The following is a 229,863-nucleotide window of genomic DNA, read 5'->3' as shown; positions in this document are numbered from 1 at the left end:
GGGAGGATGGCCCAAAGAAGAGAGGAAGAAGGCATGGGGATCCCTCCCACGATGGTGTGCTCTTGGTTTAACTTCCTCATTCTAGGCTTTGTGCCCTTCCTGGGGAATCGACTGTTCGTTCCTCCAAATTAGTGTTTCCTAGCCCTGAAGCAGAATTGAAAATACCTATGTATTTAAATAATAAAAGATGGATTCTCACTCTGTAGCTCTGGCTGTTCTGAAACTCATTATGTAGACCAGGCTGGCCTAAAAAAACTTTTTAAAAAAATCCTGTAAATAAATTATTTAAATGCCATGCTATGTGTTTTTCTTCATTTAAAAACTAGTCTGATTATCTTATTATTCCTATTTTTTCTATGAAATAATGTCCTCTGTCCCTTTTCTTTTTTGTAGGGGGTTTCAAGATAGGGTTTCTCTGTGTAACAGCCCTGGCTGTCCTGGTGCTCACTCTGTAGACCAGGTTGGCTTTCAACTTCCAGAGATTCTCCTCCCTCTGACTCTGGACTGCTGGGATTAAAGGCGTGCGCCACCACCGCCTGGCCCTTTGTCCCTTTTCTATAATGCTACTCACATTTTCTTATTGGTTTTCAGAATTCTTCAGATATTAAAGACATTAGTCACCACTTATAGGAAAAGTTTCTCTTTTATGTGGTTGTTCTCTGTTGCTGGTATTTGCCTCTGCTAATGTTTAAGATTTATTGATTTGTGTGTTTATCGGTGTGAGTGTATTTCCGTGGGAGTGGATGTGTGGGTGAGCACAGCCACGGAGACCCGAGAGGGCATGCAGGGTCTTCCACCACTCTCTGCCTAGATAGCCCTTTGATGTTTGTCTGAAACTGGCTCTCACTGTGTAGTCCTGGCTAGCCTAAAATTCACTACGTAGACCAGGCTGGCTCCAACTCAGAGATCTGCCACCTCTACTTGTGGTGGGACTAAAGGCCGGTACCACCATCTCCTGTTTTGCCCATCCCTTTGAGGCAGGCTCTTACCCTAGATCTGCCTCTGTTCCTCCCTGGAGCTGGGATTATAGGTATGAATAACGACGCCCAGCTTGCTAGTGGCTGCTGGGATCCATGCTCTGGCCTTCAGGATGGCACCAGGGCTCTTAGCCACGGAGCCATGGCTCCAGCCATTAATTCTTGTTTATCCTTATTTGTGAGAATCTATGTAGCCCAGGTTGAAACCCCAAATCACTGTGTAGCCAAGGATGACCTTGAACTCCTCACCCTTCTGCCTCCATCTCCCATATTGCTGGTGAGCCACCTTACCCAGCTTCTAGTATCTTCTTTTCAATACTTACATCATTGAACCATCTGAATTTTCTCCCTGGTGGAGATCTAATTGCTCCAATAACATTTCCTCAGTAACTCATGATCACCTGTGATTCAAAATGTCTCCTATAGCGTGAATTAAGTTCCGGAAGTATTTGGACCTTTTCCTGGGGTTTGCTTTTACACCCAGGACAAGCACCAGCAGGAGATCCGCACATCCACTCCCACGGAAATACACTCACACCGATAAACACACAAATCAATAAATCTTAAACATTAGCAGAGGCAAATACCAGCAACAGAGAACAACCACATAAAAGAGAAACTTTTCCTATAAGTGGTGACTAATGTCACTAATGTCTTTAATATCTAAAGAATTCTGAAAACCAATAAGAACTGAGTTAAACTAACGTTAGCCTGGAGATTCTTTTTTTTTAAATATTTATTTATTTATTATGTATTTATGTATTTATTATGCTCTTAACCGCTGAGCCATCTCTCCAGCCCCTATATTTATTTATTTATTATGTATACAATATTCTGTCTGTGTCTATGCGTGCAGGCCAGAAGAGGGCACCAGACCCTATTACAGATGGTTGTGAGCCACCATGTGGTTGCTGGGAATTGAACTCAGGACCTTCAGAAGAGCAGGCAATGCTCTTAACCACTGAGCCATCTCTCCAGCCTAGCCTGGAGATTCTTCCTTGGACTTTTGTTTCCCAAAACGCAAATTCCTAGATTTTATTCTTTTTTCATTAGTCTATTTGTTTTATTATTTTATTTTATTTGAGACAGGTTTTCTCTATGTAATAGCCTTGGCTGTCCTGGAACTCACTCTGTAGACCAGGCTGACCTCAAAATCACAGAGATCCACCTACTTCTGCTTCCCGAGTGCTGGAATTAAAAGGGTACGCCACCACTGCTGGGTTAGATTTTATTTTTTTCTTTAAAATTTTTAGGTGCATTTTGTTTTGTTTTGTGTTTTCTTTGGGGACAAAAGATACATAGCTCAGGCTGGTCTCAAACTGGAGATCCTCCTGCCTCAGATTTGAAATCTCTGGGATTACAATGCATATCGGCTTGTCAGGTGCTCTCTAAACTTGTGTTTACAGCCAGCAAGATGGTTCAGCGGGTAAAAAGGCTGCTGTCAAGCCAGAGGACCTGAGTTTGATCCCCAGAATCCACATGGCAGAAGGAGAGAACCAACTCCTGCAGGTTGTCCTCTGACCTCTACATGTATGGTGGCACTTGCACACACACACACACACACACACACACACACAGAATAAATAAGTATAGGGGGCTGGAGAGATGGCTCAGAGGTTAAGAGCATTGCCTGCTCTTCCAAAGGTCCTGAGTTCAGTTCCCAGCAACCACATGGTGGCTCACAACCATCTATAATGGGGTCTGGTGCCCTCTTCTGGCCTGCAGGCGTACACACAGACAGAATGTTGTGTACATAATAAATAAATAAATATTTTAAAAAGAATAAATAAGTAAAATTAACATTTTAAAATTTGTCCTTACGACTATGAATTGAACTCCCTGAGCAAAGTGGTTTGAAATCAGATCCTCCGACTGTAGGGGACACCATGACAGGAATTCTGCCTCCTTAAGATATGGAGCATGAAACACAATTCTTGTGTGGGAGGACCGAAGGGCCTGGTTGTGATCCTGGTGGTGACTTTGATGTGGCAGCAGAGTGAGGCTCAAGGCCAGGAAGAAGATCCCTAGACTTCACAGGCAGGAGCAGGCGTGGAGGAGGGGCCAGACTAGTGGGAGCCAGCAGGATGGATCAAATGCAATTAGGACCACTTTCTTCACAGCTGACTGACAGAAGGAGAATGTCAGCCAGGCCACTGGACTGATGGAATCACCATGGTAACCAGAAAAACCCAGCTGCCTCCTACCTTCTGGCCTTGGCTCTACCTAGTAGGTGTTTAGGGCGCTCAATAAATCTACAGTGAACAAATGCATAAAGAAGCTAACTCCGAGAGTGTCAGGGAATGCCATCCCCGAGTCCCAGAGAAGGAAAGCAAAGGAGGCTGAGTGTACCCTGGAGGCCCCCATGAGCCTCTCTGACGTGAATCAGGCGCAACCCACAAGCAGCACTAATCCGTTTCCTTCTTGTACCCACAACCCCCTTCCAGCCTCCCACCCAGCACACACCGAGGGTAGGTCCCAGAGAGACAGGGGCTTTGAAGCAGGACTGTGGATACCTGGGAGGCCACAGTGAGGGCCACAGATGGCACAGCATAAGAGGAGCTCCCCTGTGAGGTGGGGGGTGAGCTGCTCCCCTGTGAGGTGGGGTGGTGAGCTGCTCCCCTGTGGGGGGGGGTGAGCTGCTTGGGTTTTGCCAAGGTGAAATAAGCTTGGAGGATTTGTGAAGCGTGAACCTCATTTGCAAAAAACGTCTCCGGGGGCTGGAGAGATGGCTCAGTGGTTAAGAGCATTGCCTGCTCTTCCAAAGGTCCTGAGTTCAATTCCCAGCAACCACATGGTGGCTTACAACCATCTGTAATGAGGTCTGGTGCCCTCTTCTGGCCTTCAAGCATACAGACAGAATATTGTATACATAATAAATAAATGTTAAAAAATTTTAAAAAAAGTATCCGTGGGCTTGGTCTGTAGGCAAACCCTTAGGCCATTTTCTTGATTAATAATTGATGTGGAGGAGTCCAGCTCGCTGTGGGCAGTGCCGCCCTGGGCAGGTGTCCCTGAGTATGTAAGGAAGCAGCCTGAACAAGGCAGGAAGTTCCTCTATGGCTTCTGCATCAGCTCCTGCCTCCAGCTTTCTGCCCTGAGTTTAGATAATCTGTCACTTAGTTCACTGCAAATCTCAGAGACCTTTGGTGAGGCAAGTGTCTTTACCCTCCAAACTATCTTTGCCAGTCTGGGGCTACTCCATTTCTTCTTTTTCCTCTTTTCATGTCGAGTGTGTGTGTGTGTGTGTGTGTGTGTGTGTGTGTGTGTGTTGAGCCCATTTCTTTTTTTTTTTTTTTTTTTTTTTTTTTTTTTTTTTTTTTTTGGTTTTTCGAGACAGGGTTTCTCTGTGGCTTTGGAGCCTGTCCTGGAGCTAGCTCTTGTAGACCAGGCTGGTCTCGAACTCACAGAGATCCGCCTGCCTCTGCCTCCCGAGTGCTGGGATTAAAGGCGTGCGCCACCACCGCCCGGCGGAGCCCATTTCTATGGGTGCTTGTGGATATAGCAGTCCAAGTTTGACTTAAGAAATTATTTTCCACTGATCTTCAGCCTCAATAATCGAGGCAGGGTTTCTCCATCAAACCCAGAGTGTGTGGACATAGTTTAGTTAGCGGGCTTGCTCAGGGATGCCTGTCTCTGCCTTCCTTCAAGGCTGGAATTACAAACTGCCGTGCCCAACTGGCAATTATGTGGATTCTGGGTATGGGTCCTCACACTTGCAGGACAAGTGCTTTAACCACTGAACCCCCCACCCAAAGCTGTTCTTTTTCTTGTTGTTGTTTGAGACAGGGCCTTATCATGTAACTCTCTCTAACTGGCTTAGAACTCGTTATGTACATAAGGCTGGCCTCAGACTCACAGAATTTAGGTAGGCAGGGAAAACTAAGCTAAATGCTGGGAAGAAGGGCAGAGTCAAGAGAAGCCATGGAGCTGTGGCCAGAGTCAGACATGCTGAAACTTTGCTGGTAAGCCACTTCTATGTGGCGATATGCAGATTAAAAGAAATGGGTTAAATTAATATGTAAGAGTTAGCTAATAAGAAGCTAGAGCTAGGGCTGGAGAGATGGCTCAGAGGTTAAGAGCACTGCCTGCTCTTCCAAAGGTCCTGAGTTCAATTCCCAGCAACCACATGGTGGCTCACAACCATCTGTAGTAGTGGGGTCTGGTGCCCTCTTCTGGCCTGCAGGCATACACACAGACAGAATATTGTATACATAATAAATAAATAAGATTTTTTTTTAAAAAAAGAAGCTAGAGTTAATGGGCCAAGCAGTGATTTAATTAATACAGTTTCTATGTGATTATTTCAGGTCTAAGCTAGCCAGATGACTGGGAACCAAGCAGCTCCCTCCTTCAACAGGTCATTCCACAGTTCAGGCTGTAACACTAACTTCCGGGGTGCTGGAGCTGGATGGTCTCAGATTCAAGACTTACCTGGACTACAGAATGGCTTCAAGACCAGGATACATGAGTTCATCGTCACAGACCTTAGATGAGAACCTATTTCAACCATTTTCCTAAACCAGTAAACTTCTGTTTTCTAAATACAAAACCCAGGGGCTGGAGAGATGGCTCAGTGGTTAAGAGCACTGGCTGTTCCTCCAGAGGACCCGGGTTCTAGTCCCAGTGCCCACATAGCAGTTAACAACCATGTGAATCTCTCTCCTGGTCTTGAACACTGCACACATGTGATACACATATAACACCCTATATACAAAATAAAATAAATAACTCATATAGTTAGACCGACAGATGATTGTAGCCTCGCTCTCTGTCAAAGAAGCTGCTTTTATTTTTGTTTTCAGCAGATGGAGGCTTTTGCAGAGGTTCACAACTGGTCAAAAGGCAGAGAATAAGTGACCGTGGGCTGCCCACTCCAACTGACGCATGAACGACGGAACTCCACCTAAAGCTCGGGAAAAGAGGGAGTTTTCAGAAAGGGTGTCAGAGCCAGAGGACCAGGAAGACGGCTACTAGACCATGCCTTGTAGACATGACTGGGGACATCACACCCATGAAATCTCAAACAGTATGGCTGCCTAAACATGACCTGCACAACGACACCAGCTGCGTGCTAATGCGGGAGCTGGAGGGGGAGAGGGAAGGGTGAGAAATACGGTCAGTACTCATGAAGGAAATTCTTTTTAAAAAGGATTAAAATGTAAATACAAAAGAACTTAAAAAGAGAGCCAGGTGTGGTGACACCTTTAGTCCCGGCGCTCAGGAGGCAGAGGCAGGCCACCAGCTGTGAGGTGGGGCTTGGCCTATTTGACAAGTACCAGGCCAGCCGAGACTGCACGATGAGACCCTGATGGGAGGAGGGGTAAAAAGAGTGGAGTGGTTCACATCTGGAGCCCTAGGTTTAATCCCCTGAGCATTGCGAAGGAAAGATATTTAACATGTATCCCTGGACCTGGTGAACTCAGCCACCTGGACACCGAAGGTCACCAAGAGAGACACCCTGCCCCTGCCCACCACACTCAGATACACACAGCGTTCCATTCAGAGGCCACTCACACTCACATGCGCACTATATGCACACCCACACCACATACAGCACCTTTTTATTTACACACGTATCCTTTCGTGTTCTCACACGTGCACACTGGTTCACACCTCTCGTCTTTTCAGACCACATCCTTTTCACTATTCCTGCATCCTCGTCTGGCTCGGGAACAATGGTGAGGGCATAGGGGCGCCTCTCTGCTGTGCCTCCCTACCTCAGGCAGCTCTGGGGTACATTAGAGCCGGGCGGCCATCGCGGAGGGGACGCGACGAGCCCGGCAGAGACCGCCAGGGGGCGCCCCTCGCCTGCCTTCGCCTGGGCTACGCTTGAGCCCGGAATAGAGGTTGGGTAGGGGAAGAGCAAAATGCAAGCCAAGCCGAGGCAATGAGAGAAACGTCCTGGGGAAATCCGGAAACACGTGGGACGAAGGACCCCCGGCTCGGCCTCGGCAGCCTGCTGGGTTCCCTGCGCTCCCCAGATCTGTGATCGCTCTGGGTTCTTCTAGGGAGGTCAGCGGCTAACTATGGCCTCGACGGCGGCGTTCTCACTATCCTGGGCTAGCTCCCGGAAGCCCAGGTGCACACAGTCGCACCCATAGCCCGGTGGCAGCTCCCAGCCCCACTCGCTCCCACAGCCCAGTTGCACTTCCAGGCATGCTCCCACAGCCCAGTTGCAGCTCCCAGCGTGTTCCCGCAGCCCGAGTGCAGCCCCTGCCGCGCTCCTGCAGCACAAACGCAGTACGAACTGAAAGGCAGGGTCCCCAGGGCTTCTGTTCCCAGACCGTGACTCAGCGCTTTCGAGTGCAGGGCAGCAAACCGGCTGGCAGAGTTCGGCGGCGGGTTCAACCCACCATGAGGACCGGGGGCACTGGCTTCAGGCAAAGAGGTGGTGAACCCGGTCGCTATGCAGGTTCACTAACCCAGCTGGGGCTTTCAAATAACCTGTCAATGTAGGTAGCCGTGAAAACAGCGGAAAGCCTCTCTTCCCTACTAAGGTTGCAGAAAAGAAAGTTTCTTTGAAAATTTGAGGTTCACAGTGAGTCTACGTGATGCGGGTCCCAGGAGGGACAAGGACTGTGGGGATTGGTTAGAGGGGAAGCAATCACAGCTGCGTGACTGACCAGAGAGGCACAGATGGGTTTGTGAAGGACTGGAAGACATCCACTATGTGGGAAGTAGGCTGAGTCTCCAGAGGAGAGAAACCAGGCCTCAGCTACGTCTGAGGTAAGGCGCCTCAGAGGGGCCGCTGAGGTACCAGCCTGCGGCTTCACTATGGCTGGAACAGAAGTGCCCCAGGCGCAAAGGGAGGTGGCCCAGAGATGTCCACACTCAGGCAGGGATCTCTAGAGCCGCTGAATAGGGGCGGGGTGCGGGAAAGGCTTGAAGTGAGCAGGGGAAGGCCAGGTTTTCTCCTCCCCAGCAAAGGGCTTATGGATCCTGCCAGTGCGATAGGAAACCGGAGGCCTTATTCCCTTGATTGAGAACCACCCTGAGACAGGGGGTGCAGAAGCCCCAGTGCACTCTTGGGACTAAGGTTTGGTTTTGCTGAGTGTGTTTAAGTGGGCCCTGCGTACCCGCAGAAGAATCTTCCAGCCTGAGGATTGTCGAATGAATGAATGAGCAGAGAGGTCAAAGAAAAATGTGTGTAGCTGTCAGTGTACACGACCTGGAAGGACATCACATACAACCAGGTGTCTTTTTTTTTTTTTAAATAAAGGCTGTATTAATATTTTATGGTTGTTTGGAATTGTCTTTGTATGTAGCCCAGGCTAGCCTAACTCATAGTCTTCTTCAGCTTCCATACACCACCAGGCCCAACAAATAGGAGCTTTACAATTTGGCCAGGAGAGAGAGCTGGGCTGGACAGTGAGGCATGGGGTCCACACCAGGACAAGTCCCCAGTGACTGCCCAACTGAAATCCCTGGTGCTGGCCTAGTCTCGCTGATTGGTCACTGAGCCTTGTACCCAGGTTCCCTCTCCATTGTGTGACTCCTTGCGCAGGTACCACAGGGAACCCGGCACTGCCCCTGCCCACCTTGAGCTTCCCTGCAGGGGAGACATGCAGTATTGAAAGGGTGCCTGGAAGCCAGCCTCATCTGCGCTGGCATCCTCATCTCTCGCTGCATATCAATGTCCACATCTGTAGGTGACACAGGAGTCCCCTGCCCCGAAGACTAAAGCACCCTCCTTGTTTCCATGATGCTACATCCCTGCTCCAGACCAGCAGGAGCTTCCTGTCTGGGAATCTGGGCCTGCAGCTCACCCAAACCACTCTTGGAGCCTGAGGTCTGCTAGAGGCCTGGGCAGCGAATGTGGCGACCTCCTGAAGCTTAGGACTTGGCATATGCTTCCTTCAGAAGCATGAGCTGCAGACTGTAGCCGGGAGCCCTAAGGAGGGTGCTTTGTGCTTCAGTAGAGGATGGCAGTTCTGGTCAGACAGACAGAAGACAGACAATGTCCGACTCTTGTCTTGTGACCTTGAGGTGTTGGGGCGACTTTCAGGATGAAGCAAGAAAGGTGAGGGTTGTCTCCAAAACTGAGTTATAGAACCAGCAGATAAAGGTTCAGGACCCCAGGGGAGGGGTGGGGCTATAGAAGTCACAAGGACTATAGAAAGAAAAGAAAGGGGAAGGGAGGGGGAGAAGGAAGGGGGGATGGTCCAGTAGGGCCCTTGTGGTGGTGCGTTCAGCACTGAGGATTCAGAGGCTGGGTGACCTGCTTGTGTGACTGGTCAGTGTGTGCATGCACGTGTGCGTGCGCATGCACGCGCTTGTACATGTGTGCTAGGGAGTTAGGAAGAGTCTTTGCAGTGTTCTTTCTGAGCTGTATTTGACAGGGTCCCTTACCCCTGTGGAGTAGCCAGCAGTGCTCTGGGCACACCTCCTAGGATACACCTCCCTGCCTCCTGGCTCTGCTTTTCTTTTTGCCTTTCTGCTGAATACCCATGCCTGCTCTTTCATGGCCATCTCTGTGTGGCCCACTCGAACATGGCAGATAGCCTACATGTGCAGGTCTTTTCCCAAACCCAGCCAAATGAAAGCGGGGGGGGGGGGGGGGGAGGGAGGAGAGAGAGAGAGAAAGAGAGAGAGAGAGAGAGAGAGCTACGCTACAAAAGCCTTCTTCAAGAATGTTCATGAAAGCTCGTTTACAATAGCCGCACACTGGAAGCCACCCAGACATCCATCAAGAGGAGAATGGGTAAACAAAGCGAATACTACTCAGCTATAAATAGGAACAAGTGAGAATGGGTAAGACGGCTCCGTGGGGACAGGTGCTCGCAGCATGAGACTGCTAACCTGGGGTCAATCTCTGGAACCCCCATAGAGGTGGAAGGAGAGAACAGACACGGAACTCTGGCCTCCAGACGTGTGCACGCACACACACACACACACACTCACACACACACTTATCTCCCTCAAACAAACAAAGCTGGTCGACCTCCTATCTGAGCATTTGATTTATATGACCTGTACTTCAGTGAAGAGTGAAGAGGACCAGAGGACCGGGGTGGGGGGGGAGAACAACAGAAGTGGGGAGGCAATAGCATCAGACAGATTTCAACAAATCTGAGCTGAGATGAGGATGGGGCCCGAAGTGACTTCGCAGCACAGAGGAAAGGACTCCTTTAGGAGGAGTAACAGAGAGAAGTCGCATGGGTTTCTCCCTAGACTCTGAAAACGGTCACAGCACAGAGCTAGAGTGTGGGTCCTGGCCCGCACCCCACCTTCCCACTTCGTGCTCACAGCCCATTCCATTAAGGTTTATTCTCCAGAGCAGCTGGGCCAGGCTCTGGACCAAGCCGTGCTGGGCGCTCTGGGTGGGAGAGATCAGACGTCTGTCTTCCAGAGAAGCGAGACTCCAGCCTCATTCCTTCGTGCAGTAACCTTCGTCCCAGGCTCCACCCTTTTAGGAATATGCTTGGTCTGCCTGTCTGTCTTTGTTTTGTTTGTTTTTCAAGACAAGGTTTCCCTGTGTAGCCCCAGTGGTCCTGGACTTGCTTTGTAGACCAGGCTAGCCCGGAACTCAGAGATCCACCTGCCTCTCTTCCTAAGTGCTGTTTTTCTTCTTCTTCTTCTTCTTCTTCTTCTTCTTCTTCTTCTTCTTCTTCTTCTTCTTCTTCTTCTTCTTCTTCTTCTTGTTTTGTTTAGTTTTGTTTGAGTTTTTTTTTTTTTTTTTTTTTTTTTTTTGAGACAGGGTTTCCCTGTAGTTTCTAGAGCCTGTCCTGGAACTAGCTCTTGTAGACCAGGCTGGTCTCGAACTCACAGAGATCCGCCTGCCTCTGCCTCCCGAGTGCTGGGATTAAAGGCGTGCGCCACCACCGCCCGGCAAAATGGCACTTAGTTCCCATACCGGGAGTTGTTTGAGTTTTGAGACAAGGTTTCTCTGTGTATCTTTAGCTGTCCTGGAGCTTGCTAACTCACAGAGATGCCTGCCTCTGCCTCCTGAGTGCTGGGATTAAAGGTGTGTGCCACCACCATTCCCTGCTCCAAACTCTGGTTTTTGTTTGTTTAAGGTTTTTTTTTAATTTATTATGTATACACACCCAAGAAGAGGGCACCAGATCTCAGTACAGATGGTTGTGAGCCACCATGTGGGTGCTGGGACTTGAACTCAGGACCTCTGGAAGAGCAGGCAGTGCTCTTAACCTCTTAGCCGTCCATCTCTCTAGCCCTCCATACCAGGTTTTTGAGGTGCTGGGGTCTGGAGTCCGGGTCCTCATGCAGTCAAGTGAGCCCCAGCCCGGTCCCAGCACAAACAATCCATTTTTCCAAGTCTGGATTTTGTGTTGTTATTTTATCTTCCCGCCTGGTAGGAACCAAACAGAGCAATCTATGTGGACAATACATTGTTTTTGATTGGCACGAGCCACCTATCAGCCACTGCCAGCTCCGGAGACCACTGCACACCAGAGTTAGGGGTGACCCAGTAAAATGACTCTCCTTTACAAGATGCCCGTGTTCTGCCTGTCCTGGGGCTGTTCTGTGTGGAACTGGGTGCCCCTTCCCATTCTGTCCTGTTGTCTCACAAGCTCCTCCTTCAGTAGAGTAAAGTGAAGTCTTTGTGCTTGAACACTTGAGCAAGGTGGGGAGGCCAGGCAGTGAGGGGAGGACGGCGGTGCTTCACTCTCTTTATAAATGATTTATGCCTCTCCGGTCCAACAGATGGGCTGTGCTTAGCTAGGTTCTTTCTCCCTTGCTTTCCAGCTGAGGCCCTCCTCGACGCCCTACTACCTCCAATAAAACTGGAGTGGTGTGTGTGTGTGTGTGTGTGTGTGTGTGAGTGTGTGTGTGCGCCGCGTGAGTGTGTGCATGCGTGCGTGTGTGTGTGTGTGTGTGTGTGAGAGAGAGAGAGAGAGAGAGAGAGAGAGAGAGAGACAGAGACAGAGACAGAGACAGAGACAGAGAAAGAGATCCATCTGTCCGCCCCGCCCCCATCCCATTCCAACCTTCCAGGCCGTCCCTATCAAACCAGGGATGCTCTTTTATTAATTTCATTTTTGTTTTTCAAGACACGGTTTCTTTGTGCAACAGCCCTGGCTGTTCTGGAACTTGCTTTGTTGACCAGGCTAGCCTCGAAATACATTTCTTTATTTGTTGAGAAAAGGGCTTATGTAGCCCCTAGGTGGCCTTGAACTTTTGATCCTCCTGTTTCTACCTCCCAAGTGTTAGGATTACATGTGTAGGCTGCCAAACCTCTTTTATGTGTGCTGGGGATCAAACTCACGGAGGCTTTAAGCTTGTTTGGCAAATAGTATACCAACTGAGCTACATCTCCAGTCCCACCAGGGCTAATCTTTAGCCAAACACCAGGTGTTGGGGGCCTCAGGCTCCTCTTGGGTCTTCCCTGCTCTTAGTATAGGAGCATGGTCACCCAATATCTTTTTTTTTTTTTTCGAGACAGGGTTTCTCTGTAACTTTGGAGCCTGTTCTGGAACTAGCTCTTGTAGACCAGGCTAGCCTCGAACTCACAGAGATCCGCCTGCCTCTGCCTCCCGAGTGCTGGGATTAAAGGCGTGCGCCACCACTGCCCGGCCCAATATCTTACTTAGTGTTTCTATTGCTCTGATGAAACACTATGACCAAAGGCAGCTTGGGAAGGAAAGGGTTTATTTCAGCTTCCATAATCCAGGAAGTCAGGGCAGGAACCCAGAGGCTGGAACTGAGGCGGAGGCCGCAGAGGAATTGCTGTTAATGGCTCACTCCTCATGGCTTGCTCAGCCTGCTTTCTTAGAAGCTCCAGGGTCACCTGCCCAAGGATGGCACCACCCACTGTGGCAGCCATTAAGCCCTCCTAGTGCTGCAACCCTTTAGTATAGCTCCTCATGTTGTGGTGACCCCAAACCTTAAAATTATGTTCGTTGCTACTTCATAACTGTAATTTTGCTGTTATAATGAGTCATAATGTAAATATCTGTGTTTTCCAATGGTCTTAGCGACCCCTGTAAAAGGGTCATTTGCCCTCCGCCCCCCCAAAGGGGTCACGACCCACAGGTTGAGAACAATTGCACTACAGGCAATTGCACATACATCAATTGCACATACATCAATCATTTAAGAAAATGTACTGTAGACTTGCCCATAGGCCAATCTGGTGGAAATGTTTTCTCATTTGAGGCTCCCTCTTCCCAAATGACCCTAGACTGTCAGTTGATATAGAAACTAGCCAGCATACCCAGGACCATAGGCACATCGGGCCCGGAATCCTCAAGTTCTGTTCTCTGGTCCTGTGGAGTGGGGCTAAGTGAGGAGGACTGAGTCGGGCACAGCTCTGTCCTGCTGACCTTGTGGTCAGGGTACAGATGGGGGAATGACCCTACAGGTTTGGACAGAGGGGGCTTGGGTGCTGCTTCCACATACCAGACCTGCCTTTCGGCCTTTCATGACTTTTCTTCCCTCCTCACTTGGCTCACGTCTTCCACGGATTCTGGGCACGGTGACCTCAGTCAACACTCAAGGCCTCCACTGCCTCTTCCACAGTTAAGGAGCCCAAATATGCAGGGTCAACAAAGGAGTCTCTTTCTTTCTTCTCTAACAAGGCAGTGCTGGCTAGCCTCCAAATTCTCCCTGAGCATGAGTGCTCTGGCCCCAGACTCTGCACCCCTGGTCAAGTCACAGCTTCCAAACTTTTGGGGGGATGCGCCCCAAGCTCAGTCTGTGCCCCTGGGACCCCTTGGCAATAGCAAAAGCATTTTGCAAAGGCTATCTTGCTGTTTGTCACCCCGACAATTCATCCATTTGCTATTCAGCACTCTGACCATTGTGTTTAACACCTTCGGTGTAGGACTGAGCAGGGTGGGCAGGTTGTCTACCCACAGGACTCCGCTGACGAGGAACAGGACATAGGAAACGGACTCCGGTGGGGTCTGAAGCCTTCTTTGCCCTCCCTACCTCCCCTTACCCAGTTAATCTCAGGTACTGTTAGCTTAAGGCAAGTCGGAGGGATCCTCAATACTCTACGGATGAAGGACGGAAGGGAGCAGGGCCACAGATAGAGACCATGGGTAGAGCTGGACAAGCAGGCAACATTTGGCAATTTCCTGGTCCCAGCTAATTCCGTGGACAACCAGCAATGCCGGGAGGGCGGCTGGTGGATTAGGGTTTTCTGTTGGTTGTTGGTTGACTGCTTTTGATACAGGGTCTCTCTACATAGCTTTGGCTATTCTCGAGCTCACTATGTAGACCAGGCTTGCCTTGAACTCACAGACATCCTCCTGCTTCAGGTGTGCATCACCACACCCGGCTAAACATAAAGTGCCTGGTATTCCAGGCAGTCCCCTATCCGGGTACTAACCAGGCCCACCCCTGCTTAGCTTCCAAGATCAGAGAAGTTCGGGAACATTCAGGGTGGAGGCCTTAGCAGAGGTGGGTACAGCCAGGGTGGGCTGACGGGGGTGGCAGCAGCAGGCCCTGTCTGGTTCCTGGGGGGGTCTTGCTTTTCTAGGAGCTCAGCAGAGCTACCTCAGGCAAAGGACCTGGGGCCTCAGACCTCAGGCTTCCTCGCTGCCTCAGACAGAGGTGCTATGACCCAAAGACAGGTGGGGCCTGGCGCCAGGCGTTTAGGACAGCAGGGGCTGGAAGGGCCAGCTGGGAAGGCCCTCCTTGTCCCTCTTTGGTTACTGTGCAGCTCGTCCTTTGAGGTGTCTTTGCCTGATTCTGACGCATGGCACGCAGGGAACATTCAGGTCCCAGCTTGCCCACCTTTCTAGGTGGCTGTGACCTGCCTCACCTGGAGGAAGCAAAAGGAAGTGGGCACGCGTCCCCTGGGAGGAAGGCCGTGGCCCGCCCCTCCCCCACCGCGGCTTCTGTGTACTCCCTCTCCTGCTGAGCTGAGGCTCACACTACTTAGCACAGCCCTGGCCTGGGTGGCCTCCCAGAGTCCCCTCCCCTTCCCAGCATCTTCCCCTCCGGTGTCACCTGTGTTTTTCTTCTCCTCACACAAGAATGTGTCTGCAGGGCCTGGGCTGCTGTCCCATCCCATTGTTAACAAGGCTGTACTTTCACTCCCCACAGGACAGGCCCAGGCCTGCCCCACGGGCCAGTCATCACCCCCTGCTGGAGTCCATATACACCTGTTCACCTTTGGGTCTCAGCCAAGGTTGGAGCCTGAGCTGCACCTGACTCCTGCCCAATCCCCACTTCCTTCCCTTCGCTCTCCCTGGCGCTGCCCAGGGATGGGGGTGGGGATCCAGCTCAGCCCTGCAGAGCATCTAGGTTTTTCCCTGGCGACTTCCAGATAAGAGTCACTGGACCCGAAGGTGTCCTGTCCTATAGAACATTAAGTACTCGGGGAGAGAATGGGACGCCCCCAAGTGCAAAGCATGGGTCCTCTCTTGTACCCACCTCCTGCCACGTTCCCAGCTGGCAGGGAGAGGGATACATGGAGGAAAGAGAAGCCAGAAAGGCTGGGAGTCTGGGGACTGCGGGCCCTTGCTTTGGGAAAGAGCTTCCCCCAAATAGTTAAAAAGAGTGGAGTTCAGCAGGGTATGGTGGCACAGGTGGTACTTGGGAGGCAGAGGCAGGTGGATCTCTGTGAGTTCAAGGCCAGCCAGGTCTACAGAGTAAGTTCCAGGACAGCCAAGGCTATCACACAGAGAAACCCTGTCTTGAAAAACAGAAAAAAAGAAACAAAGAGAGAGAGAGAGAGAGAGAGAAAGAGAGAGAGAGGGGGGGGGGTCAGGAACTGGTGGCTGCAAAAGAGGGGTTTGAAGCCTCGAACTAAAGACCAGGCAGCCGGGCTGGTGGCACAGGTCTGGAATCGTTGGCATGTGGAAGGCTATGTCGGGAAGGTGGAAGGTCAAGACCTGTGTGGAGTGCAGAGTGACTTCAAGGCCAGAGTGAGCAATTTAGTGAGGACCCTGTCTCAAAAATAAAAACTTACTCTGTGTGCTGAGGATCTAGCTTAGAGGTAGTATGTGTGTGAAGTCAGAAGTCCAAGTCCCAGAGCAACAACAAGCAAATCAAAATATACAAAACAAACCCCTAAGCATTGTGAAGAAACTGGGTCCTGTATACCGCTGAGGAAAATATCCACAGACCAGCAGCCATGCAAAATGGTGCCTCAGATAAGCCAATAAATAAAATCCAGACACAAAACCACCACTGTGTGTCTAGCGAGATCCGATATGTGTGGGAAGGAAGAGCAGGCCCCGAAGTCACATGGAGGAAGTCAGGAAAGACGGTGATGCTGGCACAGTGTCCTGGACGGTTGGAGCAGCTCTGTGGACTGGGCAGGGTCATGCCCAGTTTTAGGGAAGCACACATTGACGTGCTTAGTGATCACGGGCCTCGGGCTTGCTAGTTAGTGCTCAGCGATGCTCTGTTTAGCCTCAGTGGTGGGAACCACTCTGAATCTGTAAAGCAATGAGAGGCAGAGGTTTGAGAGATGGCTCAGGGGCGTAAGAGGGTTTGACCTTGTAAGCATGGAGTCCTGAGTATGTGCCCCAAGCACCCATGGCAAAAGCTGGGCATTGTTGCACGTGCATGTAACTCCAGAACTCGGGGAGGGAGGCAGGTCCGTTGCAGAAGAACCTGATGGCCAACTGGCCTAGCCAAAACGGTGAGCTTGTGCTTCTGTGAGAGACTCTGTCTCAAGGTAATAAGGCAGAGAGCAATGGAGAAAGAAAGATGTCCGCTGTCCTACTCTGGGGAAGACAGGTGCCGCCCCCACCCCCCGGACAAGCCCTCACAGTGGAAGTATGGGCGGACTTCAAAAATCAGTGCTGGGCCCCATTCAAGATTCTAGGCTGATTGGCCCAGGGTGCAGCCTGGGCATCAGAGTCGTCAGGAGTTCAGAGTGAATGTCAAGTGTAGCCAAGGGCACACCTCGTTCTGCTCAGCGGTATCTTTAGTCTTCGGCCTTGCATTCATCCAGGGGGCAGTTCTGCTTGCCCCAGACACTGCCTCTCTTTCCAGTATAGGCTGGGGCAGGCAGAAACTCGCCCCACCGTCAACCCAGGGTGTGCCCACCTTGGCCAGGACCGAAGGCTGATCCCGGAGGCTAAGGAAAAGGCAGGAGTGCCTTTGTTTTTTTAGTGCTGTGGTCTGAGAGAGGAAGGGGGGAGGGGTAGGTGATGGGCAGAGACACAGGGAGGTGTGGAGAAGAGGCTTTTCCTGTGTGCTGGGTGAAAGGATGGGCTCTGTGAGGCCCCCAACCCGCCTGCCCTGCTGTGTGTGAGCCCCTCCGGAATATTTGGAATAATCAGCAAATGAAAACAGCGTGTTCTGCAGGGGAATGCCATACTGGCCTCAGGCCAGACTCAAGGACTGAGGGACAAGGGGAAAAGGGACAAGGAGAAAGAGGGGCCCATGGAGGCTGGGCAGGACTGCTCTGGACAGCAATGGGTGCTGCTATCCTCTCTCTGTGTGTGTTCCTGTGTGTGCACCTGTGTGTGAGACAGCTGCACGCGGGGAGGGGCCGGGCACGAGGGTGCTATGCAGGGGAAAGTGAGGTAGTGGTGGTAGGGGAAATGGGTCCCAGGCAAGCACATCTGAAGTGAGGGGACTGAAAGGGACAGCCTGAGGGCCATCGGACACACACACCCTGTGCCTTGGTTTTACTATTAGAACTCCGGCAGCCTGGAACTTCACAGTTTGGGGGTGGGCATGAGTCTCAGCACTGAGCCTTTAACGTGGGCTCCTGCCTCCCCAAGCCTGGCATCAGGCTGGGTCTGGTAAACACACGTCAAAGCGGGACAGGAGGCTCCTCTGACCTCATGCCCTGTCTGTGCCTCCAGGAAAGGGCTAAGGGAAGGTGGTGCTGGAGGGAGTCCTGGGACTCTTGGGCGGGCGAGCCTGGGCAGGCCCTCGTGGTGGGGGATGGCTTGAACCTTCGGAGTCTGGGGAGGGGTGGGGCTGACCTCCTCTCTGTCTTTTTGTCTTTTGTTCCTCTAGGCCTCCAGGCCCAGCTCTTCCGTTGTGCAGATGGAGGTATTGAGGTGTGGGATACAAGGGCTCCTGAGAGGGCCACCTCTCGGCCCTTTCTTCCCTAGGGATAATAGGTGAGGGGAGACCTTCTACAAACCCCCTCTGTCGCATTTTTTGGTCATTTCCCAGTTGACATTAGAAAGAAATATGTCAACTTCCCCCGCCTCAAAGTTACCACATTGACTCTGCCTTTCCCAAAAAAGCTAGAATGATGAACCATGTTGAGGTTTTTAAAAGTTTTATTTTGAAAAAAAAATTTATTGTAAAGAACTTTAAATGAAAAAGATTAAATTGCCCCACATGGAGGGTAGATATGGATACCAGTCCCAGGGGTCAGGGTGGAGCAAGACCTGGTTTCCCCCAGTGCAGACAGGGGGCATAGGGTTGTCTCCTTCCTGGTTCCAGTGCTCCCAGCAAGCTGGGCATCCCTCCCAGTTAAGTCTTAGCTATAACTATGCGCACTACGTTAGTCTCTCCCCCCCAACCTAGCAGCTTGGCTGCCCCTGCCCCAACCACCCCGAACCCCAACTTCCTGTTGCTCTCAGCCTCAAGTCAGCCTCATCTCTGCCGGCGATGGGCCAGGGAAAAGGCCCCAGAGGCCATAGAGACCATCTCGCCCCCACCTTGCTGCCCCCTCCCTATTTCTGCCTCCTCTGTTCTTTCCCCCAGTCTCCTGCCACCTCTTTCCCTAGCCAAGGCTGCCAGGGCCCCTGGGGAAGCTCTGCCAGGAGGGGCCTCCAGGGGGTTAATTTGCTGTCATCTAATTAGCATTTGTTGGTACCTGGGAACTTTCTCTAGGTAGAGACCCGGGGAAGCAGCAGGGGTGGGTGAGAAGAAGCAGAGCCTTGAAGAGGGCCCTATTCAGTTCCTCCCTGGCCTGGCAGGACCCCTCCAGGCTTCAGTGCTCACAGTGCAGAGGCCAGGGGCATGCCTTTGCCAGTTTTGGGGTTTGGGGGGGACATAGGTCAATGAAACACTGTGTATGGGGGTTGCTGATGAGGGGGAGGCAGCAGTTTTGGTCCTGGGCCCCCAGTTCCCAGTCTTCTGGGCTTGGATATGAGGACACCCCCAGCTGGCAGCAGTGTGGCCTCACGGAGCCAGCCTTCAGAGACCTGGCCCAGTCCCTGCTGGGGTGCTGAGATGTCCATGGGCCTATTTTGGGAGGCAGTCTGGGCCCTGACTTGGGCACTGTCCAGAGATGGGGTGGGGCCTGACCTCTTCTTACAAGAAGGCACCCACACTGGCCCAGTCCTGCAGGTCAGCGGCCAGGGTGGCATCCCCTGCTTCAAAGAGGGGCTCTGGGGGCAGGCAGCCACTGCCGCTCTCATCCCAGGGATGCTGGAGGAAGGATGTGGCCAGAAAGGTCTCATCGAAGTCCAGGCTATCAGCAGCCTGCTCCACTGGAGGTCCCCAGGTAGCAGGGCAATCGATGTGGCGGCCATGGACGGTGAGGTCCACATCTCCATGTGAGGCGGGGCTCAGTGGGGGGCTTAGCTCCAAGGCCTCCAGGGAGCTCAGCTCTTCACCCAGAGTGCCAGCCTCGAAGATGGCCTCCCAGTCAAAGTTGCCTTTGAGGGGTTCCAGCTCACCCTGCTCCTCCTGGGTCAGCAGCAACGTGCTGGGAGGCTTCAGGACCTTGGCCACCCTCTTGGGCAGCGGCTGCTTTCGCTTATGCCCCAGCCTGCCCTCTCCTGTGCCCCAGCCCCCCTCCCCTGTGGCCTCCTCGAACTCCCGCAACAGCTGCTGGGCCTCCGTGTTCACGGTCAGAGGCCCACCCCAGGGGCTGGTGCTGGGTTCCTGTGCGGCCTGGCGGGCGAAGGCAGGGTGGATGTGGACCGGAGGCAGCCTCCGTTTCTTGAAGGCCCCACTGAGCAGGCGCTCTGCATACTGGGGGTCAATGCGCCAGAAGCCCCCCTTGCCGGGTTCGTCCTTCTCTCGAGGCACTTTGATGAAGCACTTGTTCAGGGACAGGTTGTGGCGGATGGAATTCTGGGTACAGCGAGAGAACAAGAGAAAACGCAAAGGGGGGGATCAGCAGAATGGCGGTGGAGTGGCACTGGGCGCGCCTGCATACTGCCCGCATCTCTTCTCTGACTGGCTAGGGGTGGATCAACCCGATGCCCCTGACCAGGCAGCTGTAGCTCCAGGACTCTGGGACACCAGCCACAGGGCATGAGGTGCCCGGAGTGTGGGGAGAGGGGGCTTGGGGGAAAGGGGGGGGCTTTTGTTCTCTGTTGCCGGGATATCTGCCTGCTCAGTCATCCGAGCTCTGAGCCACAGGGTGGCTCTCAGTGCCACCCCCGTCATCCTCCCTCCCTCCCTCCCTTACCCTGCTGCTTGCAGGTCCTGGCCAAAGCCCTCAGCTCCCCCACGGCCTGGACTGCCATCTCCCTCTGCCTGGCTGGTTCCCTCTGTTTGTGAAGTGAGTGGGTTAAGGGAGGGGGCTGGGCGACAAAGGAGTTTGTGTGTGTGTGTGTGTGTGTGTGTGTTAGTGTGGTGGGATATTTAGTGACTGCTTGTTTGTTGAGCCAGCTGCTGGCCTAGCCTTCACCCCCCACAGCCTTCTCTTCCCACCCAACCCTCGGTTGATTATTACCCAGCCAAGTGCAGAAGGCTCATTCCTGGGGCCTGAGTTGGCCCAGGCCTGGAGTAGGGAGAGGATGGGGGTCTTCTGATCCAGGGCTAGGGCCATTTGGAACAGCTCAGGACTGCGATTCTGCACCCTGCCTCCTCTGGTGTCTCAGAGGAGACCGGGCAACCATAGGCCTCTGTCTCCACCACCTGAACCCTGCTCTTGAAAGAGTCTACAGTAGCGCCCACTTGGCCTTATCTTGCCTTGCTCGCATTTGGTTGCTTAGTTCTGGTCACACCATGCCGGTGTCGAGGAGCCCAGGCTAGGTTAGCGAGGCAGGTAGGTGGGTGGTGAGTGCCCCTTCGGCCATCGAGAGGCTGGGTGTTTACATGGCAGCCTGGGCCCACTGGCTGCTCTGTGCCAGGTTCCAGAGACTTGGAACCCGAAGCCATTGCAGCAGCAGCGCCTCTGTGGAAAGCACCTGGCTCAGGTAATTGCCCCCCAAGGGAGGCTGGCTGAGGGGGGGGGTGGAGGCAGGAAACTGGGGAGGAGTTGAGGTGGGAGGCTGGGTCAGTGGCTTTAGGATGATCTCATGACCCCTGGATGACTGATCTTCATGCCCATACTGCTCAAGACCAAAGGCAACAGGCAGCGTACAGAACCTGGCAGGGAGGCCACCTGCGTTCCATTTTGAGTCCAGTTCTGACAAAGCATCTTGGTCAGAACTGTGTCTAGGAATTCTGGGATGTAGGACAAGGGTGTTCTTTATAGTACCGTCCTCATAGGAGGCTACACCCGGCTTGCAGGACCAATGTGCCCTACTGGTCCCTCTTTCCCTAAAACTTCAACCTCTGTACCCCAAAGCCCTGGCTCCAAGAGGAGGGAGCATTTTCAGAACTTGACAGGAGCCCTCTCATGTGACGCCTGACCTCAAAGCCAGGTGCCTCCTTGGCCTTGCAGAGCTGCTATGTGAATCTGGCCAAGTGCCAGAGCAGGGAGTGAGGAGGGAGTGGCCACCACCCACACCTCTGCTCCCCTACCTGCCAGGTGGGATCCGCATGGCGAAAGTAACAGAAGTTGTCCGTGATCCACTTGTAGATGGCCGACAGAGTGATCTTGGTGGCCTTGCTGGCCTGCATGGCCATGCAGATGAGAGTGGCATAGGAGTAAGGAGGCTTCACATGCGGGTTGGTGGCGTAGTCCACGTCGTCGGGGGGCGGGGCCTGCAGCCCTAGGGGCACGCTTCGAGATGTGCACGACGACGTGGGTTTCCCCGGTGTGTGAGGCTGCCCATGGCAGGCTGGGTCTGCAGCCAGGGGTGACCCGGGTGCCACCGAGCCTGGCACTTGGTGGTAACCGTGGGGGTCGGTGCCCCCCGGGGGCAGGGTGGGGGCCTTGGCGTTGAGAATGGAGAATTCCTGCAGCCACTGCAGGCTGGTTAGGCTGTCATCCAGGGCGTCTGGCTCCTCCATGCCGCCCTCCAGCCCGGCCTCCTCCCCGGGCCCTGCTCCACAGAGGCGCAGCCAGCTCTCCGCCATATCTGCGGGGTCTCTCCGAGGGGGCGGTCAACATCCACGGGCTAAGCCGGGTGGCCCGCAGCGCTCTCGGCCCGCAGGTACCCGAGGCTCCAGTTATACAGCCTCCAGAACACTCACTTCCATTCCGCGACCCACGGGTCGCCTCCTCCGAATACGAATGTGGGGCCTGCAGGAGCAACGTGGAGCTGAGTACTCTTCCCCGACCCCTAGGTGAAAGGGTGCGCCTTAGGGGGAACCCCTTAATTCGTCCTCGAAGCCTGTGGCGAGGTCAGGGTCGGACCCCTTGTCTTTACCTCTCTCCATCTGCCCTTCGAGGGGGCATTGGCGACAACGAGGGAAGAGGGTAGGGAGACCCAATCTAACTTTTCTCCCAAAGAGGGGCAAACTACGATCACACCCCAATAGTCCAGGAGGGCAGTTCGACGCGGATAGGGCAGGGGAGGTCATCTGATCCTTGGAAAGAGGTATTAGGATGAAGGGTCCCGGGAAAGAAAGGAAGGACACAGGACCGAGTTATGGAGAGACAGGAAGCGATCTCCCCCAAACTCCTCAAATTTCAGTCATCGGCCCCGCCACTTTCGTGGGCGAGCGATGGAATGGATAGCCAGCAGATCCCGACGCCCTCCCATTCCGTGGCCCACAGCCCTGCTCAGTCCCTTACCTGGCTCAGAGCGCAGCCGGGCCAGAGGAAGGTTCTGGAAGAAGTTCCTCCCACCTCCCGCGGCTCTCTGTCCCCAGCTCGAGGGCTCTGCTGGTGCCCCTCGTCGGGCCCCCCCCTCGCCCGACGGCGCTTCTCTGAGCGCCGACGGCCCGGGGACCGGCATTAAGTAGACGCTCGGAAGGCTTCTCCTGCTGCCATGGCGACGCTCCGCCCCTATAAACAGCTTCCGCTGCTGTCATTGGCCAACATGTCTCCAAGGAGACCGCGGGCCCTTGCAGCTCCTCTGGCGGCAACTCTCTGGAACTCCCTCGTTCTGCCGCCCTCTCCCGCGCCACCCAACCCCCTACCCGCCACCGCGACTGGGTTCTGTGCATTCCCGCCCGAGAGCCCCGCGCTGGGTCGCACGGCGGGCGCTCGGCTCCCGCCCGAGGCCCTGGGAACCCCTCCCCCTCGCGTCCGGTATGACCGCTGCGGGAACCGAGCCCCGGATTCTGGAGACCAAGCCTCCGGGAACCATGCCTTTTGAGTCTTTTTCCCTCACTGGGCTGCCAGGGGCCTTTGTTTGGTTTCTGAGACCTTTCCCTGGTCCCTGAGTGTCTTCTCTGGTGCCCGCAGACGTGTGTGACTCTCTGATGCCACCTGTCGCTTATATTCGCAGAACCGGCCACACAGCTCGCAGACACACCGAGGAGGGTAGGGTAACCCAGCGTCTCCCGGTAAGCAGCTCCTCCACTCGCCCTGCTCAAGTTCCCGGACGCTGGCATTCCAGGGGCATCGGCTGAGGTGCCTCTCCTCCCAGATAGCCTAGAAATCAGTGCCAGTGTATAAAAAAAAGAAAAACCCGGCCTGCCACAGCCTCACAGAGGTTACCCAGGAACTGGTTAAGTGATAGGAAGTAAGAAATATAAGGGACTCAGGGTCCTCGCCTCTCCTGTCGCCACCAGCTTTGCAGTGCTTTAATAATTTAGGAGCTGCAGGATTGGAAGTTCTCCGGTTTAAGGCGACTGCTGGGGCAGACAGAGCTCAGCTAGAAATGGAGTTGGGCGGGAGGCTCTGCATCGAGATCATGCAGAAATTTCTGTCTGGTACCCAAGACTATGCCTTGCCCATTCCTCCACCCGCAAGTAAAGATACTGAAGAATGCTCGTCCGTTTACAAATGAACTTACTTCGTGGTTAATAGCTCCCCTTCCCTTGTACACAGTTTTATTCATTTTGAAGCATCATGCAGCAATCCATAAATATTGCATCTTGATGTACCCACTGTAGTGTGCCAACAAGTGTACTCCAGGGAGTGTGAAGGGCACACAGACGGCACAAACAGCACACACACACACACACACATACTTGCACACACCAGGTGTGCAGGCCCTAAAAGTGAGCAACCAGCATGCCAACACCAGGTAGACAGGACTAGCTCCCCAGTGAAATAGATGGCTTAGTGTTTGGGTCCAGGAGATGCCGCAGCGGATATCAACTCTGGGAGTGATGAAATTAGGTAAAGCAAAGAGGCTCTTTGAGGATACTGAGATCACTGTAGAATTCAGAGCAAGAAAAATGAGGTGTTGGCATGGTGAGGAGCCAAAGGCCTTGCAGGAGAAGGCCCCCACCCTACTCTCGGACAAATGATGGACCATGTTGAGTATAGCAGCTGATGGAGGTCCACCCCTGTGGGTGGGCTAGCGTGAGAAGGCAGGAAGAGCAAGGCAGAGTGATGGGCGCTCTAGCCTTACATACTGGTTCATAGGGCTTAGGTCAACTGAGCACTTGCTGTGAGGGAAGGGGAAAGGGCTGATCATAATGGCTTTATCTTTTCTTTTTTTTGAGAGTTCCTGGCCACTGTGGCTACTGTTTACCTGAACTTCCTTCATCTTGGCTACCTCCCTCCTCCTTCCAGGTCACACCACACTGTGAATACTGCTTGCCTCCTGCCTGCCAGGGGAGTGGGTCTGTGTGCAACCACCCCACTGCTAAGGGAACTTTCCTGGTTTTGCTTCATTCTTTGAGGAAGTGTGGTTATTGCTCAGCTTTTACTGGTGTAAACCTTAGTGTTAAAGGGGTTGTCAGAATGCTGGGTGAAGGACATCAAGTGGGATTTGAAATGGCAGAGTCCACAGAGTGTTCAGAAAGGGAGCATGGGATCTCAAACTCTTGCACCTCAGGCTCGATGGCAGACTCCCTCTAGGAGTGTGATTGCCACACTCCTGACCTCTACAACCACACAAAAGGAGAGCTGCCTGGGCCTGTAATCCTAATGCTTGGGCAGTACAGACAAGAAAATGAGAAGTTCAAGGTCATCCCCCAGCTACACAGGGAGTTTGAGGGCAAACTCTCTACCCCCCACCCCCCACCCCTCAGGACCCTGGGCAGTGGTATTTTGGAAAGCTTTTGTAGGAGCACACTTGTCAAGTCTAAGGCTCCTCATATCTTACCCTCATAAGTAACTGTTCCTAATCTTGATCCCAAACCATCTTAAGTTCCACTAAACATCTACCTTTTCCAAAAGCTAGTAAACAGGCATCTATTTAAGAGCCATGTGAAGCCCACTGAGCTGAAAAGGGTGGGATACCCAACAACTTCCTGCCAGATTGCTGCCATCTCTTTGTCTGAGCGCTGCCTGGACGGCACCTCTAAGCACTGTTGAGCCCATGCCCTCTTATCCATCAGGCCCAAAGGCAGGGGAGGAGTGCACTAGGGAAGGGAGGTCTTCTAATCCTTTGGTCCCCAGGTGATCCTGCAGCTGGCCTCAGAGCCTCGGTGTTCCTTGCACCAGGTTAAGAAATATTGGTCCACAGCTTAGCCTAGTTTTTCAGCTATTACAAGGGGGTGGAGAAAGGGTGGTTGGGTTTGAGAGTCCCTCTCAATGGCTGTAGTGAGATGGGCTATGGTGATGGTCAGCCCTAGCTAGCACTGTACACAGGGGTGGCCCAGCAGGCCTTCCTGACTGCACCTGAGGAGGACAAGGCCTTGTAAGGGTGATCATCTTAGCTGGGGGCACAGGAGGCACAGGAGAACGACCATGAGCAGATCTGGCTTCCAACCAACTCTTTGGCTGCCACCATCTCCTTTAGACTTGAGAAAGAAACTCCTGGTGCTCCTGGAGGCCAGAGTGCAGATGACCTCCCTCCTGGAGCTAATCCCGACCACTTCAAGTTAGGTTTCTAATTGGTCATGAGGTGCCAGCAACCAGAACCTGTGCATGGGAGTCTGTAACAAAGTTGCCCAAACTCTCCAGTCTTCTTGGTCACTCCTCAGAGGAGAGGAGGCTAAAGGAACAATCCTCAGCTCAACCGGCTCACTGGGCCTGGCTGCTGCATTACAGTTCACTGAGCAGCATCAGCCCACACCAGGAAGGCTTCAGGTTCTTTCTGAGAGGGAGGTATCATGACTACAGGAGATGAGGACGGCGGACAGCTGCTCTCCGCATCCTGCCTCCATGTGGGTACAGAGTCCACGTCTTGTTGAAGATGCCCAGAAGGCCCGTGGTCCAGCGAGGACAGATGGAACACAAGGACAGGAGGGGATCCCAGGTCCAGGTGCAGGTGCCCTCAGACAGCCAAAGGATCCCATGCACCAGGCCTGTTCTCGTCCGCGTCCTCCAGGCTGCTCGATGATAAGTGCCGGCACCGGGCACTGTGACGGCTGACCAGGTTATCGTCATGCTGCCAGGTACCTGGAGAAGAAAATCAAAGGTTATGGGAGCCATAATAGATCAGGTCTACATGGTGTCTCCAGCAGGGCAGCACAGGAGCCAACACAGAATCTAGTGTGTAACCTGAAACGCCCGAGTGTGCGTCATTCAGGAAAGGAAGAGCAGGGGGAAGAAGGTGCTGACATGTGCCAGGGCTGCTCCTCCTTAACTAGTCATGGCCTGTGACCCATGGACAGACGGACAGAGCAGATGTTTGTTCATGAACTTACCTAGCGTCCATTTTGCATGTTAAGTGCTTGGTTCTGAGACTTTGCCTATATTACAAGGCTGAGCCAAGCTGCTTCCTCCATGGAAAGCAGATGTGCAAAGAACACACTTCTGACCTACAGACTCTGTTTACTGTTGGAGGTGCTGTGGGAGCAAGGGGTGAGAGGGGCTGGCAGCATAGCAGGACCAGGGAAGGGATGCCTTGGGCAGGACAAAGTGTGGTGTTCAGAGCCCCTCCTCTATACCTCTGCTTATCTCTTCCTCACCTGAGCACCCGGGGTTCCCTTGCTCCCAGCCCCTGGCTGCTGCTGTGCCCATAGTGGAAAGTCATCCCTGCTATCTCTCTGCTTCTGCTCTGATGCCGCCTACCAACACCTGTGTTCGCTCTTGCTGCTCACATTCACATCTGCATTGCACCTACCTGGGCCTCGTCCCTAAGCCATAGGTACCAGGGGTCTGATCTTTGGGGGCCTTGGCTTTCTCCTATCCAATGAGGTGAGTGTGGCCCTCACAAGTTTGCTGTGAGGCCTGCATGTGGTCACATGTAAGTATGCCCAGCAGCGAAGCTGACTCAGAAATGTGCTGTGGCCAGTTCTGCCAGTTTGGTTTGAGGGACCGTCATGTGTTCCCTGAGTCCCTCTAGCTGCCATCTAGCTGTCACGTTAACTCTCTGTTTCATTCTCTCTAGAAGAGCTAGTGTGGGGCTGGAGAGATGGCTCAGAGGTTAAGAGCACTGCCTGCTCTTCCAAAGGTCCTGAGTTCAATTCCCAGCAACCACATGGTGGCTCACAACCATCTGTAAAGGGGTCTGGTGCCCTCTTCTGGCCTGCAGGCATACACACAGACAGAATATTGTATAAATAATAAATAAATAAATATTAGAAAAAAAAAGAGCTAGTGTGTTCTTTATACAATCACAGGTAAGGCCTTACTCTTTCCCGGCTTGGCATGCTTAGGGAAGGGACTGTTTGCTCCTTGGAGCATGAGTCAAAGGTGTTTCCTCCTATCGGCAGGCAACACTCTGAGTAGAGGGAAGCATATCAGGCAAAATAATGTTCAGTTAGGAACCCCAGATAAAATGAGTGGTCTGTTCAGTTATATAATTTGGTAGATGTCATACCTATTCCTTAATGTCTATGGGGCAGGACTCCGGAGCTGCGGCTGTTCAGTAGGAGAGACCAAAAGCAAATGGTGAACAAGAGAGAAGACACACATGCACACACAGTAAAACAGCAGCAGCCACAGCACTGCCACCACGGTCACTGAGGCCAGCATCCATGACACTTGGCTGTCCTGACCAAATTCATAGACGTCCTGATGCAACATTTGCTGCCCCAGGAACCCCAGCCAGGCTGCGGACTGTTCCTTGTAGAGCAGGCAGGGTGCAAATGGACTGTGTATAGTGAAGGGTATGGTGAGAGGATGCAGCATCCTTTCTCTGGGAGGACCCACAGGGTCCATAGCAGCCCTGTGCTGCTGCCTCTCTACAGCCCACTCAGAGGACAGCGTGGATTCCCAGGGGATTTATGTCCCCCATTTGTGTGTGCCATCACATCTGGCTGAATCGAGGCCTCTGACAAGAAAATAGAGCTTTGAGGCTATTTCCCTCAGAGCCTGCTACCGCACACAGTCTCAGGGCTCTCACTTTGTAGCCCTCACTGGCCTGGAACTTGATATGCAGATCAGTCTAGCCTCGAACCCAGAGAAAATCTTCCTGCCTCTGTCTCCAGAGTGCTGGGATGAAAGGTGTGCATGACCAAATCTTAAATCATGAGGCTTGAAGATTGAACTTCTGTATATGTTTTTGGATTTTGCTGCATAGGCCTACTCCTGTGTTACTCAGTCATGTGACAATTGTTTCTAATTTCACTAAAACTTCACCATCTCTTCCCTTTTCTATCACATACCACCCAGAGCCTCCTGAGATGTCTACTTCCTCCCGTCACTCTCCCACCACCCATGTAATGTTCCTGGAAGCCACAGTGACTTCGCATGGTCATGGAGTTCAAGTTCCTATCACACCCCCTTTCAACCTTCAGGAGCTCTTTCAGAATGTACTGGGCTCACACTCTGTCTTAGAGCCTTTGAAGGCCTGGAAGCTTCTTAGGGGAAGAAGAGCTGCAATGGACAGGCATCCTCCTAGGCCCTTACAACCCTGGGGAGGGTGGGTTTCTTGGCAGAAATGATCTCTACACCCTCTGTGGCCTTCCTCTGAGTGTGCTCTCCATGTGTCCCCCATGAAGGGGTGGCACCCATGAAGATGGAAACAGACTCAAGCAGGGTCAGTGACCCTTGTGGGGAAAAGAACATTCGAGGAGAGTGAGAAGCCAGCCAGCCTGTGCTCTCAGGCCGGGATGAGAGTGAGCACACTGCTCTTGGGCCGCGATGAGAGTGAGCACATTACTGAGTGTGAGAGGCACTCAGTCCATGGAACCTACATACAGACTCTCCTGGCTTTGACCCAGGAGATACCGCAGAGTACCATGGCATCTTTGCTATCAGTGTGGTTCCTGCAGAAGCAATGGAGGGGACATGTCTCCTCCCTGCAAGAGCCCTTGGACTACAAGTACACTTAAGTATGTATGTTTATGCTTGGAAGTGTCTGTATACGCTTAAGTGCTGCTTACACCCGAGTTTCTCTCCTGACAGTATCACAGGTGACTGATTTCATGTCTGGCCAAACTGAGAACTCCATTTAATCTTAAAAAGGCTGGCTCTTGACATTACCACAAGGAAGCCATGGCTGCTTGCTTCCTTTCTGGACTCTTCTGTCCCCATACTACACTCCTCCCCATAATGAAGACGCACTGACAAGCAGGATGTCGGGAGGGAGGCTTGGAGAAGAAGCAGCAGAAAGAACAAGCTTGGTCTCCATGGCACTGTGGGCTTCAACAGTGACAGCAGGCTCCCTCTGCCAAAATCAGGGCTCAGTGTAGATGTCCTTGAGGAGAGGCTGGCTGGCAAAAAGACACCACAGACACAGGCAAAGCTAGGCACAGGCACCATCCTCACCATATGGCCAACCAAGGATGCCTTTCCATAGCCCTTGCCACAGAAGCATGCCTGTCTTTGTTGAACAGAAATGCACACATTCCCACAAACTCTTCCCCTCAAAAATGCTTCAGTGTGTTGAACACAGGCCCTTGCCGATTAGTCACTGGAAGCTTGTCTAGAGCCCTAAGCGAGAGCACTTTGTGTGCACACACCAGTGAGCTTGCTGTTGGGCTGAGCAGAGGCAGGACAGTGCTGGCACAGAGTGAACATGGACTCTCACACAAGTCAGAGAACATAAATGAGTTAAAAGATGAGCAAACTAGACAGACAGGCCTACATTTGGCATAAAGACATGGAACATGAATGGACAGATGGAAGCAAGGCCCGGAGTGGGAAGGCAGGGTGAGTGTGCCTGGTCTCCAGCAGCTCCAGTCCAGGCGTAACTGGGCAGGAGGTGGCCATACAGATCAATGTCCTCCGCCATGCTCGGCGGGAAGGGAGTGTGCCTGGGGCCTGTGCGGGAGAAGCAGGTGATCTGATGCTGTCTCTCAGGTCTCACTGAAGGCGGGGACCTGGGCAGTATCTGCAGGACAAACTAAATAGAGAATAACTGACGTGCCCTTGGGAAGGCTGGAGAAAGTCTCTCCTGAGCAACTGGCTTCCCTTGCCACAGGCTTGCATGGGGCCAGGGCCTGCTGGGACCGTATCTGGCACAGGCTGAAGGAGAGTGGCGACCACAGAAGGTCCTGTGGCTCAACACCTTCAGCTACTTCGCCGAGCGAGTAAAGCACTGGACCCAGGAGTGGCTGTTCTGAAGCTGAAGCAGGTCTTCACTGGGGACACTGAAGGAATTACCAAGGGCGTTGTGAAGTGGGCCTCTGTGCTGAAGCCAGGAGGAAGGACATCTGGCCCAGCACGGCTCTTAGGAAGTGGGCTTTGATGCTGCTGAATGGGCACACTAAGGCCAGTGCTCAATTGTGATTTGTTTTATTTTTGGTTTCCAGGATGGTTTCTCTGTGCAGCCCTAGCTGTACTGGAACCTCCTCCTTCCTCCAAGTGCTAGGGTTAAAGGCATGCATCACCACCACTAATTTTAGCTAAATTTTAGCATTTGTTCGGGGGAGTCTAGCTCCTGGTCTGCAGCTTGCAGTGATCCGGCTGCCTCTGTTTCACAAGTCCGGGATTATAGGCATGTGCAGCATGACTGGCCTTGAATAACTAAAAGGCCGCTTTGCAGATTCAGTTTGATGTCATGAAGAGCAATGGGGCATGCTGAGAAGTTGGGGCCTCAGAGAGCCATGTATCCCTGCCCTCTGGCTTCTAATTAGGGATTGAAGGCTTGCATGTATGATCACTGGAGACCTAAATCTCACTGGATCAGAAAGTCATTCATTGGTCTCCAAAGTGCTTTTAGATTTCTTTGTTATTCTCAAACATGTCCCTTGAAGAGCTATGGTTCCAATTCTAAAAGGGCATTCCTCCTTTCCAGGGCCTCCAGACTTCCTGAGGATGAACACAGGACAGTCCACCTGACATGGTGTCTGTAAGACTGTGCTGGAAGGGGCTGACCAAATAGTAAGGTGGGTTGGGGAACTTTTGCCTTTTTTCTTATCGGAAGCTGTCAGAGCAGGAGCTGCTCTTCGCTTCCTCTCAGCAGCTGGTCCCCAGCACCTACGCACACCCTGGCCTTCCTAGTCAGAGCTGCAGCAGGGGCATAGGTGCACTATGGGGAGAGCAGGGGAAGAGCAGAGGGTGTCTCCCGTCAAGTTCATGTTCAGCAGGCTGCCACTCACCGGGTAAGCAGACCTCAGAGCACAGCTTATTGTCCAGTGCTTTCACGCTTGCGATGTCAAAGTCATTGTTATTGTCACACTCCGTGCCTAGAAATGCGCATGTCCTCTGGCCTGTAACGGAGTTAACGTAGTTAGACAAGGGCTGGCTATGTTTTCTCTACTTTGCTGTCCTTAAAATAAAAGTCTTAAGAATGGAGACAAAAAGAAAAAAATCAAATCATGTGTCAAAAAAAGAAAGACGATAAACCGAGTGAATAAAGAGTGGACAAAGGAACCGAGTTGTGTGGGCATGTCCGGGTACTGGCATCGTCCTGGCCGATTCCCTCAGGCCCCTTTCTAGTTGCTGTTCCTTAATAAGTCTGATCCCTGCAGAGTGCTGCCAGACACAGGTCGGACAGACCACTATGGAGGACAGCTGCACCCAGGCCAGCCCGATGACGCTACGGCTGGCAGAAGCTGGAGACAGCCATCAGACAGTACCCTGTCCAGGCCTGTGACTCTCAGGCATGAGCAGAGTATGCTTATGACCAAAGGCTCTGCAGAATCATATGCAAAAAATGACAACTCACGGACTCAGTTCCATAATTTTGCACGTTGCATCAGAGCGACTGTTGACAAAATTATGCTTTACTCTCTCTGGAGACTGAAGTTGTGACTCTATGTTTCCAGAGACTGTCCAGAAGGCCACAGTCAGTGAGAACACGAGGGAAAGTTGAAGTGATGTGTTTCTTTGGTGTTCCCCCTTTCTCTCAGTGAAGGGAGTGGAGGAAAACCCTCCATGTAAACTATGAAGAGCCGGGTGGCAACAGCCTGAACACCCTGTGTGTCTTAGGAGAAACATTCTTTGGGGAAGCCATCCCTCAGGGTGACTTTGGCCTGGGCTCTGAAATGATCTTCAGAGGCAGTACAGCTGCAAGCCCTGGGCAGATGTGCAAGAATGAGAGAGGCCAGCCTTGAGACTGTTATCTTTGAGCCTCTTGCCAGTGGAAGCTGTCGAGTCCACATGCACCCCTGACACCCCTGAAGCAAGGGCCAGTGCTAAAGCAGAAGCAACTAGGATGACACCTGCTGGAGCAACCGCATCCAGGCCATGGCACACATGCCCGGGAGCAGAGGGAAGGAGTCTGGCTTCTGGGATAGGCACGGTGACTTCTCTGACCGCCCCCTCTTCTTCCTCCCCTGCCCTGCAGGACAGGTCTTGTCCAGCCTCACTGGACACAAAACTGTTCTTACTGAAGACCAAAGGCTACAGTGCTGCCTAGGTGAGCCCGGCAGAGAAGCCCGTGCTTCCTCGCCACACTGTCTTAGATGTTCTTCACTAAAGCAAAACCAGACCAGCTACCAGAGTCCTGCCTCTCCTGAGGAAGAGACTCTGTTCCACTTGGGGTGCCAGGGCAGCCGGGGAGCTCAGCGAGAGCTGCCACAGGAGGAGGCGTGGGAGTAGAAAGTACACAGTGTCTTCTGCAGCATTCCCTCTAATCCCATGGAGTCTGAGTCCCAGGAAGAGGTGAGAATGTCACTAAGGTCACTGATACCTTGTCTGCCTGACATGCCATCAAGATAACCAGTCCCCACAGCCACCTAGCTGAGCACTGCCACTAAGTCACGGTAGTTCCCCTTTCTTTACCCCTTAGCAAATACCCAAGAAAGCAACATGGAAGAGCAAGCACTGGGTCTTTTACCATCTTCTTGCACGGGCGATCTATCCTCTTCCTCTATGATATCATTTCCCTAGGACAGAAGGAAAGCCCCATGAGTCTACCAGGAAGTCAGAGGAGCCTAGTGAAGACAAGCCATCCCTGTGGTAGTAATTTCCATGGTCTGCATCCACGCACATACTTCCCACCATGGCCGGGGGGTGCTCGGTCAGTCTGAGAAAGGGCTGTCAGGAATAGCCTTATTACAGCTTACCTGACACTAAAGCAAAACAAGAGTCGAATGAAAAAACAAATCAAAGTGAGGTATGGGCACATGCCTGTAATCCCAGAACTTGGAAGACGGAAGCAGGAAGGTCACCTGAAGTGTGACCTGTAAGGTCGGCTGTAAGGCCAGCTTGGCCTACCATAGCAAATTCCAGGCCAGCCTAAATTCCTAATGAGTGTACATAGTTAAGCCCTGTCTCAAACCAGCAAAAGAGACAAAATATAAGAACAAATCATGAGGACATAATGCTTTTAGAAACTCTTTAGGGGCCAGTTACTGCCCGAATGCCCTGAAAGGATCCCTGTCAACAACGGTGGGCCCTGGGCTCCACAGCACACTTGGGGCATCTGCACCCACAGCTCTGCACAGGGCTCCTGAGTGGGATGTGGAGTGTGTCCTGTGGGGAGCCCCTGAGACCCAGCGGTCCCAGGACACAGACTAACTGCATGGCAGCAAGCATGAGAAGGGTCTCTAGAACTCACTCCCTGGGTATCACACTAGAACCATTGTCTCCTGCAAGCAGGACAGTGCCCAGGTTCCTACCCACACCCCCTTCTAAATGATCTACTCATGCCACCCGGGAAGGCTTCTCTATTATTCCTCTATACAGCCATTCCCAGCCAACACCAACAGTTAGAGAAAACGGCTGTGGGAAAGGATGATGCTCTCTGTCAGCTAGGTTACCTCTGCATCCTGTTCTCCAGCTGGAAGGTCAGCAAAATTGCTGTCTGGGGACTCGGCTGGTGTCCCCTGTAAAAGAGCAACAAACCCCAAGGTTTCAGTCATCACAGACTCTCCAGTTAAGCTCTTATGACAACAAACCCAAGCCGAAGCTGTTCTGAGCACAAGGTCTGTGGCATATGGAAGGCAGACTAAGGGAGTGCATTGCTCCCTGCAGCACCCCTGCAAGTACCTGGACATCTACGAAGCTGCCTGGAACAGAGAGCAAGGCAGATCAAGTGCACTTCCCTTACCTCTCCTTCTGAGGGAGCCCTGCTGGCAGCCAGAGGGGAGGGCAGAGCCTCTCCCTCTTCTTCTGTGCCAGGGGCGATGTAGGAGCCAGACATGGAGGACACCGTATCAGTGCTGATCTGGGAGGAGGCCATGGACATGACTGACTGGGCCAGGCTGCTGCTAGCAGGGTCTGTGGAGAAGAGGTTAGGGGAGGGGATAAGACCATGACTATTAAGGAGCATGTGCATGTCCTTTACTAGGGCCACAAAGAGAGGCAGACAAAGGCTTTATACTGCCCTCTCCAGAAAAAGGTTTAGGCTGAAGGTTTCCAAGATTCTGCTCTGAAACCCAGGGACCAAGGCTGTGTTGCAGCTGCTACAGTGTAGAGGGAACCTCATCGTGCAGGAAGGTGAATGAGAGTCCCCTCCCCGGTGTGGGACCTATTTAGTCACCAGCTCTGCTGTTCCCATCCCCAAAGGAAGTCACAGCGGAGCTGGGGACCAGGGGAGTAGGTACATTCAGCCTCTCCCTGATCCCTCAGGTACCTTCTGGGGAGGAGATGGTAGAGGAGAGTGGAGTCCCTGTGCAAGACGACTGGTCGAGAGCCCCTGATGATGACAGGGTAAGGTTCTCACTCTCCGGAGTCACATCACGTCCCTGGGGGTGAAGGACACAATGGGACATGAAACCAGCATAAGCCCAGCATATGGGCAGAAGGGTAAGAGCAGAGCTGGATAGGGACACGGGAAACAGACACCAGGAAGGACAAGGTGCTTTCTTGTGGGCATGAGTGACAGGAGAGGCGGTGCTGGCTTCTGTCAGCACTCTGTCAGCCAGGGCCTGGAGTGACTTTGTCCCAGGTCCTGTCTGAGGCCCAGCATCTGGTGGGGCACACAAAGGCGGCAGCTCCAGTGACAGGCTACCCAGCAGCTGTCCCTGGGGGACAGCCTGGGATTAGGAACAGCTTTCCTTTAGAAGGAAACGAACATGAAACCGACAGGGTCCTCACTACCTTCAGGACCCCTCCACACATATGTTGGGAGCCGCTGCTCAGTGGACCTGAAACAAACTGTACCTCTGCTTTCCATCCGCCAACCCCTGAACACAGCCTTGCTGTCCTGGGTGGACAAGCAGGCACAAAGCTGGCTCTCCAGGTCAGGCCTACACTGCTGAGGCTTCCCCTTGCCTCCCACATGTGACTATCAGGGGGCTTTGAAAGGCAGAGCTCTCACTATCCCTGGGCCAGCTCCAAGCTCCCTCTGAATGTTTCTCTCCCTGTGTCTACAGACTTCCAAGATCCAGGCAAATGCGCTCCCTCCATGACAGTTTTCCTGATGTCCTCCACTAAAGGGAACTGCATATCACGCTGCATGACAGTACTCTGTCTGCCCCCCACCTCGAGATAGCCTCCTCAGTAGCCGGTTGGCACTGAACCTGATAGATAGCCCAGGCTGGCCCCACACTTGTGACCCCTTGCTTTAGCCTCCAGTGCTAGAACTACAGGCAGCCTGGGAGGTGAGGCAGGGGGATTGGGAATTCAAGGTCATCTCCAGCAACAGAGTGAACTCTTGGCAAGCTTGAACTATGCAAGGTCCTATCTCAACCACCCTGCCATGTAGCCACTCAGGAAGGACTTACGGGACAGCAGCAATGAACCACACACAGTGCTGGTAGTTGTGTACAGATGCTGTCCCAACTAGACATGAACTCCCGAGGATGGAACACCTCCCATCTGGCGCGCCTTTGGTACCCAGTATGCTGCCCTGGACACTGCTAAGGTCTGTGTGAGGGTCGTGCACAGAGGAGAGTTCCAGGCATCTGTCCCCTGCTGGCCCTGCACATCTCCCAGCAGCGTTCTTGCTGTGGGTCCCTGCATCCTGAACCAATGCTGAAACTGACCGCCCCAGTCCTAACTTCACGGTTCCCTTCCCTGTCTGGCGTGCTGACTTACACAGCCATCTAGCCCACCATCACCCCACTTCCAAGCATGTCAGTGCCACCAGGGCCAGGGGGAGCCAGGCTGCACACACTGGGGAACTCATGAATCTCAGGAAACCTCTGCAGCTACAACCTTGTACATTGCTGAAAGGCCTAGTGAGCGGATAAAAGCAGGGGGACCAAGGAGTCATGCAGACAGATGCCTGGTGCAAGTGCGCAGGGAGGGAGAAGAAAGCCAGCTACCTCTTCAGGATGCTGGGCTGACAGTCTCTGAGACAGCTGAGTCTCTGACTCACTGCAAGAGCGCTCATCTTCCTCTTCATGTAGCACAGAAGAATTCTGGGAAACGGATCTGTAAAGTCAGAGGAAGAGCAGTTGAATGTATTGTCCACTCAGCAGATCAGTGCTGGCTCGACCTCTCCTTGCTCAGGCCGCACAGGGGAGGACTGGAGGAACCAGGCCAGCTCTCAGAGGCAGGACAGAGACTCCTCTGCCTCTAGCTCCTTGACTTTGAGAAAAACACTAGCAGCCCCCTCCCCCTGTCTCAATACCTTTATCTGTGAAACAACCTCCTTTGCCATAGAAGCTGTGTTATGATGTGTCCTATGGACTTAAATGTTCAGGATATAGGGCCATTTGGTTCCTTTGACTTCAGATTAAGCCAGGGCCCCAAGGAATTCTGTCTATACTACTCAGTGTCCTTCCTATACATGACTTTCCTCACCCCAACCATACCCTGCCAAAGAACACACGGCCCTAAGTACCCATAGACATATTATTTCTATCTCCCTCGCCACTGCAAGCATGCCTCTTGGGTCTTCTGTGAGTGAGCAGCCCTGGGGACTGGGAGAGTGTGACCTAGGTGTGACTACCATAACACTGGGGAAGGAAGACGGAACACGGCTAGGCACTCACTACTTACTTTGATAGACTCTTTTTGAGTTTGAGTCCTTGGTTACTGCAATCAGACAGGCGGTCAAGGGGGGACAGCGTCCTGACGGGGGGCAGGTGGCCATCACTGCCATAAGATGGTAGCATTCCTGAGAGGTGGCCATCTCCAAGAACATGTAGTGGAGGAACTGCTGGGGATGGGGTGAGGGGCCCATTGAGGGCCTCCAGGAGAGACACCACTTCGTAGCCTGGTGGAATATTCTCTGAGGACTACAAGAATCGAGACAGGCCAAAAATTAGGTATTTTTTCTATCAGGCCATGATCATGCTTCCTACTGGACATTAAAGATGAGTTTTGTTTTTAGGCATCTGCTCTGGTAAGAAAGGCTTTGGTTAAACACAGGGAAGGCAAAGTGTTGAAGAGCCAGCCACAGGTCCTAAATGACCCTTCACAAAGTCTGTTTTTCCAATAATAGAAATAAATGCTCACTATAGGAAATCTGCAAAATACATCAAAGATGAAAAAATTACCAATAAGTAACCACCCAAAGTAACTTTTGGTGGTAATCTAGTAATTTTCTAATTATTTTATTTCTATTGTTTATGATTTATGACTACTCCATAAATGGCAATCCTAGGGGCTGGAGAGATGGCTCAGTAGTAAGGGGCACTTGCAGCTCTTGCAGAGGACCTGAGCTCAGATCCCAGCACCCACGTTAGTAGCTCAAAATCACCTGTAACTCCAGCTCCAGGGGCCTAATGCTGCCTTCTGACCTCCAGGGTACGTGCCCAACATATTCTCACACAGGTAGACACACATACATAAATAAAATTTTAAAATAACAAATTTGAATCTTGTTTATTTAACATAAATATTTCCTTTTTCTTTCTGTTTTGGATTTTCAAGATAGGGTTTCTGTGTGTAGCCCTGCCTGTCCCGGAACTTGCTCTGTAGTCCAGGCTGGCCTGAAACTCACTATGTCCCACCTCCACCTCCCAGGGCTGGGTGCTCTGGCAGTGCTCCTGTGGACATCCTTGTCCATAGGTCTTTTTCAGGCTGAGGGGTGGTTCATGGTAGGATGCTTGCCTAGCATAGGAGGCCTTGGGTTCCATACTCAGTGCCCCCAGCACAACAACCCCCTTCTCTCAGGTCACTTTCTCAGTATGAAGTCACAACTTTAGGCCACCATGTATAAATGTTTCTCATTTTTTGAAGAGCCCAACTAATTTTTTTATATGTGCATTGTGCACACACGTGTGTGGGTGTGTGCCCTGAATCCACATGTAGAGGCTGAAGGATGCCAGATATCTTCCTTTGTCTCTTTCCAACTTATATTTTGAGGCAGTCTCGCTAATCCTGCAGCTCACCGTTTGGACAGGATCCAGCTGTCTCTGCCCCACTATACTGGAGTTACAGCTACGCACAGGAAACCATGTGCAGCTTTTACGTGGGCGCTGGGGTTTGCATTTGAGTCCTCCTGCCTTCACGCAAGCATTATTGTCCACTGAGTCATCTCTTAGCCCCACAAATGTTTCTCAGTTCTTTTTTCAATATTTATTTATTTATTATGTATACAATATTCTGTCTGTGTGTATGTCTGCAAGCCAGAAGAGGGCACCAGACCTCATTACAGATGGTTGTGAGCCACCATGTGGTTGCTGGGAACTGAACTCAGGACCTTTGGAAGAGCAGGCAATGCTCTTAACCTCTAAGCCATCTCTCCAGCCCACTCGGTTCTTTATATAGAAAGCCAGTTTGTTTTCTCAAGGGTTTACCTAGTTACCCTCCTAACAAGCAATATAGAATATTCAATTTGTTTTGGGGTGGGCTTTTTGGGAGGGGGATCCTGAAATGGAGTATCTTTCAATTTTTTTGTAATTTGGAAGATGAAAAATGGTATCTCATTTTAATTTGTATGATACTGATTTTTTAATGTGGCAGAACCTTTTTGGTCTTTGTGATTGTGTGTGTGGTTTTTTCGAGACAGAGTTTTTCTGCATAACAGCCCTGGCTGTCCTGGAACTCACTCTGTAGACCAGGCTGGCCTCAAACTCACAGAGATCCACCTGCCTCTGCCTCTTGAGGACTGGGATTAAGGGCTAAGACCGCCTGGCCCCTTTTTTGCTCTCCTGTGGCACCGAGGACTAAAGTCAATGCTGTATGCAGTACTAAAGCTAGACTGAGCTGCATCCTCAGCCCTTGCTCTCCTCACTATGGCCTTAGGTGAGCATTCTAAAAGTGATCACCCTTTAACTTGCCACACCTTCTAGCATGAGAACTTTGTGTCTTATGTAGGGACCTACTGCCTTCAGTTACCTGCTGCTTTGTTCTTCTGGGCTACAGAGAAGACATTAACTTTCTTCTGATACGTGTGCTGTTAAAGTTCCTTTTTAAAAAAAATTTTTTTGTTTGCTTTTAAACTTTGGTTACTTTTAGGAATCTCAAGTTTTGAACTTTTATTTTCTTTCTTGAAATAAAAAAATTGTTGATGTGTATGAGTATTTCCCTGAATATATGTCTGTCCACTATACAGGTATAGTGCCCACAGAGGCCAGAAGAGGGTATTGGATTCCCTGGTTCTGGAGTTACAGACAGCTGTATGCTGCCATGAGGTTACTGGGAACCAAACCCAGGTCCTCTGTGAGAACAGCAAGTGCTCTTTTTGTTGTTGTTTTTGTTTTGATTGGTTACTTGGTTTTGTGAAACAGGGCTTCTCTGTGTAGCCCTGGTTGTCCTGGAGCTTGCTCTGTAGACCAGGCTGGCCTTGAACTTAAGACATCTACCTGCCTCTGCCTCCAGAGTGCTGGGACTAAAGGAACTGCAGAAAGTACTCTTAACAGCTGAGCCATCTCTCCAGTACTTCTGTTTCTGCGTGCTAGGTCTGGGTATGTGCCTGTGACGGCAGGTGACTGAAGAGGTCAGAAGATGGCACTGGACCCCTGGAGCTTGTGTTCTATGTGTTGTGATCACCTGGAGTGAATCCTCTGCAAGAGCACCTGCTCTTAACAGCAGATCCATCTCTTCAGCCTCGGAATTTTTATTTTGCTGCAGTGCTAGAGATGAACCCAGGGCTTTACACATTCTAGGAAAGTGTAATAAAATTAACTTAGTTTTTAATCTTAAAATTTCATTTATTTAAAAGAATTTGGGTAGCGGTAGTTGTTTTTGAGTAGCCATGTAGCCCAAGGTTGCCTGGAATTCGCAATGTAATTAACCTGTCTTTGGTTCTTAATCCTTGGATTTCAGTCTTGAGTGCTGGGGTTGCTGGTGTGTGCCGCCATCCCAGGTTTAAGTTTTGTTGGTGGCAGTTCTGTGTGTTGCTTGTGAGATGGGACCTAGCTGTGTGGCCCTGGCTGCCCTAGCCCTTACAAACCATGTAGTCTAGGGTGGCCTTGAACTTCCCATTCTCCTTCTCAGTCTCTCAGCTAAACTTTTTGTGGCTAAATCTACATGTCCCCCGTGGTCTGGTGTGTGTGTGTGTGTGTGTGTGCACTCCTATGTGCACGAGGACACATGGAGGCCAAAGGCTGATGTCAGGTGTCCAGGATGACTAGCTACCCAGTTCTAGCGGCCCCACCTGTCTGCCTCTTCTCTGGATTACAGGCATTCACTGCTGTGCCCGATTTTATGTGGATGAGAAAATCCAAACCCAGGTCCTCAAGCTTGTGCAGCAAATACTTTCCCAACTGGATCTCCTTCCCCCTTACTCCTAACACCCCACTCTTTTGTGTTGTTTATTGCTTGAGTATTGTGTAATCCATATTCAACTGAAAAACCATGTACACTTTATTCTGGGTTTGCAATGCTTTACTCGGCTTGTTTGTTGGGTTTTTGGTTTTTTGAGACAAGGTCTCTGTGTGTAGCTCTGGCTGTCCAGGAACTGACAATGTAGACTAGGCTGACCTTGAACCCACAGAGTTCTACTTGCTTCTGCCTCCTGAGTGCTAGGATTAAAATCAGGTACTGATGTGCCTGCTGATTTGGTTTTAATAGTTAACTAATTATTGCATCTGGAATCTATTTCCTAAGGATTAAATTGATAAAATGGGACTACAGAAATGGTTCAGCAAGTAAAGGTGATTGTCACTAAGCCTGGTGACAATTTGAATTTGTTTGTTTGGTTTTTTTTTTTTTTTTTTTTTGTTTTTTTTGTACTAGGTTTTTTTTTTGGTTTTTCGAGACAGGGTTTTCCTGTAGTTTCTAGAGTCTGTCCTGGAACTAGCTCTTGTAGACCAGGCTGGCCTCGAACTCAGAGATCCGCCTGCCTCTGCCTCCCGAGTGCTGGGATTAAAGGCGTGCGCCACCACTGCCCGGCTGATGACTTGAATTTGATCTCGGAGACCCACAGGATAGGAGAGAATCAATTCCCACAAGTTTCCTCCACCATATACTTATTCCTCTCTCTCCTTCTTCCTCTCTCTCTCCATCTCACACACACATTAAATAAATATATAAATAAATGTTACTTGAAATGCTAGAATGACTTCCTCCCTTATAATTAACTAACCAATTTTCCCTATAATTTCTCCTACCACTGGGTTAGTCAAGGCAAGGCAACACAAGTAGTAGTTTCGTGGGTGGGGCTTATATAGTGCTAGGGACCGTCCCAAGGCCTTGCATATGCTAGACTAACGTTCTATACCTGAGCCATACTCCCACCCATTCTCGACTGTTTTACATCCTCACAGCTTCCAGGTTTACTTTGACAGTCTCTTTACACCACGACACTAAGGCCAATCATCTGCTTGGCTTGCAAGCTCTGATGCCAGAAAAAAAGGATGAAGAAAGGCAGCCACTTTCTTCAAGCATTCAAGTAAGGATAGTAAATTTGATTCAAATCCAAAACACTCATTCCTGTTTCTGCTTGGGGGAGCCCCAGAGTTGAATCCCACTGGAGTGAACTCCACAGATTGCTTTAGGACTCCAAGTTCCTGAAGGAGAAAAGGAGCTTTTGGGAACCAGACTGCAGCAGTAGGAAGTTGTCTAAGATTTATTTATTTTTATTTTATGTATATGAGTGTTTGTCTGCGTGTTTGTGCACCATGGGTATGCTTGGTATCTTTGGAGATCAGAAAAGGGTGTCTGGTCCCCTAGAACTGGAATTACAGACAGCCGTGATGGTGCTGGGAATTGAACCCAGGTCCTCTGCAAGAGCAGCCAATGATCTTAACTGTAGAGTCATTTCTCCAGGCCCAGTGTTAGTGTATTAGTATGTTTTCCTACAACATGATCCCAGCCAGTCTTAAAAAAAAAATTCCTCCAGCACACTCAGGTTTAATTTTTGGATGTAACGCCAGAACAAAGCTATGTGTGCTAGCTCCACCTGTAACCCCCATGCTTGGGAGGAAGAAAGAAGCAGGTAGATCACTGGGAGCTTGAAACCTTCTGAAGCCCTACATAGCAAGTTCCAAGCCAGCCACGGTCACAGAGCTAAACCCTGTCTCAAAAACAAAACCCACAGGAAAAATATCAGGGACACAAGAGAGAGTATCTGTTTCTGAAAGGCCATGAGACCAAGCCCAGCTTACTGAATGCTCTTCAGAGTCTGATGTCTGGGATGAGATGATAGGGTTAAAGCTGGTTGGAGACAAAGGGCCCAATTTTTTCCTCATAGCTCGGATCTGAAGCAGTGCCCGGAAGGCTGTGAAGAGGAAAGAAAACATCAGGACATCCTGTTTCAGGATTAAGGATGAGCAGAGCCCAGACAGAAACTATGCTCCCTTCAGTGTCCGTTCATCTGCTGCGCCCAGCAAGTGCTCTGGCGTTCCGTGTCCCCCTTTCCAGCCCTCACTGTCGTGCTCCTCCAGGACTCACGCAGCCGGCAGATGGGACAGTTGTTGGCCTGGTAGCGCAGGGTGTCTGCACAGGTGTTACAGAGGCAGAGGTGACGGCAGGGCAGGATCAAAGTGTCTCGGACATCTGAGAGACACACCACGCACTCCGCACTGTTATCGCTCACTTCGTCCTCAGCCACCTGGCCAGAAGGAGAGACCCGGCTAGTGACACAGAGACTTCCACCCCCAGCTGACTTACAAGGAAGCTCGGCTGAAGAGCAGACACATACTCAGAACAGGATCTATACTGACACTGAACTTTAGTTTATGTAGTGATTTTTTAAATTAGTTTTTATTTTATGGTATGTGTATATATGTGCTTTGCCTTTTGCATGCCTTGTGCTTGCAGATGCCAGAAGAGGGCACCAGACCCCCTGGAGCTAGAGTTACAGACAGTTGTGAACTGCCACAGGGTGCTGGGAACTGAACTTGGGTCAACTGAAGAGGAGTCAATTCTCTTAACTGCTGAGCCCTCTCTCCAGCCCTGGGCAGGGCTTTTGACACTTGGCTCCCCCTGCCTCTAGGAACTGCTTGCCTGAAGCTGAGAGACTGGACTAACCCTCTGAGCTCATTCTTCCTCTGAAGGTCTGAACAGAAGGGCCTAGGAGAACACAGAGATGAAGGTGAAGGGAAAATGCAAGACCCTCCTGGGAGGCAGAGCTCAGCTGAGCTCAGAGCAGAAAGGCAGATCCAAAGCAGCCTATCTTGCTCATTTCTACAGTGGCATCACTGATAACCTAAAATGAGAATCTCCTAGGAACCGGCTGGCACACTAGACCTCAGCAGAGCACAGATTTTCACTTTGCCTCCAAGGAAGAACAAATCCCAAATTTTTAACAAAACTCACCTTAGAATCTTGTGTGTTATACTTGTTTTCAATCCCGTAGATCTCCTGAAGGAGGTAGCTGACTCCATCTACCTGAATAGCAAACGGCAAAGTCCAAGAACAGCTTACTACTGCGAGACAAGAGTAGAAGCCTTTCCCCATGAGCCACCATGAAAAAACTCAAGGGCCTACATAGACAAGGGACATTTTTATTTACTTATGTTTGCATTTGAGAGGGGAAAGAAAATCAGATGCTTAGTTCACCCACCATTATATCCAACAAGGAACATAACATTTTACAAACTGACAGCACATGTATTGCAGCTCACTACTCCAGATAGTTACAAACGGCATAGACTTAAAAGGGGATGGAAGGGTGTATGTCAGAGTGTAAGCGTTCATCATGTAAGAAAATTCCAGCTCTAATAGTGGTATAGATGGCTGAAATGTGGCTCAGCTGGTGGAGCATTTGCCTAGAATGCACAACGTCCTAACAACACATAAACTGGGTGTGGTAGTGTGTGTCTGTAATCCCAGCAATGGAGAGCAGGGGTCAGAGGATCAGAAGCTCAGTGTCACCCTCAGCTCCATGGGGCCAATCAGGGATACATCAAACTAAACAAAAAGGAAGAAAAAATAATGGGCAAGGAAAAAGAGGAAAGGGAGAAAGGGAAGACATAGACAGGTGTGGTGGTACATGCCTGTAGTCCTCACACTTAGGAAGCTAAAACAGAAGGACTGTCATGAATTTGAGGCCAGCCTGGACTACACAGCAGTATCAGGTCAGACCCCACCTCAAAAAGATAAAGAGTCAGGTAGTGGTGGTGGTGCATGCCTTTAATCTCAGCACCCAGGAGGCAGAGGCAGGCAGATCTCTGTGAGTTCGAGGCCAGCCTGATCTACAGAGTGAGTTCCAGGACAACCAGGACTGCTACATTGAGAAACCCTGTCTTGACAGGGAGATGCAGGACCTCTGGACCTGGGAAGAGACACTAATAGTGAATACCCATAAAACCACACTCATCTCTTTTTCTATTTTATAATAGATTATTTTTATTTTATGTGTTTGTATGTGTACTTGAGTGCACACATATGCACCATCTATGTGCAGGTGCTAATGGAGGCGCAAAGACAGGATCTGATTCCCTGGAGCTGCAGTTACAGGCAGGTGCAAGTCACCTGATGTGGGTGCTGGGAACTGAAGCAGGCCCTTGGAGAGCAGCCAGTAATCTTACCTGGGCTAGCTCTCCAGTCCAGCCCTCCCACTTCTCTTCCAATCTTTATTTATTTATTATTATTATTATTATTATTATTATTATTATTATTATTATTATTATTATTATTATATGTATGTGAGTCTGGGTCCAGCATGCCGTAGAGGACAATGTAGAGGTTCAGTGGAAAGCTTTTAGGAATCGGCTCTCTCCTTTCCACCACAGGTTCAGAAGTCAAACTCTGGTCACCAGACTTCTATGGCGAGAGCCTTTACTTAACTGAGCCATTTTAAAAACTTAATTATCTGTGTCCAGTCCTACTCTATGAGACTACGCCTTACTAGTGCCAAAGGTGGCTTTCCCTTTCTCTTTAGAATTCCACTCCTATATTCTACCTCACCTCTGCTCCTGCAGACCTAGCCTAGTTCTGATCTCCTACCCAACTCTCAATGTTGACAGTCTGTTGCTAAGACAAACCTAGAAACAGGTGTAGTAGGAGGCTACTTGTTCATTTGGGCGCCAAGTCGTTGTAAGAGGCTGCTTGTTTGTTCCCGGCTCAGCCCCAAAATAATCGCACAGAAACCATATTACTTGCTATACTGTTTGGCCAATAGCTTAAGCGTATTTCTGGCTAACTCATATGTTAAATTAACACATCTCCATTAATCTGTGTATAGCCATGAGGCTGTAGCTTACCAGGTAAAGTTCTAGCATCTGTCTCTGGCAGGGCTACATGGCTTCTCCTGGCTCCACCTTCTTTCTCCCAGCATTCAGTTTAGTTTTCCCTGCCTAGCTCTACTCTGCCCTATCACAGGCCAACGTAGCTTCTTTATTCATTAACCAATAAAAGCAACACATATATAGAAGGACCTTCTACATCAAACAGGAAAATATATAAAACATTTTTCTGTAGAAACTGTAGCCTTTTAAATTGCCAGGTCTTCACCATGAGGCAACTCACCAGGGCTGGGCCTATGCAGGTAGAACCTGCACTGGGGACCTGTGGCTTTTTCTGCCTCTCTTTAAACTTGTTTTAGCATAGCAATTGCATTGAAAGGGCACAAATCAACTAATTTATACTAAGGAATTATTAATTATTATCAATTCCATTAAGAGGGGCAAGGACTTAACCTTAAAAAAGTGAATACTTTAGGATCTTGGATATCTACCATCCTTCTGTAGGGACCTTCCTTTGTCGACAACAGAGGCAAGCTTGCCTCCCACCTTTCTCTGCTACCCTCCCTCCACCATGCTATTCCCCACTTGTTTTCTGAAGGCCTCTCTGTGGTCTTAGCTACTCTGGAGCTCTCTATGTAGACCAGGCTGGCCTTAAACTCACAAGATCCTCTTGCCTTTGCCTTTCAAGTGCTGGAATTAAAGGCATGGGCCAGAACACCCAGCTTGATCACCCACTTTTTTCAAACCATTGATGAAGGAGTGTTTCTATTTATCTGCTGTTTTATTGGTTAATTAATAAAGAAACTGCTTGGCCTGATAGGTTAGAACATAGGTGGGTGGAGTAGACAGAACAGGATGCTGGGAGTGAGGCAGATGCCTCGGGCAATTGCCCTGCCTCTCATCCCTGGGACAGATGCCATGAAGCCAGCCACCAGGTCAGACATGCTGAATCTTTCCTGGTAAGCGACCACCTTGTGGTGCTACACAGATTACTAAATATGGGTTAAAGCAAGAGAGAGTTAGCCAGTAAGAGGCTGAAACTAATGGGCCAGGCAGTGTTTAAATGAGTATAGTTTGTGTGTTGTTATTTTGGGGCATAAGCTAGCCAGGCAGCCGGGAGCCTGGCGGGATGAAAAGCAGGCCTGCCTGCAGCTCCTCACTACAAACCATTCTTTTTTTCTTTTGTTGAGACACAGTCTTACTCTGTAGCTCAGGTTGGCTTAGAACTTACTGTAGTTGAGGTTGGCCTAGAACTCCAGGCAATTTTTTAGCCTCTGTCTCCCTAGTGCTGAAAATAAAGGCATAAGCCACCACCTATGTCTCCTACCCTCTTTGTCAATGCCACTGGCTACACTTGTCCCCTAACTTCCATGGCATCTGTTCCTACTGTTGCAAAAGTACAAACTATTGGCAAATGGTGGGGCTCAGCCTCCCAACAGGCATGTGCAATCCTGTTGGTCATTAAGAGGGCAGATGTCCAGTAAGCTGCATTTCAGAAAAGAAACGCTAGGATAATTTATGCTGAGGGCTCTAATTGGCTCTGAATTAGACCCAATACTTTATCCTTTTGTTTGAAATGTTTCTCATCATGACATTTTAAGTAAAAAGAATTCTCCTTCACACTAATGTCAGGAGACAAATCTTATTCTTTCACTTCTCAAGATAACTGTACCCTAGGAGGCACCAACAATTTCAAAACAATAAAGGCACTAAAAGTCAGTGTTCCTTTCAGGCCACCCACATAGTTCCTAACAGACAAAAGTGCTCCTGTCCCAAAATCGTCTTCTCTGAATGAGAGAAAGGAGGAAAGAAAGAAAGAAAGAAAGAAAGAAAGAAAGAAGGAAGGAAAAAAGAGGGGGAAGGAAACAAGAGTATGTAGTTTTAAAAGTAAAAAGAAAATCATGAAAAAAGAAAATGAGAGGACATGTTTCTAAGAGCTTCTGGCCTTCAAATACTCACCACTTGCTTCTGCTTGAGGGGCTTAACACAGAAGGTCCCGTCCGTGTGCTGGAATTAAAGCATGATGTTACAACCAGCAGAGAGGGCGACTTTCTTATTCCCACTGGAGTGTGGTAGTTTGAATGTAATAGGCACCCATAATCTCTTAGGGAGCGGTACTATTAGGAGGTGTGGTCTTGTTGGGGGAAGTCACTGTGGTGTAGGCTTTGAGGTTTCCCATGCTCAGGATTCTGCCCTGTGTCTCAGTTGACTTCCTGCTGCCTGCAAGATGTGGGACTCTCAGCTACTCCTCCAGCACCACATCTGCCTGCACACTGCCATGGCCCACCATGATGACAATGGACTGAATGTCTGAACTGTAAGCGAGCCACCTCAATTAAATGTTTTTCCTCATAAGGGTGGCCTGCAGTCATGGTGCCTTTTCACAGCAATAAAAATCCTAACTAAATCATTGGGCACTCGCAGAGAGAAGCAACAGATTTGGAATATGGCAAGAGTGGAGTAGTGATCAGCTAGATCCACTCACTGGATGAAGAGGACACTGAAGATCATGGCAGTGGGGGTGATAGAGCTAAAACTTCCTGAGCACAGTCCCAATGGAGCACTCTTTCAGCAGAGGGGCCTCATGAGAAAGAAGAGCAAAAAATACCATGAAGTTACCTACCTTCTCAAAGGTGCCCAGAAGCACATGGCAGTGGCCAAAATACTCTGAAAGAAACAGGCACGTGTTTGAAAAAGGCCAAACAACACACCGCTAGCCCTCTCCCACATTCTTGTTTCTCTAGAACCCACAGTTTGGTAGACCAATGGTGCTGGGTTACCAGAAAAGGCATATTATAGATACCATTATAAACCCCACTTCTCGGGCTGGAGAGGTGGCTCAGCAGTTAAGAGCACTGGCTGTTCTTCCAAAGGCCCTCAGTTCAATTCCCAACAACCACATGGTGGCTCACAACCATCTATAATGAGATCTGGTGCCCTCTTCTGGCCTGTAGGCACACATGCAGACAGAACACTGAATACATAAAGAATGCCTCACATAAAGAATGTGAGACCCACAGCTTCTGCTGGGATGGTATCACAAGAGGGAGTGGGCGCAGCAGAGAAGTCCCCTACCATCTCCTTCATCCACCACAGCATGCACCACCAGAGGGTAAACTTCCCGGTCCAGATCAAAGCCGAGCTGCAGGAAAGACAAGGAAAACACAGAAGACGCCACATAGTTGGATGCTCATGGGTCCATTAGAAGGGGGTACTTCTCAGAAGCACTGCCCTCAGCTCTGCAACCCGTCCATCAAACCTGCAGCTGCCCACATCTGCTTAACTGACAGCCATCTAGTTCCTAGAATAAAGGTCCCTAACCTTTTGGCAGCTCTTTTAAGCTTTCTCACAGTACTCTCAGCTAACAGGCTACTTAGGGGTAGAAAAATGAACAAGAACAGGTATTTTTTTTTATTTTCTATTTTTGTTTTTGTTTTGTTTTGGTTTAGTTTGATTTGGTTTTTCGAGACAGGGTAACTTTGGAGCCTGTCCTGGAACTAGCTCTTGTAGACCAGGCTGGGCTCGACCTTACAGAGATCCGCCTACCTCTGCCTCCCCAGTGCTGGGATTAAAGGCATGTGCCACCTAGTGTATATTCTTAATGTGAACTAAGCAGACCTTTAAAAGGCATGCATGAAGGGGCCACCAGACTCAACAATGAAGCATGGCATTCCAGCATCTGGACAGAGTTCCTGCGGTTGGCATGGGCCTTAGGTAAGTGCCTGGGCCCTTCTGAAGTGATGGCGGACCCTGAGCTGAGGTAACTTACCTCCTCTTCTGCCCATTCTGAGGGGTCCACAGTGTGGGAGGGCAGGCAGAACTGCTGGCACACCCCTCGCTTGTAGTGCACGGTCTCCGACTGCAGGCTGCTGTCCTTTGGAATGTAGCTATGGGTGAAGTGGGAGGCAGAGCTAAAGTTAGAACTCAGTCCAGAAGCCTAACAGTTCCCACGATCTCACGCCTGTTCTCAATTTCCAACAGCACTAACTCAGAAGGACCTTCTTCTGGGGCTGGAGAGATGGCTCAGAGGTCTCAGAGGTTAAGAGCCTGCTCTTCCAAAGGTCCTGAGTTCAATTCCCAGCAACCACATGGTGGCTCACAACCATCTGTAAAGGGGTCTGGTGCCCTCTTCTGGCCTGCAGGCATACACACAGACAGAATATTGTTTACATAATAAAATAAATATTTTTTTTAAAAAAGAAGAAAGACCTTCTTCTTTTTGCTCTAACCTGAACTATTACTGGGCTCATATATTTAACCCATACATTCACAGGGAAGAGAGCTAAAATAAAGAGTAAAGATTGGAAAAGAAAATTAAACTCAAGGTTCAGACCCTGCCTGCTGTAAAGAATGTTTTCCTTCCTAGGTGGGCATGAAGGTCAGGAAGCAAGCAGCTTACCTGCTGTGCTAGCTTACCTGGCAATGCCATTTTGGAATTCTTCAGTGGCCTGATAGTAGATGGTGATGGCTACCCGGGCATCTGTGTCAAAGGTGAACTCGACATTGTAGTGGACCTTAGCTTTGCCCACCTCTTCCCCATGGCTCTTTACTTCCTCAGCACATCTAGGAAATCACAATCCCCCCATAAATACAATCCCCCCATAAACACAATTCCCCCCACAAACACAATCCTCCCATAAATACAATCCCCCCACAAACACAATTCCCCCCACAAACACAATCACCCCATCAACACAATCCCCCCACAAACACAATCTCCACACAATCACAATCTCCCCAAACACAATCTCCCCATAATCACAATCCCCCCCACAAACACATTCCCCCCACAATCACAATCCTCCTACAATCACAATCCCCCCATAATCACAATCCTCCCTTTGGAGGAAGTGGATCAGGATTTTGTTGTTGTTGTTCTGTTTATTTTTCAAGGCAGGGATTCTCTGTGTAGCCCTGGCTGGCCTGAGATCTGCCTGCCTCTGTATCCTGAGTGCTGGGACTAAAGGTGTATGCTACCATTGCCCATCAGGGATCAGAATTTTAAGACTTACTCTTCGGGCTGGAGAGATGGCTCAGCAGTTAAAAGCACTGGCTGCTCTTTCAGAAGGCCCAGGTTTGATTCCCAGCAACCCAGACGGCAGTTTACACTTGTCTGTAACTCCAACTCCAGGGGATATGGCACCCTCACACAGGCATACATTCAGGCAAAAAGCCAAAATAAATAAATAAGAATATTCTTGGTGGCTGGAAGGTGGTGGTGCATATCTTTTTAATCCTAGCACTCAGGGAGCTGAGGCAGGCAGATTTCGATGCCTGCCTGGACTACAGAGCAAGTTCCAGGACAGCAAAGGCTACACAGAGAAACCCTACCTAGAAAACAAAACAAACAAACCATCCCTACTTTTCTTTAACCCCCTAAAACAACATTGCATACCTGGTTGTTTGGAATGACACGTTTGTATTTTTGCTGTAGCTATCACTGTGCTGTCTGTGGGACATTTAGACTATTCACCAGGTCCTGCTGTCCTGTGTGAGCGCATGTGCCACTCACTTTATCACTTTTCTCTTTAGTGAAGATCACTAATCACGTGCCTGAGCTCCCACAGGCTGTTGGAGACCAGCAGGCCCCTCCCTTCCTCTCCTCTTCTACACTGCAAGTGCGGCATTAGCCCCTTGTCTCAACAGCACGCCCCATTGCTGAGTCTTGTTTTTATTGTTTTTATCTGCTCCCTCCCTTTCTCCCCTCTCCCCTTCCACCCTCTCCAGTGACACCATACTCTGAATTTACTCCGGAGACCTTGTCTTTTCCTCCATCCTATGTAGATCCATGTGTATCTCTCTTAGGGTCCTCTTCACTGTCTAGGTTCTCTGGGGTTGTGGACTGTAGGAAGTCATTTATGAGTGAGTACATATTATATTTGTCTTTCTGGGTCTGGGTTACCTCACTCACTATGATTTTTTTCTAGATCTTTTTCTTTAAAAATATTTACTTATTTATTAAGTATACACTATTGTGTCTGTGTGTATGTCTGAAGACCAGTAGGGGGCACTAGATCTCACTACAGACGGTTGTGAGCCACCATGTGGTTGCTGGGAATTGAACTCAGGACCTTTGGAAGAACAGGCAATGCTCTTAACCTCTGAGCCATCTCTCCAGCCCTAGATCTTTTTCTTAAGGTTCTTCTTTTTTTCTTTCTTTCTTTTTTTTTCCCAAGAAGGATTTCTCTGTGCAGCTTTGGAGCCTGTCCTGAAACTCACTCTGTAGACCAGGTTGGCCCTAACTTACAGAGATCCACCTGCCTCTGCCTCCCGAGTGCTGGGGTTAAAGGTGTGCGCCACCACCGCCCCTGTTGTTGAGTCTTGACTTGTCAGTCTTTAGGCACCATCTACTGACTTTCTTTTTTTTTTTTTTTTTTTTTTTTTTTTTTTTTTTTTGTTTTTCGAGACAGGGTTTCTCTGTGGCTTTGGAGCCTGTCCTGAAACTAGCTCTTGTAGACCAGGCTGGTCTCGAACTCACAGAGATCCGCCTGCCTCTGCCTCCCGAGTGCTGGGATTAAAGGCGTGCGCCACCACTGCCCGGCTTAGGCACCGTCTACTGACTTTCTACTGCTGACATGGTTTGTCTCCTTCCTCCCTCTGACCCAAACAGAGCTCTGACATCTCCACACTGCAGGGAAGTTACAACCCTATTAGCATAGCACCTAGCTGTGTTGCTATGATTTCATAAAGGCTATTTACAGCTTGACAAAGAGGAAGCTACGGTTGGCCTTCTTTTCCTGTCTAACTCCCCGAAGGGAGGACTCACTGGCCTTTTTAGTCCTTTGGTTTTTTTACATACTTATCCTGAATTTCGACCCAAACTCCCTGATAGCCTACTGCACGCCTACAGACACCCAGATGCATAGGGGTCCACTTAGCTTGTCACCCCCCATAGTGTCCTGCAGCAGAGCCCAGGCTGGCCTCAACACTATTCTGCCTCTACCTCCTGGGTACATGTCACCATGACCAACCTAAAGTAGGACTTTATGTCCTAACTTGAACACCTTACTACTACATAGCTTGTTAGGGTATCTGCAAACTTCACCCCTTCCTTTAATAATAGTTCTTTTCCCTTTGTTTTAGATCCACAGAATACAGATAATATTTAAAATGCCTGGGCAGGTGAACATTCTTTCTGTACAGAACGGTGCCCACGTTTCAAATTACACAAACATGACAAGGCCTTGTCTTAGGGCCTGTGCCTCAGCAGCGCCTGGCAGCTGGCATCCTTTAGACACAGGCAGAAGCTGCTCTTTGACTCCCATAGAGTGTCTGTTGCCCCGTGAGCAGAAGGGCACTTGGGACCTGGTCTGAGCCCTCAGGAACTTACTTGACAAGTCTCAGCGTGTCCTTTCGGATGTTGATCAGACTTCTGAGAGTCTTCACAGGTTCTTGGGGAGGTGGGGCAGCGTAAGGAAACTGTCAAGACACAGAGTGGGAGAAGCAATGTATTTATAGAGACCATAACTGTCTCCAGACTGGAAAGGGGCTCTGGGGTAAATGAAAAGCAGCACTGTGAAGAGAAGCAAGAAGGAGGAGCCGAACTCCTAACTGAGGAGGCATCTCTAACAGACTAAGTCAGCTTGTGCGAGGTCAGTGCTAATAGGAAAACCAGCATTCAATATGGTATCCAAAAAAGCAGGATTTACTTCCATACCCACCCCCCCATATACATGAAGCTCATTTGGGTTAGTGTTCAACTATTGGAGAACTAAATAGAAAAAAAGCCAACTCACTACTGAAATTCTAAATAACAAAGGACTTACTGTGGCCAAGTTAACCACAGAAAGCTTTCTTTCCATTTGACCTCAGATGACAGGAAGAACCTACAAGTTTTTTTCCTTCAGGGAGGACACACAGTATCCTAAGAATTTATGGAGTGAGAATAAAAGAGTAGCCCATCAAGTGTGCAGGGCAGAGGCTTGCAAACACCAAAGGACAAATCCCTCAGATGAACACACAAGGCAGTGTAAACAGGAGACTAGAGGCATGCAGGTTGGTGGAGGCTGGGCTGGCTTCATTATTTGCACACATTTTCTTTCCCCATCTGAACCTTCTGATGTAGAGTTCTGAGACAGTGATAAAGGGGAACAGAAGACTTTCACTGGGGATGACAAAATGTTCTCAGTACTCTTGTTCTTCAGGAAATACAGTTCAAGGGTCTCTCAACGCACTCCATGACGTAATGTGTTCTGAGAGACTGTCTCTGCTGGGACACACCAAGACAGCTATGAGAAGGCTAGGCGGTGTTATCTACCTACCATCATAGACGCTGACTGTCCCTGATGGAACTTCCATTAGGCTGTGACAATGGGTCACAGGAAGCCTACTGGTCTCAGTAGCTCTGCAGTACATTGTGGGTCTCCAGGCCCCATAACTGTCTCTCCACAGTGCTAGCGTCAGGAAACAGGACGCCACGCTATGCTCTAATCATGCCTTCAGAAATTGACTAAATGTGGCTACTTTTATTGAGAAAACAACTTAAATCAAAATAAAGTACAATTGACTTTCAATGCTGTCAATGGGATTTCTGATAATTCACATATTTGACTATGACACTTAAGAAAACACATTCGCACACCTTTAATCCCAGCACTTGGAAGGCAGAGGCAGATGGATCTCTGTGAGTTCAAGATCAGCATGGTCTACAAAGTGACTTCCAGGATATCAGGGCTACACAGAGAAATACTGTCCTGAAAGACAAAAAAGAAAGAAAGAAAGAAAGAAAGAAAGAAAGAAAGAAAGAAAGAAAGAAAGAAAGAAAGAAAGAAGGAAGGAAGGAAGGAAGGAAGGAAGGAAGGAAGGAAGGAAGGAAGAAAACACGTTCATCAGGGCAGTGGTGGTGCATGCCTTTAATCCCAGCACTCACAGGTAGAAGCAAGCCAATTTCTCTGAGTTTGAGGCCAGCGTGGTCCACACAATGAGTTTCAGGACAGTCAAGGCAACATACTGAGACACTGTCCCCCCAGTCCATGCCCCCCAAAGAAAGAAAAAGAAAAAAAAAACATTCTCAAATGTCTAAAAGTGGAACTACTAGATCACAGAGTACCACAGTTTTAAAACATTTAATTGGATGTGATGGAGCATGCCTATAATACCTACACAGGGAGGTAGAGGCAGAAGAATAAAAAGTGAAGACTGGTGCTTATTTTGATTACTGCTTAAATTTTTATTGTAATTTATGTAGGGTTGGAGGCACAATGCCACAGCACATGTATGTGGAGATCAGAGGACAACTGACAAGACCATGTAGGTCCCAGGGACCTAATTCAGCGTTAGAAGCAGGTGCCTTTCCCTGCTGAGTAATCTCTCTCTGTTTTGTTTTGTTTCTTGAGACAGTGTCTCATATAGCCCAGAATAACCTTAAACTTCTGATTCTCCTATCTCTCAGTCTCTGAAAGTGCTGGGATTATAGGCACGTACCACAAGCAGCTATAAAAGACTTTGTTGATACATAAGCAAATGTGTGTGTGTTTATTTGTGTATGTGTGTATGTGTGTATGTGTATATGTGTGTATGTGTGTATATGAATGTATGAATGTGTATGTAGCATATATGTATGTGTGTATGCGTGTGTATGCATGTGTATGTATGTATTTATGTGTGTATTACTAATGAAAGTTGCTTTTTAATGACAAAGCATTATATGATCAAGCAGAGAGCTTTAAAAACAAAATGCACAAGATCATGCATGATTTTATCACGATATTGAAGTTAACAATGTTTTTGCAGAATGTATTTCTGCCCCTTCTTCACTGTTTCCCAGTGTGTATGATTAGCGGTCTCCTTCTCTTTTATAAGCACATGGCAAACATTGGCACCACATACAGACAGCTGCATACTTTATTTAAACAGTTGGTTTTACTTCTTTGCTGATGTGTGTTGTAGATGCCCTTGTCCCTGCATTCTGCATGCTTGTTTGATTATTTCCTTGGGACAAATTCCTAGGAGTGGAATTACTGGATCAAAGAGTAAGCATATTTTTAAGACTTTAAAAGTCATTTTGCCAGACTGCTCTGTGAAGAGCATAACAGGAGGCTTTAATACAGGGAGACGGAAATTCTAGTCCAGCTCCCATCTGTGGCCCATTTCTTCACCCCCTACTTCCTAGGCTGCCATTTAAAGGAATTTAAAACAATTTTAAGTAAGCTTAAGCAAAAAGTCATTAGGCAGGAAAATCTGACAAAAGCACTAAGTCTATTCTAAGCCAAAATAAATGACTTTGGGATTAACACTTTCCTTCTGGAGTAGCAAAGTTAATCATTTCATTTGTGCAGGTACTGGGTCCTTTTTAAAAACTCTTTTGGAGAAACCCAAAGCCCTGATATAAAGAGCTTTATGGGCCCTTATTTATTTATTTGCTTTTTTTTTTTTGAGACAGTATCTCTCTCTAGGTAGTCCTGTCTGTCCTGGAACAGGCTATGTAGTCCAGGCTGGACTTGAACTTAAAGAGATCTACTTGCCTCTGCCTTCTGAGTGCTGGGATTAAAAGCATGCCCTACCACTGCCTAGTTTTATGTAGTAAATTTTTTTTAATTTTTGGTTTTTGAAGCCAGGGTTTATCTGTGTAACAGCCTTAGCTGTCCTGGAACTAACTCTGTAGACCAGGCTGGCCTCTAACTCACAGAGATCTGTCTGCCTCTGCCTCCCAAGTGCTGGGATTAAAGGAGTGCACCACCACCATCTGGCTCAATCTAACTTTTTAAGCAGAAAACTTGGTAAAAACAAATCCTTGGGGTTGGAGAGATGGCTCATTGGTTAAGAGCACAGGTCGCTCTTCCATCCAGAGGTCCTGAGTTCAATTCCCAACAACCACATAGTGGCTCACAACCACCTGTAATGAGATCTGGTGCCCTCTTCTGGCCTGCTGGCAGAACACTGTATACATAATAAATAAATAAACAAACAGAAAAAAACTCCAAATCCTCCTAGTGGGATCAAATGCGGATAATTTTCAACATAACAAAAAAGAAAATATAAGTAAACATTAAACTGAGTACCTACTATGTGCCATACATCATTTGGAAATATTCTCCTCCCCACTTCTGTGTGTATGTATATGTTCATGTGTGTGCAGGTGCAGATGTGTATGGATGTTTGTGCATGCAGAAGAGGCTAAGGAACAACTTCATCTACTCCTCCCCAGGAGTCATCCACATTTTTTGAGGTAGGGTCTCCCACTGGCCTCATGTTTTCACCTCCCACCACTGAGAGCGTGGTCAAGTGCCACCGTGCCCAGCCTCTTTATGTGTGATCTTGGAGCTGAACTCGGGTTCAGAACTTTACCATCCTTGTTTTACTTTTTTTTAAAATTATGCCAGGCAGTGATGATGCATGCCTTTAATCTCAGCACTTGGGAGCAGAGGGAGGCATAGTTCTGTGAGTTCAAAGTCAGCCTGATCTACAGATCAAATTCCACGATAGCCAGGGATACACAAAGAAACTCTGTCTCAGAAGACAAAAACAATTAAAAAAACTTATGGTAAAATATACATACCTACATAACATGACCTCTACATTTTAACTACTTCCATGCACGCGGTCCAGGGGCATTAATCACATTAACATGTATGTTGTTCAGCCATAGCCACCATCTAGTCCTAGGTCAATATGTGCTGATTTCCTATTCCTAAAATGAGTCACGACTCTTCTCTCACCAGTCTGTGAGCTCCTGGAGAATAGACCAAAACAGAAGAGAAGCTCAAACTCCGCTGCCGACTGAACAAATGAAGAATGTCAATGTTAACACCCCGTTTGGCAGACAAAGAAACAGACCAGGCTAGGTGTGTAACTCAGTGGGAGAACCCTCGACCTGCATGTACAAGGCTTGGATTCATACAAAGAGAAAAAAAAAGAAAAAAGAAGGTTCCAGAGCTAAGGAGCAGTAAGGAGAAACATGATTGGAACTGACGAGCATGTGGGAAACCATTTCAAACAAGCTCCATGCCAGTTCTGGAGGCAGGTCAAATGCTCTAGAACAAACCCTGTGCTTAGACTGCATCAGGAACACATGGAATGGCTTCTCCTCTACATGTTAACAAGAACATGTGAGGTCTCCGCTGAGAACAGTTTTCTTAGAGCACAGGATGTCAAACCTCTGTCTGTGAGATCTAATGGAAACTGCAGAAGATAGTAAAGGACATTTTGGCCATGGCTATGCAGGAAGACATCACCAGCAGCTTGCCCCAAATGCACAAAGATGTGCTACTGATGGACATTTCTAAAGCATGGTGATTCTCCCCTAAGGTTTTTATTTGCTGGCCTCGAACTCAGAGATCCACCTGCCTCTGCCTCCTGAGTCCTGGGATTAAAGGTGTGCGCCACCACCTGGCAACCCCTAGACTGTTTTCAAAGAACAAAGCACTTGCCTATTTGTTCAGCGTTCTCACTACATTTGAGCGCTGAACTTGACAGACAATAGAGGGATGAGTCAAGCAAACTGAATCTAAGAATGACTGAAATCCCAAACACTGTGAACCCAGCACAGGAGCATAATTCAGGTTCAACCAGAGACCTCATTTGTGGACCCAGGGGCCTGCCAATCAAGGCACCACTGCCTGTGTCTGCAAAGCAAGTTTTTCTTTGGCCCTTTACTCTGCTGTTATTTCCTTGTACATGCTTCTTGCATCAAAGTGCCATCTGGTGTCCAAAGATGGAACTGCTATTTTAGGCCCTCATCTGAACAGGTGTGCAGTCGCTGCTTTCGTAAAAATGTAAAAAATCACACACTGCAAATCTTGTTTTCATCATGTTGATTTCAAATATCTTGTTAACCTTACTTAAATATGAATAAAAAATCATTTTGTCATAGAAAATATGGTCACACTACATGTTAGATAAGAACAGAACAGGCTGTGTACAGTGGCATATGCTTCCAATCCCAGCATTTTGGGGGTAGAGGCAGAAGGATCAGAATTCAAGGTCAACCGCAGCTACACAGGAATTCTGAGGTCAAGGTGGGCTCAAAAACAAAATAAAACACAAAACCAGAAACTAATATTTTACTCCATTTGAAAGTACTGAGCAATCCCAGTTGTTCATAAAGGAAGGCTATAATCCATTCATAAAAATAGATAATTCACTCCAATAAAGTTTTCTTTAAGTTTGATTTGTGTGTATATGGAGGAGCCAGAATAAGGTTTAATATCCCCAGGAGCTGGAGTTAGAGGCAGCATGAGCCAGCCAACATCAGTGCTAGGAATCAAACTCTGGTCCAGTGGAAGAGCAGCAAGTAACTCTCAGAGCTGGGCCTTTTCTACAGGCCTAGTAGAAAGTTTTTGCAAGCAGCTCGTGACTTTCTGTGCACTTGGAGGCTGGTCTGCTCGCACAAACACAGTATGAACAGTGTGAGCTGTGCACTGTCCCTGCAGGTCCTCAGAAATCTCAGTGTGCAGTTGTATTTATCTTTCTGACGACCTCACTGACCAGAGGGTTCTGCCCTTCTCCATCATCATTCATAGGAGGGCACTAGAGAGTTGGCTCAGCAGGTAAGCATACTTGTTCTTCTTAAATGCAAAGTGGGTTCCGTTCCCAGCACCCACACTGGTTCTAGTCCCAGGGAATCCAACACGTTCTTCTGACACCCATGGTGCACATTCACACACGCAGACAAAACACACAACAAGATAACAAAAACAAATAAATCTAAAAACATAATAAAAGCATAAATGGTTGAATAAGTTTGTATTCCAGTTAAAACTTAAAGAATTTTAGTTCAGCGCTGGGTGGTAGTGGCACACTCGGGAGGCAGAGGCAGGGAGATCTCTGTGAGTTCAAGGACAGCCTGGTCTACAGAGTGAATTCCAGGACAGTCAGGGCTACACAGAGAAACTCTGTCTTGAAAAAAAAATTCAGTTCAATTCCTAGTGTCTAAAAGAAGAAAAGCAAGACAGTGGTGGCACAAACCTTCAATCCCAGCACTTGGGAGGAGAGGCAGGTGGATCTCCATTAGTCCAGTCTGGTCTACAGAGTGAATTCCAGGGCAGCCAGGGATACACAAAGAAACCTTGTCTAGAAAAACAAAATCAATTAACAGAAAAAGAAAGAAAAAAGAGAATCAACACTTTGAACAACCCTAGAAATAAAGGTATCAAGATTAGGCAGTAAGAGTTGGATGGTGGTGGTTCACGTCTTTAATCTCAGCATATGAGGGAGGCAGAGGCAGGAGTATCTCAGTGAGTTTGAGGCCAGCCTGATCTACAGAGCAAGTAGCAAGACAACCAAGACTACACAAAGAAACCCTGTCTCAAACAAACAAACAAAAAGATGAACCAGCCAGAAAGTATGTGGAGCTTGCCTATGAGCAGGCAGCTGTAAAACAGTGTGGCCCGACCATGCGGTGCTTCCCACACACTGTCTAAAGATCTCGAGGGTTGTTCTCATACAGCTGCTCTGAGGTGGGGACAAGGGGTCTACACACTGATAAACACACCAGCTGATTTCACAGCACACAGGTCAGAGGCCACACTGGAGGAACAAACACTGACATTCTGGGTCGCGTTGTGTTTTGTTGCAGACTAAGATACATTTGTGTGAGACTCTTTTTTTTAGAGTAAATGTTTCCTTACCTAAAAAAGCAAAGAATGTTTATTAGAAAAAGATGTAAGTGTTGTGGAAATAGAGACAATACACAGAGAAGCTGTCCACACCCTGTCCTAAGCATATCACCACAACACACACCTACTTTAGGCCCAGACCTCCTGCTTCAGCTTCCCAAGTGCTGTGAGGTCAGGAGTGCACAGCCAGGGCCAGTTCACATCTGTGCTTTTGGGTTTCTTTTCTTAGTTTAAAATTATTCCATTATTTCTGATGTGTATGTGCTTTTCTGCAAGTATGTGCACCATATGCATGCCTGGGGCCTGCACAGCCACAAGAGGTTTTTGCTTTTTGTTGTTTTTCGAGAGAGGGTTTCTCTGTAGCTTTGGAACCTGTCCTGGCACTTGCTCTGTAGACCAGGCTGGCCTTGAACTCACAGAGATCCACCTGCCTCTGTCTCCTGACTGTTAGGATTAAAAGCATGCACCACCACCACCAGGCACCAGAAGAGGGATTTTTAAAAATGTGTTTTTTGGGTGTTTTGACTGTATGTATGTCTGTGCATAACATGTGTGTCTGGTGCCCACAAAGACCAGAAAGGGCATCAGATCCCCTGGAGTTGGAGTTACAGCTGGTTTCAGCCACCATGTGGGTGCTGAGAGTCAAATCCAAATCCTCTGGAAGAGCAGTCAATGCTCTTAACTACTGAGCCATCTCTCCAGCCCCCAGAAGAAGGCTTTGAACACCCTAAAAAACTGGAGTTACAGACAGTTGTAAGCTGCCAGTAGATGCTGGAAATAGAACCTGTATCCTCTTGTAAGAACCACTAAGCCATCTCTCCATCCCTGAGTTTATTCTTCAATATTTTTGCAAAAATAGGATCATACCATTACACTTTGCCTTTTTTTTCACTTAATGGTGCATATTTCCTACTAGGTCAACTTATTTTATTTTATTTTTTTTAAGACAGTGTTTCCTTATGTAGCTCTGACTAGTCTGGAACTCACTGTGTAGACTAGGCTGGCCTGGAATTCAGAGATCCACCTACCATGTAGCCTCAACTTCAATGTCTGTTTGTTTTTGGGGGTGGGTGTTTTGAGACAGGGTTTCTCTGTGTAGCCCCAGTTGTCCTGGGATTAAATGTGTGCACCCACCATACATACACCTGCTTTTTCATTATTTTTTAAAACTTTGTTTTTTAAGGTGTACTGGTATTTTTGGCTGCATGTACATCTGTGTGAGGGTGTTAGATCCCCCAGAACTGGAGTTACAGACACTTGTGAGCCGCCAGGTAGGTGCTGGGACTTGAACCCTGGCCCTCTAGGAAGAGGTGCTCTTAACCACTGAGCTGCCTCTCCAGTCCCATAATGTTAACATCTTATGGGATAGAAGTTATTAAAGTCAGAAAGCTATTAAATCATCTACAAATCTTCAAATTTCCCGACTTTCCCCACTAATATCCTTCTTAGTCAAGTGTCAATATTATATTCCTCCTCCAAACTTGGTATAATCAACATTTCCGAACATTCAGAAAAGTTTAAGGGATTCTGTAGTGGTAAACAGTGCATCACCTGGAATTGACATTCAAACACACAAGAGTATGCACATTCCTTTAATCCCAGAACCTGGGAGGCAGAAGCAGGCGGATTTCTTTGAGTTTAGGCTAATCTGGTCTACACAGCAAGTTCCAGTATAGACAAAGCTACATACCCTGTCTCAGAAATAAGCAAGCAAATAAGCAAAACCAATATGCAACAGCCCAGGTAGGTAGTATACCCCTGTAATCCCAGCATTGGGAGGTGGAAGAAGGAGGATCAGGACTTCAAGGCTACACAGTAAGTTTAATTAAAACCAACCTGGGCATGGGCAGTGGTGGCACTTGCCTTTAATCTCAGCACTCAGGAGGCTGAGGCTGGCCAATCTCTGTGAGCTATCAATCTCTCAAGAACTAGTTCAAGAACAGGCTCCAAAGCTACAGAGAAACCTTGTCTCCAAAAAAGAAAAAGAAAAAAAAAGGAAGACCAACCTGGGCTATATCAGATCTATCTGGGGAAAAAAGGGCAGCAGTATGTTTGTTAACTGTGCTCTGCCCCTTACAGTATACTATTCTTTGATAAATTAATTAAATAAATATTTAAAATAATAGCCAGTTTTAATTTGATGCCCGATTTTCCTCTGCTTTCTCTACTTCTAATCTCTCAGCTACAGATGCCCCCAAAGCTTCCCAGTGACTACTTTAGGCAGGTGATGCTTTAGACTTTTCCTCCATTGGTTCCAGCAGAGAACAGTTTAGGCTCCACTTGAAAACTGTGATGTGAACATGGACTTGCCTATTTAACCAGACATATCCCTGAGACAGACCATCATGCCTGCTGTAGACCAGACTAACGTGTTCTGTTTCAACTGCAATAAACGCCTTTCTCCCGTACTTTCCGCTAGTCTTCACAGCAGTTCAGGAAGATGTAGTCACAAAACCAAGAAAATGCAAAAACTTCCTTTCCACTCAAAACTACCAGAGTCACAGGACGACTGTGTATACAAAAATGGTGTGTCTGGATTTAGCTACCAAAGAAATTCACCCAAGAAAGCACTCCCTACTCACCCACTTACTACTACTCCACAGGGTATCCCGGCAATAAGCACACAGGATCAATGTCACAGCTATATGACATCGCACCTAATGTTGACTTTTTCCAAAATGTTTAATTAGGCAATTATCCAATTAAGCAATTCTTAGTTAACATTAACAGGTAACAAGAATGTGGAAACAGCCTATCTCAGAGCAAGGCAAACAAAATCACACACATGTTGTATGATGACATCCAGGAGAGATTTCTCTTTTTTCTTAGGGTCTGGGTTTTCACTCAGCACCAGTCTGACTCTATACAGCTCTGTGAACTGATTATGACAAACAGAGCACTGACCCCAGGTCCCTGTGAGAAGACACCTCCCTTCTCGAAAGACTAAAGCACCACCCGGTCGCACCACCACTCCGAAAGCCTGCCCTGTAGAAGACGGGCTGCTTTTACTTACAAAGGCTTCTTGACTAAGGCCAACTAATTTTAGGTGGAGACAAAATGCTGACAGCAGACACAGTCACCTCTTCCTTCCAGTGACTGGTAGATGATGGCTAATGGTCAGGACCACTTCTTTCAGACTGGCTACCTTCCTCCAAATACACTTCCTGATTCTCCTAGTAACACAGCTCACAAACAAAGACCTGCTTTCAAAGAGGCTGTTCTGAAATGCCTGACACAACATGAGGCATATACTCCAAGAGGCAAACGCCAGGGCCATCTGAGATAGGATTTTAAAATACTACATATAAACGCGCGCGTGCCCCCCCCCACTTTTTCCCCAAAGAAACATTTGAAAGTGTTTTCCAGATTTTAAAAACAGAGACATTTGGTTTTGCCCAATTACTAACAAGGGCAGTGAAACCAAAATATTCTTCATCTCTATTTCAAAATCACAAATAATTAAAACCCTAAAACAGTCTTCCAATTGAGAAGCTCCAATTGTCCTTCTGTGTCCCACTGAAATAGTCAACTTTAAAGCTACTGACTTGAGAGCCCAGAAACATTATAAGAGTTATTAGGTCTCCCAAGATCCTGGGAGACAAGATATTCTGGCTGGGCATGATGATGCTCGTCTTTAATTCCAGCACTCAGGAGGCAGAAGCAGACAGATCTCTGTAAGTTGGAGGCTAGCTTGGTCTATAAAATGAGTTTCAGGACAACTAGGGTTATTACACAAAAAAACTGTCTCGAAAAACCAATGCGTGCGCGCGTGCGCGCACGCGCACACGCGCGCACACACGCGCACACACACACACACACACACACACACCTCATCTCTGGCTGCAGAAAAGAGAAGTACCATAAAAACTGAAAACAGTTCTGAAAGCCAGTTATGTGCAGAATCCCAGCTATTGTGGTTGGCCTGTATATCTGGAGATGCAGCCATTGGAAAGAAGCCATTGCTAAATCAGTAACTATGAGACTGTACTTTCTCTAGCTGACCCTGAAATGCAGATCTCCTATTAAGGAAAACAAACGCCACAAAATAGAAAGACAATTGGACAGACAGACAAGGGCCATGTTCTAAATTTAAGCAAGGTGTAAAGCAAAGATAGTACAACAGGTAATTAATTAAGAAGTGATTCATGGGCCAGCAAGATGGCTCTGTGGGCGAAAGCACTTGTTGAAGTTCCATCCCAAGTACCCAAAGAATGGAGAGGGAAAACCAACTTCTGTAAGCTTTCCCCTGCCCTTCATGTGAGTGCTGTAGCATGAGCATCCCCCAATCTCACCACATACACCACAAACACATGTTTAAAAAAAATCCCCAATAAGTAAGTGTAATAAAAATAAGCAATTCATACCACTTATTTTCCAACATCAGTCATATAGCTTAAGTTTATAATTTTCAGCCTGGCCATCTGTACAAATGTTCTTTTATGCTAGGTAAGAATCTGTAAAAACACATAGCTCCAAGCCAGGCGGTGGTGGTGCACCCCTTTAATCCCAGCACTTGGGAGACAAAGGCAGGCAGATCTCTGTGAGTTCAAGTCAGCCTGGTCAACAAGAGTTAATTCCTTGACTGGAGAGATGGTTAGCAGTTAAGAGCACTGACTGCTCTTCCAGAGGACCTGAGTATAATTCCCAGCAACCACATGGTGGCTCACAACCGTCTATGCTGTTCTGTCTGAAGCCCTCTTCTCTCATGCAGGCATACATGAAAATAGAGCGCTCATATGCATAAATAAATAAAACTTCTTGAAAAAAAAGCTAGCTTCAGGACAGCTAGGGTTGTTAAACAGAGAAACTCTGTCTTGAAACAAACAAACAGAACAAATCAAAACAAAAAAAAACCACACAGCTCCATTATTAAACAGAAATCGAAAGTTCAGCAAGAGGATTTAGTAACTGGCCTCTAACAAAATTTGGAAAGGAAGTGATTTATAGTAGATAAACCTCTACTGTCTGGACCAAGTGATCAAGACTGATCAGTGTGGGTCAGGAATACTGTGAACCTTCGAAGTGATGTAATAAGAAGGACATCACAGCATTCTTCAAAAGCTGCAACCCTGTAGGTGTGGTGGCGCACACCCTCAGGAGTCACCAGCACTCAGGAGGCAGAGGCAGGCGGATCTCTGTGAGTTCAAGACCAGCCTGGTCTACACAGTGAAACCACATCTTAAAAAAAAATAAAATTAAAAGTCTGTTAACTCAGACTTTCAAACAGTTTATAAGAAAACAGGATCTACCAGTGGAAGACGTATGTGGGGGACAAGTTATTTTACCTTACCAAGGCTCCATTTCCTTATGAATAAAACACATAGTAAGAAGTTACCTGATTATTTATGGGACTAAAGTGTGTCCCATAATCAAGATCCAATAAGAAGGGGCCAGTGAGATGGCTCAGTGGGCAAAGTCATCAGATGCCAAACCTGATGACCTGAGTTCAATCCCCAGGACCCACATAGAAAGAGAAAACTCCCAAAGGTAGCCCACTCACGTCTTCTTGCATGTGTAATGCATGTGTGTGCACACAAAACAAATTAATACATTTTATTTAAAAATTATAAAAAAAAAAACTCCAGGCGGTGGTGGTGCACAACTTTAATCCCAGTACTTGGAAGGCAGAGGCAGGTGAATTTCTGTGAGTCCGAGGCCAGCCTGGTCTACAAACTAAATTCTAGAACAGCCAGGACTATTACACAGATAAACCCTGTATTGAAAAAAAATATAAACAACCACTTATGTTTTCCCAATTGGAAGTAACTGGGAGTGAAGGGAAGTGTCTGCTAGTTAACGTAAGGTGAGGGCCGACAGCATCAGCTTGCAGCACAGCCGTTTGCGCTGCTGGTTTCACACAGGAACAATTGTGCTACAAAGTAAAAACCAATTCACAAATGTGTGTGTGTGTGTACCTCTCTCTCTCTCTCTCTCTCTCTCTCTCTCTCTCTCTCTCTCTCTCTCTCTCTCTCGCTCTCTCTCCTGAGACATGGTATCTCTGGGTAGCCTTGGCTGTCCTGGAGCTTGTTCTGTAGACCAGGCTGCCCTGGAACTCATAGAGATCCCCCTGCCTCTGGGGTTAAAGGTGTGTGCCACTGCTGCCTGGCTCACAAAAGTATTTTTAGGGGCTGGAGAGATGGCTCAGCAGTTAAGAGTCCTTGCTGCTCTTGCAGAGAACCAGGGTTCAGCTCTCACCACCAGCATGGTGGCTCACATCTGCCTGTTAACTCCAGTCCCAGGGAATCTGCACCCTCTTCAGGATTCAATGGACTCTTGAACACAGGTGGTACATTAAACTCACACAGGCGAGCACATGTACACAAGAACAAATTAAAATTAATTAATTTTAAAAGTATAGTAAGTAGAACACATGGCTTAATACAGTTAATTCATGCATTAGGTCCCTCCCTAAGGAGAAGAGCACAGGACTAATTTCTGTATAACCAGAGCTCCTGTTTCACTAACTCATGGACAGGCAGGCCTGAGCTAGAGAATGAAATAAGTGAGCCCCTTGGGGATGCTGCTTACATGTTACCTGTTAGACTTTTGGCCCAGAAGCCTTAGCTTTTAGAGACTTTAGCAGAACTGTTTCATCAAAATAGAAAAATTGCTAGGTATGGTGGTACATGTGATCCCAGCATTCAGAAGGGAGAGGCAGAGGGATCACAAGTTCAAGGCCTGAGTGGCACTCAAAAAAGAAAAAAAAAGGCAGGAAAGTTAACCAAAATTTTCTTTGAAATGTGACACCAATAAGTACAGTTTCCCGTAAGGGACCACACGGCAACAGGAAATGGGTGAGAGTGTACTGGGTTTCGGTATGTTTCAAAGACATTTCGAGGAAATTCCTGCACCCCAGATGCTCAGAGCTTGTCTGCAGGACACCACAGCAGGTTGCTGTCTCAGCAGCACTTCCAGTCAGAGGCTGATACCACACAGAGCCTTCCCCACACTCGACTTCCACCTTCCTATGTTCACCACTGTATGTGTGCACGTGTGTGTGTGCATGCGCGCAAGCTGCTGCTCGACATTGTCAGCTTTAGGGGAAGCCCACTTTGATCTCACTTCTGTACCACCTGTGTGATGACATCAGCACACACAGGAATGGATATTGGGAGAATGGACTACAGAGAGAAGATCTTCAGAAGAGCACAGCATGTGCCCCATGTGACTCACTAAACTGTGAATATTTGCCTCTCAGACTAAAGGGCACATGTACACAATGAACACTCATGAAATAACTAAAGTTTTAAAAAAGGTTACCAGGTAGTTTTGTTTTTTGTGACAAGGTCTTGCTATGCAGCCTGGCTGGCCTTGAACTCACTCCATAGACCACGTTGGTCTTGAGCTTGTAGCAATCCTCCCACCTCTGCCTCTTCAGTTCTGGGTGTGCCACAGTACTGGACCTGTGGAACAATATTTATTGACTTTATTTGGTATTTAATACTTCTTAAGCTAAATGATTTAATAACCTAAGTGTGATACTAGAAGCCAGAAGACTAGGACCTCGTCTCTCTGTTCTCTCGCTGACTTGATAGAGGACACTCCAGACAAGCCATTATAAATGTCCCTGAACATCAGTGTCCCCATCTGTAGAACAAAAGTTACAGTCCCTGTCTGTTCTACAGGCAGACCAAGATCAAAGTAAAACGCTTTAAAAGGCACCACAAAAACACAGGCAGTGGTGGAACAAGTCTTTAATCCCAGCACTCAGGAGGCAGAGGTAGGCAGATCTCTGTGAGTTCAAGGCCAGCCTGGTCTACAGAGACAACTAGGTCTACACAGGGAAACCCCATCTTAAAAAACAAACAAACAAAAAATAACAGGCTATCATAAGTGATAATAGTGATGACACAGAACACCTGTTTTGTTTTTTAATTTTTTTCTTTTATAATGCCATTCTGAAGGTGCCTGCACACATGTATGACATGGGATTTCCCTCTGTATGCTGTAATTACCATTGATAAATAAAGGAACTACTTTGGGCCTATAGCAGACCTATAGGGGAACAGAGCTAGGCGGGATGCGGGGGGGGGAGGGGGGAGAATAAGCTGAATGCTGGGAGAAAGAAGATGGAGTCAGAGAGAAGCCATGTAGCCCGCCGGAGACAGACGCTGGGAACTTTACCCTGTAAGCCACAGCCACGTGGTGATACACAGATTAATGGAGATGGGTTAAATTAAGATGTAAGAGCCAATGAGAAGCTAGAGCTAATGGGCCAAACAGTAATTTAATTAATATAGTTTCTGTGTGATTATTTTGGTTCTGGGAGGCTAGGATGAACAAGCAGCCTGCTGCTACACATGTGCAATTACTCATACACATACACACAATTTAAAATAACAAAAAATAAATCTTAAAAGAATATGCAAATGAAATATAAGCAATTAAACAAAATATAAACAATTAGCTCTTATCTATACATTCCAGAGCACCTGGCATAAATGCAGTTAGAAAACACTTTGCTACGACTCTGGAGAGATTGTAGGTTTCTCCATAATGTTGGGATTTAGCCTCTGGGGTTGAGAAGCAAATCTCCAACAGAGATATAAATTCCAACACTAGTGGGTGCCAAGCCTTGAATCCCAGCACTTGAGATGGGAGTCTGAGGCAGGCAAAGCTTTATGAGTCCAGGCTAGCCAGGACTACATGATAAGAGACTCTATTTCAGAAGAGAGAGAAAGAAAGACAGTGTCTTAGTTGGGGTTCCAATTACTGCTATAAAACCATGACCAAAAGCAGCTTGTGGAGGAAAAGGTTTATTTCATCTTACAACTGTCTGACCGAGGGAAGTCATGTGATGAGGACATTTTTTTCAATAGAAGTTCTGTTCCCCAGATAACTCCAGCTTGTGTCAAGTTGACAAGCAAACAAAAAATAAAACCAAGATTTCCAAACCCCCAACAACCTTGAGTCACCCTCCTCGCCTGTGCCCCAGGCACTGGCAACCAGGGACCTGTTTCCCATCTCATAGTTTGGCTCTCTGCAGATGACAAAACACATTCTTTCCAATGTTTAAATCAAACAGCCAAAGGCCGCATTTGCTAGGCACAGAGCTGCACATTAATCTGTGAGGGGTACATTAGGAGAAGCAGGAGGGCCAGTGTCTAAGAAAAGGCAGAGAATTCCCTACAGCCTGGGATGGCTCTGCAGGCCCCACTGAAAGCAGGGGACTTTCAGTGAGATGTGAAGCAGCTTAAAAAGACAAAAGCATCTTCACAGGCTCCTAAACAGATAGCCTGCTGTCTTCCATGGTGGCACACTTGACATGGTTTCATTTACTGCCCTTTTAGATGAACTTTGGCACTAACCCCCCACAAACGCGGTGTGCACTTGTAATCCTAGTCGTAGGGAGGTTAAGGCAGAGCAGCAGATGAAGGTAAGCCTGAGCTACAAGAGATTCTTTCTCCAAATAAACAAATAACTTGAAGAAAACATCAAACATCCATTACTGTAGCTAGCTAGAAGCTAATACAGATTACCCCCCCCCCCTTTTTTTTGGAACAGGTCTCTCTACATAGCCTTAGCTGTCCTAGAATAAACTATGGCCAGGCTGGCCTCAAACTCACGAAGATTCACCTGCCTCTGCCTCCCTCATCCTAGGGTTAAAGGCGTGCGCCATCACACCCAGCCTCAGATTAAATTTCTGCTACACCAAGAAGCCGAGTTTCTGTGGTGCACTCTTGCCTGTGAGATTTGGTGTGGTGCTTACACTGCCTTATTTTGTGGCCAGTGAACGTTGTCTCACCAAACTCTGCAAAAACCACCTGAGTGTTCTGCACAACTCCGGCTGACACAAACTGAAGCGCAGAAGCATGAGAATGTGAGAGAGGGACAGAGAAGCGACGGATGGAAGAACAAGCCCAGGGTAAGCTGCACATTACTTTCTATTAGTAACAGAAAATGACACCACAGCTATTACAAATTTTAAGCAAAATCTTTTATAAGGAAAATTCTTGTCCTGTGCTTTGGAAGCCTTAACTATACTGCTTATCCATTCCCCATCTAGCAATACACTACTTATGCATAGCTCACATTCTAGAGCAGATGTGTGGGGTTAACCCTCATTCTTGAAGTGTAGCTTGGAGAACTGGTGGAAAACGTGAAGTTAAGCAGTGCTGCTCAGCCCTGACCACACAGATCTGAAACCTGAAGAACTGAGCGTTAAGGAGGCCTTGTAGTCACCGGAGCAGCTCACACTCGCACGCGTGTGTGTTCCTGGAGGTGCTGAGAGGGCCATGCGGGGATTAAGGATGTCTAAGAAGAATCAACGCACAGGGGAGACTGGGAGAGGAAATGGTCACAGGTCTATACAAAGAGAAAAGACTAAATGAAAATGACAGGAACTAGTTGTAGTCTCAGGTTAACCCAGCCTGGACATGGTGTGTGAGACTGGAACCCTAGCACTGAGGAGGCTGAGGCAGGAGGAGCACTAAGCTCAAAACTCAACCAAGCTCAAATACCAAAACTGTCTCAGAACAAAATGTAACAGCAGTAGTTCCTACAGATGGGATTTTGGAGGTGAATTACCCACCTGACAGTGAAGTGGAGCCACTGTCGGGGCATAGGTGTGATAAATGGTCCCTGGAATTCTGTGAATTTTTCTGCAAGGTGAAGGGAGACAAGAGCCATGTGGCCCTTTAATACACTGGCTGGTTTAATGTCTCTCAGACAGCAAGTATAGGAGAGATGGTTACAGCAAAACCACAGAATTGATGGTGGTTATTAGAAGCTATCCATGCAAGCCATCCGTGGTGGTGCACACCTTTAAAGCCAGTACTTGGGAGGCAGAGACAGATGGATCTCTATGAGTTCAACGCCAGCCTGGTCTACAAAGTGAGTTCCTAGACAGCCAGGGCTACACAGAGAAACCCTGTCTCAAAAAACAAAACAAACAAACAAAAAACCCAGAAGACATCATGTATCAAAAAGAGAAAACGACAACCTCAGATATGGCAATCAACAATGTAAATCCAACTCTAACATCCAGAAAGCCTTCTCTGGCAACACTGAAACACAATCATCTCCTGCAGGCACAAAACAGAACAGCAGAATTTAGGCTGCACACCTGTAATCCCAGAACCTGGGAGCCTAAGGCAGGAGCCTAAGGAGCCTAAGGCCACCTTAAGCTATACAAGAAAATTCTGGCTCAAAACCAAAGCAAAGAGAGGCTGAGGAGTTAATTAGTAGAATGCCCACCTTACATACAAGACACAGCATAAAGTTATAGATATGGTGGTTCATACCCATGATCTCTGCTCTTGGGAGGTGGAAAAAGAGAGGATCAGGAGTTCAAATGAGTTGTAGGCTAGCCTGAGCTACAAGAGACAGACAGACAGACAGATGAGGAGTGCAGATGAAAGAGGAAAGGCTGCAGCGTTAAGCACTGTGATCTCTCGGTGAAGACAAGTCTGCTGTGTGAAGGAGATGGAGGTGTCTGGGTATATTTACTGGAAAATCCCAGATATCCAGATTCACTGGGCTTGTGAAGAGGGCTACTCCCTCTCCCTGAAAACGGAAGTACCTGTCCTTACCCTTCTCCCCTTTGCTTAATGACTACACAATAAGTGTAACATTTGATAAGACAATACTTGCCCTACAGACCGGCCCCCATTTGCCCTCCTGGCCACCCCATCATAGGCTCATATATCAGTAAGAGAGGAGGGATTTTTTTATGCCAGAGGTGTTGAGGGACCTGAATAATAATACATCCCCTGGCAGGCCTTGAAGAAATGGGAAATATGATAAGTCTTTGGAGGAAGTCTTCAAAAGTCTCTACACAGAACAGGCCATAAGTCAGGAAGACTCCCCAGCTGGCTGTATCTCCTGGGAGGGCCTAGAAGACACTCTTGTTGCTATAGTCTAAGTTCTGCCTCTCCTATGGCTCATCATCAGCATCAGCTCCTGTGCATCAAAGTGCTCTTCCCTCCTGCTGAGACCTGGGGTCATATTTGGGTAACTGGTCATATGTACTCAGTTTCACACTTCACTGCATGTCACCAGAGTTCTCTCAGAATGTATATTAATTGATCTCCAACGAAATACCTACTGTGAGGAGCAGATGAGATGGCTCACCTGCTATGAGCACTTATTCTTGCAGAGGACCTGAGTTCGGTTCCCAGCACTCACATAACGGCTTACATCTGTCTGTGGCTTCAGTGCCAGGTCATCCACCACTGCTTCTGCCCTCTGAGGGCACATATGAATGCAGCACATACACACACATGCAGGCAAAACACTCATGAATGTAAAATAAAATATCTTAAAAGTTGCCAGGTGGTGGTAGCACACACTTTTAATTCCAGTACTCAGGGGGCAGAGACAGGTGGACTTCGAGGCCAGGCTGGACTACAGAGTGAGTTCCATAACAGTCAGAGCTACACAGAGAAAACTTGAATCAAAAAGCCAAAAAAAAAAAAGAATGTTAAAAAAAGAAAAGAACAGAGAAGGCAGGAAGTGTAGCTCAGATGTAGAGAGCTTGCTTAGCATCCAATAGGACTGGATTTAATGCCCAGCAATGCAAATATAAAATGAAAAGTCAGAAACAATTTCTTCTCTTCTTTCTTCTTCTACTGAGTACAATATTTTTGGAATTTAAAGTGGTTTTGAGATTCCTGCAGTCAAGGATGCACTAGGTTTACAGCAAGCATGCACATGCCATGTTCCTTGTTCACCCCAGTCATTCATTCCTAGCTTCTTCCCTTTCCTCATAAATCCAGGTTCCACTGTGACCTCTTTCTATCATTTTAATTCAGAAAACTAAACCCTGAAGTCTACATGCTAGACAGATAAAACTACACTCACTCCCTGATGTTTCAAAGTATACAACATCCTATTTCACTGACCTTAGCCAACCCTGAACCTCCTGTGTGCCTGTGCCTGTTTTGTTTTTTGAAACAAAGTCTCATTCTGTAGCTCATGCTGGCCTCTAACTCACAGCAGTCTTCCTGCTCTGGGCTTCTGCATGTGCTAGGATTACAGGAGTGAGCTACCTTCAAAGTCCCAGTGACTGGGGGGAGGGGGGGTCATCTCTGGTTCAGGGTTCGCCAGTAAACAGACCCAGACCTCTCTAGTCTGGGGTTAGTGTGTCACCACATCTGGAAAACAACAGCACAAGCCCTAAAATAAATTACCTCCTGCCTCTCTGAGGCTTGGTGACTGACCTTAATCCATTCACAAAGCCCGTCAGTGCAAAGCACACTTGGTACAGTAGTCACAGCGCTTCAAACATGGCCCATTGTCTTTTCAGCTCTAAGCCGCATCCTGCAATCCAGTCCTTACAGACTACTCTGCTCTGGAAGCCTGAGTGCACTACGACTGCTCTGCTTCTTCCTCCAACGCCTTCCCCAGGTCTTCCTCCCTGGACATCCTGCTCAAGCCCCTAGGTGGTGCCTTTCTCAGATGCCCTTGCTCTAGAACACTGGGTCCACTCTCTGTGCCAGGGCGCTCGTCTCCTCTCCACAGCACTTACTCAGCACATCCTGGCCAGAGGAGAGTCTGCTTACTCAGCCCTGCTTTCTACAGGAATAGCAAATGGCTGACAGAAAAGTCCTCTCTCCCTGTCTCCCACAAACGTTGTTTGTGAAAAATCCTATTTCACAAATTCATATACCTAATTAAGTTCCTTTAAACACCTTGGTCTGAGATGTGCACTGAAGTAAATCCAATAGTTTTAGCTCCCTAGTAAACTGAGGCAGGAATCACTTGAGTTCAAAAGTAAAAGGCCAGCCCAGGCAACACAGCAAGACCACATGTACATGTCTGATGACCTGAATCTGATCCCTGGGACCCACAGTGCAAGGAGAGAACCAACTCCTGAAAATTATCCTCTGACTGTCATATGTGTGCATGACATGCAGGCAGAAAAGATTTAAAGACACGGGTGGGGGAACCCTTGTCTCTAGCTGGGCACGCTGGCACACTTGTAAACTTTGTTTCTAGCTGGGCACACTGGCACACTTGTAAACCTTGTCTCTAGCTGGGTACGTTGGCACAGCTGAGCACGCTGGCACACTCGTAAAACCAGCACTTGAAAGGTAGGGGCAAGGATGTGTTACACAGCAAGTTTGAAGACAGCCTGGGTTATAAGAGACTATCTTATAATAATAATAATAATAATAATAACAACAATAACAACAACAATAACAACAACAACCTTGTTCTTGTTCAGGAGGTGTAGCTCAGTGGTAGACTATTTGCTTGGCAATGGCTTGACCCTGGATTCCAGCTCCAGCACTATAAAACTAGGGAAAATGATGCATTCACCTGCACACATGCTAATAAAAACATACAATTTGTGGATGGTGCATTTGGCACAGCTTTTGGGCACATCTCTAGAAGAAAGGGAAGCAAAACACACATACATTTCTTAGCTCTTACTGCCCTTGCTGCAGAACGCATGAGGAGGAAGTTACAAACGAACTCCACTTCAGAGCACACAACATGACATGAACTATCAGAGCTGGACTAAATGCAGCAGCTCTGCCACAAACAGGAGGAATATCGTGTGGACTCCTGGCTACAAACAGCACAGAGAAGGAAGGCGCTGCAGAGAGCAATAACCCCGACTGACTAACTTAGAGCTTTAACAGTTTCCCTCAGCAAAGAAAATCTAAATAAGGGAACAAAGGTGCAGCTCCTGCTCGGCCTGCGTTTTCCAAGGCAGGGACAGTCTTTACTGATTCTCCCCTGTGGTTCCCAGAGACCTTCAGACCCCTGGGTATCACTTAATATGGCACTGAAGAGGCTGGGAATACGGGTGTACACTAGTAACCCCACCTCTTTAAAGATAAAGCAGGAGTATCTTGAGTTTGAGGTCAGCCTGCGCTACACGGGAAGACCCTGCCAAAACCAAACAAACAAACAAAAATTCCAACCAGTACCTCAACCAATTATATATGTGCTAAGGGTGCAGATCAGTGCTTCATGTGCATGAGGCCATGTGTTTAATATGAGCACTGTAAAGATAAGCCAGTAACAAAGTAAAATACAGTGGACGGTCCATCCACCCACAATGAGTAGCAGCTGGAGAGGTACCTGGCTGAAATGCTGCAAAGTTAGCCATCACTATTCCAGGCTGCTTTTCATCCAGCAGCCCCAAGGCATCTGCCAAGCATTACAGTCCTCTAAAGTCAGAATCAGTCCCACTTTATGAGAGAGCAATCTGGGACCTACCAAGGTCATAGGGTTTCATGGCAAGATTAAATAAGACTTTAAATCTTGATTCCCACTCTCTTCAGCCATCTTTTTGTAGATACATCTGCTCATTCATTCAGATCTGACCCTGAAGAATTGATTAACATTTTGCCCTGATGAAGTATTCTAAGTGTTCCATCCCTGGCACTCCAGTAAGAGCCACAGCGAGCTCGGGCAGAGGGAAGGCTTTTCAGCTGCCCATTCGGAAACGACAGGAAACACATGTTAGATCCTACAAACTCCGGGAGCCAGGAGGTCTGTGGCATTTCTATTTCAACATGACGATTCATTTCAACACATTTCTCTGCACGCCCCGCCCTCCCCCCCCCCCCCCCCCCCCGCCGTCCTGGGAAAGAGGAGTGGTTCTTGCCCCTGCTGCTGGAGGGCTTTAAAAGGCTGTCCTCTGCTCTGTAACCTGACACTCACTAGCTGACACCCAGTCCTGTCACTTGAGAGTAGAAGTCATTTCTTCAGAACTAAAGCTCCGTGTCTACTCTCAGTTTCAGGATGTCCCCTAATCAAACATAAAGAGCATCCATGGCAAAGCCCAGAGGTCAGCTCAGCAGATGGAATTACATACCACATACTCGCTCTGGGAGGGAATGCTCCAGGAGGCGCTCCAGGAGGGCATGGCAATTCTTGATCCTTTTAGAGATCCACCAAACCCACAGATGCTCTTGGTGATCCAACCCACACAAAAAGATCATGGCCAGGACTCAGAGAGGACTGGGTAAACTGACCTTATGACAAAAACAGAAGAGAGCTAGGGCTCTGAAGTAGACAGTGGGATCAAATTCTGACGGCTCCCGAACAGGCTTGGCAGTCCTAATGAGTGCCTTTCTCATTAGGCTGAGGACAAAATGAGATAACACACATGTAGTACTCAGAACCACCAGCCTGACAAGGTAGAAAGGGTTCAATACATGTGGGTCATTATTATTAGCAAATGTCATGTAGGGAGAGAAAGAAAACACATGATGTATAGTATTTTTATTTTATTTTATTTCTCAGACAATGTCTCATACTGCAGCTCAGTCTGGCCTCACAACAATTCTCCTGACTCTGCATCCCAAGTGCTGGAGTTACAGGTGTGAGACATCACAGCTGGCCTGCTAGTTTTTTTGAAAGTGTCTCCATATGTAGCCCAGACTGGCCACAAACTTGACATCCTCCCACCTCAGCCTCTTACGTGCCAGCTTTCAGACATGGAACCCCACACCCAACTTAATATGATTAAAAACAAAATTTCTGTTCAGTATCAAACATACTTAATAATGACTGCTACAAAAACATACCAACAAGAACAACAATGTCAATAATACTCCCTGGCAGGGAGGGACCTCATACTTAAAGGTCAAGGCTGCTACCTAGTAATTCAGAAAGAGCTCAGTCATTCAGGGGCCTCCACGGAGGTGTAAACAAGGTGACTCACCTTTGGGAAAGTATGCCACCATGCATTAGCCTATATGAAAGGAGCTCTTGCTTATCTGTACGTCATCTTTTTTTAAAGATGTATTTATTTTTATGCACATTGGTGTAAGGGTATCAGATCCTCTGAAACGGAGTTACAGACAGTTGTGAGCTGTCATGTGGGTGCTGACAATTGAACCCTGGTCCTCTGGAAGAGCGGTCATTGCCCTTAATCACTGAGCCATCTCTCCAGCCCTGTAAGTCACCTTTATAGCCAGAGCGTGCACGTGCACGCGCACACACACACACATGTGCATATCTATCTAGGCCTGTCTGTGCTGTGTAAGAAATAACACACACACACACACACACACACACCTCACATTTGAGGAAAGAAAACAGAAAAAAAGGAAGATGATTCAGACACCAAGTCCATTTTCTAAATTGACTTGGTGAGTCAGGAAGTGTCCTCATCTGTTATAACCTGATTTGAAGCAGAAGTGTGTCTCTGTGTGTGTGTGTGTGTGTGTGTGTGTGTGTGTGTGTGTGCTGTTTCTTACATAGCACAGACAGGCCTAGATAGGCCTAGAATTTGCCATTCAGCCCACACTGGCCTTGAATTTGTGAAAATCTTCTAGAGACTGTAATGTCAGCTGTGCAGCAGACGCTTGGCTGCACCTTGATTTTAGTACTATGGAAGCAGTACCACAGAGTAGAAGAGGGGTCACCCAAGACAGAAAAGATGAAAACTATCGCTACCAACAACACAACCTTTTCAAATTAAAGCTTAAGCCAGGCAATGGTGGAGCAGAGGCAGGTGAAGCTCTGTGAGTTCAAGGCCAGCGTGGTCTACAGAGTGAGTTTCAGGACAGCCAAGACTGTTTCACAGAGAAACCCTGTCTCAAAAAAACTAAAAGTAAAGCTCAGAGAGAAGTCCATTACCAGGGCGCTCTTCTAAAAACATAATTTCTCCAAGCCACTCAGCAGCTCAAATTCTTTAGTCTTCCCCACAGCCTGAGGAATGAAACCTCCCAGGTAGCGTAGCCCACCCACCCTTCCACTGTCTTTGCCATAGGCCAGCTGTCTCCCTTACTTGTTTCAGGAAGAACAAGGGCGGTCACGTCAGCCTGTGTCTATAGCACATACCACACGGTACCTGGCACCTGGTGGCCACGCAGTAAATGTTTGTCAAGTCTACAAATACAGGAATGCCTTTAGACACACACTTGGCGCCTCACTCCAGGTGAGAACCCTTTTCCCACCCACCCAGTCAACAGTTCTCAAAGCCCCACCCCAGTCCCTCTGCACAGCAGCCTAGCAATCCATCACAGCACTCCCTCCGCTCTCAGCTCCTGCAGAACTCAGTGGCTCTGGAGCTTCCCTCCTCCTAACACTTCCTGTAAGTGTGTTATATCTGTCCCACTCGCATGGCAGCTTTGTGATGAGAGAATTTCAGAGGCAGCAAGAGGCAACGGAAAGAACTGATTTTAGGAAGGAAGACCTACTTATGAGATGGTGAGAAAAAGTTTATGTCAAACATCTGCAGAGGGCCCAGGACCAAGGACACAGTTCCTACACACTAGCTGCTACCATTGCTCGACTTTCAGAACCTTAGGTCTCTCGCTGATAAAAGGAGAGCGACAGGAAGTCCCAGGACAGGTAGATGTGGAAGCTTAGGCTTCCAAACCTGCATTCAGGAGGTCAAGGCAGAAAGATTGCCATGAGTGCCCTATTCCACATAAATAAGTTCACTATACCAAGTGAAACAATTTTTTTAAAAAAAAAAAAGGCTGGGTTTGGTAGTCCACTTTTAATCCCAGCACTCTGGAGGCAGAGGCAGGTGGACCTCAGTGAGTTTGAGACCAGCCTGGTCTACATAATGAATTCCAAGACAGTCAGCTACATAATAGAGACCCTGTCTCAAAAACCAATAAAATAAAATGGCCCTCTGAGGCCTGGAGATGTAGCACCTGTCCATCATCATGGCAGCATTCAGTAACACCGAGTCCTCTTTCTGCAAGGTCTTCAGGTGGAGAACAGCGTCTGGGCTTCCTTAGCACACAGAGACCACTCAAGAGCAACTTGACTTCTCTGTTTTTGTTTGTTTTGTTTTCTCAAGATTTATCTATGGGGCTGGAGAGATGGCTCAGTGGTTAAGAGCATTGCCTGCTCTTCCAAAGGTCCTGAGTTCAATTCCCAGCAACCACATGGTGGCTCACAACCGTCTGCAATGAGATCTGGTGCCCTCTTCTGGCCTTCAGGCATACACACAGACAGAATATTGTATACATAATAAATAAATAAATATTTAAAAAAAAAAAAAAAAGATTTATCTAAACAGCCGGGAGGTGGTGGCACACGCCTTTAATCCCAGCACTCGGGAGGCAGAGGCAGGCGGATCTCTGAGTTCGAGGCCAGCCTGGTCTACAAGAGCTAGTTCCAGGACAGGCTCTAGAAACCACAGGGAAACCCTGTCTCGAAAAACCAAAAAAAAAAAAAGAAAGATTTATCTATTTGTTTATCTATTTTTATGTGCATCAGTGTTTTGCCTGCATATAAATCTGTGGCAGTGTGTCAGGTTCCCCGGAACTGAAATTACAGACAGTTGTAAGCTGCCCTGTGACTGCTGGGAACTGAACCTGGGTCCTCTGGAAGATCAGCCATCTCTCCAGCCCCCACTGGCGGCTCTTCTGTAGGCTCCTGCTACTGAGCCAGTTGCAGTGGCCGTACCATAGCCCTTGTCGCTCAGGACTTCGAGAGAGGACAGCAGAAGGTTTGAGGAATAAGATGAGCAAATGGCTAAGAAAGGTGTATTCAGCCAGGTGTGTCCCAGCACTCAGGGAGGCAGAGGCAAGAGGCAGGTGGATCTCTGTGAGTTCCAGGACAGCCAAAGATACACAGAGAAACCCTGTCTTAAAAAACCAAGAAAAGGAGGAGGAGGAGGAGGGGGAGGGGAAGGGGGAAGGGGAAGGAGGAGGAGGAGGAAGAGGAAGAGGGGGAAGAAGAGGAGGAGGAGAAGAAGGAGGAGGAGGAGAAGGAGAAGGAGGAGGAGGAGGAGGAGGAGGAGGAGGAGAAGGAGAAGGAGAAGAAGAAGAAGAAGAAGAAGAAGAAGAAGAAGAAGAAGAAGAAGAAGAAAAGTATATTCTATTTTGTTTTCATTTTCTGTTTCGAGACAGGATCTCACTATTTCATAACTGTAATTTTGCTAATTACAATAAAGTAAATATCTGATACTGTGTGATCCTGTAAAAGGGTCCTTTGACCCCCAGGTTGAGAACCACTGATGTAGCCTAAGATGGCCTTTAGCGCACAGTAGCCCTCTCGCCTGAGCCTCCCAAGTGCACACTTGCGTGCAACTCAGAAACCAGGGGAGCTTCATTCCATCACTCAGCAAACACTGACCAAGGTTTATCGTTTTGTACCCGGCTTTCTGTTAGTCTAGAGCACAACAGTAAACACAGCCCTTGCTTTCTAAAAGAGGAAGGCAGATAATAAACAGAGGAGGTGACAAACAAATAGGAGCTGGGCGCTAAGTGCCATGAGGGAGGGCAAGCAAGGGCACCAGCCAGGGCTCTTTATGGCAAAGGATGGTTCCTCGGGAAAGCTCCAAGCTCGGAGACTAGGCCCCCACCAACCCACCCCGCCCCAGACTGCAACAACTTATCTTGGGCTTCCCCCAGCCTATTGGGCACACCTGGTTCCTCAAGCCCCCTGTTGCACCGACAAACTTGTTTGTCACAGGGCTGATGGAACTGGTCACTTGAGCGCAAGCGTCACAGTCAGTAAAAAGATTATACCCCTACCGCCACTGGCCTGTTTCCCAGGAAGTTCAGGTCGCTGTTCTCTCCAAACAGGTAACCTTCTGGATGTGTGGAATCAAACTTCTCTCCTCCCATGATGAAGTGGCTGGCGAAATAGCTGCCTGGAGGGTGACAAACAAAGAGAATCAGCCGAGCAGATGATGTCAGGCTGGACGGAGCAAAAAAAAAAAAAAAAAAAAAAAGCTGTCAGAAAAAAAAAAAAAAAGAGGCTAAGACTTCAAACAAGAATCAGATCATTTTCTCCTCCTAATTTCAGAGCATGGCACAAAAGCAGCAAAACCATATCAGACAACCCCAAACAACAGACAAAAGAGGTCACTACTGTTCTTGTAACAAGCTTGAATCCTCACCCTGATCTAAAAATACCATTAACCAAAAGGCAGGAAAGTCCATGATTGCCCACAGATGAACCTATTTGTATTCTGCTACTGGTAGTCTGGATGGGTGTATGCTATGTGTTGGGGGTATACACTGTGTAGGGGGGTATACACTGTGTGTTTGGGTGGGGTGTATACTGTGTGTATATAGATATACAATGTGTATATGGGGTGTACAATATGTGTGTGGGGTATACACTCTGTGTGTGTGTGTGTGTGTGTGTGTGTGTGTGTGTGTGTGTGTGTGAAATGCCAGAGATCAATATCACTGGGACCTGCAGCTCACCAACTAGACTAGCTGGCTGGCCAGTGAGTCCAGAGATTCACCTGTTTCCACCTTCCCACTGCTTAATCTACAAGCAGATCACGCTCAGTTTTTCACACGGGGTTCAAGAGACTGAACTAAAGGGTCTCATGCTTACATAGCAAGCACTTTACCTACTGAGCTAGCTCCCTAGCTGCTACTTGGTTTTGTTTTTGTTTGAGACAGGGTGTCACTCTGTGTAACCCATGCAGGCCTAGAACTGACTGTGTAGAGCAGGCTGCTCTGGAACGCAGATATCTGCCTGCACCTGCCTCCTAAGTGCCAGGGCTGAAAGCATGCACCACTACCATAGCCCGTTTGTTTTTTGAAACAGAGTTCCACTCCATGTAGTCCATGCAGGCCTAGCACTCATGATCTTCCTGATCAGCCTCCCAGGTGCTAGGATTACAGGTGTATACCACCAGGCTCAGTTGGTCCTGAGTATCCTACATCAACTTGAGGTGGTTCCTGTGCATCTGAGAATCTTAACTACCAGTATCAATCATATTTACACACACAAATCATCTTTGCCTGGATCTTTTAATCCACACACAGAAGTCTCAGCACCTGCCTGTCCGCACTTCCATACCTCCATAATCCTGCCAGTGAAGGCTCTTCACACTCACACTACACAAGGGAAGCAGCTAGGCATGAGGGCGTGTACCTGTGATCCTAGCACTTGAGAGACAAAGGCATGAGTTCAAGGCCAGTCTGAGCTACAAAGTGAGATCACCTCAACAGTAAATACACGAAGCTTAGGGACACTCGCAAGCAGCCAATGCAATGGTTCTCAACCTGTAGGTCATGACCGTCTCACATGGGTCATGGGTCACCTGAGACCATCAGAAAACACAGATATTTGCATTGCAAAATGTAACAGTAGCAAAATTACAGTTAGAAGTAGCAACGAAAATAATTTTATGGTTGAGGGGTTACCACAACACGAGGAACTGTTTTAGGTCACAGCATTAGCTGGGTTGAGAACCTCTGATCTAGTTGTGTGTTTTAACTTTGACAGGGACATAAATTCCTCTTACTCAAAACTTCTTGGGCTTTTTGTTTGTTTGTTTTGAGTTGTTTTTGAGATAGGGTCTCACGTAGCCTAGGACGGCTTCAAACTTGCTAAAGTAGCTGACGCAGGCCTTGAACTCTTGCCTCTGCTTCCCAAGTGCTAAGATTACAGGTATGTGGTGCCACACCCTGCACCCTCAAATTCCTCTAATCTGACTCGAAGGCAAACTATCCCCAGAGAGGATTCAAACCTTAGAAATCTTTGCCAATTCTCACATACACCCCACTCTCAAATTAACACAAAGAAATTAGGAAGCCACAAAGCCTTATGTGTAATACAGCTAGGAATACTCTAAACTCCCAGTCAACCGTGATTTTTGAGATTTTTCAGCAAGCTGAAAAACTGTGTTTTAGCATTTTTGGCTACAGAGAAGCCACAGGAAGAGGGAGAAGACATCTGTAACAGAAAACCGGAACTGGACATTCAGATTTTACTTTCTAAACATGGAGCTTTAGTCCAGAAAGGCCTATTAAACTCAACCATGTGGCTAAGACCACTCCCCAAAGCGTGAGGTAGTTCTCAAACTAACACTCAGGAAAACATGTGCACAGAGTGGCAGTACCCGAATCAAAGCAACCCTGAGCTGCATCTTGAAGGAGCCAGCTGAACCTAGAAACACAGTCTGGCTGCAGTGACCCAGCATGCAATGCGATGCAGCACGCACTGTGCCCCAGGACAGCACCACGCAGTGCGTCCCAGGACAGCACCACGCAGTGCGTCCCAGGACAGCATCACTATCCATTATTTATGACATGCACTTGCTGGCCCTATTTTCCAAGCGCATAATTGATAGAGGGGACGTGCCTGGTGGCCTTTAGTAGAAGACAGTCTTCTCAAATAAAATGAGCCATTACTGTTTCCTATACAGCAGAGACTGAATATTTCTTACACATCAGATGAAATTAGAAAAGAAGATTCTGGTTGGGTGTGGTGGTATGTGCCTATAGCTATATAGTCCAAGCTACATATTGAGATCCAGTCTGAAAAAAAAGCAAAACGAAAAAACCTAAAAGCTGAGATGTAGCTCAGCTACCTAACATCTTTGCAAGGCCTTGGGTTCCACCCTTAGCCCTGGGAAGACAAGACAAGCTATTCATTTGTTCGTTCATTTAATATGGAGAGTGCCTTGCCCCAAGAGGAATAGGGAACGTTAAGTGGTGGTGCGCACATCTTTAATCCCAGCATTTAGGAGGCAGAGACAGGCGAATTTCTGTGAGTTCCTGGCTAGCCTGGTCTACACAGTGAGTCCCAGGAGAGCCAGGGCTACACAGAGATACTCTGCTTCGAAAAAAGAAAGGAAGGAAGGAAGGAAGGAAGGGGAAGGGGAAAGAAAAGAAAAAAAAAAGAAAAAGAAAACAGAAAAAATAGCCCAAAAACAAAAGCAAGAAAAAGCCAGCTTGGTATCTAGAGTTGTACAGCATGCATTCAGTGTAGGTCCTGGCAGCAGTAAGGCAGGAATGTGGGGCAGGAGGTTATTGGGGATTGATTGTCTTATAAAGGTGGAGGCAGGCAGATCTCTGAGTTTGAGGCTGGCCTGATCTACAGAGTGAGTTCCAAGACAATCAGGGCTACACAGAGAAACCCTGTCTCAAAAAACAAGCCAACAAGAAAAATCTTTCTAAGTTAGTTTTGCTCTTCTTTTGGCTCCTTCCTGTGTGACATTTCTTTTGGTTTTGTTTTGTTTGTTTCTGAAACAGGACGTCATTGTGTACCCATGGTGGGTCTGAAGTAGCCCAGGCTGGCCTCAAACTCTCCATCCTCCCATCACCACTCTTAAGTGCTGGGGGGACAGGTGTATGCATTCATCCACACCCCACACCTGGACTACCTGCCAAATTTCACTTCTCGATACCAGTCTAGGAAGACGGCTTGCCGACCGACTAAGCTATCTGTCAGTCTCTTAATCTCTCAAAGACATTTCCAGTCTCCAGGCCATGATGAATGCTATTATCTACCCTGGGCTCAAGTAGCCCAGGACTCTGTAACCGGCTTTTAAAGTCTACCCTCAATGCCATTTGTGCCCTCTAATTCCGTCCTTTTAAAGATCAAGATCTTTATTTTATTCAGAAAGACTAATGGCTTTACTGAGAAGTAACACACCCAGTACGGAATTCATGCCTTGCACAACTCGGTCGTTTTGGTAACTATCACCACAAGTCCAGTTGAGAACCTTTTTCTGCCCTCCAAAGCATTCCAGTGTGCCTGGCACCATCCCACTGCCTCACCAGGCATGGTGGCCAACACCTTTGTCTTACTTGCTGTTCTACTGCTGTGTAGAGATACCATGGCAACTCTTACAAAAGAAAGCCTTTAATCGGGGCTTGCTCAGTTTCAGTGGGCTAGTCCATTATCATCATAGTGGGAAACAGCAGGTATGGTGCTGGGGCAGGAGCTGAGAGCTTTACCTGCTGATAGGAATCAAGGTAGCAAGCAGAGTGAGATACTGGGCCTGGCAAAGGCTTCTTAAACCTCACATTCCCGGTGACAGCCACACCCCTTCCAGCAAAGCCACACTTTCAAATCATTCCCAAACACTCCAACAACTGATTGACATAAGCTTTCAAGTATATGAGCCTGTGGGGTCCATTCTCATTCCTGCACGACAACTGCAATCCCAGCTCTGAGAGGCTGAGGGAGGAGCACTGCTCTAATTTCAAGGCTAGCTTTGGGCACACAGTTAAGTACCAGGTCATTCAGAACTGTCTAGCAAGGCCTTGTTTCAATAAACAAAAACTGCCTCTCGTGCTAGGATTAGAACTGTGTGCTGATATTTGGCAGTGGTTCATGGTTCACCAGGATGTTGTTTGTTTTGTTTGAGGCACAGTTTCACTCTGTAGCCCAGGCTGGTCTGAAATTCACAGAGATCCACCTGCCTCTGCCTACTGAGTGCTGGGGTTAGAGGTGTGCGCCACCACATCCAGCTAGTCCTTCTGTTCTTAAGGCCGCTCAAAACAAAGCTCAATAAACTTAATGTGGTCACACAGCTGGGAGGTGCCAGCGTTGGGATAAAATCTAGCTCTGTTTTAAGTGAAAGTTGTATTTTGCTGGCTTTATCACAAAATAAATAAATAAAACCAAAGCAAAAAAAAAAAAAAAAAAAAAAAGGAAGAGGGCAGTTCTTAAGCTGCTGCAGCCCCTGGTTCAACTGATTAATCCCTTTCATTCTCAAGCCATCGCCTCTGAAACCTGATCATCAACCATCCTTCTTTGTTATTTATTAAAACATCTGTTATGTGATTAGTCAATTGAACCAAGTGCTGTGGCAGCTAACAACTACCCTCTTCCAATTTTTTTTTGATTTGGTTTTATTTATTTGTTTTGCAATAAAGTCAACAAAACACAGGCTTCAGCTTAAGAGAGAGCTAGATTTTATCCCAATGCTGGCATTTACCAGCTGTGACCATATTAAATTTATTGAGCTTTGTTGTTGAGCTACATTACGTAAAAAGTTATTTTTAAATACAGTCCCATTTACTGGAATAATCAGGTATATAACTTGATTATTCCAAAAGTTAATAGCAAGATTAATATTTTCCACTTACAGGCAGGGTATCTGCTTATGATGCAACCTTAATGAGAAAAAATAAACAAAGAAAAGGTTTCTCAGCAAGAACTATTAGCATGAAGCAGTGGCTAAAACCTAAAATTATTTATATGTCTGCTGTGAGAGAATCCTTCCATACACTGTAATATGTATACTCTCATTGGCTGACAATAAAGCTGCTTTGGCCTATAGGAAGGCAAAATAATACTAGGTGGGAAAGTCAAACTGAAAATACAGGGAGAAAGAAGGGCAGAGTCTGGGGATGGGAGCCAGCTGCCGGTGAAGCAAGATGCTAGAGGACAGGTAAAGCCACAAATGATATGGCAAAATATAGATTAATAGAAATGGGTTCATTTAAGTTGTAAGAGCAAGTTAGTAATAAGCCTGAGCTATAGGCTGAGCATTCTGTAATTAATAGAATCTTCTGTGTGCTTATTTGGGATCAGGCGGTCGGGACAAAAGAAAAACTCCACCTGTTTACATATGTCTGTCCTATACAATATAAAATTTTCATGACTCAAGAAAGTTTGAAGGTTTGGGTTTAGAATTTCACCACAATAAGTAGAGCACGATTACTTGGGGTCTAAACATACCGGGACGTGTTTTGCTCTCTGGCATGTTACATAGTAATTATGTGTTGAAACATCTCTTGGTCTAAACTTTCTATCTAGTTTCAGATGCAGTGCGGTCTTCAGTCTGTTTCATTTCCCATTTTACTCTGGACGAGGAGTGTGTGTTGAACGTACTGTTCCTTCCACTAGATACTTAAAACAAAAGATTGTGGTTTGGTGTAGAAAACAAAATGAGACTAGAGGGTCTGATTTGCAATTTTTATTTGCCTCTGCCTGAAGGGAAACGTTCCCTGGGCTTTGTCAATGTGAGCATTTGTCATCTCAGGCACTGTCCCTCTTTTCCACAGTGCAGCACAGGAAAGGAAAAGCCAAACAGGTTCATGCCCTAAGGCTGTAAGCCCTGGGTACACACAAACCAACACAGCTAAGACCGTGTGCACGTACTTATGCAGCGCAGGGAAGTTTGCATCCATCTACACTGCTCCTCTCTCTCTGCTCCGACTGATTCTCAGCCACGGTCTGTCTTCTGTCACTGAGCTCTTCGGTCCACAGGGTCCACTCTGGTCACTGTGACATAGGCAAAGGTGCCTTAAGGCTTGAGGATGACACTGAGTTATATACCTTTTGTTGATGGAAATCTTCACGAATAATTCATAGGTTTCCAAAGTATTTGTTTGTTTACTTATTTATTTTGTGTGCATTGCAGTCGACAAAAATCTCCAGAGAAAAGTTAAAAATGTATTTATTCTGAACAGAATATGGCTTTGTCTTTTGAGACTGGGCCTCTCACTGGCCTGGAATTCTCCAAGTATGCTAGGCGGGGTTTGTCACCGAGTACCAGGGATCCACCTACCTCTGCCTCCTCAGTGCTGGGATTACACATATCTCCTGCCTGGCTTTTTACACGGGTGCTAGGGATCTGAACCTGGGTCCTTGGGCTTGCTTGGTGAGCACTTACCAACTGAACCATCTCCCCAGTCCCTATTTTCATTCCTTTTGAACTGATTGCAGGAGCAGAATTGATAGCTCGTAAGCTAAACTCATGTTTAACAATGAATTACATTTTATAGTTTTATTTTTTCATACGCATGCTCAGAGTTGTGCCATAGCTTATGTATAGACTTCAAAAGGCAATAGGGGAGTTAGTTCTTTTCTACTCTGTGGGTACCTAGGCTTGAACTCAAGATGTCAGGTATCTTCATCCACTGAGCCATCTTACTAGCCCATGGTTGACATTTAAAAGACTGCCAAATTCCCAAAGGAGCTGTACCATTTCCCATTTCCCTCAGCAATTCATGAGGGTTCTAATTTTTCTGCATTCTTAACATTTGATGGTGTCAGCCTTTTTCATTTTAGGCATATCCCAGAGGGTATAAAGCGGCATCTCATTGAAGCTGGTTTTGTTGCTTTTGTTTTGGTTTTTTTTTTTTTTTTTTTTTTTTTTTTTTGAGATAGGGTTTCTGTAACCTTGACTGTCCTGGAACTTGTTCTATAGACCAGGTTGGCCTTGAACTCACAGAAGTTGGTGTCTTTTGAGAAAGGATCGTACATAGCCCCCAACTGGCTATGCAGACGCAGACAAAGACAGCCTTAAACTCCTCCTGATCCTGGCACCTCCACCTCCTGCACGCAGGGACTACAGGCAGCACCACCATGCCTTCTTCCTCAGTAACATTTCTGTGGAATTTCCGTCACTACACTTTCCAGGGATCACTGCCCCCAGACTGCCAGTTGCATTTCCATAGTAATATCTTGTCTTCTCATCTCTTCAATGTGTTTATAAAAATATTTTTAATATTTTAAATTATGTTTGTGTGTGGGTATGCGCATGTGAGCAAAGACCAGAGTACTGGATCCCCTGGAGCTAGTTACAGATGGTTGTGAGCCCTCTGCTGTGGGTGCTGGGAACTGAACTCAGGTCCCCCGAAAGAGCATTATGTGGGAGTGTCTGTATCAGTTTGTGCACGTGAGTATTGTGTTTGGCTGAAAGCATCACCTCAACTCCCTAACATCCCTTTATACAAAAAGTCCAGATTGTTTGGTTGGGAGCTTCACTCCAGTTACTGGAATAAGCTCCCTCCCCTGGGAGTTGCCTCAGTCTAAAGCCCACCAAATGGTGACCCCTCCCCAGGGAGGGTCAAGAAAGCCTGCCAAATGGTATTCCCTCCCCAGGGAAGGTCAAGACCACTCCCACAGGCTATTTAAACTGTCCCCAGAGAATGAACACATGGTCTCTGGGTTTCGCGTGGCTTCCCCTTTCCTCTCTTTCCCTCTCCATGCTTTCCCCAGAGCTACCTGGGAGCATTTCATTAAACATGGGCATCTTTTAATCAGTTTGATTGGAATTGTGTTGGCGGAGAAGCTTGTCTAAGAGAAATGTCTAACACTGGAGTTCACAAAAGCCAATGTTGGAGCCCCTGGAGCTGATTACATATGACTGTGAGCCTCCTGCTGTGGGTGCTGGGTATCGAACCTGGGACCTCAGGAAAAGCAGAGTCCTTTTATCCACTGTACCATTTCTTCAGCCTCTACTACAAATGTGTTTTTAATCTTGAAGGAATCCAAGTTATCCATTTTATTTTTTTTACTTGTGCTTTTGAGACCTGGGGAGATAGCTGGGCGGCAGAGCACTTTCCCAGAATTTGTAAAGTCCTGGATTCGATCCCCAGCATTGAGACAACAAAAGATGTCGTTGGTTTGTCCTTTTGGTATCATTTCTAACTTTCTGAATAATCCAGATCAAATAGTTTCTATGTCTTCTAAGATTTTACATTTAACTCTTCCCTTTAGGTTTGAAATGCAACTTCCTACCATATAATTCACCTAATTTAAATGGTACAGTCCAAGTACAATGATACATGTTTATAATCCCAGCACGTGGGAGGTGGAAGCAAGATCAAGATCTACCCTCACTTACATAGCAAGTTCGAGGTCAGTCTGAGCGATATGAGGACTCATCTAAAAAAAAAAAAAAAAAAAAAAAAAAAAAAAGGCATACATACTTGATCTGAATATATATGTATACATATTGTATATAATCAAATACATAGTGTGTGGTCTGCAGCATATTCAGGGCTGAGCACATTTACCTTTATCTAATTGTAGAATGTTTTCACTACACTAAAAGAAACCCACTAGCAGTCATTCCTCTTGTCCACTCCTTAGCTTCAGGTGAAACTACTGTCTCTGGATTCCTTCTCGTTTGTCTAGAAGACATGAAACTCTATCATGGAAAAGAAGGAAAATCAATGTCAAAAGCAGATTTCTTCCCCCTTGCTGATGTGGGATTCCCCTCTGTATGCTGTGAATACATTTTATTACCATTGGTTAAGAATAAAGCTGTCAAAAAAAAAATAATAAAGCTGTTTCAGCCAATGGCTTAGCCAGGCTGGAAGAGCTATACAGAGAGAGTAGGCAGAGTCAAAGAGGCGTCCAAAAAGCAAGAGATAACAAACCATGAGCCTCGTGGTAAAATATAATAGAAATGAGTTAATTTAAGATGTAAGAGCTAGCTAGGATTACGCCTGAGATATTGGCCAAACAGTGTTGTAATTAATATGGTTTCTGTGTGATTATTTGGGTCTGGGCTACTGGGAAGCATCGAGCAGCCTCCCTTTACACCTTGCTCCCAATATTAGCAGGGAAGTAATCAGTATCACCATGATGCGTATTTCCTATGAATGTCCTTCATCAGCTTGAGGAAGTTCCTTTCTAGTCCTAATTTGGCAAGTGTTGTTTTATTATTTTGTTTTGTTTTTGTTGTTTTTTTTTGTTTTTGTTTGGTTTGGTTTGGTGACAGGGTTTCTCTGTGTGGCCCTGACCATCTTAGAACCGGCTCTGAAGACCAGGCTGGCTTGGAACTCAGAGATTCGCCTGCCTCTGCCTCCTTAGTGCCATCACTGCCCAGCTGTGTTGTTTTTAAATCACAGATGAATGGAAGGTCTAGCAAATGTTTTGTCTGAATCTACTAATACAATCAGGAAGCTTTTCTAGTTTATTCTATTGGTATGGGATATTAACTCTGGCTAACATCATGTATGAAAAAGCATTCATATTAATAGGTCAGAACCTATTAATTAAGTTTGATCACCTTATAGTCTGCTAGTCTGCGTTCTTTTTCTTGTTTGTTTGTTTTGTTTTTGTTTTTTCGAGACAAGGTTTCTCGGTAATTTTGGAACCTGTCCTGGAACTTGCTCTGTAGGCCAGGCTGGCCTCGAACTCACAGAGATCCGCCTGCTTCTGCCCCTGAGTACTGCAATTAAAGGAGTGCGCCACCACAGCCTGTCTTAAATAGTGATTTTTGAAGACGTGCTTAGCTGTTAAATTTTTTATGTGTCTAGCACTCTTGCAACAACTAAAAATTCCAGCTTAGCAAAAATATTAAAACAGCCAAGTACAATAATATACCTGTAATCCTCATTACTTTAGAGCATGAGGCATGTAGATTAACAGTTTTGATCAATATAGTAAAATCTTGTCTCAAAAAAAAAAAAAGGAAAGGAAAGGAAAGGGAAGGAAGGAAGGAAGGAAGGAAGGAAGGAAGGAAGGAAGGAAGGAAGGAAAGACAAAGATGCCAGGAACTGAAGAGAGATGACTCACTGGTTACGAGCCCATACTGCTCTTGCAGAGGACCCAGGTTCAGTTCTCAGCACCCACACTGGGTAGCTCACAACAGCCTACATGCCTATAACTCCAGCTTCAAATGATACAGTGCCTCTGCAGCCACACCAACCCACACAACCATACCCCAACACAAACACATAACAAAACAATGAAATAAACTGGGAGGTGGTGGTGCACCCCTTTAATCCCAGCACTTGGTAGGCAGAGTCAGGCAGATCTCTGAGTTTAAGGCTAGTCTGTTCTTCCAGGATATCCAGGACTATGCAGTGAAACCGTATCAAACAACAACAACAACAAAAATAACATAAAAGTTTTAAAGAGGACACCATGTTTCCACTGTATATGTAACTTGCCCAGGTGATAATATTCAATGATCTGTCCAGACACTAGTCTAAATATTGCTGTGAAGGAAAACACAGGGACATAACAGATATAAAAATCACACGGACTAAAACTGTCAGAGAATATAACTCTCTAACAGAACACTCAGCCAGAATTCTCCAGGGCCTGGTTTGCTCTCCAGCACTACCTAAACAACAAAATATGAGTCCCAAATCACAGGTCTGTTGGCTCACACCTGCAGTCTCAGTACTGAGGACACGACTCAGGAAGTAGGAGTGGTCGGTAGTACAAGCCAGCAATTCAAGTTCTCAAGAAGTCGAGATAAGAGAACCTCAAGTTCAAGGTTACCTGGCTACATAACACGTTTCAGGCCAGCCTGGGCTATGCGAGACGGCTGTGGGATAACCCTTCTATTTTCTATGAGTATGTTTTACTCCCACCGGTTAATATAGGCTGCTTTGGCCTATAGCAAGGCAGAATAAAGCTGGGCAGGAAAGCAGGATGGGACAGAACAGAGAAACCTCCGATTACAGAGACCCTATCTCAAAGGGGGAAAAAAAAGATAGAACTTGTTTGTTTGTTTTTTTTTTTTTTTAAAGTTTAAGGCTGAGCAAGTCATGGTACTCAAGAGGCTGAGGCAGGATTGACAGTTTGAAGTCAGCCTATAACGCAGAGCAAGACCCTGTCTCAAAAAAGAAAGAGAAAAAAGAAAGAAAAACTAGATGCCATAGTGGATATCTTTAACCCCAGAACTTGAGGAAGAGACACACAGATCTCTGAATTCAAGGCTATCCTGACCTACATAGTGAGTTCCAGGTCAGCCAGGGCTACCTACTGAATCCCTATCTAATCAGAAGGAGGAAAGAAGAAAACAGAAAAATTAAAGCCAAACTGGAATACACAGAAAGACTGTTTTCAAAAAAAGAGCAAACAAGCCGGGCGGTGGTGGCGCACGCCTTTAATCCCAGCACTCGGGAGGCAGAGGCAGGCGGATCTCTGTGAGTTCGAGGCCAGCCTGGTCTACAAGAGCTAGCTCCAGGACAGGCTCTAAAAAAAAGCTGCAGAGAAACCCTGTCTTGAAAAACCAAAAAAAAAAAAAAGAGCAAACAAAACATTTTGATGTGCCTAGTTAGGTATAGTTTAGTTGGTAAGAGTGTTCACCTAGCATATAAGAAATTATGGGTCCAAACATAATAAACTCAGCTTGGTGGTGAATTCATCTGGTCCCAGCACTTGAGAAAATCAGAAGTTCAAGGCCATCCTTGGCTGCAAAAGTCAGTCTGAGCCAGGTGGTGGTGGCTCTTGGGAGGCAGAGGCAGGCAGATCAGATCTTTGTGAGTCTGAGGCCAGCCTGCTCTACAGTGCGAGTTCCACAACAGGCTCCAAAGCTACACAGAGAAACCCTGTCTTGAAAAACAAAAAAGAAAAAAAGAAAGGAAGAAAGAAAAAGAAAGAAAGGAAGGAAGGAAGGAAGGAAAGAAGGAAGGAAGGAAGGAAGGAAGGAAGGAAAGAAGGAAGGAAGGAAGGAAAAGTCAGTCTCGGCTAAATAAGTCGTTGTAACAAATAAAGCTTGCCTGAAGATGAGAGGGCTGAGCCAGCCACACTAGTGAGCCATAGAGGCCAGGCAGTGGTGGCTCACACCTTTAATCCCAGCACTAGGAAGGTGGAGACAGGAAGGGACTTGACTGGGTGGGAGGAGACAGGAGCTCAGGGCATTCAGTCCAAGGATTCATGGAGACAGGATCTTGCCCATTTTGGCTGAGGATTCAGTAGAGGTAAAAGGTCTCCCCAGTAGCTAGCTCCTTTACTTCTTTAATCTTTCAGGATTTATCCCAATATCTAACTCCGGGTTTTTATTGAGATCAAGCAGAATTTTCACTACATTGGGAGCATTATTTTGAACTGTTAAACACTGACTGTTAGTGAAGAAAGCTTTGGAGCCACATGTTGTGACTCAAGCCTGTAATCCTAGGATTTGGGCAGCGCAGGTTTGGCAAGAGGATTGCCCCAGGTTTGTGGCTCACCAAGGCTACACATCGAGTAGCCAGCCAACAGTGTGAGAGCCTGGCTCAAAAACAAGTCCCCATCTCAGCAAAAAGGTTTTAGGTAGGTCCATTACTCTATTGCACACCGTTTCTATTTCTCCTACCATCCTTCGGGAACAGCCTTTCAAACATCTACCGTCGTTAATTTCCACCCATCCATGGAGGAGGAAGGGCAAATGTTCTCCTGAGGCAACAAGCCCTACTGAAAGCTCCAAGCTCAGCAAAACATGATCCATATTCTGATCAATAAAAGCTGAGTGGCTTAGGGGGAAAAAAAAACACTACCGCATAATTTCGTTTTTAAGAAACAAAATGCAAGTCAGGTATAATGGCTGACATTTGTAATCCTACCACCATAAAGGGGGGGGGGGGCTAATTATAGTTTCCTTTTTGTTGTCGTGTTGGCTTTATTTTGTTCGAGACAGTCTCACTGTGTAGCCCAGGCTGACACCAAACTTAATAGTCTTCCTGCCTCAGCCTCCAGGGTGTTAGGATGTATTTTTAAGAGATAAAAGTACAGTCATAATTAGCAAGAGCTTTATTAAAACACTAAGGACCAGCCGGGCGGTGGTGGCGCACGCCTTTAATCCCAGCACTCGGGAGGCAGAGGCAGGCGGATCTCTGAGTTCGAGACCAGCCTGGTCTACAAGAGCTAGTTCCAGGACAGGCTCTAGAAACTACAGGGAAACCCTGTCTCGAAAAAAAAAAAAAACAAAAAAAAAAAAAACAAAAACACTAAGGACCCGCAGCTTCATCTCAGACCTGTCTACAGCAGATCTTACTGCAAGGGCTCACTCATTCTCTGGCACAAAAGCAGCGAGCACCAGAGCGGCTGGCACACACTCGGCAGGGAGGCAGGTTCATTGTCTAGTCCCAGCTTCCACCTGGCAGAAACCCGATGGACTGCTGAGAAACCAGCTCAACTCATTAGCGTGTCTTTATCCTATCAAAGGGAAAGCGGAATCCTCTCCAATTCTGCACCTCACACTCTGCCATCATCGAGCTCCCCAGCAGGTCCTCAAGACAGAGGGAAAGCGGTAGGCTTGGGTCCCCAAGGGTCTTGAGAACAGCAAGTAAAAAAATTAATTAATTAAAAAGGATAGATAGCGGGGTCATTCACCAGCAGCTCAGCGGCTGTCCTTTGCTCAATTCGACTACTTTGTCATTCTCTCTCTTCTGCTGTCAAAACTGTCCCGCAATGCCAATGCTGACGCTGGGGATGAAGGAAGGCATTCATTCACCTTTTCGAGGGACGGCATGCGCCTGAAAAACACTTTTGCCCTGTCCCCAGCCATCCCGTTGCCAGCAACTAGCAAAGAGCCAATCCAAGTGACTCTGTCCAATTCCCATACATTTCTTCTCACTTCGTCCCCACTACCCCCAGCCTCCGGAAAAAGCTAAGGAATGCAGGAGCAAGTTCGTGTTTGTCCCCCGACCGCCGCACGCCGGCAGAAACCCACTCCTAACGGTCCCAGCGGCCAGGATGAGGCAGCCTGGGGACGACAGCTGGCACAGGTGCCTGCCTATCAGGGATGCCTCTCCGAACCCGCAGTCGCTGCAACGCTGCATCCCGGGCATGCGGCGCGCGTCCCTGGCGCAGAGCAGAGGATCACCGAGGCCGTCCTCGCTGGAGCGTGACCTCGGTGACCCCGCAGGCACCTGCAGTCCCCCGCGCGCCGTAGCCGGGGTCCGGGATGGAGGACACCTCCCCGCCCTGCATCCTCCCCCCTCCCCCGCGACCTGCCCCGCTCCGAGGCCGACTCGGGGACCGTCCGGGCCACCGCCGCGTCGCTCGCCCTCCCCTCCGCCCGGCCCCGCGGCGCGCGCCCGGCCCTCACCGGACTTGGGCGGGTAGCGGTACACGGAATTGGACGGGATGTCCACCTCCTCCACGCCCGCGTGCTGCCGGCTCGTCAGGGCCCCCATGACCGCTGCGACCGCCGCGTCGCTGGGCTACCGTCTCCGCGCCTCAGCGCGCCGGCCGGCCGCACGCCCGAAGCGGGGGTCGGCGTCCCGCCGCGGCCCGCTCGGCTGAGGCGCAGCAGCGGAGGCGGCGGGGAGCGGCCTGCAGGGCGCGCACCATTCTCCGCCGGGAACCGCAGCGGCGCCTCTGCCCAGAGGGGGCTGCGGGGCTGAGCCGGGGGGCGCCGCCGCCTCAGGCCGCGTGATGTCAGCGGCGGCTGGAGAGCGAGGGAGGGGCGGGAGGGGGACCGCGACGACCTCAGCCAATGAGACGGCGGGGCGGAAGCGCCCGCGGCCCGACCAGCCAATGGGAAGCGAGCTGCGGTGGGAGCCGGCGGCGCGTGCTTCGCGTGGAGGCTGCGGCGCGGACGCGACCCGGGGCTCAGCGGCAGTGATGGGCAAGCATCTGGGTCTCCCAGAGCTGTCCCACCATGGCCGAGAGGCCCCGGCTGCGTCAGGCGGAAGGAGCGTGGTCCCCTCCGGGCTCGAGCAGGTTCCCGGTTCGATCACAGCGGCCCCGGGGAGGCCTGCCTCTAGCTCGCGCGCCTTTGTCCCTGAATCCCAAAGCGAGCCGCCCCGCCCTGGCAGCCAGGGCCCCACCTCCTCCGCATCTGTCGAGGTCAGACCCCAACGGGCAGCATCCACCTCCCTCGTGCCCCTCCCGCCAGAACCCCAAGTGCTCTGCCAATCCAGCGTCCCAAATGGTCAGCAAGACTACATGGGGGTGGGTGGCTGGGCGACCTGCTAAGATGTGGCCGTCCCTTCTGTGTATGCTGTTTGTGCCCCCTTCCCTGGGCAGCTCAGATAGCCTTTGGGATTTGATTTGGTCGAGCATCAACTGAAGATTGTCACTTTCAAGCCAGTCCCTCTTGAACTGTTCTTTGGAGACTTTGGAAAGGCCTATGTGTGGCCTTGGGTGAAGAGTTCCCGAACAAAAAGGGGTCAGACCTAGGTAGAGCAGACCTAGGGATTCTGTGTACGCGCGCGCGCGCGCGCACACACACACACACACAGACCGACAGACACTCTCACACACACAAACACACACACCACGAAACAGAAGCTGGGCATGCAGAAGACGTCATTGCTCAGTTAATTACAGACATTTCGGTATTTGTGGGTTTGATGAGGTTTTGAAATTTTTTTGTTTATTTGTTTGTTTTTGTTTCCCTGGAGGGGAGACTGGTCAGCAAGAATTTGAACTGTTTCAGCATGACTTCAATACTCAGCAACACACAGAGTAGTTTGGGGTAACCGCTTGCCTTGTTTAGGTTTGTAAAGTTGTTTTATAGCTCTAGCTGTCTCCTGGTTTGTGTGTGTGTGTGTGTGTGCTGTGTGGAGTTTGCAAGGGGACTGTGGTTTGAGTTTTGGGTTTTTTTTTTTTTTAGTTACATTTGTGTCCTGTGGGGGGTGTCCTGTGCCACCAGATAATTCCAGCAGTCAAAGGATAACTTTTTTTTTCTTTTTTTTCTTTTTTCTTTTTTTTTCTTTTTTCTTTTTTTCTTTTTTTTTTTTTTTTTTTTTTTTTGTTTTTCGAGGCAGGGTTTCTCTGCAGCTTTTTTAGAGCCTGTCCTGGAACTAGCTCTTGTAGACCAGGCTGGCCTCGAACTCACAGAGATCCGCCTGCCTCTGCCTCCCGAGTGCTGGGATTAAAGGCGTGCGCCACCACCACCCGGCTTGTCAAAGGATAACTTACAGAAGTCTTTTCTCCTTCAGTTGTGTGGCTTTGGGGGATAGAACTCAGTTCATCAGGCTTGGCAGGCACCTTTACCACCTGCCCCCACTTTTTGAGACCAGATCTCCTGTAGTTCATGCTGACCCAGAACTACCCCCGACACACACAGGGATTCTCTGTGTTACAGCCTGGCTGTCCTGAAACTCACTCTGTAGACAAGGCTGGCCTCGAACTCACAGAGATCCTCCTGCCGCTGCCTCCTAAGTGCTGGGGTTAAAGGCATGTGCCACCACCTTCTGGCTCAACCTAGTACTTCCAGTTACCAAGGCTGACCTTGAACTTTCGATTCTCCTGCCTCTACCTCCCAAGTGTATTCTGCATTTTCATTCATCTTCTTAGTAGTAACCAACTGACTCTGCTAAAGTTATGAACAATCACCTTGGTTTTCTCCAAGGTGTCCTGGGTGACAGGAACCCTTTCCTGTCATTCATATTGGCTGATACTGAGGGAGGTTAAGTCTCTGCTCCAGACACGCTCATCCAGGGCCCAGAACTCCCTGGAAGAATTTGGAGCTCTCTCTCTGCAGCCCCTGGCCCTAACCATAGGCTTCCAGACTTATCTTAGGGAAGGAACTGGAGCTATATTCCTTTCTCTACATACAGGTCCTTTCTTGCATGTGTAGCACCACGAGGGGTGGCTTACCAGGAGAGATCTTAACCTGCGTCTGTCTCGGAGAGGAGAGGCACGCGGGCATCTGTCTGGCTCTGCTTTCTTTCTCCCACAATTTTGTCTACTCCGCCTACCTAATTTTTTGTCCTATTAAAGGGCCAAGGCAGTTTCTTTATTAACCAATGAAAGTTATACATAGACAGATGACTCTCCTCCATCATTTCCCCTTTAACTTTAACATTTCCCGCTTTAACTTTAACATAGTAAAATTACATATAACAAAACAGTTATCAAGCAAGAATTACAGTTACAATATTTAGATCTATTTTATCTTTTATCATAACTAAGGAAAACTATAACTATCCATTCTTTAACTCCATCAAAGACTCCAGAAGGATATAATATTACCTAAGCAAACAAGAAATAAGCAACTTCCAAACTTTTCTCTAGAAAAGACAGAGACATCTCGCTGCCTGGACAGTCACCCAAAGTTCCTCTGTACCGTTGGGGCATCCATTTTCGGCCTTCAGGCCCGTAGTATCCAGCAGACATTTCCATGAAGCAGGAAAATTTAAAGACAGTTTAGTCACTTTTCTGTGTGTCCTGCAGAATGTCTCACAGACTCTTTTATGAATCAGGAACCCCAAAAGACCATCTCACCTTTAGGCAAGTTCAGCAGTCCTCTCTCTGTGGGTTCTTTGTGTCCAGTTTATGCATCAGTCCAGGCAAGAGCAGTTTCTTGCCCAAATGGCTATCAAACTCCATAAGAAGCTTCTTCAATGCCCATATTCCTCTTGAAGTAGATTGGTGCTGCCAGGAGCAGAGGTGTCTCATTGTCATGAAAAGCCCTAAGTTATTAAAACACTTAAAATGCCATATTCTGTAGTCTTTGAAAGATATGAAGAATGACTATCTGAAATATATCTATGCACATCTAGAAAATCTAACATGACTACAAGCTTGACTTATTGATGATTAGCCATTTATTTCCTAATTATACATTACATTTTGGTTTTTTGGCTTTTCGAGACAGGGTTTCCCTGTATTTTCTAGAGCCTGTCCTGGAACTAGCTCTTGTAGACCAGGCTGGCCTCGAACTCAGAGATCTGCCTGCCTCTGCCTCCCGAGTGCTGGGATTATTAAAGGCGTGCACCACCACCGCCCAGCTATACATTACATTTTTAAATACACAATCACAATACCTTAATCAAGATCATAAATGCATATACATATAACAAAATTGACCTTAAAATCCATACCAATGCAAATTATTCATATCTATATCATATGTAGCTCAGGATGACTTTGAACTTCTGATCCTCCTGCCTCCACCTTCCAAGTGCTAGGTTTACCAGCGTGTCCAGTCTATTCAGTGCTCGGGATGTTGGAGATTGAACCCAAGGCTTTGTGGATGCAGGCAAGCAAGCTACCAACTGAGCTGTATGTCAGCCCCCAATGACTTGTTTATAGAAAGTGACGATGGGCAAAAGAAAGGGATAGCTACTTTGGAGAAAGTTCTGGATCAACAAGGGTTTCTATGAATTGAGTTTGAATTCTCGTCTACGATCTAAACGCACTAAACACATTGATAAAGTTTTGGAAAGAGACTTAGTCCGCGCCTAGGACAAAGGTGAGGTAATCGGCTAATCTCTCCAAGGAGCCTGGCCTGGAGCTGCAGAGACCTGCATTCCTCCCTGGACCTTCCTTAGCTTCCTTCTGTTCACTCCCTGGAGATCTGGGCCAGGGAGAATGCCTGAGAGAGAAGACTCAGAGGAGAGGAAAAACCCAAAAGCGACAGCTATCAGGTGAGCTATAAAAATGCTTTTCACTTGAAAACCTGGTCCAGGGAGGGTCCAACTCTGCGCAGGGAGATTATGTGTGAATACCAAGTATGTCTCCTCATTTGTGTAAGTCCCCTATATTTTTCAGCATTCCTTGAGAGAACGCCCTCAGAGAACCCAGCCTTCCAGGGTCCTGGGCATGGAAGACAGAAGTAGAAGCCCAGAATTCAATTAGGTCCAAACCCTTCTCAGTCATAGTCTAGGGGGAAGAAAGAAAGAAAGAAAGAAAAAGAGGGTGGACACGCAGGACAAACGAACCCTAGGACAACTAGTTCCTTTGAGTTTCCATTTTGTTCCTTTTGGCTGCCCTGCTTTCAACCCACATGAACATTTTCCACACACAACATATGTGCTCATTTCGACAGTTCCCCCAACAGGAAGAACTGGGGCCTGCAGGCAGGAGCTGACAGATACTGCCCTGGAGCACAGCATTCTGCAGGCAGCAGGGCCAGGGAGGTAATGCACGCCTCAGGAGATCTGTCAGAGTTCATACTGGGCCAGAAGATTAGGGGGTGGGTCCCGCTGAAGAAACACAGATGTCTCCCAAAGCCAGATCTGTCCAGCAACACACAAGCTCCCTTCCTTGGTGGTTGTCTTCTGTTGGCTAAAGCCCACATTGGGCTGGGAAGAAAATATGGTTGGTAGAGTGCTTGTCTCAAAAGCTGGAATATGAATTTGATTCCCAGAAGCCACATAAAAATACTCGGCACAGCCGGGTGGTGGTAGCATACGCCTTTAATCCCAGCATTTGGGAGGCAGAGGCAGGCAAATCTCTGTGAGTTTGAGGCCAGCATGGTCTACAAAAGCTAGTTCCAGGACAGACTTCAAAGCTACAGAAAAGCCCTGTCTCAAAAAAAACAAAAACAAAAAGAAAACCCCCAACATGGTGGCAAGTGCTTGTTTGGCTTGTTTGAGTCCCGGGGAGACAAGTGATTCCTAGATCACTAGCCAGACAGCCTAACCTATGTAATGAACTCCAGACCAAGGAGAGATACTGTTGCTTTTCACCTCCCTTGAAACAGTAGCTCTCAGCTGGGCGGTAGTGGTGCATGCCTTTAATCCCAGCACTTGGGAGGCAGAGGCAGGCGGATCTCTGTGAGTTCGAGGCCAGCCTGGTCTACAAGAGCTAGTTCCAGGACAGGCTCCAAAGCCACAGAGAAACCCTGTCTCGAAAAATAAAAAAAAAAGAAACAGTAGCTCTCATTGGTAGACAGTGTTCCTGAGGCTATACCGGGGTTATTCTCTGGTCTACACATGCACACACACACACACACACACACACACACACACACACCCATTTGTGCATCTTGCTCAGGTGAGCAGCCTATACTAACACAGGCAGTAGCTATCCTAAAGGCTTTGGAACCTCTGACTAAGGCCTATGTAGCTCAGGCTGGCCTTGAACTTGCAGAAATCATCCTGCCTCAACCTCCCAATACTGGGATTACAAATATGCACCCTACACCCGGATCCCATTTCGTCTCTTGTCAGATATGAATTCACCCTTTTTACAAGTATCATTGTCAGGTTGGTCCTCCAGCACAGAACTCTCTGCTCCAGTGGCTGCAAACCTCAGGTGGGTCTATAACTTAACTCACTTTTCCAGTCAAGAGCAAAGTGAATAATGGTGTTTATACAGTGCTGAATAGCAGGGACTCCTCCAAGGTGGACGTCCAGGGTAGACCTTTCCCTTAGCATCATGGTCCCCATCTTGCCTTGCTGTGTATCTGACCTGTTGCTCCGGCATCTGGTGCTGGAAAAATGAGGGTCCTCAGATAATATTTCTGCTTAGGTGTTGGAGGAGGCCGCTTGTTCGTTCCCGACTGCTCAGCCCCAAAATAATCACACAGAAACTATATTTATTAAAACACTGCTTGGCCCATTAGCTCTAAATTCTTATTGGCTAACTCTTACATCTTAATTTAACCCATTTCTAGTAATCTGTGCATCACCATGAGGTTGTGGCATACCAGCAAAGTTTCAACACGTCTGTCTCCGGCAGCTCCATGGCTTCTCTCTGACTCCACCTTCCTCCTCCCATGCTATAGGCCAAGCCAGTTCTTTATTCATTAACCAATAAAAGCAACACATAGGCAGAAGGACCTCCCACACCACTCAGGAATTACTTTGAAAAAATTAGGGGTGAATATAATCAAATACATCTATGAGAACATCTCGATGAAGCCAGACACGGTAGTTCCTGTCTATAATCCAACACTTAGGAGTCTGAGGCAAGATTTCTGTGGAATTCAAGGAAAGCCTGAGCTACGTGGTAAGTTTCAGGCCAACCTGGTCTACCAACTGAAACCCTCTCTCATCAGAACCATTATAGTGGAAGGAGATAATCAACTCCTAGAGATTATTTTCTGGCCTCCGCATGTATGCGCTGCGAAACACAGAGACGGAGAGTGGGGAATAAAAGGAGACGCAAAGAGAAGTCAGGAGTTAGGAGGTCAGTTCTGGTTTGCTTTATTGGCATGACAGATGGTTTCCATCAAATACCAGACCTTGTAAGCTTGTTTCTGTACTCCAGTCCGTTTCTGTCTTCACTTCCCTCATTGTTGGCCTGGCTTCCTTTGGATTGGGGCTAACCCCACCTGGGGCTGCACATTCTGCTCAGCAAAGCCAATGAGCAAAGAATGTGCTACTAATGTTTCAGCTCAGTTTCCACTCATCTGCCTCCACACCCTTCCAACCAACGGAAAGGGACCAGGCAGGCGCGGAGCCCAGCATCTGTCTCTCTTTACCAAGAGAAGCTGGAGTCTGGGGGAGGCAGTGTAGTGACAGCCCAGACCTCTAACAAAATAAATACTTAACTGCGGTTGCTTAGAAGATCAAAGGGGGAAAGTGAGAACAAATTCTCTTCCTTCTCCCAGGGTGTTTCTGTGTTTCTATTCTCCCCACCCCTCCACCACCACACACACCTTTCATTGCCCCCCCCCACTTCCCCCAACAGCAGGGCCACAGAGCCCCCAACCCCTCAGCCTCTCCTAGAGTTTCCTCAAAATGCCTGTTCTGGCTGGATCATTTAACGTGGAAGGAATCTTAGACAATCCTGACCGATGAGAGCACCAGCCAGGCGACAGCAGTACCTCAGGACTCAGGAGTCTCCCTGTGTGCTGCACTTGCTGGCCTGCCTGCTTCCCTCTCTCTTGCTGTTTTGTCAGGCTGAGCTGTGAGGACAAGTCAGCTCAAGGGAGGAGTTCAGAAACCCAATCCAAGTGTGTGTCCGTGCCCAGCTGTCCCCATCACAGCGCCAGCAAGCGGTGTACTCCACTCCCACGAACTTCTCCGTGCCTGTACTCAAATCGAAAGAAGAAAACCACTCTTGGGGCTGGAGAGATGGCTCAGCAGTTAAGAGCACTTGCTGCTCTAGCAGAGGAGCTGGGCTTGGACCCCAGCACCCACACAAGGCAGCTCCCGCTCCGGGAGATCTGACACCATTAGGCTTCAGTGGACCCCTACATTTGTGTGTAACTGAGCTCACACAGGAACACACAGACACATAAAAATAGGTTTAAAAAAATTAAAGACAACCATGTTACTGAGGTGTGGTGATTCACACCAGTGATCCCAGCACTTAGGAGGCTAAATCAGGAGGGTTGTGAGTTCAAGGCCAACCTAGGCTAAGTAGCAAGAGCCTGTCTCAAAAAAAGGAGGAGGAAGGAGCAGAGGAAAGATTAATTCAGAAGCAGAGGCAGAAGGATCAGGAGTTCATGGTCATCCTCGGCCATGACATTTCTAACCAGCCTAGGCTATATCAAGTGACTCCATCTTAAAAAAAAAAAATGTGGAGGGGAAGGGAAGTTCAAGCTGGGAGGTAGCCCAGTTGGTAACATGCTTGTCTTTAAGCACGAGGTTCTGACTTTGATCCCCAGAACCCACATTTAAAAAGACAAACATTGTTGTCGCACAGGATTGCAATTCCAGTGCTAGGGAGCTGGAAGAGGCAAATCCTGGGGCTGGCTAACCAGCCAGCCTGGCCCAATCAACAAATACCAGGTCCCACTGAGCTCAAGCCTCAAAAACAGGGTGGGTAGCACCTGAGAAATGATAATTTTAACTCTTTTTTTTTTCTTTTTTGGTTTTTCGAGAGGGTTCCTCTGTGAAACAGCCCTAGCTGTCCTGCAGACTCACAGAGATCTGTCTGCTTCTGCTTCCTGAGTACTGGGATAAAAGGCATGCGCCACCACTACCCAATGAATGACAATTGATTTACAGACTTGCCTGCATGCACTTACACATATAAGCATGCACCCTCACACGTGAACTCAGGAGACATCAAGAGAGAGAGAGAGAGAGATCCCACAGCCTTCCTCCTCGGAAACTGGAGTAGAGGCCAGGGCTGCAGTCCATGAACTCATTAACCCATCAGCCCAACTCCCATGGCCATCTGACCCCTCCCAGGCAAAGAGACCAAAGAGCAAAAGAAAAAAGCCAGGTGAGGCAGCACTGAGGGTGAGGACAGCAGCTCCCAAGTACCTCGTGAGCATAGAGGAACTGGCAGTCTGTCCCAGTCCACTGCTGACTGACCAGCAGCTCCTTACAACAACACATTTACTCCCCAGCAAATTGCTTGTTTATATAAGTGATAACTGTCTGCTTAGGGCCCTTCAAAGACTGGGGAGAGCCCCACCAGACAATAAACAGAGCTAGCGTTTACCATCTAGGTGCTGTTGGGAGGATTAGGCCCCTCCTACGCACCATGAGGTGTGTATTTATTATTTGCTTAGTCATCTGTGGTTATCTTCTATAGTTCAAGATGAAATCTATGCAGGAAAAGGAGTTTGAGCAAGACACAGCCCACACCTATTATTCCAGCACACAGCAGGCTGAGGCAGAAGAAAGTAGGAGAATTCAAGGTCATCCTCCTCAGGCCAGTGTGAGCTACCTGAGACCCTGTCTCAAAACAGAATTCTCAAAGGCTAGGCATGGTGACACATGCTTTAATCCCTGAGTATATGCACTCCCATACCAAAAAAAAAAAAAAAAAAAAAAAAAAAAGTTTGGAGAAGAGCCAACTTCGGTGGCTCTCTCTCACTTTAGGGAAGACACTCACCCCCAAGCAAGTTCCTCCCTCTATTTCCCCTGAGTCCCAAATACAGCTGCTGTTCCTGCTCACAGTGTTGCTTGGAAAACCACCTTCCACGCTTGCCCTTCCCATGCCTGTCTGTCAAGGCGAACCCCCATCTCAGCTCAAATCCCACCTGCTCCCTGACACCACCTGTGAGCCCATGGCCTGCAGCTGCTTTTCTCCCTCAGAAGGCCGAGTGTAGGATCTGCTACACATAGGTGCTCCCAAGCCTCACAGGGAAAGCCTCTTACAGCGGCCCATCAGTGACTCAGGCCTACTCACTGTCCTTGTGACCGCTACCTTGCCTGTCTCCACGCTCACTGCTCCTCCTCCTCCTGGAGACAGGGGCTGGTTTTGGTTTTAAGATTTTACTTTTTGCAGGGCGGTGGTAGAGCACACCTTTAATCCCAGCACTCGGGAGGCAGAGGCAGGCGGATCTCTGTGAGTTCAAGGCCAGCCTGGTCTACAAGAGCTAGTCCAGGACAGGCTCCAAAGCCACAGAGAAACCCTGTCTTGAAAAACCAAAAAAAAAAAAAAAATTATATATGTGTGTATGTGCTACCAGTGCATTGCCCACAAAGGATCCCCTGGAATTAAAAGTTACAGGTTGTTGTGAGCTGCCCAACTTAAGCGCTAGGAACTGAGTTCAGCCCTTCTAGGAGAGCAGCAAGCTTTCTTAACCACTGAGCCATCTCTCCAGCACATGAGACTGGCTCTTTCTAGGTAGTTTAGGCAGGTTTCAAGCTCCTGGCTCAAATGATCCTTTTGCCTCAGCTTCCTCGGGAGGTAGGATGATAGAGCCAACCAGCACACCAGGCCAGCCCCGGTGGATTTGCCTTTTGTCTTTTTCTTTGGTTTTCAGAGGCAGAGTCTCCGTGGTAGGGCCGGGTTGATGGTAGACTCACAGTGCTCCTGGCACAGCCCCCCCAAGTGCTGAGATTGTCGGCTGGACCTTACACCCTGCTCTTCTCTTTCCCCTAACCCACCTCCTTGCTGCTGCTGTCTTGTTTCTGTATTTGAATTTAGACACCACCCCTCCTCCTTTTTAAAAACCAAGTCCTGGATCAAACCTAGTGGGTCACACCTAAAATCCTAGCACTGCAGAAGCTGAGGTAGGATAAAGAATGTGAATTTGAGACCAGCTGCGGGTACATGGTGATCTCAGTCACGCATCGTCTTTCCTGCCTTCATGGAAGTCTTTTTTAGGTTGTTTTGTTTGTGACAGAATCTCTTTCTGCCTGGAACTTAAAATCCTCTGGCCTCAGTCTACCAAGTGGTGGGATTCCAGGTATGCACCACCCCCACACAGACTCCTGGTGTTCAACCTTTCTCCAAGAACTCTGGCAGAGAAGTAATGGAACCGCCTTGAAATGCTACTTCGAACTCTGTGCTTTTGAAACTGTCCACCGGCCAGGCCTGGCAGGCAGGCACCCTATCTCATTGCTCAGTTCTTTCCATTTAGGTTCCGTCTGGGGTTTGGGGGTTGTTTTTGCTCTGTGCGTCCTGACACTCCTCTGACAGTGGCTTTGTTCTGATCTAGAAGCCACCGGAAGGCAGGACACAAGGCTTCTCTAGCTGTCCCTGAGCTTCAGAGCACAGCCGACCCGGCCAAGACTGGCAAGCATGTTGGCCTGGCAAGGCACATCCTGGGGGTTTCCCACTTCTGTGTGCACAACCCAGTGCTTCTGTGCACACTAAGCACTTCCTTCCTCTTCTGGCCAAACCCTGCACTGTGTTTATGAACAGCCTCACGCTGGGTCCAGAGAGTAATCAGTGTGCTCTGGCGTCTGGGAGTCAGGAAACAGCACTCCGCAGTTTGTTCACTGGACGGGTGAGCTTCACCACCAAACTGTAAAACAAACGGGAGCTTTATCTTAAATAAGCTCTGGTCCAGGATTTTCTTTTTCTTTTCTTTTCTTTTTTTTTGAGACATAGTTTATTCTGTAATCTAGGCTGGCCTGGAACATGCTATATACTCCAGGCTAACCTTGAACTCTTGGCAATCCGCCTGCTTCATTCTCCTGAGTGCTAGGATCACAGATGTGAGCCACTATGACTGACTTTTCCAAGATCAATCTCTCTCAATTCCTCCCCTTTTCCCGTCCCCCCCCCCACTTCACCACCCAATTACTTCTTAGGGCCTTGGAAGTTACTGGGAGTTTATTGTCTTATGAGAAACTTTGTATCTCTTTTAACATTGCTCTCTTCTCTGCTGGGTCCTGGTCAGTTTGAATTCCTATCCTGGACTTGGGTAGCCTACACTCCAGGGCCTAAGGAGACAGAGGCAGGGAAATCACTGTAAGTTTGAGGCCAGTCAGGGCTGCACAGGGAGACTTTGTTAAAAATATAAATAAATAAATAAATAAATAAATAAATAAATAAATAAATAAATAAATGGCTGGGCACAGGCCACTAATCCCTGCACTTGGAAAGCAAAGGCAGGATCTCTGAGTTCAAGGCCAGCCTGGTCTACAAAAATGAGTTCCAGGGCAGCCGGGACTGTTATACAGAGAAACCCTGTCTTGAAAAACAAAATAATCCAAAAAACAACAACAACAAAAACAAAACCCCAAAACCTTTGGTCTCCATATGCATGTGCACACATAACCCTCACTTGAATATGAACATACAGGCAAATAAAATAATAAAACAAGTAATAATTTTAAAAAAATCCCTGCACGGGGCTGGAGTACAGCTCAATGGTAGAGTGACTGTTTACCATGAACTGGGCCTTGAGTTCTAACTCAAGAGGTGGTGTGAGAGAGAATGGCTTTCATAGGCTCCGGCATTTGAGAGAGAATGGCCTTCTTATGCACCTGCATTTGAATGTTTGGTTCCTAGTTGGTAGACTGTTTAGGAAGAATTAGGAGGTGTGGCCTTATGTAAGGAGGTGTGAGGTTTCCAAAGCCTCACACCGGGCCCAGTCACACTTTCTTTTTGCCTCCATCTTGTGGGAAAGATGTAAACTCTCAGCCACCGCTTCAGCACCATGTCTGCCTGCCGCCATGCTCCCAGCCGTGATCACCATGGACTCCCCTCGGAAACTAAGAAAGCAAGTCCCCAATTAAACGTTTTCTTTTATGAGCTGCCTTTTCACAGCAATAGAACAATAACTAAGGCTCCCAGCATTGCAAAACAATAATCAAATAAAACAATAAAACTAAACCTGATGACTTTAATCCCAGAACTCATGAGACTGGGGCAGAAGTTCAAGACCCTTAATGAGTTCCAGACCAGACTGATCTAAAGACCAAGACTCAGGCCCAGTAGTGGTGGCACACACCTTTAATCCCAGCACTTAGGAGGCAGAGGCAGGCAGATCTCTGAGTTCAAGACTAGCCTGTAATACAGAGCAAATTCCAGGACAATCAAGGTACACAGAGAAACCCTATTTCGAAAAATAACTAACTAAATAAAAATAACTGAACCCGTAGCCACTCATAGCAGACACACCCGCCATCCCAGCACTCGGGAGGCTACAGCAGGAAGATGGGTGCATGGCTCTATTCCCAGCACTTGGGAGGCAAAGGTCAGTGGGTCTCTGTGAGTTCGAGGCCAGCCTGGTCTGCAGAGTGAGTTCCAGGACAGCCAAGGCTGCATAGAGAAACCAAAAAAGAAAATGAAAATAAGTCAACTAGCTAACTAGCTAATAATCAACTCCCAGATCCAGAGATAAGCGGACAATCTTGAGCTTATGCCGTTGCCCAAGAGCCTAGTTGTCTGAAACCAGTGACACCCTTTCCTCCTCCACTTCAGAGAAGTCACATGACCCTTCTGGATGTAACAGAGCGTGCTCCTTCTGAGCTGATTGAAAGCTTCTTAGGCTTTTGTGGTCTATGTAGGAGCAACTTTGCTTTGACTCAACCTTAGCACCAGTAGGGATGACAAACAATAGGGCCAGCTGTGTGTCAATAAAACTTTATTTACAAAAACAGGCCCCAGGGCTTCAGCTTGCCAGCTGGAGGAGTCCTAGGTCTGGAAAATGATGTCACTGCCCTGAGGGTAGTTTTCCTTGACCCACTGACCTTAGCAAGGGTGAGAGGTAAAACTGTAGCAGTGAGTTACGGCAACCTAACTTAGTCTAACCTGGTGAGCCTGAAAAATCTTGGGACCAATTTGTCAACACTGGCACATTTTCCCCAGAGAGAGGAAGGACCACCCCTCCACCCCTCCACACCCAGAGCAGGTGCCCACCAAGCCTGGGCTCCCCCAGCTCAGTCCTCCTCCAGGCCCACCACCTTCCCAACACAGGTTTCAAATGGGGCTTTTTGAGCACCATCCCCATCCAGGCTTTTTTTTTGGGGGGGTGTTATTTTGATGTGAGGACTGGGGCTTTGGGGGGGTGTTATTTTGATGTGAGGACTGGGGCTTGCATCTCAAATGCTTCACCAACTGAGTCAACTTCCCAAGCCGCCACATGGGCTTTTGTTTTCAATTTTTTACAGGTTTGCCCTGTCCCCTCTCACACTCCCACCCTCCCTTCTCTCCCCTCGCCCCTTCCTGTCAGTCCCCTCGGTTCCCCTGGACAGTTTCACTTCCACCTTCATTTATCAGTGTACAAGTTTGTGTACTATATAAAAATCTAGGAACACAGATAAGAGGCAGCACGCAGTACCTGTCCTGCTGAAACTAACTTCCTTCACTTACTATGTTTGTCTCTGGTTTTCTACAAGTGATATGATATATGGAGCCTGTCCTGGAACTCGCTCCGTAGACCAGGCTGGCCTTGAACTCACAGAGATCCGCCTGCCTCTGCCTCCTGAGTGCTGGGATTAAAGGCCTGTGTCACCCCCGACCCACAACTTTGTTCTTCATGTCTGACAGAAACTCCGCTGTGCAGGAGCTTGAGAGGTGACATCTCAGTTGAGAGCTCTCATTTCTGTTTCCGGGGGTCTAGGTTCGATTCTCAGCACCCACATGGTGGCTCACAGCCACCTATATCTCCAGTTTCGTAGTATCCAATGCCCTCTTCTGACCTCCATGGTTACCTGGCATGCACATGGTGCACAGGACCACAGGGAAACATTCATACACATGGGATAATAAGTATAAAAATATTTTATTCCACTGTGTATGTCCAGCGCACCTTCCTTTACTTTCCTTTTGTTGGACAAGGTTGGCTCCATGACTCAGCTGTGCACAGTGCTGCAGTCAACATGGATGTTCAAGTGTCTATGACGTGTTGTCCTGGAGGCCTCTGGTAAATACCTAGGAGTATTTGGTCTCGGAGTCTACCACACCCAGGAGTGATAGAGCCGGGTCTCCTTGTTGTATTTGAGATGGGGGTCTTGCTATGTATCCTTGGCTAGCCTCTAAATTTATAGTGGTCCTCTTGCCTGGAGCTCTTGCGTGCTGGGATTATAGGTATATCCTATCATACTCAGCTCCCAAGTGCTTACGACCCAATTCCATTTCCTTTATTTACCCAAATCCATCCCTGCTTCTGCTCTAATGAGCCTCCTCGGACACTTTCCTTATGATCTATAATTACTAGTTTGATAAGAATTGCCTCATTGAGTCACAAAAAGGATGAAAAGCCAGCTCGTTCAGAAAGGTATCCAATTGGTTTGCGGCTGCCACTAATTTCACCCACCAGGGGAGATATGCGTTCACTCAGGGATGAACTGGATCTCACCAATAGGCAGACCAAAGCCATTGTAGTTCCTGGAAGGTATACCTACATGGTTAGGAATTGAGAACTGGAGAACTGGAAAATGACTGATGGGAATTTGGTCATCAAGACAGGTGAAGAAAGAAGAGTAGGAATTTGGGAAGGGTCTTCCTGGGGCCTGCAAAGGTGCCGGCTTTAGACCTCTTGAATTGTGCTCAGTATGAAAGTACAAAGATGCCTGTATGGCTCCTGAGGTGTGTGTGTGTGTGTGTGTGTGTGTGTGTGTGTGTGTGTGTGTGTGTGTGTGATGTACAGGCTTTGGGTCTTTGTTTCTCATATATATTTCTCTATTAAGTGAGGAGAGTGAAGAACAACAGAGCTAGTGCCAGGCTGGCTCACAGTCTGTTCTCAGTAGACAGCTGTTCTCATTGGGAAGCTGGAATGCCTAGCCCCAAGGCCTCCGCATTACTTTCCAAGGGAGATTTTGGCGAGTGAGCAGGAAGCAATAGTCCAGCTTGAGAAGGAGACTACACAGGAGGCAGTTCCTCAACCCTCCCTTAGTCTCCCTTTCTCTGAGGACTAAGACACACCTAGCAACCCGAGGTGGGGCTGTCTTATCACCTGCCCGCCAGGTACAGCACAGGGTGTTCAGACCACAGCACTACTTTGGGGGAATGCCCTTAACTAGGCTGGGAGTGGTCTGGCCTTTGTCCTTTGTAAGGCTCGTGACAGTTTGCGGAAAACATAATCTGGTATAAACCAGCAGGGACTCATCCCTGGGGGATTAGCCGTGGTTTTCAGTCTGCAACAACACAGAGGAAAGGTGTTTCCTATCTTGTCAGTACCATCTAGGGAGATTCCGGCAGGCTGACTGGACTGCAAAGGAGAATGTAATGTTTAAGGGCATGCGCACAGTGAGTCTACATACTGAGTTCCAGGACAGCCAGGGGCAGGTAGAGAGCAAAGCCTCTGTAGACACTGGGGTGCGGACTCAAATCTCACTTTTGCCCTGAAGTCAGCAAGTTTCAGGCCAAGCAGAGCTACATAGAAGACCCTGTCTTTAAAAAAAGTGGAAGTATTAGAGGAAGACAGGCAGGCAGGAAACGAGGGAGGGGAGGGAAGGAAAGGAAAGAAAGGAGGGTGGGGATGAAATGAGCTTCCTGACACACCCAACCTTGTTCATTGTTACTGTAACTACCTGACCTTGTCTTGGAGGGTTCTGTGTGTTCCCCAAGCTTTAGGCTTCTTAGGAATTCCACACCCTCCTCCCTCCCTCCCTCTCTCTCTCTCTCTCTCTCTCTCTCTCTCTCTCTCTCTCTCTCTCTCTCTCTCTCTCTCTCTCTCTCTCTCTCTCTTCTCAAGACAGGGTTTCTCTGTAGCTTTTGGATCCTGTCCTGGAACTAGTTCTTGTAGAACAGGCTGGCCTCAAACTCACAGAGATCCGCCTGCCTCTGCCTCCCAAGTGCTGGGATTAAAGGTGTGTGCCACCACCGCCTGGCTTGAATTCAGCACCCTTAAATTCTCTCTCTCTGTTTTGTTCGAGCTGTTTGGGTCCAGGGCATAAGAGGTAGAAAGGAGGAAGAGCCTGGAAGCTGATGTGGGCTTCTGATCCCAACCCTGGGATCAGATGTTCAAGGTCAGTTTTGGCTGCCTAGTCTGCCTAGTGAGTTCGAAGCCAGCCTGGGCTACGTGGAGACTCGATCTCAAAGAACAAAGTAAAAACAAAAACGGACAAAGATGTGGAAAGGAAGAAAAAAGGAATAGCCAGGAAATCAATCGAGGGTGCTGTAAAGGCGAGGGTGAGACTGCCAGCTCTCTGCCCTTCTCTATCATTACTGAAACCAGCGGGTACCCTTCTGTCCCTCAGGACCTCCCTGGCAGATACCTCAGAGCCTCTGCAACCACTTGAGCCCCACTGAAGTGATCATTGGTCATACAGGAGGTAGCGGGGTGCGGCATCACGTGTCACTATGTGATGCTGGGCAGAATCCTTTCCTCCCGTGTCCCTCAGCTGCCTGACCCGGAAAATGGGATCCCTGGTGGTCCCCACATGAAAAGGAGAGGTGCCTAGCTCCCCGGAAGTGCTGAGCATGGGGCTGCCTAGAGTTAGGATCCAGCAACTGTGAGCCTGTTTTGGGGCTGGCTCACAACAATTTTGTTACACATGCACCACACAGGGAAAGACAGACTCAGACTGTTGCTGCATCATCGCCAGCTCTGTAGCCCTGCCGTTGATGCCACCAGGATTTTTTTCTGAGGCTATCACTGTGTTTCCTTTGTTATTAATGGGCATGTTTTTATGGTAGTGTTTCACTGGCCTTGCATTGTCCTCTCAGATTAAGATAATAACACCTTCAGTTAATAATACCTTCCTCTTGATTTGCTTTCATCTCAAGAGCTCAAAGTCCTCCGCAAACATGACCTCATTCATTCTTTCCTGGTCCAGGGAGCCAGGCACTCCTTCTGCTCCCAGCCATTCATCTTCAACCAGATTCTCAGAAGCCTAAGTATGGATTAAGCCCTTGCACCTGGCAGGAGCGCGGATCACAGGCTCAGCTCTGCAGCTCTCCTGCCTTCTCCTAGAATGACCTTAGACCACAGATCTCCTGAGCCCCAGCCCCTCTGGCTTAGAAGCTCGCCTGCTACGCCCATCCCAGGTGTCCACAGCTGTGTCCACGTGGGGAAAACGTTAAATAATCCTTAGAGAAGAGATAAGTTGCCTTGATGTCCAGGAAATAACAGGTTTGTCAGCTTTCAACTATTACCTCCCTTCAGAGTTGGATTTCATTCTCTACATAGCCCAGGCTAGCCTCCAACATGTGAGCCTCTTGCCTCAGCCTCCCAAAGGCTGGGATGACAAGCCTTCATACACCATGGTGTGCATGAGAGCTTTTTAATTGATACCTGGAGGCTATAGGCACGTTCTCTTAAAATGGCTGGACCCAAGCTAGACCTTGCTACTCACCACCCTGGCACGTTTGACACCTGGATGCACTTGTGGAACAGTGCTTCCTTGTTCTGGACAGCTCTTGGCCCGAGAGCCTGGCGGTGCAGACTGCTGGCTGGTCCCTTGTTTTCACCTTGCAATTACCTGGGAGAGAAGAGCTGTAAGTTGTTCAGGCGCCGCCCACTCTGTGCATCCACATTTCTGTATCCAACCAAACTGTGATTAAAACAACAACAACATTCAGACAGAAAACAGTGTCCGGACTTTCCTAAAACATGCACACACTTTTCTTCTTATTTTTTGAGCAACACAGTACAACTATTTTAATGGTGTTTATATCCTGTTAATCATTATGGGGTGTTTTAGAAATTATTTAAAATATATGGAGTCTGTGTAGGGGTTATGTACAAATGCTATGCTATGCTACGCTGTGCTATGTAGGGGTTATGTACAAATGCTATGCTATGTTACGCTGTGCTATGTAGGGGTTATGTACAAATGCTATGCTATGCTGTGCTATGTAGGGGTTATGTACAAATGCTATGCTATGCTGTGCTATGTAGGGGTTATGTACAAATGCTATGCTATGCTATGCTGTGCTATGTAGGGGTTATGTACAAATGCTATGCTATGTTACGCTGTGCTATATAAAAGGGGTTGTTGAGTCTCCACAGATTTTGGTCACTGAAACAGGGATGTAGAGGCAACACTCATGACCTCAGCCCATGGGAATTTTGGGGTGTCTAAGAATAATGTTGGCACTCCTACTTCCTCAAAACAAACAAACAAACAAACAAACTGAAAGACAAATTACAGAAGATTAACTCGTTCTAGCATCCAAAGTGGTTTTGTTGTCTCAGGGCTCTGGGGAGATAGCTAGGGTTTCCTGCACGCTAGGCAAACTGTCCACCGCTGGGTTCACTCCTAGCTGTGCTTTAACTGGTATGCAAACCTTGGTTGTCACCTTATCCTTCTGTATATTCTTCTCAAAAACGGTCGAGTGTCTTTAAATGAAAAATCGAGTCCCTTTAAGTAAAATAAAAACAGGGCTGTGGAGGTGAGGTGATGCAGGGAGACCGGACTCCCACACACTTGCTTCCCACAGGTGAGTAGATAGGGGCAGGATTGCTCTCTTCTTGTCCTTCTGTTCTACACACCCCTAACGAGTTAAAATATACTCTGTAATTAGTTCTGATGGAAAACAGTGTAAGTCGTCTGGAACCAGAGGCTCCTACAGTAAATCCCGAATCCTGTCCTCTAGATCCGGGAGGGAATTGTCCCAGGCCCCCTTCCCCACGGTACAGAACCACAGATCTGTGAGGTTTTTACTCTACAATGTGTAGTGTTTACCGATAAGCCAAGTTCATCATCCCATGTATCGTAAGTCATCTTTAGGTCAGTTTAATACCCAATACAATGGAAATTTTATATGGATATATGTACCATACACTGTTGCTCAGGGAATAATGGATGACAAGGAAAAAAAAAAAAAACCTTTATTCTGAAACCATATACATTTTTTGTTTGTTTGCTTTCGTTTTTGTTTTTGGAGATGGGTTTTTCAGTAGTTTTGGAGCCTATTCTGGAACTAGCTCTTGTAGATCAGGCTGTTCTGGAACTCTCTTTGTAGAGCAGGCTGGCCTCTAACTCACAGAGACCTGGGATTAAAGGTGTGGGCAACCACTGCCCTGCAAAAATAAAAAATAAAAAAATTAAGCACTGGGTTTTTAAACCCTGAGATTGGTTCATACAAGGCATGCCCGGTCACTGACCAGGGCCTTTCTTTCTTTGGTGTGCCTGTGTTTGGCTTTTTTTTTTTTTTTTTTTTTTTTTGGTTTGTTTTTCGAGACAGGGTTTCTCTGTAGCTTTGGAGCCTGTCCTGGAACTAGCTCTTGTAGACCAGGCTGGTCTCGAACTCACAGAGATCCGCCTGCCTCTGCCTCCCGAGTGCTGGGATTAAAGGCGTGCGCCACCACCGCCCGGCTTTGTTTGGCTTTTTTTGAGACAGGGTCTTGGCGTAGCCCTGGCTGTCCTTGAAGTCACAACGCAGGCAAGGCTGGTCTCGAACTCAAAGAAACGCCTGCCTATGCCACCCCCATCCCCCATCCTACCCCGCCTGAGTACAGGAATTAAAAACTCGCGTTACTACGCCCGGCTCTTTCGTTGCTGGTGGTGTTTTTGTTTTTGTTTTTTTCCTTTTTTGGAATTGAACCCAGGACCTCACGCTGTGCGCTGTTTCTGAAGTTTTCTTTCTCTCTCTTTTTTTAAGTGAGACTGTTTAGAAGCTATTTAAAACTTAAATACTCTTGAGAGTCGAGTAGCTTGCAAAGGTTCTGTGTTTTCTATTTTGATCGTTCTGTTTCTCGAGATGACCACATCTTTCAGAGGAAATGAGTCAAAGCCACTCGGTCTTGCTTTTCCAGCTGAGCATGTTCGGTTTCAATGAAGTAATGAATGAACTTGGCCAGCACCACCCCCCACGCCTACAACAGCAAACACTGGGGGCATCCACCAATCACCGCGCGCTCAAGGCTTTCGAGTTGCGTTCAAACCGGCCTGCGGTAGGCCAATCAGCGCTCCAGGCCCCGCCCCTCGCCGGCGGCCCTAGCCAACCACCGACCCGGAGGAGCCAAAACACGGAGGTCGGCCAATGCCGGGGCGCCCCCGCGGCGCCGGCTCCGCCAATGGGCGCGGCCGGGCCCGAGGAGCAACAGAGCGGCCGGGCCCGCCGCAGGATTCGAATCGAACGTCCGTGTGGGAGCCGGCGGCCGGCCGGGCGGCGCGCGGACCAATCAGCGGCGGCGGCTCGCGGCCCCCGAACGTTGGGCCCGGCGGCCCCGCCCCGCGCTGTTGTTTGCGGCGTCGGCGCGGTCGCGCGAGCCGGACCACAACATTCGCCGGGCGGCGGCGGCGGCGGCGCGGAGCTGCGAGCGCGAGCCCGGGGCGGCCGCCCAGCGCCATGTCGGTGAACACGGACGAGCTGCGGCACCAGGTCATGATCAACCAGTTCGTGCTGGCCGCGGGGTGCGCGGCCGACCAGGCGCAGCAGCTGCTGCAGGCGGCGCACTGGCAGTTCGAGGTGCGCGTGGGGGCCGGGGCCGCGGCGGGGGAGGGAACGGGGGAGCGCGGGGCGCGCGTGGGCCGCGGTGGCGGTGGCGGGGAGGCCGGGGCGGCCAGGCCTCGCTCACGCCGCCGCGGCCCGTGTTTGTCCGCAGACCGCCCTGAGCACGTTCTTCCAAGAGAGCAACATTCCCAACAGCCACCACCACCCGCAGATGGTAAGTGCCCCTCGGGTCCGCGGACGGGGCCACCCGGTGCAGCAGGTCGCTGTCAGGGCGCCGGTGACAGCCATGTTGCCGGGGAGCGGCGCGCCGCGAATGTAAACAAAGAGCCAAAATGTCTTCCAGGAAAGAGCGCTCCCAGGCCGGCGTTGGCTCGCCCAACTTTGGGACCCGCCTCCAGCCTCCTGGATCGGGGCCTGAGGCCCTGCGTCGGGCGCTGTGCCTTAGGCCTAGGGGCCCAGGTGGAGGGGAGGGAAGAGAAACGGTCCCCAGTACGGGTAGGGACTGGGGAGTCTGGTGGTAGAATATGGGGAAGGAACTCCATGATAATCAGACCTCTGGGGAGCCCAGGGGAGGGAGACCGAAGTAGGGACTTGTGGGTTCCTGCAACGCGCAGACACACACCAGTGCTGCAGGAAGCAGGGAAGGCTTAGATCCACCCTGGCTCCGGAAACCCAGCTCTGCCCCCGAAGGTAGGATGGCACTTCCAAAGCTTTGGGGGAACATGCCCTGTATGGAGGATATACAGATTTATAGAAGATTTATAGAACCGAGATAAGGTCAAGACTTTCTTTTGTGGGTTTTTTTTCCTTGTTTTGTGTTTCGAGACTGGGTTTTTCTCTGTAGCTTTGGATCCTGTTCTGGATCTAGCTCTTGTAGGCCAGGCTGGCCTCAAACTCAGATCTGCCTGCCTCTGCCTCCCGAGTGCTGGGACTGAAGGTGTGGGCCACCACCGCTGGGCTAGTGTTTTGGTTTGTTTTTTTTTGTTTTGTTTTGTTTTGTTTTGTTTTGGTCAAGACTTCTTTTTTTCTTTTTTTTTTTTTTTTTTGGTTTTTCGAGACAGGGTTTCTCTGTGGCTTTAGAGCCTGTCCTGGAACTAGCTCTTGTAGACCAGGCTGGTCTCGAACTCACAGAGATCCGCCTGCCTCTGCTTCCCGAGTGCTGGGATTAAAGGCGTGCGCCACCATCGCCGGGCTCTCAAGACTTCTTTTAATCTCAGTACGTTAAGAAGCAAACAGTCTGGGAAACAGAAGTGTCTCAAACCCGCATGTGTCGTCTTCTCCTTCCAGCTTGGCTCCAGGCTAAAGCCTTTGCCCTCCTGGTCAGTGGGTATTCTGCTTCCTTGAGGCCCAGGCCATCCCTTCTCCACTCCAATCCCTAGTTATCTATTAGCTCTGAACATGTAGGAGGGCCTGAGCCCAGGGGAGGGGTGGTAAAACATTATTCCCGAGATTTGCTGTTGGACATTTTTGGCATTTTTTTCCCTGGAGCGTCCTTGTCCCTGGCTCTCTCAAGGGACAAGCTGCATATGGCTCCTCTACCGTGTCTTGTTCTTGGCACTGTTTTCTTCCAATCAGCAAGGCCAGAAGACAAGAGTCCTCTGCCTTGATTTAAACTAGCTTTTAGCATTTGGAGCAAGGTAGGAAAATGAGAGGTGCTGAAGCCCCTGTCCTGTATCCAGCCGCACAGACTTAGCTTCCTGGACCTGAGAATATTCTGCCTCCATTCCTACTCCAAATTCCTTCCTGCCCACAAGGCCACTCAGAGAAGCACAGCCATGCTTAGGGGCTTGGAACAAGGAAGCTGGCAGGCCCCAGCTTGAACTGGAGTCCTGTTTGGTTCCTTCCCCCTCCCCCACCTCTGCATATCCGGGTGTGTGTGTGAGAGATACCCTTTGGAAGCTTCCCTTGGGGAGATGGCTGGTTTTGTAACACAGACGTTATAATCAGTGCATCCATCAGGGACACGTGCTGGGTGCTTCCCCAGCACAGTAGGGAACATCGGCCCTGATCTGGGAGTCCTGTTTTTGAGACAAAGTAATTAGAAAACTTTAATAAAAACGTGAAAATCCAGCTCTTGGGAGGTTGAGGCAGGAGGATTGCTGTGAACTCCAGGTCAGTCTGGGCTCCGTCTAGCAAGATCCTTTCTGAGATGAACACAGTCTCTACAGACCAGTCACCACCGAGTGGCCAGAACTGCTAAAGGACTGTCGTGTGTGCATGCTGCCAGCCATGGTTTGCGGAAGCATCGTAAATGATAAGGGTCCCCAGTTGTTGGGGGAGGGGCAAGGCGGGCAGTTACAGAGGGGAAGCATGAGGACCCTGGCCCAGCTAGGGACACAGATTGAGATCACAGGAGGGCTTTTAGTGTACTTAAAAGCCCCTGCTTTCACCAAAGCAGAGAGGCCCAGGGATTTGCCTGAGGTGACTTGGGCAGGTGGGCACAGGCCCCGTTAACCTTCCAAGCTGTTTTCCAGAGCAGGCTAACTGTTAAAGACTGGCCTGTGGCTGGGTGGACTGGGGAAGTCAGTCACGATGCTGTGATGCAACTGGCCGCTGCCCGCTCACAACCCCCCATTCATTGTTTCCTGCGGCAGACAAGTCATGGGGGTGGGCAGCGCAATCACGATGGGAGGAGGGAAGTGTCTGGGTGGGGCTAGACCTGGCTGTGGCCTTTGGCCTTCCTTGTGGGGGCCTTGGAGCAGACAGTGGTCCAAGTTCCCTGGGAGCTGATGTGGCACAGCGTCAATGGACAGGCTGAGGTGGGGTCCTTGCCTCACTTTCTGGCTTTGCTTTAACCGGAGTGACAAAGTTCTAGCATCCTGTCCTGTGTCTGACACCCCCACCCCCTACCCCCAGTGCCCTGTGCCTTGGGGAGGAGCCAGTGTTGCTAAAATTAGAAGCTGAAAGGACTCCCGGCCTCCTGAGGAAGGGAGACAAGGCTTTGAGGTCAGAATCGGTTCCTGTAGGTCTTGGGCTCTGATCCACCTGTTCCCAGTCCATGGGTTAGGCAGTGGCACTTGTTACCCCAAGGAGTGTGCTGCTAGCATCTGGGGCTGGCATGGCAGACTGCATGTTTGTGCGGGAGCCCAGACCTGAGTGGCACTTAACACTGAATGCAGAGTGCTGTTGGGCAGAGGCTTCAGCACTTGCACGCCTGGGACCCTGCAGTCTTACTCCACAGTTGCTCCTACTGTGGGTGCGTGCTGTCATGACTTAACCCTTGGGTCTCAGTTTCCTCATTTGCAATACGGAAAGAAGAATTGAGCTAACAAGATCTACTTGTAGGAAATCTGAGTGGAGGGGGCCAGAGTCCAAGACGTGTTGGCTGAATGTGCGGAATGAATGGAAACCCCAAGAAAGTGCAGGTTTCCTGGCTGGTACTGGAAAAGACCCTGCATCTGGCCTGCTCCATGGTGCCTAACACCCTGGGGCCATCTGAGGGTGGATTGTGGAGGAAGCCAGCTGGCTCCCCTAGTCAGGAAAGGAGCTGGGCTGTGATGTCCTGGGCTGCTCCTTGTCCTTTCATGTTGACACCTTAGCTTTGAGTTGGAATTAACCATTGCATCCATGCCCCTTGGTGTTTCCAAACACTGGGTAACACCCTTGGATTTTGCTCTTGACTGAGGAAATGGTCTGTTGAAGTGGTCTGTGTATCAGAGGCACCAAGACCCTGCAGGTAGCCCTCACCCACACTTTTTCTCTCCACAGATGTGTACTCCCAGCAACACCCCTGCCACACCACCTAACTTCCCTGATGCACTAGCCATGTTCTCCAAGCTTCGAGCCTCCGAGAGCCTGCAGAACAGCAACAGCCCCATGACAGCGGTGGCCTGCTCGCCCCCTGCAAACTTCAGCCCCTTCTGGGCCGCATCCCCACCCAACCATCAGACGCCCTGGATCCCACCCTCTTCCCCCAACTCCTTCCATCATCTGCACTGCCCACAGCCCACGTGGCCCCCTGGAGCAGCACAGGGGCCCACCCAGCAGAAAGCCATGGCAGCCATGGACGGCCAGAGATGAGACTGGATGGCACTGGGCTGGAGCAGGGGCAGTCCAGGGTTGTGGGGACACAGAGCAGGGCTGGGGAGGGGGGGATATGAGGGCGGGGTTTCTTGAAGATGGCACTGGAAGATTTTATAAGAGAATTTTTGTGGGTGGGGGTACAGTAAACGTCCTGAGCCACTTGGGTTCTTCAGGAGTTTCTCTTTGGGAAAGTTTTTTCCTCTTTTTAATATATAACTATAATATATATGAATATAAATGTATTTGAGAGGGGCCTGCACGTGAGGGAATCTCTCCTTGTTGACACCTTCCTCTGCCTAATTTGGGGTAACAAGGGTGCTCACAGTCAGATGAAGTGAGTTTGCAGCTGGATGGATATGCTACTTTTAAAGCCACATCGGCCATTAGGAAGCCCCCCCGCCCCCCAAGGGAGGTCCCAAAAGGGTCCTGTTGGAATCAGACTTTCCTACCCCATCAGTGGTAGATGGAGTTTTCATCTCTGCTGGTGGTGGCCTCAGTGGCCCTGAAACTCATCACCCTGTCCCCAGCTGAGTGTGCTGAGGTCCTAGGACTGAAGAATTGGCTGACCTCTGAGTGGATACTTGGCTGTGCCATCCCTTACTGTCCTGGCTGCCCCATAGGTCTCCAGCCTCTGGCTAGCCGCAGAGGACAACTCAGGAGAGCCCGCCTTTGGATTGAGTTCCTAGATTAAAAAAAATCATATCTCACCAGGGTGCAATTTTAATTTAAAAACTTAAAGACTTTTCTAACTTCCCTGGTTTGTGGTGCTTTTATTTGCTTTGGTGGGAAAGGTCATTTGGGGCTCTGGCTGGGGCAGCAGTGGTATTGTTGCCCGGCTGTTGTATTTCCTTGGCAAGGATACATGATCCCAGTTGAGTTGTTGGAGAGTAGAGGCAGGGGGCAAATCCTTCCCTAGTCAATGTACTCTCTCCCTCAGCTTGGAAGCCAGTGCTACCATGGGCTGTGTGGTTTCTCAGTGGCTCTTGCCTTCAGGCCTCTACTTCTGTTAACCGCTCTACTAGGCAGATTTTTTGGGGCCTGTTGAACAAACACAGCCATGACCCAAATGTGTCAACCAAGGCTGTCCCAGTGCCACAAAGACTGGATTCCTGAAGGCTGGGGTGGTGGCTCCATACTTCTCAGCTTCCAGCAGGATGTTAGGTAAGGCATTGCCTGGCTGTAGGAGTGGGGGACTTGGCATGCGTGTGGCAGAGGTTACTCCTGCAGCCCTTCCTCACACTGTTCCCATGGGTCTAAACCCTTCCTGCCACTCCTGAGCCATCAAGGAGTAGGATACAGAACTGAGTGGGGAGGGAGGGTAATGCCCCAAGTGAAGTGAAACCTAAGGGCCCAGCCAGAGCCACCCCACACCCCCTGGTGGGGTAGAGCAATGGGCCAGCTACCCTCTATTGATTGTGACACGTGGTCGGACTTACAAGCTTGGGTTTGGCCTTTCGGTTTTGTTTCCTGGTTGTAACCCCCTGGGCCTCCTCCCAGAGCTGCCCCTGCCCACCTGTGCTTTCCCTGGGCCGGAAGGGGAAATCCCTTACTGACAGGCAGGGGCTGCTGGGACATGGGCCAGGGTCCATTCAGATTCAGGGCCAACTTGAAGAAAGGGTGGGGCAAGCCATACCCAGGTATGGAATGGTGGGGGCTGACCCTTCTAGTTTAGGGAATGTGGCTCCTGTCCCTTCGTGGCTGTAGACAAGTCATGGGCATGCTTGGGCCGTGTCCCTGTGAGGCTTGTGAATTTGGCTTCTAGACCAGGGAAACTGAGCTGACCTTCTGACATTTCACCGCCAGAGAGGGACCAATGTGAGAGAAACAGGAGCTGAGGGAGTGGGGCTGGCCCTAGCTCTGCCCCTTGCTTCAGGGGTGCCCACGGGATTCGTCGGCCAAGCCGCTCTTTCCACCCAGTCACAAACAGGATCCCGTAAAGATGCAGTGGAGGGAGGGGAACACTCCTGGGGCAGCCTCTGTCTCATATGACACCCCTGGCCAAGCCCGTAGGTACCAGCAGTGAGAAACCCATTTCTTGGCCGTTTCCTACCACACTTTTTCCTGTGTGACTTTCGTCACCCCCTCTTCTCACACCTCAAAGTGAACATCTTGCCCCAGATGCTTTCCCATGTGAGAGGGAGTGATGCAGACTGCCGTGGGGGTGCCCCATCTTCCACTCGGCACACCTCATTCTGAGGTGGGAATAGAAACCGCTTTGTTTTTGAGACGGGTTTTGCCATGTAGCCTTGAGCTCTGGCCCCTCCTGCTTCAAGTTGCTTAGAGGGCTAGGGTTACAGGGGTGCCCTGCCACACTCCCCCAGAAACTGCTTTGACGATTTGGGGTTTCTTGAACTCAAGATGGGTCAGTCCCTTTTTTTTTTTTTTTTTTTCCTGTGGACACCTGGGAACTGTCTGTCTGGAGGCCCCAGGTCAAGATTGAGCTGGCTGGCAGTGGTGCCGGGAGCTCTGATCTGTCCAGACCCTGAGCCTCAGGAACCCTGGACAGTGGTGACCGCAGGTGAAGGTGAGCACACTGGGCTGAGTGGCCATGGGGAACAGAACCCTCAGCCTCGTGCAGTTAAGAGTCCTGCTGCTCACCCCCTTGCTTTCCCGATAGCCAGGCACTGAGCCCCTCAACAGGGTTGCCTTTCAAGCTACCGTCTGCAGCAGCTCATCCAGGAGGACTGCGGAACATGGCTGATGGAAACCTGCCCAGCAGTGTGGGTTTGTTCTGGCTGCAAGCTGTGTGTGGAGCCAGGAGCTGCCCTGAGGCAGCAGCCAGGGAGCAAGCAGCAGATACACCTCACCTCCAAGTGGAGCTAGTGTGCAAACACCATGGGTCCCAGCCTACTCAGAACGCCCTGGGCTGGTCCTCCAGACCAGCCTGTCCCTGGGTTCCCAGAACCAGGTCGGGCGTCTTGCCCCAGCTATCCTCCCTGCCCTGGGTGCCACATTCTGCCCTTTCTGAGCTCCTGTGTCCTCAGAACAGCTCACTGGAGCTTGAGTTCTAGCTCTCTGACCATAAACTGGACTTGCTGTCCAGGGACCAGTCTGCTCTTCAGATGGGAGAAGGCCCAGAAGCCCAGTTGCTTGGCCAGCAGTGGGTACCTACCTCCTGCTTACTCCGTCCTTCTTGAAGCAAGACAGCAGAGAAGTCTCCTGGCACCCAGACTTTTTTTTTTTTTTCAAAACTTTTATTTCTATCTCTGTTTAGTGAGCAGTGGTGGACCTCGGTCCCCGGGTGGGCTCCTCCATCCCCTCCCTAGGAGGCACATCCATGTGTACATTCAGACCAGATGGGCTGCCCTGCAGACTTGCCATCTCTGTGGGGATGGATGCGTGGGCCACATTCGGCTGGGAGAGACGCCCCTCAGAGGAGACGGGTCTGTCTTTCTTTTGCCCTGAAGGAACTGAAAGACAGGAGGGGCTCAGCTTGCTCTGCCTGGTCCCCCATGCCCACCAGGGTCCCCTATGACTTGCCCAAGGCCTAAGCAAATTGTGAACCACATTAGCCAGGCTGCTGGGCTGGGCCTCACAGTACAAGCATTCATGGGTGTTTCTGAGTAAATGCTTAAGGCCCTTCCATGATCCTTGGATGGGAGCCCTTAGTAATAACGTCCCTCTGCAGGATCCCAGGAAGAAACGGCCTCTTTGATGACACCTCCTGTTCTTTGAGAGGCAACACTCAGGCAGGACCAGAGATTTTTGCACATCACTCAGAGTCTCCAACTTCTAAATGCTAAGTGTTTCTAAGTAGAAAGCGCCTGAGATAAGAAAGCCAGGGACCCAGGAGAAAGTCACAGAAACACGCTGTCGTGGCCCATTCTCATTGGTTACCAGTTCCAGCCCTTGAATCCCAGCTTGGTCACTTCCTGTTCCCCCTTCTCAGTGTCCCCCCTCCCCACACTGTTTCCCTAGTTGTTCTTGGGCTAATCTTGGCTTCTACCTTTTAGTGTAGGTGTGTGAATTAAAACCAGCTCATAGACAAAAACCACCGAACAGCCTGGCCAGCGAGAAGCCCTTAGTGACAGTGGAGTACCGTGGCCGCCGTGACCACCTTTATAGTTACCCCTCCCATCTCTGCTACAGGCTCTCATGCGCACAGGGATGGAGGTACGGTACAGAGAGCTCGAAGGTCTTAACTGGGGTGCGGGGACGGTGAACGAGTATCGAGATCCTTGGGTCTCCTGGAAACCCTCGCAAAACACTGTGTGTGCAGACTGCTAGCAAGCCACCCTGCCTCTTAGGGGTGCTGGTCCTGCACACACACACACACACACACACACACACACACACACACACACACACCCATGACAGATGAGGGGAAAGACTGGCTTAGTCACCTGGTGGTGTAGGCCCTAGCCTCACCTTCCAGCAAGGCCCACAGGCCTTGTGTGGTAGGACCCAGAGGCTCCTAGCCCCTTGGCCTTCTCTCTGGTCTAGATTCTCAGAGGAGACCAGGGACTCTAGGGGCTTTCCAGGCTAGAGGACACCTACAGGATAGGGTCAGAGTGGCGGAGGTTGATGGGGGTGCGGGGGTGTGGTCGTGTCCTGGGCCCACAGCCTGGCTCTTAGAACATTTGTGTGCCACAAGCCAGAGAGCAGCATACATCTGTCCCTATGTCCTCTTGTGTGGAGAAGGACAGAAGCAGTGTTCACCTCACAGAGCTGGCACACGCCAAACATTCGGCAACTGAGTTTTCTCCATTCTCCCTCCTGTGCCCAGCCTGGGCTGGAAGAGAAGGCTGTCCGGAGGGAAGGAAAGGCCTGGGGGTAGCGTTCAGGCTTCCAGAAGGAAGCTACCTGAATTGCTGTCAGCCAACATCTGTGCACTCTGAGGCCGAGAGGGTGGCAGGCCGCTGTTGCCCAGGGAAGGCTGTCTGTGCACGTGGGGCCGGGCATGTTGGGCCTGCTGAGCCTGCTGAAGCTGCTGCATCTGCTGCAACTGATGCAGCTGTTGTAACTGCTGGAGCTGCTGCAGCTGCTTGGACTTGTGCTTTGTCATTCCTGGGGCAGAGAAGGACAGGAGGCAGGTCAGCACCGAGAGAGAACTGTGGGGACCCATGGCGATGAGGAGCCAGCCAGGGTGGGATCCTTTACAGCCTAAATTTGTGGCTATGCCCCTAAGAAACACTTGGTTCATCTGCCTATCTACCTGCCCGTCAGTCTGTCCCTCCATGCACCCATCCGCCCAGATTCTCTGAGGACTTGTACACATCAGCCTTGTGTAGGAACTGAGAGTTTTGGCCCAGGCTCGGGGTTCAGGAAGCAGACAATGGGGAGTGCTCAAGGGATGATGGGAAATGGTCCGGTATGATCTGGAAGTGGGCTTTCAGGAGCCTCGGTGTTGGAATCAGGTAACTGCCCTTTGTTGAGGTTTGGAAAGTCATTTAGGGCTTGATGGCATTGGCAAGGGAACTGAGACGGGGGTAGGAAAGCTTCGACATGGTGGAGTGAGTGAGGGTGAAGGCCAGCAAGAAAGGATAGAGTCTCTGCTGGGCGATTGGCTGGGTCTGGCTGCTGCCTTCCACCTGGAAACAGCCACCTGGCTCTGGGGAGGAGAAAGAAAATGCTTGGGGCCCAATGGTATAGACATGCTTGTACCCAGAGAGACAAATGTCCTTTGGAACCCAAGCAAGAACCCAGAAGGAACTCAAGGCTGTCTGGATGCTCACCATCCTTCCCTAGGATGCCTGGCAACCTTGTATCCATTCGTCCCTTGTAGATGTGTCCATCAAGGCCCAAGATATCAACCTCATCATGCTAGGGAGTGGGAAAGAGATGCGTGGGAGTTATCATTGTAACATTCTGAGTCTCCTCCTCGGAGGCTTAGTGCAGACACCGTCAGCAAGCAGTGCTCAGGGCCCTCCCTGGGAACGGAGGGGGGAGCACCTGCCTGGAGCCCTGGCTTTGGGGAGACTGAGGCAGCAGGCATCCCAAGGACTTGAAGGCAATCTCAGAGATAAAGCTAGTACCAGCCCAGCTCAGCCAGGACCATAAAAAGCAAGACCCCTGTGTGGAGTCTGGGCTGAATGCGAGCTGGAGGGAGGGAGAGTGGCGTTCCAAGGCCCGTGGCAGAAGTTGGTAGTGTGGAGTCAGGGAGACGGGTGGGAGGAAGGCCAGATTCTATTCAGCAGAGAGCCTGGGGCTTGAACTGGGCAAGGACTGTACATCCCAGCTACTTTGGGAGGCTGAGGCAGAAGGATCCTGAGTTCAAGGCCTGCCTGAGCACCTTTGTGAGAAGACCATGTCTCAAAAATAAAAGGGGGGTGGGGCTGGAGAGATTGCTCTGCCCTTGAGAGCACTGGCTGCTCTTCCAGAGGACCGGGGTTCAATTCCCAGCAACAGCTCACAACTGTCTCTAACTCCCATTCCAGGACATTCTCACACCGACATACATACACATAAAATAAAAACGAATAAATCTTTTTTGAAAAAAAGTAAACAGAAATTGGGGAGACACTTGCCTAGCAACCCCTAGGACAGGGAGGAAGAGAAGGAAGGTAGAGGGGTCTCAGGGCAGAGGGCCAAGTGATAGGGCTTTGGGTGGCTTTCCAGAAGGGGCCTAGCAGGGTTATCCTCCCCACGGCTCCCATCAGACCTTCATGGCAATCTGGATCTCCTCCAGCGGAGACAGGTGCTGCGGGCGGTTTCGGCGGTAAGGGTAGGTGAGGGTGTGGCTGCCCCCACAGCGCCGGGGCACCGTGGAGTAGGTATAGTCTGCCGTATCCACCCCCCTAGGATGCAGACACAGGGAGTCGCTTTGAGTCACCAGGAGTGTTACCGGCGACAGGCAGGTGTATAAGCCTGAGGCTGTACACACCACACACCACGCATACGCGCCATTCTGACGCACACACACACTCACACGCGCACTCTCTCTCACACACACTCTCACCCTTCATTCCCTACCCCCATCCCTAGCGATGGGGTGAGGCCTTTGCTCTTACCCCTGGGGCCAAGCTTGGTCCTCAGGGACCTGGGTGTCCCCGGGACTCTTGTGCTCCTACCGTTTGTAGCACGGATGGCTGAGGCATTGAGCGTGCATCAGCTCTCGGATCATCTGGCTGCTGGCCTTCACGGAGCCTCCGAAGTGGATCTGCACCTTCTCGATGTCCATCAGCATTTTGGAGTGCATGCTGCGCAGACGCCCCACACTCCGCTCCATCTGGGACAGGTCGCCCCGCGCGAAGCTGCTGCCCAGCTTTAGGCTGTGAGACAGGGCAGAGGGAAAGAGGTCAACCCAGGGCTGGACAGAGCCCCGGAGGCTTTTCTCCTGGGCCTTTTCTTCACGCTTTCTTTGGCTCCAGGACCCTGTTCCGCAGGACCCTGTGTGAACTGGGCTAGGGACCCACGATATGGGCCCTTGACTGAGGGCTGAGGGTCACTGGACGCTCAGCAACTCTGAGACCTGTGAGGGACCAGACTGGCAGAGAAGTTTTTCCCCTAGATTCAAAAGCCCTCTCCTCCCACAAAACAAATACTTAAAATGTAACAAAAAATTTAAATACAAAACCAACAAAGAAAGTTAATCTAGTGCCCGCCCCCCCATCCCAATCCTGAGCAGAGACTCTCAGCAGCCCTCCCAGGGTGCCCTCTGGAGCCATCTCAGGCAGTCCCCCTCCCACCCCACCCCTGCCCTACCAAGGATCCCGCTGTCCCATACTTGCGGCTCTGCTGTCGGACCTGCTCTAGCTCAAACACAGTATAAGGCCGGATAGAACGGTGCCCGGGCATGCTGGGAACTATAGGGGTCATAGAGAGGACTCTGGGCGTGGACAAAAGAAGGGGAGGGCATGAGAAATCCCACCACTCGGTAGCGCCAGCCACCCACTGCCATGTTCTAAAGAACATTCCTAATGGCTCAGTGTGGGCCCCCTAAGAAGGACCAGGGACAGAAGGGGCCCAGGACAGGAGGTGAGATGAACAGGGACCGGGAGACACACCCCCGGCTGTGCTGTCTTCTCCCTACCACCAGATGCTGTGGGTGAGGTGTGGACACTCACTGTCCGGTCACCGATGTCTCCAAGGGACGGTCGCAGGACAAGCAGTGGAAATGAGCCAAGAGCTGCCTGTCAGGAATGGGATATAGCACAGCAGGTGAGATCCAGAGAGATTGGCTCCCCCATAGGATGGGCCTGCTGGCAGCTCAGTCCACGAGGTGGCAGATCCTGCCCTACTTCCTGGGCATTCACCTGGCCCTAACCATCCTTGCTTCCAGACACACATCCTGAATCAGCTGTCCAACTCAGTGCCTTCTATATCCTTCTGTATGCCTCTGGTGCCCCCTGGTGGTCACGAGTGGGATTTCCCGACTCCGGTTCCCAAGGGGCATCTTAGCCATTTTCACGCCTCAGTGTAGCAAGCACAACCCAACACCAAGAACCTTGCACCTCCTACTGCCTCTCTCCACCATGATCTGAAGGATACGGCCAACTATTTGAGGGGTGGGGGTTTCAAAACAGGGTTTCTCTGTGTAGCAGCCCTGGCTGTCTAACTCAGGTTGCATGTAGACCAGGCTGGCCCGCGTGCCTCCCAGTGCCGAGATTAAAGGCCACCACGCCCCTCTTATTATTATTATCATATTATTATTATTATTATTATTATTATTATTATTATTATTATTATTATTATTATTATTATTATTAAACTCTAAAATGCAGTCCCTCTGCCTGATTGACAGTCCTGGGCAGAAAAGGCCCTTCGGGGCTGCCCAGCGTGCCACCTGTAGGTTCCCGTCTTCCTGACCTCACCTGCGCATGGCAGCTGCCTCGTCTGCCTGGTAGAGCGGAGAGCGCTCTTTGAGCTGCTGCCGCAGCGATTTCCAGCGGTCCTCCAGCATCTGCTTCACCGGGTCCAGCTCCAGGCGGTCCAGCTGGGAGATGGGCACCGCGTAAATTTAAGGCAGCAGGTAGATGGGGGGAGGGATCTAGCCTTGGAGAAAGTGGGCGTGGAGAGCAGCCCAGCCCGCCCTGCGCCTCCTTCCGCCCTCACCTTGCTGTCCATCTCCGCCAGGAGCTTGTCCAGAAGTTTCTGCCAGTCCTGCTCCTGTCCGCTCATCTTGGCCACCAGTTCCTGCATCATGTGATTCAGCTGCTCGGTGGTGGCGTCAAATTGGATCCGGCTCACTTTGGACGCCAGAGCGCTCTTGTCTGCTTTCTGCCAGAGAACAGCGCGGGGACGTGAGTGTTCCTCCAGGAGTCTGCCCCATTCCTCCGTAACCCCCACTTCCTGCGCTGGCGGGGGAGGAGACAGGAAAGCTCCCGGGGTGAGATGCTCACAACATCGATCTCCATCTCCAGGTGATCTCGGTCAGCCTTTTCCTTCTCCAGCCTCTCTAGGCCCTGGTACAGCACCTGGGGACCCACAGGACAGAGGAAAGGCAGAGTCAGCGATGCTGAGTGGCAGGGGTGGGTAGGGTGGGATGAGCCTCGGCTCCACCCCTGGTGCCCTGGGCCTGCTCACTTCAATGTCTTTCTGCTTCTGCCGATGGTCCTCAATGAGGTTGCTGGTAGTGATGTTGAGCTTCTCACAGTCGCCCTGGACTTGCAGGATGGCACTCTGCACGTGACCCAGCAGCTCCTCATCCTGCAGCAGCGACAGGGAGGCTCTTGGGAGGCTGCTGGGCCACCTCGTAAGCAGTCCCCCTTTAGCCCCCATACGCAGGAGGCTGCCTTTTATTTATTTTTTATTTTTATTTTAATTTTTTAAATGATTTATTTAACTTTATGTTCATTGGTGTGAAGGTGTCAGATCTCAGGGAACTGCATTTTCAGACAGTTGTGAGCTGCCATGTGGGTGCTGTGAATTGAACCCCGGGTCCTCTGGAAGAGCAGTCAGTGTTCTTAACAGCTGAGCCATCTCTCCAGCCCGAGGCTGCCCTTTAGAACTACAAGCAAAAGTCGGGTGTGGTCATGCCGGCATGTTGTCCCAACACTCAGGAAGAGGAGTGATTGGAAATTCAAGTACAGCCTGGGCTTCACAGTGAGGCTTAACAAAGAAGGACAGCCGGGCGGTGGTGGCGCACGCCTTTAATCCCAGCACTCGGGAGGCAGAGGCAGGCGGATCTCTGTGAGTTCGAGACCAGCCTGGTCTACAAGAGCTAGTTCCAGGACAGGCTCCAAAGCCACAGAGAAACCCTGTCTCGAAAAACCAAAAACAAAAAACAAAAAAAACAAAAAACAAAAAAAAAAAAAAAACAAAGAAGGACAAAGCTCGGGAGGTGGCCCCACATGTAAAATCATTGTCACTAAGCCTGGTGACCTGACTTCAACCCCCAGGAACTACATGGTGGACAGAAAGAACTGACTCATGCAAGCTGTCCTCTGACTTCTGCAAGTATGCCGTGATATTGCATGCATGCGTGCGTGCATGAGTGCATGCATATGTGTGTGTGTGTATGTGTGTGTGCACGCAATAGACTCATAAATGTTAAAAAAACAAAACCATCACCCAACACCTATGCTCACTTCAAAGTCACTCTGGCTTCCCCAAGTGGCATTCACTCACAGTTCTGTCCCTCAACTGGATGTCGTCACCCATCCCCCACGTGTTGATGGACTGGCATCAGTGGCCTTTGGAGCCCTCAGAGAGGTGACTGAGGCTTAGATGTGCTATGTTGTCCCACGGTCCCTGAGAGGTGAGGTGTAGGCAACAATCTGGACTCCGTCTGAAACCCTGAGTCCAAGAGCAGAAACCAGGATCTGGTGGTGATCCGCACCCCAGCCGCAAGCTTTCCCTCGCGGGGAAGTCTAGAAAGTGCTGGAAACACTGGCAAGTGAGGGGAGCTGTGTCCTGGAGCTATGCCAGTGTCCCTGTGTTCCATAACGGGCACTGTTTCACCCTTGGTCCACCACCCTCCCTGTATTCTGCTCTCTCCAAAGCCAGCTCTGCTGCTGTCTTCACGGTGAGCTGGGTAAGAACCAGCCTTATGTGGGATCTGGCTAACGGGCTCCAGCGTGGGAGCCTGACCCTCAGGCTCTCACACGGGGCTTCTGTGGGCCCTCTCCAGGGGCCACCTGCAGCCAGCCTGTGAAGGAGCCGAGCAGAGACTCACCTGGCTCTGCAGCTTGGCCTTCTTGGAGGGCCTTGAGGCAGCCAGGCCGCTGACCATGTCCTGCAGCTGCTCATAGCGCTGGACCAGCAGGCTGACTTGGTGGCCCACATCCAGACTGCAGGCTGGGCAGGTGGCCTCAGGGTCGAGCTGGCCGGGCACCAGGGTGTTGGTGGACTTGTGCGGGGTTATGCTCAGGGACAGCAGCGTGGAGGAGGAGCTCAGCATGCTCTCAATGATGGTTCTGAGCTTGTCCAGCTGGAGGCAAGGCAGACATGAAGGGGGCGGAAGGTCGGCCAAAGCCGCATCTAACCACTGCCGCGGCACATTCAGCCTCTGCCCCGCTCTGACACAGGACAGTCGCTGCCTCCTCAGCACCTCACAGAGGTACCGCACACAGCCCACAGTTGAACTCTCCCCATCAAACAGTTTTCAAACACTTCCCCCCCCCAGTGGGCAGCATTAATGACAAAGAAAGCACCTGTGTGGGGAGATCCCTCTAGCTAGTCTGTGAGTCCAGCGTGAGGACACAGCTTCTGTAGCTAAATTCTAAAAGGATGGTCTCACGGGGGCTCCCGTGACACAATGCTCTTTCAGCACTGGGGGTGCGGACCGTGGGCTTTTTACACACACTCTCTCTCTCACCCAGGATGGAAACTCTTAAGGATAAGCCAATGTGGGAAGTGCAAATACAGCTAGGGATCTCTTGGGGTCTGAAGGTGCAAGCTCCTTCCAGGGAGAGCTGCTCAGCCTGGCCCTTCTGCTTGCCTTTCTTCCCAGGGTCTTAGTGTGTTACCACCGATGGCTGGTCTCGGGTGGCCAGCTCCATTCAAGAGCAACCAACCTAGGCCCGCTAAGGATGCTGCCCGGCTTCCCTCCTATTGGGCAGTGACACCAAATAGATGCTGCCAGAGCTTAGGGAAGATATTTGAGAGGGTGTGAGAGACACACACGTTGCTAGGGGACAGAATGGAGGGGAGGTATGTAAGGCCAGGATGGACGAGAAGAAAGGTATATGCATACGAGCCAGGCCCCGGAGGTCAGGGGGAGCTGCCTGCCTCAGGCTGCCCGAGACTGGGGTTTGCTCCTGCAGGCCCATGTGCAACGCATTGCCCTTTTGTTCTGGGGTCACAGTCATCAGCTTCCTAAGAAAGGGTCCTGAGCGAAGGCCAGCGTGACGGATGGCTCCCAGGAGAAAGGAAGGCATCCAGTTCTCTGGGTCAGTCCTCAGGAAAGTTGGCTGTCTCAGTGGAGCCTTCGAGAGCAAAAAGCGAATTCCTGGGAAGTGAGGACCAGGAACATTCCAGAAAGGACAGCGTAGGTGTGTTAGGAGAAAGGCAGGAAGGCCAGGTAGCCAGAGCCTGGCAGTGCAGGTGGCATGAAAGGTGGAACCTTCTGGAAAGGATGCTAGGCTACCAGGAGCCCAGGTATGGAGGGCTTGTCTGGGAGCCTGGGTTCCATCCCAGCACTGCAGAAAGAAAAAAACGAAGCAAACAAAAACACTGCAGAGGAGGTGGGGGTTGGGTGGGGTAGCTCTCTATGTAGTCAATGTGAACTGGGGGCCGGCAGGTGTCCCTTGACTCTCTGAGCCTCCTCCTGCCCTTACAGGACAATCCGCTTGGGAGAAGGAACTTGGGAGATGGGGTTGTGGGTGTAGCGCAATGAAAACACCATCTGGCGTGTAAGGCACTAGGTTTGATCTCTTCAGTGCCATGTATGCTCAAGTACACAGGATGGCACACAGGATGGCCAACGGGCACAGGAGAAGGTATCAGCATCATGAGTTACTGGGGAAACGCAAATCCAAGGCACAGTAACACTGCACACCCACCAGAATGCGCGTAACTTTCCTAAAGGAGGAAAGAGGGGCCGGAGAGATGGCTCAGCAGCAAAAAGCACTGGCTGCTCTTGTAGAGGACTCAGGGCTCCCAGCACCCACACGAGGGCTCGCAGTGACCTTAGCTCCAGCTCCAAGAGATCTGACTACACCTCCTTCTGAACTCCACGGCAGCTGTACTCACTTGTGTACATACCCACAACACACACATACACACGTGTGCATAATTGAAGATGAATAGAATAAATCCAAGAGGAGAAAGAGATGTGTGTTGGTGACGATGGGGAGAAACTGCATCCTCTGCTAGTGGGTGTGCACGTATTACAGCTACATGGGGAAATAGTCTGTCTGTTCCTCAGACGGCCCGGTGTCTCAGCACCCAGAGCTTCCACTCTGGGCTCCATGCCCGGGAGCAAAGTGTGTGTGCAAATGGATGCTCACACTGGCGTAAGCCCTAATAACTAATCAACAGGAGCAGTCCGGCCGTTCACCTGAATGGAGGTGGAAGCAGCCATTGCTGTAGAATGGAACACACATTTACGGGTTTTGTTATTGTCTTTTCAAAGCTTCTCTCGGTAGCCCTGGGCGTCCTGGATCTCGCTCAGGAGACCAGGCTGGCCTTGAACTCAGAGATTTGCCTGCCTCCGCCTCCCAAGTGCTGGAATTAAAGGCACACGCTACCACCACGTGGCCAGAATGAAATATTTTTGAGTCACAATAAAAGTGGGTGCTGGGAGGCAGGCTGTGGTGGCGCACGCCTTTAATCTCAGCACTCAGGAGGCAGTGGCAGGCGGATCTCTGTATGTTCAAGGCCAGCCTGGTCTACAGAGGGAGTTCCAGGACAGCTAGGACTGTTACACAGGGAAATCCTACCTCGAAAAACCAAAAAAAAAAGAGAAAGGAAGGAAGGAAGGAAGGAAGGAAGGAAGGAAGGAAGAAAGAAAGAAAGAAAGAAAGGAAAAAAAGGAAGAAAGAAAGAAAACTTGGGGAAAAAGGAGGGGCTGCAAAGATGGCTCGGTGGTCAAGAGCCCTTACTGCTCTTGCAGAGAGCCTGGGTTCTGCACCCTCATAATGGCTCACAACCATCTGTAACTCCAGTCCCAGGGGATCTGTTTCTGTACTCTGAGGGGACGGTATGCGTGTGGCACACTTACACACGCAAGGACAAAAGAACCAGAATATAAATAAAAATCAATTTATAAAGATGAGAAATAGAATAAAGGGCAGGAGAGACGGCTCAGTGACAGAGTGCACGTGTGACGGGGTGACTCGTCCGGAGAGCCTGAGTTCACACCCGGCACCCCACCCGCAGCATGTGTCTGAGCCCCCTGGAGCTCCAGCTCCCTCCCCACACCCATGGTTGGCACCAATAGACAAGCTTGTGTGGGAAGGAAGAGCTCTGGGGGAAAACAAAAAACCCTCCAGGCAACTAAGGAACGCTGAGAGCAGAAGACAGCTTCTCCTCCAGGGAAACTACACCAACACTAAATGACTAGCCCCGAAAACATACATACAAGTGACATATGAACTAAGCAGGCTGTGCCTTTTATTTATGTGCCTTGGTGTTTTGCCTGTAGGAGGATGCTGGGTACCCAGGAACTGGAGTTACAGCTGTGAGCTGCCATGTGGATGCTGGGAATTGAACCCCGGTCCTCTGGAAGAGCAGCCAGTGCTCTTAACCCTTGTGCAATCTCTCCAGCCTGAAAGGTTGTACTTTTTGTTTTTAATGATTTATTTATTCTTATGTGTATTGATGTTTTGCCTGCCTGTATGTTTGTGTGAGGGTGTCAGATCTCCTGGAACTGGAGGTACAGACAGTTGTGAGCTGTCCTGTGGATTCTGGGAATTGAACCCAGAGCCTCTGGAAGGGCAGGCAGTGCTCTTAACCACTGAACCATCTCTTCAGACCCCTGTACTTTTATATTTATGAATACACACACACACACACACACACACACACACACACACATATGCGACCACCAACAGCAATGGAAGAAAAAGAGGCCATCAATTTGAAAGAGAATAAGGGAAGGCTTATGGGAGGACTTAAAAGAAGGAATGGGAAGGAGGAGATGATGTAATTATATTATCTCAAAAAGCAGGAAGAAAATTATCAAAAATATTAAAATACCCTTAAAAGATGTATTTTATAACAGGTGGATTACAAGAAATACACAAAAGGGGAGAGGCAGTGAAGGAACCTGTCTCCGCTCCTGCACTGATGCCCTTGTCCTTTGGCATTGGGGTGGGGTTGAGCCCCAGCCCATAACCCCTCCTATCCTGCAATGCTTTGGCTGGGAAGCATCCCCCAGAGGCACGTGTGTCTGAACCCTTGGTCTACAGCTGCTGCTCCCTTTGTGCAGACGCAAACAGAATCTGCTAGCTGCCTGTTCCGGCCACCATACTTTCCCCGTCATGGCGGACTCTACCCTTCTCTAAGCTGCTTTTGGTCGTGGCGTTTTGCCACAGCAATAGAAAAGTAACTTGGCACTGGTCTCCCCTGGGTGAGGACTGCTCTTTGCCTCGGACTCTGGTGGGGGAGGCGGGCGCTGGGGCCTTGACCACGGACCGCTCACCTGATCCTGTAGGTAGAGGGAGGCTTCAGAGACTGAATTCTCCATGGCGGCCTTGCCTCGCTCTTGGCTCTCCCTCAGCTCGGACAGCTCCTTCTCGATATCCGAGACCGTGACCCTGCAATGTCAAAGAACAGTGGCTCCAGCTACTGGCCTGGAACCCTTTGCTCGGTCGTGCAGAGGCCTGGCTGCTGGGGACACAGCAGGATAAGAACATCTGGAGCCTCTGTTTAAGAGTTCCAAAAGGGGTCCTGTGGTGGAACATAGGATCTCTGGGCTCCTCCTGGTCCTGGTGCTGATGTCTGCCAGGCCTCGAAAAGACTAGAGTAACCTGAAGTGTTGGTACAGTCCAGGCCAGAGACAGCGGTCAGCACAGGGGGAGGCAGAAGGCCACCTCCACCGCCTGGGCTTTAACCATGGTGCCATCGGCAGAGAGAGGGTGTCACCTGAGGATCCCCAGCTGCAAGGTCAGTTGACTGGGCTTCACCTCCTTCCCCGCAGGGCCTTCGCCATCTATCAGCTTCTGTATCTTCTCCAGCTACAAACAGAAAACCGGGAGGCGAGGTGTCAGGCGGACCCGAGTGTCTGCTGCCAAAGGCGGCTCTCGAGAGATCCAGCCCTCTGCCCTCTCATGGCTGAAGCTCTGACAGTGGCTTCTCTCTCTCTAGGTGTGACATGAGGAGCAAATGTGTGTTCATGGGCCCCCTGTATTTTAAAGGCTCTGCGTACCCATCCTCATGGCTGAGGTGGGGTTGTCGTTTCTATATGACTGGGTGGTAAGGGATCCGCTGAGACCCCAGCATAGGGGGAGGGCCTGTGGGCATCCAGCCTAGCAGAAACAGCTCAGTCTCTGATTCACCTCGGGACGGGACGCTAAGGAGGCTGACCCTCCCTTACTCACTCTGTCCTTGTCCTTCCGCACTTCCTTGGCCAAGGTCTTCAGGCTCTTCATCTGCTCCTGCAGGTCCTGAGGTATGGTCTTTTTGACTGTGGGGTACGGAGGCTGCCATCAGGGTGTGGTTCCCATTGGTCTCCCCACCTGTTTCCAGTCCCTTGGTGAGGAACTGACCCCAGAGGTCAAGTGGGAAGATGACTTGGTCCTGCTTCTCTGGTGACTGAGCAAGGAGGTAGGGGAAGTGGGGAGGACCGGTATGTGCCCAGAGTCTCACCAACTGCCCCTGACATTTTCATCTACCACTGTGTGAGTGAGCAAACATTAAGCTTCGTTCTAGAACTCTCTCACTTGCCACTCGCCTCCCTTGAGATACGTGTCCCCCGCCCCCCAGTTGCCTCAGTTGCACACCTTCCTATCTGTCCCTCAGGCCTCCCCACAGGCTGTGGCTGTGAGAGGAGTCACATCTGGGCAGGAGCACGCTCTGCTTGTGGGGGTGGGGATGGGATGACAGCGAGGTGGTGGCACTCACCCATCATGGAGAGCAGGTACTGAACTTTCTCCAATTCTGTCTGGCCGGTGAGTTCCTCATCCAAATCCTTCATGTGCTCCTTCAGTTCCGTATAGAGGCCAACAATCTCGCCCATCAGACGAAATGTTTCCACCGCCATGGGGAAGCTTGGGGCCAATTTCTCCAGCGACTCCCGCCGCTCGCTGTGGACCTCACTGCCTGATGAGACCTGGTGGAGGTAACTCAAGGACACTCGAGTACTGGAGTCAGTGTCTTGGTCTGCGGTCGCCAATTCAAACTGAACTAAGGCAGGTTTCCTGCTGGGATCCCAAGAGGCCTGGCTAGACACATCAAGTGTGTGTTCTTGGCTAGGGTAGCCCAGGGCAGTTGGATCATACTGGATCCTCGCTCCTTGATGGTCTGCACCCTGACGGTCCGTGGCAGGAAATACACCTTGCCTGGCTTGTTCAGGAGTTACATATAGATCTGATGGAAAGCCACGGAGTTCTATGCTTGGGGCTATGAAGCCTGATTGACTTGAAATGGGTTGTCTCAAAACATGCGGATAGACACCCGGTTGAGAAAAATCATGAGGAGAAGCACCAGGCTGAATAAAACCAGGAGGGGATGCACCAAGTGGAGCCACGCTAGGCACGTGCACACCAGGCTGAACCAAACCATGAGAGCTCACACCAGGCTGAACCACGCCACGAAGGCCCGCACCAGGCTGAACCAAACCAAAATGGCCTGCACCAGGCTGAACCAAACCAAGAGGACCTGCACCAGGCTGAAACAAACCAAGAGGACCCGCACCAGGCTGAACCAAACCAAGAGGGCCTGCACCAGGCTGAACTATTCCTGGCTGCATCATACCAAGCCCAGCTGCCCTGGGCTGCAACAAACCAGGCCGAACTGCACCAGGTCCCACAAAAACATACTGATACATCCTAGGTTGTGTCAAACCCTGCTGATCCATGCCAGGTTGTGCCAAACCCTGCTGATCCATGCCAGGTTGTGCCAAACCCTGTTGACCCATTCCAGGTTGGGATAAGCTGCTCTCCTCTGCACCAGGTTGTACCGAACCAGGTTGCATCCAATCGAGTTGATCTATGACAGGTTGCATCAAACCACGCTGATCTTCACCACGTTGTGCTACACGTGGCTGAACCAAACCATATTGACCTATACCAGGTTGGACCAAGCCAGGTGAATATGTATCAGGCTGCATCCAACCACCAGGGAATGTCCCAGGTTGCACCAGGCCACGCTGAACTGCACCTGGTTGTGCCATATCGAGTTGATCTACACCAGGCTGCGCATAACTCCAGTCTGCACCAGGCTGCACAAAGCCACTCTGATCCATTCTAGGTTGTACCAAACTATCCTGAACTGTACCAGGTTGCATCAATCCAGGGGCATAAGCACCTGGTTGTACCAATCCCTGCTGACCCATTCCAAGTTGTGCCAAATCTGGTTGTTCTACACTAGGTTGTACCAAGCCAGGCAGAAATGCACCAGGCTGTACCCACCTATGCTGATCTGTGCTCTGTTGAACCCAAACAGGCTGACCTGTGCCAGGTTGCACTAAACCTTGTCCTGCGCCAAGTTGTGCCAAACCAGGTGGATATACACCAGGTTGAATCAAGCTAGGCTGGCCTGTACCAGGAGGTACCAGCTGTTGGTCTGTGCTGGGCTGTACCAAACCATCCCAATCAGCACGAGGTTGTACCAAATCACGTCGCTCTGCCCCTGGATGCCCTGAACTTGGCCTACCTATTCCAGGATGTGCTGAATCTGTCCTAACAGGTTCTGAACTTCGCCTACCCGCCTCAACCTGCACTGAACTTGGCCGATAGGTCCCAACAGGTGCTGAACTACGTCTATCTGCCCCAGGCTTCATCAAAACACGCGGGTCTACACCGGGTTGCATTAAGCCATGCTGATCTACACCGGGCTTCACAACACCATGCTGATCTATACCGGGCTGCACCAAGCCACGCTGATCTATACCAGGCTGTACAATGCCACGCTGATCTACACCAGGCTGCACCAAGCCACGCTGATCTATACCAGGCTGTACTACACCACGCTGATCTACACCAGGCTGCACCAAGCCACGCTGATCTACACCGGGCTGCACCAAGCCACGCTGAGCTACACCGGGCTGCACCAAGCCACGCTGAGCTACACCGGGCTGCACCAAGCCACGCTGATCTACACCAGGCTGCACCAAGCCACGCTGATCTACACTAGACTGTACTACACCATGCTGATCTATACCAGGCTGCACCAAGCCACGCTGAGCTACACCGGGCTGCACCAAGCCACGCTGATCTATACCGGGCTGTACTACACCATGCTGATCTACACCAGGCTGCACCAAGCCACGCTGAGCTACACCAGGCTGTACAATGCCACGCTGATCTACACCAGGCTGCACCAAGCCATGCTGAGCTACACCAGGCTGTACAATGCCACGCTGATCTACACCAGGCTGCACCAAGCCACGCTGAGCTACACCAGGCTGTACTACACCACGCTGATCTACACCGGGCTGCACCAAGCCACGCTGATCTACAACAGGCTGTACTACACCACGCTGATCTACACCAGGCTGTACTATACCACGCTGATCTACACCAGGCTGTACTACACCACGCTGATCTACACCAGGCTGTACTACACCACGCTGATCTACACTGGGCTGCACCAAGCCACGCTGATCTACACTGGGCTGCACCAAGCCATGCTGATCTACAACAGGCTGTACTACACCACGCTGATCTACACTGGGCTGCACCAAGCCATGCTGATCTACACTGGGCTGCACCAAGCCATGCTGATCTACAACAGGCTGTACTACACCACGCTGATCTACACCGGGCTGCACCAAGCCACGCTGATCTACACTGGGCTGCACCAAGCCATGCTGATCTATACCAGGCTGTACTACACCACGCTGATCTACACTGGGCTGCACCAAGCCACGCTGATCTACAATGGGCTGCACAAAGCCATGCTGATCTACAACGGGCTGCACCAAGCCACGCTGATCTGCTTCAGGCTGGATCAAGCCACGCTGTTCTGCTCCAGGTTGTGTGAAGACTGGTGCTACTAAGCTCGGCTGTCCAAAACCCTGTCGATCTGTACTAACTTGCATCAAAGCAGGTGACATCAAGCCATATTGATCTGGAAGAGATGGAGGGAATGCACGCTGATCTATGCCAGGTATTACCAGTCCCTGCTGATCCACACCAGGGGTGATTAGTCCTTGCTGACTTGTGCTTAATACTACAAATCCTTGCTGATTTATGCCAATTGGTATCAACCCTTGTCTATTCGTGTCCCATGGTCCCACACCACTGTCATACATGACAGCCTGTTCCATGCCATGTTGGTCTGTTCTAGGAACCATCACGGCTTGTTGATACATGGTGAGTGGAACTGTAGCAAGCTGAGCTGTACTAGCTTTTTCCAGTCTTTGTTGACCCCTGTCAGGTACTGACGGTGGCAGTACACCACTCTGATCCATAGGGAGAGGCACCAATCCCTGGTCATCCATCTCTGGCGGTAATACGCCCAGCTGAGGTATAGTGAGGGGTATCACAGCTGGAGGGTAAGGGCCAGGATAGAGCACTGGAGGTTGATCCATACCAAATGGTTCAGTCCTATGCTCCTCTGGCCTTGGCAAGACTTGGTCCTGACTAGTGGGCACCCCAACATGCTGGTCTCTGACCGGAGGTAACACTTTTGGGGTTGGGCCAGGCTGTTGCTCATCTCTTCTTTTGCCTGTGGGAGCCACAGACTCTCTCATCCTCTGGCGATCTGTTTCTGATGTGACCTGGGATGGCTCCCGGGCCCGTGAGTGCGGATCTCGAAATACAGAACTGGATCTGCTCTGGTCTCTGCTAACGATCCTTTCAGGGGGGCGTTCCCCACCGCTGGCTAGCATCGGTTCTGGGCCACCAGCGGAAGCCAGAGCCTGGTCAGCAGTGAAGGTCTTGGGAAGCAGTCCACTTGGAAGGTCGCTCGACGCCAACAATGTCATTCTACGCTTGCCAAACGTTGCTGTCGAGGAGTCTGAGCTCTGGGGAAAGAGGACGAGGGAGAGTGGTTACAATCGCTAAGAAACTGGAAAAGCTGGGGGCTGGAGAGATGGCTCAGAGGTGAAGAGCACTGGCTGCTCTTCCAGAGGTCCTGAGTTCGATTCCCAGCAACCACATGGTGGCTCACAACCATCTGCAATGGGGTCTGGTGCCCTCTTCTGACCTTCAGGCATAGACACAGACAGAATATTGTATACTAAATAAGTAACTTTTTTAAAGGCCATCTTGGGTGTTGGCTAGGATGACTTAAGGCCCTTGCAGAAAAGCAGCCCTGCGAGTGCGTGTGTGTGTGTGTGTGTGTATGTGTGTGTGTGTGTGTGTTGTGTGTGTGTGTTGTGTGTGTGTGTGATCTTTGTGAGTCTCTGTGTGTGAGAGAGTGTGAGTGTGTGATGCTGGACATTAAACCTGGGCCGTGGAAGTATCAGGCAGGTCCTCTACCGCTGAGCTGTATTCTGAGTCTTTCATTTTTATTCTTTATTTTGAGGCAGGGGCTCCATAAATCATCTAGGCTGGCCTTGAATTTCTCATCCTCCTGCCTCCACCTCTGGAGTGCTGAGATTACAACCGTGCTCCACCATGCGCAGTTTATCAGCGGTGTGAGGACTGACCCCAGCATTCTGTACATGCTCAGCAAGTACCCCAACCAAGCTACAGCCCCAACCAGCCCCTGGCTGGGCTTTTTAAGACAACCCACAGGTTGGCCTTGACTTTACAACTTTCCTTCCTTAGTGGGATGCAACCCCCACTCTCACTCTCCCTGCCTCTTACAAAGACCTTTGTGGTAATAATGTCTTAGCTGCAGGATCCAGGGGACTCTCCTTCAAGATCCTTAGCCTCAACAGACCGACGGAGTCTCTTGTCATTGAGAGGGGATAATGGAGGTTTTTAGGAACGACGTTTTTGGGGGCTATTTAACTAAGTACAGAGACTCAAGACACATTCTGCGAAATCCTAGAAAAGTGACCACAGAAAAGCGGCTAAAGAAGTTGTGGGAAACAGAGTCCTAGACAAGGTGATGCTGTTTTTGTGAAGGATTTCAGATGAGGTCCACGCCTGTCTGAGGAACCCTAATGTATGGGCAGAGCAGTGGCCTAAGAAAAACGAAACTTGAGCCGGGCGGTGGTGGCGCACGCCTTTAATCCCAGCACTCAGGAGGCAGAGGCAGACGGATCTCTGTGAGTTTGAGACCAGCCTGGTCTACAAGAGCTAGCTCCAGGACAGGCTCTAAAGCTGCAGAGAAATCCTGTCTCGAAAAACAACAAACAAACAAACAAACAAACAAAAAGAAAAGAAAAGAAAAGAAAAGAAAAAGAAAAAGAAAAACTTAGTTACTTGCTTCAGAATATATTCCTGGGGGGAGTGGGCTGGTGAGATGGGCCAGTGGACAAAGACATTGGCCACCAACCCCTGGGACCCATGCTGTGGAAGGAGAGACCCACCTTTTTAAGGTTGTCCTCTGACCTCCATTCAGGCATTGTGGAATGCACACAGCCAGACACACAGACACAGACACACAGAATAAATTGAAGTGTAATAAAAGTATATAATATATATTGCAAGGTTTCGAAACAGTTGATTGAGAATAGCTCCTGATAGTAGAGGCAGCCTCCAATCTGGGCAGGCCGACACCTGCTCACAGGCTTGTCTTCGTCTTCCTCCAGTTTTAACTTCAAAGTTCTGGGGAGATTTGGAATTTGGATGCCTCAAGATTATGAGGAGGGCCAGTAGTGGTGGTGCATGCCTTTAATCTCAGCACTTGGGAGGCAGAGGTAAGCAGGTCTCTGAGCTCGAGGCCAGCCTGATCTACACAGTGAGTTCTAGGACAGCCAGAGATATACAGAGAAATCCATCTTAAAAACTCAAAACCAACCAAACAAAGAACACCAAAATATGAGTAGAAACAAGATCATTTACTGGCCATTTCTTATGTGTGAATGTGTGTGTGCATATTTCTTGTGTGTGAATGTGTGTGCCCACATTTCTTGCATGTGAATGAGTGCAAATTTCTTATGTGTAAATGCGTGTGCGCGCACATTTCTTGTATGTGAATGTGTGTGCACACATTTCTAGTGTGTGAATGTGTGTGTGCACATTTCCTGTGTGTGAATGTGTGTGTGGACATTTCTTATGTGTGAATGTGTGTGCACATTTCTTATGTGTGAATGTGTGTGTGCATCTTTTTGTATGTGAATGTATGCACCTTTCTTGTGTGTGAATGTGTGCACACATTTCTTGTGTGTGAATGTGTGTGTGTGCACATTTCTTGTGTGAATGTGAGTGCATATTTCTTGTGTGTGAATGTGTGCACACCTTTCTTGTGTGTGAATGTATGTGTGTGCACATTTCTTGTGTGTGAATGTATGTGCGCATTTCTTATGTGTGTGCACTTCTTATGTGTGTGTGCACTTCTGTGTGAATGTGTGTGTGCACCTTTCTTGTGTGTGAATGCATGTGTGTGCAAATTTCTTATGTGTGAATGTGTGCATGCACATTTGTGGAGGCCAGAGATGGTCACTGTGTGTCTTCCTCAACCCCTTTCCTTACTCTTTTTGAGGCAGGGTCTCTCACAGAACACCTCACCAATTCAGCGTGGCTCACTGTCTAGCGTGCCCCAAGGATTCTCTTATATCTCCCTCCTCAGAACTTGGAGTACAGGCACACACCTCTGTGCCTGGCTTTACAGGGCTGGGGACTAAAATCAGGTCTTCATACTGCATTTGCTCACTGACTGACTCTCCCCAGCCTATCCTGGATTTTTCTCTTCTTCCTGGCTCTCAACAGGGACTTTTGTCTTTTGCTTTACCTTTAGCCTGCGAGGCACCAAAGCTCGGTGTTTCATAGACTTTGTTTGTTTTGTTTTTGTTAGACAGGGTTTCTCTCTGTATCCCTGGCTGTTCTGGAACTCATTCTGTAGGCCAGGCTGGCCTCTAACTCACAGAGATCCTCCTGTTTCTATTTCCCAAGTGCTGGGATTAAAGGCATGTGCCACCACCACCCATGGCTTTTGTTGTTGTTGATGATTTTTGTTTTTTTGAGACAGGGTTTATCTCTGTAGCTTTGGAGCCTGTCCTGGAACTTGCTCTGTAGACGAGGCTGGCCTCGAACACACAGAGATCCAGCTGGCTCTGTCTCCCAGGTGCTGGGATTAAAGGCGTGCAACTACTACTGCCTGGCTCTTAGCCTTTTTTTTTTTTATTAAGATTTTTATGATTTAGTTATTTTGAGACAGGGTCTCATTATATAGTCATGGCTGACCTGCAACTCTTGGTGTGGACTAGTGAATCCTCTCTACAAAGGTCATGTGAAAATAACTAGGGTTGCCAAGCATGTGGCGATCACGTGTACCAGCTCAGGACGGACAGACACGTTATCGGGGTCCTCTTGCTAGGTCACTAGCTCCGGTTCTGATCAGCCTGGTCCTAAGGGTCAAGGAATGAATGCTTTCTAGGATGGGTTGTAAAGAAAGTCTGAAAAGCCAGAGAAGCAAGGGAGAATAAGCAGCATCGTCTACACGGTGCGCTGGCAGAGCTCGACAATGTGGGCACTGGCATACAGTCTAGGTGCGAGGAGGCTTAATCTCTCTCCATGCTGCTGTTTGGACTCTAAGCTGGGGCAATGTACAATCGCAATAGGTAGGCAGAGCATGAAGGTGTGCTTCCCAAACCCAGGAATTTATCCGGTTTACTCAGGTCAATGTCATCCTGGGAAAATTATTTTAGATCTCTGCAACATAGAATGTACAGAATAAATTATGAAGATGCAAATGCTAGAATACAGAATGGTGGTAACTATAAGACGTATTCTCTGGAAGCCCGCCCAAGGCCACTGTCCAGGACCCTTGTGGGTTTACCCCTCTTGAAGCCTTCCAGCCATCAGCGATTGCTTGTTCCAGCTCCTCCCAGGTGACCATGGTGATTTCTTCAGTACCTGGAGCAAGATTCAGCCTCCGATTCAATTGATCCTGTCAGGAACAGATCGAGACACGGACACACACATGTGCAAGCATGAGTACACATAACACATTCATCCTGCAGATCTGACCCACAGGATTGAGTGGGTGCTACCACCAGTCCCAGCCTCAGAAAGATTCACTGGCTTTCAGCGACCAGCCAGGAGGGCAGAACTGGCCAGTTGGTTTGTCTCCCATCGGCTCTGAATAGAGCCCTGAGCAGAGATGGCAAGGACTCTCTTCTCCCCACTATCCAGACGTGGTGTCTCTTAGGGGCAGAGTGCCTGTAACCTCATCCCGAAAGGAAACAGATACTGGCGTGGGGGAGGGGAGTTGGGACCATCTCTAGAGAGAAGCCAGACTGAAGAGAAACCCTCTACTCAGGGCCCTTTCCCCAGGGCTTGTCCATATTACCAGGTATTCTTCTCGGTCTTTGACTACCTTCTCGAGTTCATTAACACGCTGAAGGAGTTCCTGGAAGCAGAGTTTGGGAATGGGCCGTCACTCAGCCCTCCTATCTGCACACACATGCACATGTGCACACATGCACACACACACACATGCACACCGCCTTGGTGCAAAGGAGAGAAGGAAATGAGGTGTGTGTGGCTCTCAGTGAAGGGCCAAGTTTCTACCTAGTTTTATCTGGGAGGTAAAGCCAGGTTCCCAGTTATTTTCCTTGTCAGTGGGAAGGAGGGGAGTGGGTTGCAGAGGCAGCAGTAGCAATAGTGCCCAGTGTGCCCAGTCCGTGTTCAGGTGGGGCTGAGACTGCTAGCCCTTGCTTTACCCCACACTACCCACTGCCAAAGCTTCTAGTCCTACAGCACAGGGTCCACCTTGACTCTCCAGAATCAAATACTAGGTCCCTCAGAATCCTGCCAGTCTGAGCCGTGGCAGGACAAAAACCCTCAAGGTTCCCAGCAAGTGACCAACACCTCAGTTGTACTTTACGACTTGTGCTGACAGCCAGGATCTAAAACTAGATTCTGAACAGACCTTCCAAACTCAAAAGTTTAGAAAAGGCCGGGCATGGTGCTGCGTGCCTATTATCCCAGTCCTTGGGAGGTGGCTAAAAGGATCAGGAGGTCAAAGCCAGCCTTGGCTACACAGTTAAATTCAAGGCCAGTTGGACTACAAGGAGACCTTGTTTCAAAAAAAATAGTGGGAGCTGGGTGGTGGTGCGTGTCTTTAATCCTAGCACTCGGGAAGCAGAGGTAGACAGATCTCTGAGTTTGAGGCCAGCCTGGTCTTCAGAGTGAGTTACCAGGACAGGCACCAAAGCTATACAGAGAAACCCTGACTCGAAAAAATCAAATCAAAACAAAACAAAACAAATAGTCGGGCAGTGGTGGTACATGCCTTTAATCCTAGCAGGTGGGTCTCTGAGTTCAGGCCAACCAAAAAAAAAAAAAAAAAAAAAAATACCTGTTTATCTGTATGTAACAACTCTGCTGCTTTGTTCCGCTGTACGTGATAAAGACACTTCGGGATGGTGGTTTCTTTTTCTGAGAGCCTGTACTACTCAGTCTCAACTTTCTCTCCCCAACCGCCAACTTCCACCCCCTTCTGTGTGTGTGTTTGTGCGCGTGCGTGTGCGTGAGTGTGTGTGTGTTCCTCGTTCCTTTGCTGCCTATGCTTTAACCTCTGAACCAAGTCTCTAGCTCCTCTTGATAGGTTATTTATTTATTTATTTATTTATTTATTTATTTATTTAGAGACACGGTTTCTCTGTGTAGCTTTGGAGCCTGTCCTGGAGTTCAGTCTGCTTCCAGAGTGTTGGGATTAAAGGCGTGCACCACCACTGTCTCCCTCTTGATATGTTATTAATGACCCCAGGAAACAAGGGATGGGGCTGCAGAGATGGTGCAGCAAGTAAGAGCACTGGCTACTCTTGTAGACGACCAAGGTCAAGAACTGTAATTCCAGTTCCAGGGATTTGACGCCCTCTTCTGGACTCCCCAGACACTTCATGCATTGTGGGTGCATACACCCGCAAGAGAAACACTCATACACAAAAAATAAAATTAAAGCTGGGCGGTGGTGGTGCACGCCTTTAATCCCAGTACTTGGGAGGCAGAGGCAGGTGGATCTCTATGAGTTCCAGGCTAGCCTGGCCTGCAAGAGCTAGTTCCAGGACAGCCAGGGTGACACCATGAAATACTGTCTCGAGAAGCCAAAAAGGGAGGCAATTGAGAGGAGGGGAGGAGGTGGAAATTTTAAATAAATAAATAAATAAATAAATAATAAAATATCTTGGCAAATTTCAGCAATGAAGTAAAGCTACAAATCTGACAATGTGTTTAACTCTATTTAGAATTTATTCATTACCATAATAAAGACATCATTATGGAATGATTAAAAAAAGAAAAAAATCACAAACATACAACAACAAAAAAGAAAGAGAGAGAGAATGAAAGAAAAAAAGAAAGAAAAGAAAAAGGAGAGTTGTGTCAAAGGATCACTCCACTTGTTGGGTGTGGCCCCCGGGATGTCCTCACCTGGACGTTCAGCTCAGATGACTCCTGCACCTTCTGGTGGGCTTCTTTCAGAACCTTCACGTCTTCTATGAGGTCTTGGAGCGCACTCGAGGACTGCGAGAGAGTAGGAGCCGTGTGAAGCCGGGACTAGCACCTCTATCAATTTAGGAACTGCAGGGTAGCCAGAAGGCGCAGAGGCTCCGCAGGGTCGGTCTACCTACCTTGGCTGGGCTGGTACCTTTCTGAGTCTTTCCCGGCTTTGGTTGTGTCTCGGGGGGCATCCCCTCTGTGGGCTCAGACTTGTCCAGCATCTCCGTGGATTTGGAGATCTTGACGGCCTTTGTCAGAGATGTCTGTGGGGATATATGTGGGGATAAACGTGGGGATATATGTGGGGATAAACGTGGGACCAGCAGAGCCATCTCCTCTTCCGTCTTGGGGAACTCCTGGAAGGGATCAGTGGCTGTGGAGATGTGTTCCACGTGCGTGGCAATGCCCTGCACTATGTTGTCCATATTCTTAAACTGCTTGGTGAGGTCCTGGACCTGGCTGTCCAGGTCCTTCAGCTGGCTCTCCAGGGTCTGCTGAGATGACTGTTTGGTCACACTCCGGCGCTTCTCTTTGCTGGTTGACACTTGCGGGGTGCTGATGGAGCCTCGGATCGACTCAGCTGAGCGGCTAGACTCAACAGACGACGGGTAGTGGAAGTCAATCACTACCTCTTGGAGGTTGAGGCTCTTGAGCATGGCCACTATCAGGGTATGCAGGGCCGTGAAGTTCACCGCTCCCACCTCTGGAGTGCCGATCGCCAGGTCGGCTAACTCCCCGAGGGTGACCCTGTTGGCCGCTAATGGCGGCATTGTGTGCTGTTGGGATCTGCGGGGAGCCCCAGGGAAGAAGGGCGAGCACAGCTCGCTCCTTGCAGAACTAAGGGGCCACGAGAGCTCTCAGCAGGTGACCCTGCTTGTGGCTTTGTGGCCTCCAAACTGGAGCCCTAGGCTCCTCTCCTCCGTTCCCGGCCAGTGGACGTTTGGAACGAGGGCGCAGCCCCCGCGTTGCTGAGGCGCGGGACTGCAGAGATTCTAACTAAGAATGTGCTGGGGCCAGCCCTCACTGCGACCATACTCAAAAACTACAGTGGAGGCTTAGACCACACCCCAAGGTGCCTCCAGTTTTTCAGTAATGCTCCCAATGAAGGAGTAACGGGGCTGGGTCAAGAGCATCAAGTCGGTTTGGAAGGAGAGGCTGCGGTGTCTTTCTGTGGGTCCACCAGACTCCAGGCTCTCAACAGAAAGCCAGATAGATTCTGGTGGCTCTTGTAGGCCGCCAGGCACACAATGATTTAAGGGGCATCATGGAGACATGCAGCTAGGTAGGCAGGTCTAAGGGATATAGTGCCTGTGGCAGAGGTGTGTGTGTGTGTGTGTGTGTGTGTGTGTGTGTGTGTTGAGGGGAGGGGGGTCTTTTCACCTCTTTGGGGGAGTTTCTAGATAATTTTGTTCACTCAAGAGTCTGGCAAGGCTGCTCTACCCTTACTTAGCTCAAAACAGGACTCCAGGGCTCTCAGCTGAGGTCTTCTATCAGAAAACAATATCTGACAGCATTTCCCCCTTTCTGATCTAAATAAAAAGGAAAGTTTTAACTTTAACACAGTTAAATTATATATAACAAAACAGGTATCAAGTAGAAATTACAGTTAGAATATTCAGTCCATTTGTATTTGACAAAGATCAGAGAAAATAGTCTGTTATCTATTTTATCTTTGTGAGTATAAAGTTTCATATATAATTTACCTTTTTATCATACTTTTGTGATTTTTTTTGTCTTTTGTTTTACAAGACAGAGTTTCTCTGTAGCTTTGGAAGCCTGTCCTGGAACTCACTCTGTAGACCAGGATGGCCTTGAACTACAGAGATCTATCTGCCTATCTCTGCCTCCAGAATAAGGGGATTAAAGCACATGCCACCACCACCTGGCTATATATATATATATATATATAGATAGATAGATATAGATATAGATATATATACATATATAGATATATATGTATATATATATATTATCATGGACAGCATACTGTCAGCAATTAAGGCAAGGGAAGTTTCTTTGCCCACATAACTAGCTTTTGCTGTAAAGAAAGCAAACTCCATGCAAAGTTTCTTTGATACCTGTCATCTTCTTTTGAAGTAATGGTCTTGTCAGGAGCAGACATGTCTCACTGTCATGAAAAGCCTTAGGTTATTAAACATATAAAATGGTGTATTCTACAGGTCTTCGAAGTGTTTGAAGATCATCTGTCAATCTGTCTATGTAAATATATCAGTGTATGACCTTGAAAACATAATTAACATGACTACAGATTTGATTTTAATAGATGATTAACTACTAAGTTGCATTTTTCTATTATCCTAAACAGTTTGCAGTAATTTTCAAGGACTAGAAATGTACGTTAAATTGTTAAATGAGTTGCATGTCTTAAGCAAGAGTCGGAACATATATTCAGGATGCTCTAACAAAAATAACCTGAAATTTGTATCAGTATACAAAAATCCATAACAGTGTAAAATATTTAAGACTAGTAGTTGTTTCTAAGATTAAAGTAGATTCAGTAATCTATCCTTTTATTATCCTATTATTTCTGTATCCCCCTCCCCATTTTTCTTTTTAGAACAAGAAGATCCCTGAATCTAATCTTCTTTTTTCAGCTTTTTTTTCCTGACCATTACCAATAACAACTTGCAACCAATCCTCTTAAACGATAACAAATATCTATAACAATATTTTGGGAATGTGGGCACTTTTCTTGTTGTCTAGGGGTGCTAGTGTCTCTAGTGGAACCTTGAGGAAACTGGGATAATAATGAACTCTGAGCTGGAATAGTCCACGAGGCTGGACCATCTCAGTTAGCAGCCTGGATAGTGTTGATGAGGTCTCAGCTGGAGTGGTCCATGAGGCTGGACCATCTCAGTTAGCAGCCTGGATAGTGTTGTAAATGCAGAATTCTGAGGAGACTCTAACAGAGGCATTCAGAAATGATGGGTTACCTGGGCCATTCATTTTAATTGGTGTTTGGTCCCCTCGTTTTGAAAATACATAAACTTCTTTTGGTTTTTCTTTTTTATTTTAATTTTATTGATTTTTATTGAGCTCTACATTTTTCTCTGTTCCCCTCCCTGCCTCTTCCCTCCCCTTCAACCCTCTCCCAAGGCCCCCATGCTCCCAATTTACTCAGGAGATCTTGTCTTTTTCTACTTCCCATGTAGATTAGATCTATGTAAGTGTCTCTTAGGGTCCTCATTGTTGTCTAGGTTCTCTGGGATTGTGATTTGTAGGCTGGTTTTCTTTGGTTTATGCTTAAAAACCACCTATGTGTGAGTACATGTGATAATTGTCTTTCTGTGTCTGGGTTACCTCACTCAAAATGATGTTTTCTAACTCCATCCATTTGCCTGAAAATTTCAAGATGTCATTTTTTTCTTCTGTATAGTATTCCATTGTATAAATGTACCACATTTTCCTTATTCATTCTTTGGTCGAGGGGCATTTAGGTTGTTTCCAGGTTCTGGTTATGACAAACAATGCTTCTATGAGCATAGTTGAGCACATGTCCTGTGGCACGATTGAGCATCCTTTGGGTATATACCCAAAAGTGGTATTACTGGGTCTTGAGGAAGGTTGTTTCCTAATTTTCTGAGAAATCGTCACACTGACATCCAAAGGGGCTGTACCAGCCTGCATTCCCACCAGTAATGCAGAAGTGTTCCCTTTACCCCACAACCTCTCCAGCATAAGTTGTCATCAGTGTTTTTGATCTTGGCCATTATTACAGGTGTAAGGTGGAATCTCAGAGTTGCTTTGATTTGCATTTCTCTGATGACTAAGGATGTTGAACATTTCCTTAAGTGTCTTTCAGCCATTTTAGATTCCTCAATTGAAAGTTCTCTGTTTAGGTCTGTACTCCATTTTTTTAAATTGGATTATTTGTTCTTTTGATGACCAATATCTTGAGTTCTTTGTATATTTTGGAGATCAGACCTCTGTATGATATGGGGTTGGTGAAGATCTTTTCCCATTCTGTAGGCTGTCATTTTGTCTTGTTGACTGTGTCGTTTACTTTACAGAAGCTTTTCAGTTTCAGAAGGCTCCATTTATTGTTTCTCTCAATGTCTGTGCCACTGGGGTTATATTTAGGAAGTGGTTCCCTGTGCCAATGCGTTCAAGTGTACTTCCCATTTTCTCTTCTATAAGGTTCAATGTGGCTGGCTTTATGTTGAGGTCTTTGATCCATTTGGACTTGAGTTTTGTGCATGGTGATAGATATGGGTCTATTTTCATTCTTCTACATGTTGATATCCAGTTATGCCAGCACCACTTGTTAAATATGCTTTCTTTTTTTCCATTTGATATTTTTTGCTTCTTTGTCAAAAATCAGGTGTTCAAAGGTGTGTGGATTAATATCCAGGTCTTCGATTTGGTTTCATTGGTCCTCCTGTCTGTTTTTATGCTAGTACCAGGCTGTTTTCAGTACTGTAGCTCTGTAGTAGAGTTTGAAATCAGGGGTTGTGATGCCTCCAGAAGTTCTTTTATTGTGCAGGATTGCTTTGGCTATTTTGGGTTTTTTGCTTTTCCATATGAAGTTGAGTATTGTTCTTTCGAGGTCTGTGAAGAATTTTGCTGGGATTTTGATGGGCATTGCATTGAATCTGTAGATTTTTTTGGTAAGAGCGTACTGGGTAGCCTCACTAAGGCTTAACAATTCCTCAGCAGCATGGCAGGTTACCCTGGGAACTAGGTGTATCAGGACACAAAACCCCTTTGTTTGATTCAGCACAGTCACATTGGCGCAGGGTGTTAGGGCCAGAGGAACATGCCCACCAAGTGTCATTTGCTGGGACCAAATATCCTGATTGGTTGATGAGTGGCATATTGTGATTGCAGAGGAATAAATAGCGGTCAGGTATCATCCCTATACATAGTTCCTGGCCTGAGACTTGTTCGAAGGTTAAGGAGGTATTTGATTGCCATCGACAAGAACCCGAGGCCCCTTCTGTTCCTGCTGATCAGAATTGTTGGTTGGGGCCAACACAGCTATTCCTTCATAACAGGGTGGCCTTGCGCTGTAGCAGAGCCAGCAGAAGGCACTTAGTTCTGGCTTGGATCTATTTAGAAGTATGAATGACTGTTGTAGGACCATAAACAGGGGGGTTGCAAGTTCTGTGGATCTGCCAGGTGTGGGGCCAGCTTCCCAGCGTGTCTTCAGTGTTGGTAAAGTTGAGGTGCTGAAGGCAATTGCTGGGGTACTAATAGTTGGCTTGGGAAGAGAGGAAGGACTTTTCTTATCTGAGCAGGAATTGTTACCTTATTGGGGCCTAATGCTACAGTCAAGGGGGTGTTGCAACAACCCGCAGGGAGAACAAGATCCCTACATCTTCTCCCCTTGGAACATACAATCGTAATCCCCAAGTCTTGCCTGTTAACCAGTTAACCCTTTTTCCCTCCTCAGTAAAGATGATATTGATTTTAGACTCTCCTGGTGTGGTACCAGCAAAAGAGACTAAGTCTCCTTTGCTAGTTCCCCACTGGAAGGTACTGGTTTCACATCCCCAGGCAGCACAATAAAATACTTCAGGCCCCCAACACTGGCGAGTTCGCTTAACACCCCTCAACACACACAAATATACCAGTCACAATGTCGGCAAGCAGGGTAAGAGTCTCAGAGCGTTCGCTCAGTGTTTTCCCAACAGTCTTTTGCTAAAGCGAATAGATTGAAAGTTAGCTGGGGGGACCATGTGTCCAGGGGGTGAACGTCAGTGGCCAACCTTAAGGTTTGCCCAGGCTCAGAGTTAGTCAGGGTCCAGGTTAAGTGCCAAGGTGCATGGGGGTTTTCAGTATTCCCCGGGTACAGATGAGGTAGCAGGTGCCATGCCAGCAGGGTGAATTTCATTATCAGGTTTCCGATGCAGCAGCTTTAGCTTCAGAGGATCGGAGGGCTGCTTGGAAACTTTCCAGGTCCCGTCCGGAGGCTTCTCGGCTGTAGGCGCCACAGGTCTGGCGTGGGAGTGGTGAATCCAGGTGGAGATACCGTCGACTTTGAGAGCAGTTAGGGTCGTTAGGATGACAACATAGGGTCCTTTCCACCATGGCGCCAGGGACATGCATTGGTGTCTGCAGATCAGGACCCAGTTACCAAGCTCGAAACTGTGGGGCTCATAGGAAGAGGAGGATGAATATAGGGCCTGCAACTGAGGCCAGATATCTGCCTGTATTGGGGACAGCGCTTTTAGGCTCTCTAGGAGGTTCACTTCTTCCAAAGGCAGGATTAACTCGTCCTGCAAGCTAGGCACAAGGGGTGGAGGTAGACCATACATTATATCAAAAGGGGTCAGCCCCTTCTGGTATGGGGAATTTCTTACCCTGAACAAGGCATAGGGGAGGAGAGCCACCCAATCACCGCTGCTCTCCAAGGCTAATTTGGTAAGGGTCTCTTTTAGGGTCCGATTTATTCTCTCAACCTGTCCTGAACTCTGAGGGTGGTAAGCACAATGTAATTTCCATCAGCCTCCAGTGATGAGGAAGCTCAACCAATCACATCTGGTTAGGGTGCGGCCACCTGGAGCCCAGGTAGGAAAACCGGAAGATGTAGGCGCGCTCGCTCTCTATGCTGTGTTTGCCGGACCATTTCGGATTTTGGATCTCCCACTCTGGTAGTGTGACTTCCCCCTTTTTTAATTATTAAAAATATAACTGTTGTTCTTGAGCTGGTCTGGTTATTTATCGTACCAACCGAATACGTCAACACCTGGCGCCACGTGAGGCTTATAGAGCCCTTGATGGCTCTGGCCAGTTGGGGCCGCGCTGCATTCATTTGGGCATAAACACCCGCATCTTTGAGCCCACGCCGTGTTGCTCGCCAGGCCTCCGCCTCCTTTGCGCTTTCCCGGCTCTACAGCCATCAGAGCGGGAGATCTGTCTAGTGTGGCTAAGAAATTCACACAGCACACGGTCTGTGATCTTAACTTCTTGATTTGAGTATATCTTTCAGGATTTCATTTACATTCAGCCTATCCAAAACCAAGCAAGTGGATTACGTGGATTCAGGTGCACCCCGCCACCTACTGGCAGGCAACGATTATTGCACCTACTCCTGCTGATTGAACCACAGGAAAGATTATTTTGAATTTAAAAAGGACAATATGTCAGACAATCCAACCATCCAAGGTTTTCATAGCCTTTTCACTTACACCGTGCGTGAGGTCTTACAGTTTTACCTAAATGGGGATTGCAGATTGCTCCTAAAAAAATACAGAGAGGAGATTCTGTCAGTTATCAAGGTTATAAAATAGGTTTACAAAAAAATTAAGACACAAAAGGCATAAATTAGGAGAGATCGGTTACAGACTCTTAATGACTTTCAAAGATTGTTAGGAGACATCTCCACCCTACGACTGGCTATTGGGATAACACCTGATCTAATAATTAATTTAAACAAAACCTTAGATGGTGATAAAGATTTGAACAATCCCAGAGAATTAACAGCTGAAGCAGAAAAGGAACTGACAATGGTTGAGGAAAGATTGCAGGAGGCACATGTGGACAGGGTGAACCCAGAGCTCAGTTGTATTCTCGTCATATTGCCTTCCGGAATTTCTCCTACAGGAATCTTAATGCAGAGAGATGATATTATCTTAGAATGGATTTTTTTTTACCACATAAACCAAGTAAGAAATTAAAAACTTATGTGGAAAAAGTCTCTAAATTAATTATAAAAGGTAAATTGAGACTTTGTCAACTAGCAGAAATGATAATGCCTTTCACTACTGGTGAGATAAAAAAGTTATGGAAAGACAATGAACCATGGCAAAGAGCTTGTGCTAATTTTTTTGGGAGAAATTAATAGCAACTATCCCAAAAGTTTAACTTTATAAAGAGAACTTCTTGGATTCTTCTTCGAATCATATGTGATGCTCTGATAACTGGAGCCCCTACATTTTATACTGATGCCAAAAATCAGGGAAGGCAGGTTACAAATCAGAAAAATTGAGTAAGGTGAAGCAAAGCCCTTATAATTCTGTCCAGAAGGCAGAATTATATGCCATTCTTATGGTACTAAGAGATTTTTAAAAAACCTCTTAATATAGTTACTGACTCACAATATACAAAAAGAGTTATCTTGCATATTGAAACTGCTAAATTTATACCAGATGATACAGAACTGACTTCATTGTTTATCCAGGTACAAGACATAATCAGAAATAGGCTTTGCCAGCCGGGCGGTGGTGGCACACGCCTTTAATCCCAGCACTCGGGAGGCAGAGGCAGGCGGATCTCTGTGAGTTCGAGGCCAGCCTGGTCTACAAGAGCTAGTTCCAGGCCAGGCTCTAAAAAAGCTGCAGAGAAACCCTGTCTCGAAAAACCAAAAAAAAAAAAAAAAGAAATAGGCTTTGCCCTATGTACATAACAGACATCCGATCCCATATGGGTTTGCCAGGTCCTCTAGCACAAGGTAATGCAGAAATTGATCAATTGTTGATTGGAAGTATGCTGCAGGCCTCTAAATTTCATAAAAAAATCACGTCAATAGCAAAGGCTTAAAGAAAGAGTTTTCTATAACGTGACAACAAGCTAAGAAGATTATAAAGAAATGACCTACTTGCTCTTTCTATAACCAAACACCACTACCTGCAGGAACTAATCCAAAGGGTACTCAAAGAAATAAAATCTGGCAGATGGATGTGTTCCACTTTGTGGAATTTGACAAATTAAAATATGTACACCATACCATTGACACTTATTCAGGTTTTCAATGGGTAACTGCTTTAAGCTCAAAAAGCTGATTCAGTAATCACACATTTATTAGAAGTCATGGCCATCATGGGTATACCTGCACAAATAAAGACAGATAATGGTCCAGCTTATACCTCTAGAAAAATAAAACAGTTTTTTGCTTATTATAACATTAAGCATGTTACAGGTATACCATACAATCCTACAGGTCAAGCAGTCATAGGAAGATCAAATCAAACTATAAAGGATATGTTAAACAAAGAAAAAGGGGTGGAAAATACCCCCCAAAACAGGTTACATAATGCTTTATTAACCTTGAATTTTCTTAATGCTAATGAGAAAGGGACAACGACCTCAGAAAGGCATTGGATAATGGAAAGGTCTACTAAATTAAATCAACTGGTTTATTTCAAAGATGTGCTGACCTCACAGTGGAAGCCAGGAGATGTGCTGCATTGGGGAAGGGTTTTGCTCTTGTTTCCACAGGAGACGAAAAATTGTGAATACCATCAAAATTAATAAAGATTCAGTTTGAAGAGGAGGAGCCCCTTGGAAAGGAGAAATGACAGTTCATCCACAATGATGATGATCATACAGGTGGTAAAAAACATATAGGATAGGGGCAGGGCTCTGTTCTTATCTCCGCAGGAAAACAATCATCTTCAAAAAATTCAAGGGACCCTGGATGTTTAAATACTGACAGATTAAAAACAATTTACAACCCAATAAGGATCAACAAGACAATTAAATAGGTTCCGTAAGTAAAATTGTGCTAAACATATTCATATCTATGAACGTACTTATATTTATAAATATACAGATCTGGTTTTGGAGTTGCACTCTGGCTCAGTCCCTCTCCAATTCCAAGCCTGTTGTTAAGAGAAAATCCAGAGTTTCTGTTTCATGTCAAGAGCCATGATATGGAACAAAAAAATAATAATAATTTATAAACTTTCTTTGCCTTTCCTCATATCTGTTTTTGTTTTTAATCATACCTTTCATTGAATATATATGTCTATATAAATCATGCTTAAGTTTTCCATAATAAACAATAAATTTCCCTACAGTAATCTTTAAAGTTTCCAGGATGAAGATGGGGCCCCACAACATCAACTCCTCCTGGTTAATATGACGTCATGATACTGATAACGCTACTACAAGACCTGTTTTTGGTACCAGCTGCACAAGACAGTTCCAAGTTGGTTAGCTAAAATGGTACACATCTTTTACAACATTCTGGCCAGACCTAAAAAAAAAAAAGAGACTATTTGCAATTTTATCAGACCAAATATAACCATCATTTACTTTAACAGGATCCCCTAGAAAGAACATCACTCCCATGGCAGCTAAAAACAATTTTAGAGGACGACATCCCCCCTCCCTCAGGTTTAGGGACATCATTTGGGGGGGTTGGTTATAATTGATATATGGTTGAGGGATAGGGGAGGAATTTTATAGGCTCTGGGATTTTCTAAAAAAAAAGAGGGATAATAATAAATTTCCCTACAGTAATCTTTAAAGTTTCCAGGATGAAGATGGGGCCCCACAACATCAACTCCTCCTGGTTAATATGACGTGGTGTTATATAATAACTTGTGGTGTTATACAGATAATTAGATATGGGTTAGTCAAGATGTAAGAGGCTGAAACTAATGGGCCAGGCAGTGTTTAAATGAATACAGTTTGTGTGTTGTTATTTCGGGGCATAAGCTAGCCAGGTGGCCAGGAGCAGAGCTGCAGGAACACAGCCCACAGCTCTTCACTACAGTTTATGTACTGACATATATATTTACCAGTGGGCAGGGCCTCCACCCAGATTACTGTGTGGGCTGTTGTCACAGCATCCTCAGCATCCTGTGCCCATTTTGCACGAAACTGGTCCCATCCGTGAACCAAGTTTCTTCAGCGAAATGGATCTGCACTCTTGTTTTGGTGAGCAGGTTGTGCCCCAGCAAGGGGTATGGACACTCAGGAATGACTAAGAATGAGTGGGTTACCCGTCCCACTCCCAAGTCCACTGTTCTTTGGGTAGTCCATTTACAAGGTTTGCACCTTGCACCCAGGTCTCTTTCCCTGACGGGGCCCTCGGGTGTCAAAAGTACTGAACTTTCTGCCCCTGTATCCACCATGAATTAGATAGTTTTTCCCTCCACTCTTAGGGTTACCTTAGGCTTGGGGGGGCTGAGCCCCGTCTCCCCTAGTCACTGTCTTCTTCCAAGACAGTAAGAATGGGAGTTGACTTTTTCCCCCAATCCTGCCAATGCCTCTTTTGTTCTTTTTTTGGGGGCACTCTCTGGCCCAATATCCAGTCCTTTTTCCTTGCAATACCTGCACTGATTCTTTCCTAACTTAGGCTGAAATTGTAGGCCTCCCTCCTGTCCCTTCTCTCTTCTTTCTGGTCCTCCATTTCTCTCTTATTGTAAACCTTTTCCACCACTGCCACTAAGTCTCTTAGGCCCCTCTCTCCTAGTCTTTCTAATGACTGTAATTTTCTCTTAATATCTGGTGCTGCTTGATTGACATAAGCTAAGCTAACGGCCTGCTGTGCTTCCCCAGACTCCGGGTTGTAGGAGAAGTATTGTTTGAAAGTGCTCATCAGCCTCTCCAGGTATGCAGCCGGGCTCTCATCCCTTCCCTGACTTACATCATAAATTTCTGCCATATTAGTAGGCCTGTGTGCGGCGGGCCTTGAGACATGCCAATAGAGCTTGGTGGTAGATCCGGAGACTCTCATTACCTTCTGCTGTGTTGGAGTCTCAGTTAGAACAGATTGTTGAGAAGGCTTCCACGGCTAGCAGAGGGTCCGCTAGAGGGGTGCCTTATGACCTGGGACCAGCTTCTGAGCGTTCTCTAAGATTCTGCTTCTCTCCTCAGTTGTAAAGAGAACCCCCAACAACTGCTGGCAATCGTCCCACAGAGGGGCATGGGTAAAAAGAACAGTTTCCAACAGGTTAATCAAATCCTGGGGGTCTCTGGAAAATGGCGCATTCTGAGCCTTCCAATTATATAAGTCACTGGTAGCAAATGGCCAGTAATGGAAGGGTTGGTTCCCTGAATCATCAGGAGGGTCAGCAGGTCTGAGAGGAAGGGCCACCATGGAGTCTGGGTGCAGGGTCCCTGCCCTCCTGCTATGGGTAGATAGTGCTGGTGGCTCTCCTCCCTCCGCCCCTGATGGTTGTGGGGCTAGGGCTTCTTCTACAGGAGCCATAGGACATGCTCAGGGAGACTGAGGGAAATAGGGAGGTGGGAAAAGCTCTGTCTCCGCTGTTCCCCGCTGGAATACAGCAGCAGGCTTTGTCCTATTTTTCTTTTTACCAGTTGAGGGAGCCCTAGTCCTAGCAGTCAAAACTTGAGTGCATTGGGTCTGCTGTGGAAATAAGAATGGTTCAATCCAAGAAAAAGATCCCCTTACCCTGTCTATTAGCTCCTTCCACGTAACAATATAGGGGACTTGGTCAGAATGGCCATAGCAGGGGCAGAAGATGATCTTGCCTGCTGGCCACCCGACCTTGAAGAAATGACTCATTTCTTCTTCTTGACAATCACACTGTTGTTGCTGGTGGTTTCCTGGACATCCTGCCAGTGAGCAAGAGTTAAATCTAGGGGTGTTGACAGGGTATTCCACATTGCTGAAGAGGAGAGTTGAAGATATAAGTCAAGAGAGAAAGAAAACAAAGCAACAATTACCAGAACAAAACACAAAAAGACTTTGACAATATTCTGGGACAAAAACACAAGGTGGCACTTCCTCCCATGGTGGAGGGAGATACCCAAACACACTCCTAACGGGCCATTGAATGCACAGGAATGGTTCCTGCTTGCTTCCCGAAGGAGGTTTCTGAAACCAAACCAAACCAAAATTTATCTATTTGTTTATCTATTTCTATGTGCATTGGTGTTTTGCCTACATATAAGTTTGTGTGAGGGTGTCAGGTTCCCCTGGAACTGATATTACAGACAGTTGTGAGCTGCCCTGTGACTGCTGGGAATTGAACCTGGGTCCTCTGGAAGAGCAGCCAGTGCTCTTAACCCTGGTGTGGGACAATGGTCTATATTCTGTCAATTATATTTTAAATAAACGCTGATTGACCAGTAGTCAGGCAGGAAGTATAGGTGGGACAACCAGACAGGAAGTAGAGGTGGGTCAAGGAGAACAGAATTCTGGGAAGAAGGAAGTCCTAGTCTGTAGCCCTGACCCAGCCACAGAAGAAGAAAGATGTGACTGCTTCGCTGAAAAGGATACCGAGCCATGTGGCTAACATAGACAACAATAATGGGCTAATATAAGTTATAAGAGTTAATAAGAAGCCTAGGCTAATGGGCCAATCAGTTTATAACTAATGTAGACCTCTGTGTGATTTCTTTGGGACTTAATGATTGTGGGAATCAGGCAGGACAGAAAACTCAGTCAACACTTGGCCTTTTTCCTTTGCAGCTCTTAATATTCTTTATTATGTATGTTTGGTGTTTTGATTATTATGTGTTGAGGGGACTTTTTTTTTTTATCCAATCTGTTTGGTGTTCTGTAAGCTTCTTGTATCTTCATAGGCATCTCTTTCTTTAGGCTGGGAAAGTTTTCTTCTATGATCTTGTTAAATACATTTTCTGTGCTTTTGAGTTGACTTCTTCTATCCCTATTATTCTTAGGTTTGGTCTTTTCATGGTGTCCCATATTTCCTGGATATTTTGGGTTAAACTTGTGTTAGATTTAATGTTTTCTTTGACTGATGAGTCTATTTCCTCTTTTGTATCTTCAGTACTTGAGATTCTTTCTTCCATCTCTTGTATTCTGCTGTTTATGCTTGCATTTGTGGTTCCTGATCGTTTTCTCATGATTTGTTTCTATAATTCCCTTGGCTTGTGTTTTCTTTTTCTTTCTTTCTTTTTTTTTTCTAGACAGGGTTTCTCTGTACCTTTGGAGCCTGTCCTGGAACTAGCTCTTGTAGACCAGGCTGGTCTCGAACTCACAGAGATCCGCCTGCCTCTGCCTCCCGAGTACTGGGATTAAAGGCATGCGCCACCACCGCCCGGCTCAGCTTGTGTTTTCTTTATTGTCTCTATTTCAGTTTTGAAGTCTTGAATAGTTTCTTTCATATGTTTGTTTTTTCTTGGTTTTAAGGGATTTGCTGATGTCTTCCTTTTTTTTGTCTTTTCCTCCATTTCTTTGAGGGAATTTCTCATTTCCTCTTTAACAGTTTCAAACATTCTCCTGAAGTTATTTTTTAGGTCATTTTCTTCTGCTTCATCTTTATTTGGTTATTCAAGTCTTGCTGTTGTAGGGTCTCTAGATTTTACTAGTGTCGTGTTGCTCTTTGTGGTGTTGTGTGTGTTCTTACCTTGTCTACTCATTTTTTCCTTTAATTGGTGTGGTTGGGGCTATGACTTTGGTGATTAACCTTTTAGGTACCAGTGGATCCAAGGCTCAAATGGTTGTTCCTCGTGGTACAGTCAGTGCCATGGTTCTAGTTATCCTGTTGATCACTTTGTGTTCCTGGGTCACTCAGCGCTCCCAGGGTTTGCTCGGTTCCTGTGGAGTTTGCCATCTCAGGCCTGCTCTGGTCTAGGTTGCTGGCTCAGACCTGTTTCTGTAAATGTCACTGGTCTGGATCTGCTCCTGTGGAGGTCCCTGGCTTGGGGTTGGTCCTGCAAAGGTCTCTGGCTCTGATCTTCTCCCTTGGAGGCCTCAGAATCGGGTGCGCTTAGACCCACAGAGGACCTGGCTCAGGCCCAGCTCCTCAGAGGTCCCAGATTCACACCTGGACCCGCAGAAGTTTCTGGCTCCTGCCTACTCCCTTTGATGTCCCAGACTCACGCCCAGACCCACAGTGGTCTCTGTCTCTGGCCCACTTGCTCAGCAGTTGCTCCCCTGTACCTGCTTTTGTGGAGTTTGCTGTCTCAGGTCTGCTCTGGCCCAGGTGGCTGGCTCAGTCCTGCCTCCACAAAATGTCCCTGGTCTGGATCCGCTCCTGCCCTGTGGAGCTGTCTCAGGCCCACTCCAACCCAAGTAGCTGGCTCAGTCCTGCTCTTTTGAGGTTCACTGCTTCAGACCTGCTCTGGCCTAGGTTGCTGGCACAGTCTTTGCTACATAAATCTTAAAATATCTTTTTTTTTTAACCAGGGAAAAATGAAAATAATAGCTGGAAATATAAATGTAATTTTAGAATTGAAAAGGACTTTAGTTTTCAACTCTACTTTTGCATGTGTGGATCAGAGGTCAGCCAATCCTGTGTGCTCCACAAGAGCTATCCACCTTGCTTTTTAAGACTGGGTGTCAGAGTTGGAGAGATGGCTCTTCCAGAGATCCGGAGTTCAATTCCCAGCAACCACATGGTGGCTACAACCATTGGTATTAGGATCTGATACTCTCTTCTGGCCAGCAGGTGTACGTGCAGAGTACATAAAAACCATATAAATAAAATTTAAAAAAATAGAATTAAAAAAAAAAAGGACTGGGTGTCATGACACCTCCAGCAAGTCAGCAAGCTTGTCTGTCTCTGCCTTCCCCCAGTGCTTTGAATTACAAGTGAATGCTACCGTGTCTGGTCTTCTGTGTAGGTGCCAGTGATGGAACTCAGGTCTCCTCATGCTTGTGAGGCAAGGGCTTTACTGCGTTAACTCCCTAGCTCAAAACTACAGACCTAGCTAGTTATCTATCTTGACTAGTCAAGAACAAGCCTCATGGCATGTGCCTTTAATCCTAGCACTTGGGAGGCAGAAGCAGGTGAATCTCCAAGTTCAAGGCCAGTCTGGTCTACAGATTGACTTCCAGGATGGCCAGGGCTACATAGTGAAACCCTATCTCAAAAAACAAAACAAATAGCCCAATGATGATGTGAGATGTCTATATGCTATGAATGTTTTATTACCATTGGTTAATAAAGAAGCTGATTTGGCCAATAGCCAGGTGGGAAATCCAGAGATACAGGGAGAAAAAAGGTGGAGCCAGGGAGCAGCCTCCAGAGGAATAAGAACATTACCAGTTAGCCACAGGACATGTGGCAATACACAGACTAGATATGGGTTGGTTTATATGTAGAGCTAGCCAGTAAGAAGCCTGAGCCATCAGCCAAACAATTATAATTAAATCTCCAAAAGCTTATTTTATAAGCAGCTGCAGGGACTGGCAGGTGGGAGAGAAACTGATGGGACCAGGTAGAACCCAGAAAACTTTCAGATACACCATGAAGCTGGGGAAAAGGCTCAGAGGGTAAAAGCATTTACGACTGAACCTTGAGAACACGAGTCTAAATCCTCAAAACCCACACAGAAAGGCAAGTGTAGCTGGAACGCTAGCACCAGGAGCTCACAGGCCAGTCAGCCACTTAGACCAAGGGAAGCATCTGGTTCCTGTCTTAGAGCACCCCACCACACACACAGTTCTTCCTCTACCACCAAGCTAATTATCTTAATGGCTGAGTTCTTTGCTCAATTTTCCGTATGTGGATCATTAACAGAAGGTAACTTGTGTGCTTGAAAAGACCACTGTGCACCAAGTCCTAACTGTGGGATGGAAACCCTCCTCCTCATTAAGGGATAAGAGGAGAGGAAACTTCCCTGTAGTGAGATACAATTGTACAAATAAGACTCCTTCCTGTCTGGCAAAGCCCATAAGCCAGCCCACTTCCTTTCCCGAGAATGCCTCATCTCTATGATGCCTGGCCTGACTTGGAGTTGCTTAGACAGAAAGCTCTGCTGTCTGCAGGCCTCCTGACTGTGTGGACTGGAACCGTGATGCTAAGTGTAATCTCTTAAGCAAGGCAACCAACATTGCTCACTCCACCTCTCTAGACAGGGCAGTGACGGAACACTTCCCTAGCATGGGGGAGGCCTGCGGCACTCTCTCTAGAACAGACACACATGCAGATTTGCCCTCAGTGCCTAGGAAGGGGATGGAGCCTATGGGAGACTATCTGTGGTCCATTCCACCGTGGACCCTGCCCACCCTGTTTTGTACCCACTGTTTCCTGCATAAAACAGACAGGGTTTGTCACAATCTAGGGGGAGCAGGGAGCCCAAAGTAGACAAGACACTAGAGAGACAAGAAACCTTTATTTGCAACTTCTGAGCAACACGGTTGCTGGGGACAGGGTCCTCTCTAACCTGACTAGCTCAGTGAGGGCAGACACAGATGCTTCTCTGTTTAATGGCAGCCAGCACAGGGGTTTCTGAAGGAGAAGTGATTCTCTGTAAGATATGTTGGACCCGGGTCCAGGGTGAGGACACTTGGCTCCTCGGCCAAATTCAGTACCCCACTTGCCTTCCCTAGAGCAGACACTACTGAACAGAAGGAGCAGGGAGCCTCCGCCTTTGGCTTCTCTTCCACCTCAGTAGGGCTTTCAGTGTCTGCTCAGGGTTAGGGAACAGGACTGATGATGGCCGACAGAGGTTATGTTATTTATTCATTAGTCCTGTCTTCTTTCCTATCTTAGAGTCTCCTCCTCACCAGCCCTGTAGAGACTTTTTCTACTGCAGCCACTTCCAGGCCGACACATGGCTGTGCAGGCTCAGGGTCACGGCCACTCAAGTCAGTCGTCCACCGTGATGTTCCGGAAGAGGTAAGCCATGGACTCGCCATTGTGAATCCTCCGAATCGCCTCACAGAGAATCAAGCTGATGTCCACAGTCTTTATCTTGGGACACTGCAGTTTCTGGAGCTCGTGAGGGACAGTGTTTGTCACCACCACCTGGATGCGAAGCAATGGAGAGCACACAGTTACATGTCTGTCAGGAGTGGCTATAAAGAAAAGCAAACCTAACATTTAGAGCCCTTAGCTCCAGCTCCAAACAAAGCGTTTCTTTAGTGGTATGGGGGCTGAACCCTTCATACACGCCACTGTGTTCCGCTGAGCTACAGCCCAACCTTGGTTCTGACTTTCAAGAGGGTCTTGATATGTGACCTAGATTAAAGTTCAACTATAATTCATCTCTCAAGTGCTGGGACTATAAGCATAAAACCCCATCTGGCCAATGTACAGACTTTACAAACTGGGCATCTAGAAGCTCAGAACTTAGGCCCTAAGAATGTCCAGCCCCATTCAAAACTTAACCATCACCAGGTATCAAATGTGACTCTACTGTCAATATGAGTTTTTAAATGTATACCTGCCTGAACGTGGCTGCTACAAAAAGTACTGTTGACAGGTTGGCAGCCTAGCTAGGGGCATGGCAACTTAACAGAGTCAACTTTATTATTCCCAGAAACTGCACTGGCAGCCTGGACTCACGCTGAAGGTCCTAAGCCCTTTAAAGCAGACAAACCTCATCAATAGAGGACTCCTCAATCAGACGGGGGGCTTCAGCAGACAGGATACCGTGTGTGGCCATGACGTAGATCTTGTAAGCTCCCCTCTCTTTCAGGATCTCTGCAGCAGCCACAAAACTCTCCACGTCATCAATGATGTCATCCTGCAAGGAGAGGCGGTTTCACCCACTCTACCCCAACAGAGAAAGACACCCACCTGGTGTGGGAGGTCCTTCTGTATGTACTGCTTTTATTGGTTAATGAATAAAGAAGCTGCTTTTGCCTGTGATAGGGCAGAATAGAGCTGGGCAGGAAAACTAAACTGATTGATGGGAAAAAGAAGGTGGAGTCAGTGAGACCAGAGGGACAGATGCCTGGTGGGCCACGACCTCGTGGTGATACACAGATTAATAGAAACGAGTTAATTTAAGATGTAAGAGCTAGCTAGCAATATGCTTAAGTGATTTAATTAATACAGTTTGAGTGATTATTTAGGGTCTGGGCAGCCAGGAGATAAATAGCCAGCAGCTTCCAACTACAGATGGCACACCAATGTGTGCCAGCTGAATCCACATAAAACCTGGGAGAGCTTGGAAAGGAATCCTAGATACACACGCAAAAAGTTTAGCCTTATTTTTCCCCCCAGATGGGCTGTTTGCTGGCAGCTCCTTTAAGAGAGGTCTTCCTGGCTCAGTATTAGCAGCAAAAAAACCTTGCAGTTTTGAGGCTGAGCACTTAAATGGGGTCTGTGAGCAGTGTGTTACAAATTGCTAAATGGTGATATAGATCTGCTGCGACCCTCAAGCCTGAACAGTGTGCATGGCTCTCAGAGGCGGTGAACATGCCTCTGCCATGTTGGATTAGGCAGAACCAACAGGCAAAGCTCAGAGTTGGTCCCAGCCATGCCTGGTCAGCATTAAAAAAAAAAAAAAAAACTCCACACCCCTAGTCAGAAAATAATTACAGATATGCACACAATAAAGACAAATTCAGATGGAAAAGACCTCGAAATGGGTCACAGCATTGGATAAATGTACATAGGCGAGCGAGCGAGCGAGCGAGCGAGAGAGAGAGAGAGACAGACTGAATTGGTAGGGGCCGGATTATACAGGCCCATATTTCTACATTTTATGGCGGCCAAAATTCTGAGTGACCTTTCAAGGCACAATTTGCACCTGCCACACAGAAGGCAGTCACCTAGCCTTTTGGGACATTGTGATGCCACCCTAAGCAAAGGGCCAGGATATGCTAATGTCGCTTTGCTCCTTCTATTGTAATTTAAGAGGTCACCTGGGAAAGAGGTGTAAATTCAGTCAACATGACAGAGCAGCCATAGTTGCAGAAGTGACCTAAGTCATTCTCCCCACTACCTAGGAAGCAGAATGCTAATGGATTTCCCCTCAGTTCACATTTTGGTATAAAAGCTGTTTGGAGAATAAACGCGGGTGATTTTCAGGATGTGAATTCAGGATTTCATGAGGGATTCCTATAAACTCCCTCCTGATAAAGCCATGTGAGTTGTTTATTTCCACACCTCCACTCTGGTATGAAAAATGGTTTATGTCTGGGCTGGACCCTGACAAAGAATATAGACTGTTAAATGGTTTCAAAAATTAAAACAAAGTTTTTAAATAAAGAGGCAGTTCAGATAATCACAGTTCAAAAGAGTAAAGATGGAAAATACACAGAGTCTGGATTATGTATATTAATGTGTTTTCTCTGAATTTTCTGACTGTGAATGAGTACACAGAAACATTTCATTGTACAGGCTGCTAAACTAAACCAACATATATCCTTTAAAGGCATCTTGATTTCAAAATTTGGGTCTAAGGATTTGTTGCTTTGGAAAAGAGGTTCTGCTTTTGTTTCCACAGAGGATGAGAACCTGTGGATTCTTTCCAGACTAATGTGGTTTGATAGAACAAGACCCTCTGAAAGGTCTCCGCAAACCCCAAAATTACTTCGCCCAAAAAAAGCAGGAAGCAGTTTGTATAGAACTACACCCAAATTCCCAAATATTGTTTATAAATGTTTGTTTACATTTAAAGGGGGATATGCTATAGAGATACTTTGTATTGGTATGGATCTTGACTTATTGATACAAATTTAAGGTCAATTTTGTTATGTATATTTCTGCTCTTGATTAAGGTGTTGTGTTTGTGCAATTCATTTAAAAATGTAATGTAAAATTAAGAAATACAGGTTAATAGATAGTCATCTATAATAGTAATGTTAATTAGGTTTTCTAGATGTACAGAGATGTATTTCAGATAGATAGGTATTCTTCAAACCTTTCAAAGACTACAGAATATGGCATTTAAAATGTTTTAAGAACTTAGGACTTTACAGGACAGTGAGACACATTTGTTCCTGACAACACCAAGCTACTTCAAGAGGAAGATGGGCATTGAAGAGATTCCTCATGGAGTTTGTTAGTCATTTGGGCATAAAACTGCTCTTGCCTAGACTGCTTGATGTTATGCTGTATGAACAGGCATGCAGGACCCACAGAAATATGACCACTGAACTGGCCTAAAGGTGAGATGGTCCTTCAGGGTTCCTGCTTCATGAAAGAATCTGCCAGACATTCTGCAGGACACAGAAGAAAGCAACAAATTGCCAATATAGGTGGAACTGTCTTTGAAATTTTCTGCTTCATGAAAAAGTCTGCCAGATACTATGTGTCTGTAGGCTGAAGATGGATGCCCCAATGGCACAGAACTTTAGGTGACTGTCCAGTCAGCGAGATGTCTGTCAATTTTGGAGTTTTGGAAGCTGCTTACAATGCACTGTAACTTAGGTAATGTTATCCTTTCTGGAGTCTTTGATGAAGTTGACAAATAGTTATAGTTTTCCTTAGTTATAATAAAATAAAGATATAAAACTTTTTTTTTTTTTTTTTGTTTCTCGAGACAGGGTTTCTCTGCGGCTTTGGAGCCTGTCCTGGAACTAGCTCTTGTAGACCAGGCTGGTCTCGAACTCACAGAGATCCGCCTGCCTCTGCCTCCCGAGTGCTGGGATTAAAGGTGTGTGCCACCACCGCCCGGCTAAAGCATAGTTTTCTAATTTTTTTTTTCGAGACAGGGTTTCCCTGTAGTTTCTAGAGCCTGTCCTGGATCTATCCCTTGTAGACCAGGCTGGCCTCGAACTCAGAGATCCGCCTGCCTCTGCCTCCCGAGTGCTGGGATTAAAGGCGTGCGCCACCACCGCCCGGCTAAGATATAAAACTTTATAGACTCACAAAAATAAGATAGATGATAAGAGTATTTTCATTAATTTGCCAGATGTAAATGGACTAAATATTGTAACTATAATTCTTGGTTGATAACTGTTTTGTTGTATGTAATCTTGCTATGTTAAAGTTAAAACCTTTTCTATTTAGACAGAAAAGGGGAGATGACATGGGAGGTCCTTCTGTATATGTGTTGCTTTTATTGGTTAATGAATAAAGAAGCTGCTTTGGCCTGTGATAGGGCAGAATAGAGCTAGGCAGGAAAACTAAACTGAATGCTGGGAGAAAATAAGCAGAGTCAGAGATGCCATGCAGCCGCCAGGAGACAGACGCCGGAACTTTGCCTGGTAAGCCATGATCTCGTGGCGATACACAAATTAATAGAAACGGGTTAATTTAAGATATAAGAGCTAGCTGGCAATATGCTTAAGTGATTGGCCAAGCAGTGATTTAATTAGTATCGTTCCTGAGTGATTATTTCAGGTCTGGGAGGCCAGGAAATGAACAAGCAGCCTCTGCCTACACCATCTCTCTGCTATACATGGTTTCAGTAACATTAGAACACATGCCTGGGCCAAGAGCTGAGCACCTATGCAGGGTAAGTGACAGCAGAAAGAGCGGGGCCCCAGTCCTAGGGATGTGTGACATGGCAGCTGAAGCTGTCATGACGACTGTCAGGTTAGCTTCCCTCCTTCAGACTCCTGCCTCACTCCACTGAGCCAGCAGGCTGCTTACTTTGTCCCAAGAGAGGGTGACACAGAAAGAAGAGATAAATAAAGGAGCTGCTGATGATGTGACTTGACTTTTTCATGTGTGAGAGCAGATGGCACGCCAATGCAAAGCTGGGCTGCACTGGGACATTTGCTCCCACTGGTGACAATTGGAAAAGCCCCATCTTCAGCTTATCCTATGGCCCCAAAATGTGAGGATGATCGCATGAGCTGGTCTGAGGGGACCCGGGACCCCTAGATGAAGGACATGGTGTACTGAATTTCCCCATGGGAAGCACTAGGCTTTTGTCAGCTACCCATTAATTTCCATTCATTTCTGTAAAAATTCTATTATTTTCTTAAAGGAGACTGAACAAGGAAGGGCAGATGGGTGCAGAGGAACCCGCCGTCATGCTGAGACCCACACTGACTAAATCACGTGTCACCTCTGAGTACGAAAGATGATGATGAATTCCATACCACTATGATCGCAATGCGTCCCCCGACGTCCCCGACCACCGTTATTGGGGGCTTCTCTTTGGCCATCATCACTAGGAAACAAATCACAAGACCCAGTTAGTCAAGTACCTGGGAAAATGTAATAATGAATGACCTGGTGGCAAGCCACGGCCGACTACACAACCTGACACACATGCCCTCCTTGACTGACTCAATCAAGAGAAAGAGCTGGAGCAACACTGTTCACAGAAACAGGACGCAAGACGGAAAAGTGACCTTAAATTTTCTAGTGGCCACAGTAAGTAAACATAAAAGGTAGGAACTAGAGGAAGAGGGGGCGCTCTGGTGGAATACCCCACCATGGGTTACAACCACCCAGTCTCGGGAGGCCTACACCTTCTTTTGACCTCTGTGAGCATCAGGCTGCATGCATGGCACACACACAGACAAAACACTCATGCACATAAAATTAAAAAATTAAGTAAGACAAAACAGAAAGGTAAATTTGAGATTTTATTTTACAGAACATACTCTATACTCAGCATTAAAATGCCCTGATAAGGTATTTTATGTCTTATGGTAGCCACCACCATGCGGCGTCATTTTGAACATCCACATTTGAAGAGCTCAGCAATCACTTGTGCCAAGAGCCACCACAGTGCACAGCACAAGAGGGAAGATGGAGGAGCAGGAGGAGCCATGACCAGAGATGCACGTCTGTGAGTGTGTCCTGGCCAGGCCAGGCTGACAAAACCCAATACGGTGGGATGACTAGTCTGCATTCCAAGAGCTTGACCTGGACAACACTGCAGCCTTAGCTGTCCGCTCCCCACATTTCCCTGGCAAGTAGGAACTTAAAGATGTAATACCAAGGTGAGTAGTGGTGGCGCACATCTTTAATCCCTGCACTCAGGGGGCAGAGGTAGGAGGATCTCTGTGAATTCCAGGACAGGCTCCAAAGCTACAGAGAAATCCTGTCTCAAAAAGATGAGATGATTTTCTCATTTACTCTGAAGCAGAGGCTCCTCGGTTGACTATAAAAGCTGCCTCTGTAAGACACACCAAGTAGAACCGGCCCTCAATGCAGCTGGGAGAACTCAGCGACAGACATTTCCCAGCACACCACAAGTACAACACACTAACTGTAATGTCACTGTACTGGTAAACTGTCACTAGACTCTAGCTTTGGAAACATGGTGTTCCCACCCAATGCCATTCCAGATCCAGGAATGTTTGTGTGCACACGCTCCCCAAGGTCTGGGGAAGAGCAGCACCCCATACACTGTGTGATGGGCGGGAGAACAGAAAACAGTTCCAGAGTAAGAACACTCCCCGAGAACAGGCAGGTTGTGAACCATCTGCAGGTCACGACTGTTTACCCCATGGCAGGAAAGCCCCTGCAGTGGGAAAGAGAAGCAGGAAGCCAGGAACGGAGAGAAAGCTCAGCTGAACTCAAGTTGATGCCTCAACGTTCCTGGTTGTGCCAAACAGAGTGAGCATCCACTCTGACAGTGCTCTCTGTCGCTCTATTGTTCTTTCTTTTCCTTGATGTAGCACGGGAGGACTCTGCTCTCTCCAGGCTCTCCATGGGGAACCAGCTGGCTGCCTTAATGGGGCTTCCCGTTTTGATTACCTACCTACCATTTATCATCTAGCTAGCTATCACTTATCTATTTATCTACCATCTGTCTACCCAGCCATATTCTTTTACTTTGGTTTGTATTTACTAAAACGAAAATATGGCTAACAGAGATCATTCTCAGACAACAGAGCAGTCATGGCTGGTGATATAGTTCAGCTGGTAGAATGTTTACCTACCATGTTCAAGACCCTTGGTTTGATTCCCCACACCACGTAAACTGGGCATGGCAGCACAAATACCATCCTAATTCTAGTACTGGGGAAGATGAGGCAGGAGGATCAGAAATTCAAAGTCATCTTCAAATATATAGCCAGTTTGAGGCCAGCCTGTGCTACATAAGACCCTGTCTCAAAACAACAGAACCCCAGAAAAACATGCTAAGCATCTTCCTCTTCCTGCAGCCTTTACTGCTGGCAGGCATTTCCTCTTCCTGCAGCCTTTACTGCTGGCAGGCATTTCTTAAAGAGGAGTAGTAGGAGGAAGGAAGCAGCCCAACACTAGGTAATTTACAGCTCAGCAACAGTTCAGCTGACCCCACCTCCAGGTTCTGGTGTCCACTCTAAGAGTGAGCCAGCTAAGCAGAAGTCCTGAACCATTTTCTGGTCCAATTTTAACAGGGTCCTTCTTCATTTCCCACAGTACCAAGATGCCCCAGTCACAAGTGTTCTGCACACAGCTGGTTAGCAGTCTGACACGGTGACAGATAATCCCAGAGGTGGAGGCAGGAAGATTGAGAATTTCAGGCCACACACACCAAGACCCTGTTCTCAGCAGAATTCAGCTCTACTTGGTCATGTTTAGTGGGGCTACATGGGAGGCTAAAACAAGTGTAACATTCAACTCCAAAGTTTGCGACCAGGTGGGCAACACGTTAAGACAGCATCTTAAAAAGGGAGTGGGGAAGGGGGTGGCTAGAGAGATGGCTCAGTGGCTAAATATGCCTGCTGTTCAATCATGAGGACCAGAGTTTGGATTCCAGCGTCCACATTAGATGGCTCACAAATGCCTCTAACTTCAGCTTCAGGGAAACTCTCTCTTGGCCTCTGCAAGCACCTCACACGAGTACACACACATACACTCTCTCTGGGGAAAAGGTGCCAGGCAGGCATGGTGGCGCATGCTAGTTATCCTAGCACTTTGGGGGGGGGGGGGTGCTGAAGGAGCTCAAGCCCAGGCTCCAAAGCCAAGACTGTCTCAAAACTGGCAACAGCAGAAGACACCACTTGTCAATAGCCACAACTCAATAACCGAGTCAGGAGAGCTGTCAACAGACACGAATGATGAGAAGGGGGTGTTCACAGTTGCTACCGACGAGGAAAAGGTAACTTTCCTAGTGGGAAGCTTGCCAGGCGCCAACTGAACCAAGATGCCAAAATCAGCCTCTCCAGCAAGGGGACACCACGTGTTTCCTGTGGCATTCCTGCCAAATACCCAGATTTGAATCTCAGCATGAGGACATAAGCAAGTCCCAATTAAGGGATAGTCTACAAAATAACCGCTGTGTTACTCTACAGGATCAAGGTCATCAGCGACAAAGAAGGGAGGAGCCATTCTGGATTAAATGAGGCCACAGAAATGCCAACTGGGTGTGTGCAGCCATGGATCAGGCCCCGGGCAACCCCCCAAAACAAACAAACAAACAAACAAACAAACAAACAAACAAACAAAGATTTTCCTCTCCTTCCACAGCACACAGCGAAGAGCTAAAGCTGTTCTGAGTGAGAACCAGAGTCTCATCTGGACACTCAAGTACTCCGGATCAGACAGCATCAGAACCACAGCTCAGGCTCACGGCACCCAAACTACAACAGTGTGAGCCGGAAAGTCTGGAGGAAGGGACAGAGCCAAATTCTTTTTACAGCCAGCACCAAAAAAAATAAATAAAATTATGAAACCCTCAAAAAGCAAAAAAAAAAAAAAAAAAAAAAAAAACCACAAAATCCCAAAAACACCCAAGTAAAATTAAAAGCACATTACAAACTCCTTATATATATAAAACATCTACAAAACTAGAAATGAAAGTGAAGCAACAGCCGATCAGTGGTGGTGCACTTGGGAGGCAAAGGCAGGGGGATCTCTGAGTTCAAGGCCAGCCTGGTCTACACAGAGAAACCCTGTCTTGAAAAACCAAAAAAGCAACAGAGAGTTAAAGGGATGGGATGGAGAGTGTACGCGCGCGCGCGCGCACACACACACACACACACACTTTTTTTGAGCTGGGTCCCAAAACCAACTCTGATCCCCCCATTACCTTTTGTTTCTGAGCTATAGCAAAGATAATTTAAAAAAAAAAAAAAAAAGAAACTTTTTTCCTTTAAACATCTTAAGCCTTGCTGCAGCACACACTTGTCAGTCTGTGGGAGTGACTGCTTGCACATTTGGAGTAAGAGGAGCAAGTCAAGTCAGGTATCTGGTCAAAGAGCTTCCCCACTAAACCAAACTAAAGGTGTCTGATGCCAAAGCCTATGTCACTTGCCAAAGTAAACCGGAAGGCTTTGGACTCCACACCATCACATACAGTTGTTTACTGCATCTAGATGTTGGTTAACACAAGCCCTGTCCTAGCCATCCTGCTGGAACACCTAGCTCTCCTTTTACGGAAGGGGTCGTGAAGGCAACAGCTGAACAGCCCAAAGAGCCTACAGCTGATTCTTAGCCATTCGCACTATTCAGAATTTTCTTCTGTTTATAAGTGAAGATGTGGGGCTGGAGAGGTGATTCAGTGGTTAAGAGCACTGCCTGCTCTTCCAGAGGTCCTGAGTTCAATTCCCAGCACCGACATGGTGGCTCACAACCATCTATAATGAGATCTGGTGCCCTCTTCTGGCCTGCAGGCATACATGCAGACAAAATACTGAGGATACTGTACACATAATAAATAAATCGAAAAAAAAAAAAAAAAAAAAAAAAAAAAAAAAAAGAAAGCAAGGACACAGAGCGAATCTTACAGGGAAGCTCCAGGCCCGGGTGCACAGTAGCATTCTTGACCATGGGGGGCGAGTGTCGACCGTCATCCATGTCCAGCTCCGTGCACTGAGCTTCTCCGTGGATCACAGCCAGCCCCAGGCGCAGTCTCTCCGCATAGGACTGAGCCCTGAGAGGAAGACAACGGTGGCAGTGGTGACACTGGTGGGAACACACAGCCCGCGGTGCCACTGCAGCAATCCCAGGACAAAGCACAATAGCACCAGGCTTACTGCTGGGTTCTGGATAATTTGGGTTCCTTCTCCCCAATATTCTATGAAGTCGTTTCTAGAACTTTGTTCAAACAATGTTTCCAAATCAATGCCAGGCTGGGGTCGTGGCTAAGTTGGCAGAATCCTCATTTAGCATGACTGAGGTTCTGGGTCTGACTCCCTGCACTACGTAAGCCAAGCACTGACACTCGTGAGGCAGAGGCAAAAGGATCAGAATTTCAAGGTCACCCTTAGCTGTGAAGGAAACCTAAAGCAGCCGGGATACATGCCTGATAAACTGCCTAAAAATCCACCTAGGACCACTGCCCAAAAGCACTCCTGGCCTCACTAGTTTCCATTCCCCCCAGAGGAAAACAGTAACTGCGCTCAAGGTACAGAGTCTGTCTGGGGCACTGTCTGGGGCAGTGAGACGAAGCTGCAGAGACGATCCAACAGTGGGGTGGAGAACGAGAACCCATGAACCTTCACTGGCCACACTGAGAGCTCTGGCTTCCCAAACTAATTCTGACTTTAGAAGTAGCCACAGGGAGTCAGAAATGACTGGGATATTTACCTTTTTGCAGCATCAGGAGACTTAGCTACAATGACTGCATTTCTGTAATTTGGAATCTAGATTTGGAGGAAAAATAAAAAAGTACTGAAACATTATTTTAAAAAAATAAAACCACTTAAATCTGGATGCTGGCTCAGGACTTCTAAGAACCCACACCAGCAATCCGTGTGCTAGTGTTCATGCTGACACTGTCATCATCACCAACTCATGGCTGCAAAAGCACTGACTGCTACATCAAGACAAACTGCTAAAGCCCTCATTCTAGAAAACACACGCGTAAAGGCGCTCAGAGGGCCTGTTCTTTTTGATGTCTCTCGTGCCTAGATGCCCTCTGGCTGTGGCAGGCCCTGAGCCTCGAGGAGCTCCTGGGATGTGCCTTTCAATAGCGAGACCTGAGGCCGGGGAAAACTAAATAGCATGTCTTTGAGGACATGGGGTCTGCTGGAGGTTCCTCACTTCTTCCTGGATATACTGAAGCAGGAAAGGTGAGGCTCTAAGGTTGTCCACGGGAAAGCTGAAAAAGCCTTGTATTTCCTTTTGGTGAAGATCCATAGTGATAATGTGAGTTAAACCTGAAATTTTAAAACAAAAAATTACAAAGTTCTCCCCTACAAGTTAACGGCCACAGTGGACATAAACTAGGTGTTCAATTCCTGCTTCCTACCAGAAGCCTGAAGGCAGGGCTACTGGGAACCAGGGACACAAGCTCTACTGTCAGTCTTAAGAAGCAGCATGGAGTAGAGTGACCAAGAGCTACAGTAGAAGGGTGTGCTTGCTGCACTATCGTCAGTGTGGTCAAAAGAGAGAAAGGAAGAGAGAAATCAAATACGAATACAGAGCAAATGTGAAGCAGCAGAGAAATAAGACAGGCCTTACCCTCAGCAAAGAATATAAGCCAACGGCTAGAGACCACAGCTACCTCGGAAACAAACAAGCAAAGGAACAAGAGACTCAGCACAAGTGCAGGCCACTGAGGCGCCCAGTGCCTCCCTACGATGGAAGGATGTGTGAGGGCGTTCTCAGGGAAAAGGGCCATCTACAGATACACTGCCCGCTGTCACAGGTCACTGGTCTCCCGGACCACAGAAGCAGTGCTGTTCAGACAGCAGACACGGGAACCTCAGCCACTGTCTAGTGTTATTCCATCTGCTCTACACGGGGAAGAGTGGGAACGGCTACCCAGGACATGTGTGAGCTGGGGAGGGGACAGTAGACACTGACAGAAAATCTCCTCAATTACACCTCCAACTGGGGCAAACAAAGAGTAGGCCTGAAGCTTGAGGTCACAAGAACGACAAGCCTGCCAGTTAAAATACAGATGACAAATGGCAGCCAAGTAACACAAACAGGTCAGAGAAAATGCTAAAGCAGCGCCTGCTAGAGACAGAGGGGAACCAAGAATTTAACACCTCAGCTCATGTGCCCCTCCGAACAATGAAACGGGAAACAAGATGTCATTAGCGAATGTGTAGAGAAACAGGTCCTAAACCAGACCCGGAGGTGGAACCTGATCTGCAGGAGGGAGGGGCTACCTCTAGCGCTGGAACCCCAGGCCTCTGGTCACACTCACCAGCTTTCGCCAGCATGGAAGCCAGGAGCTTGCACACGATGGAGCCCCTCTTCCTCATCTTGCTTTGCTTGCTGTAGGGGAAGTAGGGGATGACACCGATGATGTTTCTGGCACAGGCGGTCTTCAGTGCATAGGCCATAATCAGTAACTCCATCACGGCTGTGTTCACATCTCTAAAACAGAAAAGCTACTCTGGAGTAAAATCTACACATTAATAACCAGCAGGGCCCCAGCATCTGGGGACGGGCACTCCACCCTCACGCTGGCTGCAGTGACGACCCTTTTCAGCTGGGTCAGGTGGAGTTCTCAACTGCGGACAGGCACACCTGCAGCGGTGACCCAGCTCTCACCTCTGCCTGTCTCTTCCACGTCAGGAACCATAGCACTTGACACCTGCTGGCTCAGTCAAGGACTCAGACGTAGGCCACAGCTGTCCAACAGAAAGCATTTTGTCTTTCTCACAGGGAAGGTGGAAGGGAGTGGGGAAGTCTTGCAACTTTTCACAACCCCCTTTCCTTTCTTCTTCTGGCACAAGAAGAAGACAAGAGAAGGAAACCTGACTCTGAAGCGTGTCTGAGAAAGGCTTGTCCCTGTGGGAACCGATGTCACTCTGCAGAGGTGATGGACTTTTCTGGAAGATCTCAAGCTCTTTCCCTATTCTCTGCCTCTCTGGCAGATACCACCTCCTTCTCAAATCCCTGTTCTCTGGGACCGCAGACTTTCCAGGTGCAGCTCTGGAGCAGACAGGGAGGAGGCAGGCTGCCCATATAAAGACAGTGCAATCTACCATCACCCTGCTGCGGAATCCAGTGCGGCCACTGAATCTGCAGGACAGCCAGGCTCTTCCCGTCTCTTCTCCCTCGATACAGAGTCTGTCTAGGTTGCTGGGCAGACCTGGAGGCCACTGTGCTGAGCTGAGCAGGCTGGCTGCCTCTCCTGACAGCAGCCGCAAGAACGTCCTCTTACTGACAGCTTTGTCCTCCAATATTAAACTCAAGAAACGTCCAACCTCGAAGGACTCTATGTTAGAAATGAGATCATCACAAACTCAAGAGACTAGGGAGAACAAGGCAGTTCTTAGACCCAGTTGTGATTCTGAGCCAGGCATGGTGTGCACATTTTAACTCCAGCAATGGGAGGGAGAGGCAGTGGATCTTTGTGAGTTCAACAACAGCTTGTCCACAGAGAATTCCCAGACAACCAGGGTACATGCCGAAACCCTGGCCTGGCCAAAAAAGCAAAACAACAACAACAACAAAAACCAAAATTAAAAAAAAATAAAAGAGCCGGGCAGTGGTGGCGCACGCCTTTAATCCCAGCACTCGGGAGGCAGAGGCAGGCGGATCTCTGAGTTCGAGGCCAGCCTGGTCTACAAGAGCTAGTTCCAGGACAGGCTCTAGAAACCACAGGGAAACCCTGTCTCGGAAAGAGTTCTGCAGAAAGGGACACAGGCATAGGGAAAAGGCAAAGACAATATATGTGCTATTTGTTCCAGATGGTGGTTTTTTTTTGTTTTGAGACAGGGTTTCTCTGTGTAGCCCTGGCACTCCTGGAACTCACTCTGTAGACCAGGCTGGCCTCAAACTCAAGAGATCCACCTGTCTCTGCCTCCCAACTGCTGGGAGGTGTGCACTGCTACCACCTAGAGCAAGTCAGCATTTTTTTTAAAAATCCCCCAATAGAGAGAAATTTCTGTCATTTTTTTCCATAGGCTGGGACTTGTCCCCTCCCCAGATTTCCTACCCTACTTTCAGGACTCAAAGTTTTATCTAATAAATAAGTTGGGACTTGAAACTGCCCTGCCTGACACTTTGACCATGAACTCGGCCACACAGCCAACTACCTGTAACTCCCAAATTCTGAAACAAGCAGCTACCAAAGACACTGAGTGCTTCCTGCTTTTAACTCCCATCAACTGTCAAGCACAGCCCATACTGACAACAACCCCCAACAATCCACTCCTTCCATTGTCATAACCACTTATTTTAGGTAGGGCTTCTTTTACTGCTGTCAAGAGACACCATGACCAAGGCAGCTCTTAAAAGAAAAGATTTAATTGGGGGGACTCACAGTTTCAGAGGTTCAATCTACTTCTTGATAAGAAGGCAAGAGGAAGGTCGCTGTCACTGGGCAGTATCCTGAGCATAGGAAACCTCCAAGTCCATCCCACACTGACACCTAACAAGGCCACACCTCCTAATAGTGCCACTGCCTATGAACTTATGGGGGCCCATTACATTCAAACCACCTCATTGCTATAGGAATCTTTGATTAAAAAACATCTCTCACAGGAGGTGGTGGGTATGGTAGGTGGCACACACTCAGGAGGCAGAGGCAGGTGAATCTCTGTGAGTTCAAGGTCACCCTAGACTACACAGCAAGCTCTAGGACAGGCTCCAAAGCTACACAGAGAAACCCTGTCTTGAAAAACCAAAAAAGAAAAAGAAACATCTTTCCGACTTAGCAGTAAAAGTGTATAACGTCCTTGTAAGAACCTAAGTGGTGGGTCTCCCACACAATGCCCTGTGCAATCCAATGCCAATAGCAATGGTAGCTGTCTGAAGGTGAACCAGGAGATACACAGGCCATGTCTGGTTCAAGTGATGACGGGAGGAGGCCTGCCAGTCCAAGATTTGGGTCTAAACTGCTTCTGAGCTGGAGGGCTACAAGAAACTTCAACTGCACGAACAGTGAAGATGCGCAGCAGGCAGCGTCAATGTCCTTCGTGAGGAACTAACTGCAAGGCAGATTTCTGTGTGTGCCTGATAAGCAGGATCCCCGCAAGGAAGAGGATAAACTTGCACACAAACACGCAATAATAAATCTGAAACACAGAACACTTCTCTCAGAGTGCAAGTATGTACAACTGACTCACAGGCTCATCTTCAAGACAACCAGGGGCTCCACCTGGACCCCTGGTTGAGTCCCCTTCTGACAGTTCTTTCTTTCCAAGGAACAGTGTAAAGGCTAACATGAAGGATCAGAAGACAGTCTTGGGGACAACCAACAAAAAGCAACCAAACACTTTCAAGGCACTTGGGAATACCTACCATTGGGCTAATTTTAGTTCAACTGTCAATTATGCACGGAGCAACCTGAGTTTATCGCTCGGTGAGGTTGGGGACAAACAGCCAAAAGGCAGCCCCATCTTGGGAGAAGATCAGAGCCCACGATCACTCTTGCCATAGCATTTATCCTAAGCAGTGTACGTAATTCAAGTAGCAATGCTCCTCATCCAGAAACATACCTCCATACTTATTCTTCCCTTACCATCATTATATACACCAAACCTCAACAAGAATCCAAGCAGAGCTAAGATTAGCTGGCCTTGTTATAGCATGTGCTATACACAACGGCCTGATGCCATGGGTTCTGCAGAGCACTAAGGGAAGGGCCAGCCAGTAAGAACTGACCTTGAGATCCCGATCTCAGAATTCACCATTTCCTACATAATAATCTTACTTTCCATTTTTCCTCTTCCCGGTAACATACACCAAAACATTCACCACTATGGTCGAGCATGGTGATGCGGCTCTCTCAACACCAGCTCTCCGGCAGAAGGAGAAGGATTTCTGTGAGTCTGAGGGCAGCCTAGGCTACACAGCAGGCTCCAAGTACCCAAGGCTACGGAGACCCTGTCTCAAAAACAGAGCAAAAAGAATAATATCCTCAAGTCCTCAACCTGTATCATCAGGAAAGTGACAATGGAGCCTTTGTCTTCCTGGCTTTATCCACTGCTGAGACATCAGACAAACTCAACACAGGCGGTTGTTTTGTGGCTAGCAGGGTTTAGAGAACTTGGCAGGCAGCCTCCACTGCCTGTTAGGAATGTTCCAAGTTCATCCTGCTGGTTCTCGTAGTCACATGTGTAAGTAGGACACGCTCAACTCTCACCAACAGTCTCTCTCTCTAGGGTAATCATACTTCACATTACACTCAGCTCTGACTACTTTCATTTTCAATAAACAGAAATCAATTTGGGGTAGGGAAGTAAGACACAATGTGTAATGTGTGGGGGAGTGTATGCACCTAAGACTGGACCTGAAAAGTACTAGCCCCACCCACTTCACCAACTGACTATCTGTAGCAAGTTAAGTCCTATGTGGATTCTACTCAATTTTTTTTTTCTGGTTTTACAAGACAGGGTTTCTCTGTAGCTTTGGAGTCTGTCCTGGAACCTTAACACCCATGTAGAGATCCATTATGCAGGGTCCAGACTGCTGTCAAGCTTGGTGGAAGGGACTCACTGACCTATCTTGCCCTCTACACGGTGTTTTGTCCTCTACATGGTGCTTTGTTTTTGTTTTTCGAGACAGAGTTTCTTTGTGTAACAGCCCTGGTTGTCTTGGAACTCACTTTGTAGACCGGGTTGGCCTTGAACTCACAGAGATCCTCCTGCCCCTACCTCCCGAGTGATGGGATTAGGTGTGTGGTAAAGTGCAGCTGTAACGCCCAAGGACCTAAGTTCAACCTGCAGGAAGCACACAATAGCACAGAGAACCCCACGAGTCGGCCTCTAATATCACACACGCTGTGGTGCATGTGTGCACACACAGATCTAAAAAGACATGGGGGGTTGGGAGAAGACAGGGAATACCTGGAGAGGTTGGGTTTAGCCTTGACACTGCCTAACAAATACAAGAGAACTGTGACTTTTAAATCCCAGACTCAAAGAAGGAAAGGAAAGCCATGTCCTCAAGACAGGCACACGTCTGTACCCAAGCTCCTTCTTCAAGGACAGTCTGGGCTACACAGAGAGAGACACTGGGTTTAAATAAAATTCTCCTGACTGTTCACCCAGACTTGGTCATCCTGAGACCTGCGCCAGCTGCTTGTTGTCTGATCATGCTACTATCTTCTGTCACGGTCCCGGGGTCACTCCAGGGTCACTCCACAAGGCTGGCTTAAATATTTGTTCTGAGCACTCTTGGCTTCCATGAGAGGCTTCAGAACAAAACTGTGTCAGGGCAAACCTCCACCCGCAAGGAACCTTGGCAGTGCTCTCCCACACTGAGACCAGCACTTGGATGGCGACCCCTGGGGAAGGATGTGCAGCTCAGTGCTGGAGACCTTGCCTAAGATGCACAAAAGGAAATAAAATTTGAAAATACTGAGGGTTTTTTTTTTTAATGGCCATTGACAGAGGACTGTGACTTCCACACTGACAATGACACATAATAACCTGGCTACGGAGGGAATTTCAGGGGCTGGAGAGATGGCTCAATGGTCTTCCCGAAGACCCAGGTTCAGTTCCCAGCACCCACATAGCAGCTCACAACTGCTGGAACTCCGGTTCCAGGGGATCTAATATCCTCTTCTGACCTCAGTGGGCACCAAGCACATGTGGTACACAGCAAAAACACTGATATGCATAAATAATAGTAATAACAATAATTCCAAAATATACAGAATCCAAAATTCTGAGTCAGTACAAGGAGGGCACATGCCTAAATTTAGGAGGATCACTCTTTCTGCTGTGGTTGTTTTGTTGAGACAGGGTCCCACTATAGCCACCCTAGAACTCACTATGTAGACCAACCAGGCTGGCCTCAGCCTCCTGAGTGCTTGGGTTAAAGGCTTGAACCGCCACATGCACACATGCGCGCGCACGCACGCACACACACACGCACACACACACACACACACACACACACGTAAATCAAAAAGTAATTCTTAGAATCAAGCTGGTGCCTGCGCCTCCTGACTGCACCTGCAGCGTGACTTGCAGCCTGAGGCGCCCAGTGCCACGATGCTCTGCACTGTCCAGCTAATGTGTCACTGTTCTGACACAGCAACTAACACAAAATAGTCTCGGGAACTGCGTCACGCAAGCATCCTGTGGGCTTGGTGGGATAAGGCTTGTAATAAATAAGGCTTGTAGGAAGTGAAGAACAGTAAGTCAGAAGCTTGAGGCCAGCTTGGGCTAAGGAGTGACACTGTCTCCGAAAAAACAAAATTGTTTTGCTGGCCTGGTGGCACACACCTCCATCCTAGGTCTCAGGAGATTGTGGGGAGCAACTGGAAGCTAGCCTGGGCTGCATATCAAGACCCTATTTCAGAAGAGACTCAGTCTTGTCAGGTCAATCTACCATTAAGAAAAGCACTTGGCCGGGCAGTGACGGCACACCTTTAGGACCCACACTGGGGAGCCAGAGGCAGGTGGCTCTCTGAGTTTGAGGCCAGCCTGGTCTACAGACCAAGTTCCAGGATGGCCAGGACTACACAGAGAAACCATTATCTCGAATAACAAAAACAAGCAAACAATTCTTTTAGAAAGAAACGCAGTGGAATTGCCTAGTGAATCACTGCCTAACATCAAGACTTGAATAGGGCCCCTGGCGGTTAAGGGAAATAAATATCAGAAGATACCTTGCCCAGGTGTCAAAAGTCTCAACCATCCAAACACCATGAAAACAATCTAACAGCCACACTTGAGGGCTGCTCACAGCCAGCACACCAGTCACCCCAAAAGCAGCCAGCATGACTTTCCGGAAGGAAAAAGGAAAGCCAAAGCTCCAATTCCGGCTTCTACTGCAGCCCAAGGCTTAGTGCAGCCAAGATTCCTCAATGTCTTCCTAAGATGCGCCCTTGTGCCTCCACAGGCCAGGCAGGGCAGCCAGGAGTCTCTCTCTGACACCTGGCCCCGTCTCTGGACTTAGACCTCTGTATCTGGAGGACGATTCATGCATGAAAAAGCTGGGCCGCCTGGGGCTGAAGAGCTGCGACTCTGTTTTCACCCTTGGACAAGGGCTCCACAGCCAGGTAGTTTAAGGGCCTAGGATTTCATGAAAGTTGCTTTCTCTCCTGAAGAATCTCGCATCAGAGAAAGGAGATGACAATTTACCACACTGCTCGCTGTCAAAGGATAAACCGAAGAGGCCCAGAGCAGCCATGGGACCAGGCTCTTAAAGCTGAGGAGGACCTAGGAAACAAAAGCCTCCTAATCACACAACTGTTTGAACAAAAGGCCTGAGTGAACCAACTATCAGCTCCTCAGGGAAGACAGGTCTAGCCAGAGCCTCAGTTACCTGGCTCGAGTCAGCTGTCTGGGGGAGACAGGGTCAGAACAGAGGCAGCATCAGTGCACATATGGAACATACACAGTAAGAGGGTCCTTGTGGACAGATCATCAAAACCCCGCAGTCAGGAGAAAGACAACAGGACACTGTGTCTCAGCTAAGACGGCCCTGGGCCTAAACCTAGCAGTTTCCAGGAAGACCGCAAAGTGCTTCCCATGCTTCCTCACTGAAGGTCCCTCGTCCAAGGTAAAGGAGGAAAAGCACAGGACTGCGTAACCCATCTCCCCACGGATCCTCTCGGCAAGCCCCTTAGGTCTTCTCTTATATTCCCGACGGTGCTAGGGATTGAACCCAGGACCTTGCACATTCCAGGTAAGTACTCCACCCTGAGCTATTTCCTCAGCCCCTTCTTTCTCACTTCTAAAGTGCATGTCAAAACCACTGGGGAGGCCGGTGAGAAGGCTCAGTGGGTAAGGATGCTTGCCGCTAGCACTGATGACCCGGGTTAGCGCCATCCCCAGGACTCCCGGGAGAACGAGAGAACGTCTTCCTCCACACTGTTCTCTGCTCTCTTCACATACACGGCACACGAAACTCTCACCTCCATAATGTTTTGTTTTTTTTTAAGATGTATTTATTATATATACAATGTTCCTCCCGCATGTACACCTCCATGCCAGAAGAGGGCGCCAGATCTCATTACAGATGGCTGTGAGCCACCATGTGGTTGCTGGTTCCAGGTTCTCTGGAAGAGCAGCCAATGTTAACCTCTAAGCCAGTCCCCTCCATTAAATAAATGTTTAAAAAAAGTTTGTTTTTTGTTGTTGTTGCTTTTCTTCTAGGACAGGCTCTCACTAGGTAGCCTTGGCAGCTGGTATTTGCTATGTAGCCCAGACTAGTCTGAAACAGAGATCTGCCCATCTCTGCCTCCTGATTGTTAAGACTAAAGGTGTGTGCCACCACGTTTGGCAATTATATTTACTTTTTGAGGCAGATCTCACTAAGTTGCCCAGTCTGGCTTTAAACTGATTTCACAGTCTAAGAAGGCCTTGAATTATCCTTCTGCCTCTGTCTCCAGGCATGCACAAATTTATATTTTAAGACAAAACAGTAACAGAAACCAACCCTGGATTGCTGTTCACATGAAAAGAAAGTTTCTCAGAAGAACTGGATTCCCCAAGGGGCACCAAGTCTTACCTGGGTATCGTCTGTATAATGAAAATATCTTGGCCACGAACAGACTCTTTGATTTCAACTCTTGTTTCTGAAGGAAAAAAAAAAGTGTTAGAGTTTAAACAGTCCAGGTCCAATAAACAGACAACAGGTAGAATAATAAGGATTCTAAACAGTGCTGCCCCCCAACCCAGGACAATCCAAGTCTTGGCTAAAATACTCTACACAGAGTGGCCAGGCTCGGGGTAAAAGACAAAAATCAACAAAAATGTGTCAAATAGTCCAAACCCTTCCAAAAACTATCACTAAACGAAGACATGAGAGAGATGCTGAAGGAAGGGCTGCGACGGGTAACGAAGCCAAAGCTTGACGTGTTAGCTTTCTACACACTCAGCGGCATCCGTGGCAGGGCCTGGACTGCTCCTGGAGAGGACCGAGACCAATGGGATAGTCCAGCATGCCATAGATGGGTCACCAAGAGCAAGGCAAGAACAGAAGCCTTACGGGAAGCGGGGAGCACTGGAGACCACCTGGGACGCAAAGACTACAAGGAAGCCAGAGGGCCAACAACACAGAGCTCTGGGTTTCTTCTTAAACGTGAAAGGAACTTGGTGCGGTGGCACATGTCTTTAATCCCAGTAATAGGGAGTCAAGCAGATCTCTGTAAGCCCAGGCCAGCCTGGTCTACAAAGCAAGTTCCAGAAGAGCTATGTTTGGGAGAAACCCTGTCTCAAAAACAACAAAACAAAAAGAATCCCTGCTGAAGCTTTTTGAGGGCTGGAGAGATGGCTCAGCGGTTAAAAGCACTGGTTGTTCTTCCAGAGAACCCAAATTCAACTCCCAGCACCCACATGGCAGCTCACAACTGTGTGTTACTACATTTCCTGGGGATCCAACATGCTCACACAGACACACAAGCAGACAAAACACCAATACACATAAAAAAAAAAAATGAGACACCAAAGCTGGGAGTCGGGTAGGTTGCTGGCCGCTGTGAGAAACAAAGGACTGGCAAGGACACAGTAGAAAAGCACAAAGAGCTCAGGATGTGACAGACTCGACTGGAGACCAGGGGGTGAGTGGGCAGAACCTGTTGGGATTAATGAGTCCTGGCCTTCAGCTGCTTTTCCCTCCTAGAACCTTCTAATTGAAGTTACTAGAAGCTGTGCCTAGCTTAGAGGATCAGAGGATAGGATTTTCACCTGTTGGCCATTGACTGCAGTGTATTTAAGCCTACATGGTGCTAATAAAGAGGGGCTTTTGGTATCAGTGTTTGAAGGTCTGCGTGTCGGTCTGTCTCTGCATGTGTATTCTCAACCTCCATTCCCTTGGCCGAAGCTCGCGAACTGGGGTTTGGCGCAGAGCGCAGACCGGGGCCACGGTGGGCATCAAGAACTGACTCCAAAGGGCCCCAGTCTGACACTCTGGCCTGTGATAGCACAAGGCTGAGCATCTTAATCTAAAATCTGAGATCCAAACTATTCCCAAAGCTGAAACCACTGGGACGCTACCGACTCTGCAGCATCTCAGATGTGAAATGCATCAGCAGCAATCTGTGCAGTGTTCCTAATCTGCAGCATCTCAGATGTGAAATGCATCAGCAGCAATCTGTGCAGTGTTCCTAATCTGCAGCATCTCAGATGTGAAATGCAGCACCAGCAATCTGTGCAGTGTTCCTAATCTGCAGTATCTCAGATGTGATGCATCAGCAGCAATCTGTGCAGTGTTCCTAATCTGCAGCACTTCTAGTCCAGCCTTTCAGGTGCAGGAGGAGCCAACCTCAGCTGAAGAATATCTGCATCTTAGTAGGTTTGGAAGTAGCTCAATAGTGAACGTTTCCCTGGCACAGACAAGGTAAAATCCTGGATTCAATCCCTTGAACTAGTCCCCTACCACCACTCCCCCAAAAAGATCTGAAAGTATTTTCATAGGAATGAACGAATAGAGTGGGCTAGACAGAAGGCTGCTGACACTTGGAACAGCTCCGATGCCACAGTCCCAGAGACGAAGAGACCCACAGCAATGACTCAGAGGAAGGAAAGCCTCTTCAGCATCCTCTCCTCCTCCTCCAGCCTCCCAACCCCAGCACCCACTGGACAGCCTGGGAGCCCATGCCTTTTCCTAGCCTCTTGACACCACACACGTCTCTCTCTCTCACACACAATCTTAAATGAAGAAAGCTGCTTGGAAGCCGGCTGAAGGACACAGGACGCTGGTTAAAATGCATGACTTTCACATATTCTCTTGGTGTGCACTCCTTAAATGTCCATCCGGTTGTCCTGTCTTTTCCTGGATCCCCAGATATCATTATGACCCCGGGCTTGATTTGGGTTTGGGAGGCAGGCCTTACTTGGTAAGCCTGACTGATTGTCCCCTGTATAGCCCAGAATGGACTCAAACTCATGGCATTCCTCTTGCTGCAGCCTTTTGAGTGTTGAGATCACAGACGTGAACCACAACACCTGGCACTTCAATGTCCCTTTCCACTCAAATAAAAGCAGGATGAGGCCAGGCAGTGGTGGTGCACGCCTTTAATCTCAGCACTCGGAAGGCAGAGGCAGAGGCAGAGGCAGGCTCATCTCTGAGTTCAAGGGCAGCCTGGTCTATAAAGCGCATTACAGGACAGGCTCAAAGCTACACAAAGAAACCTTATCTTGGACTACCCCCTCCCCAAAAGAAGAGCAGGTTGCCCTGAGGTATGGAGCGCTCCTAGATTATGTAGGACAGTCAGGTACCTTCAAATGTTCATGTTATAATTAGTTTTCCACCCAACCCAGAGGGAAGCCAAACTGGGCCACTAACCCAGTATAACAATCCATACATTTGGATTAAAAAAAAAAAAAAAAAAAGGACAGAATTTGAAAGAGAATCATGTGTATGTATGTCTGTGTGTGTACGTGCACAGGTGGCCATGCAGTGTGGGTGTGTGTATGTTTGTGTGTGCACGCACACAGGTGGCCGTGCAGTGTGGGTATGTGTATGTATGTCTGTGTGTTCACGCGCACAGGTAGCCGTGCAGTGTGGGTGTGTGTATGTATGTCTGTGTGTTCACGCGCACAGGTAGCCGTGCAGTGTGGGTGTGTGTATGTATGTTTGTGTGTTCACGCGCACAGGTAGCCGTGCAGTGTGGGTGTGTGTCACCATCAGATGTCTTCTCCATCACTTCCACCTACGTTCTCAGCTCACTGGCACTCCTAGGCTGGCTGGCCTGTGAGCATCTGTCCCGCCAGCGTGACATCACACAGGTAGGTACAAGCACCACTACTAACCCATCTCCCATCTCCACCCCCACCAAAGAGGAAGTTGTCACTGTTCCCCACACCAGACTGCTCATGCTATCATTTGATGTCCTGGTGAGATAAGCCTACGACATATTTACTAAACAAAACCCAGACTAGAAGACATTCTACACCTCTCTCCTCTACTTGTTACATTGTTATGTGCACCTGAGTGGAAGGAGGGGACAGCAAGGACAACAGTCAGAATCTAAAGAGACAGGAGGACCAAGGACACAGACCTCTAACGCTGGAAAGAAAACAGTTCTGGGTTAAGTTCATGTACATCAGTAAGTACAAGCACTTGTTATGCGAGACTGATGATCTGAGCTCAGTCCCTAACATGCATACACAGGCATGCAAACATAAACATGCGTACACACAACACACATGCACGGTGACACACAGTGCCTGGTATCCATAACCACAGCACTCCTGTTGTATGTGCAAAGCAGCAGAAACAGTAGGAGACCTGCTTCAACAAAATAGGAAAGAACTGAGCCCCAAAGCTTGTCCTGACTTCTGCATATGAACCACACACACCACCACATGCACTCCACACATGCAACCACACCACCACGTGCACCCCACGTGTCCACGCGTGCACACACACACACCACCATATGCACTCACCCCCACACCTGCATACCACCACACATAAACAAAACTTGAAGCACTATCTACGTGTAAAAGTACGCCAGCTTTTGAGGTGTGATGGTTCCACATGGCTAAAGCAAGAGGACCAAGTTCCAGGCCTGGGTGGCAAGTTCTATTGGGCCAAGGAAACAAAGCAATAGCATGTTAAAAACAAACAAACAAAACCAATCAAGCTGGGCATGTTGTGGGATATGACTAAGATGTGCTGTGTTCTTTTATGTTCCGTTTGTTCAGCTCTGTGAAGCTGTGCTGCTGTGCCTGCCTAAAACACCTGATGGTCTAGTAAAGAGCTGAATGGCCAACAGCGAGGCAGGAGCGGGACAGGCGGGGCTGCCAGGCAGAGAGGATAAACAGAAGAAGGAAGAGAAGAGGGAGGCATAAGAGGAGTTGAGGAGGATGCCAAGGGCCAGTCACCCAGCCACCCGGAGGTTTCTGTCCCACCAGGATCCCACATCCGGTTAGTCCCAAATAAGCACACAAAGGCCTACATTAATTATAAACCGACTGGCCCAGTAGCTCAGGCTTCTTATTAATTCTTACAACTTATATCAACACATAATTTTTTTTAATTTTATTTTTCAAAACGGGGTTTCTCTGTGGCTTTGGAGCCTGTCCTGGAACTAGCTCTTGTAGACCAGGCTGGTCTCAAACTCACAAAAATCCTCCTGCCTCTGCTTCCCCAGTGCTGGGATTAAGGGTGTGTGCCACCACCGCCTGGCTACAACCCATAATTCTTGTGTTAGCCATATGGCTTGGTACCTTTTTCAGTGAGGCAGTCACATCTTGCTTGCTCTGTGTCTGACTTCCCTTGCCGTCTGGGTGACGACTGAGCTAATGGGCCAATCAGTTTATAATTAATGTAGACCTCTGTGTGACTCTGGGCTGCAGGACCGGGAGGGACAGAAACTTCAGCAGCCAGCAATGAAGTAAGAGGAAAGAAAGGCCTCTAGCAGAGAAAGGTAAAACTCCAGAGGCAAAAGGTAGAAGGATAATTTAAGAAAAGCTGGCTAAGCCAGGTGGTGGTGCATGGCTTTAACACCAGCACTTGGGAGGTAGAGTCAGGAGGATCTCCGAGAGTTTGAGGTCAACCTGGTCTACCAAGTGAGTTTCAGGACAGGCTCCAAAGTTACAGAGAAAACCTGTCTCGAGAAAACGAACAAAACAAAAAGCTGGCCAATAAGCCAAGGTAAGGCCAGGCATTCATAAGTAAGAATAAGTCTCTGTATTTACCTGGGAGCTGGGTGGGGCCCCCAAAGAGCAGAGAGTAAAAATAAAACCCAACAACAGGTACGTGCCCACAATCCCAGACCATGGAAGGCTAAAGTAGGCAGATAAGGAACTCAAAATCATCCTCAGTTCCGTAGCAGGTTCCTGGAGAACCCAGCCTTGACAACAGAGGCCCAAGTCTCAGCAGTTTAAGGTTCCTGGAGAACCCAGCCTTGACAACAGAGGCCCAAGTCTCAGTAGTTTAAGGCAATACCTGGTTCCCAGAAAGGCCACCCAGGCCCCACCCGGGAACAGGTCATCCAAAGAAAATTCCTAACATTCCAACCATTGTAGACACCCACTGCTTTTCACCAGGACAGCCCGCAACAAACATGAGCCAATCAGGGGTCCTGAACCTTAGAAATCCCAAATCCCCACCTGGGCTACTATAAAAACCCAACCCTAACTGAGCTTAGGGGCTCTCCAATCACTCCAATACGTTGGAAAGACGGGGTTTGCAAACTTGTGTAAGAATGAAGGCTCTTTGCTTTTACAGACAAGACTCGGTCTCCTAGTTGGTCTTGGGGGACTCCGTGATCTGGGCATGACAGGGGCTGATCCAGCAAGATGGCACAGAAGGTAAAGGCACTCAGTACTGAGGCTGATGACCCACGTTTGATTCCTGGGCCCCACACGGTGGGAAGAGGGAACCCAGCGCCCGTGTGGTATTACTGGAGACGCAAAGCAAGGGGATCTTGAGTTGAGGTCTGGATGGGCTATACAGCAGACGCCTATCTATCTAAAAGATTTTAAATGGAGAAAGGAAATGAAGCCAGAATGGTGAGGCATGCTCGCTATCCCAGTACCAGGGAGATGGATCAAGGTCATGCCAGCCCAGGCTATGAGAGACGCCACACAAAGGACAGCAACAAACCCTAAATGGAACAAAAAGACTCTAACTTACCTCCATTGGTCTCCTGGTACACAACAGATTTCCCCAATTCAGCACCAAGACGCCTATTACACAAGGAAAGGGGAGTCGGGGATTAATTAACCGAGCATTCTGGAAGCTGAGGCAGGAGGATTGCTGTAAGGTGAAGGCCAGCCAGGACTACACAGCAAGACTCTCTTTAAAAAAAAAAAAAAAAAAAAAAAAAAGGAAAGAGCACAGTCATATAAATGTAGCAAAAGCTCAACGCCTGAAATGCAGACACTGCACTTATAACAAGGTTTGTAACGAGCGTCGAGGCTTTCTGAACCACTAGCTTCTGCCTTTTTGCTATCAAAAAGGCAAACCACTCGTTTTTAAAGCCTTCCCTTGGGCTTACTCAAGGCAAGATCATAACGGAGTAAATATGACCTAAGGTAAACAAACTGAGGCTTCAGAGTGAGCACAGAGGTTGGCCTTGGCTAGAAAGACAATAAACAGGGCTTAGAAGCAGAAAGCAGGCAGCGGCACGCAGAGTTGCCCTCCTGTACTCTCTTAAACCCACCTCAAAGTCCAAGTGCTAACAAAACAGGTGGAGATAAGATTTCCCGACAGGGGAAAATGACCTTAAATGTTCAAAGTCAAGCCACTTAAGCCTGGACAGACCTAGGAGGCCAGCACCAGGAAGGCTGAGGCCAGAAGATAACAGAGGCTGGCCTGGGTCACGGAGATCTTATCTCAAAAAACAAAAACTATGGATGGGTGTGGTGGCATAGGCCTTTAATCCCAGTATTCCCGCAGCGAATGCAGGCGGCTAGTTCAAGGCCAGTCGCTCACAGCGAGCAAGCCTCGTCGGCTTCCTCAGCGGCGAACAAAGACCAAAGAATGAATTAAACATGGGAACAGATGAATTTTGTTATATATTTCTAAAAAGTTTATTTTAAAAAGGTCCTTAAGGCGCTTTATAACAGGGTTCTAGTTTTCTCTAAAGGAGAAAAGGGGTCTTACGGGAGACATGTGCTATCGGGGGCCTCTGGGAGGCCCCGACCTGCAGGACTCACCTCCAATATTCCCCAACAAGCTCAGGCTCATACTCCCATCCCTGTCCCGTAGAATCACCAACATTTTACAAGGTTCGAGAAACAAAACCAACCAACCACGTCCCTCACCCAGTGTCAGCGAGGTGACAGACGACAGGCAAACCCCCCAAGGTCCCCTGAAGTCACACCTGCACACACCCCTAGGCAAAGCCTGTGTGTGTGTGTGTGTGTGTGTGTGTTCAACTGATCAACATACTTGGAATCATGGCTCTCCCCGCCCACCCCACTGTAGTTCTGAGTTCCCTTCTCCCTGCCCTTCCAACGCCTTCGGTCCGAGGCTCGACCCACCGAGCCGGTCTCATTAGGGACGGCTGGAAATGGCGACGGTCACCTCCGGGCCACAGGGAATCTCCCACGGGCTTGGGATGGGAGTCGGCCCGAAGCGTCTGTCCCCCGGGCCAACCCGAGACCGCCCCGGCTTACTCGGTGATGCGCTTGGCCAGCTCGGTGCAGGCGGCCGTGGAGTTGGCCGAGAAGACTCGGTAGCCGGTGCGGGCGGCGTTCATGGCCGGCGGGGCGGCGGGGCGAGCCCGCGGGAGGCGTAGGACCGAGCACGCGGACAGCGAGGGCGGCAGCAGCAGCCTCCTGGGCATCCTCCGGCCCGAGGCGCGGGGCCGGACGCGGGCGCAGCTGTGACGACGACAGCGGCGACTGGCGCGGGTGCGGGAGGGCGGGAGGGGGCGGGGCACCCACGCGCAGCCGCCGCCGCCGCCCCCACGCCTCCGCGGAACCCAGGCCGGCGGCTAGAGCGTCCTCGCCGCCGCCATCTCGGAAAAGGGCGGGGATGGCGGCGTCGCCCCGAGATCCAGTTCTGACGGGCGCGCCACTGGTTCGCGTGGACGCTTGATTTTTGAGTCTCCCGGGACAGGTATTTAACTTCACGGTTTGGGGTGGTGCAACCAGCTTAATAGAGGCCTCGGACGTTTTTTTTTTGCCAGGAGTCAAGATGTCTGCCGCAGGGCCCGGAGACAATCTAGCCTGGCACCTCTATGGTCACTCGGCGCTCGGCTCCCGCCCCTTGCCCGAGTGCACCAGCCGGGCTTTATTTTCGCTGGATTCCGGCAATGGTCCTGAAATGCTCCAGGGCCTCGTCGTGGAGGCGTCCCGCAGGCCCTACCCGTGTGTCTGCACGTGAGGCGAGCTTGCATCCCCGCCAGTTTGGCTCCTCAATCACAGCCGCCCCTGGCCCCCAGCAGCAGAGACCGCCTCAGCCTCGGCGAGCCTGGTGCGGTCGCGGGACGCCCGATGTGAAGCCATTCCAGAGAGACATTTGTGTTTCTGGACCCCAGAGAAATGGGGGTTTCTTTACCGGGAACGTCCGGCTGGGAGGAGGAAAAGGCACCAGCAAGGGAGGCTTGTCTCCTGCAGAGAGATTTCACCCAGCTTCCACGACTTAACCCCCGCTGGGAAGGGTCAGTGGTCAGGGGGCAAATCCTTGGCCTGCTCTTTAAAATTTAGCCTGGATACAGGCTTGTGGGGTTCCCTTTCCCCGATGTGGCCACATTGAGTATATCTCCATTTTCTGCTTTCCACTTTGACCCCCCCACCCCTACCCCCGAGACAGGGTTTCTCCGTGTAGTCTTGGCTGTCCTGAACTCCCTCTGTAATCCAGGCTGGCCTCAAATTCACAGAGATCCGCCTGCCTCTGCCTCCCAAAGCGTTCGCCTTTTTATCGCACATGCACAGGTGTTGTATCTGCAGAGGCCAGAAAAGGGCTTGAGATTCCCCTGGGACTGGAACTCCAGGCCCGAAGCGGAGTTGTGCTGGGAACCGAACTTGATCCTCAGGAAGAGTAGCCAGTACTCTTATCTGTTGAGCCATCTCTCCAGGCCCTGATTTGGCGGCTTTAATTGGCTCATTGAGGAAGGTGGCCAGATCTGACTTGAGCACAGGTTGTGATCCCCATGGCGGATTATACTTGTTAACACAGCTCCCTTTGAAGCAAGGATGTAAGCCCCCAGGGACCAGGAGAGGAGGACCCTAAGCACTCTGGCCTTACTCAAGAGCCTGCTTCCTACTAAGGCACCATACCGGTCCTTCCCTTTCTGCCCTGCCATTTCTGTGTTACCCAAGGACCAGATAGATACTAGGGGCAGTAACACAAGGGTGGAACCACAGCGTCTGCCAGGATAGACTGATTGCTTTTTAAAATAATTGCTTTTTAAAAATGATTTTTTTACTTTATATGTATTGATGTTTTGCCTGCATGTCTGCGTGAGGGTGTCAGATCTCTTGGAACTACAGACAGTTGTGAGCAGCCATGTAGGTGCTGGGAATTGAACCCGGGTTCTGGAAAAGCCATCACCGCTCTTAACCCCTGAGCCATCTCTCCAGCCCCACTGATAAATAGCTTATGCAAGGAAGAGACTTAAAAAATACCACATTAAGGCTTGGCAGTGATGACACACGGCTTTAATCCCAGCACTTGGGAGGCAGAGGCAGGTGGATCTCTGAGTTCAGAGCTAGCTTGGTCTACAGAGTGAGTTCTAGACAGCCAAGGCTACACAAAGAAACCTTATCTCTAAAAACAAAACAGCAACAACAAAAACCCCCAAACACTCCATGTTCATGACCCTAGCAACCACATGAAAGCATGCCCCTTCCCTTGTCTCTGTGAAACCCCGTCTGTGACCAGTGTTGTCACCCTCTCCCGGGGGTGACCCCTTTCCCCTTTAAAGCTCTACCCCTATGATCAAATTCTTTGGCTGTTTTTTTTTTCCTTTGAGACTGGACCTCCCTATGTAGCCCAGGGTGACACCAAACTCAATGTCTGCCTCAGCCTACCCACTGCCGAGACTGTTGGGGTCCCTGGGTGATCCGCTAACACTACAGCTAGTCTCATTTTCAGTTGTCAGAAAATGTGTTTGATCTCATGCCGTGACAGATACCTGCGGGAGACAGAGTGGGGAGTTATGTACGGTTTTGCCAGCACTAGTCCAGTGCTGACTGGACCCATTGCTTCGTGTCTGAGACAAAAATGGAATAGCGTAATAGCGAAAGTGTATGGTAATGGCTCCCCTCGCCCCCGCCCCCATTCACAAGTCTCCTGACTAGGGCTACCAAGAGCTCCTTCGTGGGAGCCATCCACAGTAGCCTCCCCTCATCTCAGACCTCCAGCACTTACCGATGGGAGCATCCCACGGGTCGCACGGTTCCAAGTCTGTGCTTCTGACCGCGACGCTTAAGCAGAAGCAAAACCTCGCAATCCAACCTCCACACGTCAGCCAGCGTGAGCTCCGTGCATGTGGAACTGGTCAGAAGTCCCTCTCAAAAAGAAATCGGTGGCTCCCCATTGCTTTTAGAATAAAAACAAACTCTAGGACAGAAGAACCAAACCATGTTCCTTTACTCTCTTGCCACACTCCATATAAATTTCTGTGATCTCAAAGTGTGGGCCTTTCTCCTCACCAGTAAGCAGCTGGTCCTGTAGGTGACACCCACTCGATCTTTTTTTGAGGGGTGTGTGGGGAAACAAGTTATCTTATAGCCCAGGCTGGCCTCAACTCACTGTGTAGCTGAGGACGACCTTGAACTCTGACCCTCCTGCTTCCACAGCCCCGGTGGTGCATCCACAGGCATATGTCACCATGCCCAGTTTGTGCCATGCTAGGGATGGAACCCAGGGCTTCGTGCGCACCGGGCAAACACTACCATATGAGCTCCGCTCCCTATCTCCCTTCCCCGCCCACTCTCCTCTAACCTCTTTGTAATAAAGTAATTTGGAAGCCCAAGTCTTATCGGAGAAGGCAGAGGATAAACGTCTGTAGAAATAATGCAGGGAGTTTCCGAACATGGGCACGGCATTTTTTTCTTGTGGGGAGCAGGGAAGTAGGCGCTAGTCCACAAAGTCACCCAGGGATCCAGTGAGCAGATAGGTCCTCCATTCCCAGCTCCTGAGTGTGAAGCAATCCTACCTTCTTTCCCTTCCACAAGAAGAAAGGGGAAGTAGCTCCCCAGGAGACCCTCCATGCCAGGGTCAGCCTAGCTGCAAAGGAGGTGTCCTCTCCACCTTAGCCGCTCAAGGCTCAGGAAGAAGAGCAGTTGGTCACCCCATAGCGCCCCCTCCTGGATGTTAAGCTGTCCAGCACCAGGATAGGCCCTGCAACAGCCCCCAGATACCTCCGTCTGGCTGGTGGTCATTGTCACAGACTGAAGGTCTCTGTCCCCAGTTCAGATGTCAAAATCTGACCCCCAGGTGATGACTTTAGGTTTTGGGCAGTAATTGGGCATAGATGAGGGTGGAGCCCTAACAAGGGGGCTTCACTGAGGAGAGGAAAAGACACCAGAGGCCGGGCGGTGGTGGCGCACGCCTTTAATCCCAGCACTCGGGAGGCAGAGGCAGGCGGATCTCTGAGTTCAAGACCAGCCTGGTCTACAAGAGCTAGATCCAGGACAGGCTCTAGAAACTACAGGGAAACCCTGTCTCAAAAAACCAAAAAAAAAAAAAAAAAAAAAAAAAAAAAAAAAAAAAAGACACCAGAGTGTCCCCTTTCTTAGGCATGTCAGGACACTGAGTAGGTAGCTGCCTGGCACTGAGAGGAAGAAAATCTTCCTCACCAGAACCGACCGTACTGGCTCCCCCATGGGACTTCCAGCTTCAAGAACTATGTAAGATGGCCAGGCATGGTGGCACACATCATTAATCCAAGCACTCAGGAGGCAGAGGCAGGCAGTTCTCTATGAGTTCGAGGCCACCTGAACTACATGGTGAGACCTGCCCCCCCCCAAAAAAAAGTTAAAAATTGGAGGTAAGAGGACAACGTAGGGAGGTCATTTCTTCTTCCATGTGAGTCCTGGGGATTGAGCTCAGGGTTTCAGCCTTGGCAGAAAGTGGTTTTACCGAGCCACACCATCTCATTGGCCTTAAAACGGGTGATAGCCATGCTGTGGAATTCCCCAGCACCAACACACACACACACACACACACACACACACACACACACACACACGGCAGCACAACAAGGTTTTTCCTGGGAAGAGAAGCGACTGAACAGCTTGTACCTTAATTCACAGACAGGGTTTCAGGCCTGTTGAGCATCTGTTCCATTCAACCATTGAAGAACTTAGACGCGGCACTGAACACCCAAGAGAGCAGGGTGGCTGGATAAATAAATAATGATCCCTTCAGACCCCGGGACCTTGGCAGCCCTCGAAACTTCGTTTCTAAAGGCTCATGGAAGAGTGAAGACAAGAGCATAATCTAATGCTGTGTAAACAAAGGCCAAAGTGACCTCGTTTAGAAAGAAGCTGACTCTTACTTTCCAGCGTGTTGCTGTAAGACAGAGAGGGCACACAAGGACATGTCCTGGGGACCTGAGAGTCCCTTAGGAGGTTTTTATTATTGAATCAAGGCTTAACTTCACAGAGGCGAGAAGCTGGAGTGTCCCTGAGTGCTCCAGCCTGGGGAGAGAGGAGCTATGTACAGAAAGATGGAGGACCAGAGGCGGTGCCTGAGGCTCAGGAAAGGGGGAACCCTGAGACTCTCACAAAAGGGTTTCTCTGTGTAGCCCTGGATGTCCTAGAACCTCTCTGTACCACCACCTGGCTTCCCCTTGGACTCTTTTAAGCCTAAATCCTGTCTTGTGAGGACTTGAAGTCAGATTTAATCTTAAATAGAATTTATGGGAGTCAGCTGGGCGGTGGTGGCGCACACCTTTAATTCCAGCACTCGGGAGGCAGAGGCAGGTGGATCTCTGTGAGTTCGAGGCCAGCCCGGTCTACAAGAGCTAGTTCCAGGACAGGCTCCAGAGCTACAGAAAAACCCTGTCTTGGAATCAAAACAAAACAAACAAAAAAACAAAACAAAGCAAGAATTCATGGGAGTCATTATTTGGCCTGAGCATTAGACACCCCCAGACTGTAGGAAAGTGTGCTAGGGGTCTTGGTAGGAAAAGGAGCTACAGGAGAAGCCAGTTTAAACATTAACACAGCAATGGCAAGGAAGAGGTGCTATTCAGCCCCCCCTGTTTTAAACCTATAACAAAAGTGGCTTCTATAACCCTGGCTGGCCTTGAAGTCCCAGTCATCCTCCTGCCTCAGGCTCCTTGGTAGTGAGATGCCACGAGAGTTCAAGAATTTATTCAGGTATAAAATAAGGGTAAACATTCACTGATCAGAACGGGTTAGATGCCAAAGCTGCCCAGTGAGTGAAGAGCACCAAGAGCGAGCCGCCAGCTCTGCTCCGACCCCCTAAGAGATCAAGAGAGCACAAGACCCTCCCCCTAAGCTTATAAATTGTCATGTCTGCAGACAAGACCATACACCCTAGGATTCATGATCCCCAAAAGCCATTGACTGAAGGGATCGAAATCCCACAACACTCCTTCAATGCTAGGATGGCGGGCAGAAGATGTCTGGCTCCTCTTCTCTGTGGCTTAGGCTAGCCCTGAATTAGCTAAGTAGCCCAGGCTAGCCTCAAACTCCAAATCCTCATATCATGATCTCCTAAGAATTGGAATTAAAGGTGTGGAACCACCACACCCAGCCTAGCACTTTCTCCCTCATGGACAGGACGCTCTCAAACTGAATCACTAGTTACAGCCAATTAAATTTTGAACAAAACATATAGAGAGATTTTGTTCTTTGGCCATCTGAGTTCAGCAAACAGGCTAACGAATTATGTCCTGCAATGAAGATTTCTGGGGGGAAATCATGCCTGTTTCTTTGCAGAGTGTGGGTGTTCTTGAACAAACTAGACAAGTGCCCTACCTCCCACCCACCCCTTCTCCGATCCTCCTTCATGCCTAGGAATGTGAATAGTCATGTTTGGAACATACAAACCCTTCATTTACACATTATATATGATGGGGTTCAGCTGGCAGCAGCAGAGTTGAGCAATTGCGACAGAGGCTGTCTGGCCCACTAATACTAAAATATTTGTTATCTGATTTTTACTTTGTGTGTGTGTGTGTGTGTGTGTGTGTGTGTCTGTGTGTCTGTGTGTGTGTGTGTGTGTGTACGGATGTTTTGCTTGCATGTCTACATACCATGTTTGTGTCTGGCATTCGTATCCTCTGAAACTACAGCCAATGATAACTTATGAACTCCCAGGGCCTCTGGAAGTGCAGCTGGTGCTCTGAAACCCAGAGCCATCTCTCCAGATGCCACTACCTGAATCTTTTCATTGTTTTTGTGACATGGTCTCACTATGTAGCCCCGGCTGGTCTGGAACTTTCTACATAAGCAGGCTGGCCTCCAACTCACAGAAATCTTTCTGCCTCTGCCTCCCAAATGCTAGGACTGCTGTCTGAGTCTCTAGAGAAGCTTTGTTGATTCCTGATATGGACAGTCAGTCTCAACTGTGCAAAAATGGAGTCTGTGGGGAGCTGGAGAGATGGCTCAGAGGTTAAGAGCATTGCCTGCTCTTCCAAAGGTTCTGAGTTCAATTCCCAGCAACCACATGGTGGCTCACAACCATCTATAATATCCTCTTCATACACACAGAATATTGTATACATAATAAATAAATATTTTAAAAAAAATGGAGTCTGTGTGTGAGACAGTTAGTGTTGACTGTGGTATTGGAATGGAGTCTGTGTGTGAGATATTTAGTGTTGACTGTGGTATTGACATGATCCAGAGTCACCTCGTTGCATCACTGAGCATGCCTGTATCTTGCTTAAATTAATTGCTGTAGGAAGACTCACCTTTCTTTTAAAATGTTGGCTGGCTGGGCGGTGGTGGCACATGTCTTTAACCCCAGCACTCAGAAGCCAGAGGCAGGCGGATCTCTGTGTGTTTGAGGCCAGCCTGGTCTACTGAGCAAGTTCCGGGACAGCCAGGGCTACATAGGGAAACCCAGTCTTGAAAACAAACAAAAATTAGTCTTTTTAATTTCTGGGTTTGAAAAACTTGTTTTATGTGCATAGGTGTCTTGCTTGCATGTATGTTGTGTACCACATGTGTGCCCGGTGCCCACAGAGGCCAGAATAGGGAGGGCATCAGATGCCCTGGAATTGGAGTTACGGTGTTTTGTTTTGTTTTTGTTTGTTCGTTGTTATTGTTTTTGAGTCAGGGTTTCTCTGCAGCTTTGGAGTCTGTCCTGGAACTAGCTCTTGTAGACCAGGCTGGCCTCGAACTCAGAGATCCGCCTGCTTCTGCCTCCCGAATGCTTGGATTAAAGGCATGTGCCACCACTGCCTGGCTGTAATTCTTGGTTCTCAGGCCCAGTGAGTGGCTGCAGGCAGTGCCTTCTCGTGCTACTGCTCTGGAGCTAGGGTATCAGGACCCTGAGGTTTGACGGCGCCTGGAATTCCTTCAGAGATTTGGGGCACCCAGTTTTTTCTTGCCCTAGCCTTCTTTCTTTCTTCAACTGTGGCCCCTGCCCCCCTATTGTATGTGAGGGTGCTTGTGCCCATGTGCGAAGGTGGAGGCCAGAGGGTGTGTTTTGCTCAGTCATTCCCTACCTTATTTTCTTGAGACAAGGTCTCACACAGAACCCAGAGCTGGGCTGGCAGCCAGCAAGCCCCAGCGATCCCCCTGCCTCCACCAGTCCCATAGCAGTGGGGGTATAGGTGCATGTGTGGCCACACACCCCCTTTTATATGGCTACTGGGGACTTGCAGTGAGGCCTGCAGCCCACAGTGCAGCATCCAGCCTGCACTTTGCCCACTGAGTCACCTCCCCTGCCTGCTTCTCACCTCGGATATCTCTGCTTCCTGTCGTTTCTGCCCAGGCCATTCCACAGCACGTCATCTGTCCTCTGCCCACTATTGCTGCTTCTGCCACTGCTGGCATTCCTTAGCTCACCTCTATGTTACCAGTTCCGCCCACATCAATAAAAAAAAAAAAAAAAAAAAAAAAAAAAAAGCGGGTAAGGAAAGACAGGCATGGTAGCTTCTGCCTGTCGCTCCAGCACTTGGGAAACAGAGGCAGTAGAATTGCTGTGAGTTTGAAGCCAGTCTGGGCTAAACAGTTCCTGCTAATGTTCCACCCACAATATCATTAATAATGAGACCCTGCCTCAAAAATAAGCAAATTAATAAATTAATAAATACTATTTTCAAACGATGGAACACCAGGGGGCGGCATAGGACGTGTCTCTTACCGGCCATTGGCTGGCGTGGCCAGAAGGGGTTCTGAGAACGTGCAGCTGCAGCATTCGCAACAGGGCAGCAATCCCTCAAACGAGTGAAGGCCGCGCCTGCAAGGATCAAAGGACTCCCGTGGGGCTCCCCGGGGAAGTGCTCAGCCAGGGGGAAGAGTTCCCTGTGGTTCCGGGCTCTCGGAGTTCGTCACGGTTCCCGGTTGCAGAAGACCGCCCCAAGCTTTTAGAAAATTCTGGGGCTGCAGTGCCTTCCGCTAGCACCGGACTGCGCTTCAGGAGCTAAGAGCCGTGGTTCCAGGACAGCTTCCCTGAGACTTCCGTGCAGGGTTCAAGACAGTCAGTGTTGGCGTCAGGGCAGTCTGGTTGGCACCCAAAAGAGTGCTTGGTAGCAAACAAGGTAACAAGGCAACTGGGGGGTCAAATTGCCCTGGGGCCCAACATCTTAGTTCAAGGAAAATTAAACAATTAAAGGGGGCTTTAAATAAAAGCCTGCCAAGCAGGTTTTTTTTTTTTTTCTTGACAGAGTCTCACTATGGAGCAGCATAGCCTGGCCTCAAACCCACGGCAATCCTCCTGCCTTAGCTTTCCTGAGTCCCCTCTCTCTCCTTTTTAGTTTTATTTTAATTTTTTATTAGATTTGTTCATTTTATGTGTGAGAGTTTTGCTTGCATGCATTGTGTGGTTGTGTGCAACATCTTATGCTTGGTGTCCTCGAAGGCCAGAAGAGGACATCGGGTCCCAGGAACTGGAGTTATGTATTGTAAACCATGCAAACACCATGTCGGCCCTGGGTATTAAATCCGGGTCTTCTGCAAGAGCTGCAAAGTTCTCTTAAGCCGGTCTCTCTCTTTAAGAAAGTTTTTTTTTTTTTTAAATGGGGGGTGGGGCATGTACCAGGGCACATGTGTGGCGGTCAGGGGACTTTGTGTGGTTGTTCTTTTCCACCTTTCCGGGAGATCTGAAGATAGGACTCGCAGCTAGTGCCTTTGCCCACGGAGCTGTCTCTCAGAAGATCAGAGGTCTCAGATGACAGCCTGTCATCCTTCACCTTACCAGGGAGCAGAAGGGCTTTGGCAATTTCCGGTAATCACGCAGGTCACGAGCATGCCAACCAGTTGGAGATTTCCAATGCGACTCCTTTGATCTTGGCTGGAGCAAGGTCCTGGGTCCTGGGAGGCCCTGTGCTCTTAAAGGAAGCAGGGGTGCCTGGAGCTCCTTGGGGCTTTGCTAGAGGCACTTCCCAGTCTTCCGGGCTCCCCAGTGAGAAGGAGCCTCTGCTGCCCACTGCTGCCACCTACTCAGTGACCTGGGTGTGTGGGTGGGTGGGGGGGGTGAGTCATCTTTCCCTTGCTTTCTTCTGGTCTGAAGGGCTTCTTTCTCTCTTTTTTTAGTTTTGATACAGTTGGGTGTTTTGCCTGCATGTGTGTCTATGTGCCATATGGATGCAATACACACATAAATCAGAAGAGGGCGTCTTATCTCCTTGGAGTGGTGTAGTGAGGAGCTGCAGGCTGCATTTCGTCTTGCCCGGCTCCTGCAAGGCTAGCTTTACACCCGAAATAACAACACACAAACTGTATTCATTTAAACACTGCCTGGCCCATTAGTTCCAGCCTCTTACTGGCTAACTCTCACATTTTGATTAACCCATATCTAATAATCTGTGTAGCACCACGAAGTGGTGCCTTACCGGGAAGATTCTAGCGTATGTCCATCTTGGGCTGGAGCTTCATCGAGTCTGTCTCCCTGAGGAGAGGCACGGCATCTGCCCAGAGAGGAGAGGCAGGACGATTGCCTGAGGCATCAGCCTGAGCCATCTACCTCACTTCCTTCTTCCTGTTCTGTCTACTCCACCCACCTAAATCCTGCACTATCAAAAAGCCAAGGCAGTTTCTTTATTAGCCAATGAGAATCCTCCATCAGAGTGGTGTTGTTATAAATGGTTGTGAGCTGCCATGGGGTGCTGGGAACTGAACCCAGTAGTCAGTGCTCTTAACTACTGAACCATCAACTCCATCACATCCTTTTTTTTTTTTTTTTTGAGACAGGTTTTCTCTGTTTAACAGCCCTGGAATTTGCTTTGTAGACCAGGGGGCCTTGAACTCAACTTTTCCTTTAGGGGACAGACATTTTTGATGACAGACCACGAGCCCTGCTAATGAATCGTGTGTGTGTGTGTGTGTGTGTGTGTGTGTGTGTGTGTGTGTGTGTGTGTGTGCGCGTGCATACGCATGAGTGCTATAGCCCACACAGACCTAGACCTTGGACTTACAATCCTCCTGCCTCAGTTTCCTGAGTAACTAGGATCACAGGCTTGCACAACCAGGTCTGGTTCTTTCCTATCCTCTTTAAGACAAGGTTTCCTTCTGTCAACCAGGCTGTTTTTGAACTTAATACGTAGTCCAGGTTGGCCCTGAAGTAATGAGCTCTTTGCCTCAACCTCCTGGGTGTGGGGGTGACAGGCATGTGTTACTATGCCTGGCCTTCCTTGTAAGTTACTAGGGTCTTTGAGGGTTAGTTTTATGTGTCAAATTAGCTGGGGCTTGTTCAAATATTTGATTAAACTTTATTCTAGATGTTTCTGTGGTGGTGTTTTCTTAAATATTTTAACACTTAAATCAGTGTACTCTTTTTGTTTGCTTTGTTCTTTCGATACAGGGTTTCTCTGTAGCTTTGGAGCCTGTCCTAGAACTCACTCTGTAGACGAGGCTGGCCTTGAACTCACAGAGATCTGCCTCCCTCTGCCTCCTGAGTGCTGGGATTAAATGCATGACCCTCCCCATCCCCAGCATCAGTGTACTTTTAAATAAAGCAGATTACATGCCGTAGCGTGGGTGGGCCTCACCTAGTTGGTTGAGGAGCTGAATGGCACAAAATACTCCTCTTCGGGAGCCAGTGATGGTTTGCCACAGCCAGATGTGGGCACCCCTCCCCCAAATCCTTTCTGGTTTTGTCTGAACCTCAGAGTTTGGTTTGGCACCATTGTCCTGTTGATTGTTCTGTGTGTGTCTATGTGTTGTGTTTTTGTCCTGACTTAGATTGATGCTGACGATATGGGACAGACTCAAATCACGACTTCTTTGACTTTGATATTGTGATCACTTACAGGACTTTAGAGATAGGGCCATAAGCATAGGGGTATATTTTCCTCGCTGCTTTAAACATTTCATGAAATGGAGTCAGCCTTGGCCCCAAGCACGAGGCTGCAGGGCAGCATGCTTGTGTGGCTGGGTGGCTGGGTTATGCAGCCTTGTTGTTACAGTGTAGCAAGGCTGCCAGGCACAGTTGTAGGGGGCAGATATATCCCAATAGGATTTCAAACACTAAGCAAAAAAATCTGGGGTTAATTGCTGTAAATATCTGTCATCATTTATAGGGGCTGGTTACTGTTGGTCTCAAATGTTTCACACTGGTACTGGAATTTTATATGATGTAAATTTAAAGGGTTTTTTTTTGTTATAATATATGCATGTTTCTGTTCCTGTTTAAAATATTGTAACCATACAATATAAAAAGTTATAAAAGGTCAAAAGGGGATGTCAACTATGTTTGCTGTGGTTTCTCATACATGCAAATACTAAATATGCTTGTTTTGTTGGAAAGTTTGTTTATGTAAGTTTTTTTTTCTTTCAAACATGGAGCTGAGACAGAAATGGTCTATTTGTACTGTTATGGGCCTGACTTCAGAAATTTATCACTGAGCTCTGATTACTAAATTTGGGTTAGAAAAAATTCAGATGACTTTTTGGTATAGATAATGTTAAAACTGCTTTATGCTGTTTTTTAGAATTGTATTGTGGATCTTTCTTTGTTAAACCCATGTTTTATTTACTTAAAATTTATACATGGATAATTTTAAAGAAGCCATAAAGCATAATTTCATTTTAAATTTTGGAAAAAATGGATGCCACATGATTTCACCACCATCTTAATTAAAGGTAACCATGTGTAGTGGGCCTAACAAATCTCCAAGATAGTTTGGATTGAGATAAATTTAAAAAAAATGCCAGTGCCAAGTGATAGTCACCAAAAGTACCAGTTATAATAAAATAAAACAGGCTGAGATCTAAAAGACAGGCCATGTATATTCTGTCGAGGGTGGGACCAAAGAAGTACTTTATTTTTGATATTACAAAAGACATTTAAGAGATTTTAATTTTTTAAAAAATTTAAAATAAATTTATAAGGCTGTAAGACATCTGTACTATAAAATGTTTTATATTGTTAAAAGGCTAAAAATTAGGGTCAGAGCCATAAGCACCAATTTCTTGTCTTCCTCTCAGAGAGGCAGCTTCTGCCTCTCTCCCCACTTCTCTCCTTCCCCCTCCTCTCTCTCTCTCTCTCTCTCTCTCTCTCTCTCTCTCTCTCTCTCTCTCTCTCTCTCTTTCTGCTCTTCTCCCTTCCTCCTCCATAACCCCCTGAATAAATATTCAACCTCACTCTGCATGGCGTGCCTATCCATGTCTCTGTCTCATGTCCGCCCGCCACGTGTCTCCCTGCCTGGGACCAGCCACTGCTCAGGGACGGGCAACCATCTCTGCCTGGGACTGGCTGCTCTCAGGTCCCCGCTGCCTGCTGCCACATGGCCCGCTATCGCCACATGGCCCGCCATCGCCACTTGGGGACCTACAGCATTTCTGCTGCCTACTGCCACCGGGGGATCCTGCAGCATTTTTAATTTTCCCATTACATCAGAGCCATAAGCATCAAAAGCTAACCAAAGACAGGATTATTCTTTTCTTGTGATGCAGAAGACAATGACCTAAGCAGTTTGATAGAGGGCTTGGAACAGCATCCAAGCCTGTAAATCTCAATCTTTTGGAGGTTATTTGTACACGGTCAGTCCGGAACCACCTGCACGTCAGATGTTTAAGTTGAGATTCACAACATAGGCAAAACTGCGGTTGTACTCCTCCTTGCCTTTGCCAGCTTTGTTGGGTTTAAGCTATTTGGATAAACTAAGTCGTACATTTTTGTATTGATACTAAAAGGTTTGGACCTCTTCTTCTGGGGAAAAAAAATGTTGTTTCTATGTCAATCACTCTGGGGTAATTAGAGATTCAACGGCCTTGTTAGTGATAAAGAACAAAACACTCACAGGAAAGCCAGTGAAAACTTGCTCTGCTGGTCTCCTTGGTTAACAACCTTGCTTCCAACTCTAAACAGGCCCCTAATGACCTTGCTTCTTCTTATCAACAGACTGATGCTTTTGTTCAAAAACAGGTCAATACTGTTCAACTGATGGTATTAAGGTCCCAGTATCACCCCCTTGAGTCCTAGACAGACGGGACCCATGATTGAGTCCGGTCATCCATACTTGTGAAGGGGGAAAAATGTAGGGCCCAGGGCAGCTTTCTCAGGTCAACTTGGCACACACCTGCCACGCTAGGTTCTATAGATCAGCAGGTAGCCCTTAGTCTCAGTTTGCCCTAGGGCAATGCTAGCTAGCCCTTCTGTTCCCATTTCGCCCTGGGACCTGTTCCTTGCCTTTGCAGGAGATAGCATTAACAGCTAGATATAAACTTGTTCTGGGGCTGGAGAGATGGCTCAGTGGTTAAGAGCATTGCTTGCTCTTCCAAAGCTCCTGAGTTCAAATCCCAGCAACCACATGGTGGCTCACAACCATCTGTAATGAGGTCTGGTGCCCTCTTCTGGCCTGCAGGCACACATGCAAACAGAATATTGTATACATAATAAATAAATAAATATTAAAAAAGTAAACTTGTTCTGTGTTTACCCTCGGAATGACTAATTCAGTTTCTTTATTAGCTTTAATTCAAAATCATTACAGAGTGTGGAGTTCTAGTCTTGTAAGCTGCTAACTTATTATAGACTTAAAAAAAATACAAGTTAGTCAGTCGTCTTTAATGTACTGATATGATTAGTTACAGAAATAAGCCTTATTTAGTTCTCTGTATATGTTTTCAAAGTCAAACTTAAAGCAAGTAATAAAAAAAAAAAACAAAGTTTGTCTAATCAGACATACCTAGGCAGCTCTCATACTTCAGAGATCTACAGAATGTGGCATTTAAAATAATAATTTAAAAACTTATTATATTAGACAGAGACTCTGAGATCCTGGCAGTAACTCAAGGTCTCCAAAGAAGATTATGAGACAGCATGATGTTTCCACCTGGATTACGACGACGCTGACCACTGGGCAAGATGACCCCCAGTGCAACACCGGCTGCCAGGACCTGGTCCAGACTGTGGACAAACAGCATCGCACCACTTTTGCCTAGACAAAATAAGGTCAGTCTTTTTCATGTCCCCCTTCCACAGAAAAAGAAAAAAAATCACCTTATGGGCCTGGCTGAGACAGCAAGACTGCTGTTCTGGATACATCTGCCTCCAATGCTATGGAGACCTGGGCATGACTAACTGTATATGGACTCTGGTCCCTGTCATTTTTAATAGATTTAAGAACTATTTGGTCTGTACTCAGATATACTTTATCCTTCTGAGATCTCTGTTAGTATTCATGGCTAGGACAGTTATAATGTCAGTTTAATAGCAAAAGGCATCCAGATTCTTCCACAAAGCTACAGCCAACTTGTTAGCTAGGACTCAAAGATATGAGTTTATACCTCCTGTTTATAGAGGTTATCTGTTGTTTTTCTAAACTTTAACTTCTGTTCCTAGTTTAAACTTATCTCAATAGGCTTCCACTTGGCTGGCAGATGCATCTAAGTATCAGTTGTTGACTGTAACCTGCTCTGAATGGTGGCAAGCCCTGGACTTCCTGAAAGCTGATGTGGATCAGTTCAGCTGATATGAACACTCCCTGGTCCTTCAACAAAGTCTGATGAGTGCCCCATTGCCTAAACACCCTCCCCAACCTTTGGCTAGCCTTTCAACCTACTTGGGCCTGGATAACAACGTCCCAATGTCAGCTTGAAGTAGTTGTTGAAAGAAACACAGCATCCCATGCCCCCTGCCCAAAATAGGTTAAAAGGCTGAGACAGGGGGACTCCCTGGCATGGGGGACAAGATAAATACCTATAGTTCCTGTTAATATACTAGGTCCAGAATTGTCAATGAATAGACTTATTAATTCAAGTAGTTCCATGCTTTCTTTTTTTTAAATGTTTATTTATTTACTTATTTATTCTGTATACAATATTCTGACTGCACGTATGCCTGAAGGCCAGAAGAGGGTGCCAGACCTCATTACAGATGGTTGTGAGCCACCATGTGGTTGCTGGGAATTGAACTCAGGACCTTTGGAAGAGCAGGCAATGCTCTTAACCACTGAGTTATCTCTTCAGCCCCTCCATGCTTTCTTAAAAGCAGGGGCAAGCAGGACCCAAGATTGGGTCCTGTCATGGGTGCTTGTGAAGGGCTCCCAGTGGGGGAACAGCCCATGCAGGGGGCAGCCATCATAAGCTATGTTGGACTGTAGCGTCCAAACACCAAGGAGGAGTCACCCCCAGAGACCACCTCTCACATCACAGCCAATGCAAAAGCATGAGGATTTTATTAATTCTGTCATGACAGGGTCCCTCAGCATTTGGGAAGCCAAGAGCCCCAACTAGCTGGTACAGGCTACTTTTAAAGAAGAAGGCCATAGAAGCAAGGGGGGTTGTGATTGGCTTATTTGAAAGGGCTATTACCAATAATTGGCTGGAGAGCTGTTGCCAGATCAGATGAGGTAAGAGGTCATTTTGACCCTGTTTCCCAGGGGACTAAATCTAAACATATGGATATGGGTAATTGTTCAGGAACTGAGTACGTGCATGTGTAGCTGTTAGGTCCTTGGTTCCCAGGGGAGGAGGAGAAGCACTATGGCACAGAGGCTGAGAGGGTTCAGAATTGTCAGAAATGGCTTCAGAATTGTCTTAAAGTCTTACAGCTAAGTATGGGCAGGTCACCCAAAGGAACTTCTTTACTTCCAACCATTATCACCTGACAGAGTAGGACTGCCGCATCAATAAATTTAAATAGAGAACTGAGTCTCAGTAGTTTACTCTGAAGCAATGCCTGGTTGCAGGAAGAACCACAAGCTGAGATTACCTAAGAACAGACCATTCAAAGGAAATGCCTGGCATTCCAACCACTGTAGATAGGACCACCCGCCAAAACACACTCACCAGGACTCCCCTAGACACATGTCAGCCAATAAGGAATCCTGAGCCTTAGAGACCCTTCACTGTAACATGAGGGCCTGCTTGTTGGGGTTTCTGTCTTGCCTAGTTCCCACAGTCGGTAAATTGTAAAGAACTCACACAGAGAGTCTACATTAATGATAAACTGATTGGCCCATTAGCTCAGGCTTCTTATTAACTCTTATAACTTATATTAACCCATTATTCTTATCTATGTTAGCCACATGGCTCAGTACCTTTTTCAGCAGGGCAGGTCACATCCTGCTTCTTTGGTCTCTGGACAGGATTGCGGAGCAATGGGCTTCCTCCTTCCCAGAATTCTCCTGTTCTCATTGGCCTGCCTCTACTTCCTGTCTGGTTGTCTTGCCTATACTTCCTGCCTGCTACTGGCAAATCAGCATTTATTTAAAACATAATTGACGGAATACAGAATTGTCCCACACCACTTCCCCCCCCTTTTTTAAACAAAAGACAATATCCATAGTCCATTATTTGAGAATGTGGGCATAGTATTCCAGGCTACTTCCTGCTGGTTGGGGGTGCTGATAATCTTATGGGGACCAAAAGAAAATTTTGAATTATGATCAAATCCTGACTGGAGTATCCTGGGAGTCTTGATCATCTCAGGCAACAGTCTTGAATCTTTTCTGGATGTAGAACTCAAGACATCCGGGCCATCTGTTCCTACCAGCGACTTCTCAGGTGGTCTTTCTTGATCAAACCTGATTTTTCTTAACTCAGAATGAATCCACAGCCTCTAGCCTCTCATTTCCTGTGGAAACAAAAGCAAAATTTCTTCTGCAAAGTAACATACCTTTTGACTTCAATTTTGAAGTCAACCTATTTTAAAAATACCTATCTTGGGTTAATTTAGCAACATTTATAAACAAATCTTTTAACAGCATTCCTCAGCATTCAAACAATTCAAAGAGAGCATAACAACATACAGTATCCAGATTCTCTGTGTATTTTCCATCTTTATGTGGATTTACTTTAACCTCTATGTCTTTTATTTTTACTTTTACCTTTTGAGACAGGGTTTCTGTGTATTTTTGTTCTGGAATAACTACTCTGTAGGCCAGGTTGTCCTTGAACTCACAGAGATCTGTCTGCCTCTTCCTCCCAAGTGCTGGGATTAAAGGTGTGTACCACCACACCCAACTACTCTCTTTCTTTTAACTACTTTCTTTCTTTTTTACTTTAAGGACTTTAACTTTTTTCTCTCTCAAGCCAGCATATATTTTTAACACACAGTAAACCATTTAGAGGTTTTTTTAATCTTTGAATCTCTCTTTACTGTATCTCTCTCTCTTTTTCTAACCATGTTTGAGTCTTTAATTTGCTAAGCAATATGGGTAGGATTAAAGCCATGGCTTTGACGGCTGGATATAGCCCATTCCTTAGCTTTATGAAATTCCAGGCTTATGGCGGAGGTACTGGCCAGAGCCATGTTTATTGCCACAACTCTATGGCATTTCAAGGTCCTTGCCAGCAAGCAAGCTGCAACAGTGTATCCACAAACAACACTCAAATGCTCTCTCTCTGTAGCAGGACCTTCTGCCTCAAAGAGTCAAAGTTCGCATTGGCAGGACGGCCCAGAAAGCCTGGATTTTAAAATGGTGCAGCTTTTTTCCTGCTATCGCTGAAAACCAAAAAGCATGCAGTCAGCTTTTATCAACACCATTTAAGTGTTTCGTGGCAGGACCTCTTAAAGAGCTGCAGGGTTTTGCAGCTAAAGCTGAGTCAGGAAACCTCTCTTAAATGAGAGCGCTTGCCTCTAGCAAGCAGAGCAGACACAAGAAATTGCTACTACCAAGAAGTCATGCATTACTCTATTCTTTTCTGTCCAAAATTACTCCCCAATCTCTGTCAGGCTTTATATGGATGCAGTTGTCCATGTGGGCCCCATTCTGTAACATGAGGGCCTGCTTATTGGGGTTTCTGTCCTGCCCAGTTTCCACAGCTGGTAAGTCTCAAGGGTAAAGTCTTTAAAGAGACAGAGTACAGATAATCATAGATTAAAGGAAGTAAAGAAAAATAAGCCACATAAAAATGGAAAATTCACAGAGTCTGGATTTTGTGTCTTATTGTGTTTTCTTTGATTTTTTTTTTAACTGTGAAGGAGCTAAGTACAGAGAGACATTTCACTGTATGAACTGCTAAGCTAAACCAGCATGTATATTATAAAGGTATCTTGACTTCAGAATTTGGATCTAAGGATATGGTGCTTTGGAAAAGAGGTTCTTCTTTTGTTTTCACAGAAGATGAGAACCCGTGGATTGCCTCCAGGCAAATATGGATTCATGGACCAAGGCCTCCTGAAAAGTTGCTGTGAACATCCTCAAAAACTTAACTTTGAGGGCCTGGAGAGATGGCTCAGAAGCACTGACTGCTTTTCCAGAGGTCCTGAGTTCAATTCCCAGCAACCACATGGTGGCTTGCAGCCATCTCTGGTGAGATCTGGTGCCCTCTTCTGGCATGCAAACATACATGGAAGGAATGTTGTGTACATAATAAATAAATAAATCTTTAAAAAAAAACTTACTTTGCTCAACTGCCAACTGAGATGAACCTAGCATACAGGATACACCATAATGTATGAAGCAGTTTGGAGAGAAAAAACAGCCCATATTCCCAAATATTGTTTATAATTTTTTTATATTTAAAGGGGATATGATATAAAGATGAATAATTTGTATCAGTATAAATCTTGGTTTATTGATATAAATTTAAGGTCAATCTTGTTATAGGTATATTTCTGCTTTTGATTAAGGTATTGTGATTGTATAGTTCATTTTAAAATGTAATGTATAGGGCTGGAGAGATGGCTCAGTGGTTAAGAGCATTGCCTGCTCTTCCAAAGTTCCTAAGTTCAAGTCTCAGCAACCACTTGGTGGCTTACAACCATCTGTAATGAGGTATGTTGCCCTCTTCTGGCCTGCAAATATACAAGCAGACAGAATATTGTATACATAATAAATAAATAAATAAATATTTTTTAAAAATGTAATGTATAATTAAGAAATATAGGTCAATAGATAATCATCTATAATAGTAAAGTTTGTAGTCATGTTAGTTAAATTTTCTAGATGTACATAGATATATTTCAGATAGATAGGCATTCTTCATATCTTTCAAAGACTGCAGAATATGGCATTTAAAATATTTTAATAATTTAGGACTTTTCATGACAATGAGATATATCTGCTCTTGGCAGCACCAAGCTACTTCAAGAGGAAGATGGGCACTGAAGAGGCTCCTTATGGAGTTTGCTAGCCATTTGGGCAATAAACTGCTCTTGCCTGGACTGCTTCACTGGACAAGCAGTACCTACAGAGAGATGACTGCTGAACTTGCCTAGGTGAGATGGTACTTCTGGGTTCGTGATTCACGAAAAGTCTGCTGGATACAATGGGCCTGTAGGCTGAAGATGGATGCCTCAATGGTACAGAAGAACTTTGGGTGACTATACAGGCAGCAAGATGTCTCTGTCAATTCTAGAGTTTCGGAAGTTGCTTACAATGCACTTTCTGTTTACTTAGGTAATATTATATCCTTCTGGAGTCTTTGATGGAGTTGAAGAATAGATAGTTATTATTATAGTTTTCCTCAATTATGATAAAAAAATAAAGTCAGTATAAATAAATATTGTAACTGTAATTCTTACTTGATAACTGTTTTGTTATATGTAATTTTATTATGTTAAAGTTAAAGACTTTTTGTTTATACAGAAAAGGGGAAATGGTGTAGGAGGTTCTTCTGTTCATGTGTTGCTTTCATTGGCTAATGAATAAAGAAACTGCTTTGGGCCTGATAGGGCAGAACTTAGGTAGGTGGAGGAGACAGAACTGAATGCTGGGAAGAAGGGCAGAAGAGAGAGACGCTGCCATGGATCTCCTGCCTGAGGCAGACACCGGTTAGAACCTTGCCGGTAAGCCACAGTCATGTGGCGATACACAGATTAATAAAAATGGGTTAAATTAAGATGTAAGAATTAGCCAATAAGAAACTAGAGCTAATGGGCCAAGCAGTGTTTTAATTAATACAGTTTCTGTATGGTTGTTTCGGGTGTAAACTAGCCAGGCGGCTGGGACAAACAAAGGGACCCTCTCCCTTGTAACCCCTCACCCCACCTTTACTACCATAAAACCCTATTCTAATTGATCTTGCGGCTCTCCCTTTATTCCAATACGTTGGACATGTGGAGGGACAAAGTTTGATTAAAATAAAGGCTCTTTGTTTTTACATATGGGATTCGGTCTCCGGTCTCCTTGTTGACTTTTTGCGAGGACTTTGCAGACTTGGGCATAACAATGGAAAGCCATTTTTCTCTGTTTAAAAAGCTGAAAGATAAAGGATGGACATATCCAAGTGGCCTGAGGTACCAGCCAAGAACGGGATAGAACAAGCCAAGAACTGTGGGCTTAGGGCTATTGAGTCCTGCCACCAAGGTAGACTGTTGGAAAGAAAAGATCAATTGTAACAAATGTAGCAAATGAGACCCTTTCAGACTCGACTCCCTGCAGCGATAGGCTGGAGCCCAGGTCACGTGCAGGCTAGGGCCAAGCTTCACTGCACTGATGCCCCAGCCCAACACATTCCTGACTTTTGCCTCACATCAATTTGAAAGTAAGAAAAGCAGGATAGCTTCTCCTTTTCCATCCTCTGAATAGGTCTCTGGAAGCTGAGGTCTGGTGATCTTTATTTCTAAAAATAACACTAACTTGGACCTCTATGCTGATTCTCTCTATAGGATACCGAAAACCCTGCTGGGGATGAGGGCCGAACACCAGGCAGCTGAGCCAAGCGCGCTAGGAGTGACCCTCCAGCATCAGCAAGGACAGTGGTGGGGAGCAGCTGCTGTGGTGGCCTCTGGAAAAGCTGAAATGGAAATACAAGTGCGGTGACCTTGGGAGGACAGAGACAGACCTCTTGTGCACGTGGGGTTTTGGTGGCTCCTAGTGGGGAGCTTTGCGGTCATTCCATCAGCTCCAAATACTCAAAGACTTTGTTCAGTAGAAACCTTCTAGGGTCTTCTGTGTGCATGGCAGACACTCCTGTCAAACAAGAGCAATTTCCATGATGTACAGCTACCTTTGTGGCGGCACTGCTTAGCTAGGAAGACAGAGCATAAAATGGAGAGAGGAGCCGGGCGGCGGTGGCGCAGGCCTTTAATTCCAGCACTCGGGAGGCAGAGGCAGATGGATCTCTGTGAGCTCGAGGCCAGCCTGGTCTACAGAGAATGAGTTCTCCCACAGGCCCCAAAGATACAGAGAAACACTCTCTCGGGGGGAAAAATATGGAGGGCTGGAGAGATGGCCAGGGATTTAGAGCACTGGCTGCTCTTCCAGAGGTCCTGACTTCAATTCCCAGCAACCACATGGTGGCTCACAACCATCTGCAATGAGATCTGGTGCCCTGTTCTGGTGTGCAGGCACACACATGTAGGCAGAACACTATATATATATATATATATATATATATATATATATATATATATATAGAGAGAGAGAGAGAGAGAGAGAGAGAGAGAGGGGAGAGTCCAGGCCCACCAAGGTGGATAGGCAAAGATACAGGAGATAAGCCATGATAAGGCATAAAGCAAACAATACAGAAGTCACATGGCTCTTTGCCCAAGTGTGCCAAGTGGGTCAGGTTCAAGGACATACAGGTGCATGGCAATTAGAATCAAAGGACACAAATGACAGGACCTGGATAAAGCCTGATAGCCAATAGTCCCTTCCCCCTGAAGACCATCATTCATCCGGGGGAAGTCTGAGAATTTCAATCCAAGCCAGAGAGATGCAGATTGAGTGGGTGTATTAAATTCTTTAAGCCCTGTAGGAGGACAGCAAAGCCCTGAGACGGGCGGCGCGGCTTCTCCGGTCTTTATGGTGGTTATGTCCAGCCATCTGCTGGATTCTTCAAAGGACTCACAAGGTTGAAAAACTAAGCAAAGTCATAGGGCAGAGGCAGGTGGATCTCTGTGAGTTCAAAGTCAGTCTGGTCTACCCAGTTCAACCTTGTCTCAAGAAGCCAAAAATAAAGATTTAAATATTAGTAAAAGAACATGTGTTAATTTTTTCTTCTCTTTTTCTTTCTTCCTTTGTGTGTGTGTGTGTGTGTGTGTGTGTGTGTGTGTGTGTGTTGTGACTGGCAGAGAAAATGAACCCATTTGAAGACCCTGCACTGCCGTGAGGACCCTGGAACTTATGGTTTGTGGGTTTGTGTATGAAACACGGATAGTCCAGGCAAGGACGGAAGGACGGCATCTTTCTTTTCTTTTCTTCTCTTCTCTTCTCTTTTCTTTTCTTTTCTATTCTTTTCTTTTCTCTTTCTTTTTTTCTCTTTTTTTTTTTCGGTTTTTCAAGACAGGGTTTCTCTGTAGCTTTGGAGCCTGTCCTGAAAGCCTCTGTAGCTCTTGTAGACCAGGCTAGCCTGGAACTAACTCACAGAGATCCGCCTGCCTCTGCCTCCCAAGTGCTGGGATTAAAGGCATGCGCCACCACTGCCCAGCGAAGATGGTGTCTTTCACATGGGACATTTGGCCTGACTTGAGGGAGCTTGTGTTACTACACAAGGCTGCTCGTGGGAGGAGAACAGGTGTCTGTAATCAGGCCTCCTTTATGAGGGCTTGGCTGTTTTTTTGTTTTGTTTTGTTTGCTTTTTACTGAAACCAGGTGAAGGGTTTGGAGAGTTGGGGACACAGGGCATCATTGTGTGGGGTGTGAGTGGACAGGGAAGACCTGCGTTCCAGTTGGCTGTCCACTTGCTCAAGTACTGGCTGATTTGTCCTCGGGCTAAACCAAGTTTGCAAAGTGTCCAGAGACAGCATAGCGAGCGGCGAGCCAAGGGACACAGTGCCAGGACAACCCTGCCCTTTAGGGGATGGATGCTGTGTCCACGGGCCCCAGGGCTGGGGTCTAGCACTGAAGAGAAGTGTAGCTTCCAGGATTGGGGACTGGGATCCCCCTCACAGCAACACCTCCAAGTGTTAGGAAGACCATGGAGTCCAGGAATGGCTTAGGCGATCTGGGAGACCCATACTTGTTCCTGACAGTGTATATAGCGGTCATCCTCAATCAGGACGCTGGAAAGTGTCTGGAGACGGCTTTGATTGTCACACGTAGGTGACAGCTCTCAGTAGTAGCTAGTTGTAGAGGCCAAGGATGTTGCTGGATACTTCCCCGGGTCAGGTTCTCACCGCAAACCATGTGCCGGCCCCGGGAAAGAGCTAGATCAGCGGAAAAAACCCTCGCCCCATCCCATAATAGGAGCAGCAATGTCGCCACCGGCAACCAAGCATGTGTTTTCCATTTCTCTCTATCCTGCTTCAACCCCATATAAGGAAAGCACAAAACAGGGTGGGGGTGGGAGAGCTGTTGGGCCAGCTGCCGGACTCTTTCACACCCTCATCCCCTTCGGGTCTAGCAATGCCGGGAAAAGATGGAGGCATAAGAGACAAGTGTGAAATTTGAAACAGGCGTATACCCTACAGTGTACTCTCAGACTGAGGCCCAGGGAGCCCGAGGCCTGCTGGGAAAGGGGGGTTTTGAGCAGCCACATCCGGTGGAAGTTACTGGAAAGAAAGAAAGCCTTTGCCGTGTGTACTCCAAGACACTATCCATCCAGATACTGTGTGTGTGAGTGTGTGTGTGAGTGTGTGTGTGTGAGTGTGTGTGTGTGAGTGTGTGTGAGTGTGTGAGTGTGTGTGTATGAATGTGAGTGTGTGTGTGAGTGTGTGTGTGTGGCTAAGCACAGAAAGCCTTCACCGTGTGTACTCCAAGACACTATCCCTCGAGATACTGTGTGTGTGAGAGTGTGTGTGTGTTTGTGTGTGTGTGTTGCTAAGCCACAGAGTCAAACCAGAGCTCCAGAAATGCCTTTATTAATATTGAGAGAGAAGGGGGCCGAGGAGACTCCTGGTCACTACAGTGCTTACAAGGCAAGCAAGCATGAGGGCCTGAACTTGATCCTCCGAAAACTTACAGTTGACAGACAGAGACAGAATGCCAGCACAGAGCTGTGTGTCTATAACCCCAGTGCTGGGGAGGCAGAGGGGAGGATCCTGGGAACTTGCTCAGCCAGTGTCCCCACATTGGTCCAAACCGTATGTTCCAGGTTCAGTGAGAGACCCTGCCGCAAAACGAAGGTGGAGAGCAATTGAGGAAGGTGACCGCTGTGGCACACACACACACACACACACACACACAGAGAGAGAGAGAGAGAGAGAGAGAGAGAGAGAGAGAGAGAGAGAGAGAGAGAGAGAGAGAGAGAAAGAGAATGCAGGGTGTTCTGATTTGCTTCCTGTTTCATGCCCAAAGGCAACATGGGGAGGAGAGGGTTTACTTGGCTTTCACTTCCACCCAGTCCTTCCCGGAGGGAATAGCAGAGCAGGCCCGCAGACAGGAGCCACAGAGGAAGGCTGCCTGGTGGCTTGCTGTCCGGCTCATGGTCAGCTGCCTCTCTCATACCACTGTGGATCGTCTGCACCGTTCACGGTGGGCCAGACCCTCCCACAGAGTCCCAGGCCAATCTGATTTTCTCAACTGATGTTCCCTCTTCCCAGATGACCCTAGCTTGAATCAAGTTGACAGAAAAATTAACCAGCTGCATGGTGAGCTGTCTCAAACAAAGCAGCTAAATGGAAAATCAGCCGCCTCCAGGGGTGAGACGGGGTTACGGATAAATATTGTCCTGTGAGACAGATCGCAGCTGTAGCCTGAAGACCAAGGCTGGACACCGGTCATCACACTGTGAGACACGCACTGGAACGCACCGGAAGGAATGTGTTTGTAACGTATAAGCCAGTTCCCTACCCACTAAAACGGACATCTCCTAGGACAGCGCCATCAATGCCTTCTTTTCCTGCCCCCTGCTCTGCTCCTCACAGGTAGAAGAACCCATTTTCTATCCCTGGAATCTGGGCTGACAACTTTAGTCCCTTGATTGACATACGCAGCGCAGCAGAAGTGTTCTGGGACATGAGGCTGGGGTGGGAGATGTCCCTTGGCCTTCTGTCTGGGAACCCAGCCGTAGCTTCATGTGGAAGGACCACCCTGCCTGAACTTCCTGCTAGCAGTCAGAATCTACTCTGAATGTGTCAGGGAGCCACACCCGATGCTCAGGCCCAGGAACATTGCAGCCACAGGACGCCCCCAAGTAAGAGCCCTGTCAGCCCACAGCCCACGCGCTGAGAGAGAGAGGAGTAACGTTGCCTTAGGCCAGTACACTTAAGGAACCTGTGCAGGTTACACAACACAGGTTCAAGGTGTTTTATGTTGTGGCTTTTGAGACGGGGTCTCACTAGACCAGGCTGACCTCAAACTCAATGAGATCCGCCTGCCTCTGCCTCCCAAGGCTGGGATTAAAGGGGTGCGCCACTGCCACCTAGCTTAGGTTCAAGTTCTAATGTGAGCACAGTACTGACTCATATTTCAGCTTCCCTCCACTTCCCACTTCCCGTTGCTCGCTCCTTCCTATCCTCCTCTTCCTGTGACCCCTCCCCGCTATCACAGCCACCGTGGAAACACAGCCAGGCTCTTCAAGCTCTGACAGAGGTGACACACTCAGGGGTTAGGGTGCTTGCCTAGCGGGCCAGAGACTCCAGAACCCAGGATCTGGAGGCAGGAGGGGCAGAACAAGAAATTCAAGATGATCCTCAGCTAAGCAGTGAGTTCAAGGGCAGCTGGGCTACGTGAGACCCAGGGAAAGTGTCTGTGTCACAAGAGCAAGGACCTGACTGAGTACCCAGAACTCAAGTCAAAGGCTGCGTGCAGTGGCACACACCTGTAACTGCCGTGATAGTGAGAGGGGAGGTGGACACACCTGTGGACTTGCAGCTCCTTGGAAGCACACAGCTATCTTGGGTACTTGAAATTCCAGGCTAGCCAGGCGGTGGTAGTGCATGCCTTTAATCCCAGCACTCGGGAGGCAGAGGCAGGCAGATCTCTGTGAGTTCGAGGCCAGCCTGGTCTATAGAGCGAGTTCCAGGACAGGCTCTAAAACTATAGTGAAACCCTGTTTTGAAAAAACAAACAGAGATAGAGATAGAGATAGAGAGAGAGATAGAGAGAGAGAGAGAGAGAGAGAGAGAGAGACAGAGACAGAGACAGACAGAGAGACAGAGACAGACAGAGACAGAGAGACAGAGACAAAGAGTCAGAGAGAGAGAGAGAGACAGAGAGACAGGGAGAGAGACAGAGACAAAGAGACAGAGAGAGAGAGAGAGAGAGAGAGAGAGAGAGAGAGAGAGAGAGAGAGAAATTCCAGGCTGATGAGTCTGTCCCAAAAATCTGTAAGGCACGGAAGAACCTATATATAGGAGGACCTATCTATGCATGCCATGCACCCACACCTACACACCTGCACCCACATATGGGCACACAAAGAAATCTGGCCATGTCACAAACACAGTGTGCTGACGTGGAAAACCAAACCAACCAATCAACCAACCAACACAAAACAAAAAAATCAGGACAATTCTCGGTTGACAGTTCGCCAGCCAGCAGAGTAAGGGCCTCATGGTAGGAGCGGACGATTTCGTTTCCCACACGAGGGCAAGCAGGATCCCCTAGTAATTAAATACCAATTAGACATTAAGAAAAGCCAGTTCCAAATCATAGCACTGTTCAACAGGGAAACGGAGATAATTTAGCTTTGTTAATTGATGAAAGCTCTCGGGCTGACGATGTTAAGGACTACAGAACCAGGACCACTCTCCCCCTTTACTTGGAGTAGGGCAGGGCACCCCCTTTTCTCGTAGTAGTGTGGGTAGCAGCCAGCTTTGTCACCGTGCCTGTTTCATGCTGGTGTCTGGGAGGAAGTGGGAGAGATTGCAATAGCGTGTGTCATTCCTGAACTATGCCTGGTTTGTTTCCGGGGCTGGTCACAGCTAACAATGCAGGTTACATCACTTCAGAGTGATGGGGAACCCACGGTCGCATTCTGCATCATCGGAGGGTTCTGAGTGGCCGTCAGAGAAGCAGCTGCATCCTGGTCTGGTGTCCCTGCTTTGCTCCACAAACGACTTCAGGTTGTCCTTTGGTGGCACACTGGTGGTTCTGTCTTCATGGTAGAATCTAATGTTAAAACAATACTCTTGAAACTGAAGGGCCACCGAAATAAAAATGGCTTATTGGGCTGTAGAAAATGCTAGCCAGAGCCCAGTGGAGGTGGCAGATGCCTTTAATCCTAGCATTTGCAGAGGCAGGGGGATCTCTGAGTTTGAGGCTAGCCTGGTCTAAAGAGTGAGTTTCGGGACAGCCACGGCTACACAAAGAAACTCTCTCTCGAAAAAAAAATAAAACAAATAAGACAAAATAAGACAAAATGCTAGCCAGGGTTAGAGAGAGATGGCTCAGTGGTTAAGAGCAATGAGTGGCTGCTTTTCCAGAACACTCAGGTTCAATTCCCAGCACCCACATGTTGGCTCACAGCCATCTGTAACTCCAGTTCCAGGGGATTCGACTCTCTCTCTGGTCTCCTTGAGCACCAGGCATGAATGTGGTGCAAAAATACACTCAGAGGGGCTGGAGAGATAGCTCAGTGGTTAAGAGCATTGTCTGCTCTTCCAAAGGTCCTGAGTTCAATTCCCTGGAACCACATGGTGGCTCACAACCATCTGTAATGGGGTCTGGTGCCCTCTTCTGGCCTGCAGACATACAGACAGAATTTTGTATACATAATAAATAAATATTAAAAAAAATACATTCGGAGAAAACACCTATATAGCCAGTGGTGGTGGTGGCGCATGCCTTTAATCCCAGCACTCGGGAGGCAGAGGCAGTGGATCTCTGTAAATTCGAGGACAGCCTGGTCTACAAGAGTAAGTTCCAGGACAGGCTCCAAAGCTCCAGAGAAACCCTGTATACATAAAATACATATACATAAAATACATAAACTAAAGTAAAAAGTAAATTTAAAAATGAACACATAGTTTGCTTTTGTTTTAAAGTTAGCCAGGGTTCAGTAATACGGCTTAGTGGGTGAAGGTGCTTGCTGCCAGACCTGAAAACCTGAGTTCAATCTTTAGGACTCACATGGTTGGACAGAACTGACTCCCTGGAAACTGCCCTCTGACCTTTGCAAGAAACTCTCTATGGGATGCACCCAAACACACACACACACACCACACGCACACCACACACACACATACCACACATACACACACCACACACACACAAACACCACACTACACATACCACACATACACCTCACATACACACACCACACATACACACACCACACACACACCACACACCACACATATGCAGCACACACACACACACACACACACACCGCACAGTGGGGGTTGGATAGAAAGATAATTAAGGAAACCAGTTGAGACAAGGAAGGGGACCATGGGAAATAGGGGACAAAAAAGGGTAATGGGGGTGACTGTGTCCCAAATACTTCACATACCTGCATGAAAATATTAAAATGAAATCCATTATTGTGTATAATTAATATAAGCTAATTAAAAATGCTAGCCAGAAAAAGCATCAAGCTTCAGACAAGTCTTTCCAACCCGCAGCATCCGGGCTCGCTAGAAGTCAGGACACGGCCTGCTGGACCGAGAGCTAAGGAAACTTTTACACGGACTGGGGAGAAGGAAGCCAACGTTGTCTCCACGCGCCTGCGCTGGCCTGAAGAGCGGGTTAGGCTAAGTGAAGACCCTGAGGAGACGGAGCTGTTGACCCTGTTCCAGGAGCAGTGGCGCCAGAGGCTTGCGGCAGTTTGGGACGGTGGCGCACTAGGGGAAGGCACGATGGTGTTCCACCTGCCTGGTGCTGCGTGGTCGTGTTCTTTATTAAATTTAGGACATCTCTGTTTTTTGTTGTTTGTTTTTCTCTGGTCACTGGTGACCTTTGAAAACAATTTGGGGGCAGGTAAGTCACAGTTTCAGAAGGCAGAGCCCAGCGCAGGCGGCTTCAATGTGCTGCCTACTTCAGACGTCAGGTGCAATGATGACCTCAGCTGCCATCTGGGTGGACCCAGCCTGCCACCTCCTCTCCAGGGAACAGCTTCCCCGAGGGGATGGCACAGGCCAAATACCTCTGTGGGTTTCTTAGCACTGGAATGACTGAGCCTTTGGGCGAGAGTCCTCAAATGAAGAAGCCCCTCCCTCACATCTTGCCTTTCCCTCCTGCCATTTTATTAGGAGGAATAAAAGAACAGAATAAGGGAGGCAGAAGCCAGCATTATGCATTCCAGGCATGCGCTCCACCACCGAGCTACAGCCCAGTCCAAGGCTGGGTTCTAAAGTTTCCATATTTTTTTTTTTTGGTTTTTCGAGACAGGGTTTCTCTGCAGCTTTTTTAGAGCCTGTCCTGGAACTAGCTCTTGTAGACCAGGCTGGCCTTGAACTCACAGAGATCAGCCTGCCTCTGCCTCCCGAGTGCTGGGATTAAAGGCATGCGCCACCACCGCCCGGCTAAAGTTTCCATATTTTTAAAAGAGTTATTTTTCTCAGTTTTTTTCAAGATAGGGTTTTTCTCTGTAGACCAGGCTGGCCTCGAACTCACAAAGATCCATCTGCCTCTGCCCCTGAGTGCTGGGATTAAAGGCGCGGACCACCACTGCCGGCTTTATTTTTTTTTTTTTAATTGTGTGGTTTTTTTGGGGGGGGCGGGTTGAGCCTACAGAGGCCATAAGAGGGTGCTGGGTGACTGACTGCAGAGCTGGATTACCTACAACTGAATTTACATATGGTTGTGGTCTACTGAGTGGGCAATGGAAATCAAGCCCTGGTCCTCTGGAAGAGCAGCCAGTGCTCTTGACTGCTGAGCCAGATATCTCACCAGCCCTGTTAATATATTAAATAAAATAAAACTAGAAGTCAGAAGTGGCGCCTCATGCCCTCAATCCCAGATTGAGAGATTGTGTCAGGAGAATTGCATCAGTATGAGGCCAGCCTGGGCTGTAGTGTGAAATTTCGTCTCATAAAACCAAACATAAATCAGTAGAACAAATCCATAAAGTTTATGACTGGGGAGTGAGGATGTTGCTCATCGACAGAGTGCTCACCCAGCATGCACGGAACCCTGGGTTCCATCTCCATTGGTGCGCAAACCCAGCATGGTGGCACACTTGTGTAAGCCCAGTACTTTGGACACAGACTCAGTAAGGTTATCTTCAGCTACACAGCGAGTTTGAGGTCAGTCTGGGCTACATGGCACCACTTTGTGGACCAAGAAAGTCCCTCCAAGCAATGCCTGCTTCTGGGCTGGTTGCCACCTCCCTCTGCTGACAGGGGAGGGGCAGGGCTCTGCTGAGAGCTGCAGGAAGAGCCACTGGCCTCCGTGTAATAAGGAAGACAGAAAGCAGCTGGAGAAGTCAGCGGACTGTGTGTTCCCGCCCCAACCAGAGCTGCACCGTGTGTTCCCAAACACCGAGTCCCTTACATAGCTTTCCCGAGCCAATGCGTTTGTCATTTCTTCCCTCACTGCCGCAGTCCGGTCAAATCTCTGGAGTCAGCAGCCGAGCATGGTTTCGGGGTTTGCCATCCATCAGTTTGGCATACTAGGTAGCTGCCACCACTCAGCCATTCTCCAGCCTCTGTCTGACTTTAATGGCACCTCTGATCATGTATGTATGTATGCATGCATGTATGTACGTATTGATTATTATTTTTTTCTTCTGAGATAAGGTCTCATTGTGGAGCCCTGGCTGGAGTTGGATCTTGTTCTATAGCCTTCAACTCACAGAAGACAGATCCCTCATTTTAAAACCTGGAGATGAATGTTTGTAGTCCTGGCTCTTAGGAGGCTGAGGGAAGATTTCAGACCAGTCTGGGCAAGATTCTGTCTTTAAAACAAGGTGAGGGGTTGGAGATTTAGCATAATGGTAGGCTGCTGGGGTTGTGGGGAGAGGTGAGGGAGAGCAAAATAAAACAGAGAAAAAGATATTTTCCTCGAGTGGTTGGTAGCCCCCACGCTCACGGCTTCCTTTTATTGCTGGCATGTATGGGCACAGATGTGAAGATCCACAGAGGCCAAGGGAGGACATTGGGCTCCTGATCTGTTGCTGTCCACCTCATCCCCTTGGAACAGGGTCTCTAGCTGAACCTGGAACGCTCAGTGTTGCTGGGCTGTGCTGGCCGCTGCAGCCCTGCCCTTGTCTGCACCCCAACACTGGGTTACAGGCACGCACAGCTTTATTGACATCTCTATGTGGGGACCAGGGATTTAAACTCAGACCCTCACGCTTGCACCGCATGGGCTCTTACTTCAGTTTCCTCCGTCCTGGTGTAGACAGTCCAGGTTCCTAAAAGGGAGGCCAGCGCACTCCTCAGCATCCCTGGGTCACCGTGGCTCCTGGCTTCTGCTCCTTCTTTCCCAAGTCCCGTGAGCTTCAAAGGGGGACAGATGGCAGATTTACTTGGAAGGGCTCAGTATGTCCTCCTGTAAGAATAACGCTGCTGCTGCCGTCTGCCAAGAGCCCAAAGGAGGCTAAGCTGACCCTGTGCTTATCGTCCTTGGCAGTTAAGATGTGCTTTCTTCTTACTCTAGAGTCTAACTCTCCCCCCCCCCACACACCGTGTGTGTGTGTGTGTGTGTGTGTGTTTCGAGACAGGGTTTCCCTGTGCAGCCCTGGATACACCTGCCTCTGTCTCCCCAGTCCTGCGATGAAGGATGCGGCACCATGCCCGATTTAGAGGCTGGTTCTTGATCTGGGATCCTAGAGCAATAGCAACTGGCCCTAAAAAGCTTTGTTCTTATTTGCAAATGCTCTGATGCGGGGACATTCTTCTAGCCATGCTAAGTCAGGAAGACTGATTTGTCTTTTGAACTGTGTACCAGGTTGGTTCATCTGCGCCTCTGGGACTCAGCCTCTGAGGCCAGGGGAGGCGTGGGATGGGAAGGTGTCCCTCCAGAATGCCGACATCTCGGTAGGGGGCTCTGTATCCAGAAGCACCCCTTCCCCTAGGGGGCTCTGTGAGTCTGGCAGAGCTGCACCAATAGGAAAGGCCAGTCTTGCTGTGCAGTTTGAAGAACCTTGCTGATGAGTTTAAGGAGACAAATGAAAGGTATACGCTTCCAGTCTTGCGCTCCACTCCCATTGCTGGGATGAAATCCTGTGCCAAAGGCTCCCGAAGGAGGAAAGAGCTCAGAGCTCCCAGTTCAAGACTACACTCCTTTGTCCAGAACTGGCAGTGGCAGGAGTTGGCGGCAGGGAAGGAGCGGCGAGCCACGGGTGTATGTCTGTCCCTCAGCTCCAGGACTGCGCCAGGGAATGGTGCCACCCATGGTGGGCAGGTCTTTCCACTTTAAGGTTCTCCCAATAGCCCTCCTAGGCTTGTTCAGAGACCCATCTTTCTGGTAATACTAGATCATGTCCTGCTGACAGACGACACTATCTCTAAGCTCCTCGGCTTTTTAGAGTACTCTCAACCTTTTTTTTTTGTATATTTAAAATATACATATTTTTAGATCAGTGGCTGAGTGCTTGCCTAGCACCCACCGAACTCTAAAATCAATCCCAGCATGCAAAAAATATCATTTTTTTATTTTAAAGACATATTACTAATCAATCAATCTACAAGCCTTGAAACAAGAGACAGTAAAGATCAAAATCCCAGCCAGTCATGGTGTCACATGTTTTTAATCTCGACACTCTGGAGATAGAGGCAGGCAGACTTTTAAGAGTTTGAAGCCAGTGTAGTCTACATAGTGAGTTACAGGCCAGACAAGTAGTAAGGCTACTTAGTGGGACCCTTTCTCAATACAAAATAAAATTAAAAAAAATAAAAATTCCAGTTGGTTGTGGTGGTGCACGCCTGACCCTAGCACTGGGAGGTGAAAGTAGGAAGGGTAAGAAATTCCAAGTTATCCTTGGCTACAGTGAGTTTGAGGCCAGCCTGGGCTACCTTATACCCAGCCTCAAAACAAGGGGGTTACAGAGATGACTCAGGGGATAAAGTGATTTGCACACACGAGCACCTGAGTTTATATTCCATAAATAGCTGGTGTGCAGTGGCCTATGGCCCCTGTGCTGGGAGGATGGAGGCAGGCCAATTCCGAGGGCTCACTGGCCCACCTGTTTAGCCAGAACAGTGAACTCGAGGTTCAGTGGGGGACCCTGTCTCAAAAAAACCAAGTGTTAACCCCTGACCTCTACACACATTGCCTCTCTGAGCACATCTACCTGTCCACAAGCCATGCCTGCCACAGACACAGTAAAACCAGGACCAGCCATGGCGGGGATCTGCTCGTGAGCCTAGTGAAGGAGCTAAAGAAAGAAGGTTCAGGAATTCAAGGTCATCCTGGGCTACGCGGGACCTTATCAAAAAAAAAGTAAAAAGTAATAAAGTTTTTATAGGGAGAGAAACAAAGGAAAGAGAAAGAAAGGAAGAAGAAGAAAGCAGGAAGAGACCGCTGAACTCAGCACCTAGGCGGGTGATCTGTTGCTGACCACACTCAGCTCTGAAACAGGGCCAGAGGAAGCGGCTGAGATCATCTGACAGACAGTGCCTTGAAGGAGCAGTGACATCTCAACTCATGCTCAGATGCCAGTCACGTCCCTGCGGCCAGGACGTCAGGGTGATGAGCGAAGGAAAGAAGGAACTCCATCTTTGGAGACTGGCCCCCTCCATCTTTGGAGACTGGCCCCCCTGTCGCAGCCGTGCAGGGTCATGCTGTGCTCCCATGCATGAAGCTGCCTCAGCCAGCCTGCGTGGGGTTAGCCGAAGGCATCTGTTCTCTTGTCCCTGTTGTCCGGCTCACCCTGTATAACCGTTACTTAAATTACTAGGCTTGTGTCTGTAAAGAATTTGAGGCTTTGACCTTCAGGAACTGAGCCTCCAGGGAAGGGCTGTTCTATTTTCGGGATGTGGATAACGAGCGAGCGTGTGGAGTAGGCAAAGCCTCGCTCCTGGCTTCGTGTCTTCTCCAGCTTGGCGAATCAGGGGATCTGCCTCCCTCCTCCTCTTTTGCCCCTAGTCCTCAATGATTTGGCTTCCCAGAGGTTAAAAAAAAAGGGGCACGCCCCTAGGGCAGCATCCCCAGAGTATCCTGTGCGTGTCTGTCCACCCTCAGGTAGGTGGACACAGCCCCAGACAATTAGTACAAAGTCACTGTCTCACGGGAATCAGGGCCAACCCCCTGTCTGTCTGTTTGCTTTGGGAAACACCCAAGGACACATTTTGAGAAATGTGGAAGTAGAAAACATTTCAAAACAAAAAGCACGGGGAAAACCTTGCACACACCCATCCTCTCAGCCTCCGAGCTCTACCTATGGGTTGCGGGGCTGTGGAAGCAGCCCTGCTTTCCTTCCCTGACTGCAGGGGAGCTGGTCCTGCTTCCAGCCTCCCACTTCTAGGACCGGCCTGAGTCGGGTGGCCTGCCATAGCTTCTCTTTCCTCAGGAGGTAAGGTTGGCAGACTAGGATTCCTGCACCAACATTCAGGAAACATCCATCCTGCTTGCATCCAGGATGTAGGGCTGGGTAAAGGCCAGGCGGCAGCCCACTTCAAGCCCAAATGGAAGGTGAGTCAGAGGAAGTCCAAGGAAGGTTGCCACTGAGTGACTCTTCTCAGAGTCTGTGGCTGGCAGTCTGGTCAGCCTGGTCCAGTTTTGTCACAGAAGAACAGAGCAGCTGGGCTTCCAGTCACAGGAGAGGTGGCGGCAAAGCCAAGGAGTTCCATTAGTGTCTAGGGGCAGGGTGGGAGGGAGGTGGCAGGCAGTGCTCATGGGTGAGCCTGCAGAGAGGGGAATTGTGCCAGGCTGAGAATGGAATGGCTGGGCTGTTTCCAGCCCCTTCCTCAGGTGAAAAGTTGGGGTTCTGCAAGCCTGTCAGTACTATGTTTAGCAAAGATGCCAGTTCCTCCCTCTTGGGTAATTTTCAGAAATAGAAACCAATTTTTCTCTGGACTGGATCTCAGTCCCAGCAAGATTGATTCTAGCCATACTCGACATAAATTCTTATTTTGGGGGAAAAGCAAGGCCTTGGTTTGTGTTTATTTGGGTAAAACCAGAGGAGGGAAGAGTCGGGAAAGAAGGTTCTGGAGCCAAGTGAGGACAGGGTTACTACATTATATTCATTTCTAGCTGTGGTTAGCAAAACTCTGACACCTAAAAATCTCCCCACCACAGTCCCAGGAGTCCGCTGTTGAACATGATATGTTCCACGCAGAAGGGACTTTGCAGATGTGACTAGGAATCTGGAGGTGGCCTGGGAGTAGTGGCACACACCTTTAATCCCAGCACTTGGGAGGAGGAAGCAAGATCCAGGAAAGCCAGAGATACATGGTGAGACCCTGTCTCAAATTAAATAAACAAAACAACAAAAAGAATCTGGATGTGGAGAGAGGGTGGGGCTAGACTTCAGTTGGAAGAGTCTTATGAAGCATGAAGAAAAGATTTGGGTTCTAGCGCATGTACCATGTAAACTGGGTGTGATGTCGCATGCCTATATTCTAATACTTGAGAAGTGGATGCACGAGGAACAAGAATTCAAGGCTATCCTTGAGACCAGTTTGGGGTACATGAGGAGGAGTCTGGAGACAGAAATTTATCTGGGGGCACCTGGCAGGGGTCAATGATCCCAGGGACCTTGCGAGAGAGAGAGGGAGAAGGAAGGAAGGGATTTTGAAATAAAATCTGAAGCCAGGCAGTGGTGGTGCACGTCTTTAATCCCAGCACTCAAAAGGCAGAGGCAGGCTGATCGCTCAGATTTCGAGGTTGGTCTGGGCTACAGAGAAAGTTCCAGGACAGACCCTAAGGCTGCAGAGAAACCTTGTCTCGAAAAAGCAAAATAAATAAATACAAAAAGAAAGAAAATACATTCTGAAGATGTATCAATTACTGGCTTTGGTCATGAAGGGTCCTTGTACCAAGGAATGCAGCCTAAAGAAAAGGCTAGGTTCCACAGACCACAGGTCCAGAACGGTAAGAATAGATTCGTGTTAAGCCTGAGTTGCTGTGAAGATATGCCATGCAGCATCCAATGCAAAGCTCGGCTTTGCTCCTCCAGGGACTGGGGAACAATCCATCTGCTCAGGAAGCTGGAGCTGTCATAAGCCAAGGGAGAAGCCAGGATCTGAAGGTCAAGGTAGCCAAAATAGTGCAGGAGCCTGGCTGCCTGCAGATACATGCAATAATCGCACCTGGGCCATGCTTGGGAAGAAGGCGGTAGGCTTGGCTTCCAGGCACCCCCTTTCTCCTGAACCCCCAGGCACTCTTCATATCAGCTCCCCTTTTCAGGAT

The 229,863-nt window shown here is 48.4% G+C and overlaps 5 protein-coding genes across 7 annotated transcripts; 1 reads left to right on the top strand and 4 right to left on the bottom strand.

Moving 5' to 3' along the window:
• Window positions 1-18,562: 18,562 nt before the first annotated feature.
• Foxj1 (forkhead box J1) lies at window positions 18,563-22,013 on the bottom strand. Its single transcript, XM_038328456.1, has 2 exons — window positions 21,516-22,013; window positions 18,563-19,892 (listed from the first exon to the last, which is right to left on the bottom strand). The coding sequence occupies exons 1-2, from the start codon at window positions 22,011-22,013 to the stop codon at window positions 19,125-19,127; spliced, it is 1,266 nt and encodes a 421-aa protein (XP_038184384.1). The 3' UTR covers window positions 18,563-19,124.
• A 1,836-nt stretch (window positions 22,014-23,849) lies between these two features.
• Window positions 23,850-95,469, bottom strand: Rnf157 (ring finger protein 157). Of its 2 annotated transcripts, XM_038326941.1 has the most exons (19): window positions 95,334-95,469; window positions 80,599-80,717; window positions 52,969-53,057; window positions 50,055-50,201; window positions 49,408-49,525; window positions 48,714-48,780; window positions 48,262-48,305; window positions 47,598-47,645; window positions 43,768-43,839; window positions 42,901-43,060; window positions 42,615-42,727; window positions 37,117-37,355; window positions 36,438-36,546; window positions 34,802-34,913; window positions 34,277-34,446; window positions 33,987-34,052; window positions 33,062-33,110; window positions 31,380-31,490; window positions 23,850-26,346 (listed from the first exon to the last, which is right to left on the bottom strand). In XM_038326941.1, the coding sequence occupies exons 1-19, from the start codon at window positions 95,419-95,421 to the stop codon at window positions 26,222-26,224; spliced, it is 2,046 nt and encodes a 681-aa protein (XP_038182869.1). In that variant the 5' UTR covers window positions 95,422-95,469; the 3' UTR covers window positions 23,850-26,221. The 2 variants fall into 2 exon arrangements, with proteins under 2 accessions (XP_038182869.1, XP_038182870.1); XM_038326942.1 differs by lacking the exons at window positions 23,850-26,346; window positions 34,802-34,913 and having other exon boundaries at window positions 31,394-31,490.
• A 20,674-nt stretch (window positions 95,470-116,143) lies between these two features.
• Ubald2 (UBA like domain containing 2) lies at window positions 116,144-121,114 on the top strand. Its single transcript, XM_038327186.2, has 3 exons — window positions 116,144-116,353; window positions 116,490-116,552; window positions 120,047-121,114. Exons 1-3 carry the CDS (start codon window positions 116,234-116,236, stop codon window positions 120,356-120,358), a joined length of 495 nt encoding a protein of 164 aa, XP_038183114.1. The 5' UTR covers window positions 116,144-116,233; the 3' UTR covers window positions 120,359-121,114.
• A 2,457-nt stretch (window positions 121,115-123,571) lies between these two features.
• Qrich2 (glutamine rich 2) lies at window positions 123,572-148,619 on the bottom strand. The gene is made up of 21 exons (XM_042054853.1): window positions 147,981-148,619; window positions 147,781-147,873; window positions 145,697-145,756; window positions 145,184-145,294; window positions 139,134-141,314; window positions 137,249-138,668; window positions 136,726-136,811; window positions 136,271-136,362; window positions 135,828-135,942; window positions 131,418-131,672; window positions 129,827-129,949; window positions 129,643-129,717; window positions 129,356-129,520; window positions 129,115-129,236; window positions 128,368-128,433; window positions 128,028-128,129; window positions 127,372-127,572; window positions 126,963-127,098; window positions 126,037-126,124; window positions 125,165-125,368; window positions 123,572-123,771 (listed from the first exon to the last, which is right to left on the bottom strand). The coding sequence occupies exons 1-21, from the start codon at window positions 148,617-148,619 to the stop codon at window positions 123,572-123,574; spliced, it is 6,534 nt and encodes a 2,177-aa protein (XP_041910787.1).
• Window positions 148,620-164,573: 15,954 nt separating this feature from the next.
• Prpsap1 (phosphoribosyl pyrophosphate synthetase associated protein 1) lies at window positions 164,574-193,151 on the bottom strand. 2 transcript variants are annotated; one of them, XM_038328521.1, is made up of 10 exons: window positions 192,929-193,151; window positions 191,442-191,494; window positions 185,364-185,430; window positions 177,148-177,320; window positions 176,034-176,149; window positions 175,578-175,633; window positions 174,776-174,921; window positions 170,207-170,277; window positions 165,802-165,948; window positions 164,574-165,227 (listed from the first exon to the last, which is right to left on the bottom strand). In XM_038328521.1, the coding sequence occupies exons 1-10, from the start codon at window positions 193,096-193,098 to the stop codon at window positions 165,069-165,071; spliced, it is 1,158 nt and encodes a 385-aa protein (XP_038184449.1). In that variant the 5' UTR covers window positions 193,099-193,151; the 3' UTR covers window positions 164,574-165,068. The 2 variants fall into 2 exon arrangements, with proteins under 2 accessions (XP_038184449.1, XP_038184450.1); XM_038328522.2 differs by lacking the exons at window positions 191,442-191,494; window positions 192,929-193,151 and adding an exon at window positions 177,498-177,577.
• Window positions 193,152-229,863: the final 36,712 nt, after the last annotated feature.

This window comes from Arvicola amphibius, chromosome 4 (genome assembly GCF_903992535.2).
Source record: "Arvicola amphibius chromosome 4, mArvAmp1.2, whole genome shotgun sequence".
Lineage (NCBI taxonomy): Eukaryota > Metazoa > Chordata > Mammalia > Rodentia > Cricetidae > Arvicola > Arvicola amphibius.
This window is presented reverse-complemented; position numbering and strand designations above follow the sequence as displayed.

Bases quoted from the DNA above. Each gene is read 5' to 3' on its own strand.
- Rnf157 (XM_038326941.1), bottom strand. From the start codon at position 95,421: ATGGGGGCCCTGACGAGCCGGCAGCACGCGGGCGTGGAGGAGGTGGAC. The intron at 37,356-42,614 runs GTAAGCTGGGCT...CGATTCTTGTAG, and splicing joins CAGACTCTGAAGAGCATTCA to TCCTCAGAGAATATTCCACC. The intron at 33,111-33,986 runs GTAACCTAGCTG...CTTCTGTCCTAG, and splicing joins CTGGAGAACAGGATGCAGAG to GGAAATGATATCATAGAGGA.
- Qrich2 (XM_042054853.1), bottom strand. From the start codon at position 148,619: ATGCCGCCATTAGCGGCCAACAGGGTCACCCTCGGGGAGTTAGCCGAC. The intron at 141,315-145,183 runs GTAAACCCACAA...CTCTTTCCCCAG, and splicing joins GCTGGAAGGCTTCAAGAGGG to AGCTCAGACTCCTCGACAGC. The intron at 131,673-135,827 runs GTGAGCGGTCCG...CCTTGCCTCCAG, and splicing joins CCCTCTACCTACAGGATCAG to CTGGACAAGCTCAGAACCAT.
- Prpsap1 (XM_038328521.1), bottom strand. From the start codon at position 193,098: ATGCCCAGGAGGCTGCTGCTGCCGCCCTCGCTGTCCGCGTGCTCGGTC. The intron at 177,321-185,363 runs GTAAGACTTGGT...TTTCTGTTTTAG, and splicing joins ATTATACAGACGATACCCAG to AGATGTGAACACAGCCGTGA. The intron at 176,150-177,147 runs GTGAGTGTGACC...TTAAAATTTCAG, and splicing joins TTCCATGCTGGCGAAAGCTG to GTTTAACTCACATTATCACT.
- Foxj1 (XM_038328456.1), bottom strand. From the start codon at position 22,013: ATGGCGGAGAGCTGGCTGCGCCTCTGTGGAGCAGGGCCCGGGGAGGAG. The intron at 19,893-21,515 runs GTAGGGGAGCAG...CGCTGTACCCAG, and splicing joins ATGCGGATCCCACCTGGCAG to AATTCCATCCGCCACAACCT.
- Ubald2 (XM_038327186.2), top strand. From the start codon at position 116,234: ATGTCGGTGAACACGGACGAGCTGCGGCACCAGGTCATGATCAACCAG. The intron at 116,354-116,489 runs GTGCGCGTGGGG...GTTTGTCCGCAG, and splicing joins CGGCGCACTGGCAGTTCGAG to ACCGCCCTGAGCACGTTCTT. The intron at 116,553-120,046 runs GTAAGTGCCCCT...TTCTCTCCACAG, and splicing joins GCCACCACCACCCGCAGATG to ATGTGTACTCCCAGCAACAC.